This window comes from Phodopus roborovskii, unplaced genomic scaffold, assembly GCF_943737965.1.
Source record: "Phodopus roborovskii unplaced genomic scaffold, PHOROB, whole genome shotgun sequence".
NCBI lineage: Eukaryota > Metazoa > Chordata > Mammalia > Rodentia > Cricetidae > Phodopus > Phodopus roborovskii.
The window spans coordinates 33788135-34076492 of record NW_026126418.1 but is presented as its reverse complement, the minus strand read 5'-3'; the positions used below and the strand labels follow the sequence as shown (position 1 = coordinate 34076492).

General features: G+C 41.2%; 2 protein-coding genes across 4 annotated transcripts; one reads left to right on the top strand and one right to left on the bottom strand.

Moving 5' to 3' along the window:
• Positions 1-48275: 48275 nt before the first annotated feature.
• On the top strand, positions 48276-78191 carry Gorasp2 (golgi reassembly stacking protein 2). Its single transcript, XM_051184510.1, has 10 exons — positions 48276-48489; positions 63904-63984; positions 65532-65735; positions 66324-66410; positions 67137-67267; positions 70749-70881; positions 71825-71948; positions 74718-74801; positions 75610-75720; positions 77103-78191. The coding sequence occupies exons 1-10, from the start codon at positions 48427-48429 to the stop codon at positions 77438-77440; spliced, it is 1356 nt and encodes a 451-aa protein (XP_051040467.1). The 5' UTR covers positions 48276-48426; the 3' UTR covers positions 77441-78191.
• Positions 78192-94665: 16474 nt separating this feature from the next.
• Positions 94666-198487, bottom strand: Tlk1 (tousled like kinase 1). 3 transcript variants are annotated; one of them, XM_051184507.1, is made up of 20 exons: positions 198178-198487; positions 164695-164813; positions 150880-150951; positions 136770-136845; positions 132959-133005; positions 129954-130049; positions 128165-128254; positions 126918-127010; positions 121829-121939; positions 121591-121727; positions 118913-119101; positions 115445-115511; positions 104385-104482; positions 102896-102977; positions 100553-100734; positions 100203-100372; positions 99730-99865; positions 98529-98640; positions 97326-97433; positions 94666-96421 (listed from the first exon to the last, which is right to left on the bottom strand). In XM_051184507.1, exons 1-20 carry the CDS (start codon positions 198314-198316, stop codon positions 96245-96247), a joined length of 2301 nt encoding a protein of 766 aa, XP_051040464.1. In that variant the 5' UTR covers positions 198317-198487; the 3' UTR covers positions 94666-96244. The 3 variants fall into 3 exon arrangements, with proteins under 3 accessions (XP_051040464.1, XP_051040466.1, XP_051040465.1); XM_051184509.1 differs by lacking the exon at positions 97326-97433; XM_051184508.1 differs by lacking the exon at positions 126918-127010.
• Positions 198488-288358: the final 89871 nt, after the last annotated feature.

Genomic DNA, 288358 nt, shown 5'->3' with positions numbered 1-288358 from the left:
ACCCCTCCTGATTAAAACAAAATTCAAGAGGGGGAAAAAAAAGGAAGAAAATAAAATGAGAAAAATTTTAAAAGGGGAGGAAGTAAAAAATTTTATCATAGAAGCTACAGTGCGACCCAGCAAGTCATACTGTGTATCCCTTTGTCCCCGCGTCTCTACTTGCAAGTGTTTATTGCAAAGAGTCATTGGTCTGGTTCGAAGCTGGGCTCCCACTAGGACTCTTCCTGGACTTCCCCGCTGTCACCCTGTGCTGTGGAGATCCTGCAGCTTTGGGTCTGTAGGTCAGGTCCCTTCATGTGCTCCAGCAGATCCTAGATGGGGTGGATGCTGGGGCAGGCCAAGTCATAACCTTGTAGGGTTGGTCTGCCAGAGGTGAAATGGGAACAGCTCTCCCCATCTCCTACACATCAATGCTGGAAGGCAGGTGGCAGAGATGGCCCTGGGGTCACAAGAGTGGGAGAGCCGCCCCGACCCCCACCAGCTGCAACACTCGGGAGAGCAGGCCCTGCACCTCACCAGAGCACAATACAGCCAACCCTGTTAGCGCAGGCGTGGTACCACCTGGAATGATAACACGTGTCTATTTATTTCTGATTCTTATACTTGCTTTCTTTTTTAATGTGCACACACACACACACACACACTGCTGCTAATGAGTGGAGATCACAGAGCTAGTTCCCTTTTCTACCCTGTAGGTCTTGGGATTGAACTCAGGTCATCAGGCTTGTGACAGGCCCTTATCTGCTGAGCCATCTCACTGAATATATGTATGTATGTATGTATGTATGTATGTATGTATGTATGCATGTATGCATGTATGTATACATATATATTGGTGGTTTGAAAGAAAATGGTTCCACAAAGGAGTGGCACTATTAGGAAGCCTGGCCTTGTTGGAGGAAGTGTGTGTGTCATCTTGGGGGTGGGCTTGAGGTCTGTTTCTCAAGCTTCCCTTAGTGTTAACAGTCAGTCAACTTCCTGTTGCCTGAGAGATGTAGCACTCCAGCACCAGGTCCGCCTGAGTCCCACCATGCTCCCTGTCACGATGATGATGGACTGAAACTGTAAGACAACCACCTCAATTAAATGTTTCCTTTATGAGTGTTTAGTCACAGCAATAGTAAACCCTAAGACATGCTTGTGGGTATGTATGTATGTTTTCTTTTCTTTTCTTTCTTCTCCTTTTTTATCCAGTGATTTAGATTGGTTGCCATTTATTTTCTGGCACTTGCTGTTTCTTTCCTTTCCACCCTCCCAGTTATACTCCAGCTTTCTCTGGCTACTCTAGGTATGATAGCCTGTCTCCTTTGCTGTTTTACTGACTCATAGTTTTTGCTGTCTTCCCATAGATCCATGAGAGCCTCAGAATTCTTTCCCTTTTATCTGCCTCCCATCTGCATGCCAAAGGCATCTGGTATTTTAAGTCTCTTTTAACCCACAATGTGTACACTAATAATCTTTTTTAGCTGGTTTTTGCTTAGTTGCACACACATATTCTCTGCTACCTTTGATGATGTGGTTCCTCTTAGATCTCAGACCTTTCATGATGGATGTTTCCCTTTTCCTTGATCTTCATGTGTCTGAACTTAGCTCTATTGAAGCCTGCGAGCTGTCCTTACTTTAGGATGGGCCTCTGAATTTGCTTCCCAGCTTACATGTGAGGCAGGCTTGTAACAGTCATCTGGGTGACCAGCCATCTGGCAAATGGTGAAGGTAGTTACTGACAGCTAATGTAGACTGTTTTCAGCATGGAATATTCTAGTCTCACCAAAAGGCGTCTAGACACTGAGAGATTCTGTTATCTTTCACACAATAAAAAACGATGTATGTGCACCATACTTGCAAGCAGATATTACATCTTTTATCACAGTAAAGGATGCTTCTTACAACAAATGGATGCAGGGGACCTCGCTGTATTGGAAACAGATGAATGGGGTTTTATGTGACCAATTTAGCTTGTAAGACTCTTCCCTATTCTAAGAAAAGCACTTCAAACCTTCTCTGGTTTCCCAGTTCCAAATGGAACTGGATGTGACTGAGTGAAGGTTGTGTTACAGTTTTCATTTTACTTTGTATAAGTATCTATTCTTCCTTCTATCCCCAAAGTAATTTGGAAAGGCAAACCCATTCACTCTGTGATTCCACACGTGGTCAGTCAGTGCGCTCCACCCCCTAGGCTGGCTGATGAGATTGTGGACCTGTGGTCACAGAGCCTCAGGTCCAGGTGAAGTCCAGGAAGGAAGCAACACTTGAGACCTTCCTGTTGAGGACTTGAGATGAAAGCTGGAGCTGTGCCCTGCCCACCCTGCAAGTCTACACCATTCATGCCAGCATTCTCTAACAAGGGCTGTATTTATCTGGAAGGCTTTTGCTGCAACTAATTGCTACAGATTTGACTAGCCTAAAACAATTCAAATCTATTTTCTAAACCTAAAACCAGTCCCCATGGGGTAAAATCACTGTACTGAAAGATCATGCACCCCTTGGAGACTTTGGGGGGATCTGTTTCCTTGTCCCTTGAACTTGCAGGAGCAGCCTGCAACCCTTAGCTCTTGGTGCTGTCTCTGCACCCTCTTTCCCTGTTCCTTTCATAAGAAGGACCCAGGTGGTCATGTTAGGATAACCTAGGAAAATCAAGAATAATCTCCCGACTCTAAATTCTTAACCACATCCGTACTGTGGTATTTTCTGGAAGTCACAGCTTCTAGAAACAATGCTGTAGCACCTTTGTGCTCATTAATTATTCAGTCTCCTGACCTGCTGACATCAACATGAGCAAATATGCACAGTCAAGGCGCCTTCTGACACTAACCTCGTTTCAGGAAAATGCAGTGATGGTCCTGGGACAGTGAGTCAGCATGAACAGGAATCTGCCATAATCAACTGCAAACACCCTGCTGAGATTTTTATTTTAAGAGAAAGGCAGATTATTCCTCAGAATTAGTGCCAAAAATCTGTGAGAGAGTGGCTAGTGGGAAGAGGCATTGTTTCCCTAGGATCTGAGAAATGTGGGGCACAAGCTGGCCTGGCTTTAGCACCACAGTGGGAGGAGAGTCCATTGAGGGATCTGGGGGAGCGAGTCCAATGGCTCTGTGGAAAGGGGCATTTTTCTTGCTTAGAACTTGCCTTTTTTGGCCAGCCAGAGGACTCAGCAACACTTCTGGCCTCATGCCATGCGGCTGGGGTAGGTGGGACTCAACGGAACGAAGCCAGGGCAGACTCTAGCAACACCTCTGTACCAACTGGAAGCCTACCTCTAGCTCTGGGCTGTTGGGCGCTGTTTTGATGTCTTTGTGATGAGAAAGCACGGTCCTGCCCAGCGCCATGACTGACTGAGCGGGACAAAGAGACCCACATGCAGGCCTGTGGTGGTCTGCCCCAGGCTCTGAGGAGAAAACACCTTGTGGTGACAGGCATATGGGCACTACTGTGGTGAGCAAATGTATGGTGTGGTATGGGAGAGTGGGGGGAGGGCTCGTGTCCTGTGGACAGAGGCATACATGAAGAGGTGCCCCAGGCTGAGGTGGGTGGTTTCATTGCCACCCAAGGCCATGGTGATGCCTGGGCCTGGGCCGCTGCTGGAGCCCATGTCTGGGTTCATGGCTCTGATGCACCCACGGCCTCTGTTGTTGTCCATGGCTCCTGAGATCACCAAAGGCCGGGGGGATAAGGCTGTACAGGGTTGGCCCCACTCCTCACTGACTGAAAGACTAGAGAGAACTGGTCATGTCCCTCATTGACTGGTGCACTCTGGAGAGAGGGTCCTACACCACACCGGGGCAGCACAATAGAGCTAAAGCTTACCCTGTTAGCAGGGGCAAACAGGCCCTGATGGGTAAGAATGGGAGAGCAGGCTGTGCCCCTCTCATCTGTGAGGGAAAGATGCCCTCCCCCCTTACCCCTTACCCCCTCCCACCTCACCCCTCCCCTCATCCCCTCCCCCTTCCTCTTACCTCCTCATCCCTCCCCCCTCATCCCTCACCCCTCACCCCTCCCTACCTGCGCTTGGTAGGCAACCTGACCCTCTCCTTTACCAGCTGCAACGCTCAGGAAAACAAGTGCTGCATGCACCTCATCTGGGCAGCACAGAGGAGCTGACCGTTTACAGGGAAACTGGTGAGGCGCCTGAGAATGTGAGCTGAGAGATCTGGCCCCGCCCCCTCATCTGCTATATGGTGGCATGGGCAGGAAAGGGATGCCCCCCCCCCCATGCCTGGGGTCAGTGAGAGAGCTGGCTCTGAGGTCATAAGAGTGGGAGAAGCACCCCTACTCCCCACCAGTGCAGCGCTCAGGAGAGTGGCCACTGCACCTTGCCTGGACAACAGAGTAGGGTGGCCCTGATGGTCTAGGTGTGGGAGAGTGGACCCTGAGGGCATGAAAGTAGGAGAACTGGCCCCGCCCCTTGCTGATTGTGTCAAGCAATGAACCAGCTGGGGCAACCTGGAGAGCTCCCCCTGGTGGTGAGGACAGGGAAGAGCTGGTGAGCTGACCAACCCTGCACCTACACAGGCCCAGAACCAGGGTTATGAGTTGGCCCACCCAGCATCCATCCCATCGTCATCTGCTTGAGCATGTAAAGGTCCAGTCCTGCAGACCTAAAGCTGTAGGATCTCCATGACACAAGACAACAGGCTATCCACGAGGAGTCCCAATGAGGGCCCAGCATCGATAGTAAACGGAAACCAGAGGCCTCGAACCAGACCAATGACTCTTTGCAATGAGCATCATATGGACAAGGTTTACTGTATGACTTCACCGTGTCACACTACAGCTTCCACGAAGAGATTATTTTTCCTTTTCCCCCTTTAATTTTCTTCTTTTTTCTCTTAAATTTTACTTTATTTTTTTGTCGGGGGGGGGGGTTGCAAGGGCAGAGGCTGGATATGAAGGGATGGGGAAATGAATGTGATCAAGATGCATGATGTGAAAGACATTAAGAATAAATAAAAAGAAAGTTAAAAAAGAACTTGCTTTATTTAATTAAGATTATTTTTTTTTTCTCTAGAGTCAGTGTTCTCTTCAAACCTATAATGGCTCCCTCTATTATGGTATCACTTGTTTTTTGCTCTCGTCCAGAGACCTACAAGGATGACCCCAACTAACAATCTGAGCAACAGTGGAGAGGCTACCTTAAGTGCCCTTCCCTGATAATGAGATTGATGACTAACTTACCCATCATCATGGAGCCCTCATCTAGTAGCTGATGGAAACAGAAGCAAACACCCACAGCTAAACGCTGAGATGAACTCCTGGAATCCAGTTGCAGAGAGGGAAGAGTGATAAGAAAATGGGATCAAGACAAGAAACCCACAGAGACAGCTGACCTGAGCAAGGGGGAGCTCACGGACCCCAGACTGACAGCTGGGAAACCAGCATTGGACCGACTCAGATGCCCTGAACATGGGTTTCAGTTAGAAGGCCTGGGCAGTCTAAGGGACCTCAGACAGTGGAACCAGGATGTATCCCTGGTGCACAAAAGGACTTTGGGAGCACATTCCCCATGGAGGGAGACTCCCTTAGCCTAGAGGCAGAAGGGAGGGCCTAGTCCCTATTCCAAATGACTTGACAGATTTTGATGATCCCTCCTGGAAGGCATCACCTTCTCTGTGGAGTGGGTGGGGATGGGAGGGGTTCAGGGGCATGGGAGGGAGAGGGAACTGGGATTGATATGTAAAAGAAGAAAAAATAATAAATACATATAAAAAGACTTTTTTCAAAACTTTAATAATGATGAATGTTTCAGAGCAGTTCACTTTTGAGGATGTGTTTTTCACACCTATAAATATAATTCCAAGCCTGGCTAGAAGAGAAACAGGTAGAAGGGATACAGGTTTCCTGCTGACCTACAGGACAACATGGCCATCTTAGCATTCCTCTGGTCACTCCAGCAGGTGTGAGCAAAGGGACACTAGTCAGACCTGGTAAAGGGAGGATGTAGTGTTCCCAGCAGTCAGGATCTAGGCTGGTCATTCCAGGTTCTTGGACTCCTATTCAAAGAACCGAAATAATTTGCAAAAGTACTAAGATAATCTTATTTAAGATGAAGCAATATTATATATACCAGGCTTTTTCTTTTGGGCCACCAACCAGCTCCCAAATGACAGAATCTTATTATCAGTTTTGAATGCTGGGGCCTAGGCATGTTTCTGGCTAGCTCCTTTAACTTAAATTAACCTGTTTCTCTTTATTACCTTTTGCCTTGGGGCTTTCTACTTTTCTTTCCTTCTGTATATCTTCCTTTCACTGCTTCTCGTGTTTGCTGGCTGGTGTCTACCTGGCTTCTGACCCTGCTCCTCGTTTCCCCTCTCTTCTTCACTTGTTCTGTTCTTCTCTTTCTTCCTTCTCTTCTCTAACCTAGCTGTTTCCTCCTATTTGCTCTCTCTGCCTGCCAGCCCCGCCTATCCCTCTTTTGCCTAGCTGTTGGTCATTCAGCTCTTTATTAGACCAATCAGGTGCCTTAGGCAGGCAAGGTGAAACAAACGCAAACCATCTTTACATAATTAAACAAATGTGGCATAAACAAAAGTAGTGCACCTTTACACAGTTACAGTAACGTTCTACAACTTAAACAAATGTAACACATCTTTGCCCGGTTAAAATAATATTCACAACCCAATACTACTAATTAGAAAAGAATGCACATAAAGGTTGACAGTGGACCTCATGAGTGAAGGGACCTGTGGCGGTTTGAATGAGAATGTCCCCCATAGGTTCATATATCTGAATGTTTGGTCCCCAGTTGGAGGAACTGTTTCTGAAGCATTAGGAGGTGTGGTCCTTTGGAGGAGGTGTGTCACTGAAGGCCAGCCTTGAGGTCTGAAAAACCCACACCATTCCTCGTTAGCTCTCTCTGCCTCCTACTTGTAGATCAAATTATAAGCTCTCAGGTATTGCCCCAGTGCCAAGTGCCATGCCAGCCTGCCTGCTGCCATGCTCCCTTCCATGATGGCCATGGGCCCTCTGAACTGTAAACTCCAATGAACACTTTCTTTTATAAATTGCCTTGGTCATGGTGTTTTAGCACAACAACAGAAAAGTAAGACAATACTCAAAGGCCCCAATCATTGTTTAGGGGCTCCTTCCTTCCTTCCTTCCTTCCTTCCTTCCATCCATCCTTCCTTCCTTCCTTTATTTTTTTTTCTTTTGGTTTTTTAATTCTTTGTATAGCCTTGGCTGTCCTAGAACTAGCTCTGTAAACCAGGCTGACCCCAAACTCACAGAGATCCACCTGCCTTTCCCTTCTGATTGCTAGATTAAAGGTGTGCATCACTACAGCCTGACTTAGGACTTCTTTTTATGAGGTTCAAGAGGAGGAGTTTGCTTGCTGGGGGCATAGTGTGGGTGGTTCTTTATCTGAACCGACAAATTAAGATATATAATCTCTTTTCTAGTATGACTGTTCCCTCCTATAATGTATCTGATTTTAATCATTTATACACACAATTATATATAGCCATAAGCTAGTAAATAAGGACTTTTCCTCAATAGTTCACTTTGAGGACACAATTTGCCTTATTAGCACCTAAAACCAGTTCAGACCAGATCAGCCTCCCTAATTTCATACCATACACAGCTAGAGTATGGCTGAGTAGAATATATTCAAATAAGATGGTAACTACGTTTTAAGGGGTGTGTACATGTGGCTTAATGAGGGTGAGAATCCTAGGGTGCTCTGTGCCTTGTTCAGGGAGGAGTATGTTCACAGTACATGCAGCAGAGGGTCCTAGGTTGTCAAGAACATTAGAAAAGAGGCCTGTATGAAGCCCAAGCCAAGTGGAGTCATGGGTTGCTAATCTATTCCCTATGCTTACCTGCCTCGATGTTATTATGGTGCACCATCTCAGCAAAATCCAAGGTCTCCTTGTAATCCTAGTCCTGGAAGCTCAGGTGTGGGGATGGATGGGAAAGCATGTTGTGTTCTCAGGAGCTTGATAACAAGTGAGGTTTCTCTGCGTCCCCATATTGGTGTTTTGAATCCAGCACTGGAAACCAAAAGGTAGTCAGCAAGCCACATTCTAAAGAGCACTGCTAACCTCCAGGAGAGTCAAACTGACCCTTCAAACAACAGCCATGGCCTTGAGCCAGCACTCCAACCTCACCACCTTCTCCCAGAGGTCATGGTTGGGAGTTGGGGTCCAACACCCTGGAGTAGCAAGAGCCTGGAGGCTAAGGGAGGGGGGCCCAGGAGAGGTATGTGTCCTCACTCTGAGGTGAGGAGCGACAGGAGAGGAACAGATCCATCCAGGGCCCTGTCCCTCTCATTTCTTGTCCCTTGAGTCATGATGCTGGCAGGACAGAAAAGCAGGCAGCTCTGAAAGTCAGGAAGAGCAGAGTTTATGGGACCTAAGTTGTTACCGCACATCTGCTTTCTGGTGAAAAACACTCAATAATTCCAAAGACTGGGGGACAGAGCCAGTTTGCCTTTTACCACACTCCGTTTAGACTGCTCAGCGTGTTCATAACTGATTCACAGTGGCGTAATTAGCCAGCATTTTTGTTCCCTGGTGGTATTGGTCAATCTGCCTAAAAACTGGAGAGATTTCCCCAACCTGTGGAGAATAAAAGCACACAAAAAAGGGAGGAAGATGCCATCACTTCGCTAGACAGTCTTGACTAGGCTTCCAAGGCACCCACGCTGGAATGAACGAAAGGAAACTGGTGGGGTGCCCTGCCTTTCTCTGCTTGAATCAGGTGACCCTTGCGGATTATAAACCCTTAAAATCTGTTCTGCCATGTAAGGCTAGGAGTGCCAGGCGGAACTTTGCCAGTAGCAGCCGGAGGCAGAGGACCCAGCCTGGCTGGAGGGAAGTGTGAACGCTCTGTCTAGGGCTTCCTGAACAACTAGAAAAACACTTGAAAGGGCCTGGGGTTCCCTGGGTGACAGACAAAGCCCCCAGAGAAACGGGGCCCTGCTGCTAAGGCTGTGACTCGTTTCACTCCCAGGCAGATTTTGGTGGTAGAGATACTGTCTTGTATAAGCCTACCTCCAAGAACTCAAAGGCAAAATTCCAGGCCCCGACCCCTGCCCTCAACATTTAGAATCTTATTTAAAGTATAAATGTCTTTGAACTCTCTGGAAACGGTTGCTTCCATTTCCATCCTGTAACAGCAAAGGCAACAAATTCCCCACTCAGGCCAAATGGCCCCCTTGCTGGCGGGGCGTGGTCAATCCTGCTTAATTAACAGTAGACCTTTTTCTCCTCCCAAGGTTCCTCCTTCCAAAGTGAGTTGAGAATGGGGAGACCTGAGAGAGAGGCAGAGGAGGCATGGAAGGGAGAAAAAGGGGACTCATCCCTAAACTTCTTTAATCACCTGGCCTTGGAGAAAATCGGCTGTTGGAGATGGGGGGGGGGGGGGAATGCCCTGTGAGTTTCAATTACAGCCCCGGAGCAAATGAGACTGGTTTTAGGCAGAAACAAAACTTCAGCCTCTTGCTTTACTGTGGGCATGGGCATCCCCTGGGAGGGAGAATAGAAAGGTGCGTTGTTTCAATGCTACTTTAGGGATTGGGGGTGGGGAAGGCAGAGATGTTGAAGGGTGGAATAAATACGGAAACACAAAGTGAAAGAGCCCTTTCTTTGTGCCTTAATAGAAAAGTCCCACCTCCTACCCCACTCCCTACCCCACACCCCACTCCGGTTCTCTTCCACGGGCTCCAAGGGCGCCACCTAGTGGGCAATCTGAACAGGCCTCATGGGGTTGACAGGCACATGCAGGAGTGGAGACGTGATCTAGTTCATCAACAGCTGCCTATCACACTGGGGAAGATGTGTCGGCTGCTCAACCCTTCCTAAGAAATTGGTCCTGCCTAAAACATCTGATGAAGGTGTGGCATGGGGGAAATACAATCGCAGTCCTTCCTCAGGAAGGAGAACCAGATCCCACAGGCAGCCAGTCTGCAGGCAGGGCGGGAGACCCTGAGATACACATTTGTACTCTACCAGGAAATGCTGACTGCATTCAGGATCCCAGTCTCCTCCTGTGGCCTTGCAGCTGCCTAACAGGGAAATGCAAGGTGGAAACATGAGAACGGGCCTTCTTAAGGCCTTTAGTTTATGTAAACACACACCTTTTTTTTTTTGCCTCTTTGTGAGGTAGACTAGGAAATACAATTCCAGGCTGGGCAGCTACCTTCTGAGTCTGATGGAGTTACAAAGAAATATCTTTCTCTTGAGACCTCCAGCCAGAAAACACTAAAAGGAGTTTGTAGTTTGCCACTACAAGCTGTGACTCAAGGGACATATCCATTAGCCTTGGGCTGAGGTGCAGGAGTGGAGAGTAGGGGCATGGGGACCAGCAAATACAAAAGGAAGTGTGTTTCTCACATAAGTAAAAGTCTAGACATGAGTAGTCCAGTGTTGCCCTGCGTGGTGGCTTGAAAGAACATGGCCCCCAAAGGGAGTGGCACTGTCAGGAGCTGTGGCCTTGTTGGAGTAGGTGTGGCCTTGTTGGAGGAAGTGTGTCATTTTGAAAGCCAGCTTTGAGGTCTCATATATGCTCACTCCTTGTGGCCTACAAGATGTGGACACTTGGCTACTTCTCCAGCACCATGTCTGCCCATACTCTACTACGTCTCACTGTGATGATAATGGAGCAGACCTCTGAAAATGTGAGCCACCCCAATTAAATATTTTCCTTATGAGAGTTGCCGTGATCATGGTGTCTCTTTACAACAATAGAAACCTAACTAAGACACTCTGCTGTACAGTATCCCCAGAGAGCCAGGCTTCTAAACCTCCATTCTCAGGAATGGTGTCCATCTGGCCCTCATGAGTAGTTGATGGACAGGACCTGTCCATATTCTAACCAGCAAGTTACCAGTTTACCTTAAAATAGGGAGCCTAGGGGTAAAATGCTTGCTGTGCGTACATGAGGTCCTAGTTCAGATCCCTGGAATCCACATAAAAGGCTAGGCATGGTGTGGATCAGGCTGAGAAAGATAGATTTCCTGGAGCTTGCTAGCCAATCAGTCTGGAAAATCAGTGAGCTTCGGATTTAATGAGAAACCCTGTCTCAAAAAAATAATGTGGAGAACAATAGAAGAAACCCTGGTGTCAACCTCTGTCCCCAGTGTATGCACTTGTGCATGTGAGCATGTACATATGCCTACACACACACACACACACACACACACACACACACACACACACACAGCATTGAGGAAACAAAGACCTTAGACTTTAGGCTGCAAGGGCTGGATTCTGCCAACAGCTCAACAAGTAGGAAGTGAACCTCTGAAGCCAAGAGCATCCAAATGGGAGACCAGCCCAGATGCCATCTCAAGTGTGAACCTGGGTAGTCCAGCTAAGGCCACCCAGACTTCTGGCTCACAGAGCTATCTGAGGATGGAGGGGTTGGCTGTAAGTGGTTCTGAGGGTATATGATGCAGCAATAGGAAGCTAAAACCAGCACCAACTGAGGTGAAGGTCACAGAGGGGATCCCAAAAGTCACGGTATAATAATCTGAAGAAGTTTCAAGTCAATTCATAGAACCCTGGAATGGTTCCCCTTTCCTCTCGCTGTTCAGGTTTATATCACTGCCCATGGGGTAGCAGGTGTCCTAACAATATTGTGGAGGGCTTCTTCAACCTTTCAGTCACATCTGTTTACTAAGTCTAATAAATCTAAGGTTCTAGCATCAGGTTGGGTTGAAAGCATCACCCACCACCTAGCAGCTATGAATCCTGCAAACTGGAGTAAAAGGCTGCTCCTTTCATCTCTCCTGGCACAGGAGGCTGGGACATGGCCTCCCTGTCTCCCTGTACTTAAGTAGGTGCTGTGGTGGCTTTCCTCTAGTGGCTGTAGACCCTGACTCTCTGGTAGAATGCATGGGTTCAAAGCAAGGACCACCCCATGCCATGCATAGCTGCTCACCTGACTCAGCTTCCCCAATTCCTCTTGTTTAGCCATACTTTACCCTCATCAGAGTGGATTTGACCTTTTAGATCCTGGTTACATTAACCAGTGCAAGTGACTCCTCTGCAGTCACCCTCTTCTCTTGACCCTGCCGTCACTCTGCCATTCTCATTCCTCCTGCTTAGAAAGGTACAGGACAAACCCACATGTCTAGGCCCAAGCAAACATCTCCCCTTGGTAAGCTTCCCCAGTGTCTTATGAGTGGATCTCCTGGGATTCTTCTCTATCATTTAGCTTAGAAGGAGGAGAATTCCCGCCACTCCCCATGACTAAATTTCATTCATTGTGAAATTTGAATGATGGCTTCAATGGTGAATAAAGCATAAGAGTCCGGCAACCACAGCTTCATCTCATAAGTGAAGCTCTAGCCCAATGACTGATGGCTCTCTTTAGGGCATGAGTAACCAACACATCTTTGTGTCCAGTCATCAAGTCCTGGACACCACAAGTACTCTCAACCAATATTCCATGCCAACAGATTTTCTCTTTAGAAGAGAAATCTGGTGTGGTGGCACTCGCCTCTAACTCCAGCTCTTGGGATGCATGGGTGTGTCTACATGTGAGTTCCAGGCTAGCTAGGGCTACAAAGCAAGACCCTATCTCAAAAGAATACAACAAAACCATTAGTGCACACAGATTCATTCATTCATTATTCCCTTTCCCAATTGGGATGAGATGCTTATAGAATTGATGCTAACAAGACACGTTGAAGTACACCAACTGTACTAAGCTAGGAGTAGGTGGCTTATAGAAGTTCAGGCAAAAAGAAAACTAGAGTACATAGTGTTTGACATTGTGGCTTGGCTGACACAACACACTCAGTGAGATCTCTGGCCAGATACATCAGAGTGCACCATCCAGCACAGAATGATACTAGCCTCATTGTCTCCCCGGCTGTGGGAACTACATCTAGAGAACCATGTGTGGGCCTGGGAGCCACCTGGAGAGGAAAGAATGGCCAGGCAATTGAAAGAGTTTGACAATGAGCCCAGATGGGACGGTGCTTGCATAAGCCACCACGTGGGAGCACTTGAAGACACCAGGAATGTTTTGTTTGGATGTGACTTGAGGAAGAGAGGAAGACAATGACTTCCTTTTGAGGGTGTTGGTAGTTTCAGGGAGCCAGATAGAAGACATGAAAACAAGTACAGGAAGGAAGACAGAAACTCTATACAAGAAAAGCCATGATAGTTATGACTGACCACTTACTGGGAGCCTAGAGTTTAACTCCTGAGAGCTCATCCACTCCACAACAATCATTTTATAGACGAGGAGCCTTCATTTCTACTGTGACCACTCCCAGCCAAGACCAGAAAGGGAGTGCCCTGAGGATGTCCAGCTGCTACTGGATGAAACACAGGTGGGGGGGGTGCTTTGGGCTCCTAACTTCTGCTGGGATAACTGTCCTGTTCCTCACAGGCTTCAGATTCCCAGAGGCCTCAGGCTCCAGGCATCTGCCAGTAGCCATGTATTTTATTTCCATCCTCACCTTCTAACCTCACTTCCTCAGTCCATATCTCCCTCACCTATAAGCTGCTTGTAGTCAAATCTAGGTTTTGAACTTGCTACTGGGCAATCTTAAAAATTTGGACAATGACCAAATGTCTGCAAATTAAAACTGAAATCTAAGAGTTTTTCTTATGTTGGTACAGGAGTGGTCATGGGGAGTGTGTGGATCCTCATATTAACAAATGTCTGTCATCTTTGGTAATCCTCTCCCCAGAAAAACATACTGCAGTAAGTTTTCCTATTCTCCTCAGCATTCAGCATTGTGTTTATTACATTTCCTGTCTGTGCGGGGAGAGAGAGAGAGAGAGAGAGAGAGAGAGAGAGAGAGAGAGAGAGAGAGAGAGAGAACTTTAAAGACGTCATTGCCTATTTTGCTCTCTATTTCAGAGGGTTCAGCCCATCATGCTGGGGAGGACAGAGCAGTTCTTATCATTGTACTCAGGGAGCAGAGAATCAGGGATGCGAGAAGAAACTGAGGTAAGACACAGCGTCCCCACCCAGGACAGCCCCTCATCAGTGACTTGCTCCCTCAACTAAGCCACAACCCCTAGCTTCCCTCACCTCCTGTAAACACCATCATGTTATGAACCTGTCAAGGGTTAATCCATTCTCTAGGTCAGGATGCAGTCACGTCCCAGAAGCCCATCAGCTGGTATCCAAGACCCCAATACCTGGAGTTATGAGGGACATTTCATATCAAACCACAACAAGTCATTTTCAAACAAAAAAAATTGTATTTTTGAGGTTCTGTCTCACTGTACTCTCCATTAACATCTCAAAACAGATGGCATCCATTCTGATGAAAAGTGTGTCTGAAAGTAATGCTTATTTAAATCACCATTCAGTGCTGGGGTTGTCTTTCTGGGCATGCCACTGTGGTGGCTTGAGTAAGAACAGCCCCTATGCTCATATATTTAAATGCTTGCTTAGTCACCAGGCAGTGGCGCCACTTGGAATATTCCTTTACACTGTGTGAATATCACATGTCACGGTGATTGCTTAATAAGAGACTGACTGCCCAATAGTTGACGAGGATAAAGTTAGGCGGGAGAGCCGAACTGAGAAATTGAGGAGGAAGAAGGGAGTTTCAAGAGATGCAGAAAGAAGCAAGATAAGCATCCCATGTTGAAAGAGGGTGCCGCTATGTGGCAGGGGGCAGGTAAGAATTATGGGTTAATTTAAAATGTAACGGCTAGCTAGTAATGGCTGAGCATTATAATAAATATTAAGCCTCTATGTGGTTACTTGGGAGCAGCTTTGTGGAACAGAAACTTCTGCCAACAGAGATGTGGCCTTTTTGAAGGAGGTGTGACCTTCTTAGAGGAAGTGTATCACTGGGGGCGGGTAAAGCCTAAGCCAGATCCAGTGGCTGTCTCTTCCAGCATGCTGCCATGCTCCCCACCATGATGATAATGGACTAAACCTCTGAAACTGTAAGCCAGTCAGTTAGCAGCAACCCTCCATTGCCTTAGCATCAGCTCCTGCCTCCAGCTTCCTGCTCTATTTGAGTTCTGGCCCTGGCTTCCTTCAATGATGGACTACAATTGAAAGTATAAGCCAAATAAACTCTTTCCTCCCCAACTTGCCTTTTGGCCATCTTGTTTCATGACAGCAAAAGGCACCCTGACTAAGACAACCACACATAACTGTATTTCCTGTAAATAGGTTGTGTGTGTGCCACGATTCATAGTTATTCATGCTCTACCAATTACATTGAAATTACGACTGGAGTTACAGAGAATCATTACTCTGTAATTTGCAGTTCTCTGGATTGGGAAACTCTTTGGATGTTTCAAGTAACTAGACGGCTGTTCCCATAGAGTACATACAGTAATGACTGTTATTACCAAGGAGCTGGATGAAGCTCATTTTTATGCCCTGAAGATTACTTGATAATTACACTTGATGGTATCATTAAAAGAAAACGTAACCAATAGATAAATAGACAGCAAACTAAGTATATAACAGTCCAATAATGTGGGCCAATATTGTTGGCTGTGAAAATTAACACAATCTTCCATTGATTTTTATTTCTCTAATGGGAACACCTGCCTGTACGAGTAAACTTAATTAGATGGGTTGCCTCGGCTCCTGGGTGCTATTAGAACAACAGGTGAAATTAAAAGGAAGATTTCTGAGATTCAGTTTATTCTGAAAAAGCACAATGGTTTGCAAGGATGACTCTAAATCAATGCCCATCAGCCACCTAGGAACAAACCTAGCTCCGCCTGCCCATCAAAGCCGCCTGAAGCTACTTCCACTCCCTCTCAGCAGTCTGGTCCTAGCTCAGAATTTGTTGAGATAGCCCAGATTCCGAGAAAATCTTTATTTTCTGTAGATGAGGCCCACTGAAAGATTTCTTACATTTAACAACAGGAAGTAGGGTGTGTGGTGTGGAACACTGACTTCCAGGTGGAGTTTGGCTGTTGTACTCTGAATCCAAAGCAGCTGTGATTGGGCCCATCAACAACCAATCATGGAAATGGGGCCCCAGCCCTTCTTGAAGATTCATATGCAGATAACAATTGATGCAAGCAAATCACTTCCTGTGCTTCTGTAAGCAATCTAAATTAAACTCATTGGGTTCCCACATACCAAAGAGGAGGAGGAGAAAAAGAAAGGAAGGAAAAAAGGAAGTGAGAAAGGAAGGAAGGAAGGGAGAGAGAGAGAAAGAAAGAGGAAGGGAGGGAAGGACTTAGGGAGAGAAAAAGGAATATATTATTGTGTACATGTATGAAATTGTCATAATGAAACCCATTATTATATAGGCTTAACATATATCCATGTAAAACAAACAAACTTATTTTAATTAAGGGCCAGGTAGATGGCTTAGCAGGTAACAACACTTGTCACCAAGACTGACAACCTGAGTTTGCTTCCTGGGACCCACACAATGCAAAGAAAGAACAAACTCCAGAAAGTAGGTCTCTGATCTCCACACATGCACTACAGCATGTGCCTACGCAAGCACATAGTCAAACAGACACACACATACACTTTAGCAACTTCACATTTTTATAACATTTAAAAACTTGAAAATGTTGTGTGGCAGTGGCACATGCCTTTAATCCAGGCAGAGGCAAGCAGATCTCTGTGAGTTCTAGGCCAGCCTGGTCTACAGAGTGAGTTCTAGGATGGTCAGGGCTACACCAGAAACACTGACTCGAAAAACCAAACATCAACAAAAACCTTGAAAGCAATATTGTCCCTCTGTTGTTTTTCTTTTCCAAGCTTGGCCATAGTAGACTTTCTTCAGAATGTTTTGTGCTGAAAATATGCATATCTCCTTGTTCAATAATAGGCATTCGAAGATCACTCTCCTGGGGCCCTCCTTCTCCTTGCCTTTTCCTCCACCCACCTTTGGACTGTGCACATGTGAGAAAAGCCTGCTTTTGCTATCGTATCTTGAGCTGTCATATGAAACCTTTCCCAATGATAGCTGCTTCTTAAAATCACCCCCCCCCACCCAGGGGGAGAGTGAATAGGGAGGGCCAAATGGCTTCAGAGTCTGCTATCAAGGGCATTTCCTCAAGTCACCTCCCTGCAGCTGTGGAGGCACTCAAATAAACCACACAGGGTCCTGACTTCCCTGCCAGAAAAACACAAGTCCCTTTCTAAATGCAGACACAAGGCAGTCACAGCATCAGGATGTGGTCTTCCATGCCCTCCTTTTCTGTAGCAGCTACTGCACAATAAAAGCCCCTACCTTTCACTGACAGGTTGCCCTGAGAAACCAGTGTACTGTGTTCATTGAGCTCTCAGTCCCTACTCTGTTTCACTGCTAGGATTAGGCTCCTATTTCTAATTTGAATAGGACTAACCCTTGGTGCCTCACCTAAACAGCCTTCATATTTTTATTCCAACTGATTAACTCCAACTGTTTTGTGACTAAACCATTTTATTTAACAGTCTCTAAAAGCACCCCAATAAAACACATCATGAGTCCTTTCTTGGGGCTGTTTTAATAAGCAAGACCTACTTCCCTCTTAAAACCCCATGATCAAAACCTCATTCATTCTAGTTGACAGAAAAGCCACCTATAATACCTATTACGAGCAGTTTTCCCACCAGCCTGGTCCCACAACCGTGTCAGCCCCAAATATAAAGCTGTTGGCCTGTAACTAGCATTTCTTATTGGCTAGCTCTGTCTTAAATAGTAACCCATTTCTATTCATTTAAGTGTATCCACGTGGTCTTATCTGACTGGAGGGAGGGTTTGGACCTTCTTCTCCCTAAAGTTTCTACATGTTGAATCTCCTAATACATCTCCCAGAATCCTCTTTGTCGCCTAGTCCCACCTGTCTTGCTTTCCTATTGGCCAGCAGTGCTTTATTCATTAACCAATACCAGAAACATATTTACAGAATGACATCTCCCATCAAATACCAATAGTCAAAAGGCTGAAATAGACCCTCACTTGCTCAGCACTCCCTTGCTCAGGTAACTTCCTCACCCATCCCCACTTGCAGGCTACTGGCAGCCATGTTTACACACCACCTATCTCCTGTCCCTCCTGCCATGGCCTCTGCAGATCGATCCAGAGGGGGATACCTAGCCAATGTCTTCCCAATCCAATTCTTTGTCCCAGGAATTTCGAAATGAGACCAAGAACTCGGTCTCTGTGCATGACTAGCTCAGGGCAGGGGACTCAGAGTGTCACATGCTGCCACATGGACAAGGGAAGCAAGAAGGAATCTGAAGCCAACAGGGAGAGAGAACCAGAGCTAAAGGGCAAGTGTCTGTCACTGTCCCTTCTCCCAACCTAGCTGAAGCGCAACTTTATCTGTGTCTGTGCTTGAGTTCCAAGAATTTCCTGAAGCATGATAGTCCAGCCCTCAGTTTGGCCTTGAAGGTTTCTCCCCAGGGCCATTACCCTCCTCCCTTCAAACGATGAGCACTGCCAATTCCAGCCTCTTGAGTATGACTCAAGTCACAACTGGCCCAGGTGAACTTGAGTGTGACCCCTGGTGCCACCTCATAAAACAGGGTACATGGCCCGTACCCCTCCCACAATCATTTCACCTTTCTTTCCTGTACTTCACCTGCTCGACAGAAATCCAGCCTCAGTGTCTCCCAAGACACTCACCCAGTCTATGGAGATGACCAGACTGAGAGGCACTGAGGCCTCCTCATAAGCCGACTCCTTTTATCAACCATCTGAGGAGCCCCCTCAGAAGGTGGCCTTTCTGTCAACACACACAATACAAACTTTCTGTCTACTGCTTTAACTTTTATTTATTCAACAAACTGTGTCTATACATATAGATATGCAGATATATGTGTACGTATGTAGTGTGCTGTGTGTGATATGAGTTGACATTAGTAACTAAGACTGTATTAAAAGAACTTGCATTCACCTTAGCTAGATTTCCAAGGTCAGAAGAGTCCTATGACAAGTCACTGTCACTGAAGTTGCTAAACTTTGTGAATTTACTGCTATCATTCTGAGATTGTAGGAAGACATAGATATGTGTGGCTTTGTCTCTGGTACAGTACCAACATTCTGATTAAAATCTAATGAGGCTCCAAGTCCAAACCATTCAGCAAAGCTGCTCCCAAACTCCTGACACACAGGACTTTCCAGAAAAACAAATGTTTATTGATTTAAGCTTTGGGGGTAATTTGCTACACAGCAGCCCTTGGGGGTCCACATGGTCTGGGCCCCCTTTCAATCATCACTTCTACTCTCTGAGCTCACTGTGACCTGCCTGTGCGTCTCCCTTCACACAACCTTACCCCAGGATAGTTCCATTTTCTGAAGTTCCCTTACCCAAATACTACCTCCTCATCTTGTAGGTCTCAGCTTCAATGTCGATGCTTCAAGGAGAACTTACTCAGACACCCAGTCTAGACCATGTCCTTCTGTCCCACCCCACCATTTTCTCATACTGTTCTGTTCTTGCTCATCACTGATCTTACTATTGATTATGATTATCTGAGGGTTCTTAAAAAAAACTCTGACAGAGAAGTATTGGTCCCTCCTTCTTCCATAAGAATCTTTTTTTTTTTTACAGATTTATTTATTTTTACTTTATGAGCATGTATGTCTGTGTGAGGGTGCCCTGGGATGGGAGTTATAGACAGTTGTGAGCTGTCCTATAGGTTCTGGGAATTGAACCCAGGTCCAGTGCTCTTAAACTGCGGAGCCATCTCTCTAGCCCCTGGTTGAGGGTTCTTATTAATATCTTTCCACTGTGCCTCCAGGAACTTGTAAAAGAAATAGTATAGTTAAGCAGTTTCCATGAGTTACAACCAGTGCCGTAACAAATGGCTCAGCATGTAAGTACAGGGTTGGCAAGTCCAGACTCATCTTCCTCATTTGCAGTAGCCCAGTGCCCTTCCCAGGGTGTTTCTAGCTCTTCAAAGGGATCAGATAGATGCTCACTGAGTTAAGATGCTCACTGGGCCTCCAAGCCCAGGTGGTTCAGTTGTCATGAACCACTTAGTTAGAAGACCACAGACAAGTCACTTGAATGGTGACTGAGAATGCCAGGGACCGGTTCTCCCAGGCTACTGAGCCAGCTCTTCTGTCATCCCATGGATTGACCTATTTCCAGCTTTGCTCTAATCCCAGAACGTTAGAAAACTCATGCATCTGATGGAGAGTTCTGAAGTGTCTGCTGTGAGTATGGGAAGCAGCTCACCCTCCTGATCTGCTTGTCCGATTCCTTCCAGTCCAACACAGCCCAGCACACTCAGCATGCCTTTTCCCCAAGGCTGCATATGCAGACTTTATCTGGCATTGCCTCTAGTCCCCTGCTCCAACTGGTAGAGTACCTCAAGATAGCCACAGACTTGGGGAAACCTCCCTACTACATCCATAATGGTCACCACAGAGAAGATGAGTTTCCTCACACCTTACAGGACTAAGCATGGGCAGGGCACATGTACACTGAGAGTAATCTTCCATGGGCACAGCCCAGGGTGATATGACTGATGGCTGTACAGATGAATGGCCACAGAGCCCTTCCCTCCTCTTTCCCATCACACCTCAGGAGCTGGGCATCTGCCTCTTTGTCTTGCTCATCTATACTTTGTTTCATCTATGCTTTGCTTCTCTAGGATAACACAACAAAGTATCCACAGGCCCTGGGACATACCTCTGAACCTTTCCCCTCTCCTTCCTAAAGCAACTTCTGAGAAGTTCAGATCATCTCTTTTGGTCAAGATATGCCAATCACAAGCCTGTGGCCAATTGTCTAGGAATAGGGTCCTCAGAAAACTACTGGCCAGAAATGTGCCAGAGGGTTCAGGGCTGGAGAGCAGCCCTCAACTATGCAGACCTATTAGGAGATTAAATATGTTTCTTCAGCAACCCCTGTAACTACTCCAACATCCCTGGTGTTCAGTGAATTGTTACAGAAAGACATCCTGCTAGTGCAGTGTTTTTGCTTGCTTTATATTGCTGTGATTTGACCAAAGGCAACTTGGGGAAGGAAGAGTTTATCTGGCTTATACTTCCCCATCACAGCCTATCATTAAGGGAAGTCAGGACAGGAACATCAAGGTAGGAACTGCAGCAGAGGCCATGAAGGAGTGCTGCTTACAGCTTGCTCAGCTTGCTTTGCTTCTACCACCCAGAACCACCTTCCAGGAGAGAGCCCTCTAGCACCCATACCTAACGAAGACAATACCCCCACTGACTTGTCTACAGGCCAATTTGATGGAGGCATTTTCTCAACTGAAGTTTCCCCTACCCAGATGATCCTAGCCTGTGTCAAGTTGACAACCAAACAGGGACAATGTTATACCCACAAACAGCCATGTTAACAACCATAACTTCAGACTCATGAAAATGGCAAACCCTGGGTGAGGCTCAGAAGGATGGCAAAGCCTTTCTCTTGTCTGTGTGTGGATCTTGATAGTGTGTGCAGAAACTGCCCACCATAGCTTTCTCCCCATGGATATTTATAACCTAAAATTGATCCCCTATAGATTGCTCCTACCTAGATTAACCTGCCTCCTTAGTCTAGAATACTATAATCCTTGCCTCCTTGTTTACTGTGTGTAATAACCCCGCCTCCTTGTTTACTGTGTGTAATAACCCCGCCTCCTTGTTCACTGTGTGTAATAACCCCGCCTCCTTGTTTACTGTGTGTAATAACCCCGCCTCCTTGTTCACTGTGTGTAATAACCCTCCTTCTTGTTCAGTTGTGTGTACCAGCCTAGCCTCCCCATTCAATTTTCTATAAGAACACACTGAGCTCTTGGGAGCTGAGCTTCTCCGTAAGAGCCCAGTCCACCTGCCCCCAGCTTCTTTCTGTCCCTGTGGCTGTGTGTTTGTCTTTTCTTCATTCCCTAGTCACCCCAGTCAGGTCAACCCCAGGGCCCTAAAATACTCTGTCCACCATCTGACTTTTTCTTCTAAAATAATAAGTATAAGGGACTGGCAAGATAATTTAGTGGGTAAAAGCTCTTGCTGCCAAGCCTAAGGACCTGAGTTCAACCCCAAGGACCTACCCATGTAGCGAATGGAAAATAGTGACTCCTGAAAGCTGTTTTCTGACCTCTGACCTCCACATATTATAGCATGTCACCCACCCATACACACATACAAGTAAATAAACATAATACAATTGGAAAATAATTATAAGACCCCTAAGTGGTCCCCAATTTTAAGAATGGTAAAACAATAGAGGTTTGAGCTGTATGTCAGATAATTAAATTAAGGGAAGCTCTTTGTGGTGTTAAATACAAAGTCAAGTTTCCTCCCCGTCTCTCAGCCTTTATCAGTAAAGTTGGGATTTATAGAACAGGCATGGTAGCACGTGGCTTTAATCCCAGCAGATGGAGATCTGTGGGTTCAAGGCCAGTCTGGTTTACACAGGGAGCTCTAAGCCAACCAAAGAGGCATAGTGAGGAGGAGAAAGAGTGAGGAGGAGGAGAGGAGGGTAAGGGTGTGCCTTCTTCTGGTCTCCATGGCATGTGCCCAAACACACACACACACACACACACACACACACACACACACACACACACACACACTAAGGGTAGGAGGAAGACCGAGACCAACATCCATTTCCTTCTCACTGCTTCAATGCACTTGTTTGTAAAATAGGGGGCTTAGCCAAGGTGGTGGTGACACATGGCTTTGATCCCAGCAGAGGCAGGTGGATCTCTGTGAGTTCAAGGCCAGCCTGGTCTACAGAGCTAGTTCTGGGACAGGTTCCGAAGCAATACAGAGAAACCCTGTCTTGAAAAACCAAGTGATAATGATAATAATAATAATAATAATAATAATAATAATAATAAAATGACACCCATTATTATGATTTTAAGTTGGTTTTGCTGTTGTTTTTTTTTTCTTTTAGTCAATTATTTTTTTAGTACACCGAGTCAGGGACCGTGCTTTCCAAACTGTGTAAATCCCTCTGTTAAGTTGTGTCTATATAGCATTTGGGTTTTTTCATTCAAGGCTCTTTAACAGTGGTTCTCAACCGCTAGATTGAGACCACTTTGGGAATTGAACAATCCTTTTACAGGGCTGCCCTGAGACCACCAGAAGACACAGATATTTACATTATGATTCATAACCATAGCAGAGTTGCAGTTAGGAAGTAGCAACAAAATATTGGAGGTCACTAAAACATAAGGAAGTGTGTTAAAGGGTCACAGCATCAGGGAAGTTGAGAGCTACTGCCCTAGAAGCAACCAGAGACTTTGGGTATCTGGAATAGTTAGGAAACATGCAGGACACAGATGAATGGGAGTTGATGGAGTGGAAGACTTCTTCAAACCATTGGTCACGTCATACTCTAGCTTCTTTGGAGCTAGGGGGTGACTGAGAGAAGCCAGTTCCAGCCTGTTCATTCTGGTTTTTCTCACAGGCTAAGGCGCCAAGGTTCCGTGCTATATGGTGACGATGACAGTGGGACATGAGGCCATTTTCACGGTGACCTACGTTACCACAACTTAATGCAAAAGCTCCAGACTATTTCTTCTATTTTCTTTATTTTTTATATTTATTATTTTTTCTTATTTTACACAGTGATCCCATTCCCTCTCCCTCCCTCCCTCCTTTCCTCTCTCTTTCTCTCCCTCCCTCCCATGCTCCTAGCTCCCCTCCCACCCACATCCCCCCCCCACTCCACAGGGAGGGTGATGCCTTCCAGGAGTGATCATAAAAATCTGTCACATTATTTTGAGTAGGGTCTAGGCTCTCCCCCTGCCTCTAGGCTAAGGGAGTATCCACGTGGAATGTGCTCCCAAAGTCCTTTCTTGCACCAGGGATACATCCTGGTTCCACTGTCTGAGGTCCCTGCCCAGGCCGTCTAACTGAGACCCATGTTCAGGGCATCTGAGTCGGTCTAATGCTGGTTTCCCAGCTATCAGTCTGGAGGTCCATGAGCTCCCCCTTGTTCAGGTCAGCTGTCTCTGTGTGTTTCTGTAGCCTAGTATTGATCCTTTTTCTTATCACTCCTCCCCTCTCTGCAACTGGATTCCGGGAGTTCATCTCAGTGTTTAGCTGTGAATGTCTGCTTCTGTTCCATCAGCTACTAGATGAGGACTCTATGATGGCGTATGAGTTAGTTATCTCATTATCAGGGAAGGGCATATAAAGTAGCCTTTCCACTGTTGTTAGTTGGGGTCATCCTTGTAGAAGCTCCAGCTCTAGAGAAATGGAAACTTCAGAATGTGAGCCTGTAGCGGCCATTTATTAACTCACTGCTGCTAACTCAGAGAACGTCTCAGAATCACTGGCATCTAGCCCCTTCTCTTTGCCTGCCCCCAAACACCACTTCTGCTGAATGCAATACCAAATCATTAATTTAGTCTTGTACCTCATCCTCAAGATGGGAGGACAGTACATAAGGCCCTCTTTTTTTATGACTTGCTTACTTTGAGGCCTATATTTGTAGGCATTTTTCAAATTTCATATCCCTCACCCCAGCACATTCTCCTTTCTATGAGTTTTGTTCCATTAGACCTGAGGCTAAGTACCATGGCTCAGAGCTTGCAGACCCAGGGAAGACAGCAGGGAATACGTTGCAGTGTCTCCAGCAAATAAATAATAGCCACCCGTGACGAAGACCTTTGTTTCAGCAGTTCAGGAGAATTCATTCTCAGTAGAGAAAACTCATTTGCTCATGGCAGCAATTCAAGCTGCTAGCTTCCCAAAGAATATTGCGGGAGCCAAATCCTTTCTCGGCTATGGAGGTCAGAGGTGAAGCAACTGTGCTTACAGGGCAGAGCATTTTTATGGATCCCCTTGGCTTTCTGCTCTCTTCTTTACAGCTGATTAACACTCAATGGCCATTTCTTTTAAAAAGAAAAATTCAATTCCTAGGTTTAATTAACTTTCCTATCACGCCTTGCTGGAAACCAGACCATGACTTGAGACTTTAGAATCCTTGATTTCCGTCAATGTAATTCACTGCTGCAGCTTGATAACTTCCAAATATAATGTCAGGGCTGAGTGGCCACAGTAAGGCCTTGACTTAACATTTGGTTAGCTCTATGAGGATTCCCAAACACTGTTTTAGTGTACCCATCTCAGGTGATTGGAGTTGGGAACTTTCTGCTTTAGACTGATGCTTTACTCCAGCTTCATGGCCAAGCTAAAATTAGTCTTCTCTTTCTCTCCCAACCCCAGGTTCACTGACAGCATGAGTTCTGTTGTTTGAACAAACTGTGGGGCATTTCTATCTACCTCACTCTTTGAACAATTAGTAAAAAGTGTTTTTGGGGGACTCCCAGCATAGCTTACTCTATATACATTTTTGTCCTTTTATTCCAGATCTTCAGTACTATAGCATTAAAGTAACACAGCGTAATCTCTGAGAGCATAAATACCAAGCCAAATTGCCTGCATTCACACAATCTATGACATTAAGCAGGGTTAGTTCCGGACCTCGGTGGCTTCATTGTAAAGTAAGGGTATAATAACAGTACCTACCTTGGGGCTATGCCATTGATTAGTTAAAAATATAAAACAGTTATGACAATGGTTGGGTTCACAGTGGCCTCCATGGTACATTTGCGAGAGGTCAACCCTCGTGAAAGGTCATTTTACTGAGTATGAGGTTATAAATTATCTACTACTGTCACACCACTTCTCTCTCAGTGGTCACCTGTTTTGTAGGTAAGAGAGCCACAAAGGCAAGGCCTCAAAGCCTGCTCTTGAGTCAGATGAGAACGGGTACATTCACTATAGCCCCACAGAGAGATGCAAGAAAACATCCACTGTCTACACTGAACTAGCTTGGTCACGAATCTGTCGCTCAGCTGAGTAATGGCACTGTCCATAGCAAGAGGACTTGCAATTTATTGTTGATAAAATATCTCAAAAAACAAAAAACAAACAAACAAGCAAACAAAAAACCCATCATGCTATAATTCAGAGTAAAAGGAAAAGTTACTGTAATAGAGAAGGGCTCAAAAGCAGAGCAGTGTAGCTCATGGGAAAAGGAATTCTGTCCAGTCAGTTTGGCTGAGTACTTTTACTAAACATAAAACAAACTCTAGATGCTAAAAACGCTTTGGGTCATAGCTTAGTGGGCAGAACTCTCTTGCTCTCTCATACATGTATGCACAATAGTGATTAATTTTATAAACTGAAACCTTAGAAACCAGGTGCAGTGGCTCATACCTATAATCCTAACACTTGTGAGATGGAGGCAGAAGGACTGCCCTAAGTTTAAGGTCAGCCTATGGTACAGAGTTGGAGGGAAGGATTGTACTCCCATATCAATGAGCATCCATGACATGAGCATGGCCTTGTCAAGGACACAAATGCCTCAGACTCCTGGGAACAGCAGGGTGTTCTCTGGGTCAGGCTCAGGGAAAAGCAAGGCTTTCTCCTGGTGAAAATATGGATGTTGATAAACAGGTGACATTTAGATAAAAACAAAAAAAAACAGTGTGTGCAAATAGTGTTGACTGGCGCTTCCTCATCCTATCTAACTGCATGATCATAGCCCCCAACACTGTTCACCTACAGAACACCCACACTGAGACCAGATAGCTCACCTCTTTGTTCATACTTTCTAGGATAAACACAGTAAGCAACTAGGCTGCAGGTGCATCTCCACTCAACATCTCCATCCTATAGCATCTCCATCCAAGAACATCTCCACCCAACAACATCTCCATTTTATAGCATCTCCACCCAACAACATCTCTACCCAACAACATCTCCATCCTACAGCATCTCCATCCAACAACATCTCCAACCTATAGCATCTCTATCCAAGAGCACGGTCCACTTGACACCACTTTTACCTTTCTTGTATATTTTTAAAAATTTATTAGATTTATTTATTTTTATGTTTCAGTGCTTTGCTTGCATGTATGTCTGTGCACTGCAGGCATGTCTGAGAAAGAAGTGAGTGCTGGGAACAGAACCCAAGTCCTTGGCAAGAACAAGTGCTCTTATCCACTAAGCCAACTCTCCAGTCCCAAGTGCCTATCCTTTTAATCTCCTGTCACTCCCCGTCAGAATTCCAGGACCCAGCCACGAAGACCACAGTACAGAGACAGAACCAGTTTCAAGAACCAAAAGAGAGATAATTAAATAAGCAAACTAAAAATAAACCTCAGTCTGATAGAATCTATTATATTCTAAAGGATTATTGACAACTGGATTCCAAAATAATAAACTTAAAATTTTTCCTCAGCCTTTCAAATTTTCAATTAATGCAGAGCTAAGTTCTATCTACATTAGGATTTGATTCATCTTAACACTCATTTGATTTTAAGCCTATACACATTTATTTTGAAAAAAGAGCATTTTAGTTATAAATGTGAGCTAAAGGTTTTGATGTGTAATTGAATTATTTAAGTATGAATTAAAATAAATTCATTTCTGTCAAGATGCAAGAAAGAGGGCCAGATTATTCCCTACATCTAAATATCTCACAATAGGATGCAAACCCTCAACACAGATGAGGCTCTGTTCAGACCCATGGTTTCCTCCCAGCCAAGGCAGATCCTAAGCCCACATTCCCACACTCTGTGCAATGGCTTTCAAGAAATTCCACGGAAGTCATGTAGACAAGTCTAACTCCCAGACAGCCTTTGTCCATTTAGAATCCAGCTTCTCCATAATCTTAATTCCAAACTTATTTTTATTATGTAGAGGTACAGAGCTAGGCATCCTGCTTTGGGGCTCATGAAGTTCAGGGGAGACAGTCAAGAATTCTTACCAATACTCTGACACAATGGCTCAGAGAATTTGGGGACAGATCTCATATTTCAGCCTAGAGAAAACATTTTTCCAGATTAGTACTTGGCCTTCATTCACTCTTAGCTTGTAAACCCAGCAACACTCTTCTGGCTCAACAGAGCATGGCGTTCACATATGGGCAGGGTTCTCTCTCTATCAACACAATTGGAAGAAGCCCTGTTTATCAGCAAGTGACACTTCCTCACTTTGCACTTCTTGCTAATTATGGTTGTTAAGTTTTCCGGATCCTATCAGAAGAGCAGCTCATTAACTTTAATTATTTTTTAAATTCATTGGCTCCATTTTAGTCTGAAGCTGGCAGGTGCCATCAGGTTTTTATTGCAGAAATTAATTAACAAGTGAGTGGAAGGCTTTGGGAGCTGATACTTACCTTTCTTCTCCCCATTTAAGCAGCTGAGAGTGGACCTAAGACCCTACAAACTACAAGGTCAGTGTCCAAGACACAAGAAAGACATGTCTCAAGTCCAACCAGAGAGGTAACACTGTTTCCAACTAAGGCACCATGAGACCTACATTCAGAAACCCCACACATCTGGTTATCAGATCATTTCCAGCTGGTGTCTACATCTAGTTGGTTCTAGATAGAAACTGATACCTAAAAAGCTGAATTAGATTCTCTCTGCATGCAGCCCATTAAAGTTTGCTTCCAGTGCCCTATTTAGGTCCTGCTCTGTGGCATGTCCCTGTTATTCTTTTACTCATCAAAGTGGTTAGTCTACTGCTGCAGACCCATGTCTGCTACAGTTACTCGGTTTGAAAGTAATTTTTTTGGGAAAAGTAGTACTCCATACCATAGCTAGATTCCTTCACAGCTAGATACTCCTCACTCCTCATCATATCCATTCAAAGAATTCTCTATCACCCCCCCTCTCTCTCTATACACACACACACACACACACACACACACACACACACACACACACACATATATATATATATATTTCTCTCTTTCTCTTTCCCTCCCTCCATCCCTCTGATTTATATGTCATAAAACACTCATATTTAACCAAAATTTCCACAAATATTTTGTCTAAAGAATGTAAGGAGTAAGGTTTTTCCTCCCGCCACCTGGTCTGGTCCCGGCCGCTGCGCCAGCCCCAAATAATACACAGAGACTCTGTATTAGATACAATGCTGTTGGCCCGGTTACTTGTTTCTTATCGGCTAGCTCTCTTAATTATTAGCCCATTTCTATGTATTTCCACCTGGTCTTACCAGGGAGAGGCAGATGGCCATTCTTCCTTCTCCAGACTCTCCATCTTGGCTCTTTTATTATTCTGTTTCTTTTCTATTTTTTGAGACAGGGTTTCTTTTCTATTTTTTGAGACAGGGTTTCTTTGTGTAACTTTTATCTGTCCTGGAACTCACTCTGCATACCAGGTTTACTTGGAATTCACAGAGATCTGCTTGCCTCTGTCTCCTGAGTGCTGGGATTAAAGGTGTGTGCTACCACACCCAGTTCCTCTTTGTCTATTTAATTATTCTCTCTTCCTACTTAGATATATTAGGTACTAGACTTACGTTTTCCAGCTTAGGACAACTCTATTGTAAACTCCATTATGCCTTCACCCTAGGACTAGATATGTAGGTCATTTTGTTCTCGATTTTCCTTTTCTTAGAGCACACTTGTTATTCACTGTTTTGTATATAGTTTTGTATTAAGCCTAAATCTTTTCTTTAGACTAAAAGGGGAATTGTAGTGAGATAGTCCTTCTGTGGCAATTGACCATGCCCATTAGGGGGGTGGAGCCATGGGCGGAAGTGACCTGTGGAAGGAGGTCTGAGGGAGAGCCGGGAAAAGCTCTTGCTGGCGGGACTCGGACAGGAGAGCATCCGGTGGAACTTGCTGGTGTTCATCTGTCTAGGTTGTAAGTTATTTCTCCCTGAATAAACATCTATTCAGCCTATTTGTTTATCCTGATCCTTATTTAACAGCAATAAAAGAAATCAGACAAGACAAGAATATATCAAAGATACCTACAACAGCATTAATTGTAGCAAGTAAACATTAGGGAAACAAGTAGACCAAAAATCCTAGTCAATATAATAAAAAAGCCAACCCTAGTCTACCACTAAAATATTAACACAGCCAGAAGTGATGTCACAGGATACCCAACAGAGGAAAATGCTTACCATATATTATATGTTACAAACTACAACCAGTGTTAGTCTAGTCTTTAATACTGATATTCATTGTGTTATGTTGGAATCACAGCAACATTTTAATTTTCACCTCTATATATTCTCATAGTTTTAAAAACTTTCTGCCCCTCTTGTATTCAGAGATGGAACTTAGTGTAATTTTTCAAATAAAAGAGAAGGCAGCCTCCTTGCAGAATAGCATTACTGCAGCAGTTTGTATGACCAAGCCCTATTGTTCCTAAAATCCCCAAGGAAGGCTTCTGTGATTCATTGAGGGCTTGCTGGGTCTGAAGCAGGAGGCTGGGGTATTTTGCATATGTTATTCCCTTTAATTGTGGTGATAGTCCTGCCTGTTGTCCTTATCCTTCTGGGTGAGGAGATAAAGATACAAGAAATACAATACCTTAGTTTATCTCAGCTACAAACTGACTACAGAGTCAGAACCCACATCCTCAAGTCTGGCGATAGTTAATCTCAATTGTCATCATGATGAGGTCTAGGATTAGCAATGAGAGGTGCCCCTGAGTTTGCTGGAAGGGGGGGGCATCTTAATTAGGTTAACTGATGTGGAAGACTTGTCCACTGTGAGTGGCACCATTCCCTAAGGTCCTGAACTGTAAAAGGAGGATGTGAGCTAAGCAACTGCATTCTTCTCTCTCTCCACTTCCTGACTGTGAACACCATGTGAGCAACTCAAGCTCCTGCCACCCTGATGGACTGTGGCTGTAACTGTGATGTAAAATAAACTCTTTCCCTCTCAAGATGCGTTTGTCGGGTACTTCACCATAGCAACAGACAAGTAACTAAATCCGGTCTCATTCATTTAAATATACATCCACATGGTTTGGATAATGATTAAATAGTCCTAGCAAATTGACAGACTGATAAACATAGAACTAAGTAAACTAATAAACATAGAACTTAATAAAAATAATATAGCCTGCTAGTTTTAAAAGTTGAATGTTTTGGACACATATGGTGTATGTATGATTTGTCCCCCCACCCCATTCCATTCTGTTCTCTTCCACCCAGAGGTAAACATTACCTCCAACATGAGACTTGTCATTCCCATGTAAATTATTATTTCTTGGATACAAATGTTCCATAAACTAACTGAATTCATCACTTCCCAATAAGAAAAGTACTAACATCCCAGTGTATTTCATACAAAGAGATTTGTTTGCCACTGGCATTGGCTCCAAAGATTCGGGAAGCTAGAGAAGCAAGTGGAATGATGGGGTTTGTATAATTTCCTCCATTTGGCCTCCAGGTTAATTCCTTCCAAACTACCTCACCAGGCTGCCCTGGTTGGTTTGGGATAGTGGGAAGCCTTGGCAAGAGGGCAAAGGGCAGAGAAAGCAGAGGGCAGAGCACCTGCCTGATAGGTTTCTTCCCGTTTGTGTGGCTTCAGTCAGCATGGTACTGCTCACATAGCCACGGAGCCTCTTCTGCCAGCTCTTCCTGCTGCTGGAGTTGTCATACTTGAAGTTCTGCCAGGAACAGGGGGAAAGAGGCATCCCAAGCCCCACAACAGCTCCCTGCCAGTGCTTTGAATGTGGCAAAACCAAATCAGAAGCCTGCTGCATGTGTGTCATTCACACAGATTTTAGCCCCTTGATGCAGAACAGTGCTCCAAAAGGCTACACAGAATCAGTAGAGTTTAGAGACAATAGCACTAACATAATGCAAGTGCCCAATACTGTTTGACTTTTGACTTTTTTTTTTTTTTTTAGCCAGTATCTCCTGGTCTAACTTGCTATGTAGTGGAGGATAACCTTGATCCTGCTGCCTCCACCCTCCACATGCTGGGATTACAAACATGTACCACCACATCCAGCTTTAGTGTTTGTATTTTTAAAGTTTTTTCGTTAGCCAACAGTCTAGTATTCCATCAGCATGCCTGAGATTCAAAGCACAAAGAGAAAGTGTCTTTTGGTGCACAGGTTTAATCCAAAACTGGTCCTGTTGACTCTAGACCTATGATTTGACAGTGTATCATGGCAAAAATACCCTGTAGAGTAGAGGTGCACACAACATGGCCCAGATATGAGAGAGATAAGAGACTAGCATCTCACACTACTATCCAAGGGCACATTTCCAAGGACCTCAACCCTTCATCTAACCCAACCACCTCTTGACGACTGCATCACTTTCTGATAGCACTGAGCATTTAACACACATAACTGCAGTACACCTGTCCAAATTATGCCCACGTTCTTAGTGTTTTGTCTGATTTAACATCTATGATGTACAGCCATGTTGGTGCAGGTATCTCTAATTGATTCATTTAGCTACAGTACTAAATTCAACATTGGTGTTTCTGCATGGGAATTGGTAAAATGAGCAACACAAAGTTACTGGGACTAGAGTGTGAGTTATGAAGATAATATATGGCTGACGTCAAACAGTGGGTAAAATTGGATTGTAGGAAAGTGTGTCCAAACACTGTTCTTCTCATCATTCAACACAGATTCATCAAGTGCCTGCCATGTCCTTAAGCACTGTGCTCGAAACAAAAGACAGAAAATCAAACATGACCTGGTCTCTGCCTTCCAGTTGCTGACACACGAGCAATTAGATATATGGCTCCCATCAGGGGAGGCAATGCAACAGGAAGGCATCACTATATTCAATAAATTATAAAAGGAACTACAAAGCAATTTCAGTTATAGATTTAAGATTTTCCAAATAGAAGAAATATTGTGCTGCAAATTGAATATGGGAGTTTAGTAAAATAAGAGTATCATGACCCAAGGGCTGATTTCCAGGATGCAAAATAGATTAACTTAAAAAAAAAAAAAAAAGGAAATATTACCACAAGTTAATGAGGAAAAAAAACTATGAATATGTCAAAAACTGACTTGAAATACTTTGGCAGCTTTCTTAATAAAAATGTAAGCAAGATTGGTGGAAAATTATCTTAACATGATAGACTAATGAACAAGCACTTCAAGCAAGAATCACATTAAGTAACTAGGTCTCTCGCCATCTAACCAAGAGGAAGGCTGCACTTTTATGAACCATCCTTTGGACATTTTGATAGTACAGCAAGTTAGAAAGAAGTGAAAGGGGCTGGAAAGGGGGCTCAGAGGGAGAGCATAGCCCTGAGCACAGGAGGCCTGAGTTTGATCCCCAGGACTAAGGCGGGAAAGTTATGTGTTTTAACAAGTAACAGAATGCCTATTATGTCTACGGCCATACCACCCTGAACGCACCCAGTCTAGTCAGAACGCATATTATTTAAGAATTACTCTGACTTGTTTGGTGTGAAAATATTAGGTCCCCTGGAACTAACTACAGGCAGTTGTGAGCTGCTATGTGGGTGCCGGGAACTGAACCCTGGTCCTCTGGAAAAGCAGCCAGTGCTCTTAACCTCTGAGCCATCTCTCCAAGGCAGGACAATAGAGCTTGTTAGCACAGGATTGGGTAAGCCAACCCTGAAGTTGTAAGCATGGGAGAGCTGTCCCCATTTCACTGCTGGGGGACCAACCCTATAGCTGCCAAGGCCCAGAACCAAGGTTATGACTTGGCCCGCCCCAACATCCATCCCATCTATGATCTGCAGGAGCCTGTGAAGGGACCTGACCTGCAGACCCAGTGCCACAGGATCTCCACAGCACAGGGCAACAACAGGGTATCCAGGAGGAGCCCTAGTGAGGGCCCAGCATCAGTAGGGTAGTGGAAGCCAGAGGCCTCAACCCAGACCAATGACTTCACAATGAGCACCTGCAAATAAAGATAGATGGACAAAGGGGTTCATGGTGCGACTCACTGTGTCACCTTGCAGCTGCCATAATGAGATTCTTTAGTTTCCCCCTCATTTTATTTTTTTTTTCTCCTTTTTTTCTCTTAAATTTTGTTTTATTTGGGGGGAGGTGTGCAGGAGAGGAGGGCGGATGCAAAGGCACAGGGAAATGACTGGGATCAAGATACAGGATGCAAACAACATACAATAAATAAATGATAAAAGCTTCAATGCAACAAGAAAAGAATTACTCAAACATTACTTCCTGTGGTAGTTAGTTTTGTCAACTTGACACAGCATAGAGTCACCTAGGGAGAGAGTCTCAATGAGGGACTGCCTGTTCGCCTGTGGGCGTTCCTGCCAGGGATTGTCTCAAGTTCACTGATGTGGGAAGATCTAGCCCACTGCGGCCGGAACCATTCCCTAGGCAGGAGTTGCTGTACTATACAAGAATAGCGAAATTGAGCTAAGGGCAAGCAAGCCAGCAAGTATGCATCCATTTCTTCCTGCCCTTTGTCTTTAGAAAATGAGACTCCATGAAGAATGGTGCTACAAACATTAATGCCTGTGCTTATATTGACTATTATGCTTAGAACAAGTGTTTTAGACTATGACTCCTGCCCTGCAACTGTATCCACCACTGATCCCTGTTGTTGCCACCAACGACAACTATGTATCCTGTTAATTTTTCTGCCAGTTTTGAACTTTGGAAACACACAACAGTTTAAGTAGGGAGGTTAAAGCAAAGCAGAGACATCTTGGCTATTGGCTTCAGCTGCTAAATGACGACATTTTTAGCCATTTAGCTGGTGTAAGCTTCTTCAGCTTAATCAGACTTAGTCAGTTAGAAACACTAACATAGCAATATTATCACCAACACTTCAGATGAAGACCTATGAACTTTTCTAAAATATATTCTATAATCACAGGGGTTCTCCCAGCCAGCTCGGAGCCTTTAAAGGCTGCCAACAGTAAGGCCCTGACTCCCACTTCCCTACTTGGCTTCCATGCAGGACTGTGAAAACACGAGGAAACCTCAGGGTGCCTCAGTGTTCCCTTCAAAGCCAGCCCTGGCCTCGATCCTCCTCCTGCCAGCCTGGCAGGACAGGTGAGAGTGTAAACACAGACACAGCACTTAGCTCTGTTTCAGTGCCAAGAGGAGGAACCCTGTGGCAGCTAAAGTGCATGGACATTGGAACCGATGTGCCTGGATCTCTACTTGAGTCTGGCTATTTGCTAGCTGTGGGATCTTACTCTTTCTGGGCCTTTGTTCTGTCAAGTGAGTTTAGTAATAACCACCTGGAACTGATGATGTCCAGATGGTTAGAGATGATGCAAGCTGTCACAAGAGACGGAAAGGCCCGGCAGTCATCCAGCTAACAGAAACCGCAGCTACTGCTGCAGCCGTCAGGCCAGAGGGGAAGGCCTCTGGACTTGGGTTCAGGCTTTGGTGCTGCTTCGGGTTGGCTACACATCAGCTTCTGTGGTTGAGTCAAGTCTCTCTCCCCCCACCTGAAAAATGAGAACAAAGGTACTTGCCATAGGATCAATCAAGAAGTTTGACCCCGCTCTACATCATAAATGGCAGTGCCTTTGCCAGTATATCTAGCTAGTTTAAGATACTGTCATTACAGTTGTTTAAAAAAAAAAAAAAAACTAAAAATTATTAGCACAGAGCCTGTGTTAGTTGTTTTTGTTGCTGTGATTAAAAAAAAACAAATCTGACCAGGCAAGAAGTAAGTTTGAGAGGAGTTCGCTTTGGCTCGCAGGTGCAGATGGGATGCAGTCCATCATGAAAAGGGAAGGCATGGCAGCATGAGCGAGTGAGCACCCACCCGGCTGGCCTTCCGGAAGAGGAGTGGTGGGTCACATTCCATCCACACACAGGAAGCAGAAAGAGATGAGGAAGTAAGCCTGCCCGCCAGTGACATGCTTCCTCCATCCAGCAAGGCTCTATTTCCTGATTGACCCTAGCTGGGGACCAAGGGCTCAAACCCAGGAGCCAATGGGAGAAATGTCTGTCATATTCAAGCCACAGCAGTAATGTAGAAGATTCTCAAGACCAGAACCTGAATGCTTACATCTCCCAGATACATTCGTTTGATCTTTGTTCTTTTAGCCCACAAAAAAAAATTGGCTCTTTAAACAGGGTTAATTCACGGACAAAAGTGGTGGGCTTCCCATGAGGGTTTTGGGCTCTGAACTCTCCTTGAGAAACCAAATTTGACAATACAGACCATTTAGAAAGGAATTGAGATGCCCAGTTTCCCATGTCCTACATTACTGCCATATCTCCCGAACTCTGCCCAACGCATTCTGGCTATGGAGGAATGAATTATGAATTTCTGATATTTTACAAATGACATTCTATTCATGCTAGAGCAGGTTCAATGTTCTCTCTCTCTCTCTTTCTCTCTTTGTTTTTTGTTTTTTTGGGTTTTTGTTTGTTTGTTTGTTTTGGGTTTTTTTTTTTGGGGGGGGGGTCTTTCAAGACAGGATTTCTCTGAATTGCTTTGGAGCCTGTCCTGGAACTAGCTCTGTAGACCAGGCTGGACTTGAACTCACAGAGATCCGCCTGCCTCTGCCTCCCAAGTGCTGGGACTAAAGGCGTGCACCACCAACACCCAGCTCAATGTTTTCTTATTAACAACATCACTCTCGCCCAGTTCTATTTCAATACACTTTCTTTTTACCTTTATTACGTATTTGTTTGGGGGATAGGTGTCAGGCACACATGTATCACATTACATGAGACAACATCAGAAGACAACTTGCGGAAGTTGGTTCTCTCCTGCCATCATGTGGGTCCCAGAGATCAAACTTAGGTGGTCTGGCTTGGCAGTAAGCACCTTGATGTGCGGAGACATCTTGTGGCTCACAATACATACACTTCTTAAGAAATGGCTTGTTCAGTTATCTAACTGAAAATTTTGCATAATCCTAGATGTGCCCCTATAGTATGTCCTCCAAGGGAAAGTCACTTGCTGAGGACATGAGAAGAATTTATCTTAACAGGAAACAAAGAATTCCCTTGGGATTTCCAGGCACTGTGAGGAATAATGTCTTCTCCATCCCTCTGTACCCTGAAAGCCCCTTGATACACTGTGTGGCCTTTAGATAAGAAGCCTTCAGCATTTGCCTTTTAACATTGCCATACGCATTGTACTTAAACATGATTACACTGGTCTGTGTTCCAGTGTGGGGAACCCAAGAGCAAAGTGAGCATCTTAACAGCCATTTTTTCCACTACTCTCTTGGATACTAACATGCTGGTAATTTTCCATTCCCCTGTGACTGTTCTCTGTTAAGCATATGATGCAGCCTGACCCTGAAAGAGTCCCAGCTGCAGGCTTGTTGTATAGCAACTTATAGCAGAACACCTGCACCCTGCTTGGAAGGACATTCTGCCTCCCTCACATCCTCCCTTTGACCCATTCCCTCATTTCTCCATACTTAAACCCCGAGGTTATATTCAGTAAAGGAGACTTGATCAGAGCACTGTCTTGTCTCCGTCTCTCGAGTCTCTTGTCCCCTCATCCTCACTCCCTCCCTCGGGGTCCTCGTCAACTGATCCCGTGGGCCAGGGCATTCCAGAACAGGGGTCAAGGAAAAGTAAACAGCCCAAGATGAAAATAAAAGCTTTTCTCCACCACTTAAAACCATATAGCAACTGTCAACTTCTTCCATGACCTGAATTTGGTGCAGCTCGTAGATTTTCAACTCTTCACAATATCAAGGGACAAAAATCAAAACAGCCCATCAGGCAAGTAACCTAAGTATCAGGGGCAGGTCATTAGAGTCCCTGCCTGTACCTTTCGTCTTCAAAGGACCCACAGGTAATAATCAATGTAAGCAACATGCCCTCAAATTAGGCAGAGCTGCTGGAAAGACTCAGTGCAGGAGATTCCTGAAAGCAGCAGATCTGGGAAGGCTGCACTAAGCAGGCTCTTTCATCTGCAAAAAGCCAGACAGGCTACTTTGAGTGATAAAGGTTTTGGGTAAACACTTACATGGTAATGAGGACAATGGGATGTCAAGAAAGGCAATGTACAATTAGGGTCTTTAATCCCAGCACTCGGGAGCCAAGGACAGTAGATGTCCATGAGTTCAAAGGTCAAGTAGGGCTATACAGTGAGACCCCATCTCAAAAAATAAATAAATAAATAAATAAATAAATAAATAAATAAATAATGAAATAAAGAAAACTAAGAAGAAAATCTTCACAACCTTGGTTTGGTGATCAGTTTTTATATTAATGGCAAAACATGATAAATTGAACTTTATCAAAATTTAGAAGTTTTGTTCACCACCCAGCTCCCAAATAAATCGCACATGGCTGCTTATACTTAGTTAGGAGTACCCAGCCTTATCTTGCCTTGTTTCTTTGATGGGGAATGTCCTCCTGTATATATATTTCTCTTAGTTGATGAATATAACACTGATTGGCCAGTAGCCAGGCAGGAAGTATAGGCGGAGTTATGAGATGAGGAGAATTCTGGGGAGAGAATGCAGAGAGATGCCATGTAGCTGCTGAGGGAGCAAGATTCTCCAGTAAGATAAGACCACGTGGAAATACTTAGATTAATAGAAATGGGTTAATAAGCAAGAGAGAGCTAGCCAATAAGAGGCCTGAGCCATCAGCCAGTTTAATTAATATAAGACTGTGTTTATTTAGGGCAGAGCAGCTGTGGGACCAGGTGGGAAAGAAACTCTCTACATTTCTTGCCAGATTTCTGTAACTTTAAATTATCCTGTCTACCTTTTGCCTCTGGGCTTTGACCTTTTCTTTCTTCTGTAAATCTTGCACTCTGTGGCTAGATGGGCGGCTGGGCCCTGACGTCCTCTCTCCTTGTTCTCTGATTGTTCCTCCTTTCCCTCGTTTCTCCTTCTATTTATCCTCCCTGCCTGCCTGCCTGCCAGCCCTGCCCATCCTTGCTCCTGCCTCACTATTGGCCTTTCTGCTCTTCCTTAGACCATCAGGGCAGACAAAGAATCACATCTTCACAGAGTTAAACAAATGTATCATAAACAAAAGTCACACACCTTAAAATAATATTCTACCACAAGTTCCATTGCTAGCCTATAATCTCTGCCTGCCTTTATTTCAATCCTCGCATAGAAGCCAAGAATCTGCAAGCACCTGGCCCTGGTTTTGACTACTGGTAACTTAAAGGCAGACAGCATTGTAAAGTGGGCAGGTTAACACAGCCAACCATGAGCCATGTCCACAGCACAGGATTCTGATATGACAGTGAGAATGGACTCCTCTATGGTTATTCTGCAGAACCCATAGCCCCAGTCTGATCATGAGAAAAACAGCAGACATGTCCAAATGGGGTATATTCTTTAAAATATCCGAGCAAGGCTTTCTGAAACTGTCATGGGCATGAAAAATGGGAAAGCTTGAGACATAGTCACAGGGCAAAGAAGACAGAGGGAGACATTACAAATAACTGTGACGTAGGATCGTGGACTGAATCAGCGAAGCAGTGGAAAATATCGTGAAATCAGAAGGGAGTGTAGACTTCAGTTCATGATGCAAATGTGGACTTCCTGGTTTTGACAAATGCACCATGTTGATGAAAGATACTAGCAACTGGAAAAGCAGAGGCAAGAGCACATTGGAACTGTATGCACTGTCTGCAACTTTTCCATGACTGCAAGAACAGCATCGGTGGTGGCACATGCCTTTAATTCCAGCACTCCAGCACTCTAGCACTCCAGCACTCCAGAGGCAAAAGCAGGCAGATCTCCAGAGAGAGTTCTAGGACAGCCAGTGCTACACAGAGAAACCCTGTCTCTAATAAAACAAAAATTTAAACAAAACAAAGAAAGCAAGCAGTTCTAAGATAATAGTTCATTTCAAAATGAATAATCAGGCCAAGCACACTCCTATAGCTTTGGGAGGCTGAGGCAGAATTGTGAGTTCAAGGCCAGCCTGGGCTACAAAGTGACTTCCAAATCAGCTTGAGCTATACACTGAGACTTTTCCTCATTAAATAAATAACTCTGACAACAAGGTGTTATTTATTTTAAAGGGACACAAATGTTATGGAATGTTAGTTGGAGATGTGTTACATTTGTTTATGCTGTGGAACATTTGTTTAGAGATGCAAAGATGTGTTGCATTCTTTCACATTGCATTTGTTTAACTCTGTGAAGCTGTGGTACTTTGCCTGCCTTAAACACCTGACTGGGCTAATAAAGAGCTGAACAGCCAATAGCTAGGCAGGAAAAAAAAAAGGCTTGGCAGGGCTGGCAGGTAGAGAGGATAAACGGGAGAAAGATAGAAGAGGGAGGAGTGAGAGAAAGGAAAAGGAGAGCAGGACCCCAGGGGCCAGCCACACAGCAAGCCACGGAGTAAGAAGTAAAGAAAGGTATATAGGAAGGGAAAAGCCCAGAGGAGAGAGATGGGCAAGACTATTTAAGAAGAGCAGGCTAGAAACAAGCCAAGTTAAGGCTAGGCCTGTATTAGAACTTATTTGGAAGCATGGTGGCAGGCCCCCAAAGAGCTAAGAGTAAAGAGTAAGAAAACCCAACTACACGCAAGAATATCAGTACAACGTGAGTCTGTGACCATTCAATTTCCCACGTGATCTGTGCCAGCATTAAAATAGCACAGGTTTATAAGGCATTGCTTCAGTGAGAAGTTCTCAAATTTGCTGTGTTTAGAATCATCCGAAACTCACCACTGAACTCTTATTTTTTTCTATTACCACCCAGGGTAGAAATCCAACACACAAACCTGCATCCCTTTGATGCCACTGACTGACAAGCTGTTTTATGTCAGCCCTCTGTCACTACTGAATGTACAGATAAATACACAGGCAAACATCAGCCACAGCGGCCACTCTATTATGCAAATACACAAACACTGTGTTTCTCTGCATTGCCAGTTCTCAACAATCCATTTATCGGCTCAACCCAGCTCTCACTCTCATGTGTTTTATGGGGCTGAACTTCTCCTAAAAGGCCATTTCATGCATTCCTGTTAGGTGGAGTTATGCATTGCCTATAGGTCATCAGCCTCCTGAAGTCTGGGCAGTAGTGGCTGGGCTTCTGTGACACACAAGGTGACTATCTTGCTAAAGCTGACAACATTCTGAAGGGGCTGCTGCTGTGTGGAGACACCCCTGAGCTAATCTAGGCAGGAAGGGTTGCTTGCCATCCGCACATGGGAGCCAGACCTTCCCAGACTATGGGCTGGAAGATGCGCATCAATAGGACAAACAGTGACCCTTTCATCGTGAGAACTCAGAACTAACAAAGCCCAGATGAGCCTCAGGGGCAAATTGCTTCTGGTTTAATTGTTTTAGCCTATAGATGTTTTGGCAGAGGTAAATTGCTTCTGGTTTGATTGTTCTAGCCTGTAGATGTTTGTGTTTGCTGGACCTTACTTTTCTGCTGCCTGTGATATTTCAAAATGACAACTTGCCTGCAGCCGATTCTGACTCAGACTATGACTGACCTGGACAATAATTTTCCACCATGTTGTATTTATCTACATTAGCTTTGGTGGTGCCCTTGGGATTTTATTCTTTGCTTTTCATTTGAGCATATTCCCCAGCTAAATGAAGAAGAATTTTAAAATTCTCAGGTCTGTACCTAACCTGCTACAAATTGCCACTGAAGACATTTTGGTGAGGCAGAAACAGTAGTTGCAGTAACTGAGTCAGAGAACGGGGTTGTGAAGTTATTCAGTTCATGCATGTAATTCAAATCAACAATATTTTTAATATAGAACCAGGGGATTTGTACACACTAGGCAGACACTACCCGACAAAGACTAACACCATGTTTTCAGCCATACACTGGAGACCTAAAGTGAAAGGAAATCATCATATTGTACCCCTCTACCACTGAGGCATATCCCCCCCTCCAAAATAATAGTCTTACCCCAAGTGCAAAACAAGCTTATGGTGATGGCCAGGATATTACCAGAAATGAAGGATCTAACTGTTCCAAGAACTATTCAGAAGGTAAATAAGGTCATTCAAGATGGGCCATAAGGGACAGTGAGGATTTCTCTTAGTAGGAAAAAGCATTCAAAATGCAGAGGTTTCCATGATTAAGTCAAGATAGGCAGTGTCTGTTAGAAGGAAGATTGTGGCAGTTTTTACTCACTTGGACTTCCCTCTAGTCATGGAGCTGATTTGCCCTGTTGTAGCTGATGATGACGATGGTGCTGCTGCTGCTCTGCCAATGGTGATGAGGTTGCTGCTGCTGCTGGTAGTGATGATGATTATGATGATGCTGCTGATGACGATGATGATGATGATGACAATTCCTTCACTGATATCAGAACCAGGGTCTAAGCTGCCATCATAGACTAGGGACTGGCGGCTCTCCTGGAATCTTCTGGGCTTCTGGCAGCATACTAGGACTACTGAGGCACCCTACCATGTGGACTGAGTGGTCACTGACAGACAGCCATCACAGGACTACTCTGACTGTTAAGGTCTTCAGCTTCAAGGACCAAATCACAGGTGCGATTCTTCTTTTATTACTATTTTAAGCTGACACAGTAAATTTGGGTATTGTCTTAGGGTTTTCATTGCTGTGAAGAGACATCATGACCATGGCAACTTTCTTTTTTTTTTTCCTTCGAGACAGTCTCTCTGTGTAGCTCTGACTTCCCTGGAACTCCCTCTGTAGACAAGGCTGGTCTTGAACTCATGGAGATGTGCCTACCTCTGCCTCCCAAGTGCTGGGATTAAAGGTGTGTACCACCACTGCTCAGCACATGGCAACTCTTATTAGGAAAGCAGTTAATTAAGGGGGTTCCCTTACAGTTTAAAAAGTGCAGTCCAATATCATCATGGCAGCATGCAGTCAGACATGGTGCTGGAGAAGGAGCTGAGAGTCCTACATCTTACAGGCAACAGGAAGTTCACTAAGACACTGGGTGGCACTGGGTGATATTCTGAGCATAGGAAACCTCAAAGCCACACCTCCCTGTGGTGCCACACCCTCTTCTATTATGGGGGCCAGTTACATTGAAACTACCAAATTCCACTCCCTGCCCCCCCATAAGCTTGTAACAGTATCATAATGCAAAACACATTTAGTCCAACTTCCAAAGTCCCCATAGTCTATCACAGTCTCAACAATGTTTTAAAGTCCAAAGTTCAAAGTCTCTTCTGAGATTCATGCAATCTCTTCACTTTAATACCCTATAAAAAAAAAAAAAAAAAACCCGACATAACATATAATGGCCTAGGATACACCTTACCACTCTAAAATGTAGGAAGGGGAGTATTGTGAGGAAATAAATACTGGACCAAAGCAAGACCAAAAACCAGCTGGACATACTCCAAACTCTGCATCTTCATGTGTGATGTCCAAACAGTCTTCAGATCTTGTTGTGGATATTTGTACACTGTGTGAAGATATATTGCTGTGATTGGTTAAATAAAGAACCAACTCACCAATAGCTAGGCATGAGGTATAGGTGGGACTTCTAGGCACACAGAGCACTCTGGGAAGAAGAGAGGCAGAGAAGCAGCCAGATGTAGAATGTGTCACACACAGAATGGGAGGTAAAAGCCACATGGTAGAACATAGATTCATAAAAAAATATGAATTAATTTAAGTTATAAGATCTGGTTAAAAACAATCCTAAACTTAAGGCCAAAATCTCATAATTAATAAGTCTCTGTGTAGTTGCTTGGGGCTGGTGGCAGAAAAGAAAATCTGATTTCATTTGGCACCCAAAAAATGACAACAACAACAACAAAACCCAAATGGAAATGCTTCCTAGTAACCGAATCCTTACAGCTTACAAAGATGCTCTGCACAGGGAACATTTGAGCAGCTGGCATGCTAAGAAGAAATAGCATGGGCTCGGCAAATTCCCAGAGCTGGGGCAGATAAACGCTGCTCCTGGCTACTGCCACAAGCATAAAGCTTGGCTTTCATGGACCCCAGTAAGATGAGGCCAGCTGCCAGTGTAGAGCCACACCGTGGGTTTAAGGCTTGGCTCATGTGGTCAGAGAAGGCTGCAGGCATGCAGTAAAGCAATCCAGACCAAGAAAACTTCTAAACAGGAACAGCAAAAATTGGGTATAGACAATCACAGAAAAAAATAGTTTAAAAATAATAATGTCTTAAAGAATAAAGTGATGTTAAAATATCAAGTTATGTAATAATGGAAAATACACAGGGTGTCTGGATCCTGTATGATACTGGGTTGATTATGTATTTCTAAAATGGTAATGTACCAACAAATAATAGCTTCTAAGAGACACTGAATTATGGACACTACTAAACTCAATCAACCTTTATATTTTTAAAATGTCTTAACTTCAAAATGGACAGAAAATGTGTCATGGGAGAGGTTATGCCTTTGTTTCCACAGGAAACAAATAGTTATGGTTCTCTTCAAAATTTATAAATATCAGATTTGACTTGGAGGCTATAGACATGAAAAAGAAACCAAGAAAGACTATAGGACAGGGATATGCTGATCCCTCTACTTTGGGAACAGCTCTGACTGATGAGACATGATACATCTTGTTATCTATAGAGTCCTTATGATTGGTTATGCAGTCCAAACAGACTTATAAAATTGACTGATTCCTTTTACCTGCTCAAGCATAGAACAAAAAGAATCATCTTTAGCTGACTTGTACATATCACACAATCCATACATGTGCTAATGCAGATATACATGTTACCTTTAAAATTTATATGTCTTCAGAAAAAAAAAGGACCAGACAGCTATAAAGACAAGTAGCCCAGGTGATGCAGCCTCTCAGAATGCCTCTGTTTCAATTTCCTCAAAATCCTGCATCTAGAACAACTTTAAGTCTGCTAGCTGGGATGGTCCAGCCTCACAGACTATCCAGCCAAGACTTCAGATAAGCTCTACACTTTCCTATCACACAGAAGCGAAACAAAAATAATACAGCTAGCTTTCCCAGCACTTGACTACTATCCCAATTATTTCAGGGTCCCTTAAAGATGCCATAACTGCCAGACAACAAGAAGCAGTCTGGAGAACTCAACACCCACATTCCCAAGAGGTTGGGTGGGTGATTTTTGGTCATTTGGTGGATTATGTATGTTTGTTATAATTTTGGGGTTGATTACAAGTTGCTATTGGTAATGGGCATAAAAAATGCTGAAAAAAGAAAATTAGATTCAGAAACCTGTTTCTGAAGGGAAAAGGGCAAGTATAATATAGAAATGATGAGATAAAAGGCTGGATGGTTGAGTCTACTTTTGAACAATCACTAGTTTCATATTTTCTACATTGGTAAAATATGGATTTTTGTATACTGATACAAATTTAAGGTTATTTTTGTTATGCTGTATATATGTTTCTACTCGTGGTTAAGGTATTATACCTATGTAGCTCATTAAAAAATGTAATGTAAAGTTTTAGTCCTTGAAAGCTATCTAGGATAATAAAGAAATGCAGGTTAGTAGTTAGTGATATATAACAATCAAACTTGAAGTCATGTTAGGTATGTTCTTAAGGGCATACAGAGAAATGTTTCAGATATACAGATGGTCCTCAAACACTACAAAGACCTGTAGAAAAATGAATTTAAAATGTTTTAATAACATAAAGCTTTTCATGACAGTGAGACACATCTGCTCCTTGCAGCACAAATTTACTTCAAAAAAGGATGATGGGCATTAAAGAATCTCCAAATGGATGTAGTGGGATATTCACTTTGTCTCCTTCTGTGGCACTGACCACGCCCATTGGTGGGTAGAGCCAGGGGCAGAAGTGACCTGTGGAAAGAGGTCTGAGGAGGAGCTTGGGAATGCTGTTGCTGGCGGGACTCAGAGAGGAGAGCATCCGGTGGAACTTGCTGGTGTTGGAACTTGCTGGTTTTCATCTGTCTAGGTTGTAAGTTATTTCTCCCTAAATAAACATCTCTTCGGCCTATTTGTTTATCATGATCCTTATTTAACTGCAATATATGGATTTTCTTTTAATGTAGCAAACAAAGTTAGCCACTGGAAAAGAACCTGCATTTGCCTGGACTGCTGACAGTATGCTGTCCAAATTGGACAAATAGGACATAAAAGAAGGCCACTGCCAAACTTTGCCAAGACAAGGTAGGACAGTTCTTCAAAAATTTCCTGCTTCTCAAAGAAATCTGCCAGATATTCTAGGACTGTAGGCCGAAGATGGATGCCCCAACATTGCAGAGAAACTTTGGGTGACCATTGAGGCAGCCAGATTTCTCTGTTGTTTCTTAGTTTTAGAAGTTGCTTGCTCTTCCTGTTTACTCAGATAATATTTTATTCTTCTTGGGTCTCTGATGGGGCTTTAAGACTAGATAGTTATAGTTTCAACTTTCCTTGTTACCAAGTTCAAAACCGCAAATTCACAAAAGAGTTAATACTAGTAACCACAAAAGAGAGTCTATACTAGGCTGTTGTGAGATTTCCTCTGCCAACTCAATTAATCCAAAATTCTTCACTTGGCCTCAGGAAGACTCTTCCAACAAGGGCAAAGGCAGCCACTTTACCCTTCACAGTTCATTAAATCACTTCAACACTGCTGTCTTCTGCACCTCTACTAGCATGGCCTATTTAGCAGCACTGAAATCATTGAACTGCTTTTCTAATCCATAGTCCCGAAGCCCATATTCTTCCAAACAGAAACATGGTCAGGTCTATCACAGCAATACCCCAGTCCCTGGTACTGACTTCTGGCTTAGTTAAGGTTTCTATTGTTGTGAAGGGACACCATGACCATGGCAACTCTTATAAGGAAAACATTTAATTGAGTTTCAGAGGTTCGGTCAATTATCATCATGGTGGGGAGCATGGCGGCATGCAGACAGATTTGGTGCCGGAGGAACAGCTGAGAGTCCTACAACTTGCAAGACACAGGAACTGGGTAGTATCCTTAGCACAGGATACCTCAATGCCCACCCCACAGTGACACTTCCTCCAACAAAGCCATACCCATTCCAACAAAGCCACACCCCCTAGCAGCACCACTCCCTGTGAGAACTTGAGGGCCAATTACATTGAAACTAATATATATATATATATATATATATATATATATATATATCATACATATATATCCAAATATATTCAAATATATATGAATATATATCTAAATTCTCTCTATATATATATGTAGTATTCAGTCTTCATATATATCCAAAATCTCTCTCTCTCTCTCTCTCTATATATATATATATATATATACATACATACATACATACTTACATACACACACACACACACACACACACACAAGCCTGTTTTGGTTGTTTATTCTTTGTTATAGGCTCATTGGGGGGCTCGCCACCCAACTCCCAAATAAATCACACATGGAGTCTTATTATTACATATAAACACCCAGAGGTCAGAAGAGGGTGCCATATTCCTTGGAGTTACACTGTTGTGGACAGGTGCTGGGACCTGAACTCCCATATTCATGATGTAGCAGCAAGCACTCTAACCCCTAAGCCACCTCTCTACCCTGTAGGGATTTTCCAGATTGGCTCTGTGTTAGTTTTCTGTAACAGTGACAAGACGCCTAATTAACTTAAAGGAAGAAAGATTTATTTGGTTTGTGGGTTCAGTTCAAAGTTGCTGGTTCCATTATTTTCGGATCTATGGCAATGTAGTGCACTACAGTAGAAGGCAATGGGGTTTTCTCCTCAGGGCAGCTGTGAATCAACAAGAGAAAGGAAGGGGCAGGCTGTCTACTTTAAGGCCAGGTCCCAACTTACTTCCACCCCCCCCCCCACCCCCTTTAAAGGTCCTATGCCTCCACAGGCTAGTGATCAAGTCTTTAGCACATAAGCCTTTGAGGCTACATTCCAGATCCAAACCATAACAAGACCCCAATTCAAGCTAGTCTTTGTATTTCCTAGTTATGTCTATGTTGTCTCTTTTAATACGTTATCCTTTTCATACGATTCTGAGTCCACATAGAGAACTGGCCAGCTGTGTGGAAGCAAGCTCCACATACTATATTTCCCTGGTTTTCTAGGATGCCATTCATTTGCTCCTCTAGCCTTTAAAGTGGACAATCTAATGAAGGTGTGTGGGTAACTATTAAAAAACATTTGAGACTAGAATACTTCACCCTTAGTAGTTCGTATGCAAAACACCAAAGACAGTTGACACTTGGATGGCACACTCTCACCAAGAGTCAAAGGGACCACAGCATCTGGGGGTGGGAAGGGCAGTGTCGGGAGGAGCATGAAAGGGAGGGCAGAAAGGAGCAAACAGGCTCTGTGAGATATGTGTGGATCAAACTTAGCTACCTAAAAATAGTGCAGTGGGGTGTCAAAGGGCAAGAGGCAAAATCCCAAGGAAATGCAACCTTGCTTCCCTCTCTGGCTTAGGGACTGTGTTCTATCAGGAAGAGGAGAAAAACAACAGCAACATTTGGGACGGCTGTTATTTCACGGAACACTATTCTCTATAAAAGTGAACTGAAAGGACCTGATATTCCAACCCCAGAAAGCCACTGCGAACTATTGGTTATATAATCTTATTAAACAAGACCTAAAACAAACCGAGTGTCCTGCGTGCTTGGCATTGACTTACTTCCTTTTCTGCTTCTGGCCACCAGAAGGAGCTGCAACCAAGCAACTTTTCTTCCGGGACAGTGGGATCTCCCTAGATGAGCCTTGTCCTCCACGGGGCCCCGTAGCCAGGCGTCGCGCTCGGAGCCGTATTTCCGCTTTCTCGCGCGCCCAGCCGGGTTCCTCCCCTCTGCTGCCCGCCGGCTCTCGTTCCCGCCGGCTCCCGGGAGGGGGCGCTGTCTGCGGCGTCGCAGCGGCCGTGGCTGCCCGGAGACGATCTCCCGGCGGGCTGTGCGGCCCGGCTCGGGCGGCTGCGAGTGCCACGTCCCAAGTGCTACGCGGAGTCGTGGAGCGGGCGGTGCGCGAGGCGGAGCAGCGCTGAGCCGGCCGGGCCGTACGGATCGCCCGCCGCCATGGGCTCCTCGCAGAGCGTCGAGATCCCAGGCGGCGGCACGGAGGGCTACCACGTCTTGCGGGTAAGGGCTGCGGGGGCGGAGGCCCTGGGGACGGCGGGGCGGCCAGGCCCGAGTCCGCGGAGCGTCCTGGGCGCGGCTGTGGGCGACACGACCCGGGACCCGCCACCCGGGCTCCCGGCCTTCCGCACGGCCTCGCCGCGTCCCGATCTGAGCTTCAGAGTTGGGAAGGGTAGGGGGCGCCGCCTCCAGAAGGGACCCGAGCCGGTAGCTGGGTTCTCGGGGAGAGTGACTGAGCCGCGAGGGATGTCACCGCAGGTGTCGACTCACCTCGGCGCCCCCTGGATGCGTGGAAAGGCCACCGGGGCAAGACAAGACCAATGGCCTCCAACCAGATTTGACGGACTTGGATTTACTTGATTTTTGGTAGACTTTTCCATTCCGGGTCGCTCCTGACCCTTCAGGATCTCTTCTACATTTCCTGAAGGAGAGCAACTTCCGTTCTTCTTTCCACGGTGAAATAGAGAGATAAAGGTTTAGTTCGGAGTAGTAAAAAGTAATGGGGAGGACTGTTTCTAAAATAACCAGGATTGATAGGGGAACGCAGCGCCAGACACCTGTGTGCAAAGACACATCCTCCTGTTAATGGTCTTATCCTCGTGGGACCAGGAATATGGTAACACCTGTGGGAATGAATGTTAACTCGAACACAGTGGCCTCACTCTGCAGCGCCATTTAGGGACGATATAGCGTCAAAAGGTGTCAGCTTCTCAGGCAAGACAATCTTCCCCGAGAGTGTGTTTGCTACCTTCATTTTCTGCCCTGAGTCCCGTATTCTAAGATAACATTCTAAAGTAACACAAGTATCTATTAGAGCTGTGTTGGACCACCTTTCTGATTGTCGTGTATAACTGCCTCTCCATTCCACCCAAAGAGCCTCTTGAAGCTCAGCTCTTAGTAGTTTTTACATAAGTCATATTACTTTCATATTCTCTTTAGCTAACCAAATTCCTAAGGCCGTACTGATTGGGAAAATAGAGAACTGGTCCATCCCGGATTCGAAGGAAAATTAATGGCGGTACTTTTTTAAATCTGATCTGATTTTGAGTTGTCTCCTGTGAGGTATATTATTGTGTTACTAGCTAATTCTCAGAGTGGCTGACCCTTAGGGATCTGTGGTAGTTTTATAATAATAATAAACACTTGGGGAAACCCAGTAAGACACATTAGTGTTAATGAGTGGAGAAAAAAGTCTTAAGGTCTTAAACGACAGACCTTCACATCAACAGAACTCCAGTTTAGTGACTTCATTCCTATGCAAGACTGTTGGAGTATGCTTTCTTATTAGCATTTATTTTGTCTGCATATATGTCCATGTGAGGATGTCTCTGCAACTGGAGTTAGTGTGCTGGGAATTGAACCCAGGTCCTCTGGACGAGCAACCACTGTTCTTAACTTCTGAGCCATCTCTCCAGCCCAAAAAGACTTTCTTTTTTTTTTGTTTTTGTTGTTGTTTGGTTGGTTGGTGTTTTTTTTGTTGTTGCCGTTAAGACAAAAATTTTTTTGTTTAGCCTTGGCTGTCTTGGAACTTGCTCTGTAAACCAGGCTGGCCTCAAAATTATAGAGATCTGCCTGCCTCTGCCTCCCTAGTGCTGGGATCAAAGGTATGCTGATGCCGCCACCACCACCCAGAAGTATATTTTCTTTATAGTGCACTGCAGAGGAGTTCTGTCAGTAGTACAGGTGTGTTGTTCTCTCCTCAAATATTAGAAGTATTAGGGGGAACCTCAGTTACCAGTCTGGAATACAAATCCTGCAAAATTTGAAGTAATTTTGCAGAGAGTTTTTATCAAAGGGGATTTAGTTGTGTAATAAAGCAAAGCAAATGTTTCTAAATTCTTAACCCTTCCTTCCCCTAATTCTGTCACTCATTTCCTTACCTCTGTTTCCAAAGAAACAAGAGCTATTTTCTTCCTTCTGTTACTTGCCTAAATGCATGATGGTGCATTCCACTACAGGATATTGAACTTGGGAACCAATCTGTCTGTGACAGGGAAATCTTGGAATAAACTCACCCATGTTTGATGAGTTCTAAACTGATCTAATTTCGTTTCCCTTGATAACAAATTCCCTGTCAATAAAAACAATTTCCTAGAGATAGAAACACTATTTCCTGTTCTGATGCCCATAGCTGCTGCTGTCTGTCTATTCTTTCAGGACTCTGCATAATTGATAAACTTTCCATTGAAAGATTATGTTCAGTACTTACTGTTCAGTTCTGAGTTACAAATCTACATAGGACAATCTGAAAGATCCAGCAATTCCTTTAAGCAGAACACTTTTCTTCTTAGGTATAATGTATTTCTGTCTTCCTGTCTGTTCTCTTAGGTGTTGTGTATTTGTTTTATCTTCCTGCATGGTTCAGTGCAGTTATGATCTCATTATATATTCAGTTCATCATCCCCACTCCAGAGGTGATTAAGCACTCTGGAGAGTTTCTCTTGTGGCCTTCAGTGTGTTTTGTGCATATAAAAGCATCTCTTTGCACACTTGGTCAGTTTTTTTCTCAGGTTTCTGCTTCTTTGTGTAACCATTGGAAGCATATGATACATACTGTGACATTTCTTAACTGAGCAGTGAGCATCTTTGACTTGAGTTTCATAGGAGCATGTGGATAACTAGCACCTCCTGGTGTTAGCATTGAGTTTGTTGGTCTTTATTCTTAAAAGGATGTGCTGGGAACTTAAGTGCTTTTTGTTCTACTTAAAATTAAATTTCCAAAATTGCAGAATTCTAATGTTCTATAAATACTGACCTTCATTTTACTAAGTTTTTGTGTTTCTGATTCTCTGTTCTTTACATTTAAGCAAGTTTCAAGATAAAACAAAATTACCTGTAACTGTGGTGTCTGAAGGTAAACACTGCTGGAATATTGTCTTTGTCTTTTTGTTTTCCTGTGCTTTACTCGCCCCTTATCCATGTGTCACAAAGATTTTTGAATGATTTGGCGTAATCAAGTTGAGTGTGGGCAAAATATATATTAGAGCAGGGCGTGGTCAGTCACACCCATAATCCAGCACCAGTAAGGCAGGATTGCCAAAAGTTCAAGACCAAGCTTGAGTGAAATCTAGGCCAAGCTTAGTTACAGAATGAGACCCTGCTCAGAAAACAAGAAAAAACAAGTAAAGTTATGTTAGTTTTCCAGCCCAAATATTCAGCAACTTTGTTTCTTGGTAAATACAGTGAAGCTTAAGCATTAGTTAGAAAGCTGTGCTTTAAAGGAAAAGTTTTCAGACACCCTGAATAGTTTCAAAAGGTTACATTTTAAAGGTGGATACCTGGGCCAAAGAGATGACTCAGTGGTTAAGGTCACATAACCTCTCCCAGAGGGCCCAAGTTCAGTTCCCAGTGCCCAAATGACTGGCTCACAGCTGCCTATTACTGAACTCTCATACCACATGCACACAACTAAAAAGAAAAGTAGTTACTTGGTTGTCCTGGTGATTAAGGGAGTAAAAACTCTTGCTACCCAACTTGACAAACCTGAGTTCAGATTCTAGGACCCAGATGGTGGAAAAAGAGAATTGACCCCTGAAAGTTGTCCTCAAACTACTACATGTGCGCCATGGTGTCCATAGGCCCACATGCTCAAGCACACGATTTTTTAACATGAACTCTATGGTAGTACATGCCTTTATTCCCAGCTCTCTAGGGGCAGAGAGAGGCAGGCAGAACTCTGAGTTTAAGCTTAGCCTGGTCCACACAGCAAGTTGAGTTCCAGGCTAGGCACAGTGGTGCATACCTCTAAGCCCAGTACTTGGGAGGATGAGGCAAGAGGCTCAGGAGGTCAAGGGCAGTTTGGTGTTACATAGCAAGATTTTATTGAGAAAGAGAGACTAAGAGACTGACTCCGTGCACATATGTATGCCTATGAAGACCAGAGGGAGTCATTACTCGACACTTTATTTTTGAGATGGCATCTCTTACTGAACCTGGGGCTCACTGATTGGCTAGATTGGCTGGCCAGCAAGTCCCAGGGCCCTACAGCTTTCTGCCTCTCAGAACTGGAATTGCAAACCACACCCAGCTTTTTAACCGAGGTGCTGGGGATCTGATCGAAGACACTCATGCTTTGTACAGCCAGCACTTTTATCTACTGACCCATCCTCCTAATCCAGGAGATACCATCTTTAAAAAGATTTGGCTGATAAGGGAAAGGTCAAAACTTGTCTCAAAGCCTTTAAAAAATAGCATTTTAGCTTCCCTTAAACAGTATCAGGGGCTGCTGAGATGGCTTGAGCCTGACAACTTGATTGAACCTTGTGACATGTAGTGGAGGGAGAGAACTGACTCCCACAAATTGCCCTATGACTTCCATCAAATGCACAGTGCTACACAACTTTTATTCCCATCCTTGAATCCTAACACAAGGCAGAAAGTGTATCTGTCAATGCTTCTAGATTTTGCTATAAGTTACTGTAGGTTACTTCCTACAGTTGATGTGTACCAGACCCTTGCTTCAATTTGACATTTGTTATCCAGTGAGTCCAACAAAGCCATCACATCATTCAAGTAGCCACAAAGATGTGGCCATTATAAATTAAGCAATTCTGGCCTGTACTTAACCCTCTTTGAGAAGGGAGCTCTCTAAGGGCATTCTGGAGCTAGCACTCACACCAGTCTGGGGACACGGGAGCTGTTGTGTTACTCATCCTGGGCATATTGACTGAGGGACTACTGAGATGCTTTGCATCCTCCTTGTAATTAGAGACCTAACCCAAGCCATTTGCTGCAGGCTCCACAGCATTTAGGTGCTGGCTTCAGAGTGCAAAGTGGCTGCAAATGGAGTTAGTCCTGTAGAAAACAGAACACCTGAACCATGTCTGCTCTCGAGTGGAGCTGGTCTGTTTCAGTGGTACCTCACTAACCGACAAAGAGAAGGCTGCTTCCAGGGGAATACTTTTTTCACATGCTCACAAACAGCTGGGCTATTTAATGTCCCCCCCCAAAGTAATTAGAATCCATTATAAGCAAGTACCACCTGCAGATTCTGCCTCTCTCCCCATTGATCTCTTCAGTTTAACACCAAGAAGCTTTTTAACTCACAATCTTTGAAGTAACCTTTCAGCTTACTAAAGCCCCAGGAGCATAGTACATGGACCTTAGGCTCAAATTAATTCCTGTCCCTAAAGCACACATACATATATATGGTACTTGTTATTTTTAAAGAATTTTTGTTTTTGAAGACAGTGTCTGTTGAAACTCAGGTGAGCATCATTGTTTTCCCCATTCCTCTGCCCACTATAACTCCATACATTCATTAAAGGACCTAAGAGCCCAGGTGGGTACGGTGACTGGCATTCAGTGTTCTTCATGCCTTTCAACCTCACAGACCATCAGGACGGCTGCCTCTCTTCACAGCTAGAGAAAGCACAAGAAAAACATCTAAATCAGTATTTGAGCTGAAGGATTTGGATAGTGTTTGTTTCCCAATGCCAAATCTTTTCTAGAGAGCTGATATATGTAATGGAAGGTCTTTTTGCTATTTTTTATGCCATTTGTTTTTGAAAATTAGAATTGGGGGTTTGTTTGTTTCAGATGGGGTCTGTTTGTGTTAGAACTTGTGAGCTAAAGTCTCAGCCTGCTGGGTAGCTGGAACTACCGGCATACTACTGCAGCTTAATAAATAATTCATTTAAAATTGCTGTACATGTTATACATTATGTCATAGGGCCATGTCAGAACATGCCCTTTGGATTATTTGGAAGAACACAAGAGGAGAATTTGTTGGTGATGAGACCTAACATCTTTTAGCCTACTGCAGAATCAGTACTATATGTTGTCTTTTATAACCACAGAGCATTTAGGCTTCATTTTGTTACATTTGCAGATCTTTCATTGCTGAGATCATGTAAGCAGACATATGTAGTACAAGGGTTTATGTGTGCAGTTGAAGTGAGTCCTCCAGGGGTCACATGCACGGAATTTATTTTCTAGTCTTTAGTTTTGCCCAGGTTGGAACTCACTGTATAGCCTAGGCCAGCCTCATACTTGTGGTAATCCCCCTGCATCAGCTGAAAACTGGACTTATTGGTGGGCCCACCACACTCAGGTGTTTTCTAGCCTTGTTTAGTATCTCTGCTTTTAAGTCAGTACAAAAGTGAGAATGCTGGGCTTAAATTGAGAGCCAGGGGCCATGATGGTACAGTCATTCAAAGAGACTTTATGAAAAAGAATCTGTGGTACAGTTAGGCTGGGGAGATAGCTCAGCAAAGTAGTTGTCAAAGTAGTTGAGTTTAATCCTCACCACCCACACTGAAAAAGTCAAGGTGTGGTGGTATACAAGTAATCCAAGCACTGGAGAGACTGAGGCAGGCAGATCCCTGAGACCAGCTGGCCAGCCAATGTGGCCTACTTGATGAGTTCTGGGTCAGTGAGAGATCCTATCTCAGAAAGGCGGAAAGTGCCTGAGGAAAGACCTCACACACACATGAATCTATGTCAATATCCCTAACCGTCTGAGAAATTCAAATCAAAATTGCTCTGAGCTACTACCTCACCCCAGTCAGAATGGCTATCATCACTAAATTTGACAACAAATGTTAGAGAGGATGTGTAGAGAAATGAATCCTTATTCACTATTGGGGTGCAAATTAATACAACCACTGTGAAAGTCAGTTTGGAGATTTCTCAAACAGTTAAAAACAGAATGACTACATGTACCCAGCTATTTCACTCCTGGGCAAATACCTCTATGGTATTTGCCTCTCCATATTTATTGCTGCTTTATTCACTTCAGCAAAGAATTGGAATCATCCTATTTGATTATCAGCAGATGTATGGATAATGAAAATTTGGTGTGTATATATAAAATGGAATGCTATTCAGCTCTTATAAATGAAGTCAGAAAATTTGTAGGAAAGTGGATGGACTTAGAATTAAGTGAGGTCACAATCTCAGAAAGAAAAAAAGAAAAGACTTCATGTTCTCTGACATGCAGAACCTAGCCAATAATACACGTACATGTGGGTACAATATATCATGTAGGAAAGAGAACACGGAAAGCTAAACATTAGAGGATGAGGAAAGGCTGGGTGTGGGTAATGAGCATGAGTCATGGAAGAGGATATAAAACCAATTGTTTCATCTAGTTCTTACTCTGCATGGAGTTTTCATTTTTGACCATGGAAAGATGCATAAAAAAATAAGTCCACAGGTCAGAAGAGATGTCAGGGCACCGACTGCTCATCCAGAGGACCCAAGACCCACAAAGCAGCTCACAGGCTCACAAAAGTCAGTAACAGCAGCCAGGAGACCCAATGTCCTCTTCAGGCTTCTGCAAGCACCAGGCAAAACACCCATACACAAAATAATAAAACTAAAAGTACATATATAGTTGATAATAAAACTATACAGTCCAGTGTGTAGCTCCACACTTCTGAATAGTCACCCTAAATGTTCATTTACATAGTCCTTGGGTCTGATTAATTTCTGTGTATGATTTTTTTTCTTATTTACAGCCTTTTTAAATAATGAAGTTTAAAATTTAAGTAAGGAAGATAATACAGTAATAAAAGGATAGTTGTATCCTACTTTGCCTGCTATATCCAGAAAGTCTCCTTGTGCCCCCCTGTCCTCTTGCTCTGTGGTAGCCAGTTTGTACACACCAGCTGTAAGCATAGGAGCCATGCATGAAGAGTGTGCCCAGTGGCCAACTCCACCCACATTTGTGTCACTGTGAGACTCCTCCCCTCCTAGCCTCTCTCCACCAGTTGGAGAGCTAAGGGGAAGAAGGGTTGATGTGAATGACACATAAAGTCGAATTCTTAATCCTGGAGAAGAGAGGAGAAGGTGGCTGCTGTGTTGCTTTATCCTAATTGTCACTGAGGATATCAGTAGAGGACACCTCAGGGCTGTGCTGTGTCTCCAGAGGTCAGTAGGCCATGTGGACTGACCTAATAAACGCTTTACTCCCTGATAAGTTCATTATGATGGGATTAGTAGAGGTGGGGAAAGGTTGGATGTTAAGTCTAGCTGCAGGAAGTAGGCCACTGTGGCCATTGCCTTGGCACTCTGTTCTAGGCTGGTCCATTCCATATCCCTTTTCTCTGCCTCTCAGCCGCCATGTTGTAAATTGTTCCGCCCTGCCCACTTACACCCTCCAGTTCATGATGGACAGACACCTCTGAAACTGAGCTGAGCTGAGTTCCTTTCCCGCATGTTGTTTCTGTTGTGAGTTCCATCACAGTGAGGAGAAAAGTACTGAATACAGATGCTTCATTGGGAGGGAGTCAGTAAAAAATAAAAAAATGAAGTCTGCATGCAGGGGGGGTATTGGTTGGTTGAGGGTAAATTTGGAAAGCTTTAATATAAGATCAGAAGATGAGAGAAAAGTGGAAAGTCCAGGGCCTGGGAGAGGTACCTACTACAAAGGCTGAGCACTAAAGTCAGCCGGAGACACCCACGCAGTGGACAGAGAGGGGTGACTCACAGGGTGTCCTCTCATCTGCACACACCCACAGTCACACACCAACAATACACGTAGAAAGAAAAATTGAAAGTTAATTGCATTTATAACCTGGAACTTAATTGGGCAAAAAAACTAATGGTACTCTATAAGGCAGTTTTTCAAATTTCAGTTTTTTTGCAGCTCAAAGCAACAATATTACGTGCCTTGAAAAATGCCCCTATTATGTCATGAGTTTTTAATATGTTGGCTATTCTGGATGTCTGTTTGGTATTTCTTCCTATCATGATTTCTTCCAATCAACTTGAATTGATTTTATGACCTACAGAAACTTACCCTACAGTAGCTAGACAGCATGTTAGGGAACACTTATTTAGAAGAAGGAGGAGAAGAAGGAGAAGAAGAAGAAAAAAAAAGGTTCAGATCCCAACTTCTAGACACTATGTTTTTTCCATTTTTCTTTCTTTCTTTTTTTTTCTTTTTTTTTTTTTTTTTTTTTTTTTTTTTTCTTTTGTTGATTTGTAAGACAGGATTTTGTGTGTCCCAGACTGGCCTCAGCTCACGTATAACTGAAGATGACCTTGAACTCATGGTGTTCCTTGGTCCACTGCATTGTGTGAACACAGGCATGTCCCACAATTCACACACAAATGGCTCATTTGCAATCTCTAGAACATTACATCTTGGCAACCACTTCAGCATCTCTGTGTTTTGCTTTTCAGATTTCAGATGGTTGGAACCATCCTGTCGGTATGAAGCAATTCACAGCAGCTTGTTGAAATTCCTGTTTAAAATGTCTTAATTTCTCCTAGCATCACAAATAACACTAAATACAATGCTGTCTCCCCTGTCTTGTTTGTGGTAGATGTGAGGCAAACACTCTTTCAATGAGCTAACCTTCATGACCATCTAACAATATATGTGCTTTGTTGAAATGGAATCTTGTGATTGCCGTGTAGACTTGGGCTATCCACTCGCATAGCCTCTAGCCACATGTGGCTATTTTAAGTAAGTGAAATTAAGTTGGAATTGAAGCTCTTAGTTTCACTAGCCAAGTGCTTTGAGGAAGATGTTACTGGTATTGGAGGTCACCCATCAGAGCATTGCCATCAAGACTAAGGCTCAAGCAACAGCGTACTTCCCACGGGACACTCACATTTCACCTTTTCTGTGAGCTCACAGTGAGTGCTAGATGATGCAGTAGCTATTTCAAGGAGTCCATAAAGTGTGTAGCTTAGTGAACTTTTACAAACAACTCTTAAACAGCATTCCACTTCTAGTTGCATCCTGTCCACTCCCACTCCTCCCCAGGGCAAACTCTGATTTGTAGCAGTGGCAATTAGCTGGCCTATTCTTGAACTTCATGTACTATGTACTCTTTTCTGTAATCTTCTTTGCCTCGAATATTACTTTCATCCAGGTTGCATTTACTGTAGTCCTTCATTTTATTACATTTAATACTGTTAAAAATATGCCAGATATTCTTAACCCACCAGTATGTATGTCATGGTATTCGTGACTGCAGCACCTCATTCCTTTTCGCGGCCAGACCATGTTTTGTTTATGCATGTTAGTTGAGGGATGCTTGGGGTGTTTCTGCTTTTCAAAGATTTTGGATTATATTGCTCTGAAATTTTTATTCAAGGTTTTTATTTATTTATTTTAGTTTTTCAACAGCCTGGCTGTTCTGGACTCTGTAGATCAGGCTGGCCTAGAACTCACAGAGATCCATTTGCTTCTGCCTCTCATATGCTGGGATTAAAGGTGTGAGTCATGGCTGCTAGGCTTTATTCAGGTTTTTGTCTAGATATCTATTTTCATTGTATACTTAGAAATGAAACTGCTGGTCATGTCCTAACTGTTTAACATTGAGGATTTGACAGACTTCTGCAGTGCCTGTCCCATTTTACATCCTGGCAAGCAGTTAACTATTTGTTTCTCCACCTCCTTGCTAGCGCTTGTTACTGACTCCACACACACCCCCCCCCCAGCTGTTCTAGTGGATAAGGAGTGCTTTCTTACTGTGGTTTTTATTATGTTTGTGTGTGTGACCACGTGTGTGCATGCTTGTGGAAACCAGAGGTCTACCTTGGCTGATTGGTTAGAGCCACATCTGCCTGCCCCACCTCCAGCACTGGTTTTACAAGCCACCCCTGTTTTTTTTTTTTTTTTTTTTTTTTTTTTTTTTTTTTTTTTTTTTTAGGTAGGCTGAGGATAGTACTCAGGTTTCCTGCTTATGGGGCAGGCACTTCACTGGCTGAGCTATTTTCCGTCCCCACTGTCCTTTGTTAAGATTGGGCTTGTTCAGGATGCAGGCCCTGTTGGGTGTCTGCTGTGTCTTCTCTGAGTGCTCATCTTCTGAGGAGCAGGTGCTCACAGTTGTGAAATATGTCGCTTATATTGATGAATACTGCCTGTTGTGTACGTTTTTGGAAGTGTGCACTCTGGAAGGCCTTAGGTATTCTCCTTTGCTTTTCCCTGTGAGCCTCATTGTTTTTCTTTTGACCATTGATCTGCCATCCATCTGTACCTAATTTTTGAGAGGTGGCCTTATTAAATGAGTCTCCCAGCTAGCACTTTACAAGTCTTATTATTTGTTTAAAGAGTAGCAGGTACTGAATCCTTGGTTGAAGGAGTAACTTGTATCCAGGTACTAGTTAGTGGACTGCAAAGCTTTGGATCTGGATGGCTTCTGTCATGGGCTAGAGCCTGCCCAGATGGTTTCATCACCAGCCTAACCTCAGTGCACCCTTCAGTGTTTTCATAAAGTAGACTACATGTCCTTTGCTTGCAGATGAGAGGATGGGGTTCTGGAGAGGAAACACAGGCCCTAGCTGTGCATAGTAGCACACATTTCTAATCCCAGCAGCACTAGTCTTTCCCAGGCCAGTCAGCCAAGGCTACACAGTGAGATCCCATCTCAAAACAAACAAAAACACCAACAACTGTGTCAGACAGCTCTAAAACTCTTGTCTTTTCATTACACATTTTTTAAAATCTTAGATTTTTCTGGGCGGTGGTGGCACACACTTTTAATCCCAGGACATAGGAGGCAGAGGCAGGTGGATCTCTGTGAGTTCAAGGCCAGCCTGGTCTACAGAGCAAGTTCCAGAACAGCCAGGGCTACACAGAGAAGCCCTGTCTCAAAAAGCAAAACAAAACAAAAACAAAAACAAAAAAAAAAAAAAAAAAAAAACAAAAACAAAAAAAAAAAAATCCAAGGAAAAAATCTTAGATTTCAAATTTAACCCATTTCTCTTAAATTACTTGTAGTATGATATTTGGCCTGTAAGAAGTTTCAAGTGGTCCATGGAATCAGGCACATAGAAATTTTGTTTTGCTTTAATTAAGATAGGTTTGAAAGAAGCAAAACATAAATGACCAATCAAGATCTTACTAGGGACAGAAAGTATTGAAATAGTCTTGATGCGGGGGGGGGGGGGGAGCTGAGGGCACTCTTTTCAGGGTTAATACTGCACAAGGAGCCCATGCAGGGTTTTCATACCACCTTCACAGCCTTGCGGGCCATGACAAATGGGTACTAACCAGAGACAGATCTCCAGAGCTCCCTCTGCTGGTGTCCTAGCAATAATTAAGATACCTACTTGTCCTAATTTGTGCTGGGCTCTAATGGTGTATAATAAATTTGAGAAAGAAATTAATTTCAAGGTCCATTAAAAATAGAGGAAATCGATGTTTGTCACAAATGAAATGGAAAAATAGAAAAGGGTTGTTTATTTCTTTTAGAATTCAGTCTAAGCTATTGAATCCTTTTTGAGTTACAGGAAGGATACTTCTGATGATATTGGAAGCTTTCCATTTCAAACAAAGACTTTAAACTTTACACTGTGAGGGTGGGTAGGAACAGCATGCCAGGAGTCAGTGTGGATCACCTTTGGAAGTTGATGATATCACAAAAGTACTGTCATTGGCACTTTTTAACTGAAAGATAAAGTTTTCAGGGAAGAAGCCCAAAAATTGATCTGTAAACTAGTTGGATTCTAGATAAAGTGCTATCAGAGGCAGTTTAGAAGCTATGTTTAGATAATACATATTTAGATAGTCCGATCATATATGGTCCCAGTTAAAAGAGAAAATTCATTCTGAGGTGTAGTTTATTCTTTTTCATACCTGGGGCATTTCACATCTGACTGACGGTCACTTGTGGCTGGGGGTTCATGACTAGAAACTATGACTTCACACACACACACACACACACACACACACACACACACACACACACACACATTATAACTTGATTTCCTTGGTCTGATTTCTGTTGAGACAGGATCTCTCTGCTGTGTAGCCCATCCGGGCCTCAGCCTAACATTTTTCTCCCCTGGGCTCCCGGGTTGCCACTCCACAAACTGTGCCACATGCTCCAGGAAGTCCCCATCTGCCTTCTAGACTTGCAGTTGAGGAGAAATCTATTTGATGTTGTGACTTTTGGCTGTTTTGATAATACATAAAGTGGGAAAGTTTACATTTAAGAAAATTAGCCCTGAGGAAATTAAGAAATATATTCTGTTTTGTTTTAGCACTAACACCCTTGGGGCTAGAGATTGCTCAGTGGCTTAGAACACAGTCTATTCTCACAGAGGACTGAGTTCAGTTCCCAGCACCCACATGGCAGCTCACAGCCCCTGTAACTCCAGCTTTGGGGGAATCTGATGCCCTCTTCTAGCTTCTCGGGCACCTGTATTCATGTGCATGTCATATGCAGATACATACATGTAAATGTAAATAAAAATGAAATTGTGTTTTATTTTTTGAGATACACTCACTAGTAGCCTCAGCTGGCCTAGAACCTGATGTGTAGACCAGGCTAGTCTCAAACTAAAGAGATCTGCCTGCCTCTGCCTCCTCAGGGCTAGAACTAATGTGCACCATCCCAACCCCTCAAAATAATCTTTTAAAGAAATAACTAAGTAATGAGACCCTCTGATACTGATTTTTTTATGAGAACTAATATATTTAAACAATTATGCCTTTAATATTTAACTTATTTATAAAAAGTGCTTGTAATGGGGGATCACTGAGATGGAGAAAGAATTGAATATCTAGGAATATTCATGAAGAAAATGAAAATAACAGCTCTGTTGTGAGCATCTCTCTTCAGGGTGAGATGAGCTGGGAGCTGCCAGTCCACTAAACCCCCCCTGGGTTGGATGTTTGTATCCTGCCTCTGGCTCCTCCCCTTCGTCTGTTATCCTTTTTAGATACTCCTCCTGCCCTCCCACCCTCTTCTCTTACTGTCTTTTGTGAGCAAGAAGCTGCTCTCAGGCATCCCACTCTCCATTTCCTTGTCATGTCCCTCTAACATGCTCTCAGCTTAATCCCAAAGTTACAGGGAAACACAGTAAAGCAGAAATAAAGTTTTAAATACAGTAAACACTGACCCATCCCTATTATGGACCATTACTTACTGAGCAAAAGAAAAATACCTACTTTTTTTTGTTGTTGTTGTTGCTGCTGCTGCTGTTTAGGGCTACTGACATTCGTTGTTGGTTGGAGGTTTTTTTTTGTTTGTTTGTTGTTGCTTTTTTGTTTTGTTTACTCTTTGGCTCTTTACTCTTTGGGTATCTGCCACCCAGCTCCCAAATAAATCACACAGAGATTTATTCTTAGTTATGAATGTCCAGCCTTAGCTTGGATCGTTTCTTGCCATCTTTCCTTAAATTATCCCATCTACTTTTTGCCTCTGGGCTTTTATCTTTCTCTGTTTCTGTATACCTTCCTTTCTTACTCCATTGCTGGCTGTGTGCTGGGTGGCTACTGTCATCCTCTCCTCTTCTTGCTCCTTGATCTTTCTTCCCTGATTTCTCTTATTTATTCTCTCTGCCTGCCAGCCAGCCAGCCAGCTTTTCTCCTGCCTTGCTATTGGCTGTTCAGCTCTTTATTATTCCAATCAGGTATTTTAGACAGGCAAAGTAACACAGCTTCACAGATCACAGAGTTAAACTAATGCAACATAAATGAATGCAACACATCTTTACATCATTAAACACATATTCCACAGCATAAACAAATGTAACAAATCTTAAAATAATATTCAACAACAGACATCAAAGTAAATAAAAAAGAGATATGACCGAAGAAGTAAAGTACAACTTTGAACGATACTGGCCTTAAGTGAAGTATATTCTAGGAATGACCCTGGTTCCATTTTTCAAAGTATTAAAATCATGTGTCCCTGTGGGAATATCTACACCTTTATGTGCCTATGAATATGTATGAACTGTAATTTCTATAATCTCAGAATTGCCCTTAGAACCATGTGTTCTAAAGCTAGGTGATGGCTCATAGCTGTAACTCCAGAACTTAGGGAACTAAGGCAGGAAGATCGCTGGTAGTTCTAGACCAGCCCGGACTACAACATAAACCCCAGAAAAGGGGTATATCAGCCTAAAATTATTAATTCAAACTTCATTTTTAGGGTAGTTGTGATACTGTTAATAATGTCAAACAGAATACAAAATTGTTCTTGCTGCCAGTTACGATGCACACACCTTCAGTCCCAGCACAGGTAAGCCTCCCTGATCTACAGAGTAAGACCCTGTCCAAAACAACAGCAAAGTTACACACGGACATATTTTGGAAAAGTGGATGCAAAGTTAATTGTATTCACTTTGGGTTTTATTGGGTTCTGTTGCTGGTTATGAGTATATGAATTTAGAAAATTTGGTAATTTTTAATCCACCCCAGATCTTCCCCATTTAGAACTCCTCTCTCCATTCTAGCCCTGAATCTGTTAGGTTTGTGACTAGAGGCCTGTGTGCACCTCCCTTTCCCTTCCTTGATCCTCTGCGAGGCTTGGTGGCTGGGCTGGCACTGCTCCTTTATTATTGTTGAAGTGAGTGGTGCTCAGAGAATAAATGCCAGAATGTTCCTCTCTGTGGTGATTAACATGTCATCTGCTGATCAGGATCAGGTTCATCCCATTCTGCCCCCTCTGCCCCCTACTTCTGTTTTTCATTTTTAAGTATTCATTTTAAGTATTCTTTTTACAGGTACAGGAAAATTCCCCAGGACACAGAGCTGGATTGGAGCCTTTCTTTGACTTTATCGTTTCTATTAATGGTTCGAGATTAGTAAGTTCAGCTTTTTATGGTTTTTTATATAGGACTTTGTGATTTTCTTCAAAGTGGAAATTACTCTAAATTTCTAGGTTGTATGTGTATCAACTACTTTTTAGAAATAATCATGTTAGTGGCTAGTGAGATTTCTCATTGGGTAAAGGTCCTTGCCACAAAAGTTTCAGGACCTGAATTCAATCCCTGAAACAAATGCAAAGGTAGAAAGAGAAAACTGACTCCACAGAATTTCTTCTGACCTCCACTTGTGCAGTAGGAAACAAGAACCCTTGCTTTTGTGCGCTCTCTCTCTCTCTCTCTCTCTCTCTCTCTCGCACACACACACACAACCAAAAAAAAAAAAAATCAGATGTGCACACAATCATACTTAAATTCTGTTTTTGTTTTTTCAAGACAGGGTTTCACTGTATAGCCCTTGCTGTATAGACCAGGCTGGCCCCAAACTTACGGAATCCACTTGCCCCTGTCTCCAGAGTGCTGAGACTAAAGGCATTTGTCACTATTCCCCACATATTTAATTTTTTAAAAAATGATGCTAAGAAATATTAAAGTGTCACATCATCTGAGGGAAAGAAGAATCACTGGAGACTTGTACTTCATATATTAGTTTGATTTTTCTAGGCTAGCAACAAATGGACTAGAAAAGTATCCCTGTCAGTTTTCTTGGATCTCAGACCCATCATATGTAAATTTATTGGAACAATAGAAAGAGTTGTTCTCCAAAAACTGCCTTTTCTAAACTGTCTTCAGTTTACTGTTGATACAGTCCTTTGGAAAAGAAACTATGTCACTTCTGCAAAGGGAATTCTCATAACAGTATATATTTGGCTTTTTTTTTTTTTTTTTATATAATGGTCTTACTAAGTTTTTGGTCATAACTTGTCAATGTCTCTGACACAGTGGCCTTTGTTTACATAAAGAAACATTAACACTATTTCACTTCTTTTAACTCCTAATAAAGAATAGAGCATACATTAGAAGGAGGGTCCAAAGTTAGGTCAGCACATATTTTAGACTTTTGTTTGTGTTGTTTTATGCTTCAAGACAGGGCTTCTCTTTTGTAACCATGGCTGTCCTGAAACTCACTTTGTAGACCAGGCTGGCCAAACTCACTGAGATCCTCCTGCTTCTCCTCCTGAGTGCTAGGATTAAGGTGTGTACCACCACCTGGCTATATTTTAGAATTTTTTTTTGTGATAATTTTTTTCATTGTACTTTATATTTTAAAAGCAGCCTTTGTAACTTTGTTAAAGATGCAACTTCTCGTGGCATATTTTGTTTTCACTCATTGAGTTGCTGGTTCACTCTAGTGTAGTGTTGGTGTTCCATGGTCAGCTGTTAGAAAAGTAGTCAGCTTGCCTAACATTGAGAATTCTTCATTTCCTGACATTCTTTTACTGGGAGAAACATTTGAAGTTCATAAAATTTCTGCCTGATGAGTTTGCATTTATACCGATTATTAATAATACTTTTATGAGATGCTTAAGCTAATAGTAATTAGCATTATTTTTATTTATTAAAGAGTGATTTCTGTGTGTTTGTAGAATAAAGATAATGATACTCTCAAGGATCTACTGAAAGCCAATGTTGAAAAACCTGTAAAAATGCTCATCTACAGTAGCAAAACCCTAGAGCTTCGGGAGACCTCAGTTACACCAAGCAACTTGTGGGGTGGCCAGGGCTTGCTGGGAGTGAGCATCCGTTTCTGCAGCTTTGATGGGGCTAATGAAAACGTTTGGCATGTGCTGGTAGGTATGGAACTACTCCTGTGGGTGTAAACACAGAAAGCTGGAGGGGGCACTGGTCATCTCCAGGTTGGGGCGAGTGTAGAGTGATATTATTAGGGATGGTATTGGATTGTATGGATATTATTTTTAGGGGTTTGTATTGGATTTTGTGGATATTGTTATTAGGATTGTTTTGTATTTTGTGGATATTATTATTAGGGATTGAATTGGATTTTATAGATGTTATTACTAGGAATTATATTGTGGATATTACTAGGAATTGTATTAAATTATAATATAGAGATATTACTATGTTTTTGGTTTCTGAAAACCATTCATTCCTTTTTAGGTACAGATTTTTTTTTTTTTTTAACCCAAGAAAGAGAAGCCAAAGAGTCCATAATGCAGACAGTGATAGAAATATTTTAGGTATTAAATACTATATAATTGTTGTTGTTGGAAATGTAAGATACATATATTCCCTAGTTTAACATTATCTCTATGGGAATATTGGGGGTTTCTTGAGGCACTGTAATTAAGAGCTGTCATTATAAAACTTGGAAGGCTGCTTTCTGACTGTTGAGTTGGGGTGTGTCTTTGTCATCCTAGGAAGTGGAATCCAACTCCCCTGCAGCACTGGCAGGCCTGAGACCTCACAGCGATTACATCATTGGAGCCGACACCGTCATGAATGAGGTAATTAGAGCACTGCTTAGTAAGGAAACGTGCAAGGTAGTTACTGTGTCCTTTGTAATGAGTGATGTCACACCTCCTCTCTGCTGTTTAAGTTCAAGACATTACATGCTTTGCATTTAGTGTTAAAATTTCTGTCTTTGCTGGTCATGCTGCTTCATGCCTGAGGGTATTAAATGGACCATCTGGAAGTTACCTCCTTAGGTGTGGCTGTGAGGAAAATATCATGCGGTCATTGCACAGGTTCTCCGTGATACACAGGCAGGCACCTCTAGTGTACCTCCAGCAAGTCTCACCTCTCAGTGGTTGGACTTGTCACTCATTTATGGCAGTGCTGCAGAGATCCCTGAGCTCAAATGTGTTGCTCAGATCCTTTTCCTTGTCTCTTCGATAGTGGGATTGCACACAAAATCAAAACATAAGGCACCTGAGTAACCAGAACGCAGTAACAGAATCAGCAGAACGTTTAGTGCTTGCAGTAAGAACAGTGATGGGAGTTTTGGGAACTGGCCTGAGTTCTGGTATCTAGTGAACTTGCTTGAATTAATATGTATATTAAATTAGACTCTGCTAGGCCAGTTGGTATAAATAGTGATGTCTCTGTCTAAGGTAGGACCTAGAAGCTGGTTTCCTTTAGAAAGTTTCTCAGCTGATTCGGATAGGAGCCAAATGTTGAGGTCCAGTTTTCCACTATAATACCCTCAAGTTTTCTCTCTTTATGGTGTACAGTCTGAAGACCTGTTCAGCCTTATCGAGACACATGAAGCAAAGCCCCTGAAGCTCTACGTATACAACACCGACACTGACAGCTGTCGAGAAGTGATTATTACACCAAACTCTGCGTGGGGTGGAGAAGGCAGGTGAGGCCGTTCTCAAAGTGAAACTGAGTGCTTAGTTTTAGCAGTCAGATTGTTACAACTTTTATGATATTATAAAAGAATGCTTTTAGGACTGGAGAAATGTCTCAGGTTAAAAGCACTGGCTGAGATCCTAACTTCAGTTGTCAGCAGCCACATTTTGGCTTGCAACTATCTGTAATGAAATCTGGTGCCCTCTTGTGGCAGCAGACATATAGGCAGGCAGAACACTTCAATAATCTTTAGAAAGGGTGCTTTTATTTTTAAATGGCATCTTGATTTCTTTTAAAACTCATTGGAAAAAGAATTGATGTAGAATTAATAGTTCATTTTTTTTAAAGCACATGCCTAGGGAGCATAGTACCTATGTTATAGCCTGTTTGTTTTGTTTTTCTCTTCTTAATCTAATTTGAGAATTCTCAAGTGTAAGTCAGAGTTACAGAAAAACTTAGGCAGGCAGGTTTGGAAACTTTACACATGTTCTCGCCCCTGCTTTATTTGTATGGTTTCCTTGCTTCTTGGAGCAAGGAAGGGCTCCATGCGGGCTCCATATGCTCACAGTGTTTTTATTGTACTACCTAAGGTTCTTGAGTTACATGTGGTAAATTATATGTGTTGGATTAACTTCACCACCAGAATTCTAAGGAAAGTGAGATAGGGGTATCTTCTCCGCATCTGGCCTGTCTGAGGCTGCGTTTGGTCACATTGTCATTGCCCATTGCTGGCTTGCAAACACCTAGAAACAAGATCTTCTCAGGGCCTTCATAACTGATCTTCTTCAGGGTCTCTGGATGCAGCTCAGTGGGTAGAGCGCTTGCCTAGAGAGTACAGGGCCCTGGCCTTGATTCCCAAATATTGTTCATGTGCCTCTAATCCCAGCACCCAGGAAGTAGAGGCAGATGGATCATAAGTTCAGAATCATCCTGGACCACATAAGACTGTTTCAAAATAAAAATGTGTCTTTAAATCCTCTTTAGGATTGCCTCATATAAACTAATTTGCAGAGAAGCTCCTGTGTACATTTGGGTGGCAACACAGCACAATAGTGCCCATCTCCTGGTGTGCTTTAGTTTCTTTCTCTTGCTGTGATAAAATACCCTGACAAAGACCAGCTTGTAGGGAGACAGCAGTTTGTTTAGCTCACAATATCAGGTTACAGGCCGTCACGCTTCGGAAGTCACAGTATCAGGAACTTGAGACATGAAGTCACACATATCCATAGCAGAGATAAAATGAAGGTGTGCATGCTCAATGCTCGGCTAGCTTTCTCTATTCGTACACAGTCAGGGACCCAGCCAAGGAACCGTGCTGCCCACAGTGGGCTGTGTCTTCCCACATCAGCTAACAGTGAAGACCACCCCCACAACACGCCCATAGACCAACCTGACCAGGACAGTTCCTCATTGAGACTCTTGGCAGGTGATTACAGGCTGTGTCAAGTGGACACTCAGAACTAACAACACCGGGTAGAGGAACACCCAGCCAGATTAGTGCCATAAGAATTCTGGGTGAGCACAGAGCAGAGGGCAAGGAAAGGGAGTGGGTTTGTAGACAGTGAAGCCAGCCCACTGCAAATAACACTGTTCTTTCATGTTTAGTGACATTGACTGTACACTGCTATGTTCATATTTAGAGCCCTTCTTTTGTACACATCTGGCTCTCACTCCTTTTCTTTGAAGTCTCTTTTCTTTAATGTAATTTAATACCACTTATGGGCATCTCTGTAGACAGTCGCTTTCAGCCATTTTTTTCTCAGGTGAGCTCTGCCTTTGTACACAGAGTATCTCTGCCTCCTTCCCTTCCTTCCTCAGATGCTAACGGTGTGTTACTCGGTGCTCTGCATTTCGGTCCACTCTTGAGTTTGCAACAGGTCTTGGGTGTTGCTGCCAGATCTTTCTCTGTCATCACCTAGTTGTTTTGACTAGCAGGCACCTTGTAAACCAGTGTGGTGGTGCCAACCCCAATGCTCAGAAGGTGACATGGCAGGATTGTGAGTTCAAGACCAACCTGGAATACATAGCTTGACCCTGTTGCTTCCATCGAAGACCAACCCCTCAGCAAAAATAAAAAACAAACAACAACAAAAACTTGCTTTAAAATGTGATTGTGCCCCCCAAAACTATCATTGATCAATATAGATTACTTAATCTTTCTTGCTCTAAATTTGAGAAAAAAATTTTATCTTTGACTATAAGAAAAAACTGAAAGTGTAATTTTTGAAATATAAAGCATCACTGTGAAAATAACATTTGGATAAGGAAGAGCTAAAGGTGGCCACTGCTTGCTCCACCAGCTTTGGTAGTAGTGGGGTCCACAGAGATAGATAACATGTATGCCTTGGCAGAGGAGTGGTTTCTATGCTTGGCAGCTCTGAAAGTGCCTGGTGCTTTGGGAAGTTAAGAGGTCGTGTGGAAACATAGATTGAAATCCTACATTATCAAAGGCCTTAAATTCACTGGTCAAGATTTGGCTTACTTTGAGCTCTGGGACTGTGATACTATGTAAGTAAACATTCATTGGTTCCAAAATGTGGGAAGCTATCACCATACTAGGCAGGCAGGCAGGCAGGCAGGCAGGCAGGCAGGCAGGCAGGCAGGCAGACAGACAGACAGACAGACAGACAGACAGACAGACAGACAGACATACATACATGTGCAAAAGAGACAGCTGAAGACCCAGGTGTAGAAAAGCAAAGCTTGAAACATCTCTAGCATTCCATTGATGAAGCAATGAACCTATTTCCAGTTTTTGTTTCATTTCTAAGATTTTCAGCTCTGGGTAGAAGTAGGTCAGGTGATTTTGGCCATGAGCAGCTCTGTTGGATTGGCAGAAAAGAGTGCTGCTTGATAGTTCCAGCAGCACTGCACAGAGACAGGTAAATTACCCCAGAGAAGGAGGAGAAATGAGATGGACTGCAAAGAAGCAGAGTGCTCCTGTTTAGAAGGCTGCCTCTGATGGCAGTGGGCAGAAAACCGAGAAGAAATGGCATCAGATATACGTATGTGGCTTGTACTATGCTCTGTAAATGATGCCATCATGTGGACATGTTTAGAGCTCTTCAGTGGTCAGGCAGGGTGTGGTTATACAGCAGGTAACTATTAGGTGTCTGCCTAGGGCCAGGAATGTTAAGGCAATAAAAAGCAAGGGCACTGTTCCTATAGACCTTAATATTCTATAGAAGGAGAAACTAAACAGCAAACATGCCTTGTGTTGTATGGTAATAAATGTTTGAAGAAAAGTAGGAACTAAGAGTAGTGTGCATAGGCATATGCAGGGTCGACCCCAGAGACCTCTGGGAAGATGGCAGAATGGAAATGCAGATCAATACAGGATGAGGATCAGAAGTCCAGACTACATGAGACCCAAGTCTCAAAACAAAATAAAACAAAACAAAGGAGGGGAGGAAATGCATGGGCTTAATGTTTTAAAACCTCAAAGAAATGCAAGTTGTGTTTTATGACAATAAGAAAATGTTTTTTTTTAGCCTTGGATGTGGCATTGGCTATGGTTATTTGCACCGAATACCTACTCGCCCGTTTGAAGAAGGAAAGAAAATTTCCCTTCCAGGACAAATGACTGGTACACCCATTACTCCCCTTAAGGATGGGTTTACGGAGGTAAGATAATCTTACGGTGTGGTTATTTCTGTGTGTGGAAGCATGTGGTGGTGGCATTAGTTGAGGCAGGCAGTGATGAGTTGCACATTAAGCATCATGTTGAATTTGAGGTCCTTGTACATCTGGAGGGAGTTAGGTGTGTGCTGCTGGCCCTTGGAGAACACAGCACTAGGTGTGCAGGTTTGAGATCATTAGCACAGAGGACAGTTTGCTCAGTGGAAGTTGATGAAATTGACCAGGGATTCTATGGCTTGCAGAGCTTTTAAGGTTACCTCTCCTTTCAACATGGCCACATAAAAATCACATACCTGAAAAGAAGATGGAAAGGCAGGGTCAGGGTTGTGTGTGTGTGTGTGTGTGTGTGTGTGTGTGTGTGTAAGACACACCCAAAGAGGCCAGAAGAAGATTTGGAGCTCTTGGAATTGGAGTTACATACAGTTGTGAACTGCCCAGTGTAGGGGTGGGGAACCAAACTCGGTTGTCTACAAGTGCTTGCTGCCTTTGTTGCCATCTCGCCAGACCCCTGGCATGTTGCTTGGTTCAGCCTGTCCCAGTTCCAGCTACGGAGAAGTCCCGCCTTTCCTTACTTCCCATGCCTGCAAGGCCCAGGGCCACAGCCCAGGTAGCTCCCTTTGATTCTGCTGCCCTCTCTTGTGCCACTGTAGTGTCACGTGGCCACCAGGGACAGGGCAGAATGCAATATGAGACAGCAGAGAGTCATGACAAAGTTAGCCGTGACACTGAATACAGGGACTCTGACGTGTCTAGAGACCAGATTGCTGAAAAGTGGTAAGGTTGCCATGAGAGAAGAATGGATGCTGTGAGAAGTTAGAAATCTCAAGATTGGAGAAATGAATATGGGGTCAAGATTTCCAGCTGGTTTCTCAACTAATTATTAAGTAACTCTTCCCCCCTCCCTTTTTTTTTTTTTTTTTTTTACTAGGTCCAGCTGTCCTCGGTTAGCCCCCCATCTTTGTCACCACCGGGAGCTGCAGGAATTGAGCAGAGTCTGTCTGGACTTTCTATTAGCTCAGCTCCACCAGCTGTCAGCAGTGTTCTCAGTACAGGTATGGAGAGCTGCACTCCATTAGCAGGCTACTTCCTCCTGCCAAGTTCATGGACACTCAAGAAGCGGCCAGTGTGCTCTGCAATAACAGACAGCACCTGCCTGGAAAAGCGCATGAGTCAGACTCAGCATTTCACTCGCCTCTGCATGGTAGATAGGTCCTGGGCTACTGTTAGACTCCACATTTGCAGGGTTGAAACCCCACCCTTCTCCAACTGCTCTGCTTGTTCAGCAGGTGTTTGTTTCCTGCTTAGACATAGGGGTGTGAAGAGATACTCTTTCGTTGTTAGAGCGTACACCTGGTTCCCTCCGCGTCTTTATTCTTGGTCCTCCTGAGGTGGGTCTTTTCATTTTAGTTTAACGTCATCTCTAACAGCTTTATGGAGAGAGAATTCTCATGCCATACAACTCACCCACTTTAAGTGGATTTTAGTTTCTTTGCAGAGTTGTACACCCTCAATCAACTGGGAACACTTCATCTCTCCCATGCCCCAGAGAAGCCCTCTACTAAACACTAGTCACTCCCTGGTTTCTGAAGATTGTCAGCTTGCCTCCCAGTATAGATATTTCATATAATATTTATGGTCTTGTGACTGCTTCGTTGCTTCGTGGTCTTAATGTAATATTTTCAAAGATTATTGTAGTTCTTTTTAATTACTACATAATGTTTTACTGTCAGGCTGTGTCACATTTTCTTACCCATTCATCAGTTGAGGAGTATCTAGGATGTTTCTATTTGTCTTCAGAAAGTATATCACCATATAAGGCATAGTTTCTTCTTGTTTGGTGTTTGTCTCCTTGCCTCCACCTGCCCTCTGAAAGGTTGAGGTTTCTGTGACTTCCCACTGACAAGGGCCTACAACAGTATAAAGCAGACAGTGGGTATGCTCTAGCTCAAATGCATGAACAAACCACCCATCCACCCACTCATCCATCCACTCCTTTAGGGATCTGAAAACGGAACCAGAGAGGTGGTTTAGCAGTTAAGGGCACTGGCTACTCTTTCAGAGGAAAGGACCTAAATTCCATTCCCAGCTCCCACGTGGTAGCTCACAACCAGCTGTAACCCCAGTCCTAGAGCATCCAACACTATCGTCTGGCTTTGGAGGACACTGTATACATAAGGTACACAGACATATATACAGGCAAAGCACTTGTACATGTAAAATAAATAATTTTTTTTAAAAAAAAAAAAAAAGTGTGATAACAGCAAAGAACCCTCTTCTCCAAAACTATTAGGAGCTTCCCAGACTTAGTGAAGTCCATCCATGGCCCCAGATTACAATTCCAGGCTTAGGTCCAGTCAGTTATTTTTTTAATACAAAGAATGGATTTATCCTTTAAAAGGAAAGATATGTAATATGAAAACTATTATTAGGAAATAAAATTTGAAGCAGATCCAGGCTATTTTCATCATCATTATTATTATTATTATTAGTGTACATGAATGTTTTGCCTTCATGTGTGTACCACACATACTCCTGGTGCCCTTAGAAGTCAGAAGAGGGTAGGTATCAGGTCCCCTGGAACTAGGGTTACAGATGGTTGTGAGCTACCATGTAGGTTCTGGGAACCAAATCCAGGTCCTCTGCTGTAGCAACAGGTGTTCTTAACCACTGAGCCATCCCTCCAGCCCCTGTTTTCATTTTCTTAAAGCCAAGATTTAAGACATAAGTATAAAGTTGCTACAGCATCCCTATTGTATGTTACCACCTAACAAACACACACTAGTAACAGTGTGGTCCAGAAAAGAGAGGCGTTTCCAGTACTGGAGTTATGCAGTGTGGGTTCCTAGAACTCTTGCAGTGCTGTGGCTAAGCTGTCTTTTTCTTCATCTGCTTTCTTTCCTTTCCTCCTCCCAACCCCTCGGTCCTCTTTTGCATGTCTCCCGTTTCTTCAGGAAGACACTTCATACACAAGTAAATAAGACAGCTACATGTGGTTGGCTCATCCTTTTAGGCACAGTTCACTCCTATTGTCTACGTAAACATATCTGTAAGAGAGAAGCCTGGCTCCACATGGCAGCTTGAACTCTCCTACCTGAAACACTGAGTCAGCAGACTCAGTGATGAGATACCATGTGCTTGGAACCTAAGCCTAAACATGGGTGCATTTGTTTCAAACACACACTTGGAGCTTGAAGATCATCTGTATGTACTTGTAGTCTGCCTGCATTTTGACTCCCATCTCTTACACGAGGTCAGGTGTGGGATTTTTCACTTGCAGAATCATGTTGGCTCTAAAAAAGCTTCATATTTGGGATTACCTGGTTTTGGGTTTTTCATTAAGAATGTCCAGTATGTAGTACTATTATTTTGACACCAGAAAGCCTCCCCTTGAATGAATAAGTGGTAAATGCCCGTAGTTAGGTCTCTATCAGATAGCCTCCCAAGGATCGTGTGCACATGGAGATTGTTACCACAAGTCACTATTGCTACAGATGGGGACGTGTTGGCCTGAGCTTGAAGGAAGCCAGTCATTCTCTCTGTTTGCATGAGCCTGCTATGGACCTAGCCCATCTTAGTCAGTGGCAGACTTCCTGTCCAGTGCTCAGGGGAGGCTATCCAGCTTTCTCTCCTGTCAGCAGGCTGTGGCTAAGGTGTCTGTCAGGGCTGTCCATTAGTGGGTCAACTCTGAAGGGTGATGCATAGATAGCAAAGGATTCAGTCAGCAGTTGAGACCCGGCCCCGGTGAGGGATGGAACAGTGTCTTCCTGTATATGATCTGTTCACTTTCTGGTTTAAAGTTATTTTAATGTGTTTTATTTTAGGTGTACCAACTGTACCGTTGTTGACACAAGTAAACCCGTCCCTTGCTTCTGTGCCACCAATGAACCCAGCTACTACATTATCAAGTAAGCAGCAGACTAGACAGTGTTCGGTAATGGTGTTTGCTTTGGAAACTCTTAGCACTGCAGGCCCTGTGACAGGAGAGCGTGTGCTGCTGTCCTCTGCAGAGCGGCAAACAAGTGCCAGCTGGTCTCACCTCGTGTGGCTGTCCTGGCTAAGCAGGCTCCTCATTTAGGCCTTGAGTAGCTTGTGTTAAAATGGTGTGTGCTCTCTTTAGTGTTCCCGGTGCAGATCGAGTCCTGTTGTCTAGCTGATAACAATGAGATGCCACTTCAGTGATGAGACTGTGGGTTGTCAGGGTCTTGCATTACAGAGCTCCCATTGTCTATGTGCAGGTATAGTCAGCCATGAACTGCACATGCGCTCACACAGAATGATGGGGCAGCGTGGTGAGCCGTTAGTGTGTGGTGCTCGAGTTGATAGGTGTACCCTGAGGGTGTTCATTCCTGCTTTTGCAAATCTCAATTAGTACATATTCAAAAGAAAACCAGAGACACAACATCTGCCATCAAAGAAAAGTCCAGTTGTGCCTCCTGCATAGCTGCTACAATAAATGAGCTTTTTCTCCATGCACTGTGCTACTGGAACCATCTCTCTTGTCCAGGGTCATAGGGGCAATCGTTCCTTGTTTTAACCTTTGCTGGCTTCACAGCCTAATCACACAGATACCAGGACATGTTATGTGACATTTAGCTATCACTTACTAAGTGAACCTTGTTGGAATTTTGAAGAAGGGAGTACTTTTATCAGCCTATAAGGATCTTTCTCCTCAGGTAGGTGACTTACCTGTGTTCTTTCTCACCCTCTACTCAGGTCTGATGCCTTTGCCATCAGGGATGCCTAACCTCCCCAACCTTCCCAACTTCAACCTCCCTGCTCCGCACATCGTGCCAGGGGTCGGCTTGCCGGAACTCGGGAACCCGGGTATGTTGCATGCCTTACCCTCCTAGGACATTGCTAATAAAAACTATTCAGGAAAGCGAGGCCTCCAGTTCAGTCTTTTCGAGACAGAGCAAATCAGCTTAGCAGATTTCACTACTGCTAATCGGTATCCATCTTTTTATGAAGAGGAGGAAGGAAAGGGGTCTGTGACTCTGCCTGCTGCCTCCCCCCTTTCTCTCTGGGGTGGCAGCCGGCACTGAATTTGATGATGTGGTGCAGCTCACTTACTAGAGATGCACGAACCCCCTCTTCTCACTTGCTGTTTGAGACTGCAGCCCACAGGGAATGCTGGTGCCTGCTCTGTGCAGCCCAGGCCCGTTGTGTTGTGTTTGTTTTTCTGAGACAGGGGCCTCACTGTGTGGCTCCTAGGCTAGCCTCAAATGGAGTATGTTCCTGTCTCGGCCTCTCAAGTGCGTGATCACAGGCCTGCACCCCCATGCCAGCTAAGCAGTCTGTTGTCGACAGGTGTTTATAGTAGCGACTGAGAGGACTAGCAGCCAACAAGTGGTACTCAGACCTTGTGTCCAAGTGAAAAGGAAACAGCAGCACCCATCTGCTCCTGCTGACAACCCTGGTGACTGCCCATTCGTGACACTGCAGTGATCCATCCCACTGCACTAAACATTCGCTGTCACTGTCATACTTCCAACAAATTTGCAATCCTCCCCATGTGTACACTCATCAGGTGGACACGGGCTCAGCCAGGGCTGAAGAAAAGAGAAGCCCAGCCACGTTCACCACACCACACTGCTCCTCCCTGGTGCCTGCAGTCTTGGTCCCCGAGGTCTTGAGATGCAGCAAGCTCTAAGAGCAGGGGTCAGCTTAGCAGATTGCACTACTTCCAGTCAGTGTCCATCTTTTTTATGAAGAGGAGGAAGAAGCCTATGCCCGCTCCTGCCAGTGGTACCCTCGACATACACTGTGCAATCTGCCCTCCCTCTGCTCTTCCTGCTGTGGAAAGCTCCAGGATAACCCACTAAGAACAGCATAAATAGTTGTCTGTCTCAGGGCCTCTGCAGGTGCAGTGGCTTCCATGAGGCCGCCCTCACTGCTCCTCCATGGCTCCTTCCTGTTAGTTGACAATAGGCAGCTGTAATTGGATCCTCTCTCTCACATCCAGCTAGCTCCCTCGAATGCCATGAGGTGCTGCTTTCCATCATTCAGAAAGGATCTTCTCATCGGCAGACGCCCTACATGCAGGGCTACAGCACGTGGGGTTTGGAAATCCCTGGCCTCCCATCAGAGGTGGTGGCTTGCGTTGTCCCTCGTCAGCTGCAGGTTTAGATGAGGCGGATAGAGAGCTTGATAGCGAGCGGCGCTCTGGGTGCTGGGAGGATTTGTGATCTCTGCTGTTTCTGTCCTAGGTTTGCCACCTCTTCCCACCTTGCCTCCCCGAAACTTACCTGGCATTGCACCTCTCCCCATGCCGTCTGAGTTTCTCCCGTCATTCCCTTTGGTTCCAGAGGGTTCTTCTGCAGCCAGCGCAGGGGAGCCACTGTCTTCCCTCCCTGCCTCGGGCCCACCTTCTGACCCTGTCATGACTACTGCAAAAGCAGAGGCTGCCTCCTCACTCACTGTGGATGTGATGTCCCCTGCTTCCAAAGTCCCCAGCACTGTTGAGGACAGAGTCGGCGACTCCACAGCAGCCACCGAGAAGCCTGCCTCTGCAGTTATGGATGCAAATGCTTCTGAGTCTTCTTAACCGGGAACCAATCTTCACAATCGACGTGGTCTATTTATTTAACCGCAGGATCATGTCTGGAACCGCAGACCACCATTGATTTCATACTAGTTTGTACCGTATCTGTAGGCATCCTGTACATAATTCTAAGGCCAAGGGCTTGTCTCCTACCAAGTTGGGGTGGAATCACAGCCAGGGAGGGGTGTGAGAATGTGCTTGTATTTTAAACAACCAAAAAGAGTTGTTATGGGTGGCTTGCTGCCAGGCATCTACTGCCATTCTGGGATGTACATCTTCGGGAACGAGATGGCAGGGTGCCCGCTAGGTTCCCTGTCCCACTGCTACCCCTTGTGTAAGGAAATGAAATACTTTATGCCTAGTGCCCATACGCAACGTTTATTGTACTTTGTAAATTGTTTGCAAGAACACAGACCACCTCACTAAACTGTAAAAGGAAACAAGAATTTACTGTTGGTCTCTGTGAGTCGCATCTCTGTTCAGGTTTACACAAAACTCCCCATTGGCGATGTTTTGTTCCGGTTACACGGCACACTGTTAATTGAACATCTTTTTATTCCGCCTGTACACAGATCTTGTTCTGAACTCAGAATTACTCAGACACCATTTTGTAGCTGCTGCTGTTGCTTTAGATGCCTGTGGTAAGGTGGCATTTAAAGAGAAATAAAGGAGTGCTGCACTGTGTAGCTACTTCACAGTATAGCGACCCCAGGAGAGCATAGACACAGCAATAAATTACAGTGGCTTTACTTTTCTCCTTGTGTTATATCTGCACGTGTGCACGTCACGTGTGCTTCATGCTTCACATCTCTAAAGTCAGTTTGCGGTGTGCTTTTCTAAGTTTCCAAGAGATGCTAAGTCAAGTGGAATTGGTTTCCTGGGTGGTGTAAATGCATCTGCTAGCCTCATTCCGTAAGTAAGACGGAGGCAGTTCATTGGTGGCTGACCTGGTGCTAGCATAAAGACACAGCGGTGGCTGTTGCTGACACTCAACCAGAAACCCAGCCCATCTCCCAGGATGCACTTACAGAGCCACATACATACTTAAAGCTGAATGATGAAGAAGGCTCCACCAATCCCAGCACATGGCATCCTTTAAGTTCTCTGGCAGCTGGTGAGCCAAATTGGCAAGCTCCAGGTACAATGATAGGCCCTGTCTCAAAAACAAGGTGCAGAGTGACTGAGGAGGTCCTATGACATGGAGCTGTAGTCTACACAGGTATGCACACACACCCTCACTCATTAGAGAGAAAGCACAGCAGTATAAGGCAGGCAGAGCAAGGGAGCAGTTTTCAAGCTGTATAAGATGGTCAAACAGCTCCTCCAGTGAAGGCTCTTTACCTTGGCAAGCTGGACAATCATCCTGGGGAGGGATGTATGAGATTTATGAAGCCTCAGGCTCTGGGGGAAGAGGGAAAGTACCCATGGGGAGGGCGGTGGCCCAGGCTGGCCCAGAAACTACTTGGAGTACAAAACTTACTATTCTTATCTTCAGGAAAACATCAAACTGGGGACTAAAGCCAGGGCCATGAGCATGCTGGGTATATGCTTTGCCACTGACCTCCTAAGTTCCAGTAATTTGTAGGCAACAGTAGATCCTGTACTGGGTTCCAGAAGCACAGACTTAAAGACTGCCCGCCTAAGGAGAGCTAGCTGGACATGGTGGTATACTCCTGTAACCCCAGAACTTGGGCAGTAGAGGCAGGAGGATCAGGAGTTCAAGGCCAGTTTTCACAAACCACCCACTACAACAGCTAAGACGAGTTTAGCATGCTTTTAGTTTTTAGTTCTTGGTATTTTAAATGTGTGGGGGCATGTGTGTGTGTACGTGAGATGATTGGAGGGTAGCTTATGGGTGTTGTTTCTCTCCTACCAAGTGGGTTCTGAGGATCTACAGCCATGGAGGACTGTTGGTGTAAACACTTCTAGCAGCCCTCATGGTGCCTTCCAATAGCTTAGAGAGCTTCCAGCTCAGTCACAGCCTTATTTCTTAATGTATTTCACCTAAAGCATGTAGTCTCCAATACAGACTTAATGGCCTAGTTCAGGCATTTAACCAACAGTAGTGGTCACAGCCTTATGGTCTGTGGGGCTTTGGGGGCCTCCCTGGCACTGGAATTTCACCCAACAACCTTAGGTTTCCTGGAAGTGTCCTTCCACGGTGAACACGGAGTGCTTTTACTTAAACTTCATAAGCCTGTCTTCACTGGCTACCAAATGCTTTTACAAATCTGTAAAGACACTCGGGTTAGCATTATATAAAGAAATCTTTTCCCGGTGGGTAGCCAGGCTCTTTGAAGGCACAGCACTGTTCTAAGTTGGGCTTGGATGGCTAAGGGGACACTGAAATAGAAATCTTAGCAAGGTCTCACACAGCTGAAAAGATGTCATCGCTTGTATCAGCTGTTTGGTCAGAAGAGCAGTGTTGGGATGAGAGACTACCGTTAGCCCCACCCATTGCCCTATAACCCAGTTGTAACGAGTACAGTTTTTTCCGCCTGCTGCCCGGTCTTGTCCCGCCACCAAGCCAGCCCCAAATAACACACAGAGACTCTGTATTTGATACAATACTGTTGGCCCGGTTACTTGTTACTTATCGGCTAGCTCTGCCTTTAATTATTAACCCATTTCTATGTATCTTCACATGGCCTTCTCTTACCGGGGAGGCGGCTGGCGTCCAGCTCTCTCCAGACTCTCCATCTTGACTCCTCCTTACTACTTCCTATTTCCTCCTTGTCTCCTAGCCCCTCCTATCTTCCTTTCCTATTGGCCAACAGTGCTTTATTATTAACCAGTATGAGAAACATATACAGAATGACATCTCCCATCATCTCCTCTTTTCTGTCTAAATAAAAAGAAGGGTTTTAACCTTAACATAGCAAAATATATCACATAACAGTTATCAAATAAGAATCACAGTTAACTCCATTAACATTTAGCAAGATTTGAAGAAAATATTCCATCATCTATTCTATCTTTGTGTGTCTAAAGTCTAAGTAACTTATCTTTAAACCTAACTAAGGAAAACTATAACCATAACTATTTGTCTTCAACTCCATCAAAGACCACAGAAGGATAGTATATAAACTCTAGAAATGACAGAAACAACTCACTGCCTTGTCACCCGAAGTTCTTTTGTAATCTTCCATCTTCAGCCCATAGGCCATAGTGTGTCTGGCAGACTCTTCAGCAAAGCAGGAAACTTTAAACTGTCGTCTTGTATTGGCAGTTTGTCAGTCACTTTTCTCTGTGTCCTGCAGACTGTCTGGCAGATTCTTCCATGAAGCAGGAACTCTGTAGCAATGTCCATCTTGTATCAGAAGTCACTTTCCTGTGAGTCCTGCATGTCCAGATTATACATCACAAAGTCAAACAGTCCAGACAAGAGGAGTATCTTGTCCAAATGGCTAGTCTTGCCATAATGGAAGTAAACTCCATAACGTGTTTCTTTAATGTCCATCTTCCTTTTTGACGCAGGTGGTGTTACCAGGAGCATTTATGTCTCATTGTCAAGTAAAACCCTAAACCATTTTAAATGCCATATTCTGTAGGTCTTTGAAAGGTTTGAAGAATGCCTATCCATCTCAAATACATCTCTGTGTATTTTGAAAAACCTAACTAATCTCTAAGCTTTGACTATCATAGGTAATTATCTATAATAGTACTACATTGTACATTACATTTCTAACTGAGCTCAATAAACACGATACCTAAACAAGAGGAGAAATATACATATCACAAAATTGACATTAAATTCTATCAATAAATGAAAATCCATTCCAATACAAAGTATCCATATCTATACCATAATTCCCTTTTTACCTTTAAAAAGAATATTGGTTGTGATCATTAACCATTTATAACCAAGTCCATTTAAATGAAAACAAACATTTATAAACAATATTTGGGAATTTGGGCGTCGTTCTTTCCAAACTACTTCCTGCTGACAGGGGCGCTGTCATGGGGGATCCTGAGAAGATGGCAGTAGTCTGCATGGCTGCCTTGTTCAAGCTGTTTTGAATGTTGGATCATCAGGAACTCTGTTTCAGGGGGCCTGGCTTGATCAAACCACATTAGTCTGGAAGAAATCCACAGCTTTTTATTTTCTGTGGAAACAAAAATAGAAATACTTTTCCCAAGTAACTTGTCCTTAGACTTAAATTTTTGAGTCAAAACATTTTTAAAATATATAAATTGAATTAATCCAGCAACATTTCCTTTATCAATTGTTGTTATTTTCTCAGTAGTCAAAGAATGCAGAGACAACACAATAGCATACAGTAACCTGATTCTCTCTGAGCTTTTCATCTTTATGTGGCTTTATTATTACTCTGTTTCTTTTACTTTTTATTTTTTGAGACAGGGTTTCTCTGTGTAACTCTTATCTGTCCTGGAATTCACTCTGCATACCAGGTTTACTTTGCAAATCACAGAGATCTGCTTGCCTCTGTCTCTCGAGTGCTGGGATTAAAGGCGTGTGCCACCACACCCAGCTCCCCTGTCTTTTTAAAACCATTTTTTTTTCTTCTCCCAAGCCTACATATATTTTAAAACACACTGTAAACCTTTAGAGGTTTTTCTTAATATGAATCTGTCTTTACTGTAAATCTTTATCTTCGTCTGGCCATGAGTCTTTATCTGTTAAACAACATTGTTAAAATGAAAGTCTTTGTTGTTTCTGCCGCGGTTTATAAAAGTTGGAGGCGGCTATTTTACCGCCAGCACTGAGAGCTGCGCTCACTGCCTTTGTCTGTGCTGCCATCTAGCAAGCATGCTGCCAGCTTGGAGATGTGGTCACTGCCATTGCCAACTCTGATACACACCAATAAATTGTTAGCTGTGCTTTTTAAAAGCCTTGAGGTTTTCTTCCCCTATGCTGAGTCAGGAACCTTCCCTTAAAGGAGCCGCACAAATATCTGCTTGTCTCTTGCAAAGCAGAGTCCAACAGAGAAAAATGCTGATACCAAGAAACCTTACTTGTCTCTGTTCTTTTGTTTCTAAAATCCTTTTTTTTAAGCTTTTGTTAAATTTTAAGTATAAGTTCTTAGCCACGTTGGGCGCCATTTGTAACGAGTACAGTTTTTTCCGCCTGCTGCCCGGTCTTGTCCCGCCACCAAGCCAGCCCCAAATAACACACAGAGACTCTGTATTTGATACAATACTGTTGGCCCGGTTACTTGTTACTTATCGGCTAGCTCTGCCTTTAATTATTAACCCATTTCTATGTATCTTCACATGGCCTTCTCTTACCGGGGAGGCGGCTGGCGTCCAGCTCTCTCCAGACTCTCCATCTTGACTCCTCCTTACTACTTCCTATTTCCTCCTTGTCTCCTAGCCCCTCCTATCTTCCTTTCCTATTGGCCAACAGTGCTTTATTATTAACCAGTATGAGAAACATATACAGAATGACATCTCCCATCACCCAGTCATCTTCCATATGCCACCTCCTCCCTGTCCCTGGGATCGCTGTGCACTCCCCCCCCCCCCCATCCCAGATGGTCCTAACTTGGCTTTGCTGCTCAGCCTAGCTCAGGGCCACGTTCTCATTTGCCATGTTTGGCTCTAGAGCCACTTCCTTAATTTTTGACAGGCTCCCAACCCCGCATCATGGCCCTTGCCACATTGCCGTCAGCCACACCTGGCTGCTACAAGGGCCTCAGCCTGAACAACCTCTGTCCCCACTATACTTCTCACAGAGGAGAATACACACTGGAGAATACACTCTGGAGATAACTGCCAGCCACTAAGTCAAGCCGTTGAGATCTCAGACTGACACCTTTGTCTGCTTTGTCCTTTCAGCTTGCTTGATTTAATATTTTACGTATGTAATTTACATGTCTGTCTAAATCGTACAGGTTATCCAGAATCTCATTTCTTCTACAGTTCACATTCCCCTCCCCCACCCTGTGGGGTTCAGCCCCTTGCCAAGTCCACAGTCCCTGCTGAATCAAACACCTCCCAGGTGCTTACTTCCCTCAGCGGTCTGTCCATTGTTGCCCTCCAATGCCCAGTTCTCATAGGAACCTTAGCCTGTGATAAGCAAGTGTACCGATGGCTGGGTGAACCAGAGCACCAGGGATCGAGTCCCCTTGGCTACGCAGCCCTTGTCTCCATCAAGGAGGGATGAGAAGTTTTATTACTTAGCTGCTCTGCTCCTCCTGCACTCGGGCTGATATATCTACTCACATATCCACAGCTTCCTGGGCCAAGCTAAAAGAAGCCCTTATTCCTTGTTTAAATATCTTCCCCAGGACTGGAGAGATGGCTCAGTCGGTAAGAGCACTTGCCTGTCGTTCATGCAGAGGACAGGAATGAGAGCGCAGGAATTTGATTCTCATCACCCACATGGTGGCTCACAACCACTGGTAACTTCAGTCCCGTGCTTTCCAGTGTCTCTTTTGAACTCTGCGGGGCACCATGCACACACGTAGTGCATGTTGGCAAACACTCGTGTGCATAGAAAATAAACCTTAAAAAAAAAAAAAAAAAAGGCTTTCTGAACCCAAGCAGTTCAGGGTCGCATGCTGAACCGGAACCATCCTCATGCCCAGTCATGGGTTTCCCGGGGTTTTGTGTTACGGTCAGACCATCTTCTGTCACTTTGCGTCCTATGCTCTTCCTGTGCTGTATCCTGTGTTTCCCAAGCATTGTGGATCTCAGCAAGGACCTGGTTGGCACACTCCTTGTCCTGCTAGCTGTAAGAAACAGCAACTTTCATCTTATCCTCTCCCTTTTCTCTTCTACCAAATCAAGGGCCGCTTGCAGCAGAGAGTGATGGCGCACACCTTTGATCCCAGCCCTTGGGAGGCAGAGGTGCATGAATCTCTGTGAGTCGGAGGCCAGTCTGATCTACATAAAGAAACCCTGTCTCAAACAAAGGTCTCCGCAGCAGATAGCAGGTGCCTGCCTCCCTTATGCAGCCAAGTTCTCTCTGACAGAACGTCAGCCTGAGTTGTTTGACTGCGCAGAGGAAGGTCAGGAAACAGCCTCCACAGTCTGCTTATTATTCTCTTTTTCATGTGTGTTGGGATTGTAATATGTTCTTTTTAAAATTTATTTTTATTTTATGTGCATTGGTGTTTTGCCATGGGTATCAGGTCCCCAGGAACTGGAGTTGCAGACAGTTGTGAGCTGCCATGTGGGTGCTGGGAATTGAACCCAGATCCTCTGGAAGAGCAGTCAACGTTCTTAACCACTGAGCCATCTCCCTAGCCCATGTGATATATTCTTTAGCCTCCAGTCAGCCCTGCACTAGGGCAGTGCACCCCATTCATCAAGGAGGCATACTGCCACATACTATGTAGAGCAGTGGTTCAAGACTCCTTCAAGGGATTGAACAACCCTTTCACAGGGGTCGCTCAAGACCATCAGAAAACACAGATGTTTACATTATGATTCATAACAGTAGCAACATTACAATTACAAAGTAGCACCGAAAGTAACTTTATGGTTGAGGGTCCCCCAACGTGAGGAACTGCACTAAAGCATCTCAGCATTAGGAAGGCTGAGGACCACTAATGCAGAGGAAGATGGTCACACTGGCACTCTCTCAAGGAAGATCCATTCTCAGATGGCTCGGACTTGGTTGCCTATCTCATCACGCATTCAGGGAGTATGCAGCTACCCACACATCAACAAAGCACTCCATCCCCTATGACACATCAAGAGGAAGTCACATTAGGATGGCCCCTCACACACATGGGCCTCAGCTGGCTGTTTCAGCACCCACTACAGGGGACATACAACCACTCCCCCAATGCCACTTTGGTTCTCTCAGTCCCCAGGGAGTTCCCTGTGTGACTTTTCCAAGGAAAATGTGAACAAACACCTATGTGCCCCACGTAGGGTGCTAACGACAGAGCAAAGGAAACCAGGTCAGTCTGTCTTAGTGAACATGTGAGCTTATGGGGGTCACAGGAGTATGAGGCAGGGATACTCCCAGGAATGGGGGAACTCACAGGTGCTACCCTGTGGGAGCTTGCTCCAACAAGTCAGCTGGTTACCTGAGTAGGGGTGTGAGGACTAAGAAAAGGCAGATAAAAGAAAAGGAGACAGAAACACAGGATCGATTCGGAAGGGCTGCCTGGTCCATGCCTTTCAGCACAGCGGACAGCCCCGAGTTTACTTTCGAGCGGCAAAGCAGAACAGATAGCAGCATAGTCAGGTGACCAGCTCCCTGCACTGTCCTTGAATGGAGGAGCAGCCAGGGTCACAATCTGTCACGTGAGTCCTACTAGCAGCAAGCAGCGCCATTATCTATCTGTGGGCCTACAGCTGGCATCAGTAGCTCATTAGAGAGATAATATACTCTATCCCATGGGCTTAATCAGAACGTTCTCACAGCTCTCAATGAGACTGGAGCAAGCAAGCTTGAACTCCAATATCTTGTAAGTCACAATATACTCCAGATGGAAACTGAGTCACTTGTGGGCTCCCACACTACCCCAGCATGGCTGATGATTCATTCCCAAAGCTCAGAGTCCAGGGCCTGTGCCCCAAGGCTGTCAGAACACCACTGCACACCACCTCATGTTCTGTCAGCAACAGACACATTTATTCCACACATGCGCCGTATTTTAACAACCCGTCAAAGGCATTTTCTTCCAGAGTATGGTCTTACCTTTAATGTTACCTGCTAAGAAAGGGTGGGTTTCCTTGTTTTGTTGTTTTTTTCTGTCGATACAGTGGCTGCACCTGAATTTACTGCTGTTTCAGCCAGTAATTGCAGCTCCGCAGTTACTGGCCCACTTCTCAGGCAACGGTCTAGCCTCCTGGTGCTGGCAGCAAATGTAGTTTTAACTAAATCTTTATCATTCTGTTTATCAATAAGATCTAGGAGTCAGATGCTGAGGTGAAAACTGGCTAGCTCACGGAGGCTGAAGAGCAACCTGCTGGACTTGTCTGCTAGCATCTCAGAGAGAGAGAGCATATTTCCGCTGTGCCTCTCTAGCCATCTTCCAGGCTCCGACTCTATGATTACTTTCTGTCAACTAGTTGCTGGCTCTGCCTCTTGATTTGGGGTTCACAATGCGATGGAATCTCCTGAAACACTCCCCTCTCCTCTGCAGCCTGACACTTTACCAGCTGCCTGAAGCAGCTGTTTATATGAGCTTTGTGTGTGTGTGTGTGTGTGTGTGTGTGTGTGTGTGTGTGTGTGTTCTGTCAGCAAATGTGCCTCAGGCCAGAAGAGGGCACCAGATCTCATCACAGATGGTTGTGACCCACCATGTGGGTGCTGGGAATTGAACTCAGGACCTCTGGAAGAGCAGTCAGTGCTCTTAACCACTGAGCCATCTCTCCAGCCCTATATCCTATATGATGAGCTTTTGAAACTTTTATTTTTTACACATCTGCAGGGAGGGAGATAAGTTAGACTGACAGCCAGGTATGATGTCACATGACCTTAATCCCAGCACTCAGAAGGCAGAGGCAGGCGGATCTCTGTGAGTTCGAGGACAGCCTGGACTACAGAACAAGTTCCAGGACAGCCGGTTACTGATGTTCTCCTTAGGTGGTGAGTTAGATGATTTTGAGCACAGGAGAGGTGACAAAGGCCAGGACAAGCAGAATCTGCCTGCTTGGCTAGCAATGAACACTGCCGATATTCTAGCATGCTAATGGTCCCTTTATAGGCTTCTTGAATATCAAAACAAGCCACTGAATAGAAAAACAGGGAAGCAGCATAATAATGAATTATTCCAACTCTGGAGTGACAGGCTGGAGGAAGGGCAGAAAACCATTAACTTTCAGGTACAGGGATCACATGCCTGTAACACGGTTTCATTTAAGTTGGGTGGTTAGTCCCGTGTGCTTCTTCAGCGAGAAGGAATTAGTATGTTACAGCAAACACCATCTGCTTGGTTAGGGGGCTGCGTTAAAGCAAGAGCCAGGCTCCTTTGAACCAGGGGTGGAGCTTGAAGCTCACTGGCAGTCTAATGATGGGCTCATCCCCCGCTGGGGCTGTTTCGCGTGTGCTCTCCCCCCCCCCCCCGCCACCCCATCGGGGTTTCCCTGTGTAGCTTTGGAGTCTGTCCTGGAACTTGCTCTTGCAGAACACACTGGTCTCGAACTCACAGAGATCCTCCTGCCTCTGCCTCCCAAGGCCTGGGATTAAAGGTGTGCGCCACCACGGACCCGGTGAGGCTGTTTTCTTTTGGGGTGACTAGATATTAAAGGTGTAAAACATGAGATAAGGAGGTTCACGTTTCAAATGCATGTCTTTACTAAGTAAGGAAGGATGGAGGGAGAGGGAAAGGACGAGGTGGAGGGGTAGAAGAGAGATTGAGAAGGGAGGAGGGGGGAGGGACATAGTGAAGGAGTGGGAAAGAGAAAGGGGGAGGGAGAGAGGGAAGGAGAGAGAGACTTAGCACTCGGGCTACCAGGCTTTGTAGTTAGTCTTATGGATGTGTTACCAACCTTGGTGTATGGGAAAAAACTATATTTTTTACTAATTTAATGCACATGTTTTGAATACATATTGAAAAACGATTGTTCTGACCATTTTAGTGACGAAAAGGAGCACATTTAGAGAGACATGATGATCTGAGGGCAGGCTCCCAAGCACTGCACAAGGCGCGCTTTCCTCGGAGTCCTCACGGGCCTTCTTTCTCAGGAGCCTCAAACCGAGGCTAGGAGACTCCAGTCACATCCCCCGTAGGGGAGCTTTGGGTGGGAGTTTGAATCCAGGTAGATTCCCTGATGGCTCCAGTCTCTGCGCCTACAGGGCGGCCCAGAAAGGCTCCAGGCCACCAGGTGGCGCTGCGAACTTAGAAAAGCTGCGCCCCGTCGGAGGCCGCGGGGTCTACAGGCCGGTCGTGCAGGGCCCGGGGCGTGGCCAGCAAAGGTGGGGGTCTTTCCAGCACTAACGCTTGGCTGGGTGCAAGATGCTGGGGATCCCGGGGGTATCCGTACAAAAGAGTTCAGGCTGTGAGGGCCGTGGCTGGGACCGAGTCTGGTGCAGCATCCCACCTCCTCCACCCGCGTCCACTCTCGGGTACTCTGCCTGGTTACTGAGAGGCCAGGCTACGGACGGCATCCTGGTAGCAGTTTCTGCCCAGATGATGGAGAGACTGCCTGCACGATCTGTCACTCTATCCATGGCCTACAGAGAGACGTTCTCTCAGGTGCAGAAAGAGGGAAGAGAGTAGACATTCAAGACAAGCAGGAAATGAGCACACACACTTCTGGGGCGACAAGCCCTCCCTATCCCTCCTGCAGGTGTCGTTCAGTCCTCAGGGTAGAAACAGCAGTAGATACTGAGTTGGTGCTTCATGGCCTATGGCAGGGTCCACATCTAACTTTGCTGGTATCGAACTGCTGATGAGTGCAGCTCTAAGTGATGAGAGTCAGAGATGGCCGGGACAAGCAGGGTTCCTGCTGCATCTTGGTCATGACCCTCTCTAGACCAAGCAGGGGACAAGGGAGGATTCGGGTATGTTTCAGCCCTCATCTGTCCTTTGCATGGTGTGGCTGTTCGGGTAACTGAGAGGATGAAAGCCCAAGGGGTGGAAGAAAAACTTATCTTGAGGATAAGTGATGAGTTAGCATGGAGATAGCAACTAGACATCAAAACACAGAAAGAGCAATTTCATGGTCACAATTGGGAGGGGTGCCAAGTCCCTAAGAGCCCATTATGTGTTTATGAAGGCGATGCTCTAAAGCCCCAGACATAAATGGCAAAGAGAGGGAAATGTACCCTGTGGACCAGCCCTATATGTGCCAAGCTATCACATTGCACCCTAATAGTATGTACAATTACTCTGTTGATGACATCAGGGTCCTCTAGGTCAGTTTTCCACTGGGTTCATAGACTCCTGCTCCTTGTGCTCCCTAAGTCTGGGAAGTTGTGATCCTATGTAAATGAGACTATGTATACATTTGTCACGATCCTATATATAGGAGACTATGTATGCATTTGAAGTTGACTTTTCACCAAGTATAGACTACACGCAGATGGGGGTCATTTGTCAAGTCACTGAAGTTGACACAGTAGTGCTCTGACTCAGCTGTAGTGAAGAGCAGTACTCCTGGTCTGAGGTATGAGAGCCCAGGCGCCCGTCCTCCCTTGCCTCTCTTCTTCAAGTGGCTGTAAGTGTGGGAACAGAACCACTAAATGATCAAATGTGCTCAAGTGTGATAAACAAAAATGCCCTGCCATCAGTTAAGGCCCCATACCAAGGACAGCTGGCTTGGAGGGTTGCCAAGGAGACTTTGCAAGCCTGCGTAGATTTTTGCATGGGATGAGAACCAAGCTTTTCTTTCTAGGGTGGTAGGGGGGTCTTGTAACATAGTGTATCATATCCAATTACCCCATTTCAATTCAACGGGGAGAAAAAAAAAAAAAAAAAAACACTATAAAACTTGTGTGTGCCGGGAGAGGCAAGCCCTTTACACTTGATGATACTGGAGAAAGTCACATGCTGACTGCTCTAGTTGTTACTGTTTTTACTGGTGTACTCTGAGCATTACCAAGAAGGGGTAAATGACACAGACAGAACAGAACAGTGTTTCTTACAGAGACCAGGATCCTGCTTAGCTCTGATTTTTAATCCTGTGGAAATGGCAATGGAGTGGAGCAATGTTTCCATCAGGCTTCACCCAAACCCTCTAAACCAGAAGGGAAAACATTCTAGCGCCAACATGCCTGGCCTGGGAAATAGGCAAGACAGCCATGCAAGGTTTCATGTTTCATGCTCAAAACAAGACACTCCATCGCCTCCTACGTCTTCAGTGCCAGGCCACTAAATGAATGCAGGCACACTTATCCCTCTAACTAATGCAGAACCAAGAACTTTCCTAGGGTGAGCCTTTATAGTTTCCAGACTTCATCTCCTAGTATGGCTTCTTCTACAAAGATGGGAGTCAAATGTAGGGAGTGAACTCCATGGAACAAGAAATGGGACAAGCCCGTTTGTGGTCATTTAGTAGAATGAGCATGTTTTATACATGCCATTAGAAAGTCAATTGTTTTCTCTAAGTCACCCTTACAAATCAGCCTTTGACTACTAAAAGGTTAAGACCTTTCTCTACAAATTAAAAAGTAAAAATACAAAATAAATTATACTTTAGTGTAGTTCTTTCCCCACAAAGACTTTGAATCTCCAAGAAATGAAAACATACATTGCTGGCCAAAGGCAAGGATACATATATTTGAAGGTAAACATGCTACTGAGTTAAGACACACACAAGATAATCCTGCCCCTGCTGCTGTTTAAATTTATTACACTAACTTGGTCACTATCCAGGAATTTTGTATCTTGATGTGCATGATCTGATAATTTGGGGGGGGGCGGTTTTCAAGGAGTTGAAACTATGTGTCTATATAAATGACCTGTTTTAAGAATCTTTAGAAACTGAAGAAACATCCCTACTGGAGAGCTAAAATTGTCAGGAAAAAGTAACAAACCCGTTGATAAGCCAACTCCTTCCAAAATGAGGAAGGAGTCCAACACACCCAGCTGTACTCCAGGGATGGCGGCCTCCTGAAAGGTAAGTGCGCTAGGGCAGGTGAGGGTTGCATGGGAGCCTGTAGTGTACCTGTCACAGGCAGGCCTGAGGTCACACCCAGACATGGGTTCAAAAACAGTATCGAAACCAGGCGCTGGCTTCTGCCTAGTCTGCCATGCCTTTTTTTGGCCTCCCAATGGCCTCCGTGGAGGTGCCTAAGCCTTAGTGCACTGGGGCATGGTTTCCTGTGCTAACTCACTTTGTTAGGTTCCCACCAGGCAGGGACTATTAGACAGTTTACAGATGTAGAACCCTCCCAGAGAGGTTAGTGACTATGGTCACACAATAAACTAACATGGAAGGCAAAAAAGAGTAGACTTCCGAACAGGAGACACCCACCCCACCTTGCATCATCCTTTTCCTGAATACCTTTTTAAAAAAAGAAGCTGTAAATATGGTCATTAGTAGATAAAATAACCAAATTTTGAAGTGCCTAAAATAAAACTGTCAACATTTACTACACTCATTTTTGTCAACTTTAGTATCTAAGTTTGATGACTACCCTGTCCTACAGAAGACCTTGGGCTCTCCTGCTAAGTGGATGAATTAACACATACAAACACACTGCACAGTTCAGATGGGATGCTTCGTTCATAATGTTTGGCCCAAGATGTATGGCTTTTCCAACCGTCTAAGAGCCTGAAGCTTACATCCAAGTCTGAAACTGTTGGAGCCACTAAGTACAGGATTGTACATGGAAGGCTGTGCTGAGCACCCCAGAGGGGTGTCCACATCAGTCATTTAGGATCGGAGGGACACACTCGGGCAGCTTCTCCAAAGTTCCAGGCTTCTTTCTGAGGGAGCTACCAATCCAGCAGGTTCCAAAGATCTCAATACTAAGAGAACAGCCAGTAGGGAGAAGCCAGAGCTACTTTGTGCTCCTCCCTGGGGAGCACAGTTCCTACTCACAGGTAGCCTCATCAGACTGCAGGAGGCAAGAGAACACAGTAGGACAGTTAATGAATGGTCTGTAGCTTGCTCTTATCTTACCGGAAATGAACTTGGACAGGAGGCAGCCACCAAAATATGCTCTGACAGCATCCCAATACTTTAAAGCCTGTCCTGGAACTGGTGCTGTAGACCAGGATGGCTTCAAACTCACAGAGATCCACCTGCCTCTGCCACCGCCTGACCCCGCCACCCCCCCCCCACACTCTGGAATTAAAGGCACATGCCACTACTGCCCAGCTTAGGTTTGCTCTTTTATGATTGTAAGTAAATAAGCAAGCAAACAACTCATAATGCCCCTGCTTCCACACCCCCCCCCCCACATTGAGGTTGCAGGCATGGGTCATTCCCTTCTAGCAGCTTTGTCCTGTCGGCTTCCTCTTTTAGGGAGCACATACCCCATCCAACCTACTTCGAAAGCTGCTCCATAAACAAAAGAGTAACTAACCAAAACAAAGCCCCTGTGTAGCTCAATTACTGCCCCCCACCTCCAAATTGCTGTTTTCTGGTCTCTTTCAAATCCTTACATTTTGCTCACCTTCCTTTTTCTGGTAATCTAATCAACTCTCCCCTAAAACTTAAGCATTGAGAACCTACTTTTTTCTTGAAGGAATTTAATTACTCCAAGAACCAAATTGGACTGCTTTTTATGCATAAGGCAAAAAGCGATGACCTTTAAGTTTTAGAAAGCATCTGATACTGGTATTTACTGAGTGCTGGGCACAGTTCTGAGTGAACTCTATTCTGCATAGATGTGGACCCTCATTTTCACATGTCAACACCCTGCTTCCAAATTGTGACAGATTAGCTGTTTCATTGCTCTTACGAGTGCTGCCTGTGCAGGTAACCCACACCCCAGAGCCAAGGACAAGGGCACTCAGGAGAAAGCCACACACCCTGCTATTCACTTGAAACTCTCTATCAATATTTGGGTTTCGTGAAAACAATTTTTAAGTTTGGTTTATATACAATTAGTCTTTCCTACTGAAAAAAAAATGTATAGGATGAAGGAGCAGATACCTATAATTCTAGCATTCTGGGGGCTAAGGGAAGAGGACTGCCATCAACTTTAAGGCCAACCTGGGCTATATAACAAGACCCTAAATAAATGAGTGGGGGGAGGTAAAATAATTAACTGGAGATATTTTGTGTGGGAAGGCCAATTCAGATCAAAGCTACACACACTCTAAAACCTCCACAGAATGAACCAAAATCTAGGACTTCAATTTAGAAACTAGTTGCCAAAGCTATTCTGGAATCAGCTTAAATATTCAGAACACAGTTTAGTGTATGGGGGTGGGGGATAAGATAATGTGGAAATTTAAAGTGAAACTGGAGAAAGACCTGACACTGTACTTTTTAGAATAAAGCTATATTGAATATATGCACACACACATCTGACAGCGATGTAATTAAATCATTAAACTATCAACATAAATGTACATTTCCACCAAAACATACCTAGTAGCATAATAGTGATCAACAGTGTATTTAATAGGTCAAAACAAACATCAAAGCAGGACAATACATTGATGTTTTACTGAGATCCCACCATTTTGGCTTCCTGTAACGAGGTATTAGCAGAAGTATTTGTTCATATTTAAACTCAAGCTCTTTTGTACGAAAAGGGGGTGGCCACAAGAAAAAAACGTCTCCCACCCCAAACTTAACACATCAGCATGGCAGCTTCTGCACTTACTTCCTCAACATCCACATGTTTATTAAAGTTAATGTATTTGTTACTGGTTTTTGTTTTTTGGTGGTGGTGGGGATGCTGGGGACTGAACCTACATGAGTTAAGTACAGCACTCTACCAATGAACTACACCCCCCCCCAAACCTGTACAGCTACTTCCAAGGGTGAGAACTGCACATTTTACCTGTAGTGCTGACTCCAGAAGACAAGAAAACCAACACTTCAAAACAAAGGAGTTGAAACTGCCTGAGTAACATGGAAATTATCTAGCAATAAGCTACCAATTCCTTGATTACTGGTTCATTTAGCCCAAAGACTAGGTAAATAGGTAAATTGATTTATCTCTGATACAATCTTATTTAAATTGTTCTAAACATTGTGTGTGTGTGTGTGTGTGTACACTGGGGTTGGTGTGCCATCATGCATTCTCTCCTCCCACCACTCCGGTCTTTAGGCTTGGCGATCCATCTTCCCTCTCCTCCTACATGTACACTCTTGAATCGGAAATGATCACTTTAGCTGAACAAGGAAGCAATTCCATTTTATGGGTTCTTTTCCTCCTTTCTGCCCCAGCCTCTGTTTGAAATGTGTCCTGGTCTTTCTACAGAGCCCAGACTGGCCTCAAACTCACAGTCTCCCAGCCTCAGCCTTGGCTAAGAATCTGACACCTGCCCGCAGTTGCTCTCCTTTGTTCACAGGCGCGGTGCAGTGACCCAGACAGATGTACAGTTTAGCCAACCTCGCCACTTTAAAATGTCCAACACAACTGGCAGTGTTCATTCAGGCCATGAATTTACAGGCAGCAACTACAAGCACTCTCTAACTGCCAGCAGGCGGTAACCACCTCAGTGTTCTCCAGGGGTCTATCCTAATCTAGACAGGAGTTCATGCTGCCCTGACAGCACTCCTGATGGGGTGAGGCGTTCCCAGGATTAGCCTTGATGACAGCTATGAGGTTTAACTTCAGACTTGTCTGGAGTATGCTTACAGAATTTATTCATCTGCTTTTTAAGTAAAAAAGCTGTTAGTACCCTAGATCTTGAAAGCTCTCTTTGAATGTAATTTTCACAGTCTTTACATTTTAACTGTCATTGTTTATTACTGTTTGGCTACATTCTCTATAATTCCAGCAGCATCTTAAACAGACAATGTGTCTATGTACAATGAAGAAAAAAAAAAACACAAACAAACAAACAAACAAAAAAAAAACCATAATGGCTTGCAACATCAGGTAAGAGCCACAGTTAAACTGTACATGTTAGGGGTGTCTGGTCAGGACAGTCTGTTTTCTGCACCATAGACAACTTACATGTAAGTCTCAGCATTATGACTATGACAATAAAGAAAAAAAAATCCATACAAGAATGAAATTCAGCATCCCGGAAAAATATTGGTTTCTACCACACAGGCAGTTAGAAAAATGTTCACATTTTAACAAATCTGTACAAACCACAAGAAACATTCTATGGGACCATCATCCCACCTTGATGCTAAGATCTTTCTAGAAATGTAGAATAACCATGAACAATTTATAAATCTAGTATCTATGTGTTCCACAGCCCTAGAACCTAAAAAACTGATTTAAAGAACGCAATATGCCCAACATGGATCATTTTACATGCCTTGATTGTTAATGAATGCCTGCTTTTAATATCTCTCTATGATGTACAGTCAACTTGTGCCTTCAAGGAGGTCATTCAATTTTTTTTTTTTTTTTTAGCAAAAAAGCAGTATCATTTAGCAGCAATTAAAGCGCCTTCAAGAAGACTTAAAAAAAATACAATATCCAATTAGAAAAGCCGTATTTTTAAACATTTGTACAAGAATAAGCTGCTGAAACTCAGTAATTGTAATACGACATCTGTACAGTAATTTACAATAGAGCCAGAAGGGAATTTATCATTATCCTGCATAGAACTGGCCTGCTTTTGGTTACACACTGTCTCCTATTTTAATGAACAAGGCCTGGAAACAAAAGAAAAATGCCTGTTAATTCTAAAACACTGAAAGCCCTGGGAATACTATAATTTAGTGACTTCAACTGATTGGGAATAGGCAGCGCTTTGTGTTAAAGGTGTAAAGAGCCCAGAAACAACAGCTCCCTTTTAACACAACTGGTGGGGGAAACGGACATGTGATTTGAGGTACAACTTGGTAAAAGCCAGAATAGGCAAACAACAACGTCTATAACTGTCCAAAGACCCTAACTCACATTCTACTATAAAACACCACGGCCGCTGTCACTCAGTTCTTGCTTTGGTTTCTGCAGATCAGCTGCCGAGTGCTAACGCTGTACCAGGCACTATAGCTCCTGTGTTACAATGTCTCATAATTTTTCCATGTGTTCTTAAATAATGAAAAACTACCCTTCATATTAGAACTCTCTGGTAACAATCAAATATATTTAGGTATTATAAACGTTATTTACAGCGTCCCCTCTTCTTCTGTCGTAACATGGTATTCCTGTTCCATGCTGCTCCAGGGCAGAGTGAGGAGTGTGCACTGAGTCACTGTCCATGATCCACCCTCACACATGACTCCATGGAGAGCTTAAGTTCACAATCACTTCCTACCCATGTCCTGTGTAAAATAAACCAAAACACTCAAATGCACTCAAATTCAAGTATGCATCTGGATCATGACAATCCTCGAAGAGGGTCAGTAAGTGATCACGCTTGAAGAAGGAGGGGCAGGAGTTGCTGTCAGCCCAGACATGTGTAGGTTTCCTGAAGAATTGGATCTTCTCATGTGTGGCAGAAGGTAAGGGTCATTTGCCAGCTGGTGCACATCAAATCGATCTTCTTTTCGGTAAGCCAAACAGCGTCTTATGAAGGCCTTCAAAAAGAAAAATGGCAATGCAAATGGCCTTCTACCTTCTAGATACCAACCCATCAGCTTTAAGGAAGGTGGACATATCTAAGACTATAAACAGATTCTCTTCTTTTCTTTCTTTCTTTCTTGTTTGTTTTCTGTTTGAGACAGGGTTTCTCTGTGTAACAGCACTAGCTGTCCTGGAACTCACAGAGATCTGCCTGCCTCTGCCTCCCAAGTGCTGGGATTAAAAGCGTGTGCCACCACTGCCCCGCTAAACAGATCACATTTTAAGAACTTCTAGGGGTAAGAATGAAATGTCCACTCTAATGTGGACCCTCCACTGGTGCACTCGGAACTATATTATAGCCTCAAGTATTGCTTCCCTTTGGATGTATTGTTGCAAAGTTCCACTTCTGCTTACAAAATAATTTTTAACTTATTTTTATTTAATGTGCACTGTTGTTTTGCCTGTATGTATGTCTGTGTGAGGGTGTCAAGATTCCCTGGGACTGGAGTTACAGGCAGTAGTGAAGTGTGGTTGCTGGAAACTGATTCTGGGTTCTCTGTAATAGCAGCCAATGCCCTTAACCATTGAGCCACCTCTCCAGCCCCTCTTTTTTACATCTCAGCATTAGAATGGGCAGACTGAATAAGACCAAAAAGTAATGAAGGGTCCAGATGTTGTGGTTTCTCCCCCAACTTTCAAAGAAAAGTGAGTTGCTGTGCACACAGAATGAGGAAACATATTTTAGTGCGTAACGACAAAGACAGCATATCCAAAGGCCAAAACAGCCCTCTGCTTCCAGAACAAGTCAGTAGCCCTGTTGCAGCAACCATTTTGGCCACTGTGGCTACAGAGGCACTGACCACACTGGAAACACAACTCAGACACTTCACAAAACGTACATGTATATGAGGTTAATACCTTGGCTTCACTGCTTACAACTGGTTTGACAGGGAACTGGACTTCTGTGGCTTTTAGTATTGTGTTTTCCTGGAGAATATCTTGTTGAGATTGATTGTGACCAAATGGCTTAAAAAAAAATAAAAAGAATAAAATATTGAAAACCAAGAATCACCATAAGAATGATTTGTATTTTAACATCTTGTCCTCGGTTAGTCAAAAGTTGGGTTGTGGTCTCACAGAAACAAGATTATAGCTAAGAACAGTCTGGAAAAAGCCTATCTAATCAGTCCTCAGCAGATAAACCCTATGTAATTGAGAAGCAAATGAGCCTGCCATTCAAGAACTTAGGAAGAAACAGCTCTAGATTTGGAGCCAGGGAACCTGGGTTTGGTCTCTATGCTAGTCAGTTTTTAACAATTTAACATAAGCTAGAATTGACTGGGATCTTCAACTGAGAGTTGTCTTACTAAACTGGCCCATGGTCATGTCTACGGGGTACGTTATTGCTTGGTAATTGGTGTGGGAGAGCCATCCCTGGACAGGTGGTCCTTGGGTGAACAAGAAAGCAGGCTGAACAAACCAGTTAGAAATGTTCCTCTATGGAGTTTTGCGTTATTGCCTAGAGTTACTACTGCCTTTGCTTCCCTTGATAGTGGACTATAACCTATGCTAACCTGCAAATTTCTTCCCTGCCCAGTTGCTTTTGGTCATAATGTTAGTCTCAGCAACAGAAAGCAAATGAAGATGGTCTTCATATGCTGTACATTTCCAGACAGGTTCCTCCACCTCTCTTCTCATAGTGATGGAGACTGGGCAGAATGCGAATTAGATATTATCCACAGCAACTTGCATTTCTGATTTTATTATTTAATAACACAGGTGTGGGGAAAACTAAATTTGATGGTATTTCTCTGAGTTACAGGAGGAATTGGTACCCAGGCCAAATGTTTTCAGGGTACAGAGGGAGTCGAGAGAAAGTATAAGCAATGAAGGACATTGCAAAGTGCTTGACTCTAGAGTTCCCCACAGAAAAGGGAAAGAGAAGGAGGAGAAACCAACCAAATCAACTGTTAAAATAATTCTGATCCAAAGAAGCAATGAAACATGCCTTTCTTAGGGGGGCTCAAACCGATCTTAAGTTACTGAGAATCTGCAAGTAGAAGACAAAACCGAGAATCTCAACTTATTTGTACACAGCTGAACTGGTGTGACACAACTTACCTTTCTACCATAGAGACACTGAAAGAAGATGACTCCAACTGACCACACATCAACCTTGTTGGAAATCTTTGGTGGCTCTTTTCCAACCACAAAACACTCAGGAGGTAAATACCTGTAAGTAATGGAAGGTGGAAATAAGAAAGAAAAGGATTCAATGTTTAGCTTAATACTTTCTAAATCTTACAATGCTTATTTTATTTAGACATAACCTGTTCTCATCAAAGAAAACCATCAAAGTTTTAATTCATTTGACTCTAGAACCAAAAATACAGCTTTGTAAGGAAGTTTATTTATAGCCAAAGAAAGCATTATCATTATTGTGATAGTATAATTGTAACCATATTGGATAGATTCTGGTAGTATAATCTGAGTAAGTTTCCTACCCTACTCCAACAGTTTAAACTGAAGGCAGTTCTCCTAGAATACACACCAAACCACAGAGTCTCTTCCATTAAGCCACCCAAAGCCTTGAGTTATTCCAAGGAGACAGGATCTCAAATTTCTTATTGAAACATAGACCTATCCTAATCCACAGCATAAACTTTAAGACCTGCAATCACTATTATTCCCTTTCTTTCCCTAAACTGGCTAGTCAAGGCTAACACACATACCTCTGGACATGAGCCGTCTCTGTTGCCCTTCACTGGCCATGTAGAACATGGCTTCCTTCCCCATGTTAGGGGAGACCGATGTGGTGTGCCTACAAAAGCATTCAGCTCTCCTTGCACTAGGCTTCAAGAAGTGCAAGAAGCTTTGATTTACCATGCAGTTTCAAGCATCACCAGTGTGTGAAATATACCAGATATTGAAACACTTTTAAAATGGAAAACTACTTATGAATGATATATGAAATGTAAAAATAACTTTGTTGTTATATTTAAAACAATCAACATCTGCAAAAGTCATATTTAGATCATAGTTATCACTCACTATCATAGGAGAAAACTCAGGAATTCTAATTCACAAGTTTCTGGCTGCTATCTATATATTACAGTTGTATGTGTACGCTGAGCCATTCTTTTTGCAACTTTTTATCTCTGCAGTTGAGAATGTAGAGAAGAGCATACTAGCTAGCCACAGGACTCTCCTCAATGCATAGGGTTAGTATCAATGCCTTTGGCATAGTAATCTCAAAGAATATTTGAAAATAAAACTCAACTTTTATAAAACAATGGAGACTAAGCAGTCTTGATATATTTACCAATAAGTGCCTGCCCCTTGGGAAGTGAGATCCATTCCATCTACACCATAGCTATCATCGTCCATAATCTTGGAGAGACCAAAATCAGTGATTTTAATTTCTCCACATGCCGTTCCATCTACCAAAAGTATATTTCCTAAAACCAAAATAGAATATTTTTAGTAATACATACATACACACCATATATATGAATGAAAGGATAACTTTTACAAGTAAGAGTAATATTTGGTAAATAAATATATCATCTGAGGACTGGTTGTGTTGGTACATCTCTTTAAATCCAGCACTCAAGAAACAGAGGAAGGTGGAGCTCTATGAGTTCCCATACACAGGGAAACCGTGTTACAAAATGCAAACAAAAAAGCAAACACAACCCCTGCCTCCATCCCCGGGGGAACAAAATAAAACAAACAAACAAACAAACAAACAAAAAAAAACAATCCTAACCCTGTAAGACCCATTTTCTGAAATACCTGGCTTAAGGTCATAATGTATAATAGGAGGTTTGATCTCATTAAGATATCGTAGGGCATTCACTATCTGCATCACAATAGACCGAGCTTCTTTCTCAGACATCAACTTGTGCTGCTTCAGGTAGAAGTCCAAGTCATTGCCTTCACAGTACTCCAGCACTGTACAAAACCTACACCGGAAACGGAACAATCAACAGAAATCTAGCACCACACAAAACTTACACTGGGGAAGGGAAAAATCTCTACCCAGCAACTGAGAATCCTAACAGAGAGATAAAAAGATAATAAGCTGCACTGCATGATCAGAAACAATGCCAGTACTCTTCAGAGTCGAATCTTTGTTTACTTACGTATCTGTATCCAAGGAGAAGTAATCATAGAGTTTAACAATTCTGGGGTGATCTAGTTCCTTGTGGATTCGATACTCTCTGCAGGCATGTTTGTGGTAGTTTTCTTTTTTTTCATCTCTCCAGCTTTTATTAAGCTGGTGGATCTTTACAGCAGCATATCTTTGCTCATACAAGTCAAAAGCCTACAATTCAAGGCAGAACATGATCACATTACATATCAACCAAACAGCTAAAGAGGCTTAAGTTTGAGTGATAATTTTTGCAACAACTAGGGATCATCTCTAAGACAGTTCAACGATACACTTAAACATTCTTTTAAATATGAGCCCACTCACATGGGTAATCTTATAGAAGCAACCAACAACACAGACATGATATTTTCTGACTATTGTAGGAAAACAGTATTTTTATCTCTCTTTTCTTAGCAACTAAATTAACAAATTCTTATTTATTTTAAAGTTACTTTTACTTTATGTGTACAGGTGTTAAGCCTCTATGTTATCTGTGTGCCTGTGCATGTAGTTTCTGCAGAGGCCAGAAGACTGCACTAGGTCCTCTGAAATAGGAGTTACAGATGGTTGTGAACTGCCCATGGGGGTGCTGGGAATCTGAGCCAAGTCCTCTGGAAGAACTGTCAGTGCTCTTGACTACTGTACTGAGCCATCTCTCCAGCCCCAATTAATAGGTTCTAAATAATTCTAAAACCACTGGGGAAAAAAAAAAAAAAACAACTTTTTTTTCTTATGACACTGTTCAATCTATACTCAGAAGAGGCATAATGATTGAGGCCAGCAGGTCTACAAGAGCTGGTTTCTGTACAGACTCCAAAGCAATATGGAGAAACCCTGTCTCAAAAAACAAAAAAACAAACAAACAAAAAAACCCAAAACAACAAAGAGGCATAATGTATGTTTACATACCCACCATCCAGTTAAAAAATGTAATATTTCATCTATTCCTCCCTTTAGGGTGACACAGTATATGAATCTAAACCCAGGGTGCTTTGCATGTTAAGCAAGTGCTCTCTACAATTAAACATCACCTCCGGCCACCTGACTTATGCCCTCCTATAATATTTTTTCTTAAAAAAGCTTATTATTTAGTATTTATCTTCTTAAGGCCATAAAACACACACACATACACACACACACACACACCACACCTAACTGTATCAATAAGAATACCTAATCTGATCTGGTACACAATCTTCATTAAATTTTCCCAACTGCCTCAAAAAGAAAAAGCTCAGATCACTACCCTATTTCATAAAGGACAGGAATATTATCAGTGCTTTAACTTTCACATAATTTCTAAGTATTTTAAATCTCTTAAATTATTTTATCTGAGATAACCCAAATGTGATCTGAACTATATTTTTCTTTATTTATGTGTATACAAGTGCAGGTATCTTCAGAAGCCAGAGGCATTAGATCAGCCTTTAGCTGGAGTGATAGGCAGATGTGAACCTTCTAACAAGGGCACTTGAAACTGAACTCAGGTCCTTTGGGAGAGTAGCACATGCCCTTACTGCAGAGCCATCTATCTCTCCAGCCCCATAAATGTTTTACATACCAAGTGACGTTAAAGAAAGCTGAACACTTTAAGCTTCATTGTGACTTATATGCAAAGATGCCTCTTTAAAAAACACTTAGTAACTTCCATGTTTGTTAAAGATCTCCAGAGCCCCTACCTTACTAGCTCAAGGAGAGTAAAACACTTTCCTAGTCAGCCTCAGCTGTCAATTCAACACTGCCCACCATTATCTGAGGGATTCTGCATCTCAAGACCACCTTGATTAGACTGGGTAGCTGGCAGGGCCACCCCCAAGCGTGTGGTCCTAGGTTGTATAAAAAGGGTGAGCGCATGCCAGGGAAACCAAGCCTGTAAGCAGCATCCCTCCATGGCTCTTGCTCCCAGCTCTGGCCCTGAGTTCCTGTTTGGCTTCCCTCAGTGTAGGACTATCACCTGTTAAGATGAAGTAACTGTTCCTTCCCCAAGTTGTCTTGGTCACAGTACGAGAGGCAGACTACAACAAAGAGTAAACTGACTTTATGACAAAATTACAAAACTGTGAGATCAACAGAGCAGAGGAACAGAGCCTCTGACAACAGTGAGACTGTGTGCTAGTGAGCACCAGCACCCTCGTGGAGCCTCAGGCTTAGGTACAGCTTAGGTACAGCTAGAATGGCTGAGAGGATGGAATGAGGACCACACAGGTCTAAAAGACAACAAAACCCACCATAAGCTCTTGTTAGGTAATGAGACTGATGATAAAAGTCAGTCTAAAGCCAGTATACAAAAGCCACATAGTTTTAACCATACCCCCTCCAACAGAGACATTACCTTATACACCTCACTAAAGCCACCTCTTCCAAGCAGATGAAGTAATAAGTATCTTTCATTTAACGTTGGATGATCTTTGAACCTTAAAAAGGCAGGGAAGAAAAAAAAAAAAAAACTATTTTGGTACATTAAAAGAATACTAGGGTTCTGTGCACATTAATTCCCACTCTTACACTGCCTGTGTCTCCCACTCTGCTGTCAATTTTGCATGCCAGCCAGCAGTTGCTTCTGTTCTCTCTTCATTTTTCTGCATACTACACCTGTGTTAAGCTTTAGCACTCACAGTGTAACTGTAACAGCTTGCCACCAACAATACCCTCTTAAAGACCATCAGTTATATTCTACAGGAAGGCCCTTATTCCTCATAAACTGCCTTCTTTTTTTGCAAAAAAATATGTTTACATTGAGTCATGAGTGATCAAGATTTTATAGTATTGGCTTGTATTTAAAAATAACTGTATTTACCAGCTGATCTTTGTTACTGGATACACACACACACACACACACACACACACACACACACACACCAGTTACAATGAACACTAACTAGTAATGGTAGTATGTGTTAACAGTGTTTTTTTTTAAACAAGTTTTTAAAAATTCTTATTTTCAAAATTGATGAACAGTAGTTCAAAGACACTAAGATAGGCTATTCTCTGTTATTTCATTTCTCTCACATGCTAAAGTAATTTGTGTTTATGAATTACACATCCACAGATGATCGCAGGGGCCCTATCTAAACAAGGCTTTTACAATTCACAAGATAAAATATATATGAAGTTGTGAAGCTTTAAATTATACCACTAGCCTTAGAAATCAAGTGTCAACAGAGACATTTCTCTCCTACACACTTATAAATGAAGATCCAGTAAATACAGGTTATTTTTTAATGCACACCCAAGACATTCATTCTAATAATTAGATTTAAACAAGAGACTACAATTTGTACTTCTTTCCCATTTCTTCTCATACTGTATGATCTTAGATATATAACTTGTAATAATTTCTCCTTCATTTCAGTAACATTAATTCGGACATTAAGTCAAGAAATGCTTATTAGATGCCTACCATATCCCAGGTGCTATCTTAGGCTTGATGATGCAAGAAGATCAAAGTAATGATCTTGCTCAAGCAGATTACAGGTTAGGGGGAGGAGAGAGATAATAACAAAACACCAGACAGACAGTGACAATGACCATGGGAAATTAAAGGAAGGATATGAAAGGGGGAGTGAGGTGAAGTAGAAACAAGTGGCGTGTCAGGGAGTATTTGGTATCAAATAAAGAGAGTCACCTAGATGTTCAGAAAGGGAGTAAGAGGGATGGGATGGGGAGGTAGCTGGGCAGCTGGGCAGCAGATCATACAGAGAGCAAAGCCAGTAGCACCGTAGAATGTTTCGATGTGTACAGAGATGGCTGACAAAGAAAATGTTTACGTTTTCCACTGGAGAGGAAGGGGACTTGTGTCATGTACAACTGTGGCAACTTACTGTGAATTATCCTCGTTGTTTATTCTCTTGAGCTCTCGTATGTGAAGATTCCTGACTCTTTCCAAACGCTCCAGTTCTGCCTGGATTTCAGCCTCTTCCTGAAGATGAAGGGAGGAAGATGTAACAAGCTCCGTTTATTTGTGATATAAAAGGGCATTTTACACGTGTCCACTGTCACATCAACAAGAACAGCAGTGTATTACAAAGTCCAACTGAGTTAGAAGAGCAGAGTGCTCTCTCGACACCAAAGACAGAAAGAAGAGCAAAGGCCTACTCTACTGCAGGGCCCACCCTCTACCTAAAAGCCGCAATTAACCAAGGCCCACATGCTCTCTGTACTCCAAAGACTCTATTTTGATAATGTCTACACCGAGTGACTGCAAGGCAGTATGAAGCTGGCTTATCACACAAGATGAGTTCCTGAATCTTAATTTAAGAGGAACAAATTTGCTAGCACAAAACAAATAAAGGTATTTTTTATATCATTAAAGGAAGAAGGAAGTAGCCAGAACCTTATAAAACTTGGAATACAAATACACTCAAACACAATTGTTAGATAAATCCCTATAATCTTAAAGACAAATGTATGACCAGCAATGGCAGATCCTCAGTAACCAGAGAAGATGAAGGCCAAGTCCTAAAGAAGTACTTCAAAAGCACTCATTACAAAGATGTTGATACATGCATTTTCATGTCTTTATGTGTACTGGTATTTTGTCTGTGAGGGTGTAGAATCCCTTAGGACCGGAACTGTAGATAGTTGTGAGCTGCCATGTGAGTGCTGGGAATTGAACCCAGGTCCTTTGGAGAGCAGCCAGTGTTCTTAACCTCTGAGCCATCTCCCCAGCCTGCATTTTCATGTCTTAAAACACAAAACTTTTAGAAAAATTCAAAGTAAGACAGCAAAGCAAATTATGGAAAATAGTCTCTCCCTCCTCACACAAATATGCCTTTGCTATTGCTAATTTAAGTACTATTTACAGATGGATACAAACATGCCAAATTTGGTGGAATTTTCCAGAAATATCCAATTTTAAAAATATTTTGGGGATGGGGAAGATGGCTCAATGGTTAAGAGCACTAACTAGTTTTTCAGAGGACCTGAGTTCAATTCCCAGCACCCAGATGGCAGCTCACAAATGCCTTTAATTCAAAGATCTGACACCCTCACACAGACATACATGCAAGCAAGATACTAATGCAAATAAATTAAAATGAATCAATTATTATAAGAATATTTTGAATAGGATTATTTATTGGGTAAGTAAATGCAGATTATGGTACTCTATTATGTATGTATTATAATTACTAATCTACTGTAGAAAATATAAACTAGATGTTATTTCTGAGTATTATAGTTGAATATCCTCTATTCTATTAGCTTCTTTACTTCTCTCTTGACATTAATAGTATCTCTGAATAGTAAGTGATGGTGCACACATATAATCCCAGCATGTGGGAGACTAGGACATTGAAGATTACAAATCTGAGTGTAGTTTGAGATATTTAAGGGAAGGGGGAAGGCACAGACAGATGACAGACAGACAGACAGACAGACAGACAGTCAGTCAGTCAGAGATAGAGGGCACCCTTAACCTAAAAATAAATTCTGAAAGTTTTCTAACCAAAAACAAATCTTCACAGATCAAAACTATAATGCAGCCTGGTGACCTTGTAGCCCTGGGGGCCTGTGTAGGACAACTGACTGTCACAGTTGTCTTCTGACTTGCATATACTTACAGCACCTGCATGTGTACACACACCTCAAATTCCATACAATTGTTACATTACATCTGTATCATCATCTGCATACATATGCATGTGTTGTTTTAAAAAAGCCTCACTAGGTTCCCTAGTCTGAATTAACATCCCTTCTTAGGCCTCTGGAATGCTGGATTTAATAGGCTAGAAACATGACCACACCTGGAACATTAGTTATTCCTCAATGTAATTTACCACAACTTTTTACAGAGATACATGGTACAGATTAGGTATTCAATGGCAAATATAAAATATCAAGATAAATTTAAATAAAGAAGAAGTCTCAAGGGGTTTTTTTTTTTTTTTTTTTTTTTTTTTTCAAAATGATACTACAGGCACACGGGGCCTCTTGCATTCCAGGCAAGCATTAACACTGAGCTACACTCCTTGTCTTTATGCTTTCTTCAGTGAATCCTCATCATTTACTATAGCTTCAGTCAGTTATTTTTAGGAGGTATGTGATACATACAGTATTAGGTATCTCAGGTTGGCCTCAAACTAAACCTTCTGCTTTAGGTCCCCCTGTACCCCAAACACCCCAAGTGCTAAGAGCGACATCATTGAACAATCAAAAACTCACTGTATGAATAGGAAATTGACTTAAAAAGCTTTGGAACCGTAAATCCAGAACACAGCTAGCCTGGTTGTCCTAATTTTGTCATATAAGGTAGAAAAAAACCTGGCTCTGTGACCGATCCGCCACTTGAGGGAGTGAGGCATGAGTTCTTGGCTGTCCCGGCTTCTTACTGCAAGCTGCTGTGGAAGAATCTCGAGACAGCCAAGAACCAGGTGAAGAACTTAGACATGCTGGAGGAGCTGAAAGTCCTGGTAGACTATGATGAGAAAGGCTACCTCCTGCAGATCTTTACCAAGCCCATGCAGGATCGGCCCACACTCTTCCTGGAAGTCATCCAGCACCACAACCACCAGGGTTTTGGACAGGCAATTTTAACTCACTGTTCAAGGCTTTTGTGGAGGAACAAGCCCTACGAGGCAACCTCACCGACATGGAGATCAATGGGGTGAAGTCAGGAATGTAGGTCCCGCTCGCTCACACTCAGATCATGCAAGGTGCTGGGTACATCAATCTTCTCCAGCCAGCTAAGGGAGAACCACAGGGTTCCACCCACATCATGGCCATGACCCCTCAATTGCAAGGGTCCCTCCTTGCCTGTTCCCTCCCTGATAAGTAAAGCTACCCAACCAGGTCCAAAAACAAACAAACAACAATAGAAAAAACTCACCCTTTGGATAGGTTAAAAACTATGGTAAAGAATCTAGAAGAGGTAGACAGTTCTCTTCACCTTACCAGCATTCAGTAGGCTAGTGGATGTTCAAAGGGTCTGATAAAGTGCATCAAGCCTATCAGAATAGCAACTGAAACACCTGTTGCAATTTTACTTGGAATTACTGCAAGGGAATACAATTTCAGCAGTGTTGTTTCCAGAAATTTAAACTTAACTATTGAGTTACAAGTTTCACCTGGACTGCTGAATAGAATAACACTTGTTTTATAGGTAACTAATATCTCAAAGTTTCTAAAGGAAATGCGAACTACAATTAGACCTCCCATCTGGTAACTTAGTAATTCTTAGACCTTAAAACAAAGGGCATACCCTAAGGGGAATACAATTCTGCAACTTTTAGTAACTTCTCTCAAATGTCATTGAGAAAGAATTATGTTGTTATAGAGTGAATACTGAGGCCTTAATTCTTACTATGATATCATCTGGGTCTTGGGAAATAGTCAGGGTTAGTAGTAAATTATGAAGTTGAAGCTTTATGAAATTAGTATGCTTATGAGATCTCTGCTAAACTAAATACACATCCCCAGACCATGCATGTATAAACCAGGAAGAGGGTCTTCTCTAAAATGAAACTCTGATAAACCCTGATCTAGACTCTGAAACAAAAATAAATTTTGTTGTTCAAGCCACCAGTCTAGTATTTTGCTGTAGCAGTGCAAACAAACATATACATTCTTTTAAGCCAGTGGTTCTCAACCTTCCTAATGCTTTGATCACTTAATACAGCTCCTCGAGTTTTGGTAACCCCAAACCATAAAATTTTGTTACTTTATGAATCATAATGTAATCATCTAATATGCAATTCAAAGGTTATGCACAACTCCTTAAGCAAATGTTAGAGGCAATACTGTCCAGTAGCTATCTCCTAATAGGAAAGGGCATGGCCCAGATGGAGAACAGCTCCAGGAGTATCAAGAACTAAGTTCCCTTTCCTCAGATACTTCCCAAAGATCTGTTCTATGGGCTATATTCTTATTGCTTGAGAATGACATTTATTTTTTTCAGTGGGTTCAGGAGCTGAGTTCACAACTAGCTAATTATCATATAATTGTGTCTTCAGACTCACAGGAAAACCAGGTCAAATTAATAAAAGAAGAGAATCTAACCAACTACTATGTTTCACTGGGCATTATGGCATACACTTTTAGTCCCCACATACCAGAGGCAGAAACAGGCAGATCTGAGTTCAAGGCAAGCCTGGACTACAGAACAAACTCTGAGCCAGTCAAGGTTCCACACTGAGACCTTATCTCAAAAATAAAGTTCTAATTCTGGATTCAACCACTAGCTAGCCAATTATTTAAAACAGAGACTCTGTAGGCAGTTACAAAGTAGAAGGAACATCAGTTAAGAACAGATTGCATTGAAGAGCAGTGGGTTTGGTGATCAAACACAAAATAAAAGAACACAGCTCTTCTCCATTCAAGCCCCCCCCCCAAAAAAAACCTGGCAATTTAATAATACATACTGCAATAGTTCACAGTACCTTAAAACAATGTTTACAGTCTGAAATATATCACAAAATTCAAGTCAGATAGACAAACAACAAATCTCAATACTGCCTCATTAGATGACCTGCAAAAATACTACTTTCCAAGATATATTGGTTTTTTTGAGAGAGGGTTTATCTGTGTAGCCCTGACTATCCTGAAACTCACTCTGTGGACCAAACTCACCTGCCTCTGCCTGCCCATTGTTGGAATTAAAAGAGTGTGTCATCACCATCTGGTACTTTCTAAAAATTTTAATGGAAAAATAAGTCCCATGACCACTTCAACAGAACAATTTGTCTTCTAACAGATTTTCAGCACAAAAATTTATCTTATTCATAATTAGTCTCTTTTGGCAACATAATATTCCCTGGTTCATGAGTTAGGTCATGTCCACTCCACTCTCTTGCCCTTCAACTCATGTGTCCTTCCACTCCCTCGTGAATTCATGACCTCTTCTTTAAACACACACACACCAATTTACTTCAAATTTATCCTTATTATGTAGATATAGAAGATATAAATCAATAGCCAAATAATTATTACCAATACAGAGTAGGTCTGACTCTGGAATTCATAGCTATTTTCTTTTCTAATTACACACATCATTGTTCTAGTTTAATTTCCAATCAGGACATCTGCCATCACTGATGGGAACATACTCTGTCTTTCCTGAGTGTATTTAACTAGCTTAGATATCTCCCCCTCCAACCTCTGTTGTTAATGTATGGTATAAAGTACAATACAGTGTAGTCCTTTCTTCTAGCTTTCCATTACCTTCGAACCCTTTTCAGGTGGATCATATACCCTTAAAAAACAAAACAAAAAACAGAATAAAAATAAGTAACTTTCTACTCATGATGTGTGCATATGTAAAAGCACAAATTTATAACTTTAACTGGAAATGGCCAGTGGCCAACAAAGTGTTCTCTTTCGTGAAGCAGTGATTTCTAGATTAAACTACTCTGCAAAACTCGACTTGCAATATTAAAACAGCAACAAAAAAATAAGTGTGTGTGTGTAGCTGGCTTGGAAATAAATCCCTGTGTAGCTGGGATGAACTTGAACTCTGATCCCCCTTGGATACTATGCACACACTTCCACCTTCAGACACTAGGGCTATAACCCTAGTTTATGCACACCAGGCAAACACTACCAAGTGAGGACATCCCCACCCCCACAAAAATATTTAGATCCTACTGCTTAAACAAGTTAATTAATATTAAATACCAAAGGAAAAAAAAATAACTTTACCTCTAAATTTTCCTTTTGGTAAGTGACTATCATCCACTACCAAGTCAGGGGTCTGATTACATGAGCAAGACTGTTCCAAGTCTCTGGTGAGGAGGAAATGGACCATAAACACAGGCAGCTCCCATCTACAGCTAGTTCCATGCTCTCAACAGCCACCCTTCAAAATCTACTCATTTTTAAGTACGAGAAAATAGTAAGGACAAAATGTCAACTACAGAATCCCAACGCAATTCTCAGTACTTTCCTTGCCCATACACAGCCAGAAGCCTCCTGACATTCTTCCTGGGCTTAACTGTGACTTTTTCAAACACAGTGCATTTCCTACCAATGCTCTCCTAAAAACTACTCATATTCTTGAAAGAATAGTACCCTGTGCCACGGTGTACAGAAACATAATGTGTCTGTGATGGGCCTTACGTGAGAGAATTTACAGGTTTCTTATGGTTATGGCCACAAATACACAAGTGAATACACAGATCTAAAGATAAAGCTGTCTAGTATTATACTGTTCGTTATCTTCATTCAAAACTAAATGACAAGAAATGTCATATATGGAATTTATTTTTGTGATCATACTAAGGATTTGATGATATTTAGTGCTAAAAAAAAAAAAAAAAAAAAAAAAAAAGGCTGAAAGAGATACCAAAGATGGCCATGAGTATGTGGAGTCAATTCACCTACTAAAACCAACACCCTGCATTCTCCACTGTTCAAAAGGCTTGTAGGCAATCCAGTCTTGTCCGTCTCAACTGGCTGCATGTTCCACTGTGAGGAGTGAGTGAGAAAAGAGCTGTGAGCTTGTTCTCAGCCTGTAAAGAGTTCACCATGGAGGTTAGTACTGATGCTGCTGCTGCCTGTCACTGCTTGGTTCTCTTTGCAGGTGCCAATATCGGTCAGAGAACAGGATGTCAGTGGCAGAGTTGTTGCTACACTGTTATCTCTTCAGAACGAAGCACAAGGAGAGATGAATGCCACATCGCAAGGAGCAGAGGAGAAAGAGAGAAAGAAATGGTGTCAGGTGGCATGCTGGATGTGACTCTGTTTCAGTAGAGACTGAGATGACTGTCAACCCTTAGCTGACTGCTTCAGGCTGATGATACCTTTGTATCTACTGATGACTCTTTCCTAGCCCTATTTCAATTACAAGCTGGTTGGTCATGTCTCCCCAGTAAAACTTCTGGCGCTTAAACCAGGTCTTTTAACTTTGTCTCTGTCTATCTCTCATTCCCCAAACCATCTTTACTGTTTAGTACCTGATACTGAGACATCAAACTTTTTAGCATTCTCTTCAAATAACCACATATTTAAAATACAAATTTGAAGAGAACAATGCGGTGTGCTAGTGTACATCTTTAGTCCCAGCACCCGGGAGCAAAGACAAGCAGACCTCTATGAGTCCCAGGCCAGTCAGGGTATATAGTGAGACCCTGTTTCAAAACACCCAACAACAGAAACTAGAGAAAGAGCAACTATATCCACACACTGTTCACATTATAAAGTTAGGGGAATAGCCATTGAAAAGGAGGCAGAGAAAACCTAACTGGTTTGTTGCCCGCTGACTGTGTTCTTTCATGTAAAGCCCATGGCTCTTAGAAAGCTAAAGCTAATGTTCACTTGAAAGAGTCACTACAATATGGGCAACTCCCATATTGCAAAGGGGGCGTAGATCTGAGTTTGAGGTCAGTCTAGTCTACATAGTGAGTTCAGGATAGCCAGGGCTATATAGAGGCACATTGCCTAAAAGTATTGCAATTTGTCTTAAAAGAAAAAGAAAAAAGGAAAAGGGGCCACATTATATAAATCTGTTGACATGGGACTGAGAATCATGCCTTCACAGAGAGGCTAGAGAAATAAACCACTTATGAATGTGTGAGCAATGACCACATAAAATTTTAACTCAGCTCTTTTCTTTATAAATATTAAGTAACTTTTGTTTTGTTTTTCGAGACAGGGTTTCTCTGTTTAACAATTCTGGCTGTCCCAAAACTCACTCTGTACACCACGCTGGCCTCGAACTCATAGAGATCCGCCTGCCTCTACTTCCTCGGTGTGGGATTAAAGGCGTGGGTCACCACTGCCTGTCTTATGCATAGTGATGAGGTGAGGCTGGAACCTAGGCCTTGCTTGTAAAGAGCAGACTATTTTGTATTTTGGGATTGTGTGTGTGTGTGTGTGTGTGTGTGTGTGTGTGTGTTAGGGGGGAGCAACACATGGCTCTCACTGCTTGGTGAGTCCCCCACTTCAGTCACCTATATTCTGGGGAACAGGAAGGTGGCATCTGGCTTAGGAATTTTTGATACATCAAGAGCTACTACAGTGACCTTCCTAATAAGCCTACAAAACAAGCCTAATACTAAGCACTTAAGAAAAGGTTACAATTACATTTTTTTGGAGGCAAATTCGATTCATTTACTTCATGCCACATACTTTTGAAGGGTCCTGCTTGATTTTATCACGCTTTAAAACTTTATTTTCCAAAACTACAGAGTAGCATAGATATAAATAGAGCATTATGATTCATTTAATAGTAAACAAGCTTCTCTATATTTTTGTCTCTTCAGTTATCATTAGAATATGACATGCATATGAATAGATCATGAACTACATCCATTTTAAGCAGCAAATGAATCTTCTATTCTAAATTCTCATAGTACAGGATTTCTTAATAAAGAATATGCTTGCAATTTAGGGCTAACGAACCTAATATAATAATCCTACTGTTAAGACTTTATTTCAGGGAGAAGCAGGAAGAGAGAAGGACTGAAGGAGAAAGAAAAAAGCAGAGGGAGATCTTTGCATATCTGGTTTCACATTTTCACATTCATGCTCTTATCTGACCTGCTATGTATACTCAGTAGGCTTCACAAACATCAAGTACTCACAGATCAGAACAGACCCAGCCTATGGGAGAAACTATGCCCTCACAGCTGAGGTATGCTCTGCCAGCTACCAAACCCAGCAGCTTAGGCACCGGTAAGACAGAATTTTCTCATGAACCAAGCCTGTCCTTTTGTGTGTTGACTCAGTCTGTCTCTATCTGTCTTTTTCTCTCTCTCTTTTTCTCTTCCTCTCTCCCTCCCTCCCTCTCTCTCTCTCTCTCTCTCTCTCTCTCTCTCTCAGAATGGCCTACTTTCTAGCTGTGCTTTAGAAACCTATTGTTAATACAAATTAAGTTCCTGCTTATTACTTTCTAATTGAACAACTAAAACATAAATACCCAGTTGTGAGCAGCAGCTCCTATTTAGTCACTCTCCAGGGTGACATTACTTGCTCAGTCTTATCATCTCTATGCACTGCCAAACTGCCTTTACAAACATATTCATTCTCCTCACCCAAAACTGTCTCTGAAAAGAGAACTGTAAGTATGTAAGACTCTCAGCACTGTGAATTGACACTTTCCCCCCAGAATATTTCATGGTGGAGGGAAAAAAAAAAAAAAAAAGAAAAGAAAAAAGTTATGATGGAAACCAGTCAGGTAGAAGATGTCAGAAACCTAAGACTCACGGCAAATTTGATATATAAACTGGGGGGAAATACAGAGAAAATGATTATAGAGGACAGTTATTAGAAAAGACTGAGTAAATATGAAAACAGAGTGTACCAAACTGTGAAAGAAGGCAAGATGGGGGTAGGGCAAAAGGTGATCTATAACAGTGTGGTGCAAATGCTATCTAGTAATGACATAGAGGTGGACATTACTTGAAAAACACAAAGTACTGTTCATAAAGACCAAATATATTCAAAGTACCTTAAATTCAATCATCAACAAAATAACAAACCCTTCTCTGAATGCTTTCAAAGGTGTATTTTAAAAAAGTACATAGACGAATGATGACTTTAACTGCTAAAAAAATCTTAGTTTTATGTAACAAAATAGATATAAGAATGTCATTGTGAGAAAGAGTAAATTAAATTTGCTACCAATTATGAGAATAGTGATCCCCCGACAAAGCTCTAAATACACCTTCAGTAGCATAGCAACTAAGAATTCACTCAGCAACAGTGTAGTAATTAACACGCAGCCTCAGTAGCACTGTAATTAAGGTTTTCTTTGGTCACAGTACAAGCAATCAAACACACAGTATCCCTTTACTATCAAGGACTGGCCAGAAAACACATGCTAAATTTTTCTGTGTTCAAACTAAAGCACTAAAATGCTTGCGGAACTTTAGTTTTTATTTGTATATTCATGTGTGTCATACACTACACATGTCACAGCACAAGTGTGGAGGTCAAAGGACAGTGGCCAGAATAATTTTGCTTCTTTTATTATGCAGATCCTGGGTTGCCAGACAGCAACAAGCACCTTTACCTGCTGAGCCATTTTACTTGCCCTTGGTGAATTTTTATATGGGGCTTCAAACATTTCCTTTTAACAAAATAGCTTAGTGGACACACAAATATTTATGACTCATCTGTACTAAAGATCTGTCGTACCTCGCAGTTCATTATTTACAGTTCCATCTGCTATGGACAACAGACTGCTGTTGTATATACATCTCAAAGGCATGGGGGAAACTGACCAATCACAATAGAACATAAGGATGTTGGGGAAACAGGAGACGGCCAAATAAATCATTTTGGGATTCACTGCGCAAGTAATTTAGGCTGATGCTTTCTGAACAGTGGCACAGGCCAATGGTCACTAAAGTTTTCTGCAAGCTCTAACCAAGTAGCATTTGGGAAACATGTCAAACAGGACTTAAAATGTAGTTCACTAGCAGCTGCATCTAGCATATGGGGTCCTTGGTCCTATCCTACCCTGCTCATCAGAGATGACTTCAAGGACTTTTCTTCATTTACTTTATTATAGCTACACATCATTTACTTTTTTAAATTAAATAACTAAAAAAAAAATAAATAACTGATAAGCAGAAAGCAAAATAAAACAATGGCAAGAAGAAAATTTTTGGTCTGTTCAAAACTTCATTTTGATAGGAAAACAATCTCTATTAGTACTTGGAAATGAGTTTCATCAAACTCAGACCTATGAAAACTAAGGAATGAATGACTACAGTTTATAAGTAAGTACAAAATGAACAGTAACAACAACAACTTAAGAACACAGCAAACCATTTTCAATTGTACCACTTCATACTAGATCATTTAGGTTATAAAAAAAGTCCTGTTTATGTAATTTGATAAAAACATTTAAACAATTAATAGTGAATAAATTAAGTCAAAGAAATGAACGCAGTTCTCCACACTCTTGACAACAAGCTAAAGACCCAGCATGGGCTGCACATACCTTTTTGAGATGTCCTAGTCTAAGTTTGAAAATTTCCTCTTGTTCATGATATTCCGCCAGAGTCAGCCTGCCAAAAGTAAGATTTTAATTCTACATTGAGAGTAATCATTAGTACTTTTTAAAAATTAAAAACAAAACATGATGAAAAAGAAAAATTACAACAAAATACAAATGTTAAAATCCCGACAACTTGAAGCTTAAAACACGGAAGTCATAAAAATCCTTAATCTCTTCAGGACACATTTAACATTTCTGGCTAGGGTAATTAACGACCATGCAAGAGGTGTGAGCACAGGCCTCTAACTGCAAAAGCCTCATAGTTTTATCACTTGTGAAGTACTCAGTCTCAGCAAGGAGCTTGGGCTAAAAGCTAGACCCTGTCACAAAACAAAAACAGTAGAAATGAACTGTTGCAAGGTATAGAATGAGGAAAGAAGGGAAAATAAGGCTACAAGTAAAAACCTGAGGAAAATAACAGCAAATAGTTCCTGGGTATGCAAGTGTGCCACAGGCACAAACAAGTTTACCTACTAACATTGTTTTCTAGTCTTTAAAAATATGGTTTATCAAAAAATAGCTCAAAATTTCAAACCATATAAAATTTTTAAAGCTGATTATATATAAAAATACACTGATTTTTTTTTAACCTGAATTATAAAATATAGCTAAAATCTGATACTTGCAAATCAAAGTTAAAGCTTGGCTTTTGATGCAAGATCTATCATAAAAAATTTCACAGCACCTACACACACAGATCCATAGAGTTTCTTCAACCTAAAGGGATGGATATTATTGTCTTAAGTTTACAGGCTTCTAACTTTCTTAACATTTTATGATTACAGCCGTTAAAAATGACAAAAGTTGTAAAAACTATCTCCAGGGGATTTTGCATATAAAGAGTTTGTGGTGTCCAAATATGACAATTTCAGGGTTCCTATCCCAGGGTCATGTCTTATAACTACAACATAAGCCCCAACATTGCAAAAATAATAGTCAAGCACACAGTATCGTTTTATATTTTCTGCTATCCATTTGCATTAATGGAAAATGTCTTTAAAGAAATCTATGGTGTAGCTGGTGCACTTGGGAGGCAGAGGCAGGAGGATATCTGTGAGTTCAAGGGCAGCCTGGACTACAGATTGAGTTCCAGGACAGGCTCCAAAGCTACAGAGAAAACCAGTCTCAAAAAAACAAAAAAGAAATTGATTGCACTGGAGAGACAGCTCAGTGATTGGGAGCATTTACTGCACTTCCAGAGGACCTGACTTTGATTCCAAACATCATGGTAGGCAGCTCACAACTGCCTGTAGCTCCAGCACTGGGGTAGTCTGATATTCTGACCTCTGTCAGCAGCTACATACATGTGGTAGGCACACACACACACACCCTCCCTCCCTCCCTAAAAAGATAAGGAAATGTATGTATTTAAATCAAAGAGACTGGTTAATCAGGATCACATTCAGAATAACAGAGCTAAGCAGACAATGTTAACATCAACAGCCTTAAATCACCAGGTATTTTTAGTACGTACTTTTAACATGATTTAAAAAAAATTACCTTCTTAAGCAAGTCAATTTGTCATGTCACTTACCAAGTCTTGTATGCATACATAAATGGAAACACATAGCTCATTTCTTCTCATAAATTGTACCCGTTATTAAGGTATTAATAATAGATAATTGGTAAATAGCTCCGATTACCTATAAACACCAGTTTATCTATTTAGAAACTTTATGTTCAATTTTACTTTGAGAGTAAACAATTTAAACCTGGTAAGACTAACTCTTGATAACCTTCCATAGTGAGTGAGAATATTTGTTTTGGCCCAGGTCTCACTGTACAGCCTGACAAGCCAGGCTGGCCTCAGATTCAGAGTTCCACTTGCCTCTGCTTCTCAAATGCTGGAATTAAAAAGCACTTAACAATAGAGTAACATTATTAGAGTTAGGTAACAGAAATAACAAAAACTAGCAAATATTTATTTTTAAAAGAAACTTATCATCCAATGTTTTAAAGACATTGTGTAAGCAGGAGAACGAAGCAGAAGCCTCAAAGCTACACACCAATAGCTATATTGTTGAGAGGGGCACAGCATAACTCCTCTGATTATTACAATCCAGCAAAGGTTTACTGACTATTTCATCAGGAGCCAGGCACTAATCTAAAATATAATAAATAAAGCTAGCATTTAAAAGATGACAGCATGTAATACTGAGGAAATGAGACTAGTCTGTCTCTAAAAATCAAGTAGGAACTCAAAGAAACATTCTTCCCTAAGATCAGGGACAGGACAGGTCGCCCACTTTCACTACTACTACTACTTACTCTTCAGAACTATACTGCAAGTAAGGAAGAGCAGGAAAAAGAAACAAAATGTACCCTAACTATTCAAGAAGAACTAAAAGTATCTTTACAGATACAATTTTAAATGCTTAAAAAAAAAAATGCCAAAGAAAAGCAAAAGGATAAAAATCCAGTAATAAATTCTGCAATGCTCTAAGGTGTGAGACAACACAGAAATCATTGTTTCTACATACTGGAAACAAACAGCCATTTCAAGAGCATTCAACAGGAGCCAATGAAAAGCTCTAGGAATAAATCTAAACCAGTAGGTTAAAGACTTTCATGTGAAGAACTATAAAATATTGTTACAGAGTTAAAGGACCAGGTATCTATAGAGCAGAGTTGAAGGACTAGGTGTTTATACAGTAGAGTTAAAGGAGCAGGAGTCTATACAGCATAGTTAAAAGCCAAAACTTTAAGATAGCTGCTCTATTGCTAAGTATATGGTTCCTTACTTTTTTTTTTTTTTTTTTTTTTTTAAACAAGTCACTGGACTAATTGTAGCAGAAAATTAGGAATAATTGGACTTGACAAAAATGGAGCAGATGTGAGAAGAGAAGCTGAAGATTAAAGAATGAATGGCATGTAAGAAAATGGGATATAATTAGTGCAGAAAACACAAGACATGGCCATTACATGTATGGAGAGACAGAATAGAATTTCTATTTGTTTGTAATGTAATAACATGAATGTATCTACATAAGACATCAAAGGCTATCTCCATCTTCACCCACATTTTTGTATAACTCCCTAAACTTTCTATAAACATGTAACTTTTTAAAGCATCACTGTCCTTTGAATTGCAAAATTAACACAGAAAATTTAGAAAACATGACAGAAGTGAAACAACCATCTGTAACTACCTGTGAGCTGGATTCTTAGGTCTGGAAAATAACTGCAACATACTTTAAAGGCACATTAATTTGAACATTAGATTGGTATAGCCAACTGATTCAGATACACAAGAAGAGTAGACCCCACTCTCTACTTAAAATTCACTTTGAGCTTTATGTCAGATAAAATTTTTCAATTAACAATTTTTCTGGCTGTAACTATTTTTTACAGTATTAACTATGAATAACTGCTCACTGCTAACAAAGAGAAAAATTTAAAACAGAGGCTTACAGTTGTGGTAAATTTGGCCTAACAAAGGGATCATTTTCTGCTCCATTGACTGCCTTGTTTTTTCTTTGTTTTGGTTCAGAATTGGTAGCAGGTGCCTGAGAATTATTAGCTGTGGGAGGTTTGCGTTTGGCTAGAAGTTTCCTTTGCCGTTCAATATCTTCCCTTTGTTGATTCACCCATTCTTGTTGCCTATGTAAAAAGGAACAAAGCCATATTAATCTCCCATTACTTTCAAATTAAAAAATTAGATCATAAGAAACAATCACATAATTTAAACCTGTATTCTTATGGTCCCACTCTTTTTTAAAATCTTTAAATATTTACTGAGTTATTTTATGTGTATAAGTGGTGTATTCATTGATTTTTAGACAGGACCTCACCATGTGGCCTTCTCTGACCTGCCTCTGCCTCCCGAGTGCTGGGATTAAAGGTGTACATCAACACAACCAACTGAGTGTTGCTATATGCACACATATGTGCACATGCAACACAATTGTGCCTGGTGTCTACAGAGGTCAGATGAGGGTAACATCTCCCCTGGAACTAGAGTTGCGAAAGGTTGTGAGCTATCACCTGCATGCTAGAAACCAAACTCTAGCCCTTAGGTGCTCTGAAGAGCAGCAAGGGCTCTTAACAACACAGACATCTCTCTAGCCCCTTGCAGTCCACTCTAGTGAAGCAAAACAACCTACAGGTCTCACTTCCCAGTCTTTCAGTAAGATGTCCCTTAAACCTCTAGACAAGTTTGTGGCCACAAAGAATTTCATGGTACATTGTGTGTGTTAGGGTGGGGAGGTTGCAAGTTCAAGAGCAATTTAAGTTACAGAGCAAATCATGGCTGGAGAGATGGCTCAGAGGTTAAGAGTACTGGCTGTTCTTCCAGGTCCTGAGTTCAATTCCCAGCAACCACATGGTGGCTCACAACCATCTATAATGAGATCTGGTACCTAGCACTGTCTGGAGGTCAGAAGATAACTTAGAGTCTATTCTACTTCCACTGTGTGGGTCCCAGGAATAGACTAGAATTCAGGTCATCAGGTTTGGTGCAAGTGCCTTTACCTGATAAGCCATCTCAACAGCCAACAGAGGAACATATGGTCAACCTCGCTCATCCTACAACACATTGAGTTTATTTTGATAGTAACCATGTTCCTTTAGGTCTCCTATCATGTCAAGAAAGAAAATGTTATAGCTCTACATGGCCATGCTATTGAGATTTAGAGAAAGCCAAATGATTCCCTCCCCTCCTCCAAACAGGGACTCACTCCAAAGCTCGGACTTTGTGGCTGGAGGATTGGTGTGCACATATTCCTTTTCTGTGGTCTGAGTGAGGGAGCAGAGCTAAGACAAGAGTGAAACTCTCAAAGAAAGGTATGTTAGTTCTGTTTCCATTTGGAATTAGGAATAATCTAATGTGCTCTTAGGTAATCAAGAGTAAACTTGAGGAGAAGGGATGTAGCCCCACCATGGTGGTGGAGCTCTAGTCCACTAGCTGTGAGTCTTTCAGTCAGATCCCCAAACAAAAACAATCAAAAAGTACATCTTAACTGTATTTCAGAAGAGGCTGTAGTACAAAAAAATGGCCGAGTGGCAAGTAAAAACTTAATGGGACAGATATTCAGTGGATCACAACTGGTTCAGAGATTATTCATTAACATGGCTAACTTTTCATTTATTCAATTCTCTTTTTCTAACCACTCTGGGTTATTAACAATGTGACTGTGAACATCATGTAACAACACACAATCAATGCTACCAGATAAAGGATATGCAAATGACTTTGTTTTTTATGAGAACATGTAACTACTGGCATAATAATATTTTATTTCTTAAATTATTTTTCCCTTATGTGTATGGGTGTTTTGTCCACATATATGTTTGCATACCACATGCATCACTGGTGGGCCTGCAGAGGCCAAAAGAAAACACTGGATGCCTTGGGACTGAAATTACAGGTGACTGAACCAGCATGTGTGTCCTGAGAATTGAACCTGGGTCCTCTAGAAGAGCATCCAGTGCTCTTCCACTAAACCATCTCTCCAGCCCCTGATACTTTAGACTATGCACATTATTGTAGGGCAAGCAGGGCTGAGTTTAGTAGCAGAGATTCTTGCTCATAAAATACTAAAATTTATGGTATTCGTCTCAAATCCATTTCCTGCTCTCTACTTTTACATTTAGTATTTTAGCTCAAGTGTAAACAATATCTGTCCATCTTAACTGTCAAAATTTTATCTTCTCCCAATATTATTTTTATATTATCATCAAGCTACTCAGTATCTCAATTCTGATTATATATACTACATATTAACCTTTAACTAGTCGAAGAATTAAACCCCAAACTCACTAAGTTTGCAGAGATTCTGCCTTTCATAGTGATAAGCTAATAGCTAGCACAGCTGTCTCCAACAAAAGCTAAACATATTGAGATCTTTTCTTTTTCTTTTTTGGTAGGAAAACATAAATTCCAAATTTATAATTCTTTAAAGTAATGAAAATCCAAACCTCTAATTTTTAAAAATGCAGCACACATTACTCTTCCAAAGGACAAAAGTTAAATCCCCAGCATTCACTGCCTGTTACTTCAGCTCTGATGCTTCTGGCTCCAAAGGCTCTGTACTCTCACACACAATACACATAACTAAAAATAAACTTTAAAAATTGTAACCATTACTAACTTCACAAGATTCTGAAATGCAAAACCATCTGTCCACTGTTCAGTAAAAGAAGCGCCATGTCTAACTGTCGTAAAGTGCCCAAGGCGTAACCGGTCTTGCATACTCTTCTCTCTGCTTGACAATTTTTCTTGTGTACTCTGAAAATGAGGGGGGAAAAATCAATTTTATTCATTCAAATTTTAAAAGCATGCAAAGCAAAGCAAGACATAAGGGAAAGAAAAATTTAGTACTAACTCACCTTTTCAATAAGAAGTTTCTTACTCATTGATATGCACTTATTTAATCGTTCTTTGTATTTTTCAAGTAGTTTTTGTTGATCATCTATTTGCCGCCTGAGATCACAGTTGGCCTACAACATGGTAGAAAATGAAAGGTATATAATCAGTGTACATGAAAACCTTAGTAATCATTTTAGTGGTCTGAATAAATTACATAGATAAGATAAATAACAGAAAATTTATGTACACATTCTAGACATTTTTACACACACACACACACACACACACACACACACACACACATATATATATATATATATGTAGGTATATAATTTTGGCTACATAATTTGAATGAGTTCAGTTCCCTTACTTCTTTCTTTTTTCATGACAAGGTTTCTTTGTGTAACAGTCCTGGCTCTCCTGGAACTCCTCTGTAGACCAGGCTGGCCTCAAACTCAAAAAGATCTGCATGTCTCTGCCTCCTGAGTGAGTGCTGGGACTAAGGAAGTGCACCCCCACCCTGTTCCCTTATTTCTACATGGAAGTGGTATAAACTACCTCAGCTAAAAATAAAATGTGGTATATCATGTGTGTAACACATTTAAGAGGGAATGTGAATTTCTTCTCTCACATTACCTGATCTCTCACACCATTTTCTCTACTGAACAGAGACAACACTGTAATTTGTTGACCTAATTAACTACTTCCAGAACTCCTTGAATAGGCAGCTATATGCTCACAGAGGAGGCCTCTCTCTAACTCATAGAGTCTGACAACCCTGCACTACAGGAAGAGATTACTCTGGTAGCCTGCTCAGATAATGCACCTTCCCCCTCCCCCCAAATTTTCAACATCATCAGGACAGGAGGAGAGTCTGGGAATTTCACTTTCTCCAGCAATGCTGCTGCTCCTATTCCTAGGTACTATGATCCACAGGCCTGGACCAATCACACAGAAACCAAGAGACTAAAGTATAATACTTCTAATTGTTGGGAGAAAATAATTGCCAACCTAAAGCTACATGCTCAAAAAAACTATATATCAAAGGCAGCAAAATGAGATCTAGCAAAACAGATTTTCACTGTTAAAACAGTTAAAGCAAAGCCTCGACATGGTTTGACAGTCAGTAGAAGTATTTAACTTGAACTGGCCTCAAAATTTCATTAAGGTTGCAGACAGCCAAAACGAAGAAAATGGTATCTGTTCAATGGCACACCTTGGGTTTTCTGTATACATACAGTTGTGCAGTTGTCTGAGACAATAAGTGTAGCTCGGCTAGTTTTAAAGTTAAGATCCTGCTGCCCTCCTCCTGCCCCCAGAGAGCTGGATTATGAACAAAAGGCATGTGTAGTATTTATCAAGATTTAATGTAAAGCCATAGTAATTACAATCACTCTAATCTCCTTCTTTCATAATAATGGAAATAAAATGTTTTACTCTGGACTGATATGTAACTAGCTAAATGAAAACAGTTCCCAACTTCTCTTACAAAGAAATTCAAGTAAACTCAATAGACTATTCTAGAAGGGTGCATACAGAATTGTGCTTTTTGTTCTTCTCTTCTACTGTCTGGTGTCTGTTTAGAACATAGGTACTGTGACTGTGACTATTGTTATTATAGACCCAGAGGTGACGTTAAGATGTAAATCATGCACTGAAGACAAAAAGCAAACTGCTGAAGAAGCCAAGGTCTCAGAGAACTGTGAGGCCATTATATCTAGATGGCCAATGCATCTGTTCTTTCCAAACGTACATTTTTATCTCACGTAAAGTACCAACAGACAACTACTACACACTAATAGTGTCTCAGGACTGATTTACACAAAACAAAACAAAGGGACACAGGACAGAAGCAGGGGCAGTGCACATAGAAATAAGATTTAATGGTGACGCCTGTAGTCTTAAGAATGAATTTTAATTCAACTGGATAGACTAGTTACCAATATAGGAAAAACTTAAAATGAAACCCTATCTCACACTATACTACAAACCAACTCTAGCAAGACCAACAAATTGTACTGAAAGATCAATTTCTTTACTTTAAAAAAATTTTTTTTGAGAATATAAATACATTTCTCTCTTCCCTTTCCTTCCTCCATCCTTCCTTGCTCACTTTCAAATTCATGGCCTCATTTTTCACTGAAGAACATCTTTAGGCTCTTACAATTACTTCTTTTAGTATCTTTGATGATAATTTTGTATACACAAAGTAAAAACTATAAACCTAAGATATTTAGTAATATAAAAACATAATCATCAAAAGATAGCATGATGTACAAAAGACAGCATGACGTATTAAAACACATCTCACAAAGTGGAAGAAGACAGCATACAAAAAAAAAAAAATGAAAAACTGAAAACTTTCTTAAGAAAGGTCTTGGGTTTGCTCTCCAACACCAACATGCACCAAACACACACACACACACACACACACACACACACACACACACAAGGGTGTGATGGCATTCACAACCTCTACTCCTAGCACTTGGGATATAGAGGCTAAAAAGATCAGAAATTCAAGGCCAGCCTTAGCTAAGACATGATAAGACTCTGTCTCTACTTATTTCACAGAAAACAAGAGAAATAACTAGTAGGTATTTTAAAAGATGTTTTAAAGAAGATGCTGAATACCAAACAGTAAACAGGGATGTATAACAAAAGTACAAGACACCATGTTACACCTGCTCATCAGCACCACCAGGAAGAACAGTGTTTTAATCATATAACACTAAGACTTGGCACTGACAATGAGCAACCATTCTGTTATATTAACAGAATAACTTGGGGGGGGGGGAATTTGGGTATCATAATGGATAAGATGTACATGTTCTGTGCTCTTTTCTATTGCCTTATTTCCTATGCTTATAACACAGGAAAACCTTGCATTTACCCTAAGAGGCATGTATTGAGACTTTCTTAGCAGAATTCTTTGTACTAGAAAAATCAAAAACCAAACACCAGTCAAAATCGGAAGAATCATGTAAATTATGGTACACTCCTTAGGGCCTTAGTGTAGAAGCAGGAGGGAGCACACCACGGTGTTAGGGTTTGAATCTATAAAGCACCCCCAATGGCTCATGTGTTAAATAAAGATAGCTGACAAGACAGTTGATGAGGCCTTGAGAGGTCACTGCATCATGAGAGCTTTTCACTTCAACAGAAGGTTAACCAATAAATCGACTTTAATAGTGGGTCCTGACAGAGGAAGGACACCCCTGGGAGGAGGGCTGAATTGTGAAATGTATGTATTGTATCTGACTCTGCTGGCTTCTCTGCTTCCTGGCTACCATGAAGCAAGCAGCACATCCTGCTTTGCCCACTTCCTGTCTTACCATGGGCCCAGACCAAAAAAAAAAAAAAAAAAAAAAAAAAAAAAAAACAAAGCCAAGAGACTACAGATTACAATTTGTGAAAACTGTGAACCAAAATAAATCTTCCTTTAAGATGATCTACTAAGGTATTTTGCCATAGCAATGAAAAGTAATGTATCTAGTTACACTATCAATGTGGGTGTGAATGAACACATACAATGTCCATAAAACAAGCAGAGAAAAGGATCCATGTGGGATAATTTTAATAAATAATAAACTGTTAAAAAAGAATATATACATAGTAGTTGAAAAGATGACTCAATCAGTAAAGGGCTTGCAAGTCCAGGGAACTGAGTTTGACCCCCAGAATCCATGGTAAGGGCTTGTAATCCCAGTACTGTGGAGGAGAGATAGGAGGATTCCTGGGGCTCAGTGACCAGCTAATCTAGTCTAATTGGTGAGTTTCAAAAGATGGGAACACACATATGTATATACAAATATATAATACAACTATAAAGAAATACAAAGGAAGGATAAACACATGTATCACTGATTCCCCAAGAGTGGTTAGCAGTAAGAGATGTGACAGAGCAATGTTCCAAAGGTACAATGGCATCACAGATGTTGGTTTTATTAAGTTTTGATGCCACTGGTCCGCTGTGCTGATTTAAATCTTTTAAAATTCACATCGATTTAATCAGAACTCCACAAGGTAGAATCCAAAATCAGTACTTCCATCTGGTGATCCTAATGAGTGGCAAGGGACCAAAAAATCCTGCTTTATGCTTCACTCAGATTTTAAGTATATGTTTGGGTGCATTTTTAAATTTTATTGTATGCATGAATGGTCTGTGTCTGAGTGTGTACAATTCACAACTCAGTTCTGTCCTTCAACCTTTATGTAGGTTCTGGGGACCCAACTTAGGTCTCCAGGCTTGCACAGCAAGCACTCTTTTCTGCTAAGCCACTTGCCAAACAGCTTAGATTTATTTATTTATATACTTGGTAGTTTTTATTTTATTTGTATATGAATGTCTTGCCTACATGCATGTCTGTGCACCACATGCATGAAGTCCCTGAGGAGGCCATAAGAGTACTTCAAATCCCCTCAAATTGAAGTTACAGAAGGCTGTGAGTCATCATGTGGGTTCTGGCAACCCAACCCAGGACTGTGCAAGAGCAGCAAGTGCCCTTATCCACTGAGCTATTTCACCGGCCCCTGAATTTATCCTTCAAAAGAAGGTTTCCATTAAAAATCTCAGAGGACTATGGTAGCAGTTCCACCCTCAGTGGTATAAGATGTCAGGCAGAGAGCAACAAACTATTTCACAGTTAATGGGTATCTGACTTGGGGGGGGGAGGGGTAGGTGATCAAATAAAATAGTTTATAAACCTACCCATCATTGACAGGGTTTCTCTGTGTAACCCTAGTTGTTGCCTTGAACTCACAAAAGATCCACCTGTCTTGGCCTCCCAAGTGCTGGGTTTCAAGGCATGTGCTACTACCCAGCAAAAGTGGGCATTTTTAACATTAAAAAAAAAAAAAAAAATTTTTTTTTTTTTTTTTTAATTAGGACTTCGTGTCTCTGTATACAGGTGTGTAGGCGCTTACAGGGGCTAGCAGCTGAGCCATCTCTCTAGCCCCTAAAGTGGACTTTCAATCACATACTTAAGTACTAGAAAAAGCTTATTGTTTTAAAATACAGAACACTTTGTCATATTTAGTATTTTCTCAATAGTTTAACTGTTGCTAAAAATAAGTCACATTATTTCCCCTCCATGACATATTACTTACCCTGAGCAAATCATCTATCCGACCTTCCTTCTTTTCCAGGTCCTGATTTTTATTACTTTCTAATGCTGCCAATTTCAGCATTGTAAGATCAGTCTAAATGAAAGAAAGCTACTTTATTATCTCTTATCATATACACTACTACACATAAATGTGAAGGCAGATTTTTCCACTTTCACACAGCAAGGACAAACAGTCTGTGGATGTAAACAGGCACCTTGGTGCAGTTTTAAGCTGGAACAATGTCTAAAGTACCAATTCTGAGAACCTAGTGTACAAGTGATTAAAGTTCATACATGAATGCTTTGCGCTATAAAGATCTAGAGGATCTTTTGTGAAATCAGTTTCTAAACTATATATAACTGACTAGTAAAAACTGCCTATTATTTATATGGTAGATATGTTTTCATCAGGATGGCCTTGAACTCACAGAGATCTGTCTCACTCTGCCTTGAGAGTGCTGGGATTAACAGCATGAAACACTACATACAGCTCAAGTAAAATTTTGTTACATGCAAAACAGTTTGCATATGACCCAGGAAGTCTAATGGAAATGCACTGCTGTGGAGGCAAGGATTGACTCTTCAATTTCAAGTCTGAAAATGTATTATCCAGAAACTGATACACATGAAAAATAAACAGACAGACAGACAGATAGACAGTATGGGCTAGGTGTGCAGTTTAGTGATGAAGCATCTGCTTTTTACTTGCACAGAGCCCCAAATTCAGTCTCAGCACCAAAAAGCAAAGCAAAAACAAATAATCCCTCCAAAACATGTGGTCTGTGTTCAAATTTCATGAGACCGAATGTTAATAGTACTAATAATGGCATTAATATAATCCAAGTACTTTGATGTAAGTGATTTTTCTAAGTGGTATAAACATATAGACATTGAAATTAAATTTTATCATTCACTTAATAAAATCAACACAGCAGCATCATGAAGATACCCACTCTATATGTATACTTGGATATTAAGTTCAAAACCATTCAATGAGCAAGACTGACATGTGGCGACTGTTCTGGCTATTTTACTGCCTGAGTGCATAACAAAGGGCTAGCAGGTTCTAAGAGGGATGCTTCAGTTCCTTTTGCTCTGCAAGCATGTCAGTCTAGTAAATTAGCTCTTATGTTTAATTTTACTTTATACAACTTTAGCCAGAACAAACTATAAACATTTTAATTGTTAAAATAAACATGGTCAGAAGTTTCCCAAAAGTCCTGACAAAATTTTAAAGGTATTACTTACCTGAGTGATCTTAAAGGATAACTGCTTTGGTTGTATAACAGGGTGGTCCCCAAAAGCTAATGCAGTAGGAGAAGGGCTATTCGGTCGAACCTGGAAAAATTAGCAAAATTTCTACCTTAGGTTAAGAAAAAAAAAAAAAAAAATGTTTCTATTTAGCCATAATTAACATTTCTGAAAATTTTTATCTTGAAATACCTTTCAAAACTTTTAATCATCATTTATTTATCCAACGAGCATTCTTAGGTACCTCCTATATGAGGCTCAGTATGAACAACCATATATTTATTCCTTAACCAAAAGGGGCTTACACTCAAGAGCCATAAAATCTTAATGCTTTATAAACAAAGCATGACCAAATCATTCGGAAAGAAAAATATTAAATATATTATCCTGACAAAAAGAAGAAATCACTGAGCATGGTAGCACAGATCTTCAATCCCAGTTTTTGGGAGGCAGAAGCAGGTAGCTCTCTTTAAGTCCCAGGCTAAGAATGGCTACAGTGAGACCCTGTCTTAAACAAACAGAATTAAGCATAAAAGTCTGAATACAGACTTTTTTAGTACTAAAATAATAATGCATGGTCATAAGTACTCTGAATCCAGATCTACTAATGAGTTTTACAGTTTATGTATCATCAGTTTAAACTGAAAGCAGTGGATGGCAATACTGTATCAATATTATCTCAGCTTTCAAAATCCAGTCTACAGCCTTCCTTTGCAAATGGGAATGTATGGCACACCAGTGAACAAAATGTATAGCTAAGTCTGTCTATACACAAGGAATAGAAAAGGATATGGCAAATAATGAAAGGGTGCTCGAAGATAAAGCGAGTTTTTTACCAATTTATAACTCACCTTCAAATTACTGAAAGCCAACTTTATTTTTCTGGTTAAATAACTTCCAAGTAAATGAAAAATAAAATCTAAGATGCAAAACAGTGCACATAAAGCTTTTGTCTTAAAATGTTAGAAACGTTACAAGCTAATTTTAACATCTTTCTCCTATGCTGAATTGAACAAACTTTGTCTTAAGAATTCCCCTAAATGATTCATGATTATTGTGTTTGTAGTAAAGTTAAAAATCAGAAGTTAACAACTGAATACAGAGAGACAGATTCTATAGCACTTCCTTAGCCCCCACAGGTTCTATAGAATTTTTCCCCCCTTAACAAAATAACACTACTGGATACATATAGTCAATTCAGGAAAGCTTCAGCCTAAAAAATGCATTTTTTTCTCAAGTAGTCCAGGACAGTCTCCAACTTCCTCTATAGCTGATGATGCTGAATTTTTGGTTTTTAAAATATATTTGTTTACTTATTTATTTTATGTGTATGGGTGTTTGCCTGCATGTATGTCTGTGTATCACATATGTGCCTGGTACCTGTGGAGACCAAAAAGTGTTTCAGGTCCCCTGAATGTTTGTAAGCCATCATGTGAGTGTTAGGGACATGAACCTGGGTGTTATGGAAGAGCAGCCAGAGTGCTCTTAACCACTGAGCCATCTCTCCAGCCCTAACCTTGAATCCCTAATGCCCCTGCTTCCAATTCTTTTAAGTGCTGGGATTATAGGCATGCAACACAATGCCTGGCTAAGAAACTCACTTTCAAATATAAAATGTACAAGAAGAATCAGATCATTAAAGAGGATTCAATTCATGTCACTGAATTGATTTCCCCAGTGTGACTACATAAAAGTTAACAAAAACAACACATTTTAAGTTATTCAATATATATACCCTCTAAGACAAAGACAACGGAACTACCCATCTTGAACAGTAAAAACTTACAGATGAGGAAGGAGTGGAATGTGAATGTGAGTTTTGTGGAGAACGGATTGCAGGAGGTATGCCTCTTACTGGACTCGAGCCATTTCCACCCTGGTACTGAGAAAAAGAAACGACAAAAGCACAGTTGCTATTTTAGATTTCTCACTAAAGAATTAATTCAAATACACCTTAATTTATTTGTGGTACAGGGGAGTGAACCCAGGGCCTTCACAGATGGTCTGCATCCCCAGACCTAATTATACTTTGCTTCAGATAAAATCAAAGTCATTTAAATGGGTTCAGAAAAAGCAACAGCAAGGTCAGCTATATAAAGCCTAACACTACATCATACAACAATGCCTACGACTTTATCTTCTGACAGTAATTTGTTATTGTGGTCCACTCAAAGACAAATCACCCCCCAAAATGAACATATTTGTTTGTTTCCTCCAAAGCTTAGCAGTTTTCCTATACATTTTTCTTTAAAGGAAACCAGTTAAGTCTCTAACCCCAAGACATTTTAAAATATTTATATATCATTTTAGTGAACACAACTATCTCAGAATCATTGTACACAAGACCTGTTAAGATGTCCAAATATTCATTGCAGTATATAAAATAATTATATAGGACAAGTCCTTTTCTTCTAACAAGAAAATCAATCCCATTCTCTTATATAGAGCGCATGCCTTGGTTGCACACAGAGGTGAACAATTTGCTCCACGGTGCTTTCCTCCTAGCTCATGCTTCTGTACCAAGACCAGAAGAAAACATTTCACTCAAGCTTGGTTCCTCTTAGTAGTTTATTGTCTACTTCATCTTTTATTATTGTTGTTGTTATCATTATTTTGTTTTTCGAGATAGGGTTTCTCTGTGAAACAGTCCTGGTTTGTCTTGGAATTCACTCTGTAGACCAAGCTAGCCTCCAATTCACAAAGATCTTCCTGCCTCTGCCTCCCCAGTATATGCCACCACTGCCCAGCCATCTTTTAGTTATTTTTAATTTAAGTTTGATATGAATGACAGAAATGGGAACTGGCTAGTGTTTTTACTAAACAAGTTCCTACAACCCAAGAATTTTTCTTCGTTTACTTTATCTAGTGCCGGGGTCCAGCCTCCATCCACTCAGGTGCAGGTCCTTAGACGGGGAAAAGGTGTCAGTGCAAGGAAAAATTCTGACCACCAGATGGGTTGCAATCAAGTGGCCCCTAATAACTTAAGCTGTCTTTATTTATACTTAAGCAGAAGTTTTCCCACCAGGGTTACATGAACAGCTTTATTAATGGCGCCTATTTTTTGACTTTTAAGAAATACATCATAATCAATTTAAAAGCACACATTGTTCCCCTTTATGCTTCCCCAAATATACTTTCCCACCCCCTACATAACCTTATTCTAAACACAGAGTTCAGCACTTTTGCAGGCTTAACTATCAACCCAGCATCCTGCTCTCCCAGCACTTATGTCAGCTGGCAGCTACTTGTGGTTACAAAGTTAAAGGTAGTAGACATGGGCACAATGCTTTGAAGGCAACTATGTTCAACCCTAGACAATATTTCATGTCTGCAAGACATGCTTTTATACAGTGTTCTTTTCTACAAGAGGGCCCCATGTCTCAATCTCTCTGTAAAAGGCAGACTCTCATAAGGCACTCTTTCCCTATCTCGATATACCATACTTCTTCTACCAATATACGCTTCTACGTATGGTAAAGATGGATCTCTCTAGCCCCTATGTTATATTGCATTATTCCCATCATTATATACTACATCTTATCATTGACTTTATATGACTGGTGTCCAGGGGACTTGCTCAACAGTTGGCACTACGTGTATTCCTGAGGCCTTTTCCCTATTCTGTGTATGCCTGCCTTATTCTCCTTTCCAGAACTGTGAGACATGGTAAATGTCTCAAGTGTTATTTTCTCATACATACCTAATTGTCTCTATTGAGTCAGAAAGTTCCCAAGATTAGGAGTTGTATTTAGTAATTTCAGATAGGAGATTTGAAAGCCCACTGCTAAAACTTAGGAGAAAATATTCGAGAAAGAGCAGAATTTCCAGGGAAAATTACAGCTATTGCACCAATATGAAAGAGAAAAGAGTCTGCAGGTTGCACAAGTTTTGCAAATTCCTACATTGTCCCATGGACTACTGGTTCCTGCCAAGTGAGAATCCAAAGAAACCCAATGGACAGGTAATATGCTGATCTGAGATTAGGCTGCACAGCTCTGGACAATGTAGTGGTTAGGTTATCATCCAGTACTTAGCAGGTATTCCAGGGACTAGCACAAGTTCTTAATGGTATTAACCATGAGTGGCTTGAGTTAACTAAAGGGTAGTGAATAATTTAGGGTTAGAAACAGTTTTACACTGGATTCTGTAACCCCCAAAATGCATCCTCTCCCTTACCCAAAAAAAAAAAAAAAAAAAAAAAAAGCTTTGGAGATGTTTTTCATGCTGTCTGTACTTAAGTTATTGTCCTAATCAGCCAATTCTGCTCTCACACTCAAGTGAAGACATTTTTCCTACCGAAGAAGTAACATTTGTTGTGCTAAAACTGGAAAGGAAAAGAACGTAGAAGCAAGAAAATAGCCTAGATTGAGAAGAACTAAAAGCATAACTATTTTTCTCAGGGCTCCTCCAAGAGTCACATCTCTACCAATTCTTTAATCTCTGTTCACAGAGCTCAATGATGGATTAGAGGACAAAGCCCAAGTTGACATGAAGTGATTGCAGGTCTGCTCTGTTACTCCAATTAAGTTTGCAGACAGGGAGCTATTGTACTCTTGTATTTAGGTCCCCTTGCCTGCAAACAGAACTAATTAGCAGCTAACTTTACTTCTACTATGGGTCTCTTAAGCAAAAATGTGAAGTAGTGCTCTGAAAGTTTAATGTTCCTAGGAAAGGAATACTACACAATACTAACATTGTTCTCAAAAGCTGACTTTGTGCTTCAAAAAATTATTTCAACTTGTAGAAGAACTATACTGAATAGGAACTGGAAGTAATCCTCAATAAACTTACTTCAAAATAGTCGCTGATCTTGTGGCCACGTCCCCCAATACTTTTTCCTAAAAAAAAAATAAAAGTATAGATTTGAAAGCCAATCATGATTACCTATCATTCATTATTACATTAAAAAGAGAAAAGTGACAAATTAAAACACATTAATTTAAAAGTGACATTTTAGTAAGTTAATTATGAGTATTAAAGACAATAATAATCTTTAAACATTTATAAAATTATCAAACCACATTTTAATGGATAACATGCCAATTTATGGAAGTTCCAATTACTGAAAAATAGATGAATAACATTAAGGATCTCCTGTTTCCTTTTTTTCCCCCCCAACCTCTCCCTCCCTTTCTCCTTTCCCTGGCTGGGGATTAAACGCAAGGCTTCAGATATGCTAAACATATGCTACACTGAGCCACATGGTCACATTCTCAGCAATTTGGTCTTTATAAAACATTATTAATATTTCTTAATGTCTATTAATCTCAGAAAAAATTAACAAACTGAAAAGGCAAGTGGTAACTTTATATATGACATACTAGCACAAACTTTGATGACGACGACCATGACAAAGATGAGGATGATGATAATAGTTTATAATAATACAGCTTTGGTTGATACAAACCCAAATCTAATATGTTGGCAGACAACATCATACTTATTGTCAGTGTTACTTTGCAAAAATGTTTTGACTTTCCTTTTCTTCAGTTTTCTTTTTTCAGGTAGGTTTTCACTACACTTTGTAAAATGTATTTGCTGCAACTTAAAAGGATATATGTTTAAAGGTCTACATTTTAATAACGGTTCTTATGACCATATTGATAAGCAGGGTTGTCACAAGCCACATTGTTCCTCACATGCTCTGCCCTAAAATGCAGTCTCCATTAATTTTAAATGATTTATTATTAAGAAAGGTGGTATTTTCTTTTTCTTTTTTTAGGAGGCATTTATTCTTGAATTTTAATTGTGGAGAATACATGATTTCTTCGAGTAATAAATAGAAAATCTACTAATACCAGTCAAAAGGTTTGCATATATAGATTCAATTCTGACTTACTATTATGTGTTCATTTAGTTTCCTCAAGTATTTTGGCTTTTTATTATTTATTTAATGTGTGTTTGTGCATGCACAGCATGTGTGCCCACCTGATAGCTTAGAGGACAACTTGTGGGAGTCAGTTCTCCCCTTCTACCATATGGGTTCTAGGAATGAAACTTGGTCATGTTTGGAGGCAAATATCATAACCCACTAATCTATCTTACCAGCATTAACAAATATATCGAGTGCCAGGTGTTGTGGAAAAACCTCTATACTTAAAAGTCCAGCACCCTTAAACAAAATTGAGATTTTTTTTTTTTAATTAAATAAGGATTTGCAACAGCAACTGCTATCCAGAAATTTTGATCAACAGTTTCATACAATGTATTTAGCAGTCAGACTGGATTGCTGAGTTTATCCCATGGGATGTTCTTCCTGTCGAGGTACTAACCATTAGTGAGGAAGAGATGTTTTGGATTGCCTAACTCCTAACTAGAAGCTATTTCCCTAATTATTCTCCTCTAACTGAGCCCAAATTTCTGTTATACCCTTTCCCATAAATATGGCATTGAATTTTAGCCCACTTTCATTTCTTCTCTTGCTCATTTAAGTCTAATTTTCATCAGGAACCACTCCTCCAAAGTCCATTATGATTAAGGAGAAAAGCTACCCCACTACCAGCTTTAGAACATTAATACTACTATATATTACTGGCTATGGAATGGAAATATTAGTTAAAATAGTCATGAGGTGACAAGGGAGATTTGCTTCTGGGCTTGAAGTGCACTTCAAGAAAAGTTGGGGTGAGAAACACAATAAATCAGTGTCATTCTAAAGCAAACGTTCAGTGAGGAGAGGACGAGGAGATCCAATTCAGCAACCATCTTCATCCAGAAGACCAGGAATTTTCTGTGGACTGCAGACTAGACAGATAAAGACAGGTTCTTGTTTTATTGAATTTATTTAGTGTGTCTGGGAGTGTGTGGGGTAGGGTGGACACAGTATATATGTGAAGGTTAGAGGTCAACTTGCAAGAGTTGTTTCTCTTGTTCTCCCATGTAAGTACCAAGGATTGAACTCAAGTTGTCAGGCTTGGTGGCAGGTGCCTTTAACCACATTGGCCCTTAAAACAAGTCAGCTAAACCCCATCCTATTTGGGGGGTTAGTTTTAAGATCTTGTGAGTCTGTTACTGAAATGAGTTTATAATGAAGTTACATGTCCAGGCCTACTCCCAAGAAAAAAGGGAGCAATTGTAAAATGAGATTGAATACACTATTTTTATTTATTTTTCTTATTTTTATACATCGATCCCAATTCCCTCTCCCTCCCTCTCTCTCTTTCTCTTCCACCTCCCCATGTCCCCCTGACCACCCTCCCATCCCATCCCTCCCTACAACTCCACAGATAGGGTGATGCCTGGAGAGGTCATCTAAATCTGTCAAGTCATTTGGAGTAGGGACTAGGCCCTCCCTCCTGCCTCTAGGTTAAGGGAGTATCCCCGATGGGGAATGTGCTCCAAAGTCCTTTTGTGCACCAGGGATGATACATCCTGGTTCCACTATCAGAGGTCCCTTAGATTGTCCAGGCCTTCTAACTGATTCCCATGTTCAGGGGGGTCTCAGTTACACTATATATCTTCAAAAGGCCATAGATGAGCCCTTCCATTCCCCCAGACAACTACTGTAAATACATCCTTTGATTCCAGTGCTATATATAAGTGATAAGGCAAATTCATAAGCCCAGATCTTATGGATAAAAGCTGGCTTCAAGACATGTAACTCTGCATAAAACCATCATTATATATTGTATTATATATCTTTTCAGGGCCCAAATTAAACAGTAGTACTGTTTGCTGTCTTGTTAGAAGAAATTATGTTGTTTGGGCTGGAGTGCTGGTTCACTGGTTAAACATGCTTACTATGTGATCATGTGGGTCATTGTTCAGGCCCCAGAAATGACAGATCCCAGTATCTACATAACAAGGCAGGGATCTTACATACACCTGTAATTCCCACTCCAAGCAGGGTGAGGACAGGAGTATTACTGGGGCTTGCTGGCTTCCAGGCCAAGCAAGAAAAATGAGCCCTAGGTTCAAGGAGAGATCCTATCACAAAAGAATAGGCAGAAAATGATAGAGGAATCCTGACCCTCAACACTCTCTTGTACAAATGCATAAGCTCACTCACTTGCAAACACCCATACACAAGCACTATACTCACACACAGAATTTGTTAAAGAGACCATGTACAGTCTAATGAAAATAACTAAGTTTATATCATAAAAGCAGATATAGATGAAAGGTTGAAATGGACATAACAAAAAAAAAAAAAAAAAAAAAAAAAAAACAGGTAGTTTAACTATTCCTGTAATTATTCCCTTAATAAAGATGAGAATAGGTTGCTTGTTTTAAAGTGAGACTTCAAGCTTGTATTTAAAAGCAAGAAGCTATTTTAATATTTAATCCACAGGAAAAAGGGAAAATAAAGGAGATAAAGAAATGCTTACCAGATTCTAGGCCCAATTAAACAACATGGAAATGTCAATGCCCCAACATAGTAACCATGAGTTATCTACCTACAGTACAAAGGCCTGTAGGTTCAAGCTTTTATTATTTCTATGTGAAGTACAGTCCTGAGCTATTATAAATGCAGAGAATACAAAACATAAAATTTGCAAAACACAAAGCCACTTATTCAACAGTTAATGTACTACTTAGTTAAAAATCGGAGTAATGCATTGTAAGTGTGCATGGTCTCTGAAGGAAGATTGCATTGGCTTACCCTGACTACTTTCATTCTGACTTTCTGCTTTTCTCTTTCTTCCCCTGGATGACTCAGATTGTTTCTTCTCTGGTGTCTAAGGAAAATAAGTTAACAAAATTTTAAATTATGGTCTCAATACGCAAAGTTATTAGTCAATGTAAAAATAATCTTTCCTTTTGAGCATATAAAGCATCAACAGTGCTCACAGGATGCAAATGCAATAACTGACATGCAATTTATTTACAAGATATAACTAAAGTTCACAGTTACAGAATTTGGCTTAAAGGAAAATGAAAAATCTGACAATAATTAGCCCTTAATATTCTTACGTGAAGAAAAGAGGAAAATTAACTGTTTCCTATTTTTACTATTCATATATATATATATAAGTCTATAAAAAGTAAATTTCAATGAGAAAATAGGGACAGCATACAAACTGACATATTTAACCCAAACTAAGAGACCATTTACCTGGATGCCTAGCAATTATTACTCAAGAGCAATTACAGTAAACACATAGATTATGCTCTAAACCAGTGGTGAGCAAAGTATGAACAATAGGTCAACTCGCTCACGTGTTTTTGTATAATCCATGGCTTATACTCTTTTCTTGAGACAGTCTTACTACATAACCCAAGCAGATATCCATCCGTCTCTATCTTTTGAGTAATGAGATTAAAGACTTGCACCACCACTTCTGGCTATAATTTTGAGTTCTTTACAGATAAATATTCTGTCTTCTCCCTGCCTCTCCCTTGAGGTCTAGTATGTAGTTATTACGAGACAAACACACGAATGACTATTTAATAACTTAGTCAAGGTTTGCACTACTAGTGCTATATATGAGGAACCCTTATCAAATTTAGTTCTGTGCAATCACAAAGTCCAAATGCTCCTTAAATTTTCTGTTTGACGTACTATATGCCCTGAATCAAAAACTAAATTAACTACAAGGTATTTCAAAATATTACGACACATCTACCCATAATATATTGTCAACTTTTTATTTTTTACTTTACAGTACATAGATTTTTAAGGAAACCCTGTCAATCTACTTTTAGAATACTACAACAAACTAAAATTTTTGTTAACATCTTTATGAAAAACCCTAACCCTATATTAAAATAAACATAAATCCTCCAATAATAATTTATTCATATTATGGGGGTGCTCACTATGTAATCTTGATTTGCCTGGAATATGCTATGTAGACCAGACTGGCCTTAGACTTACAGTGATCCTCCTGCCTCTGCCACTTGAGTGCTGGGATTAAAGGTATGGGCCACCTCACCCAGCCTATAACAAATGTATCTAATACCTAAGAAAATAAGATTTTTCAGAATAAGTTAATGTCACACTGAATTTAAAGCACACCAATCCTACTGAATTCTATCTTTAGATTTTGATTAGACAAACAAAAAAATCATAAAATTTAATTCTGAAAGTAATATTAGAATTAGCACTTTTTTTAATGTTAAAAAGTATACTCTAAATGGTTCTCTCCAAGGAACACTGGTTTAGACAGGCTGCGATGCCTGTCACAGGCTGAGGATAAAAGGGTATTCACCTGAGACAAATAGACTTTGTTAGTGCAAACCATCAAAATGCTAACACTCCAGCTATCACAAGAGGGCTGGGGTGGAATGGTGATATAGATATTAATATATATATAAGGTACAAATTCTCAAACATTTGGGAAAGCATTCATTACACCATTCACTCAACAACAATCTCAAAATATTCAAGGTCATTTTTGAAAGACATATAAAGTAGTACTTATAAATAAAATATATCTTTGAGGAAAAAGTCACTTCCTTTAAAGGAGGTGGAGTAGTGATGTCACAATTACAGTAAAGAAGAAAAGCCATGCGGTTTATCTAAAGTGAGATGGGAGTCTGAGAAGTGACAAGGGGAAAAAAATAAGAAGACAAGCCTAAGAAATTTTAAACTATGCTGTACAAGAGAGTGGAAACAAGTGGTAAGATTCAGAAGGACTCTATAAAGTGAGTGAAAGACGGAGACTGAAGCCACAGTACACTTAGGTTAGCTTGTAAAGTGAACATCGCTACTGAACGCACATCTTCTGTCCTTCTGGGATGCCCTAACTTTTCTCCCTTGTGAGCATCTTTCATCTTACGGACATATATGGAACTGAATATTATAACAGGCCAGGTACCACTGAGTTTCTGAAGAAACTAATAAACCCTTGATACATTAAGTACTATAATCACTGTTGTGTCATACCAGGAATCAATTTTCTTATCAACCTAAAATGCGACACTGTCAGCATTGTGGGGACTGTATAAAGAACATACTTAGAACGTAGTACCTGCAGTATAATTAGCACACAATGTCAAAACACAACAATCAATTCTTTTATGTCAATGACTACCCTATTAACCACCCCATGTGTCCACGTACTTTATGTTTCAAAATATTAATTACATGTTATAATATAAAAGGATTAGCAGCTTCTGCCCTAATATGCTTTCAAGTAATTTGTAGGGTGTGTAAAACATTCTATTTATGAACACATTTAAATGTGTATGCATGTGTGTGTGCAATATATAATGTGTGTGTACAATATATAGTATGTATGTATGTATGTATGGCATAGAACATACTTTAAGCCACCAGCAACCCTAACACAAATGTGCATAGAATAGTTTGTTGGGTTTAAATTTAATAATGTTAGCAATATTAAACAAAACCAAAATCCACAATGAAGTCTATCACTGCCAATACTCTGTGTCATTCATCTGTACACAGGCCTGTTTGAAGATTTAGAATTTGGGAGAAAAATATGCAGAAACTCACCAAGTATTTAATCACTACAGTGGCTCATCATGGACAAAGTTCAGAATCTATCTGCAATTTTCAAACTGTTCCACAGATGCCTGCAGAGAGAATAGGTTGTGTTCCAGAAATTGCTAAAGGAGATGGAGACAACTGAGCTAAGGCTCTAAGCTACAGAGACACAACCTATGCTGTTGCTATCACAACTACAGACACAGCACTTTATTTTAACATAGTAAAATTCTCCTTTGAAGAAACAGATTGTGACTCATCACACCCAACGGTTTCCTTGAAGCAATCTAAAGGATTCAATGACACCACCTGTGTACTTATATAAAGTGTAAAATTTTCAAAAATCAAATACTCTCTATAGAACTTTTCAAGTTTTTTATTACCCTTCCTTAATATGCCTTCTCTACTACCTTTCTCAACTAACCCACTGCAGCTGACCTCAGTAAGCAAGAACAGAGACGGCCAAGTTGGATTTGTTTTAGAGTGAAGTGAAAATGATGCACAATCATAAAAGGTCCAAGAATTCCAACACACTGTAGAAGAGTGGTTAAAAGAAAAATGAAGGAAAGACTAGTGTAGTAGAAATTCATGTGTATGAGGACATGATCCCTTAAAGGGAAGAGGAAGGGTTGGGCTTACTCTCTTGAGGTAAAAGTCTGATACCTGATCATCATCCTATATCATATCATCCTGCACTTCCAAGGGCAGAAGACCATGGTGACTATTTACCTTAACTGTGTGAGTATCCCCCAAATAAATACCTGTTCTTCTTTTATTCAAGAGTTTGTGGACTTCATTATCCCACCTACAAACTAGCACTGGTAAAACAGTTTGGCTTCACAAACGGCCATGTTTGAGACACACTACTCCAGCATTAAAGTTCCAAGACATTTGAACTCATACGGTATAAATTTACAATATATTTTCTAGCAGTTGAAAATTTGCTCAAAAAACAAAGGCAAATTTTATATTTTTTTAAAGATTGATTTATTTATTATGTATACAACAATCTGCTTCCATGTATGCCTGCGTGCTAGAAGAGGGAGCCAGATCTCATTACAGATGGCTGTGAATCACCATGTGGTTGCTGGGAATTGAACTCAGGACCTCTGGAAGAACAGCCAGTGCTCCTAACCTCTGAGCCCATCTCTCCAGTCCCCAAGGCAAATTTTAAAGTACTCCAGAGGTGATATAATTAAATTAAAGCTGTACTTTCATTTAAAACCTGGGTGTTTATTAAACAAATTTTAATAGCTAATATTGTAGCTTCTTGATTTATGTTAAAATATGAAAATGTCATTCTTCAATGCAAATAAAGTTTAAGGCACAACAATCCTAGTGCTAAGGCAAAACGAGGGGCATAAATCATTATGGATTATCTCTATAAGCCTCAGGTGAGATCATTAAAGTTTTCCATATAAACACATTCCACACAGGGTTGCAGTATATCAATGGAAAGGGGGTAGGTACTGCACTTCACTCCCTTTCTATTTAGCAAGAGTTCCTGAAGCCTAACTAAACATGCAACACACATCTGATTAATATCTTAACAAAATCACTAATAGCTAACAGAGCTATATTTAATTTCTTTCCAACTAAATCTTATAGAAACACTTTAGCTGGGCAATGAGAGGCAGAGGCAAGTGGATCTCTGTGAGTCTGAGGTCAGCATGGTCTACAAAGTGAGTCCCAGGACAGGCTCCAAAGCAATACAGAGAAACCCTGTCTTGAAAAACCAAAAGAGAAATTAGAAACACCTTAAAATACAAAGAAAAGTTTTACTAAGTATTTTTGTTAAACTAGAGAAAGGATGATGGAAAAATCTTTGTTACTTAATGTTACATATCAAAACCTCAATTCTTACAAGCATAGTCATTGCAAATCAATTCCCCCTTCCCAAGAATGTACAATGTGTAAGATACTCTATTTTCAAGGCTCCAGAAATTGCTCAGTTGTTAACAGCACTGGCTGTTCTTTCAGAGGACCAGGACTCAATTCCCAGCACCGACATGGAGGCTCACAGCTATCTGTAACTCCAGTCCCAGAGGATAGATCAGTCACCTTCCTTTGCAGGCATCAAGTCTGAATGTGGTTTGCAGGCATACATGCACACCCATACATTTTAAATAATATATATATATTTTAAAAGATACTGTTTTCTCTAACCTTTAACAACTAGATTAGAATATAGCAAATTCTGTTGTAAACTGTTCTTGTATCCTTGTGTTTTATTACATTTGTAAAACCTATTATAAAATATGGACGTTGTAATTCAAGGATATTTTCAGCTATAAAAACCTGAAATTTGAATAGTCCATCTATGAAAATGAGATAAAACTTAATAATGAACTATTATCTGGAAATTTTTGCAAGAAACTTTGACCCCTCAAAAGAAATCTGTTCCACTGCTAACTCAATCTAAAGCCTACCATAGATGCTTATATATTCAATGTTTTGGAATCTTATCACCAAATAAAAGTTTTTTCCTTTCTGCTCTAAGTAAATAAACACATTAGCAACTTAGAATGCATTCTATTCTATGATGTACTGCTCTATTAAACGATGATGTCATATTAAAGCAGGAGATCACTGACAAGAAGATGGGTAACCACTCAACTCAAATATGGGCACTTGCATTCTTTAAAGCCTGCATGTTTCACTTTCGTCATACATGCTCAGCATCCTCAACCATCAAAAGGAAACCTAATACTGAAATAATGATTCTTAGTCTTAGTTCTAACAATCATGTTCCTTACTAACCTCCCATTCTAACCTAAGCTTTTACTTAGGTTACTTCAAACAGAATCCCTGTATGTTAAAAAGAACATATGAAGTTTCCAGTATCAGCGAACAGTAATTTGGTAATTTAATGTGCCATTTTCTTTTCTCTGGCTTTCCCTTTAAGACCTTGCTAAGTAGACTGCACCGTAAAATTAGAATCAAGTTGAACTTCTTCCCTTATCCAAGTTAACTTGTCAGCAGCTTTCAAACCACAAAAGTAGAATCAAACATCCACAGAGAACATAATGGGGTGGGTTTTGAAAGCAATAACTTGAGATAATTTACCCTGAAGTCTTGGCATTATGAGTAATTACAATAGCAAAACTTAGAACAGCAGTTTCAATTTCTGTCCCATCGTAATAGACATGATGAAGTGTTAACTGTATTGCATACACATATTACAGTCAATACCTTATTACTGATGGCTGTGAGCCACCGTGTGGGTGGTGGGACCTCAACCAGAGTCCTCTGCAAAAACATCAAGTGCTCTTAACCAGCAAATCATCTCTCCAGACCTACTCTGATACTGTTTAAGTATAAATACTGTGTCATAGAATATGAACTGCTTCTCAGCCTTTGACTAAGATCAAATGTAAAATATGCAAAATTCAAAACTTATCTGAAAGGTAATATCAACCTATAGTTAGTATTAATATATGACAGTACTCTTCCAGTTCCATATTCAAAAAGCCTAGAAGATTTTTCTGCCTGAAAACAACAGTAAGCCAACCATATCAAACACATTTTCATCAGGGGTAACTTAACGTTTTTGTTTGCTTGTTCAATAAATGCCTATAAAACTATTATTTCAAAGCTTTAGAGTGTGAAGAAATCAACATTACCTAAAAAGAGTATATCAGAATTTCCAAGTAGGTAATCTGGGTACTGAAATGGGGAAGGGGGTTAGGGAGGGAGACTGGCATCTCAGGAGATTGAAAGGTGTGCCCTCCTACTTTTATGGAAATGAATGCAGATAAATAATGACGCACACTGACTTTTCCTTCATTATTCCCCCTTTTAGGAAATTAACTGTGTGTGTGTGTGTGTGTGTGTGTGTGTGTATATATATATCTGGGCAAGATAGAAAACTAGCAACACCCACCCCCTTGAATTTTCTAACAAATATAGATCCTTATTACAAATTTACGAATGTACCCTTGACTGCATGATATTATGGGGGGGGAGGGGAAGCATCTCATTCCTTCTCTCCATCTCTTTCCATGCTGACTTTGGACTCAGAGATCTACTTGCCTCTGCCCCCTGAGTGCTGGGATTCTTTTTTTTTTTTTTTTAAATAAAAGGAAAGTTACAAAGAAATTCCAGGTGTTTTGTGGGACGTTTTAAGAGCAGTAATTTATTTTGACTATTGGTCTGAATAAGAAGGTGATACAGACCGATCACTATCATAAAACACCACTTCTCCTGCATTAATGTTCATCTCTGAGACAACAGCTACTGTACACAGTGCTTACTGTACACAGCAAGGCTGTTTCGCTTTCTTTATGTCTTAGAAAAACAACTGACCCACCAAGAACACCACAACCTACATCTATCTGACTCAAACACTTCAGAAGACATTGGTGGCAACAGGGTACAAAGAGCATCTCTGAAAACTGATGAGGACATGAAACTACGTGTGCATAAATAATATACAAATAAACTGAGCATATTTATCATTTTATTTATTTAACTTATGTTTGTTTCCATTTTGGGGGGGCATGAGTTTGTGTATTCTTGGCTGTCCTAGAATTCACTCTGTAGAACAAGCTAGGATTAAAGTGTGTGTCACCACCACCACACACATTAAAGTGAACATATTTAAACCAAAGCAAGAGCAAAGAAATGTAGTAAGGAAAACGGGAATAAAAATTTTTTAAAAATTCCAACTTTTTTATGATGAAATTCAGCTTTAGGATCACCTTTTTCTACTGAGTACTCAGACTAGGACATTAAAGAAAAGGCAACTGGCAAGTGAGGTCCTGCCTGCGTCTGTTGGCTTGTCTCTCTATATATACTCAATCATCTAGCAGAGAGGAGGGAAAGACCAAGGGAAAGAGCTGAGAGCGCATGCTACACCGGGTAAAACTAAGGAATGCTCCAGGTGCTCCTTTGGCATAATATCCTTAATGCTAAATAAGACAATGCCCCCAAAACAGAAAATACAACACCAGTTCAAGACCAGTGGACAAAAGATACATACAGTTCAATAATACCAAGAAGACAAAAAGCAAACTAGCTTTAGTAATAAAACATATTTGCAAATGTTGCTATTCAACTCTAATTTAGCTTATGCAGTATTACAAAAGGTGAGTATTAAAGATAAATTTGAGGCAAAATGAAGTGACATGGAGTATATTATAAGTGAACATACATAAGAAACACAGATAAATTATGTTTATCCTATGTTAATTATTAAAAATAACATAATTCAAAGCAAGGCAGAGAAGAACATCCTAGGACACCCAAAATTAGAGACAGAGTGGTGGTATTAATAACATAAACTCCAAAGAAGCTAGAAATTACTTGACTTATCTTTTTATTTTTTTTAATTTAGAAAAAGCAGGGGGGGGAGAGAACCATTGTATTTACACAGGGAAGACTCCTACTACAGAACTGCAAACAGGTAGTTCAAAGCAGGTTCTACAACATGGGAAAACTATTACCAATAATATTACCAATAGAACACTATTGGTAATTAGGAAATACAGTCTCCTTGACATGGCTAAACAGCAGATAAAGAGCACACCTTAATTCTAACCTCTGCAGGTAACCTATGATTGATTTCATGAAATTTTAGCCACAACTCAAATCCAAAATCCATTCATACTTTACTTTTAAAACAGAAAAACGGTGCTAGAGATACAGCTCACTCAGGAGGATACACTACACATGGATCTAGGTTTACTTACCAATTTGGGGGAGAGGGAGGGAAAAGGAGCTGCAGAAAGAACCTGTTTCCACTCTAAGAGAGGGGGAAAGGCTACTGGATACCCTGCCTGAGCTATCTCCCTACAGGAAAAGGGATGACTGACTGAGGCCCACCTGCCGTCTGGACTTCACTCATTTGCACCATCTGGGGGAGGGTGGACTGGCTGGCTTCCTATCTCTCTCCAGCACTTCCCTTGATTCCACTTCAATGCTGCTAGGACCCTTGTTTCTGGTATTATACATCAAGACTGTGACTCTAAACACAATTTCCCTTCCATCACAAGCAAGACTCTGTCAAGAGCAGTCAGTATTTGCTGTCACTATTTCATTGCTTTCCAACTACTCTCTTCCAGCTCAACTCTGACACCTTGATTCCCTTCACCTATCATCTATGGAGCCTGAGCCTATGTATCAAATTTTAGGGCTTTTTAGAGTTGCTCCTATTCTCTCCACTGTTCTCCCCACTGTCTACCTATCAGAACAAGAAGCTCATCTTTGTGTAACATATCCATCTGACCTGCTAACATTTCTCAGCAGTAAGCACAGCACTATTAAGGCAAACTCATTCACAGAAACAGCTTTCAAACCTTTAGGTCTCATGACCCAGTAGTGATATATTACTTATGATGTATTAAAGCTAGATTAAGGTTTCAGAAAAGCAGAAGGAGGGGGAGGAGGACAGATGGAGGAGGATGGAGGGAAGAAGGAAGAGGAAGGAGGAGGGAGGAATAAGGAGAAGAAGGAAGAGGGAGGGGGGAAGAGAAGGAAGAGGAGGAGGAGGCAGTAGTCTGAGACTCAAGCATGGATCCGCCCTTTCAGCCTGAGCTGGAGGTGAGACCTAGTAGCTGGCTTTGCTTCCCTGATCTTCAGCTTGAACCCCAATATCTGGCACTGGGTTTTTTTTATTTTTTGTGTGAGCTTTTCCTTTCTTTCTTTCTTTCTTTCTTTCTTTCTTTCTTTCTTTCTTCCTTCCTTCCTTTCTTGTTTGTTTGTATTGAGGATCAACTTGAAGATCAGGGAAGCAAAGCAGCAAAGCTATCAGAGAGCTCTTATTTCTAACAGGCCTGAGGCGTTCCTATTCTTAATGTGGTTTAGAGTTTTTTGGGTTTTCTCTTTCTTTCTTTTTTTCGCTTATTAAAATATAAAGCATATTATAGGTACACCACACAACCCTCAGCTGTCTTGTCAGGTATTCTACCACAGTAATGAAAAAAAGCTAGTGCAACCCATACAGCATTTATATGGGTGAGTTACAAATATTAAGTATTTACCATTTCAAGATTTTTGTCACACTCGGACATACAAATATATAATGCATAAATCATCACCAGTGTGATGTCACCATCTGGAAGTGTGATGTCTGGAAATTCTCTACAAACTCTATGAAAATGAAAGAAAGACAACAATGTGATAGCACAGCTACAAAACTCCCTGAAGCAAGTTTCGGGAACCCAGGAGCCCTCAGACTGCACTTTAAGATGGGGCGTCTGGACCATGCCACAGAGTTCTAGGTCTTACTTCTAGACTTCTGCTACCTGCAGTACCATCACACTTGCCTATCTCAGAAAGACAAATTCATGATTGTACAAAACTCACTGCCTTTTTTCCACTCTTTCTGGCTCGTCTATCTCAGAAACAAACAGTTTAAATCATCTAGGCTCCTTCCTGTTCCTTCTATTTCTCATTATCTCACTATCATCAAATTCTATTTGTTTTAAATCTAGTGGGATGCAATGGCTTAAAAAAAAAAAAAAAAAAAAAGCTGCAAAACTGCTGCCCTGAGCACCAAGGGACTCACTGCACATTAAAGTCTGAGAAACACGCCCGAGGTGGTGACAGTCATAGTGACTTCTCAGTAAACTCTAATGATCTGGGGGATGGGGAGGGGAGGAGAGCAGAGTTTAAAAGTCAACACTGACAACAGTGTAATTAGAGCCTCTCAGGGACTGGCATTTTATAAAGAAGGCATTACGACCTCACAAAGTCATTTCCCTAACTCAATAGTCTCATCTCCCTCAATTTCTATCCTCTACTCTGAGACCAGTGGGAGCCTTCTATACTTCTATTTTTTGCTTGCTTGTTTGTTTCTCCCACTTCAAGGTTCTCCTATCACATGAACTCCAAATCCCTCAACATGAAATTCAAGGGCCTTTAAAATGTGACCTCACATTCCATATCAGAAGTTTGCAAGCCACTGAAATCTGTTAGGCTACTTGGTAGAATGTCTTTGGTGGTCTGAAGAGCCCTAGGCTGAGAACCCCTGCCATATCTTCATAACTAAACTGGCCATGCTCCCACACAGAAGCAAAGACACCACAACTCCTCACGCTCTGCCTTACCCTCTGGGATGCTAATGCATCCCCCATCTCTTTCTGTCTACCCTCCCTCACAGGCACATAAAACTGAAGGGCTCTTACTCTTGGCTCTCATAGTACTTTGACTCACTCTTCACAAAGCATTGCTTAATGTCTGTCTTCCCCTCCCAAATGCTAATTTCACTTGAAGGTGGAGATGATATCATATATATTTTCATATTCTGCGGTTGCCCTAGATTAGCAGACAACTGATACACAATAAATGCTCACATTGGATGGATTTGTGAAGCCTGTTCAATAGACTTAAAATGATGTAAAAGAAAATAAACCACAAGTACCTGTACTATCGAGTGGAAAGCATCTGTGTGCGGTATGTGTGTGAGTACATGTGAATTAAGGTATACACGTATGTAGAGGGGCCAGAAGTCAATGTCAGTTGTCTCCCTCATTCTCTGCCCTATTTTTTGAGCCAAGGTCTCTCACTAAATCTGGAGCTCACGGACTGGCTAGCCTGGCTGGTCAACAAATCTCAACCATCTGTTTGACCCCTTGAGTACAAGGGTCAAAAGCATGTTACCACGCAGAGTTTTGTATGTGGGTGCTACGAATTCACACTCAGGTCCCTGTTTTTGCACAGCACACTTTACTAATTGTAACAACTTTCCAACTCCCACAAAAGGTTTTTATTCTATAATCATACAGATAAAAAAGTCATGTGTACATATTAAATACACTGATGAATTGAAATAAAAGTGTAAATTAAAGTACATTCAATTAATCTAATGCTGACTATGAGGTGTTTTTCAGTTTAAATAGTAAGAAGAGGGATGAAAATATGATTTTGGGTGTGTGAACAGAAGAGAAGTGAGGAAAGAGTGAGTTAAAATCCTAATTATCAAAAGAGCAAACAGGTAATGTTCAACTGAAAACCAAAACAGGGTGTGCACACATTTCTTATTCAAATTTCTAAGTAAATGTCAAGAGGAAAAGTTAAAGTAACTAAGGTTAGGGTATGGTTAGGTGAGAGGACAGCTAATTAAAAAACATAAACAAACCTTCCAGTACTACCTGCATGTAGAAACAAACACTATTATTTTAAAAATATATTAGGGTGCTAGACTTGTAGCTCAGTAATAGAGTATCAAGGCCTTGGTTCCATTCCAAAAATAACAATCAGGAAACAGATTACCAAAGAAGAGTAAGTGCTGTCAGGAAATAAGGGACACTACCTAAATTACACTATTCAGCATGTGCAGTACAAAGTGCTTCTGCCTCCCGGCCATTTCACTCCCAACGCCTTAAATCACGACTTACGAACATCTGTATTTGGTGTATAAAATTTCATCTCAAGGAAACTCATTAAGGTCCTACTACAGAGATAAAACCTGAGACTCATTTTCCTTAGATAAGTAACTTCTGACATAGAAATGTAGAACAAATAATAAAAGTCACTTCTTTGAATATTAGGGAACATGTACAATCTAAGAAAATGCCAAAATACTGCCACTAAGCCTAACTATCAATTGTAAAAATCCCATATACAGAACACAGGACAACAAATGCCAAACGATTTTTCAAAATTTTCTATTGCTGTCCCAAATGTCTATACAAATAAATCTATGTACAAGTAATACAGCTACTTAAAATCCAACTAAAAATATAGTCATGGAATTCTTTAAAGGGAAATTTTATTATGGATTAATTCCTCTAAAAAAATCCAAGTATTTGATCTATAACTTGTATTGTAAATATTGGTAACTAAGGAAACATGGAACACTTTATCCCCAATGAAGATCTTACATAGGGAACCTAACTTTTACTATGTTTTGCTACTAAAACAAAAAAAATTTATATATATATGTATATATATTTATGTACATATATATGTACATATATATGTACATATATATGGTTAACAGAAATGAAAAACACCTAGTTATTTTACTGGTCTTCATAACATAAGATTATGAAACATGTGAAATTATTGAATATACTCATCTATGAAAAAATATCAAGAACATTCCAAAGTCCAAAAGAAATAAAGTAGAAATATTCTTGATAAGTTATTTTGTTCTGTTTTTTTAACTCCTTGGAATAGGACTAACCTATTTTAAAGGTCTTAGTACATACGTGCTAATCTGAAAAACTAAACTGACATAACTGATGCTACAGGGGCAACTAACGCTTACCTCAAGGGAACCTACTGCAGATAAAGTCCCGTCACTTGCACAGTCCTTTCAGCTGCCTGCCAGTTGTCTCTGTGGAAGGGAAAGCCTGATGAGTGAGAACCCTATGCCACACTCCTGTGGAGTGTAGGGTGCCTGTACAACTGCACAAAACTGCCTACCTACAGGTTCCTAGATACTCTCAATAACAAACAGCTACAAAAATGCCACCTTTTGAGTTTCTCCATTGAACAAGGAAGCCAAATGCAGTAAGAATTCCTGTGTGTTAACAACCTACTGACAGAAAAAGACTACAAGATTCAAGTACAAATGAGTTACATTGACAGGAAAAACACAAACATATACATGCCGCATACATACACACATAAATTGGTTAAAATTAATGGACAGAATTGTATAACCTAAGAGAAAGGCTAGACCCACAAAAAGTCATTGTATCAAAACATGAATACTAAACCCAAATACATTCGTGTCCACCATTTTCAAAAGACGCCATCAAGTATATCATGCATAGAATGGACCATACTGTGGATCTAAATGTCCACTTATAAATACCACATGTTTTCTTGGTGAGGTCAGTAAATGGGTGCTAGCAAAGGAGATTTATTTCATGTTTTAAAAATATGTAAAATGAAACCCATCAGCTTGATTCCACAAGAAATTCTATAAAGAAGAAAGGTATATTTTTTTATCTAGGCAAGCATACAAACCCTTATAAAGATCAAACTCAGATGAGAAACACTAAAAATTTAAAAACTATGAAATACAGCGTATTTCAAAACCCACCTTCATCTTACAAAACCATGAATGGCTGGTCTTCCATTGATAACACATCTGTATTATTCATGTGCAATTTAAGCTACAGAATCAAAACATTATTCTTTCTAATACCAAATGCAGTCTTCAGTCTAAAAGTGTTGGGCTTCATCAAGGCACCCCGCTCCCTGCTGTCACCACCAAGAGGGTGAGGAACTACATGGAAAATTCTAAGAGAAAACATTAACCTTCAGTACCACCGCTGTTAAGGGGAAGGTGGGGGGGGGACACTCATTTAAAAGACGACTCCAGCTTTTACTTTCTCAGCACCACATTTAAAATAAAATTACTTACCTCTGATTCTTTGTCACTTAAAGATCCTAAGCTTCCAAAACTGTGATTAGAACTTTCATTATTTGTTGAGGCCTGTGAAAGATTTTTAAAGGTGAAAATTAGGATCAATGGTACAGAAACAAGAGGTATAAAAACAATCTTTATATAATATGAAAATCAAGTATGATTTCTGTAAGCAAGTTAACCAAGCAAGGCAAATACAACAAATACCATGTTCTCATCGCTACAAATGTTTGGAATGATTTTTCAAGCAACCAAAATTCTGCTGTTTCAGGATCTTACTTGTATTGGTGATTTCAATTCAAAAGAAAGGGAGCTGGAACATGGCTAGGATACAAGACCACTAACGTTGCCAGCCAATGGAAGGAAGCACCATCCATCTGCCTCAGTCATAACGATCACATCCCAGGTCTCACTTTCTTCATGGAAACAGACTGCCTTTTTTGTTCTGTTTTGATTTAAGAAACTCTTAACTACTATGACCATCTTAACTGCTTTGCTCAAGTTTCCCAATTTTCTGGACAATGTATTTTTGAGCAGTGATGGACAGACAGACACAAGCTTTCTGTCAGTAGGCTGGTATCTGCATTGCTTCTGTAATTCTTAGCATTTGTGGACTTGTATCAGTGTCTTGAATATATCCTTACAGGAATGTTTTGACCAGATGATGGTGATGACAGGTTACTGCACAAATGCAAACCAACTGACATCCTCAGATGTCCTGCTCCTTTGTAAGAGTAGCTACAAATCTTACTGTTAAGTTACAAACTGGCCTAATTATTTATAAATAAATTTCTGGTAACAACTGTGATCCACTTCTTGTTATAAACAGTGTAAGCTATCAACACAGAATGGCAGCTGAAATGGTCAAGATTCAAGAGTATTGGGGCAAAGTTAAAATCGACAAAATTTGTCAAACTAGAAATTCTGATTCTGGAGTAATGCAGGCAGTGGCAGTTTTTGATCATCTGTAAAACCGCATGAATACATACACAAAACTAAATAGGTAACAGAAATCTACAGACACATACAATAAAGCCAAATGACAAAAATTTCTACAAATTCTCCCCCAAAATAGCAGGTGGGGCAAATGCACAAACCACCACAAGGCCTGTAACGGAAAACATCGAAAAGAGGAGAAAAGCTGTCTACAGAATGAAAACAGGGTATAACCAAACAGCAAAAACCCATTCATTAAGTCAGCAAGACAACTTAAGGACAGAAGCTGTAGCTGGGAGACTCTGCCCTTTGAAAGTCCATCCACAACTAAAAAAGGCTGAAATAGTCATCTTCAATTATCCTGAAAAAAAAAAACCTGTCCATAAAAGGAAGTACAAAAGTGTAGATTATTGGGTGTGAAATTAAGAGGAGCACAGTAGGTACAATAGCAGTAAAGGAAAAGAAATATCCAGATAAAAGACCAGAAAAGGGCTGGGAAGAGATGGATCAGTTAGTAAGTGCTTGCTGTACAAGCACGAGGACTGAGTTCATCCAGAAGTAGTAGCAGCATGCACCTGTATTGTCAACCCTGCTGAGGCAGAGAGGGGCATCCCGGGGGCTTCTGGCCAACCAATCTAGTAAAATGGAGGAGCTTCAGGTTCAATAAGAGACCTGGTCTCAGAAAACAGATGGAGGACTAGAAAGGCATGTGGTGATTTTTTTTTATATATATATGTAACAAATAAAGCTTGCCTAAAGATCAAAGGAGCTAGCCACACTAGTTAGCCATAGAAGCCAGGCAGTGGTGGTGCACATCTTTAATCCCAGCACTTGGGAGGCAGAGGCAGGTGGATCTCTGAGTTCAAGGCCATCCTGGGCTAAAAGAGATTATCTAGTCTAAAAGAGAAGCAGCCAGATGGTGGTGGCCCATGCCTTTAATCCTAGTATTTGCGAGTCATCCAACATCTTTAATCCCAGCACTAGGGAGCTGGAGACAGGGTAATATGGCTAGATGGAATGAGGACTATCAGGTGGGAAGAGACAGGAGACATGGCATTGAGTCTGAGAATTCGTAGGGACAGGATAACCCCTTTCTTTGGTCTGAGGACTCAGTAGAGGTAAAAGGTCTCTCTTATGGCTGGCTCCTTCTCTGACCTTTCAGCATTTACCCTAGTATCTGACTCCAGGTTTTTATTATTAAGACTTATTTAAAATCATGCTACAGAGATGACTTAGCTGTTAAGGGCATCCAGAAGACCAGGTTTAATTCCCAGCACCCATATTATAGCTCAGAACCATCTCTAATTCCAGTTCTGAGGCATCTGACTCGCTCTTCTGGTCTTTGCAAGGACAAGGCATACAAGTGATGAGCAGACATACAACCAGACAAAACACTCAAACACATAATAGTGAAAATAAAAATGTTATGAAGTGTATAGTGATAGAAGAAGAACCAGTATTGATCTCTGGCTTCCAAAAACATACACACCAACAAATGTGTATAAACACACACAAATTTCTAAAGGCACAGCCTAGAAATCTCAAAAAGAAAGGAAAAATGCCTCAGTTTTGAAGTGAACCCAAAGCCAACAACAAAGGAACTCTGTGGGGAAAGCTATGCTGAACCACCTTAGTGTTCAGGCCGTGGGATTTCTCAAAACGCAAACAAAATGGACCAATCTTATGAAGTTACAGCAAGGGAAACAAAGGTGTAATAAGAGCCCAAATTAACAAAAGCACAAGAAACACCCACAAAATAGGTGAAAACTGTAGCCCACTATTTCAAAATAAGATACAACATTACAAAACTGGTTTATAATAAGAAAGAACACTACAATCGGACTTTGGAACATGAAAGGTGGCAGAAGCTTCGGAAATAGTGTCAGTGAGGTACAAGCAATAAACACAGCAGAGTGTGCTTTAAGAAAGCTCGAAGGTCACAAGGACATTGTGAAATCACAAGAAATATTAGATTTATGTGGGGTGTGTGTGTCTGTCTATCCATTCACCATGTGTGTTCCAGGGATGGAACTCAGATTGCTGGGCTTGGCAACAAGCCCCTCTACCTACGGAACCATCTCATGGACTGAATACAAAGAATGAGAAAGAAAGCAACTAGGGAAGCTACAGAGAGAAGACAGTAAATTACTTAAAGACTACTGAAAGGAGACAATAACAAAAATTACAATTTAAGGAGTATTTCCTTAAAATATCTCTAGGAGTTCAAGGCCAGCCTGATCTACAGAGTAAATTCCAGAACAGTTAGGGCAGAGAAACCCTCTCTCAAAGAAAAACAAAACAAATAAAAATATTAGAATCAGTAAGTGTTCATCTGGGCAAGAGCCAAAAATATAAAAAAGGAAAACTACTCAGAAATGAAAATGGAAGTGGAAATAACAACAACAACAACAAAGACATCAAGAGCTGAAAGGGGCTGGAGAGGTGGTAGCTGACTGTTCTCCCAGAGGACCCAGCTCCATTCCCAACACCCACATGATGAATTACAACCATCTCAAACTCCAGGGAATCTAACACATGTACATGGTATACTTACAGACAGGCAAAACATGCATACACATAACATACATTTTTAAGAAGCTAAAGAAACCTCCAAAAGAGACCAAGACAATCATAAGCAAACCAGACTGTTAAGTTTCTGGTCCAAATAATAAGACGGGGATGTAGGAAGGAAAGGAAGATGATGGTGATGGTGATGATGACTAGAACTGGAAAGCATAAATTTTAAATTAGAAAGAAGGGCTGAAGAAATGGTTCAGTGGCACACACTGATCTTGCAGAGGATGTGAGTTTAGTTTCCAGCACACGTTAGGTACCTCACAACCTCCTCTAACTCTAGCTCCAGGTGATCTGGTGCCCCCTTTTTGCCTTTGTATGTACCTCTATTAACATACATATACCCACACACATAGACATAATTAAAGACAAAAAAAAATCTTCTTTTTCTTAAGAAAGAAACCTTTAAATTGAAAGGATGCTTTTGCTGAGTCAATCAGGCTCAAGGCACATGTAATGAAGATTAAATGCTAGTGATAAAGACAAGATCCTAAAATGCCTCAGAGGAGAAGCAATTCATTCTCAAGGACCAGGCATCAGAATGCTACCAGAGTGACGGGCAGTAACACAGAAAACTAAAAAGCAATGGAACAATGCTTCAAATTTTTGAGAAAATGATTTCCAATCTAGAATTTTCAATTCTACTCCTAGATAAATGAACATAAAATTACAAATACAAAAATATGCACATTCTCAAAACATTCACCATGTTCTTTTCCAGAGGAAACAACTGGAGAATGTGTCTTACCGAAACAAAGAAATAACCCAAGAGACTGAAGATACGGGATACAGGGAAAATACAAATCAGATGGAAATAAATATTCAGGGTTAGAAGAGCAATTGTAGGATAATGCACATCCCAAAGGAACAGAGCAAACAGCCTCGGTGAGAAAACATGAAGGCAGTACTTCAGGAGGTTAAAAGAACAAGAAAAAAGAGGGGAAGAATAATTAGTATTTTAAAATGATGTCTGCTCCTCTCTACTAAGAAGTACATGGATGATTACACTAATCCAACAAGTAACTGTTAAGTGTGGAGAAAACAAAAAGCTTTACAAAGGAAATGAAGTAATGAAATCATTAAGTTCAGTTATGAATAAATTTGCAGTAAAAACGTAAGAACTGAAATACTAACTACAAAGTATTAAATACTTTCAAAATTAAATGAGGCAGGGTCATATACCTCTGGAAAGGGAGAAGATTGGATGATTTAACAGCTGCTTGCCTTCTATAATATGAAGTTATGTTGCTAGACTCTACTTGTTTTCTTAACTTCTATTTTGGTGCTGGCATCACACTGCCTTAATTTACCATATTCCTTGACATCTAATAGTACAACTCCCCCAGCTCTGTACTGTCCATAAATATTATCTTGACAAGTCACTTAGCCCCACCTGGCCATGAATTCACAAGAATGTTCTCATACCTTGGCATCTTGACCTTACATTTTGATACAAATTTTGGAAGTTTATTAAATTTTTACCTTTCTCTAATACCACAATTTTTAACTCAGATTGCACTGATCTACAAACTTATAAAGAGGGGAGAGCAGTATAATGCTGAGTCTTTCCACTCCTAACATAAGTACTGCAGATCTCTCATTCACTCAGGTACTTCATAGCCCTCGGTGAAACTGTCAAGTATATTTTAATAGATTTATTTTGAAGTATCTTGTAATTTTTATGATCTTGTACAGGATACCTTTTCAAAAACTTTCCATTTGTTAGTATGTAGAAATATTAATAATTTTGGAATGACTTGTATCCAGTGACTTGACCAAGTGTATTCTCATCTGTCAGTTCTTTGTGATTTTCTTCTGTAATATCCTAAGGATTATCTTTATTCCAATATGAGTGGTAGTAACATAACTGTTGCATCATGTAACTAAGTAAGCTGTGTAAGCAAATACAATGAGGACTACTACTGAGCCCTGCTATTTATTTCAATGGCTCCATCATCACTATATGGATTGTGATGGTATAATTATAATTACATTCTTGCTTCTTGCCTCTCAGGTATTTGGATTACAGATATTAAGTGACAGCGTCTGGTTCTAGGTATTCCTATTTAAAGTCAATTATTTGAATGTTAACAGTCTTAGTACAGATTCCTTGGATAGTAAAATTAGCAACTTCTTCATAAATACCACTTATTCTTCTTTACCTTCTGTGTCACAATAAATATGCATTTTCCCCATATGTTCACATTGCCCTGTGCCATAAAGTTATTTACTTAACACTTTTGTCCTTTGGTTTTAAAATTTAGATTGACCAGGTGGCACAGGCCTTTAATCCCAGCACTCAGGAGGCAGAGGCAGGTGGACCTCTGTAAGTTCCAGGCCAGCCTGGTCTACAAAGCTACACAGAGAAACCCTGTAGCACTCCCCACCCCAAAAAATAGACTGAACCTAGATCTTAAAAATATTTTATTAATAAGCAACCATAAATTCTGGTATTAAATAGAAGTAATCAATTAAATTCTCTAAAAGGATATTTCAAAATAGTATGCTAGTTTAAGTACTTTATTGTTCTACTATTAACTCTTACAAAAATGCATTCTTTTGAGCTGTTTAAAAAAAAAAAAAGTACTTCCCAATGTAACTCAATTCTGTAAGGGGCCATTTTTCTCTCAATCACTTACATATTTTGTTTTTACTTAATGTAACACATTTATGGGCACAATGTAGTGTTTCAATACATGACAGTCAAATCAGGGTAGTTGTCACTTCCAATTTTTAATCACCTGCTCCAGCCCTTTTCTCACAGTTCCATACAAAGTAGACTATCACAACTTGTCCAACTCATGTGGCGTCCCAGCTTCCTATGATGCACCCTTTCCTCTTCCTCACTTTTAGAAGTCTACTTGGAGAGTGGTTCTTCTTGTTTCCACATAGCACTGAGGACATGCAGTACCTGTTCTTCTACACCTAACTTATCTCACCTACCAGTGTCCTCTACAGTCCTCCTAGTTTTGGCACAAACAGCAAATGTTTATCTTTTTAAATGCCTATTTACTTTTATTTTTGGGTATATACATGTGCCAGCTTGTCGTAAGTACACTAAAGTGTTCAGAATAAAGCATCAGATTCTTTGAAACTAGAATTACAGTTGTGAGCCAAAATGTGGATGCAGGGAACCCAACCCAGGACTTCTGGAAAAGCAGCCAGTGCTCTTAACCAATGAGCCATCAACAGTGCTGATAAAAGTTAAATATCTGTGAGATTTTACTTTTTGCATTTTAGGTGGATGAATGTATGCTGAATGTATGTTTGTGTACTGTGTGTGTAGTCCCCATGAAGCTGGAAGATGGGGTCAGATTTAGAACTGGCTGTGAGCTGCCAGGCAGGTACTGGGAATTGAATATGGGTCCTCTGGAAGAGCAGGGCTCATAAGCACTGAGCCACCCCTCTAGTCCTGGGATTTCAATTTGATCACTGAAAAAAATATTCCTCTGTGTGTATATCAGAGAGAGAGAGAGCGAGATTGAGATTCTCTTTACTCATCATCAACCAATGCATATCTTAGTTGATTCCCTACTGCAGTTATTAGTGTTACGATAAGCATCAGCATTCAGGTATCTCTTTGATATACTAATTTCATTTCCTTCATGTATATTCTAGAAGCAAGACAGATAGTCCACCTTGTAGACTTGGTTTTTCTAAGGAATCTCCTATGGCTCTCCATAATGACCACCCTAATTTGCATTCTCACAGGCAGTGACTCAATTTCTTTCTGTTCCCATCACTGCCAGAAAGTTAATTTGGGGGGGGGGGGTGGAAATGGCTATTCGAGTGAGAGTGAGATGAAACCCCATCACAGTTCTGATTTGCACTTCTATGACAGCTACTGATATGTAACTCTGTAAAGGTTTCACTGGTAATCTTATAAAGACTTTGAAGAATAATACTTAAACTAGCAGATATGATTTTTAAAACTGAGACTACTAAAACTAAAATTTAAAGATTAACTAGTTACCTCATTTAAATGCCTCCACATTTTAAATCCTCATGTAGGTGGAAAGAGAGATCAACTCCCAAAGTTGTCCTCTGGCCTCCCAACATAATGCATAGCACAGATATGCACACACTCACACTTAAGATTTAAAAAGTAGAAAATTATTTATTAAGTCCCTATGTATCCAATAAGCATAAATAAGGTCATAAAAGTGTTAAGGATCATCATTCCAACCACATCAAACTATAATTGGCCACCCATTTTTAACAAAGTTTCTCTGGAATTACATCAGCCACACACTGGATGGCATTTTGTCTATGGCTCTTTGAGTGCCACAATGACAAAGCTAAGAAATGCATTTATAGCAGGATTCATATTACCTACAGATAGTCAGTATTTGACCTACACAGAAAGTTATCAAAATGCTTCTACAAAGACAATATGAAAATTCAGGGTGTGGGGGGAGTTGAAAAATTGAATGCAATGCTGTACTTCACCAATAGATGCCCCCATCTAACCATGCTAATCTAATATAAAAAGTCCCTGCTTCCCTAAAAAGCACTATCTCAATTTTTTAATTCAAAATTTAGTCTTACATAATGAACACTTCCTGTCTCAGGTACTCAACTTCCACTCTAATGTTGGGTCAATCAAGCAAAGGTTGTTCTGTTTTGTGCCGTCTTATATTTTTGGAGAGACTACAAATTAACCTGATCCATGCCTAAAGGTAAAAGCGAGAGAGAACACACAAAAGCAACATGAAACTAGCCAACTCCTTCCCATAAGGCAGCAGTTCTTATCCTCCTAGTGTTGCCACCCTTTAAGACAGCTCCTCAGTGACCCCTAATCATAACATGATGTTCATTGCTACTTCATAACTGTAATTTTGCTATTATGAATTATAATATAAATATTTTGGGAGATAGAGGTTACTAAAGGAGTGGCCCACAGGTTGAGAATGGCTGTCCTGGAGCTAGGGATCTCAGGGACATAAGCACAAGGTAGAGGTAAAAGGTGTTACTTCATGGGCTGGGATCCCTTACAAAAACCACAATCAGAAGAAAACAGAACCTGTGGTTGAGAGGGCCAGGGCTGCCTGCCTTCTGTCAAGTCTCATCTCCTCAGTCTCTGAACCAACCTGTGAGTCTCTTCCCTTCCTTGAGATAGCTAAATCTGGTTTCTTTTCTGTAAATAAAAGTCAATAATTGGTATAAATGGAAAACCACCCCAAAATGGTTTAGTAAAAAAATCTGGAATGGACAAAAGAAGAAAATGAAATCATCAATTCAGACTAGATGACTTGTGAATCTCAGCATTTAACCAGCACTAGCTCTGATCAAGACTGTAAAGTGGACTAGGCTTTGGGCCCTTCCTACAATTTAAACTGGCATTCTGCTACCTGCCAAACACCCATCCATTACTGTGCTTCTGGTTCTATTAATTTTAACTTCAGTCTGTACCTATGAATAAGAGAAATTAAAAAAAACTGTTGTATGCTCCCATTTCCTGAGACTTCAGTTCACTGACATACTACTTCAAAATATCCATTAATTGCTGGACAGTAGTGCTGTGTGCCTTTAATTCCAGAGTAAGTAGAGGCAGGTGGATCTCTGTGAGTTCAAGGACAGCCTGCTCTATAAAGCTAGTTCCAAGATAGCCCGGGCTATACAGAAAAAGCCTATCTCAAAAAACAAAAGAAAAAAAGGTATCCATCAGTTAGGCTAATGGATTTAGTTAAAACATTTCATATTTTAACAGAAATGTTTTGAAATGTAAGTTTAACATTATGACAACCCTATTAACTCCCATGAACTAGATTAAATGATAAATATGCAAAAACCAGGTATGTCTATATAGAAGTTAATAGCTATACCTATTCTGTGTTGGCTGCTACTAGAGTGACTGTAATATATCTATCTGAGGCAGGTATATAATTCTGTCTGCAACCAAGAATAGTAAATGAAACCTGACACATAATGAGTTCTTTAAAATATATGCCAAAATGCTGGGCAGGCAACTTAAACATAGAGAATTTGCCTAGCACACACAAGACCCTGGTTTTCCTATACACAAACAAGTATGAAACAGATGGCTTTGGTTTTTATACTCATCTGATGTTACCAGCTTAGAGGTAAGGAATATTATTAGTAAACCAAACTATGGCTCTATTTTCATTTCCAGAAACCTTGCTAGCTCTGGCTACCAGTAATAGAATAATACAAGAGCAGGCCTAAAAGGCTTCCCTGATACTTTTTAAAATATAAGTCTCAAAAAAAAAAAAAAAAAAAAAAAAAAAAAAACTTTGTGCCTATAGCTCAGTGGCAGTGTTTATCTAGAATGTACAAACTTTAATGCCCAATACAAGTGTAGGAAATAAAAACTTAAAACTACCCCAAAAACCACACTAGAATCAGGTACACTGTTTTGATTTTTTTTTTTTAAGTTTTAAAACAATTTATTTTTATTTTATTTTAAATGTTGGTATGTTTTGCCTGCATGTATCTCTGTGCACCACTTGCATGCTTGCCCATGGAAGACAGAAGAGGATATCAGAGCACCTAGGATGGGAGTTATAGACTATTATGAGCTACGGACCACGTGAGTGCTGGAAATCAAACCCAGGTCCTCTAGAGAGCAGCCAGTGCTCTTAACCACTGACCATCTTCAGCCCTGCTTTGAACTCCCAAAGTTATTTCATTCCCCAAATTAAGATATGCAAATATTTTTGTCCTCAACATATTAGCAATCTAAACTTGATGTAATGAAGTATGCTCATGTACATCTAGGTGTCAATGGAAGGAAATAGGAGGTCCACCTAATTAGCATTTGGGTAATCTGGCAGTCAGAGAAACAGTCTCAAGATTCTACCTCATCTCAAACCGTGGTGAATCTGATGAAAGAAAGGGTCAAGGACATGTGAAACAAAGTCAACTGCATAGTCAAAAGAAAAAAGATAGGAAGAACTGCCTGTTGGAAGAAATCAGTTTGATAGACTAGAGAAAAGTATAAATGTGAAGAAAAAAATGGAGAGGAGAAGCATAAGATTGGGCCACAAGACAAGGCAGGAATCAAAAAGAGATTAATAATATTAAGTAAACTAGAAAATTATGTTAAACCGTTTAAAAATTTCCAAGAAAGGCAGTATGCAATCAGACGTGCCTTTCAGAAATATCCACCTAGGAAAATGACATTTTAAGTGCATACACATTCCAAACTCTCTAACCCTTTAGGGGATAATTGAACAGTAAAATAAAACAGCAGCCATGATGATATGGTAAAGAGCACTCCTTTTCTTTTTCTCAAGAGGATGGCTGTGGGGTAGAGGTAACAGTTGCAATGGTTAATCAAAAGAAGGAGGAGGAGAACAGCACTGGGCTTTAAAATGACTCCACTCACAAATGACAAAGAAACAGGATCTGGCCTGTTCCTTTGGCCAATCCTATGGTGAAGGCTGTCAATATCAGGGTTTCTTGCCACAAGAGCTGACAACTGACATGAATTGCTCTTCTGCCTACAGTATTGTGTACATAAGGAACACTGAGTAACTCCAAAAGCTTACTGCTTCTGGTAAAATCAGCAGAGCTAATAACTAAGTTCAACTAGGTTGCAGGACACAAGAGCCACACCCAAATTGTACTTTTTATTCAACAGTAATGAACAAATGAAAATAAAATGAAGAGAACAATTCTGCTAAAAGAGAAAGAAAACAAGGCAACTCAATACCTATATCATACTATGAAAAAGGAAAAACTCAGAGAGCTATACACCAAAAGCCACAAAACACCACTGAAAGGCAACAAAAGACCTAAGCAAATATAATGACTAGACAGCTTACTAAGAATGTAATACTTGAACTGACCTAACATCACCTGCAACTCTGACCAAAACTGCAGCTGTCTTTTCAGAAGGTAACCAACTGATTCTAAAAGTCAGACTGAAATGAAAGAGGACAGCCAAAATAATTTTAAACAAGAACCACTTCATTTTTAAAATATGCCAGAAAACTACACTGCAAGTGTGGTATGAGTAGAGAAGTAAACTAACATATTTATGTTCAATGAATCAACAACTAGATAAACACATAGATACACACACACATACACAGAGAGAGGGAGGAAGAGAGAGAGAGAGATCAAAATGATCCAAGACCTGAATGTAGGGGCCAAAATTATAACCATCTTTCTGCGTTTCATCATGTGGACCCATGCATTAGAGTCCATAGCATCACAGAGGGAATATGAAGAAGAGACAAAGGAAACCAGAAGAGAAACTGGTAACTCTTCCAAAGGCTTACCCGATAGTTAAGTAACTTGTTTGTCTCACTGAGTAAGCCCCATCTCCTAAGGTTTCCTCAATACCCCCAAATAGCACCACCAGCTGGGGACCAAGTGTTTATTTAGCACATGAGTTTGTGAGGGACACAATATATTCACACCTCAACAACATCTTGGGGGGGGGGGGGTGAGTATACATTATGTGACATTGAACTATGCAAATTTCTCTTACAAGGGTCTATTACCCATAACACATAAAAATCCCTTGTAACTCTAGATTTAAAAGCAACCAGACTTTAAGAAGGGCAAAGGATTTGACTAGATACCCCATTAGAGAGGATATATAAATGGTAAGTTGGTAGGATCACTGGTCAACAAGGAAATGTAAACCAGAATACTACATGGTGTTGCTTTATACAGCAAACCAAAATGCTACACTAGAAGAGATAATAAGTACTGATAAGGATAAAGAAATTATACTTCTTGTGCATTGCTGGTGAAGATACAAAACAGTTGGAAAACAATTTGGCAGTTTCTCAAAGTAAGAAACATGAAATTATCATGAGAGGGATAAAGGATGACTCAACAAACACAAATCAGAAGATGCAATGCAGCATATGAACCCAGGGACAGAAATCACAACAGTCTCAAGAGATGTGGAAACGACCTGAGGACAAAGTTCAACATCCTTTCATGACCAACACTGACGAAATTAGCAGCAAAGGGATCATATTGCAATGTTATAAAGGCTGATGGCAAATCTATTTCCAACATTACACTCAATGAAGAAAACTGAAAGTCCTTCCTCTAAAATCAGTAACAAGACAGGTTTCCACTTCCTCACTCTTATTCAATATGGTACTTGAATTGCTAGCCAGAGTTATAAGACAAGAGCAAAAACAAAGGACACATAAATATGACAGGAGTGCACTCAAATCACCCTTTACAGATAACATGCTCCCGACTCAAGACTCTCTAAAGGCTCTGGAAAACTCTGACTTGATAGACATTGAACAAAATATTGGGATTCATGTTCAATATTCAAAACCAGTAGCTTTTCTATATATCAGAAACACCGAGAAGGAAAGCAAGAACAAAATCCCATACAATGGAACAACATGATACAAAAATTTAAGTGTGTGTGTGTGTAAACCTTAAAACATTATAAAGACAAATTGGAGACACTACAAAATAGATGTCAAGGACTAGCATAATATTGCAACAAAGCTATGTTATCAAACACAATCCTCTATCAAAAGCCAAGCATTCTTCACAGAAACAGAAAAAGGAAAGAAAATCCTACAACCCACATAGAAATGTTAATGACACCAAGTAGCCAAAGACACTCTGAGAAAGGCTGAAGGTATGACAGTACCTGATTTCAAATTATACTAAACACCTGTAACAGACACAGCATGCTACTGAGACTAAGACACACAGGTCAACCAAGCAGAGGACACACAAAGCCAGATGGGCAGAGCCTTTTCAAGATGCTAATCTATTCAAATTTGGTGGGGAAAACTACATATCCACATGCAGAAGGAAATTGCATTCCTTTATCTAATTCTGTGCAAAAATCAATTTAAAATGGAGTGAAAATTTCCATGTAAAACCTCACACTTAGAAACTGTTACAGGAAAAGCAGGGAAATACACACACAGAGGCACGGGCAAGACCTTTTGTTCAAGAAATTAATAACAAGAATTTTCAAACACAACTACAATAATATAGAAATATTATGCATAGCAAATAAAATCAGGTTTCTAAATACTAACATTTCTTCTACACATTATAAAAATCATAAAAAGTAATAGTTTGTCCTTAAGCATGTATATAGGGCTCCTGCACCAAAGATACATTGTAGTTTCAGTGGTTGGTGTGTGTGTGTGTGTGTGTGTGTGTGTATGTGTGTGTGTGTACACTATGGTGGTCAGTGAAGTCTATAAGACTAGGTTCTCTCCTTCTAACACAAGAGTCCTGGGATTTCAACTCCATTCATCAATTGCCCCACCAAAAGTGTGTTCTACAGCACTTCACACAAAGAAAGGACATTAAATGAGATTAAATTTTACTCACTTTCGCACCAACACTGCAACTCCCAGTACTCCCGGTGCTCCCAGTCGCAACTCCAGTAAATCTCGCTTCCAGTAATTCTTGCCTTCTTGGATCCAGACTGTGAAGCTCATCCATTGCACCTATGATAAAAAAAAAAAAAACAAAACATGCACATGTGTGTATGCACGCATATATGCATTACATATAGTGAGACTGCAATAAAAATTTACAAACAGCCAGGTGGTGGTGGTGCACGCCTTTAATCCCAGCACTCAGGAGACAGAGACAGGCAGATCTCTTTGAGTTTAAGACTAGCCTGGTCTACAAAGTAAGTTCCAGGACAGGCTCCAAAGCTACACAGGGAAACCCTGTCTCGAAAAAAAAATTTTTTAACAAATGAATGCTATAAACAGAAAAATGAAACTTAAAGCATTTTATAGCACATTTATACTTTTGACTATAGTACACCCAATTCAGTATGCAAGTACGAATGTATACAAGCATGCAAACAATCATAAAGATACTCCATAAAACATTTGGCCTACTGTAGGTAAGTCATAAACAAGCTAGATGCTATGGCATATACTTACAATACTAACACTAAGGAGGGTAAAGCAGGAAGATCATGAGTCCAAGGTCAGCAGAGGCTACACAGAGAGCTCTCAGCAGCACAGGTTACACAACTCAGCTCAAAAACAAGGAAAAAACAAAAAACAAAAAAAGAATCCTATACAATGTCAATTCTGTTTGCAATACATTAAGGGGTGAGGAGAACACAACATACAATATTAGTTGTGAGTTATAAGTGAACCACAAAGGGAGAACTCTCCCTAACATACTTGGAGCCTTAGGCTCAATCCTCAGCACAGGGAAAAAAAAGGGGGGGGGGAGAATTTATATTATGCATATTTTACAATTAAAACATTTAAATTTTTAAACTAATGAATTAGACTTCATCAAAATTTTAAAGATTAGTGCAAGATATTTCAGATGAAAAGAGAACACGTTTTCAAAATATGTGAGTGTTCCATACCTCTCCTTTGGCCACTCAGAAGCCCAGAAACTTCACTCAGTCTTAGATGTTAACTATCAATTGCATTCTTACACCTTATTCATTTTTATGTGTACAATTGCCTGAGTGTATGGATGTGCACCACATGCATGCAGATGCCCATAGAAGCTAGAAAGTGATCTCTTATCTCCAGGAACTGTAGTCACACACGGAGGATGGGAGTTTATCATGTGGGTGCTGGGAACTGAACCCAGGTCTTTGGCAAAAAGCAGCCAGCACTCCTGGATCCTGATGATACTTTCACTGACATAGGTACAGCCAAACACTGATACACCACACTCAGCATGTGATTTTTAGTTGAAGAAATTCATTACCCCGAAGGCAGCTGGAGAGCTCTACTGGGTGGGTCCTTTATCATTTGCCTTACAGTGTCACTACAGCACAGAACCAATCAAAGGGTAGAAAGAAGCTCCTCACTCTACACTTAAGGAGGTTCTGAAACATGGGAGTTCCTTTGTGCTTGCTACACCATCTGAAAATGCCCCCTGCCCCCTTGCAACTATAGATGGGGCTGAACACGCACATTGGTGTTCTGCCTTCTCTGATGGCACTTGTATACAGGAGGGTGCAACATACTTTACTACATGCATACTGTTTGTTTTATGGTTTGGTTTTTTTCTTTTTCAAGATAGGGTTCTTCTTTGTAGCTCTGGCTGTCCTGGAACTCGTTCTGCAGACCAGGTTGACCTCTACCTCAGAGAGATCTGTCTGCCTCTGCCTCCTGAGTGCTGGAATTAAAGGTGTACACAACCATGCTCAAAATGTGTACATTGTTTAATCTTCTAAGTTTATGTCATATTCATTTAAAACCCATAAATCTGAAGAAAAATCAACTTTCAAAAGTAAGCAGTTTTGATACTACAAAAATTTCAACCTCAGCCTTTAAACAGCTGTAACAACAAACAAGCCAAACACTTTACTAACAGTAAGCCAGTCGGGATACTCAGCTTTTGTTCAACAAGTAACCGTGGAGGCAGTGCTACTTTAACTCCACAAGAGTGGATGGCATTCATGACAGTGATTCACATATTTTCTGCAAATTATTTGCTAATGAGTAACACATTAACAACCATAGGCTTTGAACATCTTGCATTATTTTATCTGTTCCATACATATTGATCACTATTCGCTGTAGCACATTTTAGTGAATTCTACTTGTTTGCACTTAGGTGTTTCCTCAACTTTGAAAATACTTGTTTGTAGCCAGGCAATGGTGGGGCATGCCTTCAATCCCAGGACTCAGAGTGAGTTCCAGGACAGCCAAAACTGTCACACAGAGAAGCCCTGTGGGATGGGGGGAGATGGAAGGAGGAGGGAGGGAACATTGTATGTACTCCACAAAGAGTACTCACAAGGTTAATTTTTCTGCCACTTTAAACTTGCAAGTGAGTTCTACAGTAAATAACAACAGTAGCATCAATAACATCGGTCAACTCCTCAAGAGCCAGGAGAACCACGATATAACACATGCCTTGCTTTTTAACTGTCTATCAAAGTCACCCCAAATGTTAAGTGTTAAAAACAATTATTCTTTCCAAAAAGCTACAAGTTTTAAACAAGTCTCTGTGCATAATTTTTTTGACTTCTGTGATACAACAATTTAATGAACTCAACATCAGTAAATGACTCTGCTTAGCTAACAAATGAGTCCATTGGAAATTTGTTTTGATGGTAACTTATTTTTTATTTTTAGGAAGAAGCTATGCCATGATGAAATACTTCATTTCAAATTTTCCAAATATAATCCCCAAAGTCAGGAATGTTGTAGTATGCTTACCCTGGTTATGTCAACATACATTCTTCTATCCCAAGTGTACTGTTACTGTATAGTACGAACAATGTCTTGGGTTTTTTTTTTTTGTTGTTGTTGTTGTTTTTTTTTTTTTTTGATATTTAATTCAACAAAATAATCCAAATTCTACTCAGGGGACAATGGTGTAGTTCTATGGGACAGTGCACACATAGTATGTACAACACTTGGGTAGCTTCAGCACATGCATGCACCCAAAACACTCAAGGTCTATTTTCTCTTGTTTTGATGGACATGAACTAGTAATAAAGAAAACAAATAACAGAGACCAACAACTGCCATGGCACTCAGCGTATACTGTCACATTATAACTATATCACTAAAAATTTAACAGGGTAAGAACAGTATGGAGTGATGAGAACTGTTAATGTATGGTCTCTGTCACAACTACTCAGCTCTGTCACTGTAACACAAAAAGAAATATAGTCATATATTTTGGGAATACTTAACACTATTTGTAGACACTGAAATAGGATTTTCAATATCTATTCTTCCTCTGATCTTTTAAAGCATATTTAAAATACAGTAGTACATAGAGAATTGCTGACTATGAACTGAGAGCACATTTCAAAGATTTCAATCTAATCCAAGTTGTCATGTAACACTCAAATGTTCAGCGTTCAATTATAAGGGGTGAAAACTTCTAAACAACACTACAACCCAGGAAGCTATTATATAGTGTTTATACTCTAATAAAATTAGACCATTCTAAAGACAGCAACACTCTTAAGGAACATCCTACAACAGTGCCTACCAGTAATCCTAGAACTCTAGAGATCAAGGCCAACCTAAGCCACATAGTTAAGTTCAAGGCTAGGCTGAACTACACGGCAAGACCCTGTCTCAAACTCTACCTATGCTGCAACCCAGTATTTGTACTAGCCTATTTCAGGTTTATAGTTGTAAACTCCAAACTTCAAATAAAAACAAGAGCTGAGACTACCCAAATTAGACACCAACAACACTTTCCATGAGGAAAACAGACTCAGCAAAAAGGAAGCACATGACTTGAACCCATTAGAGCACTGTGCTGTGTCCCACTCCTCTCTCTGCCTGTGTCTTTCATACAACACTTACAAACTCAGTAAATACCAGCTGTCATAAAAAACACAACTTCCCATAGTATCATAGGTACTAAATATGGTCAATCAGCATCACTTACAATTACACCACCATTGTTTTTAACAAGATTTTTCACTGTGTGAGTTTTAGTTGTCTAAGTCATTTTCTTTGGTAGTCAAAAAAAAAATGAAAATACTTTAAAAACATGTCTTTAAAAGTCAGTCTGTTCATTAAAGGCCTCTCTAATAGACTCTGCTGCTGCTAAGACATCACCATAACATCTTAAAACTTGAAACTTCCTAAAGTCCAAAAACTTAATTCATTCCAGATTGTGCTACTTTCTGTGTTGCACCTGATGGCTTGTACATAACAGTTTAAGTTTTTCTTCTATTAATATTTTTTCATATAATGCCTCATAAGACTGGAGACATTTTTATTAAAAAAGGAAAACTCAGATAAAGCTAAGAAATCAGTTTAATAAAATAAAATATTCCATTTAAGTCATCCCTTTTTGTCTAATACTTCAGGATGAATTCTGAGTAGTGTCTTAAAACATCCATGCTAGTCATTCTCCAGGGTCTAGCCAGAGAAATGTAGTTTTCACCTATTGAGGGAGGGAGGGAAAGAGAGAGGGAAAGAGGGAGGGAAGGAGGGGGGAGGATTCCTTTTGTTCACAACAAGCAACAGATTGTTACAGAAAAATGTAACTGATCAAGATGCAAAGCTATGGAGCCAGAGGACCAGGGAGCCTGCTGTGAGACTCCTGGATATGTCAGAAGCTACACCCGTGAAGTATCAAAAACATGGCTGCCTAGACATAAGCTGAGCAAGGACAATATGAATAGACATGCTTACATGAAAGAGGAAAATCTCAGAAGGCCTCAAGCCTAGGTAAGAACCTACAGACAAATAAGGAATGCTGAGAGCAGGAGAATATAACATAGTCTGACTCAGGGAGGCGCATAACCACTGGTCATTTAATACCAAATGGTCAACCCTGATACCATACATACAAGTAGCATTATACAGGCTGAATAGGTTGTGGTTTTTTGTTTCTTCAAGACAGGGTTTCTCTGTATAATAGCCCAGGCTGTTCTGGAACTCCTGCTGTAGGCCAGGCTAGCCTCAAACCTGTCTCTGCCTCCTGAGTGCTGGAATTAAGGACATGGGACACTACACCCACCATGACCAACAGAGAAATATATATATATATATAAATACATGAGTAAAGGGGGCTGTAGAATCTTCCTCTGTGGCCAGGCATTATGTGGTGGGAGTACCTGCATCAAGGGCCTACCAAAAAAGGCACGCAGCCCTGAGAGGCCACTGTGTGAAGCTGTGAAGTGTGCTAGAGATTAGGTGTCAGAGCTATGGCATATCTACTACAGAGAGCTACATATAGGGAACAGAGCCAGCCCAAGAGCCAGGAACATGGTATGCAGCAAAGCTGGAAGGGCAGAGCCATCTGAGCCTCTGACATCAGACGTGGAGCCAGTGGATTTGCAGTTTCCTCTGCTGGGTTTCAATATAGACACTTTGGTCCAGTATTTTAAAAAGTTCAAAAAAATTAATTAAAAAATCCATTTCATATAATAAGTATTTTCATTGATAATGTGTTACATAATTTTTGTCATTACATCTAGAATTTGATTCCATATTTTAAAACCAAATAGTCTCATTGTTTTAGCAGTTAAATATTCCAATTGAGTACCACAAAAATCAAGTCTTCATTTTCTATCAACTTTTTTTCAAATGAGTTTAATAATAAAAACACCCTACACATTTCTAATAATGTTAGAACTCTATCTAGTTTTCCCCCCACAATTTGCCCACTAATGTTACCTTTCCCACTAATCTGAAATGCCTCTCTGGTCATCTATCACATCTCATACAAGCAAAGTCTGCCTGTCCACTTTCTTCTGCTCTAGCAAACTATCTCTGAGCCATAGACACTGACATAGACACATACTCCAAGCAAGTATTTTTCCCAAATGATTACACAGTCATGACAAGCACAGACTCTAAGGTATATGCTCAATTATATCAGCCTGTACTGAGGAGGCAGTCTACTCCAGACTCACCCCAAGTCTAATGCTGTATCACATTTTAAACACTATTCTTGGAACCCTCACAGGAAAGGATTAAGATATACTGAGATCAAACTGCACAAACTGAATCACAGGCAACACATTAGATTTCTGTTTCTCTACATATCATGACTTTTAAAAACTAATTTAAAGTTTATCCTTTATTAATACAAAATATATGATGACTAATCTTTTTTTCATCAAAAAACAAACAAACACATGCAGGGGCTGGGGAGATGGTTCAGCACTTGAGACATAAGCCCCAAGACCTGGATCTCCAGATGCTTGTGAGCCAGCCAATCTAGAATATGCAACAGAAACAACAGGAGACAAGGACAAAGGTAAGAGCCTATACTGTAAGCTATTTCTGACTTCCATATGTATGTCATGGCACACAACACACACACACACTCTCTCTCTCCCTAAAACTGTGTAGGCTTGGTCTATCTATGTTCAAGCATATATAAATTTATATTTATATATAAAATAAGAAAATAATCGTGTGAAATTTATAGAACTGTTACAGTAAAACAAGCTTGTATGTTGACTAAACCTGTCACTTAGGGTTCATTCACTAACATGCACCTATTCACATGTTAATATACATGTGTACACCAGCACATATAGTATACATCTCATGATTTACGCTCCTTCCAGCTTTCTCCCAGGGGTCTGAAATTCCTAGTGGGTGGAACAGCATAGATTTTAATGCTTAATTTCTCAAATGTCATGTAAGATAATTAGCCAAGATCCTTTTTCTCTAGCCTCAGGCTTACAATTTTAATTTTCCCTCTCATGCATTCATACATGAATATACAGATACACACTTTATACTAGATCTTATTTCTATATTAACAAATAGTCCCATGTTAAAAATAAGGGAAATGCAAAAGAGGTTAAGCAATATAGTCATTTGTTAAATATTATGACACTCAACTAAGAACACCTTAATTCCAAAGGAAGGTTCCAGAAGAGGTCTGTGTATATAAATGATGGAAAAAGGGAGATGGGAGGAGGGGTGAGAGCACGACTGTGCTGAGAGAAGGAATGTTCTCCAGTGAAGTTTCAAAACAGTCGGTTAGAAAGCAGGCCTGCCTTCTTCTCTCCTCAGGACTGAAAAGTCAGCCATGTCTTCACACCAAGTGCTCAGCACCATCCATCTTTTCTGCTTTCATGGCTTCCCTCACTCTCAAGATAGCAGCTACTCATTAAACAATAAAAAAATAGAGAGCTCCAAAACTGCTATCTCCTAGATCCCACTCCTTAGAGGTATAGGCAAATCTAAACAATCATTTAAAATTATTTTTTCTTTCAATTGTCATGATTTTCTGACAAGATTTCATAATGCCGATTTGTCTACCATACGAACAAGAGTATGTATTTTATTTTAAAAACAAGCAATTTCACTTTGTTCTCTTTGGAACCTTCATGAAGAACACAAAATTGCTAACAATAATTAAAGTGCAAAAATGCATATTAATTAAACATATCCCACCTGTAAGCCCTGTAATGACAAAGTACGCAATCTGACTTATTTTTCTCTCAGACTCTTTATTCCAACAATGAAGATTATGCATTACAATAGTTCCTGATATTTATAACTTCAAAGTGCCAAAAAAAAAAAAAAAAAAAAAGAAGGGTTCATGACGTGATAAATTTTGTGAATGTTAACGTACTGCTAAATGGAAGAACATGCATTAATATGATATCCAATTCTCTTTGGGTTTATTTTTTGTTACTAGCAATCATATGGAGAAATCCAATGCCCCACCACCAAAGAAACAAACTACATTTTTAAAACATAAAACCCAAACAATATTTTAGATGAGAAAATAAGAGTGTCAGTTCTTCACCAAAAAACACAAGCCACAAATACATGTCCACGTAGTATCTGTGTGCTCTCAGACACATGACAGACTCGGTATCTGTGCTGTCAGGGTATGCTGCTTTGGCACCTGAAGGTACAAGGCCATGTACTTAGTCAATTTTTTGAAAAGGAACACTAGGGCCAGCCAGGGTTACATAACAAGACTGTTTCAAACCAAACAACCCAACAACAAAACCTTGATAGGCATCATGCCTAAGTGATGCATTTATTAGAATTTATTGTTAGTTTACCATACCTGACATAAACATGAAATTTTATAAAATAAAAGCTTAAAACTTCCTGTATTTTCTGGTGAGACTCACAAACTTTAGAACTAAAGAAGTTGTCTGGCAGCCAGTCTATTTATTACCTTATATCCAATATGATGGACTATTAGGCAACCATAAAAATGGTCTGATGGGATATGTCATTCTGTAAATATGTTTCTCTTATCGGTTAATGAATGAAACACTGTTAGCCAATAGGAAAGCAAGATAGCAGGACTAGGAGACTAGGAGGAGAGAGGAAGAAGTAGGGAGGACTTTCAAGATGTAGGACCAACAGGATAGAACTCCAGGCCCTCTCTCCAGTAAGATAAGACCATGTGGAAATTCTTAGATTAATAGAAATGGGTTAATATTTAAGACAGAGATAGCCAATAAGAAATGCTAGTAACAGGCCAACAGCTTTATTTCAAATACAGCATCTCTGTGTGTTATTTGGGGCTGGCGTGGCTCTGGGACCAGGTCCATGGGAAAACAACTCGTAACAATGGTCTTCATGAAAACATGTCAGAATGTGGGAACCCTCAGCTATGGTAAGGTACAGGTGCGGAGTTCTATGAGTTCTTTCAGCAAATACCTAATGGTTGGCCCTTGGGACACCTGCTGGTGACAAAAGCAAATCCGAAGAATATCCAGGAGACAAAACAACCAACAACTAATTGACAGACTAAATTTGAAAAGAATGTTGGCAGACATGGTCTGGAGAACTCTCAGGATTTCTTTGTGTGTCTGCATAAAGTATGTGTGTGTACTTGTGTATGAAGGCAAGAAGTCAACATCATATGTCTTCCTCCGTCAGTAATTCACCACTTGAGGAGGGGGAAATAGGCCCTCTCACTGATCCTGGAGATGACTGACTGGCTGCCAGGAATCCCCATGCTCCTGTCTCCAGCCCCACAGCCCTGGATTACACATTTACACTGCTGAACCTGGCCTTTTATGTGAGTCCAGAAATCTGACCCAAAGAGCTCATACTTGTGAGCCAGCATTTTTCAACCTGATCCATCTCCTCAGCCTGGGATTTCTTTCTTGAACAAGATGTGAAGGAAAAAGGGCACTAGTGAGTTTCTTTGTCAGGACTAACCTACTTTTCCACAGTAAGGAAAGAGACTCTGAGGTCTGCTCTAAGGCAGATGATTGAATCTAATGATTCAACTGTCATCAGCAAAGAGCATGAGACAACAAGGAGGAAAGATATAGTACAGAACCAAGAGTAATAAGATAGGAAAACTGTCTCGCTGCCATCTAAATATCAAACTTACCCACACTTGCAATCGCCTAAGTGACCAATGCTGCTATACATAAGCCAAAAGGACAAGACATTGCTGCAACTTGCAACATGAACTTTAAAAAAGTAAAAAAACGAACTTGAGATAATTTTGGCTGGACATACCACATATAATCAATATGATGAAGCATCAACACTTTATAAACTTATCATTTACCCACCTTATTTGATTATACTACACAGGCAAGGTATGGCTGACTAATTCTCCATGACACAGGGGGAAAAAATTCTGAATATATCTTTGTAACACTAGAAACAGCTCCTCATTCCAAGTTGTTATTTGTGTCCTTTAAAACTTAATTATGGAACCAGGTATGGTGGCACACTCCTATGATCCCCAGAACTCAAGGGACAGAGGCAGGTGAATCCTACATTCCAAGTCAGCTTGAACTACAAAGTGAGTCTCAAAAAACAGGAACTGGGGATGTAGTTCAATGGTAAAGCATTGGCCTGGTGTGCTGGGTTCTCAGCACTGAAAACAATAGTCATTAAAACAGGAAGAGCATCTCTACTAGCACTTACAACAAATCAAACACCCATCTTGTTCCCTCCAACTGTACTTTGAAGACACAATGAAAGAAGAAAGACAAAAACAGTATGTGTCTAATACTAATACTGGCTTAGCTAAAACAAGTAATGATAGCCCCCCCCCAAAAAAAAACCTAATTAAAATATGGTTGGCTTGGGCCAGCAAGATGGTTCAGTGGGTAAAGGTACACACTTTACAAACCCAACAATACTAGAATCCACATAAAGGGAGATGGGAAAAAGTAGTCCTCCAACTACACACATGCCACAGTATACACCCCCACATACACATCACCCACACACAATAATAATAGTTTTTTGAGTTTAAAAAATATAATTGGCTAATCATCTAAAAAACGGTTGGAGATGAATATGCATGACCAAAGTATACAGATATTCTGGTCCAGCAATTCCACGTGTACATATCCAAAGGAATGGAAGGCAATGTCAGACCCCTCTGCATTCCCTTATTTACTGCAACACTGACCACAACAGCCAAGATACAGAAATAACTTAAGTATCCTTCAACAGATAAATGAATAAAAAAAAAATCTGGTGTATATATAATGAAATATATAAATATATAAAGGAAAAAATCCTTTCTAACAAGCAAGCATGAACAAACCTACAATAGGACATTACGCTAAGTGACAAGCCAGGCAAAGCAAAACAAATACCTTATACACATGAATCAAACAAGTTTAACTCACAAGAAAGAACAGAATGGGACTGGCTGGAGAGGTAGTTGAGGAAATAAAAAATGCTGGTCAAAGCATACTTAAAGTACACCTCACAACAGCACTACTATAAGAGGTGGGAGCAATGTAAATATCATTGGTAGATCAATGAATAAACATACTGTAGGACATTATTAAGCCAAACAAAAGAGAAATTCTGACAATTGTTGCAAAATGACAAACCACTGACTACATTACATAAGTAAAATAAGTCACAAGAAGGGTAATAGTATATGGTATAAGATTCCACTCCATTAAAAGTAGTTAAAGGTTATGGTATCATCTTTTTGTACACTGTGAAGATAGGAACTAAGAAGTAACTAAGCCATGTGGCAAAATGTTAATTCAAAAAAAATCTAGGTTAATTAAGTTGTAAGAGCTAGTTGGAAACAAGCCCAAGATAAAGGCCCAGCTTTCATAATTAACAGTAAGTCTCCATGTCATCTGGGGGGAGGAGGGGACCTAGTGATCCAAAGACAGTCCAACAAGAAAGCTTGTTACAGTCAAAGGCAGAGACTAAAAGTGCACTGTAGTGCCAGGGGCTGGGGTTAGGGGAGAATGAACAGTCATGGGTTTAACAGCATAATTACTGCTTCTCGAGATAAAAAAACAATCAGGAAATAGCTGTTTAACAATAAGACCACACTTAGCAGTATTGAACTTGGAAATGACTAAGACATTAAGCTGTATGTATGTCATGTATTTCTCACTACAATTAAATGTTTTAATACAATTAACATACTTTGCACTGTTGCACCTAAATGAAGCTAACAATTTTGATTCTTGACTTTTCTTTACCTATTAAAAGGAAACATCTGCTCACTAACAGCCTTTCAAGGGGACAACCAATTTATTTCACGTATGAAACTCAAATTTCTACGTCCATAAATGAGATTTCATTTTTATACATGCAAGAGCAGTTGCAAAACTAGTTTTAGGGATAGGGACATATGAATTAGTTGAGTGCTTGTCTAGAATGCTTGAGGCCCTTAGTTCCATCAACATCACATAAAATGGGCATGGTGTACATGCTGTGGTTCCAGCATTCAGGAAGCTAAGGTAGGAGGATAAAAGTTCAAGGTCATCCTGGGAAACCTTTAAAGTTCGAGGATAGACGACCTGAGTTAGTGGAGCCCTTGCCTCAAAAAACAAAAATGAAAAAAAACCAAAAAGCTGCTTTAAGGATCCAAAGTGTAGCTCAGTGGTACAACATACACAAAACTATGGCTGATTCTCACCTCCTCCATCCCACAAAGGTTAAACAACTCACATCAAATTCTAAAGTAAGGGATAAAATGCACAACAGAAATAAATGTACTATCAAAAATACTGACTCAATACAATGCTTTTTTTAAAGAATAAAGTCACAGTTTTAGTTTTTTATATGGCTTTTAATTTGACTTTAGTCAAAGCACAGGCACAACTGCCCACAAAATAATGTTGCATTATGACATTTTCATGCATGTATATCACATATTTTTCTCGTAAGTCCTCTTATTACTATCCCAATCTTACTCCCCAAAGTCACCCTTCTACTTTTAAGTCTTTTACTTAGATTTGTAGGTATTTTAATCTGGATTTATGTATAAAAAAAAATGCATGAGTCTTGCTCATGCTCATTTTTCTTCATATGATGCTACCCAGATCCATCCATTTCTTGTAAATAATATAACCTAATTCATTATGGCAGAATTAAAGTCTACTGTGCTTATATGGCACAACTTCAACCACCCATTGGCTGATAAATATTTAAGCTGATCCCATGCATCCTGTCTGTTGTGAATACTGTTAATCACTAATAAACCTGAATGTGTAGGTGTAGTGATAGGAAAGAAAATGGCCCCCAAAAGGTAATGGCACTACTAGGAGGTGTGGCTTTGTTGCAGTAGGTGTGGCCTGGTTGGAGGAAGTGTGTCACTGTGGAGCAGGGCTTTGAGGTCGCATATGTGCTCAAGTCACACCCAATGTCTCAGTTCACTTCCTCTTTCCTGCAAGATATAGAACTCTCAACTCCTCCAGTACCATGTGTCCGGCCATGACATAATGAACCAAACCTCTAAATTGTAAGTCACCCAATTAAATGTTTTCCTTTATAAGAGTTACAATGGTCATGGTGTCTCTTTAGAGCAATGCATTCTTAACTAACACAGTAGGTATTTATTACTTGTTGACTTTTTTACTCCTTCAAGTGTGTAATCAAGTGCTATTACAGGATCATATGGCAGTTCTGGTTTGGTTGGTTGTTTTTTGTGGTTTTTTTATTTTTTATTTATTTTATTTATTTATTTTTTGTGGTTTTTTTTTTTTTTTTAGGATATTCCACACTGATTTCTACACTAGCTGAACTATTTAGATTCCCATAAGAAGGGTCTAAGAGATAATCCCTTCAAACTCCAGTATTTGTTTCCTTTTCTTCCTTCTGATGGACTAGGCCTAAACCCAGGGTCCAAAATTTTAGGCAAGAGCCCCACCACCAAGCTATATACTCCTGGCTATTTTTACTTTTGAGTCAGGGTCTCACCAAGTTGCTCAGGCTGCCCTTGAACTCACTGAGTACCTGGGATCACAGGCCTCTGCCACTAGGTCCAGCTGATTCTCCTTATTTTTAATGACCGCAGAAACGGAGATAATCCATGGTCTTTGGGTTAAAACTTTATCAGCTATTAAATTTGGGCTATTATTATATACAGGCTTTCCACTGTATCCACTAAATCTGAAAATGTTAGGCCTAAAAGTCATTTTTACTTTACACAAATTTAGAAGATATCATAAATTAAAATGTACTATAGGGTGAAAATTTAGCGTGCCAAGAGAGAAGGAATAAGATTCCAAGAGCTGGGAATTTTGGAGAGCCCAAGCAAAACAGTGTCTTCTGGACATAACAGGACCACTGCACCCATGAACTCACAGCAGCTGTGGTTGCCAGCGCACAAATCAAACCAGTCAACATCTATCATGGAAGGGAGAGGAGTTCACAGACCCTCAACCCCGAGTAGCTATGGACATTCAATGGCTTCTGGGGAAGGGTCAGTTTTTTTAAAGGCTGTGGACCCTAACAGGTCGACCACACTCCAGAGGATGGATGGCCCCACACCATTAGTTTATGGTAGCACAAATTGGAATCAATGGGTTATTTTTAAAAACAACCAATAATAGATGACACAAAAAGTAAGAAGGGAAGCCGGGCGGTGGTGGCTATGGACTGTACACAGCACGTGCGTCAGGGTAAAGCCATGAACAAGTTCATCACCTTGAACAGAGCAGCTACCATCAGGGACACTTCTGAAGCATCACCTAATGCTGTGCACCCACTCACAGCAGGAAGGTCAGGGGTCAATCATGTGAAGCTGGGAAGGGCCCTAATTTGTATTTGCTGATTCTGACCCATAACCCCAGCCAAAGCCCATGTGAAGAGTTGTATCCTTTTCTAAAACTGTTTACAAATATTTATTTGGAGAGGGAGGAAGCATGCCACGGCACACATGTGGAAGAACCGAATTCAGGGATCAAATTCAGGTGGGCAGACTTGATTGGATCATCTTTTGGATCCCCCAAGAGCTAGACTCTTAAAAATGAAAGAAAAACAATCTTCTGGAAAAAACAACAAAGTAAAATGAAAGCTATACGTTCCAACTAAAACTGGAACAACACTCAAACAGAAAACTAAGGAGAAAAAAATGAACAGAGCTGAAAGTTGATTCCTGAGTAAAACGAATAGCCACTAATATAGTGGTGAAGTTGTGAGTCCGAGGCCAGCCTGGTCTACAGAGTGAGTTCCAGGACAGCCAAGACTACACTGAGAAATTGGGGCTGGAGAGATGGCTCAGAAGTTAAGAGCACTGGCTGCTCTTCCAGAGGTCCTGAGTTCAAGTGCCAGCATCCACTCGTTAGTTCACAACCATTTGTAATGGGATCTGATTCTCTCTTCTGCTATACATGAAGAGAGATCACTCATACACATAAATATTTTTAAGATAAGAAATTTGCATATAAGCAATAATAATTTCAAAACTAGGCTGCTTTAAAGAATGCAAAGTTGGTTTAATAGAGAACAATAGCAATTCCACACTGTTGGAGTTAATCTTCCCAGCCTGATCAGGTTGAGAAGTGCCTAGGAGTTAAGGAAAACACTCCTGTACCAAGTACCAAGAGGGCCAACTAACTCAGGAAAACCCACCTGAATACCTGTAGCATCACCCTAGGGGCTGTGGTCTGAAAACAGAATGAAAAAGGAGAGTGCATTATCCCTCTGCTTCTCCCATCACCCCAAGTTCTGCTAGTTCTGCAAGCATGAGCCAAATTAAATCTCCTTTAGAATATTTCTCAGTTATTTGTCGCAGTGAGCAAAAAGAAAAAATTCACATGGCCTCATTTAAAAGACTTAGAAAAAAGTTGCTTATCAAGAAGATGCAAAGTTTTTAATGAAATCACTTTATTCATTATTTAAATGAGTCATTAATCAGTAACAAAAAAAGAATTTCATCTAAAGGTGACAGGTCAAAAATACCAAAATACTAAATTGCAAAATACTAAAAGATTATGAAACACAAGACAAGGGGTCCATTATAACACATCGACACTGAACTATAGGTCAGTCATTGAAGTAAATCTAGAACAAAAACTATAAACTGCTGACAGAAATGCAAATGAGCTTGAGTGTAAAAGAATTATAACCAAGGCTGCTAGTTATCAAGTCAACATAAAAATACCTGTTTCTACATTATCAGCAATAAACCAAAATTAATGTCTAAAAAGGTATATTTATAATCACACTGAAAGGCATAATATACTTAAATGCATAACAATTATGCGATCACTATGAAGAAATTATAAATTATTAATGGAAATGGAATATAGTATATGTATGTTTTGAAATACTCATTATTTTTTAAAAATGCTCTGTAAGTTTAACTTGTAATCTAAAATAGGTTGATCGTTGTTTTGTTTTTACTTTTTTGTAGAATTTTCAAGAGCCAAAATCGACAATCCCAAACAAAATCGGAAGCAGTACAAATTTCCTATTGCCACACTAACAAATTATCACAAGGTTCTTTGCTTAGAGGTTCACACATATGATATCAATGGCAACTAGATTATATCTCTGTCAAGCTGCCACAAGAGATGTTACAGGGTGAATCAGAAATGCCCCACTAATGCTCATATGCTCATCAAACTCCAGCAAAAGGCTATGGAGTCTTTAGGCCCACCTGGTAGGAGCAGCAGCTGCCATACTCTACATGCACAGCCGCTCTGCTCTGATGAACGTTAATCTTCTGAAACCTTGCACAGGTATTCTGATTACAACGGCACAAAAGGTAATCAATGTAGAGGAAATTTTGCTTCCACATTCACTCAGAATGTTGGCATACCTCAGGCCTGAGGTCCCCAGTTCCATAAATATACCAACTGAGGTTGGACTCACCTTCTGTGGATCATCTATAGTTCTACTTCATACAGGTAAATCTTCCCAAGCCAGTTTGAGACCAGCCTCAGCTATAGAGGATGACCCTGTTTCAAAATTAAACATGGGCAAAGGAGAAAAGACTAACTTTCTCGACCTCTATTGCTGCCTCTCAATTCTGCTTTCATGTCAATTTTTAAAAGTCTACTAATCAGTAACAATCACAAAATCCCCCCCGCAGCATATCTAGATTCATACTCAAGTCAATAATCAAAAAACAAAACTGGCATCAGCTTTAGAATTCTGCGTACCAAAAAGCAGGAAAGTATTTTAGTAGCCATCAAGTTTATCATGGAGCTACATTAAGACATATGGTACTCACACAAGAACAAACAACACAGTCAGGGTAACAGCTGGGTACAGACTTGCCATGCATAAAGCAAGTAGCACTATGAAGAGCAGCAGGGCTGGTATTACAGAATGGCCCCACGGAAATAAAGCCTACCCTTACATCACAACACACACAAATCAATCACAACAACACAGATGAAGACACTTCGGTGTGACTTCAGAAACTCAGAAAATCACCTCTCTAAAACATCACAGAACTGTGACAAAATCCTGTTTGATTAAGGTGAGATGAGAAACCACCTATGACACTTACTGACTCAGTGAAAGTCCTATAGAAGAAAGGTCCCAGCTACTGTCCCCTGTAGGAAGGGAAGGCTGCTGGAATCTCTTACCACCTTGCCCTCCTGGCCAGCTTCATGCTGCCAAGTCCAGACAGACAAGGATCAGAAGGATGGGGCTCCTTCCTCCAATCAATTCCCACTTGGACGGAGAAATTCTACTTCCGATACAGTAGAGCACACAGCAACAATCCTGGGCTCTAAACACTCACTAGTAGGACAAAGTTTGTTGCTGTACTTTGTTTTTCTGTGAGAGGTAGGCTGAGAACAGGGTTACCGAATCCACAGGAGTGCCCTGGTCCTACTGCCATGGTGGCACTTCCCCTGCTGCCACTCTGGTTTCACTAAAGGGAGGCACAGGTTTGAGGTGGTGATGCATAAAACCACAAGACACTGAAATGCCACACACGGCACCTTTATTTCAAAGGAACTGGGGAAGCTCATCCCTAAGGGAACTATTAAAAGTAATCTTTGGAGAGCTTTAGAGTGAACAGGTGAAAGAAAACTGGCAGTTCAATGACAGTAGCAGCAAAATGAAAACTCAAGAGCAGCTGTCAGTTTAACAAGAGAACTGTAGTAAGTCTCTGCAAAGAGAGGTAGTAAAGAGTTCTCTTGGGGTAAACCCAGCTATAATATAAAAGCCTGGCAGTGCTTGGCTTCTGCCAAAAGGCCTGACTTTAATTGGGTCAGACTGTGGAGCAATTTAAGCCCTGAGATGTTGATGAAAACAGAGTAATTAGTAGAAGCTGACAGCTGAGCAAGCCAGCAACAAAAGTAACTTAGCTAAAAACTAAAAGAAGATATCAAGAGCTAATCAAGGGAGGGGGTGGGGGAAGACATGACACCACACAGCAACCATCTCAGTTACCAGGCCTGTGCACATACCCAGAAGAGCATCATCTAAGAAGCAACTTCACAGACTGTACCGCACAAAAAACCACTCCAGCCAAGCACACCAACAGATGAGCAGGTAAACAGCAACAATTCCAGGGCTGAGATATCAATACACAGAGTGTTCAAAACTCAAAAAGTTTTCAATTTTCAATAAAATCACTGTAAGGCATTCAAATAAAAAGGAAAGTGTTAAGCTCTCTCTACTCAACAGAGAGATGGCCCAAGTATTGGGTTAAACAAAGAGTTCAAAGCAGCCAAGCTACTCAAAGGAAAGAAAGAATGTTGAAAGACTTAAAGGAATGTTTTATATAACATCACTTCCTCACATGAAAAACAGCAACAAAAAGACAGAATTATTTAAAAACTAGAATTCTGAAGTATACGTACAAAATAACTAGAATTTAAAATTTCTAGAGGGTGAGTAGTGGCCTGAAGCTGGCAGGGTATGAGTCTGTGCTAGCTATACAGAGAGTAATTCAAGCCACCATGAAAAGGCATGAGTGCTGGGAAAGGTTATCACACAGACCACTGTAGAAGTTCAACTTCATCATCTGATTTAAACAGCAAATGTACACAATTATGTTGTTAGATCCTTGACATATGTAAGTGGTGGCACATGCCCGTAGTCCTATCACCTGGGAGATACAGAATCAGGAAGATCAGTTCAAAGTTATCTTAGCTACACCATGAAATGAGTTCAAGATAGCCTGAATCACATAAGACTGAAACAGTACAACAAACAAAAGTAATATAGGAACAAACTTTACTGAAGTACGGAAATGATACAGAATAACAAGTCAAATATATTCAAAGAAATGAACATAAGAAAAAATCTTAAGCAGTAATAAACCTAGTATAATAAATTATAAATGAATTCTTAGCTTGATTTCTTTGAAAAGCAACAAAACCATATGAATAATTATAACCAATCATATAAGGTTAATACATATAACAAATGTGGGGAGAAAGGATATTATGTAAAGGTTCTGATACACTACAATGCACAATATAAATCCTAGGGGGTTCACTAAAGAAAATCTTTAAATTAACACATTCATTTAATGCTAAACCAGTAAAGAAATGAATTAACAAGGGACACACAACAAACAAAAAAAGCAAAATGTTAGACATAAGCCAAAATATGTAAATAACCCTAAATATGAATAGCTTAAATGATACAATCAAGAGGAAAAGACTGTCAGACTAAAAAGAACAAGACCCAACTAAAACACTCTAAAGAAGACACTTTCAACTCAAAACTACAAAGTGGATGGAGCAAATGGATAGAAAAGGCATAACTTGCAAACAATTACAAAACACACTACTACCAGTCATACAACTCTTCACAACATTTAAATGTTAGAGGCAAGGAATACCTTACAGCAATTATGGAGTCATTCTAGCTGGAAGATTTAACATTTAACATGCATCCTCCTTTAACATTTAACATGAAACCCTCAAATACGTATGATAAAACCCACAGAATTAAAAGAAAGAATAAAAGCAATAACTCAAGACTTCAATACTGGACCTTCAAGAATTAACAAACAAATGTACAGAAAAACCAAAGAAGTATGTGTTAGTTATTTTTCTCGTAACTGTCACCAAATACTTAACAAGAAGTAACTTAGGGAGTGATAAGCTGGGCACAGTGGGCAAAGACAGGCAGATATCTGTGAGTTTGAGGTCAGCCTGATGTACACAGTTCTAGGACAACTAGAGTTAGGGTACCCTGGGGGCAGGGGGTTGTCAATGCTTTATTTTGGTTAATGGTTTGAGGGCAGTCCATCATGACAGACAAGGCATGATAAAGTACACAGTGGTAGAAGTTTGTGGCTTGGTCTCTTCACAACTTTCTTATACATCCCAGGACCACCTGCCCAGGGACAGCACTGACCACAGTGAGCTGGGCTTTGCACGTCAATCATCAATCATCAAGAAAATACCTACAGCCTTGTCTACAGGCCATCTTAAGGAGGCATTTTCTCAACTGAAGTTCCCTCTTCCAGATGACCCTAGCTTGTGTCAAGTTGACAAAACAACCAGGACAAACACTCCCAACAGATCATATATTCTATAAACAACAACAACAACAAAAGTTCCACAACAGTGGAATTAAATTAGAACTGGTCACAGTTACAGAAAGCACTTTGGGGAATTCACAGTCCCCTGGAAATAAACATACTCTTTAAACAACCAATGGGTCAAAAGAAATCAGGCAAAATAGAGATGAATAAAAATAAAGAAAACATCAGAATTTGTTACATGAATCAAACTCATTTGTTGAAGAAATTTTATAGCTACAAATGACTACATTAAAATGATAGGAAACATTTTCATAAATTTACAAAAAGTCTTCTTAAACACCATAAAGATAAAAACAAAGGCACAAATTAGGAGGGAAATGCTTCATGGTTCAGCAGGTTAAGGTGCTTTGCCACCAAGCCTGATGACCTGACTTTAGCCAGGGAAACCCGTATGGGTGGTAGAGACCTATCTATTCCCACAGCTGTCCTCTGACCGTCACAAGTATGCTGGGTTGAACATGCACACACATAAATATTCAAACATATCAAGTAAGTATTAATAAAAGTAAAATTTTTAAATGAGTTTTTAGATGAAGTGGAAAGGGTAAGGGAAGGGTTAGGAAGGAATACTCCAAATACATGAAACTGTCAAAGAATAAACTTTTTAAGAATCTCCAAAATATAAGAATTCCTCTCTCTCCCTCTCCCCCCCCCCTTTCTCTCTCTCTTTCTCTCTCTCTCTCTCTCTCACACACACACGCTTACATGTGCACATATACACTCAAAATCAAACCCAGGGCCTCCAACATTCTGAATGAGTGACCTAGCATGGAAGTCATATCCTCTGTCCCATTCAAATACCCCCTAAAAGGACAACACCAGTAGTTAAGGTGCTGGAGGTGATCAGCATGCAAGCATGAGGACTGGAGTCAGATCCCCCAGCGGCTAACCTGTAACTCAAGCCTGGGAAGACCTCTAGAGACAGGGGATTCCCAGAGCAAGCTGGCTAGTAAGAGCTGCTATATTGGAGAACTCTAGGTTATAATGGGTAAGGTGTACCCCCACATACATGCAAGAATACAACACACACACACACACACACCACAATGAAAATGGAAAACACACACACAAAACAATAATGACAATTAGCCTTTAATCCCAGCACTTGGGAGGCAGAGGCAGGTTTATCTCAGTGAGTTCAATCGAGGCCAGCAAGTCTACAAAACAAGTTCCAGAACAGCTAGGGCTGTTACCCAGAGAAATCCTGTCTCAAAAAGCCAACAATTTTTTTAAAAAATTAAATGAAAATTAAAACCACAAAGAAATAACACCCCACATCCATTAGAATAGTTACAGTGAATCAACTGGCAATACCAGTTGTTGGTGGGAATGCTAACCAGTAGGAGGAGATCTCATACACTAATCATGGAAATGTGAAACAGTGAAAACCACTTTAGAAAACTAGCAGGAACTTCTAAAGCCAAACACACAGCATATAATCCAGTAACTCTGTTGGCAGGTATATACTAAGCAGAGCAGCCATTAACAGTGCATGAATAGGACAGTATAAACATGTTCCTAAGAACACTATAGGAAGCCCATCTGTGAAGTCACACCTTTAATCCCAGCACTAGGTATCAGAGGCAGGCAGGTCTCTGAGTTCAAGACCAGCCTGGAGCTGCAGGTATAGTTCAGCAGTAGCCTACTTTGCTTAGCATGTGAATTTGCCCAGGAGTACCACAAATACATACTCTTCTAAAAGAAGGACCATGACTAGTAATAATCAAGAAGAATACAGAGTATATAAAAATCACAGTATTCTCATGCAAATACTTGAGAAATAAATCAAGAATTTACACAGATAAATATTGATGGGAATGAGCTGGACTTGAATTGTATACTATGTGAGTGTATTTGTATGATGTTCAAACCCCACCTTAACTATGTCAGAACAATGCAGAGAAGACCTAGTGGAAGGAGGGCTTTTATTTCTTTTAGAGTAGCAGTTACACGGGTCACTCACTGAGCATCTTTGTGAGCATTTCTGTAGGTTATACTTTTTCTGAAAAATATCACACTACACAACTTTAGAAACAGTGAACTGAATTACAGTAAGAGTATTTGAACTTTAGAGGCCAACAAATTTTAAGGGCTTAAACACTTAAAAATGTCACAAGGAAAAAATGGCACTGAATTCAATAAGGGTATAATGCTTTATACAATGGAAAATATACAAGTATCTAAAAGGAAAAACATGAGGAATTGTTTCCATCTGCTATAGCAAGGTATGACATCACTATCATTTACTCCAATTTCTGAGATACAGATGCTAAAAAAAATAGGATTTTAATACAAATATCATTTAAACCCAATCTCACTAGTGGTCCAGATCTACTGAAACAAGATAATCTGTTTTCGTTTGTTTGTTTTTCAAGACAAGGTTTCCCTGTGTTAACATCTCTAGCTGTCCTGGAACTTGTTTTGTAGACCATGCTGGCCTCAAACTCACAGAGATCTACCTGGACTAAAGGATGTATGCCATCACCGGCCAATCTTAATAGCAAGTAAACTTCCCTTCTCTAGAGGGCACTGTGTTCAGACCGCTGTGACAGAAGTTCAATTACCATCCTCCCCACTCAGCTTTAAAGGATTTAACATACCTCACTTGAAAGGGTCTGTGCTTCCTTAATCCCCAGCTCCTAGCACTCTCCAGCAGTCATATTCTAAGCAATACCCAACCCTACATCCTACTCATTTCTTTTGCTTAAGTTTACTTCAAACAACCAAATCATTGACAACTTTAGCAGCTCAATATAACATGTACCACAATTACATACTAATCCATGTTTATAAGTCAAAGCTGTTAACTCACACTATTCAGCTCACCTTCTTCCTCACAAGATGCAGCCGAGTTCCTCAAGCACAGGACTGACCAGGGTGCATCTTTATTTCTCGGAACTAGGCTCCAGTTTGAAAACTACTTTCGGGATGAATTTAAAACCTATACATCTGGCTCTGCAGATAAAGGTGCTTGTTACACAAGCCTAATGAGCCATGTTCAAGCCCTGGAACTCACATTAAAAAGTCTATCTGTAACGTCAGCACTTCACAGCGACATGGGAGTCAGTGACTAAAGTGCCCAGAACCTCAGGGGCCAACTAGCCTGGAGTTCACTAAGCACTTGCACAGGAGAAGAAGGGTGCAAAGCAGGAAAAAACTCCCAGAAGTTGTCCTCTGGATTGTACGCTACCCCCTCTCCCCAATCCCTCCACCCCCTCAGTTCCAGGACACACCTCTCCAGGATTTCCTGGTGTACAGAGGCAGAATTCATCCCAGGCCCAAAGCAGAAAAGTAAAGGAGACCCAAAGGGTATGAGGTACCTGGAAGCAGGCTGCGCAGTACTAAGTCTGCAGGATCCAGACCAGCTTCCTCACAGAGGAAAAATGAGAGGAGGGAAGCCAAGTGAATAAGAACTAATGCAAGCTGTCTGATGAAAACAAAACAAAACAAAAAAAAATGTATATGGATGGATACTGGGTCCAAATCTCTTCATATGTTTCTAAAGTCTAATTTGCTTAAAAGTACCAATTCTGGCCAAGCAATGGTGGTACACACCTTTATATCAGAATTCAGGAGGCAGGGGCAGGTAGATTTCTTAGTTAGAGGCCAGCCTGGTCTACAGAGTGAGTTCCAGGACAGCCAGAGCTACAGAGAAATCCTTTGAAAACCCAAAAGAAGAAGAAAAAAGTGCCAATTCTGGCACAAAAAACAAAAAGACTACAGGAACTGCTAGGCATGATTGGTGCATACCTACCTGTATCCTAACACTTGAGAGGCTGACCCATGCTGGCCATGAACTTGAGGCCAGACTAGACTACTAAAGACCCTGCCTGGAGGGAAGGGGAGGATAGAGGGAGGAAATCTATAAATTAGTTAAATTTAAGAAATTACAGTGGGGCTGGTGAGATGGCTCAGAGGTTAAGAGTACAGGTTGATCTTCCAGAGGACTTGGGTTCAAGTCCCAGCACCACATGACAGCTCACAACTGTCTATGGCTACAGTTACAGGGGATGTGACACCTTCATATAGACATACATATGAGCAAAATACCAATGCACATACTAAGAATTATTTACAAATGTTAAAAGAAACTACAGTAAGTGCTAAAACCATAACTGGTACTCAGATTCAGCACAAAGTATGTTTAAAACCATTATCTTATATTAACTTTCTACATGAAAATACTTTTCACACATAGTATCAACATTCAAAAAGTATATATATATATATATGTATATATATATATATATATATTCATATACCACTTAATATAGGACATGTTCTAAGAAATGTACACCTTGGGCCATTTGAGTCTCAATACAAACATCAGAGTAGTTACATAGATAAGGAGGAATAGGCAACACAATATTAAGGGGTGGCATACTATTATGATCTGTCCTTGATCAAGTCATTATGTGATACATAACTGTGAAGCTATCAAATAGGAATACTGGGACAAGCAGGATAGGCTGGGAGTTTGCAGTATGTTGTCATTTATTAATTCTTAAAATTATAAAATGGAGTCTAAAAGAGAGTAAGAAATGCCTGGAGCAACACTAACAGAGCACTGATAAATTGAATCATATACTTGTACAGTCTTGAGTGGGCAACTCTGGTTAAGTGCAAGACATATATTACTAGTACTTAAACTTGATATTCTAGGATGCACTAAACCCTACCCTAACTTATAAACACAGGTCCATCTCATTTGTACACTGCAAGCACAGAAACTAAAGGACAATGAAGAATTTGGCAATTTACCAAAAACCCACTGATTTAAATCCAGTCTCCTAAAAATTTTAAATTTACCCTGTCATTATATCACTGTCTTTAATAGCCACAAAATAACAAGCTAAAAAAGAAATAATCACATTAAACGCCTATATTAGGTGTTTTCTTATCTCTTCCTCAGGAAAAATGTGTACCTCACTCCATCCATTTGATCTCAAGAGAGTAACTGTTATAGCTTTCTTACCCTATCTAGAACCTTATTGGCTACCATTCCTGTGTCTTACTTCCTAGGCCCTAGAAGGGTCAAGGAAGTGGGAATTCAAATAGATGAGCAGTAACCAAAATCTGACATGTGAACATTACAAAGGAAAAGTTGTATTTCATTTGTGGTTGCTAAGCTACAGGTAAATGCCTGGGATTCCAGAAGCAAGAAGCTAGAAAAATCCAGAAATGGAAACAGAGAGAGCCACAGATAATATCTGAGCTCTTGAATCTAGTTGCTTCCAGAGTCACTCCACACACTCCTCCACACAATTCCCAGTTGCATGAATAAAGCTGTTAACATTATGAACACAAGTAGCCAAAAAAATCATGACTAAGCTGGGAATGTGGCATATGCCTATAATCCTACTACTTAAAAGCTAAAGCACAAAGGATTCAAAGTCAGCCTCTAAAATAAACAACAAAACAAAACAGAACAAAAAAATTAACAGGAACACATCCTTAACCCCGGGGCTCTGGAGGTAGAGGCAGGCAGATCTCTCTGAGTTCAAGGCTAGACTCATCTACATAGCAAGTTCCAGGCCAGTCTCAAAACAAAACAAACCTGTAACAGCATGACTGCCACACTAGCTTGGGAAGAACAGCTGTCTGCCCAGTCTATCTGCTAAAGGAAGCAGCACCGTCAGACATGCGACCATTAAGTCCTGTACTTCACTCAGGGTAGTCCAGTTTGAGACTCAGCACTGCTGAGCCTCTCTGTGTACTAGGACAGGGAGAGAGAGTTTCATTCTTCATTTCTCTGAACCTCTCTACAGATCTCCTCATCTGTAAACAGGGATATTAACAGCATTCACTTCCTGTGACTGTCACAAGTAAATGAGCTATGACTTACCAAGAGCCCAGAACACTGAGAAGCACTGATATCTTTAAGTAAATTAAGTCATTTTTAAAAGTATACAAACTTGACCAATTACAGTAATATTTACCAAAACACTTCTTTACAGGAAAAAAAAGTATTTTAAGAGATAAACACTATTGGTGAAAAACAAAACAAAAGCCACACATGCCTTTGGTCTCCTAAGACAGGATGGTTATTATTAGCTTCACACAAACCTCTCTGACCTTCCCCAGTGGCACTACATTTATCATCAAAAGGGAAGCACACACTGTGAGTAGGAAACCATGAAATTGCACTTAATACCGGCACTTCTCAGACAAGGCTTCAGAATTTAAAGCTAAAGGCAGCGTGGTGTTTTCTCCAGCTAATTGGTTTCTCAGGCTAGGTACAGATTTAGAAAACTGTGTAGAACCACTTAAGATAATAAGAAACAAACATGTAAGTCATTTAAGAAAACTATTTATTTGGCTTTGCAATGAATCTGGAAGACTGTAACATTTATTTAAGTACAAGAAGAATTTGCCTTTTTGAAAGTCACCAAATACCAGACCTAATGATGAAGCTACACAGGGAAGACTGAATTCAAAGTTAACCCTCTACTGGAGGGTTAACCCTGGAGTTGCTCAATAGATACATCTACCCCAGTCTTTTCATTTCTATCCACCCATTCAACCTCTCTGCCTCTCAGTAGATTTGCCAAAGAATTTTGGCAATAATTTGCCAAGAAAAGTTAGAACTAAAACTTACATGTTTTTTTTTTAATAATTTGTAGATGGCCCAAATTTCTCGTCAAGCTTTTCTCTGCCCACAGTGAGTATTAATAAAAGTCGACAGGCATTGGTGGCACACACCTTTAATCCCAGCACTAGGGAGGCAGAGGCAGGAGATCTCTGTGAGTTTGAGGCCAGTCTGGTCTACAGAGTGAGTTCCAGGACAGGCTCCAAAGCAATACAGAAAAACTGTCTCAAAAAGCAAAACAAAATAAAATGAACGTCAAATATCTGCCACAAAGCATTACAGCTTTGTCCAGAGCCTCTGCCACCAGATTACACAGCCTTCACAGGAGACTGCTCCCTTTCCTTTACAATGAAAGGGCTTTGTTCAAATGTTTATCTGCTATAGCCCTAGTGGGTTTATAAGGCCAAAATATAATAAATTAAACTCCAAATTAGATTATCAAACACAAAGAGATCTTCCACTACTGTAGCTCTAACATCTTCCATGAAGGCTCTCAATTTACCTTTCTAAAACAATGCCATGTAAGATTAGCTTTGGTTTTCGTGCACGTGTAAAAGCCATGCCAAAACAATTAACAAAAGTTTATCTGTAAATTGAACAATTCTCAAAAAGACGGCTTTGTAATTAAAACAGGGGAGGGAAGGAACCAATGGAATTACTCAAAACAATATTTCCACCTTTTAGGCACTAAGCCTAGTGATTATAACCCAAAGCATTACTGTGAATCCCAGCCTGCCACTGGGCACATGCCTTTACATCTCTGCTTCAATGTTCTCACCTGTAAAACTAGAGTAATCTAACAGAACTATGTTATGAGGCTAAATGAATTAGTATGGACAGATACAAACTATTTTATTATTATTCATGCCACCTTCTAACCTGGAGGCAAACTCAGGGTACAGATTGAGAGACACTCCAGAAATACTTTCTGAGGTACAACCAACTCATTGTCTTCCTTACATATTTACTTACATAACTTTTAGCATATTCCCAAGTGCTTTAATATATGTCATTTTTAAAAACAATGACCCACCCAAACAAGCTAAGGTACTCACTGCATGGCTCAGTCTGGCCTTGAACTCTCATCTCACATCTTAGCCTGTAGAGTCTTTGTTTTTACTTAAGATAGGGTCCCACCGTGTATCTCAATGGTGAGACTGCATATGTATACATTTATTCTTCACAAGAATTTTTGAAGAGGCATATCAGTGCCTCTAATCCCCCCCCTGAGCGCCTCACTATCCCAGTTTTATATTTAAAAAGCTATTGCAAAGTGTAAGAGAAAAAACACAAACCTAAAAGTAAGAAATCTAAATTTTGATCTCAACTCTCTTACAGTGAAAGCCTAGGCAAATGATCTGCCATTCCCTCAACTGAAAAATGAAAGATATGAACTAGATCGCTCCCACAGGGCCTTGTTGCACTGTGATCCTCATTTTATGCTGAAGCACCAAGATAAGCAACTTATTCAAAGTCACACAGCTAATTAACAGCAAATACGAGACTACAGTCACCACATCTGTACCACACTTCTTCCACTCAGAACACTATCGATTTAACCAGGAATAGCAGCACACTGGTAACCCAGTTCAAAGCTAATCCTTGGCTACACAGCTCCTTTGGGGCCAGTACCAGCTCCATGAGATCCTGTCTCAAAACAAACAAACCAAAAGCCACAAATAAACAAACAAAAAAAAAATACACTACTATTCTAAACTTCCATGTTACAAATCTAAAGTATTTATTCAAAGAATCATGTATTTAAAAAATTGGACCTTTAAGTTAAAGCCAAGCTAGAGGAGTCACTACATTTACTAAACTGACCTCAGCAAGGTTAAGAGGGTTAAAGAGGTGGCTGATAAGTTAATAGCACTTGCTAAGTAGTTGGGACCAAAGTTTAGCTCCCAGCACCCACACAAGCTAGGTACCCTAAAAAGGCCAGTAACTCTAACTGACAAACTGGACACCCTGGCTTCTGTACACACAGGTGCGTGCATGCCTGCCCTGACCTCTTCACACTGACAGCTACACATGAACATCTATGCCTAACATCCCAACACCTAAAAGTTCAAGACAGAGATTATGTTCCATATAAGATTAAAAAATGAACTGCTGTGATATTACACAAGTACAATCCTCAGAATATATGAAATTAAAATTCTTGATTTTATTTTATATCCAGGTTATATTTAATGTGCATTGTTTAATTCAAGAGAGATTAATTTAAATATTTTCCTCATTTCTGACTATACCTTCAAAAACATTAGAAAAGCATAAACTGGGCTATATTGATAATTTCTCTTTCAAAATTGAAAACTGGCCCCCCCAAAGTATTTTAAAATCCTGTGCTCAGTGTATTATACTCAACTAAACTATACCATCAGCAGTACTCAGATTTCTAATTGTCTTCAAAGCTTATTATATTTACAGGGAACTTAGCAAAATTTCAACAAGAATGATCCTGTCAACTCCACAAAACCCTCAGAGGAAAATCACAACAAAATGCAGAAGAATAAAACCAACAATAGTTTCATATTACTGATTTGAGAATGTCCAAAGCATTCATGAATATATAAGTACAATTTAACTGTATTTAAGGATTTTTTTTCTCTTTTAGGGATTCTTAACAAAATGTCAGAATGTGTCTATTTTTAAACTAGATGGAACCCTAACTTGTTAAATCCAAGAGCACCCAATCTAAGAGTCTACTAAATGTATTTCCACATACCCACCCCCTGCAAAATGTCCCAGAGTTAGACACGTCTTCCCACTGTTGGGCAAGCTTGGGAGCATAGCAGCTACATGGTCTTAGGTTCTTGTCCAAAATCTACATTCAACTTACTCTCCTGCTAAATCAGCTCTGCTCTCTTAACCAGGAGAATGAGTCTATTCCCACTAATGTTTTTGAAATCCATGCCCCCATGTCTCTACTTGTTAGTCACCATTGACTTTCTGTGGCTCTTCTGGGAGTACAGAGTACTTCCACATTACCAGTAGCCTTTTAAAAACCCTGCCACTTGCTGATTTCAGAGTAGTAGCAGAGAACAGTTATTTTAGAAAGACTAAGTACTTCATACACCTCAATCAAAACATATCACAACAGGGCAACAGGCCAGAAGCAAAATCCAGCTACTCTTCCAATAAGTTAAAAAAAAAAAAAATCCTATAAAAACATTTTAAACAATACCACTATACTAATTTTTCATTTCAGCACTATTTTCACACAAAAATTTCACTTAACATGAGCACTTTTGAAATTATCCGTTTTAACACAGCAAACATTAATAATTAACATAAAAAGAAATCTTTGGGGTCTTTAGTGATGTTTATCAGAATAAAGGGGCCCGAGACCAAAAAGTTTGTAAAAGTATATCATCTCTCAGGTTTGCACACCTCTATCCTGGGTTTTCTTTTCCCTTGCTCTGCTAATATGTAAATGGCACACACAATGGCTCCTGAGGTAGAACCCTAAAACATCCACAACCCTGTCCTCTAGCTAGTGATTTCCAGGAATTACAAGCCCACACCTTATTCTCAGCATCTCCCTACAGGTACTCAAGCAGCTGAAGTTAAAACACTTGTTATTCTAAGGACTGCAGTCTTCAAACATGGAAGTTTGTCTGAAAGCAGCTAAACTTAGTAGCTCTGTGATGCTGCCCATCACTATTCACAAAACGGTAAAGTTACTCATAACTAGCAAGATGGATGAGGAAAAGGTACTCCGAATAATCAATCCCTGATTCTTAACAATAATGAATTTAAAAAGTGACCATGTTAACATGCAAAGAGACATGGAATAAAATTGAAGTCTGCTTATTTAGCTGGTAAGACATTGGGTTACTAGATTCTGAAGTTTACTTGAATACTTCACCCTTCTTTTTTTCCCTTTTTCTTTTGTTGTTAAGACAGGGTCTCTTGATATAGCCCTGGGTGTCCTAGAACTCACTTTATAGACTCAAAGATCTCTTGCCTCTGCTGCCAGAGTGCTAGGATTAAAGGTAGGTGCCACCATACCCAACTAAAGTCTTAACTCTCCACCCCTTAATAGCAATGTTATAGAAAACAAAATGGGTTGGAGAGTACAGGTTCAAAAGTTCTAACAGAAACCCTGCTAAGCACCTATGAGAAACCTTCTAAATTAATAAGGAAAAAACTTTGGAACTCAGAGCCAAAAAAAAAAAAAAAAAAAAAAACAGCCTATCCTGTTTTTATCATAAAAATCCTGAAGAGCTAACAGATTCCTAAATTTATCTATATTATTTCTGCAAATCAAATAAAACTACATGAATATGATAATGGGAATTACAGCAAGGAAGATAGGAAGACAGCCAAATATATAACATTAAAGATAATCAGATTACCTTTTTTAGATTTTTGGAGTCAAATATGTCAAAACTTCAAAATAACTTTTACAGACATGTGTGACATATCTTTAACCACTTTCAAAGTTTAATTTGCTGAAAAGAAGCTCACCAGGGGCTCAAGATATGGCTTAGCGGTTAAGAACACTTGCTGCTCTCACAGAGCACCACATAGCAGCTCACAACCATCTTTAACTCCAGTTCCAAGGGACACAAAACTTTCCTCTGACCTCCACTGGTCCTAGGCATGCATATGGTAATATATAAACACAGACAAAACACGCATACACATTAAATAAAGATTTAAAAATTCACTGACAAAAAGTTCACAAACATACATGTGCCTAAACAGCTTTTTTGAGCTTCACATTTTTTTCTGTGATTCAAAGTTAATTTGGTTCAGGTTTTCAAACATCAAAGCTGGTATTAATTCTTAATACATTCACTCAATATTTTGAATCAAGTTCCATCGTCATTTCTTACTGGTGTTCACTTGAAGCCAACAGTTCTCAAACTTAATCAGTTTATTCAGCGTATTAACAATATATACCTGCAAGACGTGCAACATTTGTGATAACAAAAACCCAATGATAAACGTCTTCATTTTCATCCAATTGACTGGTAAACTCTAAGAATATAGTTCCAAGCCTCAAAAATGGATAGAGTTTTGATTTGCATGCTGGTTAATAAAAAAGAAATGTCCCACGATAAATAACCTTATAATTTGGGGGCTGGGGTGTAGTCCTGTGGGACAGCACTTGCCCACTTTATAGAAACGGGAAGGGAGGGGAGAGAAGGGGAGGAGAGTGGAGGATAAGGAGAGGGGAAGAGGAAGGGAGGGGAGGGGAGAGAAGGGCAAAAGGAAGGAAAATTTGGTGTCAGTCATAACGTTTACAAAACCATATCCTATGATTTCAAATATTAACTGATACTCCTTATTTTTAGGTTAACAACAACAAAAACCAAAAAAATTCTACCACAAACTACACTGTCAGGAAGGAGGGGCCTGGATATTTGGAAGTTTAAGCTAAATACGTCCAGCCACTCGAAATCTTTCGACATCAGGAGTGGTACAGAACAGCACACATAGATGAGAAGTCTGGCTAGAGCTGGCCTTCCTCAGAAACTCCATCTGAATTTGGTGGCTGCCAAATTCCTAGTACTGATAACAGATGACAACTGTTAAACCAACACCATGCCCTCAGCAGATTATCTAATGCATGTCCTGGCTCAAAGTAATGGCTCAATAAACACGTGAAAAATGAATGAGGAATTATTTTTCAAAGGTCTAGTACTTTAGAAACCAAGATAGTCTTTCAAAGCTCACTCTATCAACCATTAGGCGTCTTAAGGAAACTAAGTGGAAATGTGCTACAAGCACCAACTGCCCTAGTCACAAAACACATTTTAACCCATTTACTTGCAAATATTCAAGTTCACACATGTATATAAAAGCTTACACATTTTCAAGTGCAGAAAGAAAAATTAGATGTATTAAATTTTAGTCATTCAATAAATAAGGTTTATCGTCTATCAATGAAAAATCAGAGTCGGGGTGCGATGAAAGGGGAAAATGTCTGTCAATGTAGTCGGTGTGTTTAATGGATGCCATAAATCAAACCTTCCCATGAATTTTCTAGAGCATATTCATGTCAATCTTTGAGCCTATTGTCACTTTCACACATGCTCACGGGAACAAAATGACAAAGAATGCTATGCCTGAACCACTGGATCCGGGCACGAAACATTTGATTAACAATTATCTAGGCACTGGATAATAAATATAGAAATATTCTCAAAATATATTAATCCTGTCGACTCCTACATAAATCGAAGCTCTGAATTTCTTTACAAGGTTCACTAAACTGCTGGACTTCCAAACGTTTTCTTTTCTTTTCTTTTCTTTTTTTTTAAAGGTACCGATAATCTCCTTGTCTGAGACAACTGGGAGCGAACAACCCATGTACCAATAGCTAATGAATACGGCTACGCATTTTCCAGACAAAAGCGAGTTAAAATAGATCCGATGCACATTTATTCTTCCCTGGTAAAACGAGTGTTCTCCCAAATTCCATTTTATGCAGTATACTTAAAGTTAAATGCAGCAAGTTCAAATTTCAGTCAAAAGCTCTAGGTGCCTTACTAGCTTAGCTGTGTGACTGCTACATCTGGTGGCAGAACACTTGCATGCAAGAAGCCAGAAAACTTAGAAAACAATTGTAACCGATCTCCGTGCGTGTTTTGCAGAAACCTTCACGCAGGAATTTCCCACAAAAACCCAAAACCCCTGGCGGAGAAGAACGCGTGCTTTCTTGCACCCACAAGCAGAACGCGCGAACGCCCAGGAGTCGATGGCGAAGGAAGGAAAGTTGCAACCATCTGGAGGTGGTGGCTCGGGCAGCCTTGCCCACGAGTCGCTCTACCGTTGGAATCGCTCTAGGGGCCGCGTTGGGGATCCGAGTCGGATCCGAGTCAGCCCGGAGCATTCCCGAGGCGGGCGAGGGGCATCCTCCCGGTCCCGGGCAGGCCGGCTCGCCGCGCGGGGGACCGCCTCTATGGGAGGAGTGCGGGCTAGGGGAGGGGGCTCGCGCGCCAAGGCTGCACCGCGAGGGCAAGCCCACCCGAGCCCCGAGGCCGGGAGGCTCAGGGAGCAAGGGCAGGCCTCCCGCCCGCGAACCGCCACCCCCCACCCCAGCCCGGGGTCGCGGCGGGCCGAGGGAGCCCGCGGGAGGGCGCGGCGCCGCTTACCTTCCCTGGGCCTCCCGGATGGCGGCGTGTGATTCAGCAGGGACCTGGCCGCCGCCGCCGAGCCCGGGGTTGGAGACGTGGAGAGCCGGGACCAAGATGGCGGCCCCTCCAAACTTCCACTGCTACTTTGGACACTCATCAAGCTACTTTCTGGGAGCCCGACTCCCCCCCTGCGACGGCGGCGGCACCGGCACCCGCCTCCGTCATGGCGGGGGCCGCGCTGAGGGCGAGCGCGGGCGCGAGGGCTGGGAGGGGAGCGCCGCGCCGCCGGGGGAGCGCGCCGGGCGGAGGGCAGGCAGGGAGGGCAGCGCTGAGGGGAGGCGCGGGGCCGCGGGGCCGGGGCCGGAGCCGGAGCTGGAGCCGGAGCGCGGACGGAGCGCGGACCGGCGCGCCGGCCGAGGCCACTTCCGCGGGCGGAACCTGCCGGCACCTCTGCAGTGCGTCGGGCCCCGGCGTCGCCCGGGCAGCGGCGGGCGGTGGGTGGCGGCTGAGGCGGCGGGGTAACCTCTGCATCAGTTACAGGCGGCGGCGGCGGCGGCGTCACGCGCCGCCAAGGCAAACACTATCGCGAGGCTCCAGCGCCTCCGGTAGCGGCGGCGGCGGCGGCCGCGGGGCCGGCAGGGGGAGGGGAGGGGGAGGGGGACGGCCCTGCCCGGGCGGGGCGAGGGCGGGGAGGGCGCGAGCGCGCAGGGAGGCGCGGGGCCCGCGGCGCGGGGCGGCGAGTCGCGTGCGCGGGGCCGGCCGGAGGGAGGCGCGCCCCCGCTGCCACCTGCCTCCCCCTCGCCGCGGCGCGCCTGCTCCGACGCGCGCCCCACACCCAGCCTGCCCGAGACGCCTCTGCTCTCGCTCGCCCGCCCAGCTCGGGAGTCTCAAAATGGAACTGAAAAGTTGAGAGTTGCCTCTTGCCCCTCCGGGAAAGGAAAAAAAAAAAAAAAAAAAGCTCGGCGTGCGCTTACCCGTCTGCAGAACGGGTCGTTACAGAATAAAAGACCTAGGAAAATTCAAGTTTCCTTAAAAATAATCTACCAAAAGAATTGGGAAATCCTACCGGTGGGATGCCCCGAGTGTATGTGTGTGTGTGGTAGAAGCTGGTCTTTGTTTTCACAGAAGTGGAAAATCTAAATAGGAAATTTTGACTACTAAATTCACATGGGGGGGGCATAGTGTTCTTCTTCAAGAAGGTATGGTTTCTAGAAATTTCCAGTTCCTAGTGCCGCTGTTGAGTATTGATGACAAATTCACAAAACAAATTACAGCATTTGCTAAAATTTATAGATAGAGCGTAGCTTTCTATACACCCACGTACACATACCAGCGATTGGCCATCTTGTTCATAAAAGAACAGTCTAGTAGTCCAGGAAAAATACAACAAGGTTATTGCTCTCTTTAAACAACCAAATTGAATAGAACACTAAAAAGATTGCGCTATAGAGCAACTGCGCCAGCATAAGGAAATGACATGATTACCAGGGGGACAAAAATGTCATTTCTATTTTTTATTTTTATGACTTTGCATTTCTCATAGTAATGTTTTCTTCAGATAAACTATCATCCTAGAATAGAGCCTTGGTTGTCAGTTATCTCCAGAAGTCATTGGAGTGTTCCTGTGCTTCAGATTCGTGTGTTTTTAGTCACAATCGGCCTTTGAAACCTAAGAGCTGTCACAGACTGAACAACTTTCATGAAGTAGAATGGGCTCACTGTAGACAGCTCTGAAGCCCCCTGTACAATCAGTGCTGACTATTGGTAGATACTGTCCTCCCAACTCCCCTCTTCCTATCCCTTTGAGGCTACCTCCCTGCTTCATTCCCATCCCCCGAGGAACCATATCTGTGCTACAAAGTAATTGGAATTTTCTTGAATTTTAGATGAAGTGTACAGTGTTTTTTCTGTCTTGTTTCTCTGAACGTAATTATTTTAATAGCCACATGGTTGCATCTTCTTGTATGGATATATAGTACTTTATCCCTTCAACTGTTGATGGACTTTGCTTTTCCCCCTTTTTGCTACAATACTTCTATGAACATTCATGTACAAGTCTTTGTATGGACATACACCATCCATATTCTTGGTTGCATACCTATGACCGTATATGACATGTAAATAAATATACACTCTTCTGACTGTTGGGTCTTGTGTATGCTGGGCATGAAGCCTAGTTAGTGCTTCATACATACTAGGCAAGCACTCTACTTCAGCCCCTCTTTCTGTGTTTTAAGAGTAAGCTTAGTCTGAAGATTGTATCATAAAGAACACAGAGCAGGAAGGAAGTTAAGAGACCTGACATTAATGCCAGCATGTAAATACAAAAATCTTTATTTCAACTTTCCCATCTATTAACAACAAGGTTAGAATCACTGGGTGACTCCTGCCAATTCCAGGACTTTAATTCAGAGTTCAGTTCCTCGTAAACTCTAAAAAGAAACTCAAGCCAGACAGGCAAGGTAGCTCACATCTTTAACCCCAGAACTTGAAAGGTTGAGACAGGAGGATTGCTTTGAGTACCAGACTACTGGACTACATTGTCTACAGCCATCATTGACCTTTATGCCAACTGAGTTGGTTTTTAAGCCATTTTTAATGGTGACTACCACAGCACATATATAAGCATGTTACTTCAGTGATATTTTGCTTGTGGCTTCTACAGTTCTTGCCTTCTTTTAGTTTATGATAACAATAACATTCACCAACTTCTAAAGAAGCCTCTTCCAGTAATCAGGAAAACTAGCTTGTCTTAAAAATGGAATGCCAGGCATCATCTAAACTCATGCCTTCAAAAACTACCAAAGGGGCTGGTCAGTGGTGGTGCATGCCCTTAGTTCCAGCACTCAGGAGGCAGAGACAGGCAGATCACTGTAATTTTGAAGCCAGCCTGATCTACAGAGGGAGTTCCAGGACAGGCCCCAAAGCTACACAAAGAAATCCTGTATCAAAAAAAAAAAAAAAAAAAAAAAAGCTACAAAGGGTAATGGTAGAATTTTCATACTATGTTATAGTAAGTAAAAGGTGTATATGATCTCAAAAGTTAATAACTAGTGTAGGTTGTGAGATTATATAGATTATATAATTGATGTTTCTACCTCTGTCCTTCCCCAAATTGTATACAACAAATTATATATTTTTTAAAATTTATTTATTTTATGTGCACTGGTGTTTTGTCTGTGTGAGGGTATCTGATCCCCTGGAACTGGGGTTACAGACAGTTATGAGCTGCCATGGGAGTGCTGGAAATTGAACTCAGGTCCTCTGGAAGAGCAACCATTGCTCCTAACCATTGAGCCATCATCTCTCCAGCCCTCAAATTATATATTCTTATAGTCAGGATAAGTTCATTAAATGACTCTTAAGTAATTTAAGCATAAAATATATCTAGACAGAAGTTACATAAGTAGGCAGTTTTATAAGCTGTGTACAGCGATGCTCACTGATGCCCCAGCCCCTTCGTAACTGAAGCAGGAAGACTGAGAGCTCAAAGCCAATTGGGTCATATATTTGAGAGGGGGTTGGAGGGATAGCTCAGTAGTTAAGAGCACTGGTTGCTCTTCCAGAGGACCTAGGTTCAATTCCCAGCAACCACATGGTGGCTCGCAACCATCCAGAGTGGGATCTAATACCTTCTTCTGGCATAAGGTCATACATGCAGATAGAGCACTTGTATATATAAAATAAATAAATAAGCCTTCTTTCTAAAGGTTTTGAAAATGTATGTATATATTATGACAATATAAAATAATTATGCCCAATCGGTAGAAATTTATAAATGGTAAGTTCACAATACATGTACCTCACACATTGTTAATACAGACGCATTCAAAAAAAGTATCTGATAGACGGCTACATTAATAGACTGCACGATGGGGAGGAAATGTGGAACTATCAGGAGAACCCAGATTCGAACTGAAGGGGACATCTGCCCCTGAAGGTAAAGAGAGATCTCAATCAAGGGCAAGGACACATCACTGATAGGGTTCTTTGGGCAATCTTCCTGGCTGAAATATTCCTAGAGAGGAAGCAAGCTTGTGGACATAAATGGCAACACCACAAGAAAGAGAGAGCATGGGGCCTTCCTGCAAAGAACAGGTAAGAGAGACAAGGCCCTGTGCGCTGGGTTGAGTCCTAAAGCCTCTGGAGCTGTATGTAGCCCAGGCCAAGGGTTCTGTCAAATTTGTGGAATGAATGGGTGATGAAGCTTGATAAAGAGGTGAGGGAGCAAAGCAGGAGAGGTCTCCAAGGGTCTCCTGAGAGAAGGTCATGCATGTGGAGACCTGAACCCCGTCTATAGAGGACTATTACTTTACAGCTGTGCCTATTAGACTCTTCTATTTGTACTTAGAAGTAAGATTATTTTAAAAGGATCTAATATTATAGATGGAAAAATATTTTATACCTCTTAAATATTTGATTCATTCTCAATTCAAGTAAAAGAAATTTTTTCCTATGCCATCTGAGCCCTCTTCCCCAAGTCAGCACAAATGAGCCAAATTAAATGAAGGTGTCCTTTGTAAGTATTTCATTCAGTGGGCTAGAGGATCCAGCGTATGTCTCCCTGAGCACTGACTGTTCACCTCCCATCAAAGTATTTGGTGGTGTCAGAGCTGCAGCTTTAAGTCAGCTATGGTGGGACTAGTCCCACTTGCAAGTAGGCAAAAGCCACAAACTAGCTTCCACTCCCCATCAGAGCTAGTTACTAAGCATCAGCCTTACCAAATCCATCATGGTCCTCTGTCTCCCATTCCTTCGCTGTGCCTAAAACCCAGTAAACCTCCTCTGTCATATCTACAATTATATTTCCAGAATCTGGCACCTGCCTAGTGTACAGTTAGAGTTATATATTTTTTGAGCCAATGTGTTATATACATAACTGGCCAACAAGCCTCTGAGTCCCCTGGGCTAAACTCATAATCATCTGGGTTGTCCATCAAGCAGAAGAAGGAAGAGAAGTGTTTTACTGCCCCTCCCCCTCATTCACTCTTCACTGACTAATGTTTGTGGTTTGGTAAGTTCACTGACCTTGTCAGGGTTGCAAAGCTGGGGAGGTTGCAAAGCACTAGGGAGGCAGAGGCACACAGCTCTCTGTGAACTCCAGCCAGCCTGGTTTACATAGTGAGTTCCAGGATAGCCAGAGCTATGTAGAGAGACGTTGTGTCCAGAGAGAGAGAAGAAAAAACAGTTATGGAAAAGTGACATCAGTTTTATTTCATTTATAAAATAAACCTTTTTGCATGAATCCTCCTTACATTAAGAATTATGATTATTTGATATTTAAATTTAACTGAGCATCCTGGGCTTTAACTTACAAAACCTGGCAGTATCAACTTTTTTGAGTCCATAAATTGGTACCCAATAAAGTTGAAGATAGGATGACTTGGCAATTCTGTTCCAAACAGAAATTACAGGAGTCCTTGTTCCTGTGCACCATGAGATGAGAATGTGCTCCCCATAAATGTTTGCAGTAGTGCCAAACTGAAAACCACTCAAAGGTCCATCAGCAAGAGAATGGAGGCAGGCAGTATAGATCATGCCTTTAATCCTAGCACTTGAAGCCAGCCTGGTGTACAAATCGAGTTCTAGGACAACCAGGGCTACACAGAGAAACACTATCTTGAAACCAAACCAAAAAAAAAACAAAAACAAAAAGAACCAAACAAACAAGAAAATTAGAGACTAGATAGAACACTGAATATTCACCCAGAGAGACGCTACACAAAGATCAGAGTGCTCACAAACATAACGCTAGTGAAAAGGACATGTGAGAGTCTCAGGAGTCTGGAGTTGCCTCAAGAAAGGAAGAGGGGGATAGTGAGGGGTCTGAGTGCTTAAGATCCTCTTTGAGAGGATCCAAGTTCGGTGCCCAGCACCCACCCTGGATAGCTTGCAACTGCCTGTAACTCCAGCTCCAGAGAATCTGATGCCCTCTGCTGATACAGCCCCTATCCAAACACACAAATGTAAATTAAAAAAAAAAAAAAAAACTTTGAAAAAGAAAAGAGCCCAGGGTGGTGGCATGTGCCTTTAATCCCAGCACTAGGAAGGAAGGCAGAGGCAGACAGATCTCTTTGAGTTCAAGGCCAGCCGGGTCTACAGAGCAAGTTTCAGGACAGTCAGAACTACGTAGTGAGACCCGGTCTCAAAACACTAAAATAAATAAATCAACAAAATAAAAAGTAATGAAAATTAAAAATCAAAAGAAAAAGAAACCAGTTATAGAAAAATACAATCAGCCTGACTTATAAAATATCAAAACATTAAGGACTGAATATTATATTGTTCATAGATACATATTGATTGTCATGGTTAACATTGGCTGTCCCCTTGATTGGACCTGGCATTGAAGTAGGTGGACCCGCTCCGAGAGTAGGTGCCCACATATAAGGGTGAAGTAGTGACAATTTTCCCTACCGCCTTCTTTCACTGACATCGGAACTGGGCTTCGTGCAGTCCAGTGCAGGACTAACGACTAAAGGCTCTTCAGCAGTCCTCCAGGCCTTCCGGACAGACTCCGATTACTGAAGCATCTAGCCTCATGCAATGAACAGCTAGCTGTAGGGTTCTCAGCCTCTCTGGGATGCATACAGTTGTTGGTCTACCCAGCTGGAACTGTGAAAGGCAATCTAACAAGTAGTTGTATAATGAATATTCCTCCTCACTGTCTTGTGCTTCTAAATAATCTTGTCTAATACAGTGGATAAACTAAAAAGAAAAACAAAACTAATAAAAAACAAAGTGGGAGTGAGAAGCCAAAAGGAGATGTCTACATCTGTCACACACACACAAAAAAAAAAAAAAAAAAAAAAAAAAGAGAGAGAGAGAGAGAGATACGATCGTGAGCAGTCATTGTGGCTTCAAATGCCTCAATGAAGCCACATTTAAATTAGATGAAAATACAGAAGTATGTTTGATCCCCATCCCCCGCGTGCGCTTAATTGGCATACATATATGTATGAAGCATTGCATAACAAATATCAAGGAAATGAGACGTACTGAGCCTTCTTTCTTCTTAATCAAAAGGAAGTTAAAATGTCAGCATAGCCTCTTCCACCCAGACTCAGCTTACCTTTTGACTCTTTTCTTTAACCAACTATATACACAGATGGAGCTCTTGGGACACCTGCTCTCCCATCTCACTATGCTGCCTCAATTGGACAAAGGACTCCATCACATTGAATTCTGAAGAACACCCATTTCAAGTATGAGTGGGTTTGTTGTAAGGATTAAGGCACCATCCTGGCCTGCCCCTGTCACCTGGCAGAATGCACTCAGGCAGTACCCTGGTCAGCCCAGGGTTCCATTATTGTGTAGTCTACACACAGGAGCAAAGGACCCTTTAAAAGAAAGACTCCTGCCCACTTGCGCTCTCTGTTCTCTCTCTCCCACTCTTTTCCAGGTTCCCCTGAGGCAGACAGGACTTTTCCTGGATCCCTTTTCTCTTCTGTCCTCTCTTTGTGTCTCTTTACCTCTTTTCTCTTCCCTTCCCTCTCCCTCCCTCCCCTTTCTAATAAAACTTCTCACTTAAGTTCTGTCTGTCCCTCCACCTCGGTCACCCTCTCCTGCCATGGAATCCGCCCTGGAATCCTCACAAGGTCCCCTCAAGCTTTATCGTCACATTTTTTCTCTCTGCACTGTGTGATTCACAAAGCCCCTGCTCAAAGTTCAGGCTTCCACTTCCTTTATAAGTTTGTTCTAGAAGGGGATGAAGAGATGACGCCGTGATTAAGAACATTGGTGGCTCTTCAAGAGAATCTGGGTTTGATTCCTAGGACCCCCAGTCATCCATAACTTCAAATCCAAGGAATCTGACATCCTCTTTTGACCTCCATAGGCTCCAGACACATATGATACACAGACATACATGCAAGCAAAACAGCCATACACATAAAGTAATAATAAATATATGAGTAATAAATACATGGTAAAATATATAAATGAGTTTTAAAAACATTTTTCCGGAGTTGGAATAGTAGGTTGGGTTAGTGGCTAGGATGTGGCTCAGCGGTAGAACCCTTGCCTAGCATGCCCAAGTCCCTGGTTTGATACTGGGTCACACCTTCTCTGACCTCTCTAGCGACAGAAATTCTTTTCCCTGTTTGTCAGTTCATTGGAGTTGAGAGAATCTAAGCTCATGCACAACAAAGAACTGGACCTACAAGATTCTCATAATGGGTTCATTTTATCTGATATGAAAAGATCATAACCAACTTTAGAACAGTATGTTCCTCTCCCAAAAAGTGTACTGCAAGCTGTCCTCCAAGGACACCAGGATTATACAATGTTTGCAGATACAAAGTGCAACAAACTGACACGGCATGGTTTAACAAAGCACACTAATTTGAAAAATAAAGGAGAAAATATATTAAACCAACTTTATGTCCATGTTGTTATCACACTCATCCTAAAATTTGTTGACTACACCAAAATACAAATGTATCACACTAATGGCGGGGGATCCCCCAAATCTTATACTGACTCCTCTTTGTTCAAGGTCCTGAGTTCAATCTCAAAAAAAAAAAAAAAGTCCCTCTCCCTCTCCCTCTCCCTCTCCCTCTCCCTCTCCCTCTCCCTCTCCCTCTCCCTCTCCCTCTCCCTCTCCCTCTCCCTCTCCCTCTCCCTCTCTCTCTCCCTCTCCCTCTCTCTCTCTCTCTCTCTCTCAGATGATATCTTTCCCTAGCTGGCCTTGAACTCTTAGACTCACTCCTCCAGACTCAGACTGAAATAGCTGAGATAACAGGTGTATACCACAGTGCCTGCTTCAACAAACCTGTCTTATTATATAGCAAACATGACAAGAAACATACTGTCATAGTTTTTGTTAACTTGACACAGACCTCGACATATATATGTGAGAAGAGGGAATCCCAGGTGAAGAATGGCCTCCATCAGATTGACCTGTAAGCATGTCTGTTTTCTTAATTGCTGGTGGGTGTGGGTGGGAGGATCCAGTCCACTATTGACAGTGCCATCTATGGGCTGGAGGACCTAGGAGTATAAGAAAGGTAGCTAAGCAACCCAAGAGAGCAAGCCAGCAAGCAGTATTCCTCCCTGGTCTCTGCTCCAGGTCTCTGCCTTGGGCCCCTACTTCAACCTCTAAGAAGCAGTAAACTCTTTGACTCCCCAGGTTGCATTTGGTCATGGTGTTCATCCCAGCAACAGAAACCAAAGTAGGACACACATGTATCCATAGATATATTTAGAAACTCTGGACTAAAGCAAAACGTCAAATATTATTGTGGGCCCCTCCCCCTTGATCCTCCTTCTCTTTCAGTAAACGCTCATAAAGTAAGAGAGGTATCTGTGCTGCACGCAATCTTTTGTCCTTGGATGTGGTACAGGTTAGAAGTATAAGTTCAGTTTTGAAAAATCAATCTGATGGTGTATTTAGAAGAAAAAAAAAGTAAGTGAAATAATTATAAGAGAAAACCTGACACCATGGTTCTAAGTTTTTCCCTCCACACCCAGGAAACAAATCTGTTGTTACAGCTACTCACTAAGAAAATGGAAAGAAATATTCAAACAACCATCTTATTAATATGAGAGGAAATGAACGGTGCTTTCTTGTGGGGAGGAGAGGAAAAACCAATGTCTTAAAAAGTAATAAACACAATGAATTTCCTAAAACTGCCACTATGTTAGAGTCCTCAAGTTAATGTTTATCTACTGAGAGCTGATGTCCACCTTGGACACTGGATGAATGCTGTTGTTTGCAATGACTTACACCCTGCAAACAGTTACAGAGTAATAAATAAATACTTGTAGGGAATATTTGTTGAGCACCTGCCAAGGGCAAAAGTGCCATGGGCATGTAGAGATGGGTCACATGATACCAGGTGTGACATTCCCATAGGGGGATGGGAGAGTTCAGAGGCCCATACTTGAAGCTTCCTAAATGAGGGACAATTTCAGATGAGTCTTGATCCATATCAGTGCAGTATACATTCTTTTTCAAAATCCAACCACTGGAGTCTGTGAAGGTCCTATTTTTCATTACATTCTTTGGTTTTATGTAGTCTTGAAATCTTCAATCTTTGTAGTTTATTTTTTTTTTTCTTACTTTATTCAGAGGCCTTACCACACTTTAAAATCTCCTCTAGAAAATCATCTTTAAAATATCTATCACCTTCTCCTCTGTCTGTACAATAAAAATAGGGCAGATTGGGAGAGGACAAGGACATGAGTAGTAAGATGTAATGTTCCTCCATGAAACTAAGTCACTTAACTACTCAAAATACAGAGAAGACACCTTCTAATTAAGTTAAATAAAGCATTAGTTTTATTGGTGATCAAAAAATCATATCAGGAACATTCTCCCATGGGTTTGACATAATTTGATGAATCATAACAACATGACTCACTGAATCATAAAAAGAACTCATGATTTGGAAGATTGGAGTTGGAAAGAATTGATGGGGATGTCTAAGACATATTAGCTGAGTTAATAAAAACACTAATAATGAGAAGTGAATTGATTTTGTTAAGTCTAAAATGCTAACAACATGATCATAATGTAGTAGTATAATACAGTGTTTATGCAATATGCAATATAGTATAAATATAAATGCTAAATGTAGTTATATTGGGATTATACAACTTCTGTATTTTAACTTGTATTTGTATATGGGTGTTTTGCTTACATGCACCATTGTTTGCCTGATACCTTCAGAGGCTAGAAGATGCCACATCCTCTGAACTAGAGTTACAGGTGGTTGTGAGTCACTATGTGGGTACTGAGAATTGATCCCAGGTTCCCTAAAAGAAAAGCCAGAACTCTCAACAGATGAGCCATTTCTTCAAATCACTAGATTGTATTTATGATGGTGGAGGTGATTTTGTTTTAAGTAATATAGCAATATGGATCAAGACTTCTTTTAAAAGATTGGGCATAGTGTATACACCTTAAATCCTAGTGCCAAGGAGGCAAAGGCAGGCAGAGCTGTGTGAGCTTGAAGCCAGCTTGGTCCACATAAAGAGTTCCAGGGCAGCTAGAGCTACATGGTGACATCCTGTCTAAAAATATATATATTTTTTAATTCTCTTTTTTTTGAAAGTTACTTGGTCCCAGAAGTTTAAAGCTTAGCCTGGGCAATACAACAAATAAGATTGTGTGCGTGTCTTGGGAGGTTATGTATCATCTATTTATCTGTCTATCATAGTCTTTAAAATTATTTTCAGCTTATTTATATGTATGGAAGTTTTGGTACATGTCTGTACACACACCATATGCATGTCCGATGCCCAGGAAGGTCATAAGGAGGCATTGTATCCCCTGAAACTGAAATGACTGTGGTTGTGAACCAACAAGCAAGTTCTGGTAACAGAATCTGGGTCCTCTGCAAGAGGAGCAAGTGTTCTTAATCACTGAGCTCCCCGCCTCCCTCTATTATGGTCTACATCTATAACGTGTGCATAATAAAGAGATTCAAAGGAAATATACTCAATAAACTTGTTTTCATAGGTGGCGCTATGATGAGCACTTTTTGTTGCTGACTTTTATATTTTTCAGTATTTTTGCAAACATTTCACCAAAACAGTAATTACTTTATGAAGGGAAAAAAATGCTGTGGCTCTTTTGTTTGTTTGTTTGTATTTGCCACCCCAGATTAATTAATAAAGAAGGGTTTTAAGAGAAGCTAATGGAGGAAGCAAAGCACAACTAAACAAAGCAAAACATGGTGTTTCCTCCTCTACAAAGGGGCAGAAGTCCCTTGGGGTTTTTTTATTGGTATGATTACACAGAGAAAGAAAGTATTTATAAAAAGCTCTCAGGAACCTGCTAGCAGAATCAGAGGAAAGTCCACCTTCCAAAAATCACACTAGAAGATAAGAGCAAAGGAAACCAAGGCCTGTAGGACAAGTGACAAATGTGAAAAGAAACAGCAGGCACACAAGAAAACAGTGTCAAAACCGGCAGCAGTGAGATCAAGCGTGATACATTTAGTTATTAAATTTAGATTCCCTATTAATAGAAAAAGCCTCTCAGATTGCGTTAAAAATTAAACTCAATATTTTGCTGCTTATAAAAATAATGCATCCAAATAAAACGACACCGGAACACTACAAAGAGGGCAATAGGTAAAAATGTAATAAATAACCACACTTGCAAAAAGTTAAAGATAACACCATTAAATTAAAAGAGAATTTGAAGCAAGAAATCTTGAAAAGTGATCTTCATTTATAAACATCAGACACCACACACACACACACACACACACACACACGACATATGGCAATCGACACAATTCACAGAATGGAAACTACAATTGGCTTATCGTGAGAGTGTAGTAGAACCAGTGTCTCTGTGTGTCTAGTTTCCCAAGTGGGAAGCCATGCATCCTTGCAGTGAATGAAGGGCTTGCTACTAGATATAGACAACTGAATGTGAGAGAATGATGCTGTGTTTCCCAGCCACATACCAATAGGTTAAAAAGGTGAAAGCGGCCAGGACCTCTCCGTCACTGCATACACAGCATTTCCTGCTACAACACAGCACTCTGGCACTGACTTTGCATATGCATACATTAGCCTATTGCATCCAGCTTCTGACATTTTTGTCCCTCGTTTGTCCTTGTGGTATAATCTAGTCTACCTTGATTCATACCGCCCAAAGAACCAAGAAAAGGGGAAAAAACAAAAACTGTGTTCTATTTGACGAATTGGAAAAACTTAAAATGTTAATATGTGGCACAGTGTATGAATGGGGAGAGAATAATCATTTCAGTAAGGAGTCTGTGTGAGATGGATAGCTACATGGAAACATACAATCCAGATGGATTGGGGCATCTCTAAGTGTTAAAATATGAGTTCAGGGCCAGCCTGGTCTATATAGCAAGTTCCAGGATAGCCAGGACTACATAGACACCCTGTCTAAAAAATTAAAACAAAATAAATAATAAGTATGCAGTTTTTAAAAGAAAATATAGTAGAAATATTTTCATGACCATGACTAAAGTTAGGCAAAGATTTCTTTATGTGGTTTTTGTTGTTGTTTTGTTTTTTAGACAGGCTATCAAATTATATAGTCCTGGCTGACCTAAAACATACTCTGTAGACCATCCTGGTTTTGAATTCCAGGCAATCTTCCTGCCTCAGTCTCTCAAGTGCTGGAATTACAAGTATGAGTAATCATACTTGGTTTAGGCAAAGATTTAGTAAACCAAGCACTGACTAGACAAACCAGAGGGAATGCTCTGAAACGTATACACCAAAGTATCACTGATCAGTAAAAGAGTCACTTCAAGCCTGTGAAAGCAAAGAGTAGAAAAAGATGTCTGCAAAACACATATTGGACAAAGGACTTTATTCATGATATATATATCAAATGAGAAAAATTAAACAATTTAAGTAGAAAAATGGACAGAAACTTGGTTACTTCATTAAAAAGAGCCATCAAATAGTCAAAGAAAGTATAAAGATGTCACCAGCTTTAATTAACAGAAAAAATGCAAATTAAGGCCAAATATGATTATGACTCACTGGAAAGCTTATAATGAAAAAGGTGAACTGTGTTATATTTGGAGCAAGGACAGCTCTCATACTTTGGTGGGAGTGGAGATATGTGGTGCTCTGGAAAATGGGTGGCTGTAATGGACAAAGCCAAACAGAAAACATTTCTGTGACCCATTAATCCTATTTCTGGGTAAACACCGAACAGAAGTAAGTATGTTATTCAAAGGATGTATACAAGAACATTCATAAGCAGCGTTCAGAATAACTCTAAGCATCCCCCCACCCCTATTACGAGCAGATGCGCTGTGGGACATTCATACAAAGGAATACCATACAGAAAAGAAAATTCTGGTAGTTGTTCAGTCCCCGAGGCTGGGTGTCTCTGTGGTCCCAGTCTGGTGCTGGAGTCCTAGAGGGCTCCTAGAGAGCTCCTGATCCTCAGTGTACACTGGAATCCTGAAGTTTGATTTACCACTAGCCATAGCAACAGTAGAACTACTGGCAAAAGTTTCCTTCTTCCGGGTCCTTTAGTAAGGGCTGCCACCAGAAGGTGTGTCTTGGATGTAGGGTGTGTACTCCTGCTTCAAAAATCTGAAAATTCCTTAGGAGTACAGAGTTCCAGGACAGCCTGGGCAAAAGAAAGGCAGGCAGGCAGGCAGGCAGGCAGGGAAGGGGTGGGGCGGATCCCTCTCATAGGGGTGTCCAACAGTTTGGATTTTAGTTTATTCCAGATGTCGTTAAACTGACAACCAATATTAGCCATCACATGGCCAGAAGTAGGAATGAAGATAAGAACCCAGTGACCCAAACCAGAGGTCTGGAAATCAGTCAGGGCTGTTTCCCTCCTGCCTCATTCTCCTCGCCACGCCTCAGCGCCTCACTGCTGTTCCCAGCCACACTGCCTACTAAAGAGCCTTTTGAATTTAACCCCTCCCACCCATCGACCCCATTGCCTCCGTCCAAGCTTTTATTATCTCCCTCCTAGATTATTGCAACAGCTTTCTAGCTAGTCTTCCTGCCTTTACCTTCAGCCCCTTCAGTTCACTTGCTATGGTGAGGCTCATCTGAGCGTGCTTATCACACTTTGAAATTCTTCCCTGGCTACTCCGAAATGACAGGCTAAAGTTCAAACTCTTTAGCACTGTGTGACTTCCCCTTATCTTCTTTATCTTATCCTCACTTGCTTGACTTTCCAGTTTTACCTTTGGCTCCTGGAAATCCCATACTCCAACCACACCAGAGTCACCATAGCTACCAAACAGGTTAGGTGTGATTTCACTGCCCTCCCAGGCTTCTGTTTCCCAGATCCCTTTCTTGGCTGTCCCATTATCCAATTCATTCCAAGTCTTCTTTGCCTTGGAAATCTCTTAGGGGTATGTATGTATGTATGTATGTATGTATGTATGTATGTATGTATGTATGTATCTGTTCTAAAACTCACTCTGTAGACCAATTTGCCCTCGAACTCAAAGTGATCTGCTTGCTTTTGCCTGCTGAGGGCTGGGATTAAAGTCATGTGCCACTATGCCCAGCTGGGAACTTTTTCATAGTATAACACACCAATTTTCCATCTTGTTTTTATCACTCACATTAAAGCATGTGCAATTTTCCTCTTTGCCAAGGTGCATCTCACATTATCACTTAACCATGCGCTATTAAATCTGTCTCCTCAGGCAGCACTAAACACTGCCTGTAATTCTTATACCACTTTATTTTATAGTTTTATTTATTTATTTATTTATTTTACTATATATGTCCACCTCCCCTATTTGGCCCTGAGTCCCTTGAGGACAGAGATTTGGTTGACTTCCATATCCTCAGCACAGAGTGGGCAACAGAGTAGAAATTCACTAAATAAAAATGAATGGATAATAGTGGTTGTGTTAGAGCAATAAAATTATGGGTAACTTTCCCCCTGCTCAGATATCCTGTACTTACAGCTTATTCTTTGGATTTTTGTTTTCCACATGCCTCTCTTTGAAGGCAGGGTCTTATTATGTGACCCTGGCTGGCCTAGAACTCATTATGTAGATTAGACTGGCCTCAAACTCATTGAAATTGGTTGTTTCTGCCTCCCAAACCCTGGGCTTAAAGGTGTGTATCACACTCACTTTCTATGTTTTGTTGTTGTTCTTGTTTTTTTTTTTTTTTTTTTTCTTTTTTTTTTTAAGTAGTAAAATTTAAACACGGCCTTTTGGTAGTATTGTATTACCTTTATTATTTTAGACTTTTTTTTTTTTTTTGATTTGTAAAATATCTTGACTCCCAATTTTGTGGAATGCATAGATACACAGTGAGGAAAGACCAGAAAAGCCCCGCCCTGGGGCTTTTTCTAACATACATCGTTATGCTTAGTTAAAAGCTGACTCAGCCCTGGACGTACAAGTCCTCCTGGGAGTTTTGTGGTGGTTGTTCCCTGGATTTTAAGACTGTCTTTGGCCTCTGGGACACAGTGTTATATGGTCTTCACACCTGATCAATTGTCCCTGGTCAGTCCTCTCGCCAGACACTGATCATCCCAGGGATGGAGAATAAGACCACTACCACAGTTTAAAGCCAAATTTAAAGTAAGCTTTAATTAAATACTGGCCAGGTAGATGGGCTCTGGTCAGGTTCATACCTAGGCTCTTGGGAAATGACTCAGAATCAATTATGGCAAGGGCTTCAGAAGGAAAGCCCATAATTTCTTGCTTTTTCCATCAGGTCCAATCAGGGGCAAGCAGTATCCTGGCATATTTCCTGCCTGTGTACCTCCTGCCCACATGTGACCAAGCACATCTGGGAGTTAGTTTAGGGGAGTTAGAACATGTGGCTTGTTATCTCCCACAAACAATAGCTGCCAGCATTCCAGGAACTTATCAGTCCTGGGCAAGGGGCTTGTTGATCAGAGGCATTTTTGTTCCATGGATCTTTAAGGCATAGTAATTAAAACTTAAAATGTAATGTAGACTCTCACATTCCCCCCTCTTGAAGCTGTATCCTGAGTCAAACCCTTGACTCTATGGTGAGTACCTGTTTATATTGGGATCTAATAACCATCAGCTTAATGGTACCCATATAAAAATTACCATATAGAAATTACCATTTAGGTAAGGGAAGCATCAGTGATGCAAGAGCCCATGACAATTAGCAGAAGCAGAAGGACCAAAGGTCCTGTGATGGCTGACAGAGTTGCTATCTAGAAGGAACCTGAAAATGAGAATAGGAACCAATTACTTCATCTCAGGTCACCCTTTATTATTTATTTATTTATTTATTTTGCAGCCAGATTGCTTCTAATGATTTATAAGTAGTTTGGTAAAAACAACAATTTTCTCTTAAAGCTATACAATAACCTCTCTGTTTCACATAGAGAACATCGAGTGCCCTATCACATCCCTATAGAACTATTTAAGCTAATGAAACTACCTATTTTTAGATATGGGTGTATTTGGTTTCCTGGTATGCCAATAGGCACAATAGGTAGCTATTTTTCCCCTATGCCAGAGAGTTTCCTTTTGATCTAAAATTCCAGCCTGTTAGGGGACAAGGAGTGATGTACTCTCTTCTATAACTACTTTGTGCTGAAACTAGGAGTTATCAGGGCCCAGTAAGGCTGGAATGTTAGTCAAAGGCAAGGAGGGGATTCAGGCAATGGGGCATTCACCAGGAGCATCTGGTTCACTGACACAGCTGAGAGACAGGGAGCATTCAAATCGGCTGGACTGGTCCACATCAGCTTTTAGCAAGGCCAGGACTCATAGTCAGCAGTTGATGTTTGGATGTATCTGTTAGCCAAGTAGAAATCCACTGAGACATATATAGACTAGGGACAGGAGTTAAAATTTATGAACTTACAAGAAAAACTTACATTTAGAACTTTCAGACCTATTAGTCCAAGTAGTTAGTGGAGGGGAGGAGCCCCAAGACCAGGAGAGGGAGAGAGGAAGAGATCCCATCCTCAGGAATAGATGGGGGGGGGGTGCTTAGGCTGTACTTATCTGCACTCCTTTTGGCCTGTGAAAGATGGATATCCAAGTCTTGTGGCTCCCTCAATTCTCTGAACTTACATGAATATTTTAGTTTACAAAAAGACATAAAGGCTTAGACATAGTAAAATTACCAATCTGTACTGAAATTCACATTGTAACCAGTCTCTGTAAAAGAGCTGGTGTAGACTTATATCCTAGAGCGCTAGCAAAAGCTATAGCTTTGGGATGAAAAGCATGAACATTTTCCCCTTGTCCAGAGAGCCAGATAGAGATTGAACAGAAATGTCTTTGGCTTGATGAGAAGCACCTTTGAGTTTATATTTAGAAGACAGCCAAAGCAAATTTAAAATCTTCAACTTGTGACTGAACAGTAAGTAATCACTGCTCTACCAGCTTATCAGAACTCTATTAATGTTAAACTCTAAACTTTTGAAATCCTAGTATAGCAATACCATAGAAGGGGAAACATTTTTTTTATACCTTAAATCATTTATTTATACCTTTGAAACTTGCATTTATATCTTAAATCATTTTCTGAGACCCACAGAACTTAAGCTTTCACATCCTCAAACCTTCAAATACCTTAGTACATTTTCTTGCATAGACTTTAGTACTCTTTCTTTCCATTTAATCATTTACCTGAGACACAAACAATCATTACTGAAAATAGTCATTTCAAATCATGTCCCTTTAGTATAAAGTTATATCTGAAACCTGTTTATCTTTTAATATGAAGCCTATTAGCAAGGCAAACTTGTCTATCTTGTTTTCAACCAGATGCTTAGTAACTCTAGAAAAAGCAAGGCTTAATTTTAACATCTGAAATGAGTTAACAATGTGGCTGCAGCCTTGGGGAAGAATTTGGTTGTCTGCTGCTGCTAAGATGACAAAGCTATAGTTAGCCTAGCCATCAATACCATCAGAGATCTGAGGAGGATTAATTACCACATGCAGATGATCAAATCAAATGGCCTGTGTATCAATTAAAATGACAGAAACTGACTGGTCTGTGGTGGCGCACACCTTTAATCCCAGCCATCAGGAGGCAGAGGCAGGTGGATCTCAGAGTTTACAGACTAAGTTCCAGAACAGACAGGGCTACACAGAGAAACACTGTCTCAAAAAAACAAGAAAAAAGAAAACAAAACAAAAAGACAGAGACTAATTAAAAAACAAAAAAGACAGAGACTAGTCCATTATGTAACTATGTAATGGGTCATCCCAGGTTCCTGTGGTCTCCAAAGCATTGAGGGCAGAAGTACAGGACATCAACTGTCTTCAGTTGGCAGGCCCAGAAGGTGAGAAACTTTCCTGTGGAGGAGAACATTGGAGAGTCTGACCTTATTTTGTCTAGGCAAAGTGGAGCAATCAACTCCAAACTGTACTGCTTGCCAACAGTTTGGACCCAGTCCTGGCAGTAGGTGCTGCACTGGGGACAGTCTTGCCCTGTGGTTAGCGTTACCACAATCCAGGTGGAGACATTGTAGTGTCCTGTCATCTTGGGAGTGTGGGTGGTCACTGATAGGATCTGGGAGTCTCTGTCTGCCATAGTAAACTTTTTCCATTAAATATTTTAAATGTCATATTCATCAGATCTCTGACAAGTTTGAGGGCCATTATCTATTAAGTATGTCTGAGCTAAACAAAGCCAGTCTTAACCTTGATAACAGACCTAGCATGATTACAAGTTTGATTATTATAGATGACTACTAACCTGTTTTTAATTATACATTACACTTTTAAATGAACTGCATAGATACAATGCCTTAAGTATTGTACAAAAGTAGGAACATATATACAGTATAACAAAAATAACCTTAAATTTGAATCAATATACAAAAATCCATTCAAATGTGAAATATTTGAGGCTAGTAGATTTTTTATTTTAAAAGTAGATTCAACAATCTACCCTTTTATCCTATCATTTTTATTTTAAAAGTAGATTCAGTAAGGTACCTTTTCTGATACCTCCTCTCCCCCTTTTTTGTTTTGTTTGTTTGTTTATTTATTTATTTATTTTTTTGAGGCAGGTTTTCTCTGTGTTTTGTCCTGGCTATGCTGGAATTCACTCTGCAGACCAGGCTGGCCTCGAACTCACAGAGATCCACCTGCTTTTGCCTCCCCTCTTGAGGGCTGGGATTAAAGGTGTGAGCCACTACTGCCCCCCCTCTAAAAGTCCCCCATCTAATCTTCTTTAATTTCCTCCCTGACCATGACCAATAACAACCTGCAGCCAACCTCCCTAAACAATGACAAATATCCACCATGACCAGAAGCCACCCACTCCATCTCTTGGGAATATGGGCATCATGTTCTCTAGACTATTTCCTGTTGTCTGGGGGGGGGCAGCTTCTCTAGGGGACCCTAGAAAAGTGGGGTAATGTTCATCCTAGGTGAGCTATCTGTATTTGTGTTTGTTTGTTTGCTTGCTTGTTTGGTCTCTGTGTGAAAGTGCAGGGCTTATCTGAAGCCTTGGCTGACGTAGTCTGTGAGGCTGGACCATCTTAGCTAGTAGCTTTAACGTTGTTCTGGGTGCAGATTTTAAGGAAACTGTAACTGAGGCATTCGGAGAGACTGAAAAACTTGGGCTACTTGTCTCTATTCTGAAAACATATAAACCTTTAAAGGTAACATACATAGCTGCATTAACACAAGTATGGAGTGTGTGGTGTACACAAGTCAGCTAAAGACATTTTGTTTTATGTCTGAGCAGGTAAAAGATGTCTGTCAACTTTATAAGTCATTTAGACTGCAACACCAAACTGTTACAAGGATTCTAGCTAACAAGATTTATCAAGAGTCATCCAGTCTTCAAGAGGGAGAAAACAGAGCATAACTACAATCAGCATAAGGCAAAAACCAAGCTACAAAAGTACAAACAATCCAAAGTTCAATACCCGGGATTCATCCATGATCCTTTGGGTTTCCTGGAGGGACTTGGATCCCCTCTTTGGCCTCGCCCTAGGCAGCATATGCATAGCCTGCCTTCTAGATCCCAGCCTGCTCCTTTTCATTGTGACTGGCACTTCTGGTGACTGTCACATGGCACTGACATTTCCAAAATTGCTAAAGTCCATCATTGCAACTGGGCTCTCTTTAGAAACTCTAGCTCTGCCACACATTTGCAAACCTCAGCTCTTCTCCATGATCCCTTCATGTCTTTAAAACCATTGTTACCTGGGTGACTCGTAAATTACAAAGTTTCAATGCCAGAGCAAGGTACATTGTTGTATATAAAGGCATGGAGGTACAGTTTTAATACCTTATTAAACAAGCATTGTTTTTAAATCCTATCTTTCATAAATCTTTTTTATAGGACAGGACAGGAGTTATCATACAAAAATCTACCCTAATCCAAAATATCTTGGGGACCTGTAGTTGCTTCCTTGGTAGGCCCCCTCCATGTGGTCACCTTTAATCATGATGGTGGTGAAGTCACATGATATCTGTCTTCTCCAACCCTAGCAAAGATGGCTGACAGACATGTGACTGCTTAAAGATGGTGGCAATCCAAAATGGAATTATACCATTTAGTTCTTTTAAAATTGACTAGATTTCTAATTATCAACACCCAGAGTTACAGATTTCACTGTTTTTATTTTTCAGATTTTTAACCATATTTAAAAAACTTATAAATCTCAAGGTACAGAATGTTCACATAAACCAAGTAGTTTTGTGGCCGTTCTGCTTTTCTCTTCCCTGTCACTGGGTCAGGTGGCTCAGACTGACACAGGACATAGAGGATGCTTTTAAACATGCCTGGGTCTAGCAAGGGAGAGCCAAAACCAAGTCTAGAGCCAGCTTTCCAATAAAGAAGAATAGCATAAAGCAACTTTAATATGATCTACACCCAAAGACACCTAAACTCCTACTAACCCGAATCCAGTGACCAGAGAGCTCAGGATAAATTCTGAGCCCTTGCCATAGCAGCAGTGGTGACTGGCTGCTGTCAGCATCAGAAACAACAAAAGTATCTGACCCGTCTCTGTCTCAGCTCCACGCTTGCAACAAAACTTACAGCCACACCAGAAGACACAGATAAGACTTTCCAACAAAACAGGGAGACACAACTCTCATGAGAAACAGCCAGACAAGACCTTCCAACAAAACAATGCAACAAAACAAGCAGACACAACTTTCTCTAGAAATAGGTAAACAAAACTTTCAGAGGGAAACAAACCAAACTTTCCAACCAGAACCAGAACCAGATGGGCAAGTGACATCGTGCTATATGCCCCAGACAGGAGAATATTGGAGTCCTGTTGAATCCCCTCCATGTCCCAGATAAGGATCCCACAGAACAGAACCAGACCAGGCCTTACCAGGAGGCCTCTGTAGATGCTTGCTGCAAGTCTCAGCATGGCAGTACACTCCCACAGTTCAGGAACTGAAAGCAGCCTCAGAGCCTTCAACTGTCTCAAGACACACGCCTCCTGAAGTGGCCCCTCAATCTCAGAGTTCTGGAGCAAAGGGCCAGCTATAAAAATTGGGTGAGCAGTCTGAATTTCACTAGGGGCCTCCAGCAAATGTTAATCCCATTGATGGAGAATAAGACCACTACCACCATTTAAAGCCAAATTTGAAGCAAGCTTTAATTAAATACTGGGCAGGTGGATGGGCTCTGGCCAGGTCTATACCCAAGGTTCTGGGAAATAGCCCAGAATCAAGTATGGCAAGGGCTTAAAAGAAGGTCCAGTCAGGGTCAAGCATATATCCTGACATATTTTCTGCCTAGGTACTGGTGTGGATGGGTCAAACAAACCTGTTTAGGGAAGTGGGAAAAAAAATAAAGCTTGTTATCTTCCATAAATGATAGCCTCCAGCATTTCAGGAATTATCTGTCCTTGGGCAAAGAGCTTGCAGATCAGAGGCATTTTTCTTCCATGGATCTCTAAGGCATAGTAATTAAAACTTCAAATGTAACGTTGGCTCTCACAACACCCCTCTTGTGAGTCTCTTGATAAAGACACTATTTCACTCCCTTGGATCTTGTTTCTCAACCTCTGCTGCACATTCGAATCTCCTGAGATGCTTTGAAAATGGACTACCAAAGCTGGGCCTAGTGACCCAGGCATGGGAACCCCACTCCTCCAGAGGTCAGGGAAAATGAATCGGAAGCCAGAATGGCAGGTTAGTAAGACCCTGTGTCAAAGTCAAAAGTAAAAAGAGGGCTCAGGATACAGTGTAGTGATAAGAACCTGGCACACGTGTTACTCTGGGTTCAATCACCAGGGTCCAACCTCAAATATCCACCCACCTGTTTCTCATCAGCTTCTCTTGGTTCCTCTACTGACTGCTGTATCTGAGACTCAACACTGGTTTATTTTCCCCCTATCTCTGTATATGGGCCCAGTATTTAATCTCTGTTTATATCAGAATCTTACCAACTGTCTTTGATTATAAACAATTCTTTGCTTTACACAGCTACAAAGTTACAACTTTTTCTGTTCTGTTTTTGAAACAGAATCTGCCTATATAGAGTCCTTCCTGGCTTCAACTGGCTATGTAGTCCAGGCTAGTCTCATGGCAATCCTCTTACCTCATCCCCCGAAATTACAGGAAAGTACATCTTGTACTGCATGAAGTAGAATACACCTTTTAATCTCAGCTACTTTGGAGGCTCAAGCTGGGAATCTCTTGAACCTATCAGTTTGAGACCAGCATGTGAAAGTAGTAAGACCCTGCCACAGAACTAAACATAACAAAAAGTATGATTTTGCTAGTGTGTGTAGCTCAGAGGCAGAACACCTCCCTAGGGTCTGTTCGAGGCTCAGTGAGTAAAGGAAGGTTAAGGATGAGAGTTTGGATGCCCGGGGGCACATGTAAGGCTGGATGTGGCAGATTGAGCTAGTTCTCTGAGCTCACCTAATTTTGGGAAGGGGGATTAAGTCAGGAGGGTCTCCTGGAACGAATGCTTGCCAGCCAGCCTGTGGCAAACAAGAGGCTGTGCCTTGAGCAAGATGGGAGGTGAGGACTGACCTCCACAGGTATGCTGTGCCAAATGGGTGTCTGCATTACATACACACAAAAATAAATAGGAAAAAAAGAGGGTAGGGAGGGAGAGATGAAGAGAGAAATAATAAGAGAGGAAGGAGAAATATTCAAGAAAGAGGTAGACAGATGGGGGTCGGGTGGGGGTGGGGAGGCGGCAGCAGAGAGAGAGGGATCAAACTGCTTCAGCTCTGGTCATTAAAGGCACATGTTACCATTTTGTCTAACACCTGACTCTCCTCAGCTGACAAGCTGATGCCAATACCGCCTTTTTAGGTTCAAGGTTATTACTGAATAGTAATAAAGGATGTGGAAGCATTCACTACTAAAGCTACATTGCATTTTTTAAACAAACATTTTTACATTGATAGCATCAATGATTTATTATTAGCTAACTTTCTGAATGCTCACTGTCAGTGGAGTGTTTGTATGTATTATTGAATGTGACAAAACAAACTCTAGAAGATGGTACTACTGCTACCTTAATTTACTACAGAAGAGAACCAGAGCTAAGCAGAATTAGTGAGCTTGTCCACTGCCCGCCAGAAGTGAAACCCAGGTCTGCTAAAAGTCAAAGTTCATGCTCTCTGCTGCTCTGCATCTGCCCTTCCCTTTCCCTTTCTGCAGGCATGCCTTTCCGTGTCTGGATGGATGCCATGACCTTTCAGTTATGTCGGGGCTGGAGGAGCTGACATAGGGTCTCGTTAGCTGCTCCTGTTCAGCCTGGCTCTTTCCTCTCACTGCCACAGCATGAGATGAAAGCCTTAGCAGAAGACAAATCCAGAGCATCAGTAGTAACCCAGGCTCAAGGGGTGACAGAACCAGTGGTGGACAGTGAGGAAGGCACCAAGGGAACCTGGGGCTCCTATTTGCCTAAATGCAGTCGAACGCAACCGCTGCAACGTACAGTGCTTTTATTCGTTGCGTTAAATATTTATAGACTTGTTAAACAGAAGAGTCATAAGTGTGAGTTTAGTCCTTGTGACACCTTCCTGGCTTGGGTTATCAATTTAACTTAACATCATCAACACAGTCTTACTTTTCACATATTATGGCCTTTTATACTGATGGCTGTTAAATTTTACATATACTTCTTTATTGCTTTGGATAAGTCAGTGCATTTTCAATGGAGTAGCTTCGAAAGGACCTTTGCAGGGCTTTGAGATAGTCCGTACCTACTCTAGTTATTGCTTTTTATAGACCTGTCATCAAGATTAGAAGACTATGTTAATATTTATTGTTACACTTGGAAGGGTCCATATAAAAAGATTTGGACCAGCAGTTACCAACTGGATAGGAAAATTGCAAAAGCTACTGTGATGACAAGCACAGATGGAGTGGTGTGACCAACTTGTTCTTTGTCTTAGTAACCTTCATTGTTATAACAAAGCATCCCTTTCTCTAATTCTAAATCATGGGACACCGTTTTTATTCCCAAACACAATGAGTATATATGAAGACTTTTCTTCTCTTTCTTATCTCAAAGATCAGTCTCTCATAATCTAGTAGTTGAGAGGATTGGGCAGGCATGAGTTGGAATGTTAAGAGGCAAAAAATGATGGAGAAGCTATGAATTCGCCCTGCCCTCCAGGACCCTCATGTGTCTAAGCCTTTGAAGGAGACTCTTTACTGCTGTGAGTCTAACATGTAAGCATCTGACACCTTTATTCCCTTTGATAAAGAAAGGAAGAAGAGAAAGAGGAGCAGACAAACAAACTGGCACTCTTTCCTCTACACACCATTGTAGCACAAATAATAAAAACCCAGAGACCGGGGGTTAAAGCTGAAAATAAGCCAAGCAGAGCGGCCAGCCACAAGAATATTCTCACCTCTCCCAATGCTCAGACTGAAGGGACCAGTGTGTCCTCAGACTGCACCTCCAGATTGCACTGCTCTCCTCCAAACCTGACTCCTCCCGCCTTATATTCTTCTCCAGTACTGGGAGTGAAGGCGTGTCATCCCAAGTGCTGGGATCAAAGGTGTGATCAAAGGTGCTTCTTTCTCCTTTAGACTGATTCCCTCTCACATAGCCCAGGCTGGCCTAGAACTCACAGAAATCTGCCCCTGTCTCCCAAGTGCTGGGATCAAAGGTGTGGCCACCACTGCCTGTCTTCTATGGCTAACTAGTGACTTTGTGTGTATGTGTGTGTGTGTCTAACTAGTGGCTCAGCTCATAACTAGGTGTGTAGCTATGGCATGGCTTAGCTCTGCACTCTGATTTTTAGGCAAGCTTTATTTGTTAGATTACAAACAAAATATCACTACACACCATTTTACTTATTCATAAGTAAGGAATATTTAGAGAATTCACCACAGAGGAAGAGAACATGTTTGTCCTCTGGTGCTAGTGTCTGAAGAAGTAGTTTTTTTATCATAGAAACTCAGGTCCTGAGATGATGGGAGGTCAGCCCCTCACAGAGTTGTTCTGTCCATGCAACATTTCTTCTTGGATATGGGGTACCATGTTTAAAAAAAAAAAAAAAAAAAAAAACATGTGTTGAGCATTTATAATCCCAGTGCTGGGGAAGTGCAGACAGGTAGGTTCCTGGGAGGGGGGTGCCCTGTGATAAGACAGCCTAACTAGTAGGAGAGCCCTTGGCCAATGAGAGACCTTGCCTCAAAAAAGAAAAAAAAAGAAAAAAGAAAAAAACAAAATTCGTGATTCCTGAGGAATAGCACCTGAGGTTGTCCTCTTATTTGGAAAGGGTTGAAACTAAATTTTTGGAAATGTAATAATGTAACTTCTGCAAATGAGTCACTTGTCGTGTTAGACATGGAAACATTGGTAGCAGGAAGCAATGTTGGCTTTAACGTGAAGTTCAAAGTTAGAGAAGATAAATTCATGAGACAGAAAGCTGTAAGCCTAATGAAATGTCTAAAAGTTCAGGTTCAGGCCTTACAAACATGATTAGCTCTGGTAGAGTGACCCCTTGAGGAGTGAAACTTAGGGTGAACTCTATCTGTATGAAACCTCGTGCATGAGGACCTTTCTGTTTGTGCTAGGAACTAAAACAACAAATGCTTGCCACTGGTTCTGTTGTTTTCACAGAAACTGGAAGAACTAATGTCTGCGGCAAAATATGGTACTGCTTTCATAATCTTGAAACAAAACTTCAGAGTTTTCGATGCAAAACCTTGCCACCAAGACCCAGAAATGATCAGAATCGAAAGTGAAGGCAGGGTTGGTTTGCATGTCTTGACTTTGATTGGCGTGAACCCCCTTGTGCATTTAATTAAGCAACGTGGCGAAAATGTCCCTTAAGCTTTGGGTGGTACCTGTGAAACCTAAAATGAAGGAACTGGAAAGAAGCCTTGAACACTGTTGCGTGGTAGTTGTCCTTGATCCTTGACCTCGGAGGGTGGCATCATCACTGTTCTGGCTCACCTTCTCCAGTTCCTTCAGCAGCTGGCTCTCCTCCCTTCCTCATACAAATGGATCTAGGACCCACGCCCTCCCCTTGTCAAGTCAGCTCACCTCCTTAAAACTTTGAAAGTTCACTCTCTGAGTCCAATGAGGCCAGTCCCCAGCTTCTCATGTGAGTTGAGCTCCTAGAGAAAACTCCCTTTAGTCTTAACACACTTAATGTTAGTACGTGAAAGTAAAGGTGGCTAGAAAAATATATCACCTGGGCACAACATGCGAACCAGGGATGGATTCTTTCCCCCTAAAGATTATTATTACACAATTCAATTGACAGGATTTCTTTTTATCCTTCCGAAACTTTCCTGTACAATGCTTAAGTTATTCCTAGTAAGTGGTTTCAAAATAAGTTTTAAAACCTGCTTTTCCATTTATAAACTTCAAACTTTGAATACATAAAGGAAAATAATAAACTATTTATACTGTCTTAGTTTTCCTGTTGCTGTGATAAAGTACCCTGACAGAAGCAACTCAATGGAGAAAGGGTTTATTTTAGCAACAGTGCAATACAGGGAAGTTCAAGGTGATAGGGGGTTATAATAGACTCACAGTGGCGAAGGCAAAGCTGAGGGGGCTGGAAGAAGCTAGTTACATGACAGCCATAGCCAAGCACAGAGAACGAGTCATGCATGCTAGAGTGGATTTCACTCTTCCAGGATCCCCCGAGCAGGGGATGGGGCTGCCCACAGTGGGCAGGTCTTCCTGACACCATTGCTGTAATCAAGATAAGTCACCACACATATACACGCCCACAGTCCAACCTGAGGTAGACAGCTCTCACTGAGACACTCTTTCCAGGTGACTCTAGATTATGTCACCTTGACAAACTACCTATAACATATGTTAATGCCATTTAAAATTAAAATGGACATCTCTGAGTTTATTACTCCATCTGAGAAACAAAAACATTTATCAATATTATTAAGGTTTCCAATTAAAGTTCTTTTCTATCTCATCCCCAAAGGTACTATTATTCTGAATGTATTTCATGAACCTCTTGTTTTTATTTAAAGACCTACTGTATCTGTATGAATTCTTAATTATATTCCATGAGAACCTAAGTTTAATTCCCCTTCTGCTTATTGGTTACATTTATTTCTTCTCTAAATCACCTGTTTTATCTTTTGCTCATTTTTCTAACTAATTTTTTTCTCATTGATTTATAGATTTTTTTTACATGCTAAGGATACTTTTTTATGGTATTATCATAAAAAGCTTTTCAGTATTTTTTCTTGTCTTCATAGTTTTGTTAATATCTATGTTAAGAAACTTGAATCATCATCCATTTATTCTTTATAGTGTGAGGATGGGCTCTAAACTCACACTATAAAGTGTAATGTGTTTGTCTGTTTTAACCTATCCATGGGCAAACTAACAGTTCTACTAAGATGTCAATGCTTTAGATACCAGGCCTATGGATTTATCATCTTACTTGGCATGAGGGATTTTTATAGATGTGGTAGAGGGGGAGGAGATTGTTCAGAATTACCTGGGGAGGGGCCTTCGTCACAGAGAAATGTGACAACAGAATGATCGGCACAATGCAATGCTATCAAGGCTGGAGCTGGAAGAGGGGCCAAGGCCCAAGGGAGTTCAGTGGCTTTTAGAGACTAGAAAAGTCATTGAAATGGATGCCTGTCGGGAAGAGCCAATACCAAATGAACTGCTAACTCCCCGATTAGAGACTCAGGTCAGATTTCTGACCTATTGAACTACAAACATTCTCAAATAGCCCAACCCACAAGGTTGTCGGCATATTTTAGGGATTAGACAAACATACGTGTCTGAATGGCACGTTTTTATTAAACATTCCATACATTTTCTACTAAGTTAAAAATTACGATCTTTCCATGTGTAGAATTTGTACACTCATGCTGCTTTTCAGATTCTCTATGCTGATCCTGAGGGGAATGGATTTATTTTTCCGGTTCATAACTATGCTTTGTTACAGTTTTTTAAAGTCTTCAATCCTCCACTTAATCTCCACTCTCACCCTTTAAAACCCCACCATTCCCCCACCTTTCCTAGATTCTTAATTGCAGTCTCTAGTCTCATCTTCCTCTAGGTCACTTAGCACTGTGTTTCTAGAATTATTTAAAATGCAAGCATCATTTCTACTCTTTAAATTCACCATAGCCACCCATCTTTCATCTGCAAATTCACAAGAAAGTGCTGTGACGAGTGTCATTTGCCAGTGTCATTTCCTGTTTACCCCAACAGACACTGCTCCAGACATCAAAAAACCTAAAACTCAAAGTGTTTTGCGTTTACAATCCTTTCTATCTCTAGGTTTGTCTCTGCTTCTGCCAGAATATTGTCCATTCCTTCCCAAAGTCCATTAAAACTGTATATTCAAAACTTAGATTAACATATCAACTTCCAACAGCAAGCTTCTCTTGCTCCCCTTTAGGCTGGACTGGTGTCCTTCCCTCATGTGCCTACAACAGAACAATATTCTTTTAGTGTGCACTTAAATGTTTTTGTTACAATTGGTTTCCTTGTCTAGTTCCCTCAACATACAATAGACTACTTAAAGGCAGGGACTGTGTTTTATTTCTAGATCCATGGTGCCTAACAAAACACAAACAACTTTGGGATAGTATGAATATGAGAAATAATTAACTGATAGTTCTTATTAAAACCTTAGCCAAGCACTTTCCAACAGTCTCAAAACTGCTAGGTGTCAGTTCCTAAGTTTGTGTTCTGTAAAAGTGCTTTGAGCTAAAAATAACATCATCCAGCTTGTTCACTCATCTTATGCATGAAGCTTGGCTACAAACGACTCTGGGATTGTCCCAAAGGAAGAATGTTCCTGCTCTTGAACAAATTCAAAGGATCATGACTCAGGCTGTAAAAGTAAACTCAGAGGAGAAAGTTCTCAGATGTTTTCAGCAGGAATGACATTGTTTGGATATGTTTTATTTGAAACTCCCACTCAAATACCTGCAGGAACCATCAGATTCAGGGAGGACCCCTCTATGCTCCCATAGCACTGGAAACAAATACCTTGCCTAGCACATCGTGTCACATGTAAAGGATGTGGAAGACATTTGTCTCTCCCATGACCCATGATTTTAAACAAGGGGATAGTTGGGTCCCCTTTCCTGGTAAGGGTATTTCAGGAAATTTCAGATTATCATAACAATGTAGGAGAATCCCTGTTAGTGTGTAGGAACCAGAGATGCTGCACATATCCCAGTTTGTGTAGGATAGTCCCGTGCAGCACAAGACTATCATGACCACAGTGGCTACAGTGGCCTCATTAGAAACCAGACTTTGATTTCCCATTGGCTAAGAGAAGCCCACCTCTAAAAGAAAAGTCACTTTAGAGAAGCTACAAAGACACATGCGCTGGAATGCCTTGTCATTTTTAAGTTATGGAGCTTAAAGAATTAATTACTTTGTAATCACCCCTCATCGCAACTTCCATGCCACTCTATTAAACAAGTGATGAAATATGAACAATGCAATGATGGAGTTACTGAATTGATGTATTTCTATGTTGAGTTGGTCCAGGTTAATTCTAATAGAAACAGCAAACAAACTTGTCATCTCCATCCTCCTTCAGTCCACCCATTGCTAGGTGTCCCCTTTGTACTCTCACACCACAGCCCTGATCCACCTCCTTCTGTACCACCTTAGGGACCTTAGGGACAAACATCCTTGATCAGACATCTAATGTGCCACTCCTTTAGAGTCCAGGGTCTTAACTGTTAGATCCAATAATCCAGGTTCTCTGAACTTGTGCCATTAAAAACATGTACAGTTTTCTCATGTTTTTTTCCTACACATATCCATGACTCTAAGCCACTTATTAGCAAGTAGAGCTTTTAAAAGCATTGCATAAGGCTGAGTGTAGTGCTGTGTGGTTTTCATCCCAGCACTTGGGAGGCAGAGACTGGCAGATCTCTATGCCTAGTCTAGAGTGAGTTCCAGTGGAGCCAAGACTACATAGTCTACAGAATAAGACTGTGTTTCAAAGAGGGGAAAATGGTTTTAGTACCATAAGTTGAAGAATAGGAATTTTAGGGGAAGAGGGATTTTTTTTTTTTTTGAGGTGCTGGCTTTGAGTTACTCCAATTATAAATTTTAGATTAACTCTCTGACAGTTTCTAGATCCCTTCCTAGTTTAAAATATAGCATCATTTATTGTCTCTGCTTCTGCTGTCATGACACCTCTGTAAGATCAAGAAAGCTGTTCCTTTATTTGAACTGTGTATCTTCAGTGCTGGGAACTGTACCTGCTATGTAGAGGTACATGTTAAATATTTCTGAATGAATGAATAATGAGTGTACTAAAAAGTAACTCACGGTAGATGAGATTTTTGTTTTATTTTATTTGTATGTTTGTATGGCGCCCTTAGAGATCAAAAGAGGGCATCAGATCCCCTGGAACTGAGTTACAGATGGTCATAAGCCACCACATGGATGCTGGGAATCAAACCTGGGTCCTCTGATAGATTTTAAGTGCTTAACCACTGAACCATCTCTCTAGCTTTAGGTTTTATTGTGTTTTGTTTGTTTGTTTGTTTGTTTGTTTTAGACAGGGTCTCACTATGTAGCCCAGCCTGGTCCAAGCTTGCTATGTGGACCGACCTCATCTTTGACATGTAATGCCTATAGCTCTCAGGTGAAGGAGTTACAGGCAGGTGCCACCATGTCTGGTCTGAGATTGAATTATTTAGAATGAAATAGTATATGTTACAATCAAAGCATGCAACATGTTGATGAACAGGAATGGATGACACTGTGAATGCTAGACTGAATTATAAAGTCATGACAGGGCTAATGAACAGGTCTGGAAGATGGCTCAGCAGGTGAAGGCTATTGTACCAAGTCTGACCGCCTGAGCTCAATCCTGAGAACTCATACGACAGAAGGAAAGAGCCAACTCTTGAAGGTTGTCTTGACTTCAACATATATGTTGTGGTACATAAAAATACATATAAGAATACACAAACACACACAATACATAATTTTAAACTGAATTTAATGAGCACATCATAGTAATGAAAAGCCAGATGAAATCCATTTATCCATGTGGCTGACATAGGAGAAGCTATCTGGTCAGCTCTCAGTAAAATCACTGCAAGTTCTGAAGCATCATCCTGAGAAATCCAAAGTACTGTGGTTAAGCAGTGATTGGACAGACAGAAATCTTAATTTATAAGATCTTAATGTGCACATTAAGATCCCACCTATATATCTTGTTGGAGCAAAAATGTAAGAGACTATTTATGACTTATGAAGAAATTATACTGAATTCATCTATGTCATTTGTGTTTGATAATTAATTTTGGGGGCCTGGCAAGATGGCTCAGCAGTTAAGAGCACAGGCTGCTCTTCCAGAGGATCTGGGTTCAATTTCCAGCACCCACATGGCAGCTTACTAGTCTGTAACTCCAATTCCAGGGGATCTGACACCCTCACTCAAACAACCATGCAAGTAAAACACCAATACATATAAAATAAAAATAAATAAATTGTTTAAAATGTTTTTAAAAAATAATTATAGTTTACAAGAGGGAAAATGAAGATGTATGAATTAAAAAGCTATTATATAAATGATCTTAAGTCAATCAGTATTACATCCTACGTGAAATTTCTATATAACCAGACTTTTACTTCAGTATTCAGAATTAAAGCTGGGACTTTGTGTGCTCCAGACAAATGCCCAATCTGAGCTACATTCCCAACCCTATGCAACCATCTAGTTGTAATGAAATTTAAATTAAATTTAAATATCACTCAAATATTAGAGGTATAATTTTCAGATTTTAACCATTTGACAACTGAAAAACGTCAACGAGAAACAGATTGACATGTGGCAACAATGTGCTTATTTGTTTCACAGACCAATTTGGTTTTTAAATGTTAGAAGTCCCATGGAGGGCCGCTAAAGAAATTCTGTACCTAGATCCTTAATCCAAAATCTCTATCATGAGAAATGCTTCCATTTGTGGTGGCATTCATTGGCAATAACAGAAGATGTGCCAGGTTTTTTGTTTGTTTGCTTGTTTTTCACATCCCAAGAAGTTGGAAGGTGAACAGTGACATAAAACCAGAAGCTTCCTGTGCCTCTGCCTGAGCAGATGACATTTGCCCTCATACTGTCATTTTGTGGTCACAAGATGGGTGTCTCATCTTTAGTATGACACAGGAATTCCAAGCAGGAAGAAAATGACAAAGTGCAAAAAATATGTGCCAGCTACAAATGGGAAAGAGAGATACAGCAGAGGCCTCCATTAAGTCAGATGCAGTAGTATACAACAGTACAACTGTCCAGCATTTGAGAGGCAGAGGCAGGGGGATGGCTACAAGTTAGAGGATAGCTTGGTATGTATGTATAGAGGAGTTCCAGGTTTGCCAAGTCTACATCATGAAACCCCATCAAAAAAAGGAAAAGAAAGAGGGGAAAAAAAAAAAAAAAAAGGAAAAGAAAAAGAAAAAGAAAAAGGAAGGAAGGCAGGAAGGGAAAAAGAAAAACCCTCCACTTAAGCAAGAAGATTCTGGCAACATATTCACAGGTCATATGTTCCTGTCAAATTTACACAATGAAGGCATTTTAACTGCCACAATAAAGCTCTCCTTTTGGAAGCCTCTCTGCTACCATTGGTGCGGCAAGGCTACTTGGGAGCTCAGACTATGGGGAAGTTAAACTGAGGATACGTTCAGTTTGAATTCAGTGGGATATATTTAGGAGGTTCACAGTCACTTCTGCGCACACTTGAGTTAGCGCCAGCCATGGAAGTGTAGGGATCTTTTTCGGGAAAATCCCTGCTGCCCACTGTGTTAACTCATCTGGCCCCATGGAAGGAAGGTAGAGGGCTCAGCATAAGCTCCTTAGCAAGCTGCAGCAAGAGCACATTGATAGCAACTGTTAAGTGAGTGTCTTAATTCAGAGAGGATTGCTTTAGTCACTGACAAGAGCCTTCAATATGCTCTGAAACCTGACAAAGGAAAGAAACTCCCTTACAGGTTTCCAACGCCTGACGTTGATCGGGAAATTTTACATTACATTTCCATTCATTTATGATGCTGCAGTGATTCGTGTATGATTTATCCCCTCCAAAACTCACATGGAGATTTGATTCTCAGTGTAAGGATGTCAGGAGATAACTAGGTCAGGGGGCTGCATTCTCATGAGTGGAAGAGTGTCTTTCTACAGTCTGGGATACCACCCTCCACACTAGGCTGCAGAGCAGCAGACCAGCAAGAGGGGGTGAGGTGGGACTGGATCAGTTTCCTCAGGAGCAGGTTTCTTTTTTGTTTTGTTTTGTTGTTTTGTTTTGGGGGGCAGGGTTTCTCTGTGTAGCCCTGGCTTTCCTGGAACTGGCTGTATAGACCTAGCCTCCAACTCAGACATCTTTTGCTGGTATGAAGGGCATAAACAAGGTAACCTCTAGACTCTTCTGCAAACACATTCTTTTTTCTGAAAAGTATCCCTGCCTGCCATCTGCAACTAGGCTCCTACTAGAAACCACGCGGATGCTTTGCTCTGCCCCAGGATATGAGAACTGAGCTAAACAAGTCTATTATCTTTATTCAATACCTAGCCTCAGGAATTTTATTATAGCAACATAAATGGACGTAGAAGTTTTTTTCCTAAGGTTATTGTCAGACATAAATTCACTAGAGAAAATCGGGATTATCTTCCTACATTACATAAATTGATCTCTTAAAATGTGAACTCTTAGCTGTGTCTAATAATTAATGCATATAATCCCAGCTGACAAAGGAGGGTTGCTGGAAATTCTGGGCCAGTTTGGACTACAGGATAAGATCTTGCCTCAAAAACAAACAAATAAATGACAAATTAAACAGTGTTGAGATTGCAGATGGTGCCACCATGCCTAGCAAAGTAGCAACATTTGTTTTTAATTTTGTGTTTGTTTTCTCAAGCAGATTCCCTTCTCCTCTCTACCTACAAACTGGGTAACTTTTCATGCCCCTGGCTGTGTACCTCAAGAGCCCTGCAGTTCCTCTTAGAGCCATCTCTGAGTTCCTCCAGGTTGTTTTTAACTTCAAAAGTGTCCTCTCAAGTGAGAATCAGAGCTGGCCCTAGAAGCATCTGGAGTACATCACTCCTCCTGAGCCACCTCCCCCCCCCCCTCTCCACACTGGTCCCGAGCCACCCTTTCTCTTTAGCCCTTCCTCCTGAACCACCTCTCCTTCTCCTGAACACCCCCCTCCCCAATCATCCTCCCCTTCCTGAGCAATGCCAGCAATGGCAATCCTGTATTCCTAAGTGAAGGAAGGCTTTGTTTCTCACCTACAGGTAGGCAGGGTCAGCAGCAGCAAAGAGGAACTTTTAAATCCCGGTGATAATTAAACTGGTCCCTTTAGAATTCCATCTTGTTATTGACCCACATAACAGTCATTGTACCTGAACTCCAGAAGGGGCTTACCCAGCAAGGCCAACTATTTCCCTTAGTATCTTGTCAGATTTCTGGATTTTTATCATATGACCCAGGGAAAAACACTGCATACTGCAGTTAACTAAAGATTCCCATACACAGTGGTGTTAAGGTTTCCAGAATCCCACAAGCAGATTAACTCTGATTCAACATTTCCCACCCTAATTTCACCACAGAATCTCTCCTCCACTGAGATTCATTTTGAGACATTTTTTTTCTCTAAACAGATGGACAAACTATTATTATTTTCATATAGGTGGAAAGCCCAAAGACTCAGATTTTAGCAAGCTCTTAAGTCACAAGAGAACCTAATCTATAGCATTGAACTGGTTGAGAGCTTAAGATGTGGATCATTTTTACTAGCTTTAAATTCCTAGATCTTAAATTACATGTATGTGAGTCAGGTATGGGCAAATGAGTGCAGGTGCCCGCTGAAGCCAGAGGCATTGGGTCAGCTGGAATTGGAGATAAAAGCAATTGGGAGCTGCCTGATGTAGGAGCTGGGAACTGAGTGGCTCTATCTACAAAAGCTGTACCCACTTTTAGCCGCTGAGTGCCCACTTTTAACCTTCCTAGTCCCAAAGTCTAACATCTTGCCCACTGTTTTTTTGGCTTCTTTAGAGAGAAAAGTTTTCATATAATAGGCTGGCCTCCCAACTTGCCTCAAACCATTGATCCATCTGCTTCTATCCTTCGAGTGTTGTGATTACAGGCTTGTGTTTTTATTCTATTATAGTGAGATTTGGAATTGGTAGTCCAATGGATCGATAAACATTAACATACACTCTTCTAGTTTTCAGGTATGAAATCTGTTAAATGATAAAAATCCTGCTGATTCCCCTCAGTTAATAATAAACCCCTTGAAATAGTTATAAGAAACTATGTTGAAATGAGCTCTGATGGTCCTTCTGCTCAGGTGTAAGCTTGTACTGTATGGGTAACCATACATTTGGTTAAGGCAAAGCAATCTGTGAGCTCTGATATGCACTGACACAAATTTCATGCTCGAGACCTGTAGCCACACTTAGAAATATCAGCTTCATGAGAGAATGAAGGGCCCACTTGAGGAATGGAATGACTCCCACTGGGGCCTCATAAACCTCAAAACTCTATGCCTCAGATTATATAAAATAAATCAAATATATCTCCACGGTCCGCCCACTCCCCCCTCTCCTCCGGCCCACCCTTTTCTTTCTGGGCTGGAGATGGGCAAGGCCTGCTGCATGTTACTCAAACATTCTATCACTGAGATGCATTTCCAGCCTTTGGGTTGGATTTTTCTGTTGGTGGTAGTGATGTTTTTGTTTTGGGGTTTGTGTTTTGGGGCAATTCCATGCCTTATTTTGTTTTCTTTTTTGAGACTGGGTCTCATGTAGCTGGTCCAGGCTGACCTGAGCTGTGTAGCTGAGGTTGGCGCTGGGATCACAGCCCTGTGTGCCACCTCTCCCGGCTTTGTTTATTGCTTTAATAAACTCAGAGCTATGGCCATCACCAGTGGATCTCCCTGCTCTTCCGTGAAACACAAATGGTTTTTATATCTCTGTCTGAAAAGCACTGTCCAGGCTCGCCATTGAAAAACTGTATTTCTGAATGAGTCTGGGGAGCCTAAGCATTATGACAAGACCTGGCTGCTGCTTGTGGAGCCAACCAGGCCCCTGTGAGGCTCTGACAGACTACTGCTCCTGGTTGGTGAGACCCAGGTGAGAGCTATCAGCTGTAAGTCTTTTGCCCAAGAAAACATTTCCACAACATTCAGGGATTTGGAGGGAGGCTTGACAGCAAGCTTGTTAAGTTGCTCTCTCTCACGAATTCCCAGAAGCATGGCACCCTGGGTATTCTTATTGATCTGTGCTACATGCAGCAGCAGTCATCTCTCCAATAACCTGGAGATACTTCTGCAGCAGGGCTTCCTCAAGCTCCGCCCCTAAAGCTCAGTTTTTCTTTGTTCAAGTGGTTCAGTCTTTAGACTCTACTCGGTGTTGCCTCATTTCTAAGTGGTGGACAGGACAGTGAGTGCTTGTCCTCAGAATGCCGTCAAAATTGCGGTTTGCGGATGGATGAATTTATTCTAGACCCTGTGCACTGGAAGGTTTGTTTAAAGGCCATTTTGAGAATGAAGTAACTGGAGAACCCAGAATGAAGCCTTGGCGATCTCATCATTAATTAGACATAGTGCTAGGCTGGGTACATTTGACTCCAAAGACGGACTTCTCAGTATAGAGTCAGGAGTCTTGAGTGCAAAGCTGGGGTGGAGGTAAGTGAGGGGGTGGAGGGATAGGATGAAAAGACCAATCAAATCAGCATCCAGACCCATCCCTGAGCAGTACTGCTCGAGAAACAGAAGCTGGTGACAGACTCTCTGCTGGAAATGGGGTTCCAGGGCCAGGACTCCATGTTTACGATTGTGAAGACCTAGATATGACGATGAAGATTTCACTATGACAATATGGGCATTGTCATTGGGGACAGGTCTGGATACACACCCAGAGCACACAGAATAGACAGCCATGATAGACTTGGAAAAGAGCATAGTCAAGTCCTTCTTGGACAGGTGGAGACTGTCCTCTAAGTACAGACAAGTAGGAGATCAAGATGTGACCAAGTGGGAAATCACCTGTCAGGGTTTTGACTGTCTCTGAGAACTGAAGGCTCTGCCCGCAGCCAGAACTTCATTTTCATGGCAAATACACTGTAGTTCCATAGTTGGCCTTTACTTGTTTTTGTCATTTCTGATATCCTCAGGGTCATCTATCACATGAGACAGCACACTTGGCCTGGCATGGCTTCAGGGACGATCTTCTATTTGTCAATCACTACTGCTTTACTATGGGCTTGGAGACAGAGAGGAAGATTTGTATCTCATGGGAGATAAGATTCACTGGGACACAGTATAGGTTGAATGATGTTTATTCGGGGAGAAATCACTTACACCTGAAACAGATGACTGCCACGGGTTCCCACTCCAAGGATGCCACCCGGATGCTCTCCGAAACTGGACCAGGAAGTAAGAGAGCAAGCTGGAGTCCTGGACCCAAGACATAGCTCCCCACCATCATCACCACCACAAGTCCCCACCTGTGCCCACGCCTCAATGGGCATGGTCTGTGAAACAGGTGCGGGCAGGATGGATATCTCACTACAGATTTGTGCTGGCCTTTGTCACAGTACACGACATTAAAGAGGGTCTCTAGCTTGCTGGCAGATGAGGTATCCTAGTGGAACAGACTGGAATGGCACAGTGACATGGGCTTGGTCATTTGCCACAAGCATGCCTGACCATAGCATTCATTTGGAAGGAGTGTGGTGGATGTCTCCAGGCACCACCATGGACTGTGGGTTTGGGATGCATCTTCTGTGGCATCTAACTGGATGAGCCAAAGATTTCACCTCATTTCTCTGTGTGCTAGGGCTATGAAAGCACACACGTGTGTGTGTGTGTGTGTGTGTGTGTGTGTGTGTGTGTGTGTGCTTTCTGCTTTACCAAGACATTATTGACTTCATTTGCGTTCAGTTATGTTGTCTAAAATAAGAAGATATGCTTCAAAGTTCATCTCTTATTTCATTGTTGTGTTTTGTTTTTTGAGACAAGGTTTCTCTATATAATCCTGGCCATCCTGGAACTTGATATATAGACTAGACTGGCCTCAAACTCAGAGATCTACCTGCTGCCTCTACCTCCCAAGTACTGGGATTAAAGGTGTGTACCACCACTACCAGGATCTTTTTTTTTTTTTTAATAAAACATTGATTTTTAAGCAAAGAAAGTTAAATAACCTGTTAATCTGCTAACCAAGCCAAGGAATGTGCATTTTTAAAAAAATTATTTTTATTTTATGTGCATTTGTGTTTTACCTGCATATATGTCTGTGTGAGGGTGTCTGATCTTGGAGTTACAGACAGCTGTGAGCTGCCATGTGGACGATGGGAACTGAACCTGGGTCCTCTGGAAGATCAGGCAATGCTCCCAACCATTGAGCCATCTCTTCAGCCTGGAATGAGCATTTAAAAAAAGTCTCTATTCATATTGCTATGTAAATGTGTAAGGCAAGCTTGGGGGGGAAAATCTTCAGCAGTTAAGGTTCCCACATATGGTTGTACAGGTTATGGACTAGACAACTCACACAACTATCCATAGCATCCTAGGTTGCACTCTTCACTGGGGCTCTTGCTTCAACCTGCCATACACACAGAAATAAACTGGATGAGGAAGAGGCATACATGAGCATGGCTGACTGGGTAGGACATCCAGTCCCACACTCCACCTGGGAATAAAGCAGGTTTCATAGTGGAAAAGAGGTCAGTGAGATTTAAGTTCAATAAAAATTAGCGGTGAAAGCCACTGCAATCATTTTCCATCAAGAAAAATACAAATCCATTCTGTTAGATTAGAAAAGAGAGAGGAAGGAGAGATTGAAGCACAGGGCTCCTGGCAACCATGACATGAATCAGAGCTCAACTCCTTCGCTGCTCCCCTCCTAACACAGTCCTTTCCCAAATTCATTCAAAATGCAGAGTGTTGGCGGTTGACAAGCTGGAGTCAGCCTCGAGTCCTCCCCGGGATGCATTTTCATATAGTTGCTGACAGGAGAGCTGAAGCTAGCGAAATTCTTCCATGCCTTGACATGGAAGACACGAAACCCCCTTCACAACCAGATATACCCTCTTCCCAACACCATCATGTCAGACTCTGGGAAGAACACACTTCCATACAATGAATAATGCAGTAGGAATGAGTTCTCCATCTAAATAGTTCTCATTTCCAATGGCCAATAATGAAATACATCTTTGTCTTTTGCTCCTGAAATGCTATGCACTGTTTTGGAATGATCAACCTTCGTTTTGTAAGATATTGTTGTCTTAGATTTTGTTTGTTTGCTCACGTGAATAAACACTCTGGAGTGATTCTCATTAACATCCCAGTGAACTAAGAGGTCTTGGAGCTGCCTTACCAGAGCCATGGTGGGCTGATTTCATTCTAAAATGCCTCCCGGTAATCACAAAACACAGAATGCACAAGGACCTTTTTAAAAATTGCTCTCAAAACAGTCATCCTAGCTGCTTGCATTGTTAGCCAGGACACTTGGTCTCTCCTCCTATCTTACCATGTCTCAGCCCTCCCACCCCCTTTCAGCTAAAGAATAGAGGTTCACTGAAGGCAGAGCTGCAGAATGGAGTTCCTCTCTGTGGGGTGAACAAGGACATCCCTTTGATCATCCCTGAAGACTAAGTGGCTTTCAGTTAGAATGAGTTTAAAAAGCAGAGTCTAATAGTAATCTGGAGGCTACTGTCACCCTGGTGCAAGAGACTTCACAACTCACTGGAAAAGATTACCGTAGGGGTTAGGAGGCTTCACCTTATCAAACTGGAAGTAAGAAAGTCACCAAATTAAGCTGCTTGCCCTAGCCATTCAGGATTCTGAAGAGGGAACACCACTTAAGTTCAGAAAATCAGGACCATCCTCAGCAACTTAAAAGTGCCCTGTGCTGTTAAAAAACAAATCAGGGCTGGAGAGAAGGCTCAGAGGATAAGAATACTGGCTGCACCAGGTGGCGGTGGCACAGCCCTTTAATCCCAGCACTCAGGAACAAAGACAGGCTGAGCTCTGAGTTCAAGTTCCAGGACAGTCAGGGCTTCATAGAGAAATCCTGTTTCAAAAAAACTAGAGACAGATAGGGAGGGAGAGAGGGAGGGAAGGAGGGAGGGAGGGAGGGAAGGAAGGAGGGAGGGAGGGAGGAACAGACAGAGATAGAGACTGCTCTTCCAGAGAATCTCGAGTTCAATTCCCACCACCAACATGGTGGCTCATAACCATCTGCAATTCTAATTCCAAGTGATCCAAATATCCAACTCCCTCTTCTGGCTTCTGAGGGAACTACATGAATAGAGTGCACATACATACATGAGTGCACATATACACAACAAAAATAAAAATGATTTTTTTAAAAAAAAAACTAAGATTTAGGGCTGGAGAGATGTTTCAGCCATTAAAGCCTAGGCTCACAACCAAAAAAAAAAAAAAAAAAAAAAAAAAAAAAACCCCACTAAGATTTAAAAAAAACAACACCAGAGCAGGGGAAGATGGGAGAGAGAGGAAACTGGGATTGATAAGTAAAATAAGATTGTTTTAATTTAAATTAAAAAAATATTTTTAACATAAAAATATCAAATTGTATGTGTAATGAGGCTTTGAACTTGGCTATGGGAGTTTACTTGGTGAGATTCTTTCTTTCTTTCTTTCTTTCTTTCTTTCTTTTTGTTAAAACTTATTTTCAGGGTTAGGGATACAGGTCGTTGGTAGAGTGCTTACCTAGTATGCTTGAGGCTGTAGGTTCAAGTCCCAGTACCACAAGAACAACAACCCATTTTATTTTCAGTCTTTTTCAAAGTAGAGAGCACCTCACTAGATAATTACATATAAATCAGAATTTGGGCCCTAGTTAGGCTAGTAAGACTGAATATTTTTCTTTCCTCCTGGAAGCAAGAGCCAGTTCAGAATAGTAATCATTGAAATCTGAACTTTCGTGATGTGCAAACCTGGCCCCGCCCCTTGGGGATCTGGCACACATGGCAAGCAACACCCTGGCTCTGTGTGCAGGTGCGAAGACAAGCTCTGCCTACTTTCTTTCTCCTATCTGCTGTTTCTCTGAGCCGCTTTTCTCCGTCTGTCTCTCTCCTTTCTCTCTTCCTTTCCCTTATTCCCTTACCTTCCCCTTGTAAACTTTGTAAACTTCCCCTTATAAAGTTTTGTCTGCAGGTCTCTGTCTGTCTCTCTTCCTCCGTTAGTCCCTCACCTGTCATGGGACCCACTGAAGGTCCTACCTTGTGTCGCATGATTACAGTAACATTACTACCATAGTGTTATAGGGATTTCATTGTATGCTTTCATGGTGGTGAGTGAGGACAAACATATGATAAGTTTTTATATTTTAGTAAAGCAGTCATATTTTAAATATCTTTCAAACTAGTAATTTAACTAGTAATCTCTGAATAGGGGATTCCTTACTTTAAAATGAGAGCCTGAAGCTGAGGGATGCTGGCCAGTTGGGAGAGGGTGTGTCTTGGCCATGTGAAGCTCGGGGTTCAAGATCCAGCACTGCACAAAAACAGGCAGAGTGGAGCCTGACATACTTGGAATTCTGTCTCAAAAATAGTGGGCAAACAAATGAGTAAAACAATTAAGATGAGGGGTTAAAGGAATAATTCTGTGGAGGAGCTCGGGGAAGCTCAGGGTTCAGTCCTTACCATTAAAAGAAAAGGGGGAGGGGACTAAAACAATTATGGAAAAAGAAACAGATTTTTTTTTCTTTTCTAAGACAGGGTTTCACTGTGTAGCCCTGACTGTCCTGGAACTCACTATATAGACCAGGCTGGCCTCAAACTCACAGAAATCTGCATGCCTCTGCCTCCTGAGTGCTGGGATTGAAGGCGTGAGCAACCACACCGGATAAAACAGAAAATATTTTTCAAAGTTCAGCACAAATTTTAAAAAAATGTTCAATATGTTTAATGAGGTGTTTTCAAAAATTTGTGGATGAATATATCCATCAGAATCACTCAGGGATGGGGCGCCATGTTTGTATCTTCACCATCTGGCCTGTAGCCTGGTCCAGGGCAAAGGTCCCATAATGATTATATGGACAGCTAATTCATATGATGGAAGTGGTTTTTCTGCGTGGTAGAAATTATGGAATACAAATTTCAGTTTCTTTTTTCTTTACCCTGCAGAATACTAGCTAAATCTAAGCATTGACCTATGGAAGATATATATTATTGTTCTGTAGTAACCAGGGAAAAAGGACCCAGAGGAAAGAAGGAGAGGTCTGGGTGGAAATATATAGTAGAGGCATTTGATGCATATAGTTACTGTGTGATATAGGTGTGTAAGCCCAATTAATGTGTTAAAAGTGTGTCTGCTCAATTAACCAGCACCCCAGCCCATCTACTTACAGGTGCCCTTTAAGAACTGCTGGTGGATCTGGGCTGGGGAGGGTGGGTAAAGCACTTGTGGCATAAGCCTGGGGAACCTGAGTTCAAGTCTCCAGAGCACAAGGAAAACTGTGCTTGGGCAACTTGGGTGCAGAGGCAGGAGAGGTGACAGAAGCTTGCATGCTGGCTAGTGTACAATGAAAGACAGATCCTGTGGTGGTTTGAAAGAAAATGGCCCCTAAAGAGAGTGGCACTATTAGGAGGTGTGGCCTTGTTGAAGTAGGGGTGGTCTTGTTAGAGAAAGTGTGTCACCATGGGGGTGAGCTTTGAGGTCTCATATATGTGCAAGCCATGCCCAGTGTCCCAAATCACTTCCTGTTGCTTGCAAGCCAAGATGTGGGGCACTCAGCAACTTCTCTAGCCCTACATTTTCCTACATGCCACCTTGCCGCAGTATGGTGATAAAGGATTAAACCTCTGAAAATGTAAGCTACCCCAACTAAATGTGGTCATGGTGTTTCCTCTTAGCAATAGAAACCCCAACTAAGACAGACCCCGATTCAAACAAGGCTAAAGGCAAGAAACAACATCTGAGATTGTCTTACCTCCACGCATGCACTATGACCTCCACAGCCTGCACTATGACCTCCACGCATGCACTATGACCTCCACAGCCTGCATCTGTATGCACATGTGCATGCATGCACTCAGGCACACACACACACACACACACACACACACACACACACACACACACCTGTGGATCAGCACAGTTCTAATACCTCTATGAAAAAAAAGATGTAAAATATTTTCATTTCATAGGTGAGCAGAATAATTTTCAATACAAAATACTTTCAATATTTACATTTGTGAGTGTAATGAGAAAATCCTGTAATGAACATTCCAGAATAGTGGGTAGATGACTAAAGAACCAGTATAACTATTCAGTTGCCAGGTAGCACAAACTCTAATTGGTATTAATAATAAGACTCAGAATCAGGTATCAGGGTGAAAGCTGAAGGATCAGAGAAGCAGAGCAGTCAGCCACTAGCTCCTATGTCTCCCACAGACTGCTTCCTCAGACTGCTTCAGACAGACTTTGTAGACCGCCTGCCTAGGCTGCCATGAGTTCCTGTCTCCTTCTGCCTTCTAGCCCTCTCTCCACCTTGCCATATCCCTTCCTGTCTCCACCTCCTTTGTGCTGGGATTAAAGGTGTTCACTCCAAGCGCTGGGATAATCTTTGTGTGAGCTGTTTCTCTTTTAGACAGATTTAATGTCACAAGCCCAGGGTGGCCTAGAAGTCACCATCTGCCTCTGTCTCCAGAGTGCTGGGATTAAAGGTGTGTGCCATCACTGCCTAGCCTCTATGGCTAACTAGTGTGGCTTGCTTTGCACTCTGCTCTTCAGGCAAGCTTTATTTGTTACAGCATAAACCAAATATCACCACATTACCAGGTTATGAAGGCAGCTGGGTTACACAGATTTGGTGGTTGAGTTGGCAATGATGAAATGGGAAGTTAGACCACTATCCAAGGATGTATTAGAAAACTAAGTCTAATTGACTGAAGAATGGAAATGAAGATAAGACCTCAAATGGCCTTCAAATCCTGTGTGATAAGAAAAATATGACTCTAGTAAATTTATCCTCCAACTCAGAAAAGTGTGGCCAGGAATGGTGGTGCCTGCCTATAATCCTAGCACTTGAGAGACAAAGACAGGAAGATTACCATAAATTCAAGACCAGTTGAAGAACATAGCAAGTTTTAGGCTATCTCAAGAAATAAAATAAAATACAAAACATTCTAGAAAGCAAATGTTTTCTTGTTTTGGTTCTTTACTAATGAGAACTTAAAACCTTTCATACTTATTTTGTAGTTTGGCTGGCCTTGAATTAACAGAGGCCTTGCCTTTTGCTGAAGGAAGAAGTTTCTTAGAGTTTTTAGTGCTGTGAAGAGACACCATGGCCACTCTTAACAAGAAAACATTTTAATTGGAGTGGCTCAATTACAGTTTCAGAGGTTCCATCCATCATCATCATGGCTGGAGCATGGCAGTGTACAGACAGACATGGTGCTGGAGGGGTAGCGGAGAGTCCTACATCTTGCAGACAACAGGAAGTCAACTGAGCACTGGGAGGTACCCTGAGCATAGGAAACCTCAAAGCTCAATCCCACAGTGACACACTTCCTCCAACAAGGCCATACCTACTCCAGCAAAGCCTTAACTCCTAATAGTGCCACTTTCTATGAGACTATGGGGGGGCAATTACATTCAAACTACCACACCAAGCTTAATGAGACACACTATTTCAAAAACAAAGTGGAGAGCAACTAACAAAGAAACCTGAGGTCAACCTCTGGCCTCTACATGCACACAGGTACACACATGCAAACAAATACACACCACACAAAGGAATTGTGAGATTTTAATTTTCCTTTTCCCTCAGAGATACTGAGATGTACATGTTCCCAATACTTCTTAGCCTGATTTAAAGCATGTTTCACCCCAGCCTGAATGTATCTTAGTTCAGTTTAATGTTTTTGTCACCCCAATCCCGCATTTCAAAGTTTCATTGTGTAAAGGAGTTTTGAGTTTTGGTCTGTGTGATGATGGTGTTTTGCAATCGTCTTTAGCACATGATCTGGAAAACCATACTTCATTCTCTGCATGGTTAAGATGACTTTCATAGACCACATTTTACAGTCTTGGTCCAGTGTCCTGAGGGTCCATAAAGTAGGCTTGACCTTAGGAATTTAAATTTAGACAAGCTTAATGTAACTGACAAAAATCAAAATCATTTGTGAAGTTTATACGAGTTCTTTTTTGTTGTTTTGTTTTTTGAGACAGGGTTTCTCTGTGTAGCTTTGTAACCTATCCTGGAATAGCTCTTGTAGACCTGGCTGGTCAAACTCACAAAGATCCATCTGCCTCTGCATCCCGAGTGCTAGGATTAAAGACATGCGCCACCACCACCTAGCTCTATACAAGAGTCTATACAAGAGTCATAACCAATATATGGGACTCCATCAGTTTTTAATTTGTATTTTTAAACTTTTGTTTATTTATTTGTTAACTTATTTAGAGACAGGATTTCACTGCCCCCAGACTTATAGACTGCCTCTGTCTCTCAAGTGCAGTAATCAAAGTTGTGCACCATCACACCCAACCTATGTATTTTTAAAAGCTTTAAATTATTATTTATTTTGTGTGTATGGGTATTTAACCTGCATGCATGTCTGTGCACCATGTATGTGACTGATACCAGAGGCCAGAAGAAGGTGTCAGATTCCCTAGAACTGGAGTTGCAGATGGTGGTAAGCCATCAAGTGGGTGCTGGGAACTGAACCTGGGTCCTCTGGAAGAGCAGCAAGTGCTCCTAACTGCTTTGGTATAATTTCAGATTCCAGCTTGAATAATTTTTTAACCTATCTAAATAATTTTTAAAATGTCTTAATAATTGAAATTGGGTCCTTGAATAAAACTTTGGTTATTTTGTGGTATAAGGGTGAAACCCAAGACTTCATGATGAATAGGCGAGTTCTCTCCTCCAGCCCTAGCCTGAAACCCCATTTCAATTTTAGTTTCACTCTGTCCATCCATCTGTCCTTCTGTCTGTCCACCCATCCTTGTGTATGTGGACATATACACAACACAGCATGCATGTGGAAGTCAGAGGACAACTTAAAAGAGTTGATTCTCCTCTTCTACCATGTGGGTTGTGGAAATCGAACTCAACTGGTCAGGCTTGGCAGCAGCAAGCCCTCACTTACTGAAGCCTCCATCTCATCGGCCCCTTAAAACCCACTTTATATTTCGTATCACCTGTCTTCCTCACTTGGGTTCATCAAAGTTAGTTCTTGTGCACTTTCAGGTAAGTTTGTGATTCATCCTGAGTTCATGTTAACACTGCTTTTAATTAATCATTGCTTGAACATGATTTCATCGTTAACCAGATTGCAGTTAATAGTCACCGTCCATCAATCATTATCAGACATTCCTTGAAATCATTGGCTGAAGAGTCACTCTTTAGTAAGAGCCCCCAACTCAACCTAATGCCACCCCAGAGCATTTGAGAGGAGAACTGGGTCACATGTAACCATCCGGTTAGGAAATGCCTTCCATGAAATATGTGACAGGTGACTGTCTTACCTACCGCTTAGATTCTGGCGTTACTTGATGGCAACTGCTCCAAGCATTCAAAATTATCTTCAGAGTGTGCTGAAGTGTTTCCAAGGTGCCCTCCCACCATCCTTCTAAGCCTGGGCACTCATGGAGCTCAGAAGAGATCTCAGTGGTTGCTTTCATTCTTGAAGAAGAATTGCTCCACCGTACTGAAATCTTTTTTTTCCCCCCATGCTTAACTCATGCTGCAGTATATGACCACAGAAGAGGGTAATAAGAACCTCAGCATCCTTGGTCTATATACAACTAAGATATCTATCTATGTGTATCTGTCTGTCTGTCGCCTACCACCTGCCTAAGCAATTGGGCTTACAAAGAAACTGGAGTTGGGGATTCTTACAAGGCTTTTTGGTCTTCACTGAGTTCCTCCTATACCAAAGGCAGATAAAATATTGGGGCCAGGGAGACAACACAGTTTGCTTACCACCAAACCTGGAGACCTGAGTTTGATCCCTGGAATACACATGGTAGAAAGAGAAAACTGGCTCCCACAAGTTGTCCTCACATGTGTTTTGGAATTTACCCGTGAGCACACCACCCAAACAAATAAAGGCAATAAAATATAGGCTGCCCAGTTAAATTTGAATTAATAAACAGGAATTTTACAATATGAAAATTCCCCAAATATTGCATAAACATACTTATACTATGATACTTATTGTTTATCTAAATTTGAGTGTGTCTTATATTTAAATTTTTATTAAATAAGTCTTAAAACACTTCTTATTTTATCTTTGTAGCAGCATACAAATAGGCATTCTTACACCCTTACTTTATTTATTTATTTGGCTAACTGATAATCTGATGCAACCGGAGTTCCTTAGCTCATAAGCATGGGAATGGGGATTCAAAGTTACATTGTCCAAAGTCAAATACTGAACCCAGGCCATGTGTTACAAGTAAATGTTGCACTAAAGAAAAATAGTAGATGCTGAGACCCAAGTACACCTCCTGAATTCCAACCTGCAGTGAAGGAACCTATGCAGCCCTACATTTGGAAAGAGCTGTTGGTATGCAGCTTGGGCCAAGGCACTCTCTTATTTCTACTGAAGATATGTAATATACATATATATTACTTGTGTATGTTGATTTATTTACAGTGCTACGAATTGAACTCAGGAAATCGCATACCGTAGGCAAGTGCTCTACCATTAAGCCCAACACCCCCTTTATTTTATATAGTTTTATTTTTTCATCTGATTGAGCCTGTTTGCCTATCTTCGCCAGCAGCCAGGGCATCTCCACCTTTTGTGTTTCTGGTGTAAGTTCCTTGGGCTTTGTGCTTTGAAGCTAGCTTGGTAAGTCCTTTACTAAGTAGCTCCTGGAGGGCTGCCCAGGCCAAGGAATGGCAAATTGTCAGTCTCTCGGGGCCCGCAGCTGGAATAATAAGCTTAGTTGGGAACTTCCCTATAGAGTTTGTTGTAGAGCTTTGTCAGATGTGACTGGATTGTTGGGCTTGTCCTGAACTTTGCCTTTGGACCACATCTTTCTTTTTGCCCCAAGACTTGTTTACTTCTTTTTCTTGGCTGACTTCCCCGCCTCTCTCTCTTCCTTTAAGACCGTGTTTCTCTGTGTAGCCCTGGCTGTCCTGGAACTCACTCTGTAGACCAGGCTGGCCTCCATCACAAAGATATGCTTGCTTCTGCCTTCCCAAGCATTGGGACTAAAGGTGTGTGCACCACTGCTGGGCTCTGCACTTTTTGTTGGGCAGCATGGTGAAGCTCAGAGTGTGACCACAAACCATGGCAGCCTGGCTCAGACAAACAGGGCCCCTTACGTAGCTCAGGTTGGCCTTCAGCTTATAACCCTTCTGCCTCCTGAGTGCTGGTAGTCAAGCATCACCACCACACCTCGCCTCGTATTTCTTCAAGTGGTTTCCCAGGAGGCATGATTAAGCCAATGTTGTATTCAGGGAATTAACTTCCTAAATACAAAACCAAATTTCATATTTATCAGATAAATTTTTTTTAATGTGGCCTATTTTCCATGTATTTCAAATTTTAGTTCTGGTACATCATAAATTTTGTTCTTGCATTTTTATTGGGCAAAAATATTTTCTTGGTAGCTAAAGTCATTTTTAAAGACTGCTATTTCTGCAGAATGAAAAACTTGAGCTTCTTTTAGGACCACATAGATTTTGAGTTTGGTGTAAGCTATGACTTTTCTCTGTGGGGGAGACGTAATGCAAATATCCATGCAATTTTGCACACAGTCTCACTCGGCAATACATCAGTATATCTAAAATACCATGGGTCCCCAGATTAAGAAGCCATTGCTAGAGAATCTGTAACACTCCATTGCAAAATTTGCTTTAAGTACTATGGGGATATTAAGCATGGTTACCTCTTCCATGTAACTCCCGGAACTTTGGAAAAGTGAAAGCACCTTTTGCATTATAAAAGTAATTTTTGGAAAAATGACTAGTCTTGTATCCCTAACTAGCAAAAGTATATTTTGAAGACATTTTAATCCAGTAAAATGTACAATTGGACATCGGTTATGGATTGGGTATAAAACAGCTTCAAAGGCCATGCGCTAAAGGTCCCAAGCTTGTTGGTGGTGTGGAGATGTGACTGGGTCATGAGGATGATCGTCTTTAATCAAGGGAATAACCGGCTGTTGAGTCCACAGCCCACAGCCAAATGGGCTATGTGGGGATGGGGCCTGGTTGGAGGAAGTGAGGTGAGATGTGCTCTTCTACTGCGCTCTTCCTCCACTTTGCCACGAACAGGAAAGCATGGAGCCAGCCCACCAAGCACTGTACCCTCTGAAATCATACACCAAAAGAAAGCTTCCCCTTTAAACTGTTGTCCTCCATGGGCATGTCACAGCAATGGAAAGCTGACTAACAAGCAACCCTAATCACCTTGAACACATACTTCCCTAAGGTGTATTAAGTATGTCGACAATTTGTGCAGCCAATCTTCAGAATTCTTTTTGCCTTGCAAAAGTAAAACTCCATAGCCTTTGGGTGATAACTCTGCATTTACACTGTAGGGAATACAGCCCCTTTTAGCAGCTACTGCTTTGTTTTTTGTTTGTATGAATTTGACCACTTACAGCATCAGTGGTCCATGCCTGTTATTTTCTCGAGGTTCATCTATGTTGTCACATGTCAGAATCTCTTTTAAGGCTGAATAATAATAACCTATTGTATGCATTTATCCATTCACCTGCTTCTGGATACTTAATTTACTTCCTTCCACTAGGCATTATGAATTACACTGTCATAGCTTGAGTGTGAGTGTATTCTAAATCTCTTGGGGGAAATGTGACAGCATTGATAAAATTACTACAGGTTAGTGACTGGTGAGAAATTGAGTCATAAAAGCAATGATATCTTTAAGTAGATATTCACAAGGAGTAAAAAAAATATTAAAAATACTAATGTCATGTCCTGTGGAAGAGAGAAAAAAAGGCTAAAAGCATCCTTTCTTTCATTTATTTATTTATTTATTTACTGTTTTTCCAGACAGGGTTTCTCTGTGTAGCTTTGGAACCTGTCCTGATACTTGCTATGTAGACCAAGCTGGCCTCGAACTCACAGAGATCCCTCGTGCTGGGAGCAAAACCGTGTGCCACCACTGCCTGGCTTTGGCTCTGTATTCTTAACACTGTTGATGTGGCAATGTGCCACCACTGCCTGGCCCTGCTAAAAGCATCTTAATGTTCTCAGAAAGCAAGGAAGTTGTTTAAATGTCAGGGTAATGTGACAAGGCAAAGAAGCAAATTTAAAGGCAGGCTTGGTCAAATTATATCATTTGAAAATTGTATATCTGCATCTGTTCATCTCTCACTTAATTCTAGACATTTGAAGTCATTATACCTGTGACAGTCTACGAGGCTGTTAGAGTCCACACAAAACTGAAAATCTACATGTAGAATATTCTGTTGCAATTGTGATGTTAAATGCGACTAGTACAATAATAGAATGTAAATAACTTTTCAACATATTTTAATAAATTAGGGACTATTGACCTTCCCAATGTCTGCTTCTTGTGTTAAATATATGACAACCACAGATTTATTGATTCCAAGGCATCTGTCTGCTCACTTGTTTTTATATTTTAACATCTCTGAAACTGAGGTGTACAGCTTCCACAGTGATGGTAATCAGTCTTCTGGTTTGTTTTTGAGATGAAGCCTATGTTGCCCAGGCTTGTCATGAAGTCATGGGTTCAAACATTCTTCCTTATCCTCCCAAGGAGCTGAGACTACAAGTGTATAAGCCACTGCACCCAGCCTGAGGGCTTTTCCATCATAGTTGGTGGAGAGTTGACTTTTCATACTTAGAAGCTGCTGCTGGTAATCTTCTCATTTAAACTGAAGGTTGAGCACTGTTGGTATTTTCCAAGTAGAATTTAACCACTATTTGAAATGCTAAGGGAAATGACAGGCAACAGAACACAACAGTGGATATGTAGATGGTATTAATTGTTGTCTTCAAAGGAATGTCACCATTTCCATAGTTTCTTACAATGAAGCATCCAAGTGCCTTATGGGATTTGAGGAAGTAGTTAATAGCTACCTTAGGGCTTGTTACCGATATGCACGAATAGACAACACAGCTGGACTGAGAAAGTGATCAAAGCCATCACAATAGATGAAGCCTCTCAGCACACTGAGAGGTTAGTGTGGCTGGTTCTCTCACAGCTTAAGGAGGGTTTTTCTTAGAGGTACACAAAACAATGACGCACAGAACAGGCAACAGGACTGTATGTGGGATGAGCTATGACATGTAATTTCCTGCATTTGATTAAGAAAGGAAAGTCATAGACACATTGAAATGAAAAAAAGTAAGAAGTCTCCTGGGGACAGTGGAAAGATGATGATGGCTTGGCCAAATGCTCCAAGGAGGGAGGCTGGCAGTACAATCTCTGTCTTTTGTTTCCATGGAGATGAAACTTTTAACAGCCTGTTGCTTCTAGAGCCTCATGCTGCGTATATAAATTCCCAAAGCGCTAGAACACTAGACAATATTTACCAGGAACTTGACACTGCTTTATGTAACACTGAGCAAACAAACACAAAAGAACGTATTGTTTCAGGAAAAGAGATCAGCTCCCAAGAAACTAAAAATCTAAAAGTTAAAACTCCAAAAAACCCCCAAAATTCCACAGTGTGGTTGGAATAGCCCACCTGACCTCACCACAGGTGTACCAGTGGAAAATAAACATGAAAAGACACTCAGTAAGTCATTACAGAACAGCAACATAAAACAACAAACACCATGACACGCTTACTAGGATGGCCACAGTTCAAAATACTGATAGCACCAAGTGTTGATAAGGGTTAGTGGACCAACTGGAACTTCACTAGCCGACACACGGGAGAGCTTGGTCAGCAAGTGCTTGCCTTTTAGCTTGAAGATCTGAGTTTGTGTATCCAAAACCCAGGCACACTTGCAATCCCAGCACTGGCAGAGTCAGGTGGATCTTTGGGGCTTACTGGCCAACCAAGCTAGCCTACTCGATGAGTTCTAGGTCATCAAAAAAAGATGAATTGTGTCTGTTCATCACCTGGGGTTGAACTCTGACCTCTACATGAACATGAACACACAGCATGTACACATGTGTAAATGGACGCAGATGCCTACATATACAAGACAGTTTGGCAGTTTCTCACAAAATTAAACATAATCTTACCACAAAATTTAGCAATTACATTCTTTAGTGTATATCCAAATATCAAATGAATTGAAATTTCCATTTTAAACTCTGCACATGGATGTTTTTGGCAAGTTTATTCAGGATTATAAAAATTTAGAAGTGCCGGGTGATGGTGGTGCACACCTTTAATCCCAGTACTCAGGGGGCAGAGGCAGGCAGATCTCTATGAGTCTGAGGCTAGCCTGGTTTACAGAGCTAGTTCCAGGACAGCCAGGACTGCTATAAAGAGAAAGCTTGTCTCAGAAAACTGAAAAACCAAACACCAAACCAACCAAACAAAAAACTTTGGGACCAAGGTGCTGGAGAGATGGCTAAAGTCTTAAGAGCACTGGCCATTCTTTAGGGCACAGGGCTTCAATTCTCAGCACCCACATGGAGATTCACAATGACTCCAGTCCCAGGGGATCCAGTGGCCTATTCTGACCTCCACCAGTGCTGCATGTACACAGTACACAGATATATATGCAGGAAAATCACCTATGTACATAATTTAAAAAACCAAAACCAAAAAATAACAACAGAAAATCTAAAGACAAAAACTGTATCACATCCAGACAATGGAATTGGATGCAGAGCTAAAAACAAGGAAAATGTCAAATGTCTTTGACTTTTTAGGGGGCCTGCCACTCAGCTCCCAAATAAATACATGGAGACTTAGTCTTACTTATGAAAGCCTGGTCTTAGTTTGGCTTGTTTCTAGCCAGGTTTTCTAACTTAAATTATCCCATTTCTCTTTAACTACATTTTGCCTCTGGGATTTATACCTTTCTTTATTCTGTATATCTTTCTTTCCTTCTTACTCCTTGGTTGCCTGGGTGGCTGGGTGGTTGGCCCCTGGCATCTTCTTTTCCTCTTCCTTCTCTCAACCCTCCTTCTTCTTTCCGAGCCTACTTTTCTCCTCCTAATTACTCTCTCTGCATGCCAGTCCTGCCTATTTCTTTCTACTGCCTTGCTATTGGCTCTTTATTATTTATTTATTTATTATTTATTATGTTATTATTAGACCAATCAGGTGTTTTAGGCAGGCAAAGTAACACAGCTTCACGGAGTTAAACAAATGCAACATAAAAGAATGCAACACATCTTTGCATCATTAAATATTCAACAACATAAAAAAATGTAGCATATCTTGAACTAACACTCCACAACATTCAAGTCATGAAAAAACATGGAGGAAACCTAAAACACACTATGACATAAAAGAAGTCCAATGAAAAAAGACTTTGTATCCAGCTATATGACAACCCAGGAAAGGGAAAACTATGGAAACAAACAAACAAAAAAACCAGACCATTAAATAAGATGTAGCTAACAGGTAAATACTTAATGCTGGAATAGGGGACTGAAAATAGTCTGATGCCTTATCAGACACTGTGGACAAACCTAGATGATACAATAGCAGAAGACACCCCTGATGTAGACTGTAGACTTTCATGTAGAACATGAGTTGGCAAAAATCAAGTGTAACAAGCATGTTCCTCTAGTGCCAGGTGGGAAGGTAAACACTGCAACCTCTGCTCTGTTCTTAATGAATCCAAAGTTACTCTAAGAAGGAAAGGCTATTTAAAAGGGTCTGGGGCTGGGAAGAGTCAAGTCTGAAGGCAAAAGATGCAGGCTTGTGTTGCCATCAAAGGTGTAAGTACAACTAGATTCAGCTGACCATCCCTGGCCCAAGAGATCCTCCTGCTTCACTTCTGGACTGGCTGGGAATAGAGGAGCCTGATTTTGCTCTGGTTTGGTTTTGTTGTGGCACTGGGCACGGAAAATTGAACCAGGCCTTGGACATATTAGGTAAATATTCCAACACTGAGTTTCAGCGTGAATACTTTTAAATTATGTTTATTGAGACAGAACCTCAGGAAGTTGCCCTGTCTGGGTCTGAACTCACAATGTTACCCAAGCAATCCTAGAACATGTGATGAGATTATAGTGCTGTGGTACCAAGCTTCACCTCACTCTGTCTTTTTTTTTTTAACTTTTGGTACAGGTAAAATTACTAAAATTCTGGGGAAGTAAAGAAATTAGTATTATTAGAACTTTTAGAGATAAAGAATAAGTATAGAGAGGATGTTTTGTCATGAGCTGAACTCATGCTGTTATTTTTAGGTACTAAGTTATTTTAAGGCATTTGAAATATCATAAACAGTCCCTCATTTTAAATGCACGAGTCAAGGCCTGGAGAGACAGCTCAGTAGTTAAGAGAACTTGCTGCTCTTGCAAAGGATCTAAGTTTTGTCTCCAGCACCCACATAGGTCATCATAATGACCTGTAACTCCAAGGGTGATATGATGCCTCCGGTCTTGGCAGGCCCCTGCACTCATGTGTACACATACATACACATAATTAAACATAATAGAAAGAAATCTTTAACTTTATAATTAAATGCTGTCATTGAAAGTATTTTAATTAAGTTTAGAATCAGAAATAAAATGTTCACTGAAACTGATTCTCTACATTTTATTAGCCCCCTGAACTGTAATATTAGTTACATGACAGAGCTTGCCTCTCCATGCTCAAAGGCATGTCAAGAAAATTCCCACCAGTATAAATGAACACTTGTAAAGACATGTATTTCTAGAACAACACACTCAATTGAGAACTTTATAAAGGAGATTATTGAAATATGAACAAAATTTAGCTAGAAAGACATTATCTTGATGCTGCTAACTGTAGTAAAAATGGAAACTACTTGAATGTTCAAACCCCCAGACATTTAGTACCTACAAATATCCCACATTGACGTGTGTGTGTGTGTGTGTGTGTGTGTGTGTGTGTGTGCGCGCGCGCGCGAGCGCGCGCGGGCACGTGCACATGCACACGTGATACTTTCTACACCTGGAGACTCTCTGTTCAGCTAGGTTTGCTGGCTAGAATGCATCTGGGATCCTTTAGTCTCTGCCTTCCCCACACTGGGCTTATAAGCATGTGCCACCATGCCAACTTTACATGGGTGCTGGGGATCTAAACTCAGGTACTCAGGCTTTTATAGCAAGCACTTTACCAACTGAGCCGGCTCTCCAGCCCTTGACAACTCCCTCTGTTGGGGAAGCTATGAAGCATTAGTAACCCTTGCTGCCAGTAGGACTGCAAAGTGGCAGGACCCCTCCCTAGGGAAGTGTCTATCAAAACTACAAGGGCTATTGACTCAACAATTCCACTTCTTGGAATTTATCTTAGCCACACACCTTCATGGGAGGAAATGACATATGCAAGTTCACTCTTTGTCCCTCGGTTTGTAAAAGCAGATTAGAAAAACCTTGTGGGGGACACAGGATCTATTAATAAACTGGGGGGCCAGACGCACCACAACTGTATGTGTTATGGTTCTGGGGAGAGAGAGAATGGGGAAACTATATGGGTTAAACACTGACCATGCAGAAGCTGCAGAAATAGCTCAGATTTTTAGAATGCAAGGTGCTGAGCAGGGAAAATGGCAGCTTCCTTTTTGTGTAAGAAAGTGAGGAAATAAGAGTGTATATTTGCATTTGCTTTTATTTGCATAAGAGAATGCTGGAAAGATACACAAGAAACTAATAAAAGAGGTTAGTTCTGGAGACAGGGAAGGAGCCTGAGGCTTTGAAAGGTTTACCTTTCATGCTGTTTTAATTTTGAATCTGACAAATGCTTTTCCTATTCAGAAAGTGGAATTAAAAAGAAGATAATGCTAAGGGAATGCTTATGTGTCTGCATGGCCTAATAGTGTCAAAAATGGAGGTGTCTGTGTTTCAAGCTACAGAGATACGTTAAACAGCTATAATTAGCAAGAAAGGTGTGTTGAAATTTGAAGAATTCTTTTTTTAATTTCTTTTTCTTTTCTTCCTTCCTTTCTTTTTTTTTTCTTCAAGACAAGGTTTTTCTGTGAAGCAGCTCTGGCTGTCCTGGAACTCCTTCTATAGACTAAGCTGGCCTTGAACTCACAGAGATCTGCCTGCCTCTGCCTCCCGAGGGCTGGGATTAAAGGCGTGCGCCACCACTCCTAGCAGTAGTAGAGTTTCCTAAAAGCACACTAATTAGTAAAGTATCCTCTTGTACATTTATTTGTTGAAGCCCTGGAACATCTGGAATCTCATGACTATAATCAGAGATGAGGACTTTAAAGAGGCAACTATATTAAAATGAGGTCACTATATGGGCCCTAATCCCAAATGACAAATGCTTCTAAGGATGGAACCTTTAAACACCTGTGCACAGAGGGACGACAGAGGGAAAAGAAGGCCACACTTAAGCAGACAACAATGTCTCTAAAGACAGCAATCTTGCCATAGCCTTCATTTCAGATGTGAAGCTTCCAGAACTTTCTGTTGTTGAAGCTATTCAGTCTGCTGGACCACTATCTGTGCCCTGGGAACCATTGCCCTACCCATGCACACTCTCAAGATGCCCAGGAGTGAGTTTGGACCATTGGAGATGTATGGGGAAGCTGGTGTCATACCTTCTGCTAGGTATTATTATAACTAATCGAGTCAAAATAGGGCTTCACTTCTTCATTTGCATCTATTTACATTTTCCTTAAAGGCTCATTAAGAGCTCATGTTACTGTGTTGGGTCTGAATGTCATTATGCTTCCATTAATCAGTAAACCAAACGATTCTTCTGAGTTGAATAAAGCTGTGTTGGAAAGAGGCCTATGAGCTAGTGTCCCTCAAAGGAACAACAGTCTAGATGCCACCCACACCTTAGTGATCAGTGCTGTTCCCCGTCTGGGTGATGGCCCTACATGGGTAAGCTTCCAATCCCTCACCAAATCACAGGCCCGACTCTTACTGTTTTGGCCTTCCAGCTTGTTCTCCCTGACACCATGCCTAGGTGACATTTTAGACTGTCCTAAACACAATCTCCATCTTCAGAATGAGCAACAGGCCAAGCACTGTAGTTAACAAAACACAGTGGTGGCGGCACACGCCTTTAGTTCCAGTGCTCTGGAGACAGAGGCAGGTGATCTCTGTGAGTTTGAGTCCAGCCTGGTCTACAGAGTGAGTTCCAGGACAGCCAGGGCTGTTACACAGAGAAATGCTGTCTCAAAAAACCAAAAGAAAAAATTCAAACAAACAAACAAACAAAGAGTCCCCTATGCAGACAAGCAAAGGCAAACATACACACAGCTTAGGGATATGCACTGGGTATTTTTTTCCCAGTTGTGTTTTGTCTTTGCATCTGCACCATCTTGAAACTTGAAACTGGAATGCTTCACAGTCAAAGTTTGATGGCTATTTAGTTGGGGCAAGATCAGCTCACCGAGAACGCCCTGAAATATCAAAAGGGAAGCAAGGAGCTACAGAAAGGCTGGGACAGTAGTAACCACACCAGCAGGTATGTCAGCAGCCAGCCCGGTAGGTACATCTTCACACACAGCTACGTCATCGCCCAGGAATTCTGCTGTGACATCCTTTTGGCACATGGAAACCTCTCTTCAGGTTGGTTTCTCTAATTCTTGTCCTGTGTCACATTCTTGGACATTAAAAGTTCCCCGAAAGACAACTCTACAGTTCGGAGAACTTGAATTCTACCAGTCATCAATATCCAGATGTCAGTTTACAGAGCGGAGCCTTTCATGGGGACACGTCCTTTGCTTTAACAAAGGGTCTTGTCGTTACCTGGTTTCACTGGTTTGCTTTCCAGAACAGGTTTTAACTGTAGGAAGGCTTTTAGTTCCCACTAGGAGCTTTTTCAAATATTTTGTCAGGGCCAATCTACTGGCTCTTTCTTTTCTTGTGTAACTGAGACCACCTAGACACAGCAGGGTGATGTCCCTATATTTCCACGCACCAGAAATATAATAAATAAAGGGTTCCGAGGTGTGTATCCCATGGATTTTTTTCTAAGTTGATTTCTATACCACCCTCAGCTCAGCAGTCTACATTAATCCATCCAACTATATCAAGTTATACAGAGTTCTGTCTTCCTTTCTTCCCTGATTGAAAGCTCAACAAGCCTTGCCAGGCTGTACCTAGAGGAAAGTCTTCATGACTGGCTGAGTGATTAACTCAATACAATAACTGTGGGCAGTTGGGATCACAGCACATTTATCTTGGGCTATTTTCAGACCTCTAAAATAGCCATTTGTTGTCTACTTTTAGGTTTGACCTAGTGTGTTTGTGACTACTGGGTAAATACTTTGGGAATGTAGAAACTGAACCTAGCCTTCTACCAGCTCAGAGCCCAAGCATGTCCTCAGATGGCCCCTGAGGCCTATATCAGATGTCTTTGCTTTGGGCTCACCCCTCTGCCTGTTTCCAAAGCTGAATTTAAGAAGTGCCTTGATTTATAACTTTCTTTGTTCTGTTACTATAATCATTATCAGTTTAGAGCATGGTTTTTGGGATGACCTAAATGTGTGTTCCTGGCTATGGATGCCCATATTTGGCTCCAGTAGAAACAATCAATTGAGGAGAAAGGGAGAGAGCCATGTGTATAATGTGTGCATAGGGGCACAAGTGCACAGGGGCATGTGTGAGTGTGCACGGGGGCATGTGAGTGTGCACGGGGGCATGTGAGTGTGCACGGGGGCATGTGAGTGTGCACGGGGGCATGTGTGAGTGTGCACGGGGGCATGTGTGAGTGTGCACGGGGGCATGTGAGTGTGCACGGGGGCATGTGAGTGTGCACGGGGGCATGTGAGTGTGCACGGGGGCATGTGAGTGTGCACGGGGGCATGTGAGTGTGCACAGGGGCATGTGTGAGTGTGCACGGGGGCATGTGAGTGTGCACGGGGGCATGTGTGAGTGTGCACGGGGGCATGTGAGTGTGCACGGGGGCATGTGAGTGTGCACGGGGGCATGTGAGTGTGCACAGGGGCATGTGTGAGTGTGCACGGGGGCATGTGAGTGTGCACGGGGGCATGTGTGAGTGTGCACGGGGGCATGTGAGTGTGCACGTGAGCATGTGAGTGTGCATGTGAGCATGTGAGTGAGTGTATGTGTGTATGTGTGTGTGTGTGTGTGTGTGCATGTATATCTGTCTCTCTGCCTCCAATCTCCACTCTGGCTCACACTGCCTTTGTGACATCTGAATTTGATACCCCCCAAATTCCCAGCCCCTCTTCTGTTGATGCTGTCTTCCTACCTGAAAAGAAATTCTTTGTGTTGCTCTCACTGTATCTATCTTGCCTGGGTAAATACACATTTTTCTCCCCAAGCCTGGAAAAGCTAACTTACTATCCTCTCTGTATCATCGTGAGGGTGGTGTAAGATTGAAAAGCCAGAGATTTCAAATCCAGCACCAGCTTCCTGTACGACTGGCTGTTGTGTCCTTGGAAAAGCAATTTCAGTCCTTTCTACCTCACTCTGTAGTTTCCTAAGTGTAAGAAATATCATAAATCCATTCTGTCCTCATCATTTTCTACCATCAAAGAACATTTATCAAATGGCTTCCTGGTGACAGCAGCTTGCAGAGCAGGATAGAGAGCAGAGGCTCCTGTTCACCAGGGACCTCACATAGGACACTGAGCCTCATGTAATTATTCACAGAGTGCCGCCACTCTGTGAGAAAAGCCAGTGGAAGACGGTAGGAAGCTTTATGGGAAAAGCTAAATTTATTAAGTACCTTTTAAAAACTAACCTTTATCATAATGGTACAGCTAATATAATTTTTGGTATAAAACTGTCATTTATTTTATGAAAGTATGGTTACAGCAGATGCTATTTTATAAAATTAACCTTTCTACCAAAACAAAAGTTTTGCACTTTTAAAACAACATTCTTTTTTAAAGGTTTTGTTATTGGAGGATGGAGAGATGGTTCAGTCAGTGAAATGCTTGTCACACAAATGTAAAAAACTGAGTTTTGACTCCCAAATTTTAGGTAAAAAACCAGGTGTGTTGGTGTGTGCTTAAAATCCCACTCCTGGTGATGTAGTCATTGGTGAATGTTAGCAGCTTTCTGGCCAACTTAATGAACTGATAAGCTTCTGATTCAGTAAGAGGTTCTGCCTTAAAAAAAAAATAAGGTGGAGAGCTATTAAGGAGGACATTGGCATAGACCTCAGTGAGCAGTATTCCTCCATGGATCCTGTGTCAGTTCCTGCCTCTATATTCCTGCCTTTAGTTCCTGCCCTGACTTCCTTCAAGGATGATCTGTGATGTGAAATAAACCCTTTATTCCCCAAGTTGCTTTTTGTCATGGTGTTTTATCCCAGCAACAGAAGTCCTAAGACACACACACACACCCCCCCACACACACACACCACAGTAACTACACAGAGACTTTGCTAATGGGCTAACCCCAGGTCCAAGCATGAAGACTGCTGGACTATTTCTTTCTTCCAGAAGAGATGTGAGATTCCCTTCTAGAGGCCATCTTCCTTTTGTGAGTCTGCAGTAAAGAGTTTTAGAAAATTCTGAGCTGGTGATCTCTAGACAAGGTAGGGCCACACCCTGCTGCTACTGTCCGTATGTTTCCAGTTAGTCACCCAAGCCCTCTGTACCTCAGCGGAATTCCTTATCTGTAGAGTGCATTTGGATACATTCACTGATTATTCCTTTCCTCCTAATGGGATATCTGAGGATGACATGTACTCTTGGGCAATCCCCTGCATCCCCACTCTGTTCTCTTGGTTCTGGTTGTACATAGCTCCACAGCTCTGTCATTCTCCAGTGAACCCAGGGAAATTCATTAGAAAGCCAACTGGCATAAACAGTAGCCATGTCAACAGTGGTGAAGAGTGTAGTAGCCGCCCCTCACCCACAGGTGTAGGCACACAGTAGAATAAACATTCTTCCAGCCATTTTCAAGTAATGGGAACTTGTTACGAATTGTTTTCCCACCGGCCTGGTCCCACAGCGGTGTCAGTCCCAAATAACACGCAGAAATGCTGTATTAGATGTAGAGCTGTTGGCCTGTTACTAGCGTTTCTTATTGGCTAGCTCTGTCTTAAATATTAACCCATTTCTATTAATCTAAGTATTTCCACGTGGTCTTATCTTACTGGAGAGAGGGTCTGGAGTTCTTCTCTCTCGGTCCTATATGTTGAATCTCCTCTTCTATCTCTCCCGGAAGCCTCCTTGTCTCCTAGTCCCACCTATCTTGCTTTCCTATTGGTCAATGGTGCTTTATTCATTAACTAGTAAGAGAAACATATTTACAGAATGACATCTCCCATCAGGAACTGAGTCCCAGGTTACCCTGGACCACATGTATAGACTCTGCCTCAAAACAAGGATAATCACTTTATGTGTATTAGATTAGAATGTTCCAGAGAGATAGGACCAGACAGATACAGACACAGGGAAGCATTTATTAGAAAAATTAGGTGACAAAATTTGAGTAGCTAAGGAGTTCTAAGGCAGGTGATCTATAGACTCTATAGACTGGAGATCCAAGGATGTCTGTAACAGACTCAACTCAAGTCTTAGAACCAGGGAAGCCAATGGATAACTTACAACCCAAGACCAAATGCCCGAGAATCCTGGGGAAAAGATAGTGTCATAAATCCTGAGTCCAAAAGGCCAGTAAACCTGAGTGTCTGATCTACAAGGCAAGAGATTATCTTAGCCTTAGGGTAGGGGGTGGCAGTTGGCCTTCTGTATTTATTCCCCACCCCATTCAGATACACATGGGATGGTACCTGCCCATTTGAGGGCTAGTCATCTCTACCCACCCCATTCAGATACACATAATCACCCGCTGTGGAAACACTCTCACAGACTTCTTGTTCTTTATTCAGGTTTCTAGATGATCCTAATCTAGTCCACATGATGTCTGAAGCTAACCACCACAGGCATTCCCTTCTTGAAGAATTAGCTGACACATTCAAGGCCCTGCCTTGTTATTAATTCTTTCCATTTCACCACAGTCTCATAAGTAGTAGTAGTGTCCCCATTTCACAGACAAAGAAATGGAGACATGAAAACTAATAACTTCCTCAAGGCAATTCCAATTAATAATAAGAGGTAAAAGAGATTTTAAACCAACTCCAGTCCCAGAATTGTACATTAACTATGATATCAACACCAATAAAACAAACAACCCCCACTCCCAACACAACCAGGAGCCCCCTAGATTTATTAGAGAAAGCATTCAAATGGCTCATTGAGCCACATAATAATTAGAATCTATTATGGGACAAATTGTGGGCCCTTTCACCCCCCTGGGAAAGCTATGTTCAAGTTTTAATCTCCAGCACTTCAGAATATGATCTTATTTAGAAACAAGTATTCTGGAGACATAATTAATTAGTATGAGGTCATATTGAAGTACTGAGGCTCCCAATTTGATATAACTAGTGTTATACAATGGCCATGTAATCTTATCACTGAGGAGACTAAAAGCAGGACTGTCACAGTTTCAAGGCCAGCCTATACTGCACAGTGATTTTTAGGCTAGCCTAGACTACAGAATGAGACCCTATCTCACAATGAAAAAAAAAATAAATGAATAAAGATAGTTTATGATAGTCACTTGTCTCATTTCTACAACAAAATATACCTGACAGAAACAACATAAGTGGTAGGGTTTTTTGGTTTTTGGCTCACAGTTTGAGGACTCAGTCCATCATGGCAGGGAGGTTGGGAGCAGGAGCATGAGGCAGCTGGTCACATTGCATCTACAGTCAAGAAGCAAAAAGAGATGAACACTGGTGCTAGTCTAAGATCCTAGCTTATGGAATGGTACCCTTCACATTCAGGATTAGTCTTCCCAAATCAATTAACCTAGTCTAGGTAATCTCTCACAGGCATGCCTCGATGACCAACTATCATTCATGGCCATGTAAAGAAAAATTAAAAGCTTTTTATACATTGTGCCATCTCAAAATGGGAAATATGATTGTAGTTAAGGCACATCCGCAATCCAGGATGATGTTCTGTTTCACTATCCTTTGTTTAGTGACCCCTGTGAACACCCATATACATTTTCCCACAATATTACAGCTTCTAAAGAGATGATGTTCTTTAGCCTGCCATAGACATGAGCATCACTAATATAAAGAGAAAGGCATTATCATATCTAGCCTGCAAGATGGGCCCAGGGAATCACTTCTTCACAATGAGGGCTACATGTTACTAATGCAATATGGCAGAAGAAACGGTGTTTGGGCTCCCTGAGTTGCAGAGGGGGTATGTTTTCTGCATTGCACCTCAGGGCTAGAGTGTTTGTGTAGCATGCACAAGGTCTTGATTCACTATCTAGTGTTGCACACTGTTTTTAAGAATCCAGTGCTCCATTGCCTAACAATCAAACATTATTTTAGTGTGCCTCATAATCCAAACCAATCTAATTCTCTAGTGTCCTTGTCCCCTTTTTATGGTGGCTGAGACATTGTATCACTCGACTCCAGATATGAAGCAGGATACAGACCACTGATAGCAGGCATTTACAGTCTCCAAGTTCCAGAGACTGGTATTGCAACATCAACACTGAACCCCATGCTTTGCAGATAGCTGTCTCTTCATGTGTCCTCATGTGTCCTTTCCTTGGTATGCATGGAGAGAGACTGATTGATCTCTGCCCCTTTTTGTCTTCCAAGCACACGAGTCCTGCCAGGTCAGGGCTCCTTGCTTACCAGACCCCTTACCTCTAGTTACCTCTTCCAAGGCCTTAAATTTGCAGTGAGGGTTAGGGCTTCAATATATGGCTTTGAATAGACACAGTTCAGTCTTTTGGCTCTTGCCAAATCTCCATGTACTTAATCTGATACTCTGCAGGTTTCTCAGAATGCATCAGGGTTATGGTTTCTAAGGATATCTCTGAATATCTTGAACCATTTGGGCTGTGAGCAAAAGATTCACATGACCCTTTGGAATGAACTCTGTAACAGCTGGTGATTGACAGTTCAGTTCTATTTTCCTTTCTCTTCGTGACCTAGAAGCTATGTAGATGACTCAGCAGTAAGACAATTTAGCCTCCATTAACCTGAAGCCTTGAATGGCTATGTTGGAACATAGCCTGGCTCATTCACATTGAATACATACCACAGATAAACCTTTCAGATTTCAGAGTAGATTGGCAATAAAGCACAATCTGCCCAATTTTTCTTTCTTTAGGATAACTTCTTTATTCATTTTATTTTTATATGTGTTTGGCTTGAATGTATATAAGAGCAGAACACTTGGGATCCCTTGGTACTGGAGTTATGGACGGTTGTGATCACCATGTGAGTACTGGGGTTCAAACTCTGGTCTCTGCAAGAATAAGAAGTGCTCTTAACAGCTGAGCCATATAGCCAGTTCCTCTACAACTTTTTAAGTAATCATTAAACCTACCTTTTGACACTAGTGAACTACTGAAAAACCAAAAGTCTCTCTCACACACTTGGCTCTGTATTCTTAACACTGTAAATGTAGGAACATTTCCCCACATTGATGTATAACTAAGATTTTTATTAAAATTTTAGCTTCTCTTTTCCTTCTCTCAGAATTTAACAAAAACTAAACCTAAAATATATGTGGAAATGCAAGAGACAGAACAACCAAAGTGATCTTGAGCAAATAAAGTGGCAAGATTAAGACTCCCACTTCTCAATTTCAAAATATACCACAAAGCTACAATAACCAAGAGAGTGTAGTGCTTGATTCAGTAGTAGACGGAACAGAATTGAGAATTCAGAAACAAATCTTCCCATTTACAGTCAATTGATTATCAATAATGCTTCTAGAAAATTCAACGAAGGAGAAAAATAGCCTGTCTAGTAAATGATTCTAGAACAACTGGATAACCACATATCAAAGAGTGGCCTTCAGCCTGTACCTCACAGCACTGCAAACAAACAAACAATGCTTAAATTCACTCAAAATGAGCCAGGCCCAGTGATCCATCCCTCTAGTTCCAGCACCTGGGGTGGTGAAGCAGAAGATGACCATCAGCTTGAAGCCAGCCTGAGCAACAAGAGAGACTGCCCCAGCAAACAGACAAACAATTCACTGGTAATGAATCTAAGTCCCAAGTGTAACCCTTGGTGTGATCCATGACAGAATAAGCAAAAGAAAAATAAACTAGGCATCAGGAAATTAAAACTTTTGTGTTTCAAAGAATACCACTAACCAAGTGGAAAGCACATCTAGAGGCCAGCATGGGCTATGTGGTAAGACCCCATCAAACAACAACAACAAAAAGGATCAGCAGTTAAGAACACTGGCTGCTCTTCCAGAGGACCCTAGTTCAATTCCCAGTGTTCACATAGTGGTTCACCAACATCTGTAACTCTGCTTCCAGGGAGTCTAATGATCTCTTCTGGCCTCTACCAGCACAGCATACATGTGTAGCAGACATACATACAAGCACACACTCATACACATAAAATAAAATAAATAGGGACTGGAAAGAAGACTCAGTAGTTATGAGCACTGGTTGCTCTTCCAGAGGACACAAGTTTGATTTCTAGCACCCACTTCCAGCACCCACATGGCAGCTCACAACTGTCTGTAACTCCAGTTCCAGAGGATCCAATACCTGCATCTGGCCTCTGAGGCTGCATGCAGGTGAAACACAGACACACATGCATAAAATGAAATAATTCTGAGAACTTAAATCAATCTTAAAAAATAAGATGGAGAGCAATAGAGAAGTTAACGGGCCACATATATACACACAGGAGAGTACATCCATAGATGTTCATTACACACACACACACACACACACACACAAATGAAAGCACACTAAAATGCACAATTGCACTAGTCATTAGGAAACACAAAAATAAAAAATCACAGTGAGACATGACTGAGACATCTAAAAGAGAAAAGGGGGAAAATAACAAGAGTTGGGAAAAGTATGAGAAAATTGGAACCTTCATGTACAGCTGGTAGAAACGGAAAACAGTACTGCAATTCAGAAAGTACTCAGGCAACTCCCACCAAAAAGCTACATATCATTATTTATAATAGACAGAATAGGAAAACCCAGAGACCCATCCATTTAGTGAACTGATGAGCATGTTCTTTTCTGTCACTTACCACCTCTCTATTTTGTGAAACAATCTGTGCACAGTTCAAACCTAGGAGCCACTATTTCTTGAGGAGCCATTTAACATTTTATCATTGCTGAATGGAATTTAGAAGCCAAGATCCGGTGCTGGGCATGCTCACGCTTTCTGAGCATTGTCAGTCAGCACAGTTCTATTTTCTGATATTGGTTTAAATTTTAAAAAGACTCTTAACTCACAAAACACTCTCCTACCATCTCCTTAATACTCCGTATTTATGGATTATCCTTGGTAGATTTCCAAATCCTACATGCCCAAGGAAGCAAATTGTGTACAACCCATGGAAAGCTCCAGAACACACAGTACAACACTTGTTACAACGACACGACCCAACACATTCTTGCTGTCACAGCCTGAAGCACTGGGCTGTGTACAAATGGTGGTTTTAATATAAACAGCAGGAAGTATTTGGACATTATAAACCAGTGAGGCATCAAAAGAGCAGAAGACCAATCAGAAATTTCAAACTGGCAGTTTCCCAAACGGCATCTGGTTCTCAATTCTGACTTAACATGGGGCAGTCTCTATGTAACAGATACCAAAACCCCCTTGAGAAACAGGGTAACAAGGGCCATGTTTTCCATAAAAAAAAAATCACTTTGTGAGAATATGAGGACTCCATGTTGGTACAGATTTATGAAGGAAACAGAATTCTTAATAGTTCTTTGGGCATCTGCTCCTACCATGGAGGGAAAGCGCTTCCAAAAGCAAGCAGACAACATTTGCCTAGAACCTGCTATTATTACACTCTGTGCATATGGTAGCTAAAAACTCATTAGTTTTATAATTCTGGCTGAAGTTGGCAAGCCACCTCCAGAAATATTCCCTACAAGTGAAGTGACAGATGGCAATTTCCTTTGTTATAGGATGAACTGCTCAGAGTAGTGGTCACACTCGGTCACACACACACACACACACACACACACACACACACACACACCATCCAAACTGCATGTGGCTACTCTTATGTAAGATAATTAATTTGTTAATCTTCATGGAACTGGCCTCCTTTTCATCGTCTAAGAATACATTCTTGGTCATACTTACATAATTCCTTTCAACTAGAGTTAGAAGGCAGACATGGCGAACACACATTTATCCCAGGACTTGAGTCTGGGACAAGAGGACTTGAGCTCAGGGACAGCTTGGGCTATGTAGTAAAACTATGTCTTAAAAAAAAAAAAAAAAAAAAAAAATAAAAACAAACACTTGATTTGAAACTTCAAATCAAGCAGGATTAGAAATAAATTGCAGCAGCCACTACAAAGTGGGTATAGTCAACCCTGAATACCCATGTGGGAATCGGTTCCAGAACCTTCCACTCTTCTCCACCCCTAGGAATACCAATGTACAAATGCTCAAGTCCTTTATAAGAAACAGCATTTTCATATAACATGTGTACATCCTCTTATGTGATGCATTTTTCTATTTTTAATGTTTGCTATGGGGGGTTTAAATCAACATCCTCACTAATGCCAAGCAAGGCCACTACCTCTGAGCCACTCCTATCCCCTAACTTATGGTTTAAATCATGTCTAGGTTATTTATAATACCTACTCGATGTGAACATAAATATTTTTCATATTGAGTTGCTCAGGAGACAAGGACAAGAAAAAGACAGCTATGCCTGTTCAGTAGAGACCCATTCACCACAAGCTACATCATCAAGGTTATCATCCAAGAACAAGACTGAGGACTGAGCTTCAGGGACAAGGCAGAAGGCTATGGCAGGGTAAGTCTACACCCTTCTGCATTCATAGGGATTCAGAGTGGTAAGTAGCAAACACAAGGTTTGAGTCTAACTGTCCCGCACTACTGTCTTGCCAGCAAGAACGACGCGGCACACTCAGGATCCTTCTGCAGTAAAGCTTTAATGCATCTTGAGAGGGAGAGCATAAGCTTATAGAGCGGAGACCCCAAACATCCAAAACCCAACCCTTATATAGGTTTACAACCTTTGCCTCCGACATGTCACCTCCTGACTGGCTGCAGCCCATCGGCCCATATGATGCCACGGGAGAGGCAGAGGCCAAGGGAGGGAAATCACCCTGCACCTGCGCACTGACTTGTTTACTCTCAACGCCAGCCAGATGCAGGCACCATCTTGTAATGGAGAATGCAGGGACGGCTCCCTACATCTAACAACTTTTAAAGTCAGGTTCTTGCTATGTTGCTCAGACTGGCCTGGAACTCACCATATAGCCCAGGCTGGCCTTCAATTTATATATAATCTGCCTCCCTCAGCAACATACAAGCTGGATTACAAGTACAGGTTGATGTGGCTGGCTGTTTCTAGAATTTACCTGACTTTTTTTCCAAATATTTTCCATCCACAGTTGGCGGAATCCTTATCTTAGATGTAGAACCTTGTTAGGAACCGGAGGAGGTGACTATATGCTATCATTTTATAGACAAAACAAAAACAAAAACACTTGAGGGTTGGACTGATGAGATAAAGGTATTTTTCACCAAGCCTGACAACCGGAGTCCCACATGGTAGGACAGGACTGACTCCCCAAAGATGTTTTCTGAACTCCACGTGCCTGCCACATCATGTATACACACCGGCACATAAGACACAATTAACTAAATAAATACATGTAAAACCAGATGACCCGAGGGTAGTCTCTTTGCTTTTTTTAGTTTTTCTCCCACAACTTCGGTTCCTTCCATAGCGGTTGGCTTTGTATGGCTTTCTAGCATGTCAAACTCACCTTCCCAGAGCTGATGCCGAGCCTAGTCTTGGGCATTTAAAAAATGGAATTATCCAGCTAACTAGAAAACCCTCTCTCTTGTCCTTCATGATTGGTCCACATTGTTGGTCAGGTGATCCATCCTGAGCCAATGAAAACTTCCTCTCGCCTTGCACGAAAGCTGTCAATCATACAAGTTCTCTAGAAGTGGGGTGTTCCTTCTGGAATCTTTGCTACAGCTGGATGATGTAGCCTAAGGGGAAAGCAGGATCAAGACACATCCAGCTTCCACACAAGAACCCAAACCAAAATCATTCCGAAGCCACCAAGCTCTGGGCCTTTTCATTTATATGAGTCAATACTTTTTTTTTTTTTTTTTTTTTTTTTTTTTCCCTAATCTGGCTTTCTTCCCCCCTGTGGCTGTAAGTGCTCTGACTAATGCAGTCTCTATTTTAGCCCAGCCAAACAACTAGAAAAATACTGCACCCTTCTCTGGCCTCATATCTACCACTTAGTCATTGAACCAGGAACAGTACAAATAAAATCTCTTCCAAATATAGTGCATATTCCCGAAGAATCTCTAAGCATTTGTAAACCTCAGAGAATTCGATCCTGGATTACCCGAGGCCTCTTGGAAGGATGCTATTAACACTTGTGTAGTTTTAAATATTTACAGTTTGCAAGACTAGGCTCCATGATAGGAACCTTTCTGGGCATTTTACTGACAGTGCCTTCTTTGATAGCCATAAGTCTTTTACTAAGAATTATGCTCCCTGTATAGGTGTGGAAGTCGAGGCTTAGAGATATTAATTTTTCTGAGATGACTCAGCCCATGTGAATATTGCATTGGCATTCAAGTTTATGTCTTCCTGTTTCCAGAGTCTAGCTATTCTGGCCATGTCGCTCATCTCTCCTCTTAACTTTTAGTTTTTGAGTGCAGTCCTTTGAGTCTATGAAGGGAGAGATTTTTAAATTTTAATTTCAGATCCTCCTAGCCTGGAAACAGAAACTGACCTGATGGAGCTGATGAGATTTACACACTTGGGAATTTCTACCCAGTAGCTGAGTCTTCTTCTCCTTCCCCTTCTCCTTCTCCCTCCCACCCCCTCCCTCTCCTGCCCCTCTTCCTTCTTCTTCCACACAGTGTGTATATTGGGTAGGCAAGTGTGGGCCTGCAAAGGTCACAGTCCATTGTGGAGTGCAGAGGACAACCTTGTGGGGTTTGTTTTCTTTATCCACGTTTATGCGAGTTCTGAGGATTGAAATCAGGACCCTAGACAAAGTGTCTTTCCTAGTGTAGCTATCTCCCCAGTCCTCAGTCCTCAACTCTTGATTGAAAGGACCGTGGAATCAGTATGCAATCCTGGTGCACAAAAGGACTTTGGGGGCACATTCCCCATAGATACTTTTCTTTTCCCTGTGAGACTGTCCGTTGGGTTTTCCGAGACTCTTGGGGGCTTTCTTATATAGGACTGACTCCACCCGAACTCAACCCAACAAAGCTGGAAATCTGAGGCACTCAGTTACACTAATGCACTCTCAGGTTGATCGCACTGCAGCCAAGCATGCAGGCTGACAGAGGTTAGCCCATCTTCCTTCGCCCCGAGCAAGCCCAGTAGAGGTAGGAGGACCATTGTGAGTTGGAGTTTTCTTTGGGCTGCCAGCTCACAAAAAATGACACAGAGACTTACTATTAATTATAACAGCTTGGCCTTGGCTTAGGTTTGTTTCTAACTAGCTCTTACAACTTAAATTAACCCATTCAATTAATCTGCATGCTGTCACATGGCCTTTATCTTTCCTCCTGCATGTCCTGCTTCCTCTGCATCAAGCTGGTGAGCCCACCTTGCTTCTTCCCAGAGCTCTCTCAGCCCAGAAGTCCAGCCTAACCTCCTCCTGCCTAGCCACTGGCCATTCAGTCCTTTATCAAACCAATCAGAATGCCCCTTTGGCAAAGACACATCTTCACAGTGTACAAAAAGATAATTCCACTACAGGATACCAACCTGGTGTGTATAGGAAGTTCCAGGCCAGCCAGAGCTACTTAGAGAGACCTCGTCTTAAAGCACACAAAACCCAAAGAAACTTAGACTCCTACCCAAATATTTCAATAAGTCATCTTGTAAGTTTTTTTTTAATTTGTCCCTCTTGTAGGTCATTAGTATTTGTAATTCTAGGATTACACATATAGCTCATATTTATTTTGATTATGATATTAATAATTTATCAGTTCCTCTGTGGAACAGCATTTAATCATTTTGTGCTTTGGATATTATAAACTTTGCATTCATGATAGTTCCAGGATCAGCACAATGTCCTCATGTACAGTGGGAAAATTTATTGATACCTCTGAGTGGAACCAACAGTTTTTTTTTCCTTAGTTTTATAAAAAAGAGCAATGTAATGCAATTAATATCTTTCTTTTCCTTCCCTTCCCTTCCTTTCCCCTTGCTTCCCCTTGTCTCTATCTCCACACCCTGGTCTCTTTGACACAGTAGCTCATATAACCAAGGCTGGCTTCAAACTCACTATGTACGTGAGAATGGCCTTGAGCTCATACTCCCCGTGCTGCTACATCCAAGTGTTGGAATTTCAGGTGTGAACCAGCATACTCAACCCAGGCTTCTATTTCTCAAAGGTTTGCTAACACCAGAGTATAAAATAAGCCGTATACTGGTTAGGAAATGGGTTTACTTGTTTGTTTTGTTTTGTTTTTTTTACTGTAATTGAGTTTCTTCATTGTTTATAAAAACATTAACATTTAAAACTGCCTCTTTAGCTAATGCATGCCATTTATATTCATCTGGAAAGTCACCCACTTTATGTCTTCCTGTGTTCAGAGGATCATCACATTTTGGATTGATAAGGTCAAAGGGTCAAATGTCTGAAAGTTCAGATGACTCAGTGGCTTCTATGACTTTGTTTTCTCCTTATCTGACATTACAAGCCTCGTTTTATTTGTCCTTCCTGTGTATCTTGGTTTGTCACCAACGTATCTCTCTTTTATTAGACTTTCTAAACATAAGATTCACCCCTACTGCTTCCTCGTTGTTAGATTTCCAATAATTTCTACTCCTAGTTTCACTTCTTGCTGACATCTTCAGCTCATTCTCAATCAGCTTCCTCACTTTCTGTATTGAATGTTGAGTTCTGGGGTTTATAATGTTAAGTGGACAAATTTAATAACTGTATCAACATCTTAACAGGTAGTGTTCTCTCATGTAGCTCTATGTCTTTCTGTTTGATTTAATTTCTTTGAAAAAGAAATTATTCAGAATTTGATTTGTTGATTTCCTCAATAGGTTTTACTGGCCATCTTTTCAGGGGCTGCATTTGGGGAAACCAGGCATTTCCAGTATGCTAAACAAGCTTGCTATCTCTAAGCTACACTCCAGCCCACATTTTTTTTTAATGATGTATTTTAAATTTTATTATATTTTGTCCAGAGAAAATATATCATTTAAAAAGTTTTGTCTTCTTTTATGAATTGATACCTGACTTGGTTTTTAAAAACTGTGTGTGTGTGTGTGTGTGTGTGTGTGTATGTGTGTGTGTGTGTCTAATCTTTCTAAGGCTGTCTGTCCTTGTAAAGAGAAGAGGCACACATCTGTCTTGTGTGGATTAGTTCTAAATCTGTACAGATATCAGATTAATGAGTGGCAACAGACCCTGTGGAATTGGCAACTCAGAGGTAAGAGGTGTTCATGTTGATTTTATTGTCCCTAATGATACTAATTCTCATTTGTTTACCAGACAAAGAGACTTCATTTTCTTTGTAATTCTGCTGCTTCCTGATGTGACAGTGATGACAAATGGGGTCCCAGGAATCAGGTCTTGTTGGAAAGCATGTGGATGGCTACCTGACTGAAGGGCAGAGGAGCCATTGTGATGTCACACTAGTGGCATCAATTACTTTTGATGCTCTTTTCCCCTTTCAGAAAACTGTAATGCTCCTGACTTTGATTGTTCATGGCCTGCTGCCCAAAGTCTGTGCCTAGCCACTCTGTTCCCCTTCAGTCAGGAACAGCTCATTTTAGTAACCAGGCTCCTAATTCACTCAATTAACTTCCTCCTTCATCACTTCCTAATTAGCTTAAGTGACTTCCTTCCTAAACCCCGCCATTTTACAATCTGCCCTGGCTAAACTTCATCTTCAAGCAGATCTTTTTTTCTTTTTTCTTTTTAGATCAAAACCCTTTAAATGCTTCTAACAGAACAGAGCCATTTAACGGTAAGTTATACTGTAATAAAGGTATAGGTTTAGTGTTCCATATACATCAACTGATTTATATTCTCAAATACGGTACTATCAAGGAAGGTGATGTGAGTTGAATCCAATTTCCCTCCTTTGACGCTGTAGGAAGGAGATGTAGCATTTGACTAAAGGCCTAAAACCCATGATTTAATGAATGTGAGGCACTCATTACAATTTAACAAGTGAGAAGCTGAAAGAAACTAAAAAGAAAATAATCCGGAGACTCCAGTCTTCTAAATTACAAATGCACAAGAGCATCTTTCCTCTCCCGCCAAGATATTTGTGTAATGTTGAACAGTGTGTAGTTTTCAAAAACATGCAATCCTAGCAGCAATTTATATGTAGCCTCAATATAACAATATATTACATTCATATGTAACATTCATATGTGTTACATTCACATGTAACCTCAGTACAACAATATATTAAAAACCCCATGGGAAATCTCTTAATAGCCATCATGATGTCTTCTTGCTTGCTTGATTTTTGTAGGAAAGTCAAAATGTCCCACCATCCTTCTAATGAATCTTGGACATTGAATATACTTTTTACATGGATTTTTGACAAAGATTTTGTAAAATTTGTGATTAGTTTCTAGGTATATGGTTCAAGGGAATTTTGTTACAGTATTTAACTTCTTTGTTTTATAAGCCAGATTAATGGCTTTGAATTATAATAATGAACATATGTGTTTGCTTTTCCTGAACTCTTACAATTCCCTAAGTGATTAGAAAGTCTTTTGGAATTCATAAGGAGTCCCTTTCAACCATCCAGAGTTGCTGTTATACAGGGTGACTGTGTTGGGGGTCTCAAGGTAGAGTCAGGATTAGGCCCAGTCACCAGAAAGCTTTCACTGAGCAGAGGGCTAGAGAGGGAAGCCAGTCACCATAGGCCAAAGATCTGACGAATTGTGTGCATGTAATGAGACTTTTGTATGATCTCTTTTGCTATGGGAATTCTAGAGCTTCTAGGATGGTAACACTGACATCCTGGGCAGGTGATATTCCTAACAATGGCCCAGAAGCTCTGCAGTCACCTTGCCCTGTGCATCTCCTGGATTTAGCTGTTCCTAGCTGGCATTTTACAAACTTGGAATAAAATATGATCTTAATTAGAGTACTTTCTGAAGATTTGAGATATGTTCCAGAACATATAACAAAAACAAAGACCTCATTGGAACTCCTGAATCTGCAGCCAGGTAGTACACAGGTGTGGATAGCATGGAGACCTCAGACTTTTTTTATGATTGACATCTGAAGTGGAGAAGGTCTTGTGGGGCTGAGCCCTTAACCTGTTGGCAGACAGTGTCAGAACCAAATAGAAATATGGGATACCCTGCTGACATGAAAAACAAATTAGAAAATTAGTTTTGGGTAAAGGTATTTGTTGTTGGGAAAGATAACATACAGGTGGCGTCAGACAAAACTACACATGGGTGTAGAATACCTAAGGTTAGGACCCAGTTCCCCTCAGCTGACCAGATGATGCCACATTCAAGCATATGCCATGCCTGTGTTGAACTGATCAGTTATTTGCATGTCTATGAGTCTGAGCTTGGGAGTGTGAGATAGTTCTTAATGCATGTACATTCACTTTCTAGGGTAGATCTACATTCTCTAGATCTGAAACAGGCAGAAATAGGAGACTGAACCATCCTTCCTCCCTTCCTCCTTCTCCTCCCTCCCCCTTTCCTCCCCTTTCTCCCTCCTTCCATTCCCTTCCTTCTTCTCCTCCCTCTCTCCTTTTCTTCTTTCCTTTCTGTTTGATCAAAGGCTCATCAACAAAGTTTATCAAGAAGTAGAGAACTAGCTCCCTACAGCCAAGAGAGAACTTCAAAATTGAATTGCTCAGGAAGAGATTAAAAAAAAATATATACAATTAGGTATGAAAAAAGTCACATCAAAGTATGCATAAAAAGTTACTGAGTACTATAAAGCATATAACCTGATATCTCTCTATATAAATTTTTCTTTGAGGAGTTCTATACTTTGATTACATCCCTCCTAAGAGAAAAATCTGTCCAATCTTTTCTGTATTGAGTAGACATCACTGACCTGGTACACTGAAGAGAAGTGCAGAGGTGGCCTGTGCTAGCTCCACTATTGACAGAAATGACAACACCCATATAGACTTATCCCACTCAACTCACTCAATAAATGTTCCTTCCCAAGTTCTCTTAGGTAAACTTCCCAATGGCTGTGGGATCTCTAATACCAGCTGAGCTGTGTGAGAATTGCAAAAAGGGAAATGTCTGAATGGAAAGAGATAATAGTCAAAGCTATAGTTAAAATATTTTGTCTTTTCAAATTTTGCAAAAGCATAGGATAGCTTGAGTACGTGACTAGATGGATGTACCTTTAGAAGAGGTACATGAAATTGAAGGTCCTTGAAGATTAAACCTTACAGACATAGGGTTTCTATTGCTGTGAAGAAACACTATGACCATGGTACCTCTTATAAAGGAAAACATTTAACTGGGACTGGCTTACAGTTCAGAGGTTTGGTTCATTACTGTCATGGGGAAATGCATGGTGGCACGCAGGCAGATATGGGGCTGGAGAGGTAGCTGAGTCCTACATCTGGATAGGCAGACAGCAGGAAGAGAGAGTGACACTGGGTCAGGCTTGAGCATCTAAAAACTCAAAGCCCACCCCCAGTGACACACTTCCTCCACCAAGGCCGCCCCTACTCCACCAAGGCCACGCCTCCCTGTAGCACCACTTCCTATGAGTGCATGGGGGCCGTTTTCATTCAAACCGCCTTGTAGACTTCCCACTGAAGTTTCCTGTCAAGGGCAGGGCCAATGTCAGAGCAGGTTCTTAGAAGCTTGAATCTGTACAAAGACTAATTCATCTACAGCAGCCCTGAGAGGAGTGGGGATGGGAGCAGTAAGTTGGTAGGGACTGGGAAGGAGTGAATGCACTGAATAGATTATTATAAGTCAGGGATTGTCTATGTGCTTTCATTACAAAACATGTTCTGATGCAGGAAGGGAAATAATAGGTTCCTCCAGTTAGAAACAGTTGAGTGACTAAATCTTAACAGCTCTGAAAATAGCTTTTACAGCACATACCTCATAGTCTCTCCTTGCTGCCTAGAAGCAAAATGAGGGCTAGCAAATCCCATGGGCAATGAGGGGGCCTTCCTCCTGCTTTCTGGCCTCATTTGGGATATCCTCACAGACACTTGGTGTCAGGGTCTGGCTGAGCACCACCATCATTTGAGACACTCTTTAACAACTTGGATATGATATGATGAGGCCTTTCTCAGCTCCAGATCATCTCGGGTTCATCACATGAAGATGTGAAAGGGAACTTTAAAAATGCAATTGGCACGTACATGCACCATCGGGAGGATGCCTGCACAGACTGTTCAGGGAGAACTTCTGATACCAAAAGGGACTGACATTTCCAGAATGGAAAGAAGAACCTTAGATAGCATGGGGAGACATACTCTGTCCCGATAGCTTGGATTACTGATGGCCTACCTGGAAAAGAAAACTAAAGCTATTTGGTTTACTTTTTCTCTCCTGGTCTAGGCACTGACATGTTGGCCCCAGCACAACACGGGAAAAGATGTTTAGTTGGGAGTTAGGAGTGGGTGTCATAGTTGGCTAATGAGCAAGTCTAAAGGTTTAGGAACTAAAACTAATGAAAAGATACACAAAAGATAAGGAGTTATGGGTAGGAGCATTAGGAACTTGCCCAAGACAGAGGTCAATTCTTTAGGATGTACTTGGTGTTTTCTTCAAAATTAGGTAGCACTTCCCAATCATTTTAAAGTTCCACATGGGAGGTATTTATTCTCTCTCTTTCTCCCCTATACGCACGCGTGTGCACACACACACACACACACACACACACTCACACACTCCATATATGAGACAAGACAAGGTTTCACATAACCCAGGTTATCCCTTAACCTTTCAATGTAGCCGACCTTGAATTTAGGTTCCTCCTGTCTCCATTTCCAAAGTGTTGGGATCACCGGTGTACACTACTATGCTGTGTTTTCTAAGGTACTGGAGTTCAGGCCCAGGATCTTAAAAATACTAAGAAAGCACACTACCAATTGAGCAGCACCCACAGCTACAAGATGACTGTTATCAGGATGTCTTAGCTTCTGAACCCCTTCTTGTGTTTGGAAGATCCTATTTTCTGAAAGTTTCTGAAAACACTGCCTGCTTTTAAAATGCCACTTTAGAAGCAGAAAATGCCAGATCTTCATTTCCCAGCTCTTCTACTGGAAACTGGTAAGTTCTAAAATGTGGGCAAAGGCAGTTAGTAATACCTACCTGTCTTTGACTTGGAGTCAGTGACACGGATATAACTACTGTGCAGGACACCCCCTAACACATACACACACACAGCAGTCACACTCAGACAGTTCATTTTTCTGTAGTGTGAAACATGTTACCAAATTATAGCTTTTGACATGATGATCACAAGCAAAGGGGGCTTAAAGGGCACTGAGAAATTTATGTAGTTCTCTCAAGTATTTAAATATAAATTTGTGCTTCTTTTTTTCTTTCTTTTGTTTTTGGTTTTTTTTTTTTTTTTTTTGCTTTAAAACAAGGTTGGCAGCTATTTTGATCATTGATCCTCATATAACTGGGAGCGTATCCTATTTTATATTTTATAGTACAGGACACCAAGGCCCAGAGTCTAAGTGCTGTGCTTACACAGCAAAACCTATTGAAAGGCAATGCTGGAAATAAGGAGCTGCAACCCTGTGACCTTTTTTTGTTCCTCTTCATATATTATATGATCATAGTGCAGTCATAAGAAGCACACAGAGACAGCCAGCTCACCAGAACATCATCTCCAAAAGAACCAGAAAGGAACACCCAGGATTAACACCACCTGAGGCTGCTGTAGCATCAAGGATGCCCCCAGAGTCCAAGACAGGACCAGTCTGACAGCTTTATTGCCTTCAGGCAAGCCAAGACCTCCTTCTTTCTACAAACCAGCTTAGACTGCCTCAGCTTGTGAAGACCAGCCACAGGACACGTAGTTATTGACTTCTCACTAAGAATGGAAGCCCTCTTGTGGGAGGGGAAGACTGTAATCAAAATATATTGTATGAAAAAGAAAATTTTTGTTTTTTTGTTTTTTGAGACAGGATTTTTTTGTCGCCCTGGCTGTCCTGGGACTCTGTAGACTAGGCTGGTCTCAAACTAGGAGATCCGCCTGCCTCTGCCTCGGCCTCCTGAGTGCTGGGATTAAAGTTGTGCACCACCATTGTCTGGCTCATATGAAAAATCTTTTAAAGTATATTTTTAAAAGAATAATCCCTAGCTGTAACTTAGCACACTGAAGACTGAGGCATGAGGGTTGCCTATAGTTTGAAGTTAGCTTAAGATACATGAGTTCCAGGCTAGCCTGGGTCACAGAGTGGGACCCTGTCTCAAAAACAAACAAACCACCAAAGAATTATGGCTTGGTGTGGCACTGGTAGCAGCATTCAGGAGGCTGAGACAGGAGGGTTGTGGATGTGAGGTTGGACTGGGTTTTATACTTGGCCCCCTGTCAAGAAAGAAAGAGCTGGGCATAATGGCACGCACCTTTAATCCTAGTACTGAAGAGAGAGTCAGGCAAATCTCTGTGGGTTTGAAACCAGCCTGGTCTATGAACCAAATTCATAGATAGCAAGGATTATCTAAACAGACCCTGTCTCAAAAACAAGACAGGGAGAGAGGGAGGGAACTATGTCAGCTTATCTTAAGGGAGACTACTTACAGCTAAAGCACAGTCAAGGAGTAATAATCAGGGAAGCTTCCTGGTAAAATCCCCCAGGACATATCCACACTGAGTAACATACTCAAGACAAATGTACTGTACAGAATCCACCCTTGCTGCCGCAGAAGGCTGCAGCTTCAGGTACAGAGTCAGTTCTGCGAAGCATAGTAACTCAGTGATCATCGCTCCCAGGATATCAGCCACGAAACAGTAATGTGCACTTAATGAGAATTTCAAGGAGTGTTCCTTAATTTGGGAGAGGTGCTGTCTGTAGTCAATGGCGGCAGTTATTGCAGTCAAACACTGAGAGTTCAGCTGTTGTGTTAAAAAATAAAAGGTCGGGTTCCATCTCAGAGCTTCTCCTAGATAGATCACATTCACAGCGACAAATAACACATGCTTTGGGAAGCTAGCCTTCTGGGAATGCTGATCCAATTCTGATTTTTGGTTGGTTGGTTGTTTGTTTTATCTAGATTCAAATTTTGTTGCTATTTGTTTTGTTCTAGTTCATGACGCAGGATCTCACTATATCTTCCAGGCTGGCTTAGAACTAAATAGTCCAAGGCAGCCTTGAATTTGAGGCCCTTGGGCCTCGACCTCCTTCCTGAGTGCTGGAGTTACAGGCCTGATCTATCACATGTCTGGTTGATGGTTTCTATGCTGTGTTCTTCAAGACAGCTCAGAGCAGGTCACCAGTGGTTGTGGTGGGCTGCACTGGGCCAAGGACAAAGCTCAGTAAAAGCGACAGTTCACTTTCTTCCTTACAACAGACTTAACATCAGATTTAGACTTACAGAATCGCTTGAGGTTTTGGGGGGGCATTATACTTGACACTTTAAGTCACCTCAGGACATTGGATTAATGACAGGCATCAATGCATTACTCACTGGGGTGAAATTCAGGTTTTGCCTCTTGTCCCTCCTTTGCCATGGGATCCCCTATTACAAGCTCCTCCTGGCTGTGACAGCTCTCTGTCATCATTTAGGATGCTCTTCTGAGGAGGAATGCTCCTCCAGTGGGATTTGCTTGATATTTTCCTAGTCATTCAACTAAGTTTATGGCCTAAGAGCAGAGGACCCCAGAGGCAAAGCATCAGTCTCTTCAAACTGTATCAAGGACACATACTATAGTATAGTCACACGACTCACTACCATACACATTTGGGAAAGTTACTTTTCCCCTCAAATCTTAGGTATCATCTTCCAGATGTCTGTAAAATCTTGATTTGCTTTCTCTTTCAATGAGTTATTATATTTTTCAAAGTGAATTTTGAGATCAAATATTCAGGAGTGGACAGTCTTTAATGACAGTGGGAATTCTGGTCCAGAACTCCTTCTCATCCGTGCCCATTGCCTTCTCCTCACTCCCTTGACAAATCAAATTACCTCCCCCTTGTGGGACTCTTCCCATGCCAGAGTACAGACTTGGTGACTACTATCAGTAAAAGACAAGAGGAGTCACCACCAATTGTGTCAATCATATCGTTCAGTACATTTTTAGTTTGGCTAAATATAGTTGTAATCCATTTCTGTTGCTAAGCATTGCACTTTTATTAGGTGAGGGACTTGGTTTGAAAATGCAGAGTCCGGGTCTCATAGCGAAGTGCTTGGATGAAAAGACTGGAAATGTCAGCAGCCCTAGCCAGTCTGAGCTCAGCAAGGTGCACTTTACCGTTCTAATGGACCAATGGAGAAGCCTGCTTTATCGCCCAGCCCGCTTTACTCTGTCACTGCCTCTGTGCCTTGTGCACACATCGTTTCTGTCAGCCACAGCTGAGCTGAGCTATGACTGTGACTGCTCGGCTGTGTCTGTCCACAATCGTGTGTTGCGGGTGACAACGAAACAAATAGCTCACGCCGGAGAGCAAGGGCAATCTGCAGGAGAGAGAAGCAAAAAATTATACAAAACCCTTCTTCAGGAGGAGACTCTAGCATTAAATCAGACAGCTTTCTGCAGTCTCTGGCTGCTGGAGGTTGTGGCAGGTAATACAGGCAAGTTTATGTAGAGAATTCTTCTCTGGCAGTTGAGGAAAAGCAGAATGGCTGTCTTGTCTCTCTGAAGCTTATGAGTCTGTGTCTTATGAAACAGGCCTGGACTAAACTCACCAGTCAGGCTTCTTACTTCCCAATAAGACACCAGGCATGGATCACTTAGACAGAAACTGGGTAGAGGGATCCACCATCTGTTAGTGTGTGGCCCACAGCTAAGCATACTTTGTAAGCAGGTGTGCTTTTTTGATATGCCTATGCAGTTCACACTGCAGGGCAGGGCACATAATAAAATGTAGGTGCCCAGCCAGACCCATTTGTGTATATTCTGCTTGTGGCCGTGTTCGTCCTACGGGGGCAGAATGGAGTAGTTACAGCAAAGCCTGAAATGCTTTCCAGTGTCTCATTTGGTTCAGTATCATAGCCTGGGTAGCTTAAGAAACAAAAATGTGTTTTCTCACAGTTCTGAAAACAGGAAGCCCAAGACCCACGTGCATGGTTGATTTCTCATGAGAGTTCTTTCTTTGATTGTGGATAACAGTGTTTCCCTGCTGTGTTCCAAGGTGGCGGAAGGGCACAGCTAGCTCTTTGATAACTTATAACTCTTTAGGGCTCTAAATCCATCATGAAAACCCAACTTCCTGATGTCACCTAACCAAGCACTTCCCCAAAGGGTCCACCTCCAATAACTATAAGCTTGAAGGCTATGGTGTTGATGTGTTAAGTTTGGAGGGAGAGGGAACACAATTTAATTCATAGTAGCTTAGCTTACTACACCTTTACTGTAAAGGATGGCCCATTTTTATATACAAGGAGACATAAGTGCTCTCTCTAAGACAGTGTTTCTCAACCTGTGGGTCCTGACCCCTTTCAGGGTCAAATATAGATTTCCCTTTCATCCAAGACCACTGGAAAGCACAGATATTTACATTATAAATGTATAACAGTAGCAAAATTACAGTTACAGAGTAGCAATGAAAATAGTTTTATGGTTGGGGGTGACCACAACATGAGGAGCTGTACTAAAGGCTTTCAGCGTTAGCAAGGTTAAGAACCTCTGCTCTAAAAGGACAGTGTCTTGTTGCTTGATCCTACCTGATGCAAAATGCTCAGTATTTTCTAGTTATATAACTGCATTCTAGAACAAAGCTGAAAATTTTGTATTGTCATATGAAAATAACCAGAACCCAATGAATTAAAATTCACAATGTCATATATCTAAAAATAAAATCCTATGAAAATAAATCAGTTGAAGCTGCTAAAACACAATACACACACGCACATGCACACGCACACACACAGATAAAGATATTACTGATAAGAATATTAAAACAACTATCATTACTATGTTCAAGATACTTAAAAAGTTAAACAGACATAAAAATATGTTAAATCAAATTTCTAAAGACTAAGAAATTTAAACTCTGAGAAGAAAATCACAGCCATGGCAAAAGATTTGTGAACTTGATGACAAAGCAAAAGAAGGTATCTTAAAGTAAAGCTCATGAAGAAAAACTTTAGAAAAAACTTTCTAATAAGGATGAAAGCCTCCTTGCTGAGAACCTGGTGATGGCCTTAGACACTAATACACATGCCACCAATGCCCTACAGGTATGGGAAAGGACACACAGTTTAAAGAAATTAAAAATTTTCAGCTTTGTTGAGAACAATAAACAAATGGGTAGAAGAAACTCAACGAATCCTAAGCACAAAAATGTCACAGAGAAAACACCACAAAATCCTATCCCAATCAAATAGCTCAAAAATCAAAGATGAAGACAAAGTATTTAAAGGCATCCAGTAAAAACAGACAAATGTTCAGAAGAGCAAAGGTATGGAATGCTACAGATTTCTGCTAAGAAATAACACAAGGCTAAGAAAATGAAGTGACATCTTTAAGTGGGAAAGAAGACTAAACTGCCATCAAGGTATTTAGCCTAGTGAAAACATCTCCCAAGGATGAAGGGGAACCAAAGGTGTTTCCTGACATATAAAAGCTGAAATGATGCATCCCTAACAGACCTAGCATACAGGAAACGTAAAGGAAAATTTTCAGACAGAAGGAAAGTATCACCAGATGGAAATATGGATATAGACAAAAATGGAGACTGACAAAAAAAGGTGGCTGTGTGGGAAAAATATATAAGGTTGTTTTTCCTAAAATATGGATATCTTTATAACGTTAAAATTGATGGTTTAAGCAAAAATAACAATGTTGTGTGGGTATTATAGTGGATCCATAAGCAAAACACTAAAGATAATAGCATGCATGCCAGGAGGAAGAAATGGAGGAGATCCTTACCCATATCTTGTATGTGACTATGTAATTTTTATATAATATAATGTATTTTTATATTTATATATAATATATAATTTTTATAGTATATAACTTTAATGTATATATATCTTATATTTATATATAAAGATATATAATTGTGACTTCATATATATATATATTATAGGCCTCAAAACATCGACTAAAATAGCATCATTATGGGTAGTAAGTTGATAAAGAAAGTAAAATTGAATCATAACATACATTTGTCCAATTAAAAAATGACATCAGTAAGTTGTGAAGCAAAAGAAAATAAAGGGAATCAAGAATATACAAGTCAAATGGAATCTGCATAGTGGCTTTTATCTATAATCCTAGCATTGGGGAGTCTGAGGCAGGAGGATTAGCACAAGTGTGAGTCCAACCTGGGTTACATAACGAGTTTCAAGTTGGCCTAGTCTGTGATGTAAAACCCTCTTTAAAACAAAGCAAAAACACTCTATAGATCAAATAGAAAACAAACAGCAAGATGACTAATTTGGACCTAACCATATGAAATGTATGATTAAAAGACAGAGATTAGCTGGTCATGCTGGCGCTTGTCTGTAATAAGAAGGTTTATGTAGGAAGAGTGTGAGTTCAAAGCCAGTTTAGGGTATATGCTGCTAAGTTTTAACAGTTAACTTGACACAACCTAGAATTTCCTGGGGAAAGAGTCTTAAGGAGGAATTGTCTTGATAAGACCGGCCCGTGGGCGTGTCTACGGTGAATTATCTTGATAGCTATTGGAAGTGGGAAGGCTGGGCCCTGAACTGTGTAAGAGTGAAGAAAGCTGGCTGAGTATGAGTAGTAGCAGGCAAGCCACGTGATGCTGTTCTTTCTCTGTACTCTGACTGTGACTGTGGGTATGGTATAACCAGCAGTGATAAACTCATGCCACTGGGATGCTGCTGCAAGTATGGACTACAACCTGGACTTCTAAGCCAAATAAGCTCCTCCCACTGCTAAACTGCATTTAGTTGGGATATTTTACTATACTAATAGAATTAAAGTAGAACAGACTATCTAGCAAGGCTCTGTGTCCAAACAAACAAAAATAAAACAAAATAAAAAGTATTCACACATGTATGCATGCACACGCGCACACACACACATACCCCAAAGAGAGATTAAATAAGAACAAAACCTGAAATAAGCAGAGAAAAGAAATGATAGAGATCAGACAGAAGATCCGTGAAACAGAAAAAAAATAAAATAAAATAAAAAAAAAATCCAATTTATCACTCCTGTTTTGGAATAAGGTCTTTTGGAAGACATACATGGTAATGAACTTACATCTTAGGTGTTCATGTTCTTCTGAATATATATAAAATTCTGAAGATTCAGGAGTATAAAAAGTATTTAAATGATCATGTTCCAAAGAGACATTTAAGATAAATAAGGACACGAAGCAAATAAGAAAATGCTTGGTTCACACCTAGTGGACAGCTAAAGCTAAAATGACTGACCATGCTGGAGATGCAGCTCAAGGGTCGTGTACTTGCTTAGCATGTATGAGAACCTGGATCTAACCCACAAAACCACACAAAAGAAAAAAACAAAAACAAAAACAAAAACAAACAAACAAACAAACAAACAAACAAAAAAACCCAACCTACCAGGTGCTAGGAAGAAGACAGAAGGACATGAACACCTAGGTGCTGCTGGTTGCATGTGAGGGGTGCAGCCATTTTGGAAAGCAGCTTGTTAGTCTTTACAAGTTGCACACTCCATTGCACTGTCCGGCCGTTCACTTTTAGGTATTTACCTAAGAGAACAGAAAACACACACTTTTACAGACTTGCACATGAATGTGTCTAGTCCTTTTTTTGTAACAGCCCCAAATTGGAAACAACCCAAATGCCCATTGGTAAGCATATACAAACTTGTACATCCACCCAGTGGATGTTTGTAGATCTCCTCACACTTCACTCCTAGCCTATAGCAGAAGACGGGTTAAAAAGGGAACAGATTTCCTTAGATAGTTTTACTTAACTATCATTCAGAAATGAAAACTCAAAGACCCAGGGAAAGCCGCCATAAAAAGGAACAAATTAAGCTCGGTGTACTGTTACTCACTTGTAACCCCAGCACTTGGCAAGTGGAGGCAGGAGGGTTAGAATTTCAAGGCCAGCCGGGGCGACATGGCTACATAGCAAGACATTGTTGTCCCATAAAAACAAGAGTATGTGTAATAGGAGTTCATTTATATTGTAGTCTAGAAAGTGAAAATTATCTGTAGTGACAGAAAACATATTGGTGGCTTCTGGTAGATGAGCCATGGGGAGATAGAGTAGGAAAAGATTATAAAAGAGTAGGAAGAAACTTTTTTTTTTGGGGGGGGTGGATGTTTCCATTCTCTTTGAGGTGATGATGTTATAATTACATTCTATGCCAAAACAGATCAAACAATATATTTCAAGTATATATTATTTATTGTATATCAATTACACAATAATAAAGTTGTCAATCATGAACATTGTTCAAAAGAATCTGGCATCACCTACACTCTACACTGGGTTTTCCGGTCTTTGGAGTTTCTTCCATCTGATATTCTTTAGTCCTCAGAATGATTTGACCCAGGAACTAGTAGGGGTGTTTTTTATTTGTTTGTTTGTCTGTTTGTGTAGTTTGGGAGAAGATAGCTCTTCTTACAAGTCTTTGGAAGGTGATGAGAAGGAGGCAAGTCAGGATGTTTAATTCCCACATATTGTCCCAGGCCTGTGGGGTTTTTTCAACTTTAGCCAGCCTAGGCTAGGCGTCTTCGTTTTTCTTGAGAGAAGCATAAAGGGTGAGAGCATGATTTCTAAACCAAACAGGGCACTTGCAGATGTCCTTGTCTCTTGGCACACGTGCAAATTCTGTCTTCTGAGAGAGGACAAAGAGATTATGTGCCTTGCTTAAGAACAATAGGCAATGTCACAGCCTGTTAATTCCATAGCTTCCCAAGAGCAGAAAGAATTTTTACGATGAGATGTCAGAGGGTCTCCCCATGACAACCCTCCTCTGTATTTAAGCGGTACACTCCACCTCCTAGGGCACCGCGTCTTATCTCTAATTGTGGGATGGAAGGTTTTGTCTTACTAAAAGAATCTCAGGCATGACAAGAATGGAAAGTATTTTGGTTGGGCTGGGTGGGGAGGGGGTGGAGTGAAGTCACATGATTGCTTGCTTCAGTTGTGTAGGGAAGAAACTACTGCTAGCCAGAATGTTCCAGAAGCTATTTGCTTTCCAGAAGCATTTGGTGTCTAGTGCAAGTAAACTGTAGGCAGACTAAGGACCCCAAACAGCTAGTGGGTTCCATTTTCATGGCCTTTTTCTCGGTGAACCTACATGTATAGCTTTGTGTGCTTATATTTGCATAGTGAGCAGTTCTTCTATTTCCCTGTTTCCATGGCAGAAGATCAACAGCATCTTCTGGCTCCAAAGCTTCCATCCCAACAGGGCACATAGAGGCTGGACCATAATGTGATATGTGAGTTCCCACTCAACAAACTTACCGGCTTTTTATCAAATCTGGCCATTGTATTCATTGCTTTTTCTCCTCAGTATGGCAAAAATACCTGGCAGAAATAACTGAAGGGGAGGAAAAAAGACTTCTTCCTAGCTCGTTTCTGTGCCTTGTGGCAGAAAAGGCGTGGCTGTGCCATCCACAGTGACAGGATGTGACATTAGAAGAGGAAGCAGAGGAGACACGGACCAGAACTTCCGGAAGCTCTGTCTGGAGTGACCTCCATCCATCAGATGGGTCCCCTGTCCCAAAGGTTTCACAACCCACCAAAACAGCACCACCAGTTAGGATCCTGATTTTCAAATCTGTTTGTGGGAGCCATTTTGGACTCAAAACAGAAAAGCTGTCTTTCAGGTCTTCCCCTCCACAGAGTTGTTCAAGATGGCAGTCATGTTGTTGGCCTGAAACCTGCTAGGAAGGCAGCCTTTGGCCTCAGTCCTCTAGAGATCTAGAAGAACCTGGACTGTGGGTGGAAATGAAAACCGTCCTCTGGTAAGGTTATTTCTCCTTAGAGAGGACACCTTGGCGAGCATGTCTAAGATCTGAAGAGAATACAAGTACTACTTTAATGTCCATTACTCGGTGGCAACTGTGAGGGCACTAGTTAATTGTCAACTTGACTATGTTGGTTTGAATGAGAATGACTCCCTCCCCCCATAGGCTCATGTTTGAATGCTTGGTCCCCAGTTAATAGAATTGTTTCGGATAGATTTGGAGGTGTGGCCTTGTTGGAAGAGGTGTGTCACTGGGGGTGGGCTTTGAAGTTTCAAAAGCCTAAGCCATGCCTAGTCCCTATCTGTCTGTCTGTCTGTCTATCCATCAATCTATCTACCTGTCATCTCTCTCCCTATCTCTCTGCCTCTCACTTCATTCTATCTCTGCCTGCTGTGTGCAGATCAGGATGTAAAGTTCTCAGCTACTGCTCCAGCACCATGCCTGCCTGCTTCCCACCACAATGATCACGGACTCTCCCTCTAAAACTGTAAGTAAGGCACCAATTGCACACTTTCTTTTGTAAGAGTTGCTGTGCTCATGGTGTCTCTTCACAGCAGTAGAACAGTGATGGAGACATTGACACAAAGGAGTCTTGATAAAGAACTGTTTGGGTTGAATTGACCTGTGCACACACCCATGAGCGATCTTCTTAACTTCAGAGAAGTGGGAGGACTCGTCCTGAATGTGGGTGGCAACATTTCATGGGCTGCGCCCTGAACTGGATGAAAAGGAGAGAGCCAGTTAAGCAACAGGAAGCACACAAGCCAGCCTCAGTCGCTTCCTGCCTTGGCTCTCCCGCCTTCCCCAAGGCTTCCTGCCTTGGCTCTCCAGCAAGGATGGGAGTGTCACCCAGACTTGTGAGATGAATGAACTCTCTCTCTATGAAAGTTGCTTTTGTCAGGATATTTTATCACAGCAACAGGAATTGGAGCTAAGACAGCACACTCAGGACTAGAGAACCAGCTCAGCGGTTAAGAGCACTGGCTGCTCTTCCAGAGAACCCAGGTTTCACTCCCCAACACTCACATGGTGGCTTAATAATCTCTGTAACTCCAGTTGCAGAGGACCTGACACCCGTTCTGGCCTCCACAGGTACTGCATGGAGGCAAACACACATGCAGACAAAACACCCATACACATAATAAAAATAAATTTAAAAGTGTCTTTTGAAAGAGCAACACATTAGGATAGTTTATTCTTTATGGCAGGCCATCAGCTCCAGAAATCCTCCAATACAAGAAAATATCAGTTGGTATAGGGTTGGATGGAATAGGCCCTTTTCCTATTTATCACAATCTTATAGCAAGAGAGATTAACAAGGGAAGGCCAAACAGACTCAATTAGTCAAAGTTTTATATAGTACATGAACCTCTAGAAATGAAGGCCCAGGCAGGCCTGGTGGCACATGCACTCAGGAGAGTGAGTCAGGAAGATTGTGTTAAATACATGATCCATCTGGACTTCAGATAAGCTTCTGTCTCTAAAACAAACACAATACCACCAACACACTAACACACTGTCTGTTTGTGCTGTTTGATAAAGAGTGGGCATTAGTACCCTCAACTGGTGGGGGTGAGTGCCTCACTCCCTCCTCCGGGGGCTGCCCTTTCAGAGTCTCCTCCGCTTTTCTGTGGAGAACTTCATCTGCCTGGGTCTCAGATGGGAATTTTCTGGGATGTGCCATCTCAAGAGAGAGAAGAGAAAAGGGAGAGAGACCCCTCCATGCTTGCTTTGGAAGTGAGGGCTCGAGTTCTGAGACTCACCTTAGGGAAGAATAAATCTGGTTTCTTTCTTCTTTTTTTATGATTTTTTTTATTTTATTAATTTATTTTATTTTATTTTATATAACAAAGTCCAATTAAATGAAAACAAACATTTATACACAATATTTGGGAATTTGGGCATTGTTCTTTCCAAACTACTTCCTGCTGGTAAGGGGCACTGCCTTGGGGGGATTCGAAGAAGATTCAGAAATCCTGGCTGTGGTCTGCAGGGCTGCTTTGTCCAGCTGTTTTGAATGTAGGATCACCTCGTACTCTGTTTCAGGGGGTCTGGCTTGATCAAACCACATTAGTCTGGAAGGAATCCACATCTTTTCATTTTCTGTGGAAACAAAAATAGAAATCCTTTTCCCCAGTAACTTGTCCTTCAACTTAAATTTTGGAGTCAAAGCATTTTTTTTTAAATTTAATTTATTATTTTACATGTCGATCTCAGTTCCCTCCCTCCTTCTCTCCCTCCCTCACTCTTTCTTGTT

Excerpts from the sequence above, each read along its gene's own strand:
- Gorasp2 (XM_051184510.1), top strand. The coding sequence starts at position 48,427 with ATGGGCTCCTCGCAGAGCGTCGAGATCCCAGGCGGCGGCACGGAGGGC. Across the intron at positions 67,268-70,748 it reads GCGTGGGGTGGAGAAGGCAG|CCTTGGATGTGGCATTGGCT; the intron begins GTGAGGCCGTTC and ends GTTTTTTTTTAG. Across the intron at positions 75,721-77,102 it reads GCCGGAACTCGGGAACCCGG|GTTTGCCACCTCTTCCCACC; the intron begins GTATGTTGCATG and ends TTTCTGTCCTAG.
- Tlk1 (XM_051184507.1), bottom strand. The coding sequence starts at position 198,316 with ATGAGTGTCCAAAGTAGCAGTGGAAGTTTGGAGGGGCCGCCATCTTGG. Across the intron at positions 136,846-150,879 it reads TAAGTGACAAAGAATCAGAG|ACACCAGAGAAGAAACAATC; the intron begins GTAAGTAATTTT and ends TATTTTCCTTAG. Across the intron at positions 104,483-115,444 it reads GACTAGGACATCTCAAAAAG|GAAGAGGCTGAAATCCAGGC; the intron begins GTATGTGCAGCC and ends CTTCATCTTCAG.